The 272468-nt window shown below is 47.0% G+C and overlaps 5 protein-coding genes across 6 annotated transcripts; 4 read left to right on the top strand and 1 right to left on the bottom strand.

The window, feature by feature from the left end:
* Nucleotides 1–1666: 1666 nt before the first annotated feature.
* NKG7 (natural killer cell granule protein 7) lies at nt 1667–11288 on the top strand. Its single transcript, XM_079986490.1, has 5 exons — nt 1667–1890; nt 6534–6777; nt 7868–8014; nt 9702–9836; nt 10956–11288. The coding sequence occupies exons 2-5, from the start codon at nt 6603–6605 to the stop codon at nt 11012–11014; spliced, it is 516 nt and encodes a 171-aa protein (XP_079842616.1). The 5' UTR covers nt 1667–1890; nt 6534–6602; the 3' UTR covers nt 11015–11288.
* Nucleotides 11289–12963: 1675 nt separating this feature from the next.
* LOC307221656 (lens fiber membrane intrinsic protein-like) lies at nt 12964–20928 on the top strand. 2 transcript variants are annotated; one of them, XM_079986387.1, is made up of 4 exons: nt 12964–13345; nt 17149–17304; nt 19846–19965; nt 20446–20928. In XM_079986387.1, exons 1-4 carry the CDS (start codon nt 13072–13074, stop codon nt 20616–20618), a joined length of 723 nt encoding a protein of 240 aa, XP_079842513.1. In that variant the 5' UTR covers nt 12964–13071; the 3' UTR covers nt 20619–20928. The 2 variants fall into 2 exon arrangements, with proteins under 2 accessions (XP_079842513.1, XP_079842514.1); XM_079986388.1 differs by lacking the exon at nt 17149–17304 and having other exon boundaries at nt 12966–13345.
* Nucleotides 20929–22743: 1815 nt separating this feature from the next.
* Nucleotides 22744–42319, top strand: ETFB (electron transfer flavoprotein subunit beta). The gene is made up of 7 exons (XM_079986357.1): nt 22744–22896; nt 27467–27625; nt 34262–34420; nt 36028–36090; nt 37601–37759; nt 38059–38246; nt 42098–42319. Exons 1-6 carry the CDS (start codon nt 22834–22836, stop codon nt 38227–38229), a joined length of 774 nt encoding a protein of 257 aa, XP_079842483.1. The 5' UTR covers nt 22744–22833; the 3' UTR covers nt 38230–38246; nt 42098–42319.
* A 3872-nt stretch (nt 42320–46191) lies between these two features.
* Nucleotides 46192–83771, top strand: VSIG10L (V-set and immunoglobulin domain containing 10 like). Its single transcript, XM_079986013.1, has 11 exons — nt 46192–46684; nt 58313–58642; nt 63776–64039; nt 65829–66116; nt 67829–68086; nt 69835–70110; nt 71713–72000; nt 75483–75605; nt 77356–77417; nt 79025–79156; nt 82146–83771. Exons 1-11 carry the CDS (start codon nt 46621–46623, stop codon nt 82227–82229), a joined length of 2169 nt encoding a protein of 722 aa, XP_079842139.1. The 5' UTR covers nt 46192–46620; the 3' UTR covers nt 82230–83771.
* Nucleotides 83772–113120: 29349 nt separating this feature from the next.
* Nucleotides 113121–244476, bottom strand: IGLON5 (IgLON family member 5; the record flags this gene model as incomplete). The annotated part of the gene is given in 10 exon segments (XM_079986171.1): nt 113121–114547; nt 116106–116260; nt 120922–121042; nt 124927–125058; nt 128386–128505; nt 131019–131251; nt 141829–141907; nt 244082–244321; nt 244324–244366; nt 244369–244476. Coding segments are annotated over 10 exon segments (1332 nt in total). The 3' UTR covers nt 113121–114446.
* Nucleotides 244477–272468: the final 27992 nt, after the last annotated feature.

Genomic DNA, 272468 nt, shown 5'->3' with positions numbered 1-272468 from the left:
TAAGCTGTGTGGAGGGACGTGGGTGGCACTGTGGGTTAAACCACAGAGCCTAGGGCTTGCCAATCAGAAGGTCAGTGGTTTGAATCCCTGCGATGGGGTGAGCTCCCGTTGCTCAGTCCCTGCTCCTGCCAACCTAGCAGTTCGAAAGCATGTCAAAGTGCAAGTAGATAAATAGGTACCGCTCTGGCGCGAAGGTAAATGGCATTTCCGTGCGCTGCTCTGGTTCTCCAGAAGCGGTTTAGTCATGCTGGCCACATGACCCGGAAGCTGTATGCCGGCTCCCTTGGCCAATAAAGTGAGATGAGTGCCGCAACCCCAGAGTCGTCCGCGGCTGGACCTAACGGTCAGGGGTCCCTTTAAGCTGTGTGGAGACTAATTGCCTTTCTTTTCTTTCTTTTCTTTTTAAATATTTTTTATTTTCAGTGCAACATTACAACAAAAATTACAAACATTGAATCCAAAATAAAACAGTACAAACAAGAAAAAAAATGCAAGAGAAAAAAGAACAACCCCCCCCAAAAAACCCCAAAACCACACATTTACAATTAAAACCATATCATCATTCTAATCTAGTCGTTACATACATATACACATATTGACTTCCTTCCTTTGTTCTAAGACCTGAAAATTTTTACTCTTTCTGAGTTGTTGTGTCTAATGTAGATTACCTCTATCTTTATACTTTTTACACATGTTTCTCTTTCTTTAACCCTGCAAAGCATCGTTCATTACATATGCTTACATATGCTTACTCCATATTGCCTTTCATTTCATATATTTGCCTCTAATCCAGGTGAACTCTGACCCCCGACTCCCAGAGATCCCATGGGAGAGATCCCAGACACTAGCATGCACGCACAGCCTTGTGTTCACTGAACAATCCCCTTTGGATTTGGGATTTTGGTTTGGGAAGCTGTTGGGGGAGGGATGGGAGAGCTGTGACAGTTTCCACTATGTTTACATCTGACTGTTTGTTGTTCCGTTGTTTAGTCGTGCCCGACACTTCGTGACCCCATGGACCAGAGCACGCCAGGCACTCCTGTCTTCCACTGCCTCCTGCAGTTTGGTCAAACTCATGCTGGTAGCTTCGAGAACACTGTCCAACCATCTCGTCCTCTGTCGTCCCCTTGTCCTTGTGCCCTCCATCTTTCCCAACATCGGGGTCTTTTCCAGGGAGTCTTTTCTTCTCATGAGGTGGCCAAAGTACTGGAGCCTCAGCTTTACGATCTGTCCTTCCAGTGAGTACTCAGGGCTGATTTCCTTCAGAATGGGTAGGTTTGATCTTCTTGCAGTCCATGGGACTCTCAAGAGTCTCCTCCAGCACCATAATTCAAAAGCATCAATTCTTCGACGATCAGCCTTCTTTATGGCTGATTGTTTATCTGACTGTTATGTTGAATTAAAAGAAGAAAAAAATTGCCAGGCTGGTCAGCTCCTCTTTGTGGAATCAGGGGAGAGGTGGGGTGCGCTGTGCTGCCCGGGGCCTCAGGAAGAGATCAATCTTAGGCCCACCCTGAGAACATAGCAGCATCTCCCCACATAAACCACAGACACTTTAGTCTCCCCCCACAAGAACCACTTCCCCAGGATGGGGGGCACAGAGGACGATAGGTGCTAAAAAGAAAGAAAGAGCTGCAGTAGAATTTGGGGGTGACGTGGCAAAAGGAGGAGGGGGTCAAATACACAGGGAGGAGAAAAACAGGGGGAAAGCAGAGCTGAGACAGACTATAGAAGAAGACCAATAAGGCTCCTTCTTTTGCAACCACAGCTCTGTCCTGATCCCATGCTGACAAGGACCAGCCTTTCCTCTTACGAAACCTCAAGCCAGCAGCTCCTGACACAAGTTTTCCTGCTCTGACCAACACTTGTTCTTTCCGCCAAGAGAGCCAGGTAAGGATGGCAACAGTTCTGCTCCTCTCTAACCCTCCCTTTTTAGAAAAAAAATAAGGCAGGCTCTTCCCCAACCTGGTGCCCCTTCAAATGCTTTGAAGAGACAGTTTCCACCAGTGTCCCCGGTCAGTATGGTCTGGAGTAAGGTTTAGGGAAGTTCCAAGGGCAACTTCCAGCAAAATATAAAAACAAAGACGCCAAACATTAAAACTTGACGATACAGGGCTGCCTTTAGATATCTTCTAAAAGCTATGTAGTTCTTTATCTCTTTGATATCTGATGGGAGCGCGTTTCACAGGGAGGGCACCACTGCCGAGAAGGCCCTCTGCCTGGTTCCCTGTAACTTCAATTTTTGCAGTGAGGGAATCGCCAGAAGGCCCTCAGACCTGGACCTCAGTGTCTGGGCTGAATGATGGGGGTGGAGACGCTCCTTCAGGTATACAGTGGTAACTCGGGTTAAGAACTTAATTTATTCTGGAGGTCCATTCTTAAACTGAAACTGTTCTTAACCTGAGGTACTACTTTAGCTAATGGGGCCTCCCGTTGCCGCCGTGCCACCGGAGCACAATTTCTGTTCTCATCCTGAAGCAAAGTTCTTAACCCGAGGTACTATTTCTGGGTTAGCGGAGTCTGTAACCTGAAGCGTCTGTAACCTGAAGCATCTGTAACTCGAGGTACCACTGTACTGGGCTGAGGCCATGTAAGACTTTAAAGATCAGCACCAACGCTTTGAACTGTGCTCGGAAATATACTGGGAGCCAATGTAGGTCTTTCAGGGCCATTGTTAAATGGTCTTGGTGGCCATTCCCAGTCACCAGTCTCGATGCCACATTCTGTATTAGTTGTAGTTTCTGAGTCACCTTCAAAGGGAGCCTCTCATAGAGCGCATAGCAGTAGTCCAAGATAACCAGATAACCAGAGCATGCCCTACTCTGGCAAGACAGTCCACAGGTAGGTGGGGTCTCAGCTGGCGTACCAGATGAAGCTGGGAGACAGCTGCCCTGGATACAGAATTGACCTGCACAAGCGATCCTCTTGGGTGTCATCCTTATATGCTTTCTGCATCGTGATTATTGACAAATATTTCTGCCCAGTTCACAAAGCCCCATCCCTCCTTCAGCCTGCTTGGGGTGCAAAAGTCCCTATTGCTGCAGGAGAGACGAAGAGGACATCCCTAACAGTTGTGCTGAGATAGAGATTCTGCTAGGAATAGCTTCCTTTGCTCCTGCAGTGGCAAGACTTTGGCATTTGCAAAATTCGTTCTTCTTACACTGTGGATAAAAATGCCATAGGATTGCCCATTGCTGTGTTTTGCAATGGTGTGTGTGCCAACTTGAACTTTTTCTATGGGTTATTTCTGTAGATGATGGCATGAGTAAAAGCTGGCATAAGGCTGCATTCACACCATACATTCAAGACACATTTAAGGCACATAGAGCTGTTGTTTCAGTTATTGGATTTCATTGGATTTTCTGTAGCCTGCTGCTGCCCAGGAAACACTTCAGAGAGAAAGGGCAGGCTGTATACAGTTAATAAATAAATATAAATGGGCTGAATTAAAGGGGAAGAACTGCAGCTCAGTCACAGAAGCCAACTCCTAGGGGCCATGGGGGCTTTGGCCCCCACAATAAAATATTTGAAGAGGCCGGGGCCCCACAAAGCTGATAGGCATTCCCATTCAAATGCTGTGTGTGCACTGCATCATGGGACTGATTATGCAGGCCAGGGCTTACCTGGGCCCCCACAGTATTTTATTCAAGTTGGCACCCCTGAGCTCAGTGGAACAGAAGCAAGTCCCAGGTTTGGTCCCCAGCATCTCCAGACAGGGGTGGGAATGTGGCCTGTCTAAAACCCTGGACACCTCATTTCCAACAGTGTACTGTAGACAATACTGAGCCAGATTCATCTCAGGGTTGGCCTAGGAAGGACAGACTGGAACTCTGGAGAGCCACTGTAGACCAGAGGTCTTCAGATGTAACCCATGGACCACTGATGGTCCATTGAAAGGTTGCAGAACATCTGAGATGATCTGCTCTTGGCCTTGAACTTGATTGAGGCTGCATGCACAACATACACTTAAAGCCACAGTTAATGCACATGACTTCCTGCAAAGAATCATGGGAACTCTTGTTAAGGTTGGTGGGAAATGTAGTTCAGGAGAGGAAAACTACTAGATTGATATGTATACCATCCCATTGAAAAATAACGCTTCTGAATGCTAGGTAAAGGTAAAGGGACCCCTGACCATTAGGTCCAGTCGTGACCAACTCTGGGGTTGTGGTGCTCATCTCGCTTTATTGGCCGAGGGAGCCGGCATACAGCTTCCCAATCATGTGGCCAGCATGACTAAGCTGCTTCTGGTGAACCAGAGCAGCGCACGGAAACACCGTTTACCTTCGCGCCGGAGCGGTACCTATTTATCTACTTGCACTGGCGTGCTTTCAAACTGCTAGGTGGGCAGGAGCAGGGACCGAGCAACGGGAGCTCACCCCACGTGGGGATTCAAACCGCCAACCTTCTGATCGGCAAGCCCTAGGCTCTGTGGTTTAACCCACAGCGCCACCCGCGTTCTGAATGCAAGCACACAGTTATTTCTTTGAAAACTGAAGAGGTAACACTTCAAGAGGAAATGTTCAAGGCCAGCTCTTTGCCTGCCATGCTGGGTTTCTGTTTGCAGGGACTTTTGACTGCAATGGATATATTAAATATGTAAACCCCCCCACACACACACACTCACACACTTCTGAGGTCTGAAGCAGTGCAGTCTATTCTACTACCTTGGCCTGCTGCATGCAGAGACCAGGACTCAGAAGCAAAGTTTCTTTGATGTCATCAACACTCAAAACGTGAAGGCTCCAGGAAGTGGCTTAAGGTTAAATATGAATCTGACTCTATGAGCTGTCATCATAACCACTGAATTCAACCCCCCTCATCATGTCCCTCCAGAAAGAAACAGTTTTATTTACTTAGCACATTTCAACCTTGCCTCTTCAGCCAGTGGCTTTCAAAATTTGTTCTGGGGGACCCCAGGGAGGACCACCCCCAAGGTGGAGGGGTCCTGCAGCAAAACACTATTTGGAGAGCCCCACAGCCAGCCGCATGTAACAGCAGCAGGTTTCTCCAAGGCAGCCTGGGAAATTTTATTGGTGGCCCAAGCTGCGAACTCTGGCTATTGCCCAAGAATGATACACACTGACACCATACCTGTAGGAATGTCACCCTCCAGTGTATACTCACAGAAGAAGAACAGAAGAAGAGTTTGGATTTGATATCCCGCTTTATCACTACCTGAAGGAATCTCAAAGCAGCTAACATTCTCCTTTCCCTTCTTCCCCCACAACAAACACTCTGTGAGGTGAGTGGGGCTGAGAGACTTCAGAGAAGTATGACTAGCCCAAGGTCACCCAGCAGCTGCATGTGGAGGAGCGGAGACGCGAACCCGGTTCCCCAGATTATGAGACTACTGCTCTTAACCACTACACCACACTGGCTCCAAGGGCCTAAGGACTTGGATCTCAGGAAATCTATTGTACTCCCCCTCCCCTGAATCATGTTGCTATCTATTGCTATTGCTATTTATTTAAATCAGAACCACAGGTTTGAAATTAAAATTCAATAAGAAAAATCACAAATACCAGACTATGGCTTTATGAAGGCGAGTTAGTTCAATCTAATTATTATTATTTTCAAAAAATAAAAATAAAAATTGGTTTTCCAAAATTTTCAGACAAACAAACATACATCTTAATTGTACTTAATCCAATCTTAGTAACATTTTTAAGTGACTTCCTCAAATCCCCCTGGCTGAATTTCATTGTTAACAGTTTTCCAAAACCAATTTTCTCATAAAATTAACTTACCGGTAATCACTTAACATCTTTCTTTCTTTTCATTTTAACTTTAAACATGTTATTCTCTAACAATACATATCTAAATCCTAAGCCTATCTGATATTTGCTAATTTTTCCAACTAAGTTATCTTAACATATTTAACTAAATAGTCTTTGAATTTCATCCATAGTTCAATCTAATTAAACTGAGGCTCTAGTAAAAACCTGATTTCACAAAATCACATTAATGCAATCAACAGTAAATATGAGCTAAAATCATTATAACTAATTGCATACACGTGAAGATGTTTTGCCAATAATCAAACTTACTACAAGGGATTACTAACTATTAAGCACTAGGTATTTTTTAGTTTTATTAATTACGCATGGGTAGTTTAATGTTTAATGTGTGAAATTCATGCTATTATAAGTCTTTCAAGTTACACGGCATCATCCTCAGTGTAGACCCATTGAAATAAATGAACATGCCAAAGTTTGGTCCATTAATTTCAATGGGTCTACACTGAGGAAAACTTAAGTTGGCTACAACCCCACTTTTTTTTTCCATCCAAGGCAGTAAATACTAAAATAAATGTTAGGAAAATACAGTTTACTCCACCTGGTTAGTGGCCCCTACACTGCGCCACCCGTGTCTGTGAACTGATCTCTCCCCACCCTGTGCTCCAAATTACACCACCATGGTTGCTTCTTTGTTTGGTGGCAGGCTGTTTGCCTTTGGCACCTTGTTACCCAATGTTGTTTCCATGCTTTCTGCTTCTGCGTTAAATCCCATTCTCTTGATTGTGCCCACAGGGTCCTTCCAGGCAAGAAACCAGCCTACGGGGGTTAATTTTGCCAAAGCTCTTCCGTACAATCGTAAGGATGCTGCTCTGCAGAATCTTAAGCATACCGGTGGCTTCCATAAGCATCATTGCTTTGTTCATCGCCCTGACCACCGATTACTGGCTGGTGGCTTACGGACCGACTGGCATTGCCCACAGTGGCCTCTGGCAGGAGTGCATGGATGGGAACTGCTGGACCCCAACCAAGGCTAATGGTAAGGAGAATGGTGGCAACTGCCAAGGGACACCCCCCCCAATACACAAAGGTTATGGGTTGAGGGGGGGTCATCAACAAGGTGCTCAGGGGCACCAGTGTGCCTGGTGGCACCTGCTGTGACGTTCTCAAAAAGTCTCGGTAAAAAATCCTCTCAGAAAATCCACCATGCATGTGGTACATGCAGGACCAGTTATCAGAACACAGGGCATTCTCAGGAAATCACTCCTTAGGTTAGTGTTTGCACAATGAGTTGACAATTTCCATTGATTTCTATGGGAAACTTTCTAATGCATTCCTGACCACAGAATTTTGACCCTGTAATGATGGAAACACCCAGGAAAACCCTCTGAAACCTTGCAAAAGGCAAACAAGGAAGGGGGGGGAGCTCTCTTATTTGTCCAGTCTCCCTCCCACCTACCATGGTTTCTGACGAATGGCTACTACAGACACTACAGACCAGAAAAACACAAAAATGAGGTTTGTTTAAGGCTGTTTATTTGTTTACAGTACTGCATACAGGTCTGGCAGTTTGGATATCTGAATCTGTGGTTTGTATAGAGAGGTCTGGGTACTAACTCTTCCTGTTTGGATAAGTGAATTTTTGTATAATGAACGTTTAGGTAGCGGGAGCTGTGTGTACTTTTTGATATAATAATAATGATAACAACAACAACAACAACAACAACAAAAACAACAACAACAAAAACAAAAACAACAACAACAACAACAGATGGGGGAACTATATTCACTTCAAGCCAAGGTTAAATTTTGTAACCTTAGGCAAATATCTTCTTTCTCACACTTGGTCCTCTTTCACTTTGAAATTGAAGCCTTTTCAGTTTAAACAGGTAAATTACACTTTAATAACTAAACCTTCAAGCTAAGGTCAAACATCATGGGTAATATCCAACCTTGGTTATGCCCATTAAGATCAATTGTGGCAAGTAATATGTCTATTGCCTTCCATGAGTCTACTCAATGGGCATAACTAACCTCTTCTCTCTCTTTTTAGGCTTCTGGAAGGTTCTGGGTACAAGGAATGAAGGCATGCTCAACTAACTCTTTCCCCTCAATGCTTTGATTTACAGAATACATCCTTGCCACACGTGCGTTCCTGATCTTGGGCTCCCTGGCAGCTTTGGCCTCGGTCATTTCTCTCACTGCCTCCTTCATGCCTTGTGACTGTGGCTTCCTTGGCGGAGTCTTCGTCACGTCCATTGTTGCCTTCACAGGTGGTAGGTGTGCCAAGGATTATGAGGAAGAACCTGCTCACGGTCGCAGGTGCTAAATAGCCTCATGGCTATGCCCCACATGCTGTCAGCTTCCACTAGCCACAATGGCAAAGGTCTACCTCCTCTATTGGAGACAGTATGCCCCTCAAGACCAGTTGATGGGAATTACAAGTGAGGAGTCGGCGGCTGTGTTCTGGGCCTGCTTTTGGGCTTCCCATAAGCCCCTGGTTTTCCCCTGGGAGAAATGGACGCTGAACTAGATGGGCTTTTCAGCTGATGCCGTGGGACTTTTCTTACATTATTATCCCGCGAAGAGATCAGGCATGGCTCTAGACTTGAGAAAGAGGATCTTGTAAGGGGGAAAGGACCGCTGGAGCAAAGAAAGGGGTGGGGTGTTTTCATCCTCTAAGGCCAAGCTTAAAACATTTCAAAGCCCTTTAAGGGCGCTTCCACACCAGCAGGAAGGAAAACAAGGGCCCTCAGCAGGGGCAGACTTTGGGTTTTCAAATTTCAGCAGCTCCCTGTGGAAGGCCAAAATTCAGTGCACCCTGTCACCTGCCTCTCACCTTCCATTCTGCTCAGTTTGCTACATCACAGTTTGCAACGCCCCATGGGGGCCCCTAAGCTAGGCACCCAGTGTGGCAAAATCGGTTGCGCTGCTCTAAATCTGCCTCTGCCTTCGCCCCTATGGTAGGGTTGCCATACCTCCCGGATTCCAATGATGTACCTAGCGTCTAGGGCAGCCTTTCTCAACCTGTGGGTTCCCAGATGTTGTTGAACTACAACTCCCATCACCCCTAGCTAGCAAGACCAGAGCTCAGGGATGATGGGAGTTGTAGTCCAACAACATCTGAGGACCCACAGGTTGAGAACCACTGGTCTAGGGGGAACTTCGGGAAATCGTCCAAATGTCCAGATTTTTGAAATCTCCACTTAAAAAGCTCAACCAACTTTTTGTGTCTGGATTTTTACTTCTCGAAATATGGCAACCCTACCCTTTGAGACAGAGCCTATGCATCAGCTTCATAGTTGGGAAAGGATGAGATAAGCCTCACATTGCAATCCTGATTTAAACCAACCACCCCTACGCCTGTAATGAAAGCAAAGGGGAAACCCATCAGATGTAGTAGGACCCATGCACCCTTAGTGCAATAACCTACAGTTTGCACTTGGATGTGTGAACTGAGTGCCGTGACCTTTTTAGGTGACGACGATGATACAAGAACACGGGGACACCAAAAATTGTGTTGTGATTGAGGAGGTACAAAAATTCTCTCTGTGGTGTTAGATCCAGTAGAGGCTGCACCATTAGAGCCAATGGGGCACACTGCCCCGCCAACCTGTCTGCCCCCAGGCAGCCCTCACCTGCCTGCCTTCTGACTTATGACCAGTCTATGGGGAGGCCCTGGCTGCTGGCTTCCTCCTCCATAGCTTCAGTGTTTCTTTTGTAGAATTCAGCAGGGAGGAGGAAGGGGCCAAAACCAGAATTAGTTGATTTTCCGTCACTGCCTCTGGCGGTGCCACCTGCTGTTCGTCTCCCTGCATTCTGCCCTATTGGCATCAATGGACACCAGCCAGTAGGGTTAGATCTGCAACATACATACCAGCCAGCCCTTGATAATTGAGTGGTGAGATTGCCTGTGTGAATCAGTGCTATGCTGGTTGCCCTGACTCCTCTGCTCTTTTGTAGCACTCTTCACTCTGGTTGGTGTAGTCGTATTCACCACTGAATCCTGGGGGAAGAACAGGGACCCTCAAATCCAGCTCACCTATGAATGGTCCTTCTATCTTGCCTGGGTAGCATTTCCCATGCTGTTCCTGACTGGTGAGTAGGGAGGGTGGGGAAGGGAGTTAGAGTCAGTTTGCATTTAAAGGCAAACCTACCCCATTTCCGCTTTCTGAAACAATACGCAAGGTGAAACAGAAGCAGCCTTTCACATTTGCACTCCTCTGAATTTTGCAATGCATTTCTCCGGCAATGCAATGCGTACAAAAATGTGTACTGACTAAGGTGAAATGCACATAAAGATGCATGTACAGTCGTACCTTGGGTTACAGATGCTTCAGGTTGCACATTTTCAGGTTGTGCACCACGCTGAACCCGGAAGTACTGGAACAGGTTACTTCTGGGTTTTGGCGCTCGCACATGCGCAGAAGTGCCGAACTGCAACCTGCGTGTGCGCACACGCGGCGCTGAGGGTTGCAAACATGCCTCCTGCATGGATCACGTTCGCAACCCAAGCATCCACTGTATTAGTGAAATCAGCATGCAAGAATGCATTGTGTTAAAGGAAATTGCTTTGCAACGATGTGTGCGTGAGTGAAAACTGCATACAAGCATGTCTATTTTAAGGAGAAATTTGCACTAAAATGCCAGTGAATTTTCATGACGGCTTAAAAAACAACCCCACAAACTGATTCAGAACTGGAGAGAACTGAATTTAAGATTGCGAAAAGGAGCAACCAAAATGGGCAGACTCACCTACATCCCTAGCATTGTGTAGGCAGTGTGAATGTTCGTTCCAATGCCTTTCTGCAGCCACGTAGAGCTCTGTAAAGTAGGTAGCTCTATAGCAGCACCTCACATGTGTGCCATGCACTATCAATGGACCTCCAGCAAGCTACCTGAGGTTCTGGGTTCTGCATTGCATAACCACCAGCATATAGGCAGTCTCTGGATAAGTAAGGAAACATTCGCTTCACACAAAAGGAAGGCCTTTGCACATGCTCATTAGCACTTTGTCTATAGGTCTCTTTAAAAACAAATGCTTTCCCTTGGGCAGAAATGAACTCTGCACATGATCAGAGGCACCCAGCCTCCTGTGAGAGTCAGAAGGTTGATAAACAGAAGGTGTCAATGCCATGTGAGGCTGGCTCTGGCTTCCTGAGGCTGTTCCACTTTGAATTTATTTCTTCCCTCTCTTGCTCTCTCCTCTCATTGCAGGCATCTTCAGCCTTGTTGCTCACTTGTGCCCTTCAAGGCCTGGCTATGAGAATGTGTGAGGACCTGGTTCCTAAGAAGCAAAGGCAACCTTGTGAGGCAGTCGACACACAACACACAAAGGAAGCCTGTCCCCAACCTTTCCCATGTCAGTGAAATCCCCTTCCAAACTGTCCCAATAGTGCTTTCATCCCCAATCGATTCACAGCACCCCCTATAGGGCACCTGAGCTGCCTTGTCTTCAGGGAGCTTTTTTCTGCTTTGCCTTGTCTACAGGTTGGGCATCTGCCATGGAATCACTGGTTGCAAACAAACGATGTTTCGCAGGGGGTGGGTGTTGGCAAACCGATGTGGAAATGTGGAGAACTAAATGTAAGGCTGGAAAAATAAAAACAATACACCGACAGATTCTCTCATCCTTGCCTTTGCCTCCTCCTTAATCTCTAACCATGGCAAAATGTAGAAAATTCAGGGCGGGGGGGGGGGGGGGACAACATGACCAGGACTTCTTCACACAGTGTAGATATGGAACTTGCTCCTGCAAAAACCTGTGATGGCCACCAACCTGGGTAGCTTTAACATAGGGTGAGACAGGTTCAGGAAGGGTCTCCAGCTATTACCCCCAATGACTATGATGTATCTCCACTGGTGGAGCCAGTATTCTTCCAGATATAAGTTATTGGGAACACTAGTGGGAAGAGTGCTGCTTTGGGGGCTTCCCATAGGTATCTGGTGGGCCACTGTCAGAAAAGGATGCTAGACTAGGTGGGCCACTGGCCTGGTCCAGCTGGGCTCTTTTGGGGTTTTTTATGCTCGTGCATTGGGAAAGGATTGAAAGGAGTTCCCTGGGAAGAGGGATTTTAGTTCCCTGGGAACAGTAGCTCCGGGAGGGGAATAGGGATCTCCTGACACCTCTCAGCACCTTAAGCAAACTACAGCTCTCAGAATTCTTTGGGGGAACTGTTTAAAATGGTACCATGCCACTTTAAATGCATGGTCTGAATGAGGCCTTAACTTTGTTGTTGTTTATTTGTTTATTTGTTTAGTCGTTTAGTCATGTCCGACTCTTTGTGACCCCGTGGAGCAGAGCACGCCAGGCACTCCTGTCTTTCACTGCCTCCCGCAGTTTGGTCAAACTGTAGCTTCAAGAACACTGTCCAACCATCTCGTCCTCTGTCGTCCCCTTCTTCTTGATGTTTCCCAACATCAGGGTCTTTTCCAGGGAGTCTTCTCTTCTCATGAGGTGGCCAAAGTATTGGAGCCTTGGCTTCACGATCTGTCCTTCCAGTGAGCACTCAGGGCTGATTTCCTTCAGAATGGAGAGGTTTGATCTTCTTGCAGTCCATGGGACTCTCAAGAGTCTCCTCCAGACCATAATTCAAAAGCATCAATTATTCGGCAATCAGCCTTCGTTATGGTCCAGCTCTCACTTCCATACATTGCTACTGGGAAAACCAAAGCTTTAACTAAAGCTTTCTTTCTAGGGCTCAAGCAGAAAGAAATTTTGTGCAGACTCATAAATCCTGAGGGGGGAAGGGTTGTTTTCAGGTTTCAAAACTGCCTTTCTGAATTTTAAGCTTTTTAAAATTTCATTTTTCCACCATCAGGTTTTCCGTTCTATTTACGGATTGGCCCATTTACCCAGAAACAACTCTGATTCGGTTCATGGGAACTTAAGAATGCTTATGCTGCCTCTGATTGTTAGACATTCCATCCTGAAAAGTACCAGGGTGAAAAAAACTCGATACAGCAGTCTCAATCTTGGATCAATGAATGCGCTGGGTTATGCTTTGGACTGCATGCAAAGCCTTGTCCAAAATCACTCAAGTCTTGGCCGTATCCAAACTGACTATAGGGGAAATCTGGCTGGGTGGTTGGTGGCTTGCTCACGTCCTGAGTTGGCAGAAGGAAATACTGATGGGACCTCCTTCTCTTCATGTGGAAGAACCATCCAGGAATCTGGAGAGGTTCCAGAATGCTGGAGTTACTATGGGAGCAATGGTCTTCCAACCTTCATCAGTAGAACCTTTTGGCTGGAGCTCAGACACCCAAAAGGTTGGGGAATTTGGGGTGCTGAATGCAGTTCTTTTCCAAGGGAAATGAGCCCCGAGGCTAGAAGATGGGTGCTCGCCTTATTTGCCTCCGTCAACCCCAAGATGAGGGTCCTGCTGCCACTTCCAAATGGCCCTTGCTTACGTGGTTCAAGAAGCTAACAAATATTGAGAGGCTAAGGATAGGTGGCATTGCTATCTCTTGCCTGGAGACCATTCTGCTTGTGGTAGTGATCTCAACAGTATCCTGGGTCAAGCGGTTTGTTCGGGGAATCTTCGTGTTCCAGGGATTGTGGCAGGAATGCTCTTTGGGGAACTGTGTCTATCTGGCCGACACACCAAGTAAGGGCGACATAATGCTCAGAATTTTGAACTAGAGATCACTGTAGAAGGTCTCAATATTTCCTGCCAGTGATAGAAGCATTTAAACAGGCAACTTGATAGTTCCTCTCATTCTTTGTAAACAAAGGAAATACTTAATTCTTATTGCCTCTCCTTGAGGGAGCAGGGTTTGCTTCTGCAGGTTTTCAAAGTACTTGAATGGGGATAGAAACCAGCTGTGGAAGCACCTATTGGCTAGTGCCTGAGTTATTATCAACCCACCTTGCCCCACGGATTTCTGGAACAGTTTTGCAACTATTTTAAAAGGAAGGACAAGGCAATTTAGCCCTCCTTTGTGTATAAAAAACAGTGTGTGGCAGATGCTGTTCAGCTTGCTGGTGGGTATGTACATTTGCAATTCAAGTGCAAAGAGGGCTCACATCACGGAGTGGAAACCCCACAAGATTGCTCTAAAGAGTCTCCGTTCATCCTAAAAGCAGCATTGGGCTTTGGACATTTCCGGTACACAAGAGTTTCATGTTCTTACCCAATATTGTATGAGCCTTTTGCTCCATCTGCTGGCTAGCTCATAACACTTCAGGAAAGAAACTTCAGAAAAGAGACTTTTGCCAGTGGCCCCGTCTAATTGGTTTTTAAAGTTTCTACCTATGCAGAATCCCTTCCACATGGACCTTTCTGCTGAGGAATCCCTGGGCATAAATTACAGAACCTGTGTGCCTTGTTGGATTTCCACGCACGCAGAGGCTGCACACAGGGCAACACTGTAAACTGAGAGTGTGCACCCTCAACCATGCTGCCATGCATTGCTGGCCAGGCCAGCTCCAAATCTGAGTAGACACTTATCAAAGCACCTTTTTGTAAACTCTCTCCCACAATTGTGGGGCACTTCCTGGCAACAAGGAAGGAAAGCAGAAGGGCAATCATTGCAGAGAGCCACCATTTTGATTTCCCACAATGCTCCCTGTGTAGTGTTGCTCCATGCCAGGGGGCAGCAAACTTTTTCAGCAGGGGGCTGGTCCACGGTCCCTCAGACCTTGTGTGGGGCCAGACTATATTTGGGGGGGAGGGGGATGAACGAATTCCTATGCCCCACAAATAACCCAGAGATGCATTTAAAGAAAAGGGCACATTCTACTCATGAAAAAACATGCTGATTCCTGGACCGTCCGCAGGCTGCATTTAGAAGGAAATTGGGCCAGATCCGGCCCCCGGGCCTTAGTTTGCTTACCCATGCTCCATGCTCCCTAACCTCCAGTAAATTTGCCACAGTGCCCTGGTAGGGTATTCCATTGGGGATTTAAAATAGGGGTTCCCTAACCCACAAGTCTGGCACTGATCAGAGAATCCAGGGCAGGTATACTTAAAAAAAATTCCCCCAGCATCAGCATATGTTAATGTCACCCTGAAATGGCATGGCTTTTCTGCAAGGGAAAGATTCCCCTACCCCAAAGAGCAAGAGATGCATTTATGTCCATATGCATGCATCGTTAAACAATAAACATATATGTTTCAAAAAGTTGCAAAGGTGCTCTGAGGTTTGAGGATCATGTGTCAGTTCCAGTAACTGTACAGGCACTAGCCAATCAGTTCCTGCAACACCCTTACACAGACATCTGTGAATTCAGCTTTAGTCCCCTTTCTGGGAAAGGGAAATCATGGTCCCCAGGAATACCTTGAATTTGAAGCCCAATTTAAAAAACAAACAAACAAACAAGCCTAGTTTGATCAGAGCTGGGTACCACCTTTCGCGGTGGGTTTTGCCATGCAAAACAAACAGCAGGCAGAATCAAGTACAGAGGCAACTTGCTTAGCGTTGTGCCAAAAGGAATAGAGGAGGAGTCCAGCTGGATTAGACCAAATGTCCATCTATCTAGTCCAGGATCCCATTGCCCACACTGGACCATCCATGACCTCACGGGTGCTGGGAATAGGCAGGAAAGGAACAGGATATTGGGAAGGTGAGTGGAATCTAGTCGTAAGCGCATAAGAAGAGCCTGCTGGATCAAACCAGCAGCCCATCTGGTCCATCAGACTGTTCTTATGGCAGCCAGCCAGATGCTTATTTATGAGAAGTCCAAAAGCAGGGCCTAAGCTCAGCTGCACTCTCCTCTCCTGTGGTTTCCAGAAACTGGTATTCAGAAACATCTGCCTCTGAGAGGTAGAACATAGCCATCAGAGTTCGTAGTCAATGAGAGCCTTATCCTCTGTGAATTTTAAAAAAACAATGCAAGTCGGTTGCCACCTCTGCCATCCAGCACCAGTGAAGGTTGGTCCATTGTGAGGAATGGGGCAGTGCCCCACCGACCTCAGCTTGCTCTCAACCTATCCCCAACCCCTGGAGGGGGGTTATTGGATTGTTTTTATTTTGATTACCGTAGGTTCCGGCATATAAAACAACTTTTTAACCCCAGAAAAGAGGTTAAAAAGTCAGGGGTCGTCTTATACACCGGGTATGGGCAGCGTGGAACGGAGCCCGCTGCCCGCTGCGGCGGCTCCAAAGCAGCAGCAGAGGGCAGCAGGCTCAGATCCGCACTGGGCGGCTTTCTCTCAACGCAGAGCTGCCCAGCGTATTAGGCGACTGGGCTTATAAGACAAACCCCCAAATTGCAGCTGCCAATTTGAGGGGGGTCATCTAATACGCCCAGTCGCCTAATATGCCGGAATCTACGGTATGTATTTTGTGGTTTTATATTTTGATTTTATTCTGTTAAATGCCCTGAGACCTCAGGGTATAGGGCAGTATATAAATTCAATAAATAACTACAGCTCCCATCATCCCTGACCACAGGTCATGCTGGCTCGGAAGGATGGGAGTTGGAATCCAACAACATCTAGGGACCCAAGGTTGGCAAGGCTGGTTTGGAGGGTCACAGGTTCTGCATCCTTGGCATTCACAGCAGCAGAAGTTCAAGCGATCATCTCCTCACCCTTAGCAAGGCAGGGCTGGGGAACTGTGTGGATTCCAGGAGGGCACAGGTCAAAACCTGGTCTCCTGAACCAACCGTGAAGAAAACACAAGACTGGAGTCACACAATATCTAAGCCAGTCTTGGTCATTCCTCTTCATGGCCACAGATAAATATATCATTGGACTTCTGTTATTTAAACATACTGATGCAGCAGTTGAATGTTGATTTGTACAACTGTGCACCACTTAAGACAATTTTTGAAACGTTAGGTGGCTTAAGAAATACTTTTAGAATAAATTATAATGGTGTCACTCTGCCCAGGCACCTTTCTTTCAGTGACTGCATCGGCTGTTAAAAACGGCCAACCGATTTAGTTTCAGTTCCAGAAGTTCCAGTAAGGTCTGCGGTCGGACTGTCCTGCCTCAGGATCAATCAGGAGGTGTTTCAGAACTGTGGTAGCCCATCAGGTGGCCACACCTCCTTAAGAGAATTGCTCCTCCTGCTAGGATGGCCCTTGGGCTGTGAGCCTCCCTCTTGCCAGTGTGGTGTAGTGGTTAAGAGCAGTAGTCTCGTAATCTGGGGAACCGGGTTCGCATCTCCGCTCCTCCACATGCAGCTGCTGGGTGACCTTGGGCCAGTCACACTTCTCTGAAGTCTCTCAGCCTCACTCACCTCGCAGAGTGTTTGCTGTTAGGGAGGAAGGGAAAGAAGATTGTTAGCCGCTTTGAGACTCCCTCGGGTAGTGATAAAGTGGGATATTAAATCCAAACTCTTCTTCTTGTGGAGCAATTCAGAGATGGGACTGCGGTGGTAGTGGAGGAGCTGAGGTCTGAGATTAGGGACCGGGGCAATGAACAGAGGGCCACTAGGATAAAGTTTCTTTCTTCTCTCCTAGACTATATTTACATATCTAGATTTTTTATGCTGCTCTCTGCTGCGACTTCCTATGGGTCTGTGGTCACTGGGACACTTTGCCTCACACCCATCCAACCGCCAAAGTGGTGGACGACAACGTGGCCCACGCTAACCATCGGCCTCTGTTTTGTCTCGGGTAAGAGGAGCTATCTTCTGACTCTTATTTACCCCGCCACCTCCCCTTTTCGTTCCCCAAAAAGACTTCGTGTGGTTAGCACCCGACTGTCCAGGACATGTGCAGGGAAGAGCAACCAAAATGACCAAAGGGGATGGAGGAAAGGTTGCAGCATTTAGGACTTTTTAGTTTAGAGCCGTGTTTCCTGAAGTTGGGTCTCCAACTGTTTTTGGACTACAACCCCCACCATCCCTAGCTAGCAAGACCAGTGGTCAGGAATTATGGGAACTGTAGTACCAAAAAAATCAGAAAATCAGGTGGAGACCCAAGTTTGGGAAACACTGGTTTAGAGGAAAAGGAAGGGTAACTTGATAAAAGTGTGTACAATTATGCGTGGCATGGAGAAAGCAGAAAGAGGAAAGTTCTCCTCCCTCTCATATAACAGAAGTAGGGAACAACCAACAAAGTTAAAAGATTTGGGATAGATAAAAGAAAGCACATCTCCATGCAGTGCATTGTTATACTGTAGTACTCGTTCCCACAGAAGGCAGTGATAGCCACTAATTTGGATACCTAAAATGTATAAAAACTTATTCATGTATGCCACTAGTGGCAAGAATGTTACTTGCCCCAAAATGGACAGAAGCAGAAGTCCCAGTAAAGCAGTGGTGGCCAAACTTGGCCCTCCAGCTGTTTTGGGACTACAATTCCCATCATCCCTGACCACTGGTCCTGTTAGCTAGGGATGATGGGAGTTGTAGTCCAAAAACAGCTGGAGGGCCAAGTTTGGCCACCACTGCAGTAAAGGAAGAATGGATACAAAAATTTATGGAATAAGCAGAAGTGGTGAAACTGACTGGAAGAATAAAAAATCAAGGTAACATTTTTTATATACCGGTATATAAAAGAATGGAAATGTTTTATTGAATATTTACAGATAAATTATAAACAGATAAAAACACTGGCAGGATTATTGTAACAACCTGCAGTTATATAAGAGTATATACTTAAAGAAGATGAATAAATGAGTAAATTAAGTTAATTTGGATATGCGGAAGATATTAAAAACAAATTTAAGGAACCACAGAAAGAGGGGGGTGGGAGCCGAGTTTTGAAATGTCAAAATGAATGTAAAATTAGTGAAATGTATAAAACTAGTGGAATGTATAAAATTTGAAAAGTATAGATAAATAAAATGCAAAAAATAATAAAATTTGGTGGCTTTAAAAGAGGACTGGGCAATTTCATAGAGGAAAAGGTTATCAATAGCTTTCAGCCATGATGTTCTGCCTCCATGATTGGAGGGAGTAATGCTTCTGAATAGGAGTTACTGGAAACCACAGGAGAAATGGCTCCTCACAGGCATCTGGTTGGCTACTCTGAGAACAAGAGGGTATATGAAGCATTGGCCTCAATCAGCAGGCGCTTTTTATGTTCTTATGACCAGTCACAAGAATGGGTTGCTGAGACCAAATAAACAGACTGGTGAGATGGTTTCTGGAAATTCAGCAGTGTTACATGACAACACCCCCCCCCCCCAATCTCTAAGCAGTGTGAGGTTCCAGGGATGCCAGATGCTCTGTAACCCCAGGGTCTGAGTTTCTAGTGGGACAATAAGGCACAGCAGAGACTGTGGTGTCTTTATGGTATATGGTTTATTTACACATGTATATAACCTGAAGCCGACAATGGAGGAGACCACAGCATTCCTGCCGCAAGAGGTTGCTCCTCTTATTGGCACAGCAGCATCCTTGCCCTGGCAGTTTGCCTTTTCCCAAAAATTGTCACATCTCACCTGTTCTAATCTTGCTAACCTAAACCCTGGTCTTTTGTAACACACAGAGAGAGAAGCCCCACTCATCTGAATTATCATACAGAGTTTTTTGATGCTTTGTTGTGCTAATGAGATTTTACACATGTTGATTAGGTAGCGTTAAAGGGGTGGCTTATACACTAATTAGCAAGTTTGCCTAGTTTAATTAACACTTCGCACATGCTACTTCCAGGGGGTTTGAAGCTGTTTTCATACATGACCTAATACATGCATGGATCTATCTTAAGACAGAACCATACAGTCTGACATCCTGTTTTAACATACCAGTTAACCAGTTAACATACCCAGGCATTATGACCCCCCACAACAGACCTAAAACAATATAATTACTCCACTGTGGTCCTTTCAAACGATTTGTGTTGGATTGCTAAATAAGAAGTATATCAGCTTTTATTTTGAGAAGAAATGCCAAGGCAGTTCACAAACTAGTTATAGATATGTAATCACACACTGTAGTTTGTAAGGGTCCTGAGAATTGTTCGGTAACCCCTATTCCCTCCCAGAGCTACAATTCCCAGTGTTCCCTACGAAGAAGCATTTGTTAAACTACTCTGCAAATTGTAGCTCTGGAAGGGGAATAGGGGGTCTCCTAACAACTCCCAGCATCCTTAACTACAGTTCCCAGAATTCTTTAGGGGAAGCTACGGCTGTTTAAAAGACTGAGTGCTGAAGAAATCAAGTGCTTGACCTTCCCATTCTTTGCTATCTTGTTGGCTCTCACCTTCCAGGCTTCAATGGAGCGATGGGCCTCTTCAATTACATGAGGGCAGCCACAGAGATGACCAACACTTTCCTTTCGTGGTCCCTGGCACCAGGGTGGTTCTCTGTCATTCTGGCAACCATGGCAGGTACGAGCTATTCAAAGCCCTGGGGGGTTATGGAAAGATGACAGGACTTAGGTGGGGAAGACTTCCTGAATGCAAGCAGAGAAGGGCTTAGTGCACACTAGGCAATTAATTGCAACCCCAGCTGTAAAATCTGGCTCCCTGAAACACTGGATTTAGCATCCTGGGATGCAGCAAGAAATAAGTGGTGGCTGGTCCGATGGGGCAAATGGGGCACTGCCCCACAAGCTTCAACCTGCCTTTACCCAGCCTCACCCCGCCTGCTTTCTTACTTACACCCAAGGGCCGCATTGCCTCTTGGCAAACTTTCCAGGGGCCGCCTGACAAAAGTGGGTGGGGCCAAAGCAACAGAGAAGGCAAAGCCACCAACACTATACATTACAAGTGTACAGTCAAGTGGCCAAAGCCATGAAGTTAGGTGGACAGGCAGGCAGGAGGGCTACTTGCACCCAGCAACTGAAATGGGCTCCTTTTGGCTTACAGGTGTTTGTCACTTGGTGGCGAAGAAATGGGAGAAGGATGAAGATACCACAGAGCTTTTCACAGGCATGACTATAAAGACGCTGAAAGAGGACTTGTTGGAAAACCCTGCCTCTCAGGGTGCCCTCAAAGGGAGGCCGAGGGGGGCCACGTCAAAATCTGTGACGATTCTGTGAACTCAACCCTGCGAGATATACAAGTGGCATCAAGTTTGGGCGGGTAGGGTGCCCTGGTTGCGTGAGGGCAACCATGCACCCGATGGCATCTGAGCTGTGGGAATTAGGGTGAGAAGACACTTTTTGCAGGAGATTCCCAGCAAGCATCAAACATCATCATGACACATTCAGTTGCCTCTAAGCTACAAATGATGGATGTCGGCATCAAGGGGCACTGCAGTGATACTTCACATCATGCTTCTGAACTTTTTTGTAAACGCTATTTCTTTGCTTTATATCCTTCCTCAATAAACTCCTTTAATATGCTTCATCCTACGACTATTCTTCTAGAATCACCTCTTGACAGGTGCTATAGCAGGAGTGGGGAAGCGCTGGCTTTCCAGATGTTGCAGGACTGAAACAACCACCATCCCTGACTGTGGGCCAACACTGGCTGGTGTGAGCGGAAGTTATGAATCCAACACCTGGAGGGCCCTAAGTTTCCCATCCCTGTAATAGTCTAACGCAGTGGCCAATCAAGCAAAATTGGAGGTTTTTAAGCAGATAGCCACCTGCAGGTTGCCCCTTCCAACTCTATACAGTTCTCTTAAGTAGAGAACCCAGGCAGACATGCAGGGTACAAATACAGTGGTACCTCGGGTTACATACGCTTCAGGTTACAGACTCCGCTAACCCAGAAATAGTACCTTGGATTAAGAACTTTGCTTCAGGGTGAGAACAGAAATCGTGTGGCAGCGGCACAGCAGCAGCAGCAGGAGGCCCCATTAGATAAAGTGGTCTTCAGGTTAAGAACAGTTTCAGGTTAAGAACGGATCTCCGGAACAAATTAAGTTCTTAACCCGAGGTATCACTATAATACAATTATTCTTTCATAATGGGAAACAGCCATAGCAAATGTTTTGTATGCAGAAGGCGCCAGGTTCAGACCCCTGGCCTTTCCAGGTAGGTATGGAAATATCCTCTGCCTGAGACCCTGGTTGATAATACTCTGTCTGATGGGCCAATGGTTTGACTCAGTCCAAGTCAGATTCCTATGTTCCTGCAATATACCTGTTGTGGTGTCTTGCGGAAATCTTCTGAAGAGCTCTTCGCTCTCTTCTTACCTTAGTACTTTAAATGAAGTGTGTTAAGTATGGAGAGCAAGGGCCAACTGCAATTTGCAGACTCAAGTATCATAGCAACCTATGGAGAGTGTTGAAATGCAAACCAAGGCCATGGATGCAGGATCAGGCTAAAGGCCCATCTAGCCTTGAGCAGTGGAGGCCTGGGAAAAAAGAAAATATTTTTTTTTGGGGGGGGGCGACCACTAGAAAAACAGGGGTGAGTTCCTCCCCCGTTTTCCAGGTTTTGTAGGGGGTCGGACAGGAAGCCCTGGCTGGCAGCAACCATGCCAGTTTCGCAATTGCAAGGTGTTGAGTTTTTTTCCCCCTGTTATTGTTCCGTTGTTCCCCTTTAGAGGAGACACGTGCCTCCCCATTTCAGACGTTACATTGCCGACTCGAAGGTAGGATGACACGGAGTTCGGTCGGGTGAAGTTAAATCCAAACCGACACCACAGACGGCGCGCTGTTCCCGCGAGCAGGCCAGCCCTACACGCAACAATTCGCACAGTACAGCCGGGTCCGTAACTGGGTGAACAACAAAAGACACGCGTCACGACCTTTCACCCAGTTTCCTCCAGCGCGCGCGTGCAGCCTCCCTCCCTCCTCAAGCCTCTCCCTCTTCAACAGTAACTTAGACGCTGCTCTGATTGGCCTCCTTTCGTTTCGGAGGCGGAGTGTGATGGGGTGCGCGTCACGTAAATACCGCTGGTTGATTGGCCTGGACAGATGGCATAATCTCCGGAACCCTCGCGCTCCACCCCCCCATTCCAATGCTGTGATTGGTGAAAACGGCACATCAGTCATCCAATTTGAAAAAGCAGTCGCTTTGCCTTCGTTCCCTCCCCTCTCGCCCTCCCATTATGCCCTCCTACCGAGTTCCTCGATTGGCTTGCGGAAACCCGAAAGAAACTTCCGATTGGGCACCACGGACAACTATACACCTGACCCTCTTGAGGAGCTTTGAAGACACGCTCACGTGATTCCCTCCTCCCCTTCCACATGCGCACGGATTGGACCGCCTGGTCATCTTCCCGGTTGGCTGGGAGAACCCGGTGGGCGTGGTGAGGAGGAAGCTAGGCGGCTGCTGATAGGGCGACTGAGAGCGGGGCAAGATGGCGGCGGCCGGGCTGAGGGCGATGGTGGGAGTGAAGAGGGTCATTGATTACGCCGTGAAGGTGCGCGCGGCGAGGCTGGGGAGGGCGGTGCGCGGGGAGGGAGCCCCTCGGACGCCTGAGCCCCAAGAGAGGGAGCGCTTCTCCTCCGGAGGTCCCCCTAGCCCAGACCTGCATGTTAACACGACGCTGAGCGTGACGCTCACACGTTCACGTTGTCACGTGTGTCTGAACTTCCGTGTTCACGGGCAGTCTACCTCAGAATATCAGATGTTGGAGGGGGCGGCCTTTTTTTTCTTCTCAAAACGGTTTCCCGGAGGCATTTGCCTGGTGCTGCCGGCTTCTTTTTTCGCTGTCCTGGCTTATTGTTATTAACTTTTTCAGTAATTTGTTTCTGAAGCAGTTTCAGCCGAGAAAAGCTTACAGCGATCCGTATGACTAGAAGGCCCTCCTCCTCATGTTTAGCATCTGAAATGCATGGCACAGGAGGGGGGGAAAGGGGGACCGAGAGGGAGAAAGGAAAGGAAACCCAGGCAGTGGGTTTTACTCATTATTTTATTGCGTTTATATTCTGCCTTTCCTCCAAAGAATTCAAGGTGGCGCGTATCGTTCTCCCCTTCCCCACCTCCACATTTTATTTTCACAACGGCCCTGTGAGGTAGGTCAAGCTGAGAGACAGTGCCTGGCCCAAGATCACCTCTTGCTGACAAATGCCTTGGTGGAGGAGAAAGCTGCCAGTGGCAGTCAGCCGTGTTAGCAAAACGAAATCTCCTTTTTCAGAGACGGTATAGATAAGTTTTTCACCATAGAGTACTGTAAAAGAAAAGAAAAGAAACTTTTTTGCAATAGAGTATTGTATTAAAAGGAGGAGATTTGAGGGAGGGAGGAGAGGTGACATCATGGAGATGTTTGTTGAAGGAAGCCTTTCTTGCCATCATGTTGCATTAAACCCTGCCTGGTTTGATTCTGTACTTGTATCCCTCAATCCCTTCGTTAATATTTGTTTCTGATTCAAGAATCTCAGCTGGACCTTGGACCTGAGAGCAGTGTTCGAAATTCCCATTTTTCTAGACACATTTTGCACAAGGGAATTTTATTAAGCGCAAACAGTTTTTGAGCCTTGGGTGCAGTACTGAGCCTAAGATTTGAGATTAAAACTTCAGAGTGGAAGGAAAGGAGGACCTTTTTCTGCCTCCCCACTTCCAGCTACTCTCTGAAGACTGAAAAAGAGACCCTCTTAAGAATATTAGGAGAGGTGGGCAGGGGAAGGACTAGACGGTGTGAAAAATGAACATAATATTTTCGCTGCAGTTCATTCATTTTCAGCTTTGTATTCTTGTTTTTTTAAAAAGTGTGCCTAGACATTCCGTTGTTGTGCCCATAACCTGGGTTTAAGGTGCCATTTTGCGCCTAGCTTTCCTGTCTCAGTTTCTAACACTGCCTGAGAGATCAGGGCTAAATTTCCATACTCAGCGGATGTGTCTTTGGGCAACTTCTGTCTTTCATTCTCAGGTAAATGGGAATAACAGTGACCTGTTTGTTGTCAGGTTTCATGCTTATATTCTGTGTTTCTTCCACGGAGCTCAATAGCTTGTATTCTCCTGGGATTACTGGCTTGAGGCTAGCCAGTAAGCTTCATATCTTAGTCAGGATTTGAACCTGGGTTACCCATCTACTTCTCCATCCAATCAAGACTTTGAGGGCTTCTTCAGGCCTTCTGATTTTCTTATATGAAGGCATTTCCATGTAGGGAAGCTGTGTGAGGTTAACATTTGTGTGAGGCACTCGTATGTGGCTCTCCTACTGAATGCATGCATACTGGGAAACTGCCCTCCAGCATGGATAAGTTGTGAATGCATATGTAATAATAATAAATAATAATAATTTTATTATTTATTCGCCACCTGGGTTTCCCCAGGTGATATTTGCACATGAGAATCTACATGCAGCAGTCTCGTGTCTTCTGTTCAGTGATAGTTTTGGTATCAGAAGGTCTTAACATCTGAAGAACCCGTGGCGCTGATCAGCCTAATGCAGGTTTCCTCAAACCTTGGCCTTCCAGATGTTTTAAGATGACAGTTCCCATCATCCCTGACCACTGGTCCTGCTAGCTAGGGATCATGGGAGTTGTAGGCCAAAAACATCTGGAAGGCCGAAGTTGAGGAAGCCTGGCTAATGTGTGGAGAAAGCCTGCAGAACAATGTCAGAAGGTTCTGACTGCTGGAAGGTTCAAATGGGTGCCTTGCAGCTGTGTGTGAACACAATCCCTAAGCAGCCAGTGTGGTTGCTGATTGCGCAAAGACGTGTGTGCAAACAGCCACCTTCTTTTTCTGATTTTAAGTCTATGTTTACTGGATCTCTGTGCAGGAGCAGGCTGTTTGATCTTGGGCCTTCCTTACGCAAACAGAAGCTTCTTCCAAAACACTTAAACCCATAAACATTGAGGAGGCATACAATGAGTATTCCTGTTATTCCTAGGTTTTAATGCTCCATTTCTTTCTCTCAAAAGAGTTGAGGGAACTTATTTGAGAGTGCCTTGGACTTCAGCTGTGTGTTTCCTGTAATTCCTTGTGTGCTTTTGTATTGTACTGTGGATACAATTCTCCTTGGGTGTAAGTCCCTTTGAATTCAGTAGAACCTATTTCTGGGTAAACATGGTTAAGGTTGCGGTATTTGTGTATGAATGTGTTATTAGAATTTCTTCTCTCAACCAAAGATATTTCTTCATTCAACTGGTTCACATGTTATGCTAAGCCAAACCATGGTTTAACGCAAATGCACAAGCGTGAGAGTTCCCAGAGAGGAGATTGTGGCTGCTTTGAGCAAGCCCTGGTTTGGCTAAACATGCCATCTGAATGCAGGCTTGTGGCTTATCTGGAGGAGAAAATAATGAGCTCCGGTTTGAATAACGTGCTAAAACACGTTAGCTTGCAACAGAATCAGAGAGGAAGAGCAAAGTGGCTGCACATTCATGCATTTGCACGAAGCCATAGTTTATCTTAAACAATACATGCAGACCAGCTCATTGCCTTCACAAACTTTAGGGATGAGAGGATGAGGAAAGAGTAGAACCAAACCAATCAACTTGAGCACCCCAAGGTTAACCAGCCCAAGGCATAGAGGAGGGGTGAGTGGCTCCTAAGTGAATAGTTTTGTTCTTTCTCTTTTTGGTCTTCTACCCCCTGCCCCCATCTTCTTTCACCTGGACTGAGATTAGCATTTTGTGAAACTGACAGTCTGTGGATGTGCTTCAACTTCTGCAATCTTGGCAGCCCTTTTTGGAGCAAACCCCAATTGCTGAAATCGCAGCTGAGCGTATCCATGTACCGATGGGTCATGTCAGAGCTTTCTCTGTGTAATTTCATTCCCATGCATGACCAGAGATAATCAAGTGGAGAAAAATCATAATTGAAAATGACCACATGAATCGGAGAACAGAGAATGGCTGGAGGAAATGGGATGAGGTTGATTGCAGCCACCGCCACCCCCCAGCCATTTGTGTCATCTTTGTTTTCATTTGTTTTGTCAAAATCTTTTAATTGTTCCTCGCTTCGGGAATCCAAGATGATTGAAAGGCAGGCTAAAAATAAACAAGCAAACAGCCCCCACAGAAGGCTGTGCATAAGGAATAAATTGCAGCCTTATGTTTGTTGCAAAATTAGTGGATGGCAAAGTTATAGATATAGTCTTGGCTGAGAGGTTTGATTTCAGGTGTTGCTTGTTGGCTTCCCACTAGCAGGAGAAGGGCTCGGCTAGGTCAGACCAGTGGCCCATCTAGTTCAGCATCATGTTCTTACAGTGGCCAAACAGATGCCCATGGGAAGCACAAGAGCAGGACCTGTGCGCAACAGCTGGCATTCAGAGGTACACTGCCCACCATAGTGGAGGTAAAGGAGAGCCTTATAAAGGGAGCGGGTGGTGCTGTGGTCCAAACTGCTGAGCCTCTTGGGGTTGCCAATCGGAAGGTTGGCGGTTCGATTCCATGCAATGGGGTGAGCTCCCGTTGCTCTGTCCCAGCTCCTGCCAACCTAGCAGTTCAAAAGTATACCAGTGCAAGCAGATAAACAAGTACGCTACGGCAGGAAGGTAAACAGCATTTCGGTGTGCTCTGGCACTCATCACAGTGTTCTCTTGCGCCAAAAGCGGTTTAGTCATGACCCACATGACCTGGAAAGCTGGACAAACGCTGACTCCCTTGGCCTGAAAGTGAGATGAGTGCTGCAACCCCATAACAGCCTTTGACTGGACTTAACCAGTCTTTTACCTTAGCCTTAGCCTTCTTGCATTTGTCTAATCCTCTGTGAAAGCCATTATGGATCTAGTTGGCCACTGTGAGAACAGGATGTTGAACTAGCTAGATGGGTGTTTGGCCTAATCTAGATGGGCTCATCTTGGGTTCTTATCTCAATTAAAAGAGAGCAAGCTCTTACGGCAAGCATGCATTAATGCAACTCTAAACTATTTGAAAACTTTGCTAATGTTTGCTACCCTACCTGGGGCTGATGATGCCCTGTCTGATGCATTCAGCTTCTGGATCCTCACAGAGGAGGAGTGGGAAAGGTCCCCAAGAGCTTCTTCCCCTAGTTCCAGATCTTCCTTAGCTGCCTCCATGACAACTTTGCTCCTCTTGCAGGTACGGGTGAAACCAGACAAAACAGGCGTAGTGACAGATGGAGTCAAGCACTCCATGAACCCCTTCTGCGAGATCGCTGTGGAGGAAGCCGTGCGCCTCAAAGAAAAGAAGCTCGTCTCGGAGGTGGTAGCTGTGAGCTGTGGTCCACAGCAGTGCCAGGTGAGGAGGCATTCCCTGAAAGGAGGAGGCAAGGCAAATAGAGGGCAAGGGAAGGAAATCATTGTGTAACCAGAACCCACAGCTGAGTATCCAGTACTGGCTGTGGGCTTTGACAGCAGTGGATGGTGTCCATTGAAACTGTTGAGCAGAAGGCAGGGAAACCAACAGTAGGTGGAGCCAGGGCCAATGGCAAGCAGAGCCACCTGACTGGTTGGGGCAGGTGGGAGCTGAATGAGGACAGATAAGAGATTGGTGGGACCCTGCCCTAATTGCCATCCTCCACTGGCCTCTGTATAGGACCTCACCCCATCAATGGTATCTCAAACCTGAGTTCCATTCCCAGATGGTTGAGTCGGTCACTTCTGCTTTATCCCAAACTGCTGCTATTCTCTCCCACCCCAGACTTTCTCCTCTTTTTTGCTTTTACCCCCTTTTCTCCTCAGCCTTTAATTCATGTCAAAATTTTGTTTATGTGACATTTGGTATCTGGTGTAGAATTCAATTCCTGGAAATACTTTAAGAAAGTCTAATGTCTAGCTGTTAGATATTTGTCAAGCTGTGCATTGGTTGCTTACGCACTGTAAGCAATTAAACTTTCGCAATATAATAGAATATACATTACTTTCAAAAATGGCAGGTTAGCTCAAAAGTGAAAAGAAGAACTTGGGTGGTGGTGGAAGGAGATTCAAACTATTGCCTCCGTAGTCTGCTAAATTCCTGCAGATGATGTTTTATCTAGGTTTAGCTGCTGTAACAACAAAGTGGGCAACTCTTGAAATTGCTTTCCTTTACTGTGTCATTTAACAAATCCATTAACTTGTTCGGGAATGACCAGCCTGTTGTTTTTTCAAGGAAAGAAAAAAGACCCAGTAATTTTGTCCCTTGGAGCGTTTTAGAGGAGGTAGAGGAAATAGAACAGGCTCCTAGATAATTCCTCAGTCACCTTGGCAAAGTCTTGCTTTGTAAGATGCATTAACAACTGTACTTCCTTAACTGAAGACCTTATAATTTGCACTTGAGGGGGTGGTGATCATATTAGAAGAACTCAGGTCCAATAAGTAACTAGACCTGTAATTCAGTTGAGCTACATATAGAGGCATACATGGGCTGAAAATGTCAGCATATCAAGGAGACTTAAATTCCTGGTTACATATGTCTCTTCCCTTGCTGCTGCCAATTCTGGCTACATCTCCATGTTCAGGAGTACAAATGATCTAGTTCCTGCCTAGAGGTGCACCTAATGTCAGTCTGTTGCAGGGGGCAGCCAGTGCCTTCATACCCTGCATGTGAACACCTGCCTGGCTGTAGCTCCAAACAGAATGCTGGACTCGATGGGCTGTTGGTCTGAGCCAACAGGGCAGCACTTAAGAGTGGTCTTAAGAGTGGTCTCTGACAAACAAGTGGCAGTTACACAATCATATCTCGGCTTAAGAAGCTGAGATACGTGTGAGCTTCAGGGACCTGCCTGCAGCCACTTTGTTCTCCCCTTCTTGCGAGTTCCTTGTCTGGACATAACAGCAAGCTATGATTAGCCGTGGCTTCTTGGCTTGTTCTTGGCTCATTCGCAGAACAGGAAGAGCAAAGCAGAAGCAAAGGGGTTGCATGTGGGTACATGAAGCTTGTGCGCTTCTCGGCTTATTAAGCCGTGGTTTGATTATGTAAATTCAGCCCTGGGGAGAGAGGGGGTGGGGTGGGTTCTTAAGTCCAGTCATTTCTTGAAGCGCCTCTACTTCACCTTTAAAATACATCTTTTCTAGATGTGTCCTTTTGGGGTGGGGGATGGACGTAACCAGAAGGCATCCTAAGTACTGAGGTTGAGTAGAAACAGTGAGAACTTTAAAGCCTTGCAGATTTATGATGGTATACTCTCTCTCCTCCACTGTACTTGTCTGACCACATGATGCATCTGATTAAAATAGACTGTAGTCCAGGAAGGCCTATGCTGTAATGAATTTGTTTGCCCTTTGTATCGCACGGGGCTCTTTAAGACTAAAGCAAGAGTGGAAGAGCTTTTACAGACCAGGGGCCACATTCCCTGGTGGCCACCCTTCAGGGGTGGTTAGGCAGAGGAGGTGACTCGTACGTTTGTACATTAGTCTACAGATTACCATGACCGCTCCTACTGGGTTGAGTAAAACTGGAGATGTAAAATAAGAAAAGCCTGGCGTAGAGGATGCTTTGCAGGGAGCCCTGTTGAAGTCCTCCAACACCCTGGCTTTGGACCCCTGGCTAAAATGAGGTTGCTGGTTTCTCATGAGCCTGGTTCTGAATGCAAGCGGGCAGGTTGTCGTCATTGCAGGAGGGCAATGTAGCAAGAGAAGGGCTAGCTCAGCTGTGGTTTAGAGTTTTCATCCTCTGCAGTTCCTTCAGTAGGAAGCTTGCTCGGTGAGTTTTACCCATGGTACTTTTCTTTTCTTTTGCTTTTTAATTTATTATTTTAAAAGTATAAAGATTCAACATACATATGCAAATACAGAAAGAAAGGGGTGGGACAAGAAAAAACCCCTAAAAGAACTAACACTACAAATACCCATGGTACTTTTCTGCTGTAATTTGGGATCGGTAAGGAATCTTTCCTGGCACCAATATTGGCAAGTGATTTTTAAAAACCTCCCTTGCTCTTATATGTGGGGTGGCTTAAGATGCAGTAGGCATCCTGTACATTCTAAAGCAACAAAGGTCACCAGCAGACCAGGGAACTAGTGGTATCAGCGTACCTGTTGGGGCACAGCTCCTCTCCTACCTTTCCTAGGTCTGCTTGACTTGTGCGGCCTGAGCGAGGACAGAAGTGAAGAAGGCCCATAGTTCAATGGTAGAGCATCTGCTTTGCATGTAGAAGGTCTCAGATTCAATCCCCAGCATCTCATGTCTGAATCCCTGAAGGAGAAAATACTACACAGACCAATGATCTGATTCAGTATTGGGCAGATTCATATGTTCCTAATAGCAGGCCAGGGAGTTTGTGCCATTAGCTCTTGAAAGGACCATTAACCAGCCTGAGTAAACTATATTTTTGCAACGTATATTTAGTATTTCATTCCTTGGAAGAAAGGCAATATTTAAATGACTCAGAGTAGGCGCGCTGGAATTGATGAACCAAAGTTCATCACTGCTGCTAATTTCAGTGGGTCTGCTTTAGTAAAAGTTAGTTGAATACAACCCTTTTCTTCTAAGAACACCCCCCGAAATCCCTGCTGACAGCCTATGATCAAATTAAGGGTCATTAGCTGAGTCATAGAGCCCATGATTTGCAGGCAGAAGGTATTGGATGCAATCTCTGGCATCTCTGAGTAGGACTGGAAAAGACTATTGTTTGAGGGTTGTATCCCAACTAAGTTGTGCTCAGAGCAGACCTATGAAGTTGATAGACCTGTTAGTCATGTTCATTAAATTCACTGAATGTACTGTGAGTGTGGCGAACATTGGATGCAGCACTGACTCCTTGCCTGTCAGTGTAGATCAGGGGTTCCCAATCTTTTTGGGTCCCCGGGAGGCACATTATCTATGAAATTGCTGCAGGCAGCGCAATGCACCCATTTCACAGAAGAAAAGTGGACAGTGCTCGGACACACACCCCTTAAAAAAGGAGGTAAAACACCTGCATGCACCCTAAATCACAGACAGAAAAACGACAGGCAACTCTCTCTGCCCAACCAAAGAGAGAGAGAGAGAGCCAACTTTCTCCTCTCAATTTAAAAAATAAAAATAAAAATTGAGGGGTGCAAGGGCCCTTGGTGAGTGCAAAGATGGCCCCAGTGTGACTCAACATGGGGTAGTTTAGTATGTTCTTATGCTAGTGGTCTGCTTTTGAGGAATCTGATTGTTGTGGGAGCAGCTTTCTCTGATAAATACCCTCTGTTTGTACAGCTTTGGTCTGTGTTGCATGGACAGGTGGAACAGAGTGGACTCCTCAGGGAAGGTCCTGTGTGACGCTGGGGGACAGCTTTCTTGCTCCTTGTCTGGTGACTAGAACTGCTTGTCCCAAATTCTTTTCTCCATCCTCCATTTGAAATTGGTGCTCAGGCACACCTAATTGCTTGTCCCAAATTCCTTTCTCCAATTTTCTGTTGGGAAATTGGTGCTCAGGCTCCTTTCTGTCTATCTGCCAACTTGCTGAGTGGCTTGTGATCAAAATAATTAATTCTAAATCGAGAGCTTTTTACAGCTAAGGGGGCTGAGTGCAAAGAGATGAGGGATGGGGGCTGGACTAACTGGTGTTAGTTAGGCTGGTGGCCACCAGGTGGTACCAGCGGCACACAAGAGAGAGCTCTGTAGATATGCTGAGAGCAGCATGTTGAAGATGCTGGAGCCAAAGCCCTTTCTTCTCCAAGTACTGGGTACCAACCTTTGACAGACTTAACACACCTGAAGCAATGCAGAAGCCTGCTTTTCGCAGCCTATTGAGGTGTGCGGAGTGTAGTTGTCTGGGCTAGAGCATTGCCTGTATGAACATTAAGGGTGGTTTTCTCGTCCAGTGAGCAGCAGAGAGAGAATTAGGAGTTTGACAAATGAAAATGAGGTTCCCGTAACTTTACTAGTTGTGTAGACGAGGGGGTTTCAGCAGGGCACACTGTTAAAGGTGCAGGACCACCATCATCTAAGCACCTCACTGGCTTGTTAAGAAAAGGGGCTCTATTTAGAGAGCATCATAAGAGTTAAAAGGGACCACATGGTTGATCTTGTCCAACCCCCTGCAATCCAGGAATCTTTTTGCCCAACCTGGGGCGTGAACCCACAACCCTGATTAAGAGTCTCATGCTCTACTGCCTGAGCTATCAAGGCCTGTGAGTCTAGGGCAGACAGAGACAGACTTCAAGCTTTCCAAATTTACCTTTCTTTCCTTTTCCTTTTCTTTTTTTAACCACCATTTGGAGCTGGGGGCCAAACAGTGACTTGCGAGTAAGACTAGATCCAAATGATGACTTAAGCAGCAGCAGAAGCAATTGACTCCTGCATCCAGGATAACTTGCATATATGCAAGTAAAAGAATTGCACCTGAGTTAATTTGTATCTAAGCAGGAATTCTGACAATTCTATACTGGGGTGGGGGTTGTGATGGGGGCAGCTTTTTTGTTGCTATAATTGGGAACCTTTTCCAGCTGACAGAAAATCATCCAGCAACCTACAAACCAATCCCAATGTACCTTCCTTTCGCCTCCATCTAAGGGGAGCCCAAATGCAGGGTGGAAACCGCCAACAGAATTTTCAGCAGACACAGTCATAACACAATAGATGAGAATCTGCATCACCTGCTGGAATTCCCTCTGTCTGTTAGAGAGAGAGAGAGAGAGAGAGAGAGAGAAGGAGGAGGAGGCGGCAGCAGGACTCCCTTAAAGGTGCTGACATTGCAGCCCTGTGCAAATTTACTCACACATAAATCCCACTAACTTCAAGAGGGGTTGGCTACCAGGTAAGCGCATAGGATCGCCACCTGCACAGCCTTGAGCATGGCCCTCCCACAGCCAAAACCCAGCGTTCTGTTCTGCCCTCGGACAGCTCCCAAGAAAGGCCATGGCGGGGGGGGGGGCACTAGAAGGCAGACGCTCCCCACTTTGCTCTTGAGATCCCACACGGCGTGTGTCAGTGCGCAGCTGCAGCCGGTGAAAGTAACCGGTTTGGACATGCCTCTCTTGCCTCCCCCTGCCTCTCCCCAGACCTGGCTCTGCTCTCTTTTCTCTCAGCTGCGGCTTCCTGACAGCCCCACCGTCGCCAGCTATTTTCTGCACTGCTGCCCCCGCTTCCCAGTGACCTTCACTTGCTGCGCTGCTCTCACAATCCCCCCATTTTTTTTTTTAAAAAAAAGCAGCCCTCCCCTTCCCCCTGCAGCAGCAGCAGCAGCAGCAGCCAAGCTGATGTTCCTCAGTCTCTGAGATTGGGAACAAATGCAGGGCTTTTCTTTCTCCCTGCCCTCCTGCTTCTGATTTCTGCCTGCGGTTGTGTAAAGGGCTGGCTGGCGCAGTGATGGGTTTACTATTGCAAACTCAGCAGCTGCATCTGTTGGGGGGGGGGAGTAGTGCCTTGGCTCTGTTCCCAGTGGGACAGGCATCCCCCTTCCCTATAGAGGCTATTATCATTGTCATTAACAAAGCTGGAAGAGAGAACTCGGATTTCTTCATGCCAGGACGGTGTATCTTGAAAGCACAGCATCCAATTTTCTTTATATTACCGGTCCCGCTCAGGGCAGCATAAATCTTCCAAGACCTCCACCTAAGACTGGTTTCTTTCTCAAGATGACTGCGTTGATTCTCGACCCGTGGTCTTCTTAAGCACCGCAATCTTTCCTTTGTGATAAGTGGTGCTGGGCGACTTATGGGGCTTCCCAGTGTTGTTGGGCTCCCAAAGTCCTATGAGCCCTAGACAGCATGACCAATTATTGGGGGTGATGGGAGTTGTAGTCCCACGGTGCCTGGCAGGCCCCTGGGATAAGGGGTGTTTAATTGTTAAACAAGCAAATAGGCCTGAGAGGAGAGTTGGCATCACAAATGTATTGTTTTTCCTCGGAACGCTCTTCTTCTAGGCCTTCCCGAGGGACCTTTCCAGGACAAGAATTAATACCTTAAAATTCTGAGGAAAGCAGATGTGTGTGTCAAGTTCAAGGCTTCCTTCTTTATTGTTCCTTTTGCCTCCTCCCTCCAGGAGACGATCCGCACGGCCCTTGCAATGGGGGCCGATCGAGGGCTGCATGTGGAGGTCCCTGCCAAGGAGTACGAGAGCCTCGGCCCCTTCCAGGTTTCGAAGATCCTGGCTGCGCTTGCCAAAAAAGAAGGAGTCAACCTTCTGCTGCTGGGGAAGCAGGTAATAGAGATGCAAGTGTGTGTGTGTGTGTGTGTGTTTGTGTGTGTGAAAGAAGGGATGAGCTCTTGCACAGGTAAATGGTGCAGCATGGAAATGAATGTGCACCCACTATGTTGCTCTCCTTACGAACCTCCGGGGATCAAGTTTCTAGTCATCAAGCTTCCGGAGAAGAGCCAGTGCACCCAGCAAGCTTGCTCCTGTTAAAGCCTGATCTCATCCCTTGCCTTCTCATGCCAGGAGTCAGTCCAAAAGACAGCTTTCTGCATGGGCGCGCCACCATGGCCGAGGCACCATTTCCATAAGAACATGGGAATCTGCCTTATACTGAGTCAGGTTACTGCTTCCCCCAGAGAAATCTTGCCTGCCTTGCTTGCCAGTGGCTTTCTCTCTCAGCCCTACCTGGATATGCCAAGGATTTGAACCCGGGACCTCCAGCGTGCAAGGCAGATGGTCTGCTGCTGAGGTACGGCCCTTCTTCAGAACGGGGACGTTAATATGGCCTCTTATTACATAGTGGACATAAGAGAAAAAGGAACTGGCAGGCAATGGGGCAGAGTTAAGAGAGGCTGAACCTAACAGACCCGAGGGGTGAAAGGAGCAAACGTCTGGGTTGCCAGTTGCAGGTTTCCAACAGTATATCTGGACTGAAGCTGATCCAGGGAGATTTATGAAGTGATCTCTGAGATGATTGGAAAGCAGATCTGAGACTTGGGACTTGGGAAAAGGAAGCGGTGAACAGCAGGGAGATGCTGCTTCCGTAGCATCACCTTTTAAAGCACAGATGGGGAATCTCTGCCTCCCTAGGCCAGAGTCAAATCAGGCAAAGCAGCAGTTGTGGATCTTACCTTTGTACAGCTGGCTGCATTCCAGACATGCAAGAGCCTGAACTTCCTACATATATACATATACACACATATATATATATATATATATATATATACACAAAACAACAACAACAACAACACACGCTTCCATCTAGGCAAGCCAGAGACAATGCTTCAAGAAGGCATTTCAGCCAGGCAAAAGCACATGACTTGAGGCTGCTGGGCATCGCAAGTGGGAGATGTGGCCTGGGAAGAGGGAGTCTCGCTGGAGAGTCCCAAGGGCCAGGTCCCGAGGCCTGGATAACCACATTTGGCCTGAAGTTCCCATCCCCTGTGCTGAGAACTCTGCTTCTGCACCCGAAGGATGCAAGGTCTCATTTTGCAGAGGCTGTTACTTGTCAGAAGGATGGTCATTCTCATTTCACGTGGCTGGTAATTTATCTGGCTCGAGGGGAACATTTTGTCACTCAGGTGCTCAGGTGACCACAGGTACCCTCATTCCTGTTGGGAGACCTGCCCTGACTTGAGCCTCCCAAAGAGAGTGCAACCAGTACATCCCATGTTACAACTTTTCACCACTTACGATGGCTGGAGACCCTGGCATTTTTGGGCGAGATGCAATTGCTGCAGAGTCCTGGGAGAGGTGCCCACAGGGATGCTTTTGGGCTGCTCTGTCCCCTGAAGGGGAAAGGTTCTTTGCCCTGAAAAACAGCTGCGCTTCCTTGTCCTTTGTGTGACACCTCCTCTCTCCAATCCTTTTTCACCCCTTGCTTGTTTTTCCAGGCCATTGACGATGACTGCAACCAGACAGGGCAGATGACCGCAGCGTTTCTTGACTGGCCTCAGGTACTATTCGGTGGGGAGGGGGCGTGTTATGTGGAATAGATGGAAGTGAGCAGCAGGGCTGGCAGGCAGAGAGCAGGTGGCCTATTAAGGAAGACGCATTTGTTTTCCATACTCGAGGAGGCACAGCTTGAAGAAGGGAGCCCATCCAATAGGCTACAGTGATGGTACGCAGGACTGGGGTTTGCTGGCAGTGGTTGGGGCAGAGCCAAGAGTGGGTGGGCACCCCTTCTTTCCTTCCTGTTTGCCATTTTTCTTTCCCCTGTTTTTCCTTTTCCTTTCCTTTCTGGCCTGAGGGCAGCTGTGTGACCATCCTGCTTTGAGAACCAGTGTGACATAGCAGTGAGAGTGTCTTGACTAGGATGTGGGAGACCAGGGTTCAAATCCTTACTGAGTCAGAAATTCCAAGGGGTGACCTTGGGCCAGCCCTGCCTCTCAACCTAACCTACCTCACAGGGTTGTTGTGTTGAGGAGGAAGAGAACCATGTATGCCACCTTGAGCTCCATGGAGGAAAAGGTGTGATACAAGTGCAATAATAAATACAAATAAAATAAAAGGAAGGAGTCGTTCGGCATACAGGCAGCCCCCTCCCCCCTCTACGCAGGGATTACGTTCCGAGGTACCGCACTCCTTGGTGAAATCACGTATAATTGAAAAAGCCTGCAAACACCCTGTTCTGCTCCCCATGAGGCCCCGTTCCACTCTTTTTTTCAGTGACATATTTATGTCGTTTCTGGGTCACTTCCAGGTTCGGCGCGATGTGCATATACACGGTCGCGCACATATTGACTGTGTGTAAACGGGCTGCCGATATATAGGTTTATAAATACCAGGCCAGTCACCAGTCACCTATTTTTGTTTGTTTTGATTCAACACCCCACTCTAAGCTAGTGGCCTAATTAACGTGCCAGTGAAACGCTGGACTAGCTAGAAGGGGAATGACTGACTGAACTCTTCTGAACACAAAGTTACCAAGTTGCCCCCAGAGAGCCACGCACATCCCAGGCTCCTTCATGATGCGGTTCCAAGAATATATTCAGCATGCAGTCTTCAAACGATTTAATGGCTCTCTGCCTAGGCCCTCGGGTTGTGCATCCCTGCCTCTTCTGCCGTGGATGCCAGTGGCTCATAATAGAGATGAACGCCGTGCCCTGGGCTTGAGCTTGTGACGGCATCAACCAGTCATGGCAGCCTCGGCTTATTCTGAGGTATGCCTGAGGGCTTGTCTGGGCTCAGTCGCCTAAGGAGGCAGGTTGTTGCGATTCTCCATTGTGGTTTAATGTGCCACCCTGGGCATGTGGGTGATTGGCAGGGTAAGAAGTCTGAACCCCCTAAATGATTTCAATATTCGCTTAACTTCTGTCATTTTTTAAAAAGCTGGTGAGTGCTTCAAGCATGTTCAGTTGGTATAGCAACTGGCAAAACTCTTATGAGGATGTGTACTTGTAGAATTTCATGTAATGTGTTACTTGCCCTGCCTTTAATCCAGCAGCCCTTCTCTCCCCATTGCAGGGAACATTTGCTTCACAAGTGACTCTGGACGGGGACTGGCTGAAGGTTGAGCGGGAAGTTGACGGGGGTCTGGAGACGGTGCGTCTCAAGTTGCCAGCCGTGGTGACCGCTGACCTGCGGCTGAACGAGCCGCGCTATGCCACCCTGCCTAACATCATGGTATGGGCCTGACAACTTTTCATGGGTATTCCGTGCTTGGCACAGCAAACCCTTAAGCAGATCCTTGTTCTGGAGATAAATGACACACACACCCTCCCCATTTTGTATCCATTTGGGTCCGGAGGACATGAGGACGAGAAGCAAAGGGCCCCAGTGACATAATAGTAATTGAGCCCTTGACTTCCCCAATTGATTTTCACATTCAGCATTTCAGCAGCAGCTGATGACAAAATGGGCAGGGGAGCAAACAAGGGTAAGTTGTTTAAGTGCGCCTTGTTTTTATTTCCACCCCAACCCAGAAAGCCAAAAAGAAGAAGATTGAGGTAGTGAAGCCGTCCGACCTTGGTGTAGAACTTACCCCACGGGTGAAGATCGTCAGTGTGGAGGACCCTCCCCAACGTAAGGCAGGAGTCAAGGTGGAGACGGTAGAAGATCTGGTTGCTAAGCTCAAAGAGAGTGGGCGGATCTGAATCTTCAAGTGGTTCTGGTAAGGAGAATACGCATGTTAACTACAGTTGTTGTTAATGGGATTCAGCTCCCAGCAGCTCCTGCCCAGCATATCCAATAGTAAAGGATGGAACTAAAACTAAACCTGAAATCTGTTGCAGAAAAGAGTAGCCTTTTCAAAAGGAGTGGCTCAGATGTCAGAAGATCAGGAAGAATCCATCTGGTGATGTTGAAAAAGATTGTCTCCTGTCTTCATCCCCAAAGACGAGCAAGAAAGCTATTTTCTAGCATATCCCTTCATCCCAGGTGCATTTTCTCCTGGATAGGGACCTGTAAAGCTAATTACATGGAAGCATGGGCTCATTTTGGAGTGTCTTAAGGCCTTCTATCTAAACCGAGTGAGGCTTGCTTTTTTCAGTAAGAAGTGTTCAGTTAGTGCAGAAGATAATCTTTTTGACTTTGAGAATTCCAAGCAAGAAGAGGCAGTTTGTTCAGCAGCGAGACCCACACACTTGTTGGTCCCTCCTTGGATTCTTTTTATCACTGAGCCTCATCTCACTTAAAAGTGAAAATAGAGAATGTAAGAACTGCCTTGCTGGAGACTGACATCTGTCAAGTCTAGCATTGTTTCCTGCAGCATCAAGGCAGTTTGCCCCTTGGAAGTGCTTGAGCAGAGAGTGAAGGCAGTAGCCACCACCTGTTTTCCGTTCCCTGCATCTAGTGTTCAGAGTTAAACTACCTCTGAACATGACGGTTCCACCTCACCCCTTGTTATTCATGCCTGTTGATTCCCCCCATTTCTTCTTAAAAGCCATCTGTGCAAGCGGCCATCATGCCTTGTGGTACCATAGGGTTGTACCCTGGGTAAGTCAATGAGCAAGTTATACTTGTTGCACTGGCGAAGGAGTTCACGGCAGCGGAACACTTTTTGCAAGTGGTAGCGTGAGCAGGTTGCTGGTGACTCGGTTGTGCAATAGATTGCTCAGTCTGTTACACACTGGATTTCTGCTAGCACATTTGTTGCACTGTATCCCGCTGTTGCACAGTGCTGCAATCCACCCATCCGCTGGCCCAAGAGCCGTTGCACTAGCAGACGGAGAATGTTGTGCACAGCCCATTGAAATCGATGGACTTAGGTTAGGTATGCCCATTAATTTCAGTGGGTCTGCTTTGAGTACAACTAACATTGATTGCAACCTGTGGTTTTAAGTGATCTCCTGGCGGGGAAACATTTATAGTCTCTCTCGAACTTACCTCCCACAATTGGCAGTACCCAACTGCTGGTATTTGTATGAGAGGGAACAAAATGCCCACTCTCTCTGTCTCTCTCTAGCCATTCATAATTGCATAGGTGCATGTGTCATTTACCCCCTTTAGGTGTGTGCGTTTTCCTCACAGGAAAATGCTCCAAGCCATTGTGTAGCCCAGCACTATTCATGTGCCCTTGGAAGTCCCTCACTGTATGTAGTGGAACTTAACTCCCACACTCCATAGGGTCTTCCCGCTGGGTAACAAGAACTGTGCAGACTATTCCAAGTGTGATTGCACCATAGAAGAAGTAGACTCCACCGTGGGAGCAGGGCCGGGGCGGGAGAGTGCTAGAGTCCTGTCTGGTCAAGTTGTGTGGGATCAATTCCAATCTGTTACCTCCGAGGATGTGGACAGGCTGCTTGGACGAGTGAAGCCAACCACCTGTCTCCTGGATCCTTGCCCATCCTGGCTTATAAAAGCTAGCCGGGAAGGACTGGGCGATGGGCTTCGTGGGGTGGTGAATGCTTCCCTCCGTGAGGGAGCCTTCCCAGACCCGCTGAAAGAGGCGGTTATTAAACCGCTTCTTAAAAAACCATCTCTAGATGCGGCCACGATGGCCAATTATCGCCCAGTCTCAAACCTTCCATTCTTGGGCAAGGTGATTGAGCGAGTGGTTGCTGAACAACTCCAGGCACGCCTGGAAGAAGCGGACCATTTGGATCCCTTCCAGTCGGGATTCAGGCCTCATCATGGGACTGAAACTGCCTTGGTCGCACTGGTTGATGATCTCCGGCGGGCTAGGGACAAAGGTGAGAGCTGTTTCCTAGTTCTGCTGGATCTCTCAGCGGCGTTTGATACCATCGACCATGACATCCTTCTGGACCGTCTTGAGGGGCTGGGAGCTGGGGGCACTGTCATACAGTGGTTCCGCTCCTTCCTCCTGGGCCGTGTTCAGAAAGTGGTGGTGGGGGATGAGTGTTCAGACCCCTGGGCTCTCACTTGTGGGGTGCCTCAGGGTTCTGTCCTCTCCCCCATGCTTTTAACATCTACATGCAGCCGCTGGGAGGGATCATCAGGAGGTTTGGGCTGGGTGTTCATCAGTATGCAGATGATACCCAGCTCTACCTCTCTTTTAAATCAGAACCAGTGAAGGCGGTAAAGGTCCTGTGTGAGTGTCTGGAAGCGGTTGGAGGATGGATGGCGGCTAACAGATTGAGGTTGAATCCTGACAAGACAGAAGTACTGTTTTTGGGGGACAGGAGGCGGGCAGGTGTGGAGGATTCCCTGGTCCTGAATGGGGTAACTGTGCCCCTGAAGGACCAGGTGCGCAGCCTGGGAGTCATTTTGGACTCACAGCTGTCCATGGAGGCACAGGTCAAATCTGTATCCAGGGCAGCTGTTTACCAGCTCCATCTGGTACGTAGGCTGAGACCCTATCTGCCTGCAGACTGTCTCGCCAGAGTGGTACATGCTCTGGTTATCTCCCGCTTGGACTACTGCAATGCGCTCTACGTGGGGCTACCTTTGAAGGTGACCCGGAAACTACAACTAATCCAGAATGCGGCAGCTAGACTGGTGACTGGGAGCGGCCGCCGAGACCATATAACACCGGTCTTGAAAGACCTAGATTGGCTCCCAGTACGTTTCCGAGCACAATTCAAAGTGTTGGTGCTGACCTTTAAAGCCCTAAATGGCCTCGGTCCAGTATATCTGAAGGAGCGTCTCCTCCCCCATCGATCTGCCCGGACACTGAGGTCCAGCTCCGAGGGCCTTCTGGCGGTTCCCTCACTGCGAGAGGCCAAGTTGCAGGGAACCAGGCAGAGGGCCTTCTCGGTGGTGGCGCCCGCCCTGTGGAATGCCCTCCCATCGGATGTCAAGGCGATGGACAACTACCTGACATTCAGAAAACATCTGAAGGCAGCCCTGTTCAGGGAAGTTTTTAATATGTGATATTTTAGTGTATTTTTCATCTCTGTTGGAAGCCGCCCAGAGTGGCTGGGGAAACCCAGCCAGATGGGCGGGGTACAAATAAATTATTATTATTATTATTATTATTATTATTATTATAGATTGTTATGTGCCTTTATAGTTGCTGTTCTTCACCAGAGAGATAGGTATGTATATAAAATGGGTGTTTATATTTGTATGTGTGTGTATGTGTGTGTATACACACACACACACACACACACGAAGCTAAATCTATGGGTTCTTCCCAGCTGCACAAATCAATTCTGCAAGAACACATGAAAGCAGAAATTCATTTGATTTGATCTGTGGTCAAATATACCTTAACGAGTGTTCTGGAGGGTGCAGTATTAGTGCATGCAAATAGTATGCTTGAAAAGAAAAAAAATTAGAAGATCATGACATGAGGTGGTTAGAATTAGCACAGTGCAGCTGAACCAAGAGAGCCGCATAGCTTTTGTTGAACCCCAATTGGAACAGAGTTCATATTTTTTAATGGTCTGACTCCCTGAAATGCAGCCCTGCGTACTTTTTAACAGAGCGCCTGTAATCACTCGATGCTTTGACAGAGATTAAAAATAAAGCCGCAAGTGCTTGGGAATCATTTGAAATGCAACTCTGGCTTCTGCTTTTAGGGTAAGAAGGCTTAATCGACCCGTCCTTTCTCCCTTTCAGCTTTGCCTGGAGCCGCTGCTGCTGCTGCTGTCGAGGTGGGTGTGGCCCTCGGGGAAGGGGGCACATCTTCCCACCTCACTGGGTCCCTCCGACTTCCTAACCATGCTGCCTTCCAGCTCAGCTGGCCACTGATGAAAGCTGAATGAGACTTTGATTCTATTTTCTGTATTAATGATTGGTCAGATTGCAATAAATGTCCTGTGATTTTCGGAGGTGCTCTGAGCAAGCGTCACGTCACTGCCGTGGTTATTTTTTTGGAGTGGGGTGGCGGGCTTGCGTTCCCAATTGCTTACTTTGCTGTAAGTGGTCTGCCCTGGGCACGAAGTGGTATAGTTGTGCTTCCAGTGGCATGTGCTTGGCCAAAGTGGTGTCTGAATAGTTCTCCTGAGCATCAAAGCTGGAGGCTAACTTGGCCCGGTTAAATTGTCATAGGATTCACGGGCATTTATATGGCTGGGCCCCAGCATCTGGTTACTTTTGGCCCTTAGCTGGGGGAGCTCACAGAGAATCCCTCTCCACTTGCATTCATAGAATCGTCAAGTTAGAAGGGACCACGCAGGCCATCTAGTCCAACTCCTTGCGATGCAGGAATCTTTCGCCCAACGTGGAGATCAAACCCACGGCTCTGGGATTAAGAGTCTCCTGCTCTGCCAACCGAGCTGTCCTAGTCTATCCATGAGGATACCTCTGGAATCAGAGGACGCTCTGTTAACTGCCTCCGTTGTTTGCCTCCAGCAATTCTGGCATCTGAAGAAGGAAGTTACAGCCTCTGCAAAGTTTTATGTTCTTCTAAAACGAGTCTCGAAGGTGCTACTCGACTCGGCTGTTAAATAATGATAACCTGAGACTGACATAGCTGTCCTAGTGCATTTGGTGTCTGGAAGCTGCTTCCACTTCTGCTGCTCTGACGAAGGCCTGGTTCACGCTACCAGCCAAAGGGGTGCAAAAACACTTCCGTGAGCCTACTTTTTCAGATTGGAGGGAGGGAAGCGCATGGTTTTCCCATGGGGCAGGGCATGAATTCCCTGCACAAATGAAACAAGCATGTTGGAAAAGTCTAGGCTAGAACTGTTCCCACTGATAGCCTTATCCTTCATGAATTTGTCTAATTATTTTGTTAAGCCATCTAAGTTGGTAGCCATTATTGCCTCCCGTGGGAGTGAGCGCCGTAGTTTAACTACATAATTATTTTATTTCATAAAATTGATATGCAGCTTGATTCTAGGAAAAACCTCAAAACTATGTTCTGCGTAGCTATGTGGGTTGGCTTCCTCTCGAGTGGTCTTTTTTTCCTTGTTCTGCAAGCACCGCCAGGTCCCAGAATCCTGCCAGTCATTCCCCTTCTCACAGAGGATTTTTGGCAAGTCTTAAGAGGTAGCAAAACTCCGTCTTTCATGCTTGTTAATCTGCCTTGCACTGGAAGGAACACACTAGGGTGTGTCTTAGGAGAATTGCTCCTTGATGGTGAATGACGGTCCTTTATTCTAATGAGCCAGTAGCCAGTCCTCCCTATACTTGCCTCCCTTTCCAGCGATGAGTAGCGGGTTGGGGACAGAGTCTAAAGTAGGCAACCAGGCAACTGCCAGTAGTTGCCAGGGGCTGAGACGGGTTGGGAGCAGCAGCGGCAGAGGCTGCACCAAGACCATTGCTACTAGTTGTAGGGGATCAAAGAGCCTCAATTTTTATAGTATTTAAGATAAGCTGCTGTGGGATTCGTCCTGGATCAAAAGAGGAGTTCAATTACAAAAAGAGATTTTGGTTCACCCGATAACCCCACGAAGCAGGTCACTGCCAGGACTACATAAACTCTTCTATTTATCATTATTATTTAATCCCATATAAATAATGCAAATTTGTAAGAGTTGATAATTTGGCATGCTTCCATTTTTTTCATAGTTTGAATTTGCTAGGCATGGGGTAGAGGGGGGGGGGGCAGGCAGGGAGGCCTGTGTCATACTCCTGGAAAGTTCACCCAGTTGCCCCTTCTATGGTTTCAGCAGGCATTGCCTATGGGTTTTCCGGGACATATTCACAGTCATATGGACTAGAAACTCTTCTTTCCCTAAAATGTTAGAGCAGATTCTATTGTTTGTTTTCATGTCGCCTTCTAAGCCACTGCCTCAAGGCGATTTACACATAAGAGGATCGAAAACAGTGAAAGACACAAAAAAAATAAATATATTTAAGATGAGACTAAAAATCTTAACAAGTAGACACTTGTTGTAAAGTTCCATTTATACAGCTGGCAAAGCCCGTCCAAACAAAAATATTTAACTTTTTCCGGCAAGTGCGGATAGGGAGTGCCTGTCATCAGCTGGAATGCTATTCCACAGAATGGGCAGCCGTCCAAAAGTCACTGCTCCAAGATTTTTGGGCCACAGTACCACATTTTCAATTTTTCTGTGCTCCCACAGAATCGTAGTATACTGTGTCTCCACTTTTTCTTTTCCATCAGCCATGCTCCTTTTCTTCTCCCTCTCCCTCTCTCCGCCCCCCACCCAACCCAGCACCGTTTTTCTCTTCCCAGCGCCTGATGAACAGTTATTTTAGGATGTCTATCTTGAAGAACCAGTTTCTGCTTTTTAGGAACGAGAGCACCAAACAGAAGAACAGCCGTGTGTGTGTTTGTGTGTGCGTTTGTGTGCTTTTGGGGGTAAGGTAAAAGGTAAAGGTACCCCTGCCCGTACGGGCCAGTCTTGACAGACTCTGGGGTTGTGCGCCCATCTCACTTAAGAGGCCAGGGGCCAGCGCTGTCCGGAGACACTTCCGGGTCACGTGGCCAGCGTGACATAGCTGCTCTGGCGAGCCAGAGCCGCACACGGAAACGCCGTTTACCTTCCCGCTGGTAAGCGGTCCCTATTTATCTACTTGCACCTGGAGGTGCTTTCGAACTGCTAGGTTGGCAGGCGCTGGGACCGAGCAGCGGGAGCGCACCCCGCCGCAGGGATTCGAACCGCCGACCTTTCGATCGGCAAGTCCTAGGCGCTGAGGCTTTAACCCACAGCGCCACCTGCGTCCCAGCCGCTTTTGGGGGTAGGAGCAGGTTATGTCCCTCCCTAATTTTAGTAACACTGTCTTAGCAGCTGCTCTGAGAAATTTTGCAAAAAAAAATTTGGGCATGGACAGTTTGATACAAGAACTTTTCCTTTCAGACTTGCCAGTGAACATCAATTCCTACATGAACTCCAGACCCAAACAGCTTCTCTGCTTTGGAAGATGACTTGACCCTGGTGCCTCCAAGAATCAAACAGCATCCCTGGCCTTCTGTGTTGGGTTCTGCCACAGTCAAAGCAGTTTTGTGTTGTTCCCTTCACTGCAGCCCAATCTCCAAACTCCTCCCACCCCATTCCTTGTCCGAAGAGAGAAAACTTGCCTCAGGCCTGTTTTGCAGAACTAGGCCACGGAGTTGTGTGTAACCTTGTTTAATATACATGCTGGTCGCTAATAGCTGGGTGGAGTCTGATGTGAATAACTGGTTCTGCAGGTGATGCATGGCGTCAGCGGTGGGGGTCCAAGCTTGTGTTTTGGAGGGAGGGCTCTTGGCTTGAAGCTACTACAGGTGTGCTTTAAAGCTGAAATCCTGGTCAAAGGAAAAGATCAAATGGCAAAGGGAAAACTCAGTGGAGACGTGATGGCCATCTTCAAATACCTGGAGGGCTTTTTGCACAGAAGATGAAGCAGGAATTTGAGGGATGTAGATTTTGGTTAACATTTTAACAGTAAGAGCTGTTTGACAGCAGAAGTGTCTGCCTTGCTCTTTCCTTTGCCGGAGGTCTTTAAGCAGACGCTGGAAGGTCACCTGCAAGAGCTGTTGTAGTTGCACCTTACATTTCAGGCCCTGCATTCAGCCTGGCTGCTGTGTCTCTGAACGAGTCCCTGCTCTGCCCAGTCTCTGTTTCCCTCAAGCTATTGCCCGGCACGGATAATTCTCTTGCACTCCTGGGTCGGATGTGATGAGAGATTGTTCTATCGCTGTGCCTACACATCCGAAAACAAGTGGTAACCTTTGCAGAAATGCTAAGAGCGGGCTCCTCTTGTATTCTTCTCCTGGGGTTCGGGGTTTTTTGCATTGTGCAATGTTCCTTCAATTTTAATTTGGCAAAGGTATCGCATGATTCGGAGAGCAAGGAGTTTGCTCCTTGGCAGAGACATTCCCCGCATAACTTCCCCCAGCCTGTGCCTGCTCCAAACCACTCCAAACCTCGGTTGCGAAACCCCTGGCAACTCGGCTGTGCGATTCTTTGGCACGCAGCGCTCCTCCCCACCTGCGACAGCTCAACAGGTTTCCCTGAATATCTGAGGTGCTTTTGTCATCCCTCCCCTGAGGCCAGGGGAGGATCAGGTCTCTTCCTGGGCCTTGCCGCCTCCTTCCGCTCTACCTGGTGACACCTGCCTTCCGGCCAATGCCATAAGGCCCTCCCCTCGCCTCTGCCTCTCGGGGGGGGGGGGAGAGAGAGAGAGTCTTTTGTAGGTCCGAGTGTCCCACCTTGCGCCTCCGCCTTGCTCTGGTGAGCCAGCCTGGCATGGCTCCCTGGCATGGCACCTGTCTCTCTCCTTCCTGGACCGGCTGGCTTCTCTTGCTGCTGGGTGAGTCAATTTGCTCCGGGGTTTATTTCCTCCTTCCAAGTTTGATCTTATCGATACCTGGGAGAATTTGAGCTGTATTAGGGAAGGGGTGGGGGAGCGTGTCTGTGTAGAGAAGCTGGCTGAATATCAAAAGGTGTAGTTCCTCCTTCTTCACAGTCCACATCATAAAAGAGAATGCTGACACGTTCTACTCACAGCGAGCCTCTGCCGTTGTTGTTTTTTTGAATGTTTGCAGGAAAAAGAAGAATTCTCCCAAGCCCGACTCCTGCTCTCTTGTGGCAGCACTGCAGGAGGAGAATTGGCTTGAAAGGCATCTGTGCTGTGTGTCCATTAAACTTGCCCTGTGCACCTTTTGCTGGGTCCGCTAAGCCACATGTGGCCTTTCAGATTGTAGCCGAGGGCAAGCAGGGGCACACAGTTTCTCCCTTCAGCAAGCCACCCCACCGTGCCGCCTGCAGGCTGTGGTATCTTTCCTGCCCCCCAAGGCCACATTTGCACCATACAGTGGTACCTCAGGTTAAGAACTTAATTCGTTCTGGAGGTCCGTTCTTAACCTGACACTGTTCTTAACTTGAGGTACCACTTTAGCTAATGGGGCCTCCTGCTGCCGCCCAGCGATTTCTGTTCTCTTCCTGAAGCAAAGTTCTTAACCCGAGGTACTATTTCTGGGTTAGCAGAGTCTGTAACCTGAAGCGCCTGTAACCTGAGGTACCACTGTACATTTTAAACATCATAATACCACTTTAAACATTAGTGGATTCCCCCCCCCCCCAAAGAAACATGGGACCTGCAGTTTGATTAGGGTGCTGGGAGTTGTCAAGAAACCCTCTGTCCCCCTCCTGGAGCTACAATTCCCAGAGTTGCCTCCGAAAAACGGAATTAATTGTTAAACCATTCTGGGAACTGTAGCTCTGGGAAGGGAATAGGCATCTCTCAGCACCCTGAACAAAACTACAACTCCCTGATTGTTTTCAAAGTGTTCAAAGTGGCATTACAGTGCTTTAAATGTGTGCTGTGAATGCAGCCTTAGTCTCTGTGTTGCCTTTGTGGTATTAGTCAGGGAAGGAGTTTGGGGCAATGCTAGAATTAACTGACTCTCCCTGTCCTTGGCTTTGACTCTGCCTAGCCCCCACCCCCACCCCCACCCCCACCCTGCTTTCTGCCCTACCAGCTGCAATGGACATCAGCCCAAACTTGGACCTGATATTAGCATCTCATCCCAATCTTCTTTTGCAGTCTCTGTTAAACAGCGAAAACCAGAGCCTTAGCATGTCCTGGTGGGCTGCATTGAACTTGATGGGTCATGCAGGCCTGCGGTAATGAAAAAAAAGACCTTGTCTGCCCCCTCCCTCCCCCCCCCTCCGTTGTAGTCCCTCCTATTACAGGCTATGCTTCTAGGCCTGTATTAACAGTTGCAATCAGAAAGGGAGATGGCTGCCCCGAAGCTCTCTTGCCAGCAGCCTTGAACACGCAGCCTAATAATAACCTGCCTTGAGGAAGAAACCGAGTTTAGGGAAAATGAAAAACCTTGCTGACTTTTCAGGATTCATAATTGTATCTCTAATGTTTTCCCCTAATTAAGAAATGCCGGAGTTTAAAAGATTTCTGCTTGCAACTGTTTGTGCGACGGCCATCCGAACCCTTTAGCTGCCGTCTCAAATGGGGAGGCCCGCTTCGTACATTGCCAGGAAAGAGGAAACGTGTTGCCAAAAGATAGAGAGAGAGAACGAGGACTAAATAGGACACCGATTTGCATATGTGAATATATTTGGAGATATGCCAATCAGCGAATAATTACTAGGATTTGAATAGAAATAGATCTCGCCATGGTGGGGGAGATTCTGTGATCAGATGACCTGTGCACTTGCTGGGTCCAGGTGCTCAGTATTATTATTATTATTATTATTATTATTATTATTATTATTATTATTATCATTATTATTATTACCCCAGCCATTCTGGGTGGCTTCCCATAAAAAAAACAACACCATAATAAAAGGTCAAACATTAACACGTAGGTGGGCAACTTGTTTCTTCGGGTTCTTTTGCTTTTATAAACTGTTCTTGTAATGGGCGCTCCCTCAAAAAACAGGACTGTCCTTCAAATAGCGGGCTGCCCCCTGCGGTCACTGGTTTCAAATGCTATGCGAAACTGGGCGGACAAATAATTGTGCATATCACGTTTGCCTCCCATTCTTCCTCTTTGAGGGTTGCGCCAATTTTATCCTGCCAGCAACCAACTGATGGAGTTGGTGGCAGAGAGCAGGAGCGAATTGCCTCATGCCCCAGCCGGTGACCTCAGAACCCAGGTCTCCCTCATCCACCTCCAAGCTATTGCATCACACTAGGCCCTGGCTAAGACCCTGTTTGCACCAAAAAAATCTTGGGAACTGCAGTCTGGGAAGGTTGCTGAGGGCTGTTAGAAGAGCCCTATTCTAAGAGTGGTGTAGCAATCCCTCTTCCCAGGGAATTCTGGGAGTTTCAGCTCAGTGAGGTCTCATAACAAGTCTTAGCATCCTTAACGAACTACAGTTCCCAAGATGCTTTTCGGTGGTATAATATGAGCTTTTTTTTTTGCAAGGCTGCTCATTGGAGTTACAGCACCTCTTCTTTCTTTCTTTCTTTCTTTCTTTCTTTCTTTCTTTCTTTCTTTCTTTCTTTCTTTCTTTCTTTCTGCTGGCACTCACAACACTCATCAATATATGAGTATCGGCACCTCAGGGTTTGGTTTTGTTTAACCCAAAAAAACCCAACTAGTTATATTACTGCTTCACATGTAAGCTGCAGATGTGACCAACAAATGCCATGGGGAGTGTTTATCCATGTTTTTCCATTGGGCTCCAAACAATGCCAACACACACCCTTATCTTTTTTTCTTCCTACCCTCTCACATCTCTACAGTTATAGTGTACTTTTTGTGGGGGGTGGGGGGTGGAGAGAAGCTTTAGACTTGTTGGCAGAACTCAGATCTTGTAGACCAGGTTTGGGGTGTCTGCTCTTGTTGAGAAAAGGTCACTGTGTTGGAAATTGGGCTGAAAAGGTCTCAGGCCTCTCCAGAAACCGCTTTGCGCTGCTTATGACTCCCTTGCTGAGAAAGACACACACCCGATCTTGGAAAGGAAAAACAAAGTTAACCTCTTTCGTCTCCGTTTAGTGGGATTTTATAGAATGCATTAAAAGAAAAGAAAAGTTACATTTGTCCCTTCCACAAGTCTCTCAATAAATTTGGGATAAGTTAACCTCTAATCATTTTTTTAAAAAAACAACAACCCAAAACAAACAAAATTCTTGATGTAATGTAGAACCTCTATATTTTTGGCACTCCTTGTGTCTCTGATGGTTTCAGTTATATTTCTGTGTATCTTTTGAGTCATGTGTGAAACACCTCTTCTATCTTACTGCAAATATCTGGATAACCAGCCTTCTCGTTTTTTCTTTGTGACTGTAACATCCAGTGCTTTTTCCTGGGGGGGGGGGGGACGACGACGATGCATACCCCTAAACATTTTGTGAATCTAAATTTGGCCTCATTGAGCGGCAGTATTTCAATATGAGTAGGAAAATGAGAGTAACCCTAAACATTTTTTTTTTTTAGAAAAAAAGCACTGGTAACATCCTATGCTAACCTTGGTTCAGTTCAGTTCCATTTCTTTGCATTTGCCTCATGAAGTTCTGTTTGGTAATTTGGGCCATATGGATAACATTCAGTGGAAATACAGTCATACTCGGGTTATAGGTTGCGTTTTTTTGGGTTGCGGACTTCCGAAACCTGGAAGTACCGGAACGGGTTACTTCCGGGTTTCAGCCATCACTCATGCGCAGAAGCGCTAAATCATGCTTTGCGCATGCACAAAGCACCCAATCGCAACCCGCGCATGTGCAGACCCAGGTTGCAAATGCTGCGGGTTGCTAATGTGCATCCTGCACAGATCACATTTGCAACCCAAGTGTCCACTGTACTTTCAAAACGACAACAGCATACCTCCCTTGATGTTTCTGCAGAGTGATCTGAGGGAATGCTAGGGCAGAAGGCCTCTCAGAGTAGATAACCTCCCTCCCTTGAGATGCTGCTGGAACACAACTCTTCTCATTCCCTCAGGATTGGCCATACAGTGGTACCTCGGGTTACATGCGCTTCAGGTTACAGACTCTGCTAACCCAGAAATAGTACCTCGGGTTAAGAACTTTGCTTCAGGATGAGAATAGAAATAGTGCTCCGGCAGCGCGGCAGCAGCAGGAGGCCCCCATTAGCTAAAGTGGTGCTTCAGGTTAAGAACAGTTTCAGGTTAAGAACAGACCTCCGGAATGAATTAAGTATTTAACCCGAGGTACCACTGTACTCCGTGGGGCTGTTAGGGGTCCGAAAGCATTAGAGGACCACAGAGTGTTGCAGAATGCAGGTTCCTTAGCCCTGCGGTAGGCCATGACTCATACTTTCCTGGGCAACATTTGCAGGAGCATGTCAAGGTTGCTTCCATTCCCCCCCCCCCATGTGAGCGTTATTAATCTGTAATCATGCTGAAAGTGCGATGCTGGGTGTGCTGAGCCTGCCCTGTCCCCACTTAACCTTGCTGCTTTCGGTGGCGAGGTTGGAGAGGGCTTGTAAGCACGCTCACTAGATCACAGTTACGAGCCCCCTTCAGACCTTCCCGTTCTGTGCTGTGAAGCCGGGTTCGCGGCCCTGAGCCTCCGGCACAATTGCCGATGAATAATGCCCCATTGCAACCCAAAGAACGTCTTTGTGATCCACCTTTTGTTGTCCTTGGGGATAAGACAGCAAAGCTGTCTTTTGAGAAAAGCGGCAAACGATGCAATCCCCCTTCTTTGGGAGTAAGTCGCATTGTGGACCCATCGATATATTACATCCGAATAATGTGGAGGATCAAGCTGCAAGAGGGGTGAGCTTGGGAATGTGTCTTGCTCACTCAGGATCTACCTCAGCCGTGAAGTGACCTCGAACCAGCAGCTGGTTTCAGTCTTTGCCTCTCAGTGACCTTGTCTGTTGTGTGGGGCATAATTGTACTGACCAGCCCTACGGGAGCCAAGATTACTGAGCTAATGCAAGCGAAGGGCCTTGAAAAGTCTATTCCTGTTCAGTGTTCCGGATAGCCTGCCATGCCTTTTTAATAATACAGTGGTACCTCAGGTTAAGTACTTAATTCGTTCCGGACGTCTGTTCTTAACCTGAAACTGTTCTTAACCTGAGGTACCACTTTAACTAATGGGGCATCCCACTGCCACCGTGCCACCGGAGCATGATTTCTGTTCTCATCCTGAAGCAAAGTTCTTAACCCGAGGTACTATTTCTGGGTTAGTGGAGTCTGTAACCTGAAGCGTATGTAACCCGAGGTACCACTGTACTCCATGTCTCCCCTACCCAGCAAAGAACACCGCCCCCCCCCACCCAAAACCTTGGATACTCAGCATTCCATGGCTACTGACTCATACCCACCAACATTTCTCTGATGAAAATAGGCACGTCCTAAGGAAAACCAGGACATTCTGGGATCAATTCAGAAATCAGGACGGCTTCTGTGAATCCGGGACTGTCCCTGGAAAATAGGGACACTTGGAGGAGCTGCTCCGTTCTCACTGGACTGCTTTGTGGCTTTCGTGGCACTGTTAATTTGAACCTCCTTAGGTGCCCTGCCCCATAGATTCCCCTCCCAGACGTTTGCAAACCTTGGGCTTCCCCCAAGCATACTCATGCCTCCCTCTCATTTGGTGCCAGTCCTGTTTTGGCAACATGGCTGTCACAATGACTACAACGGTTAAACAAACTTGCTTCTGGGCTCAATTCAGAGTGATTGTTTTGACCTATAAAGCCTTGTGTGGTTCAGGACCGCAAGACCTCAAAGACTGTCTTTCCTCATATGAACCAACCCGGACCCTGCAATCATCATCTTAAGTCCCTTCTTTGTGTACCCCCTCCATGGGAGCTTTGGAGGGCGGCAACATAAGGAAGGCCTTTTCAGTGGTAGCCCCACACTTGCTGAATACTCTCCCCAGGAGGCATACTTGGTACCAACTTTCTTTTCCTCTGCCTAGGCTCTGGCCCTATTATCTTTATATTTGTGTTTTTCAGTTTTTGTTGTCAGTTGGCTTTAATGTAAGTTGCTTTGTAAGTCACTGAGAAAAGCAACTAAGAAATATAATCTTTGTCACACGGACCCTTTTTTGTGATGGCACCATAGCCTCTTTTTGCTGTCCATGGAAGCCATTTTGTGCTGGCAGTCACATCCCTTTTTATCAAAGCACACACACACACCATAGCTTTCAATGTTTTCCTTTTTTAAAGGGAAATTCCCTTATTCCGAATAGGATTCCTCGCAAGAAAAGGGAAAAGTTGACAGCTATCACACACACACACACACACACACACACACACACAAACACACAGTAATACACACTCAGCACTGGTATTAATAAGTTTGCATTGGACTTCTCTATTCATACGTACACCAGCCTTCTCTGATTCAGTGCCCTCCAGATGTTTCTGACAGCTGTGCTTTCTGGGCTGATAGGAATCCTAGAATCCTAGAGTTTGGAGGGGAACCTAAGGGTCATCTAGTCCAACTCCCTGCTATGCAGGAATCTCAGCTAGAGCATCCATGACAGATGACCATCCAACCTCTGCTTAAAAACCTTCTGAGTCTGCCACCTTCCGAGGGACACCTTCCCTCTGTCAACTTACTGCCAGAAAGTTCTTCCTGATGTTTAGCCAGAATCTCCTTTCTTGTAAACTGGAGCTGGAGAAAACAAGCTTGCTCCGTCCTCCTTGTGACAGCCCTTTAGATATTTGAAGACTGTTATATCTCCCCTGCCAAAGCCTAGCCTTTAAAAACAGCGGTAACAGAGGTCGCCAGTGTGGCGTTCTCTAGATATTATGGCCTGCGACTCCCATCCTCTGTGACTCTTGGCCATGTTGGCTGGGAATGATGAGAACTGTCATTCAAAACCCCTGGAGGGCTACCCTTGGGTTATGGAATACAAGCACAGGGTCAAATACCCATTAAGTGGTAGCGGTGGAGCTGCCAGTCCTTTCCACCTCGAGGAACCAGCCCTCAGTGTTGGAAATGAGACAGCCGGGGGCCTTCAGGGACTGCCTGACAGGCAGAAATCTCATCGGTGCATCTTCATCCCAGGCCAAGCTTCCCCTATTGGTTTCTGCCTGGCATGCCGCTGTGAAAAGGCCCGGGGTCCTTCTGTGTTGTTAAGCGGAAAAGAAAGGGGGGAAAGATGGCTACCTTCACATCAGCCCCCCGCTGCCTCCTTAGAGGACGGCCCAGCACATAGGAACCTCGATGCCCACCCTACCCACCCCCTCCTGTTAGATTTATGGCCTTCTCCCATCCATGCCCCGCTCTCTTTCCCCACAGGGAGCCGGCCCATCCATTACAGCTTGTGGTGGCTGCTGGGCTCCCACTGAGCCAATTTTCATCCATCTTCCCCTGTCGTCGTCCCCCGCTGCCTCCCGGCTCTCCTCACTCAGCTCCCGCTAATGCAGCCCCTGGCATGTGGCCGATGCTGTTGTTCGGCTTTTAATTTACAAGGGCTCAGACCTGCAGGCCCCGCCGGCTTGGGGTTTGTTATATGGATGGTTTCAAAGAGCCGGAGATGGAGGGGAAGGGGCCGGATTAGACTGGGCAAATAAATCCAAGCGCGTTGCCTCTCTCTCTCTCATCTCGGTAGTGTTGACAGACAATAAAAGGGCTTGTGGAAGGAAATGAAAAGAGGAAGGGCTTGAATATCGAGAGGCGGCCTTGTTTGCTGCCTCATATCCCACATTATCAGCCTAAGGTGGGGAGGGCAGGGAAAGTCAAGATGCCAACATCATCCCAGCTTCAACCGAATTAACCTGTAAGTTACCAATGGGATGATCCCTGCTGTTGTACTTCCAACACAAACACACATACACCAGATGTTTTGGACTACAACTCCCACCGTTCTCAGCCAGTGCAGCCAGCGGTCGAGGATGATGGGAGTTGTAGTCCAAAACCGGATGATGACAACATGCGCGCTGTGCCTCTGTGGCTCTTGTAAAGGTAAAGGTAAAGGGACCCCTGACCGTTAGGTCCAGTCGCGGATGACTCTGGGGTTGCGGTGTTCATCTCGCTTTACAGGCCGAGGGAGCCGGCGTACAGCTTCTGGGTTATGTGGCCAGCATGACTAAGCGGCTTCTGGCGAACCAGAGCAGCGCACGGAAACGCCGTTTACCTTCCCACCGGAGTGGTACCTATTTATCTACTTGCACTTTGATGTGCTTTCGAACTGCTAGGTTGGCAGGAGCAGGGACCGAGCAACAGGAGCTCATCCCATTGCGGGGATTCAAACTGCCAATCTTCTGATCGGCAAGTCTTAGGCTCTGTGGTTTAAACCACAGTGCCACCCTTGTCCCGTGGCTCTTGTAGTGCTTCTCTAAGTATCATCCAAGAAACGCTCCCTCTGGTTGTTTCTTGAATGCAAAAAGGGCCAAGCTAGTATTTGTGAGCTGACGCTGGGGATCAGAACTGTGAAATGTCCTCCAATTTTAGCTCCTGCTCTGGATCCGACCCCCTGTGCTTCCCTCGGCGTGGCCTCCGGAGCAGATTGGGGGAAATGACAGGATTGGCGCAGGTTTCATGGCATGCAGGTCACCGATTATAAGCTAAATGCATCAGGCAGGGCTCTTTGTCTGGATGCAGATAAATGCCTGTCAGGGCAGCTGTGCAGAAAGATGGAGGCCGAGGCCAATGCTTGTGAGCTGCTGGCAAATTCACTGGCCTCCCATTCTGCTGTCCGGCGGGGAGAAGCTGTGTGGCAGGAGTAGTCGTGCCTGCCTGGTTCAGATTGTGTCAACAGCTCTGCTCCCAGATCTATTCAGGGTCAGTGGTGAGAAGGGCTCCCAGGAAATTGCTGCTATCCAGCCAGAATCTGCACACAGGAGGAATTATATGTTCTAAAAGATTTCCCTTTAAGTCTTGATCTTGCTTTTTTCCCTTCTCCCTCCTGTTCCCTTTTCCTCATGTGCTGTGTCACCTTTTTTTTTTTTTTTTTAGTTGTAAGCCTGAGGGCAAGGTCTTTCTTACTACTATTATTTTTTATATTTGTAAGCTGCTCTGGAGCCTTTTTGGCTAAAGGGTGTGGTATCAATGCCTTTAACAAATGAATAAATGTGTCCCTATTACAGTCTGAGTGAATGACATGCAGGATATCTCACAGTCTCCACCCGTTCCAGGAAGGGGCCCATTACAACAGGCCTTCCCTATAAAGTTACATTATTTAACCACATTTTGAATTTATTTAAATGTATACAAATTTAAAGTAGCTGCCGGCAAGCTTTGGGACTGAGCTTTAGTATTGTTGTTCATGGCTATGTAGCATTAATTAGTGCTAATTAGAAACAGAGTCTTAATGTAGGCAATAGTTTTTACGGAGAAAGTGAGTTGAAGGTTCTGTGAGAGAAGCATAATTTTCTATACAGTGCACATGTCAGTTCCTTTCAACCTGTTGTTGTCTCCATGCAAACAGGTTTGGCAGGTTTTTGAAATGCAAATCCTACAGAACCTGTGAAAAATAAAGGCTGACACCGGGGTAAAAAGGTAAAGGTACCCCTGCCCGTACGGGCCAGTCTTGACAGACTCTGGGGTTGTGCGCCCATCTCACTTAAGAGGCCAGGGGCCAGCGCTGTCCGGAGACACTTCCGGGTCACGTGGCCAGCGTGACATCGCTGCTCTGGCGAGCCAGAGCCGCACACGGAAACGCCGTTTACCTTCCCGCTGGTAAGCGGTCCCTATTTATCTACTTGCACCCGGAGGTGCTTTTGAACTGCTAGGAATGGACAAATTCAGTGCTATTTTTCTAGAAAAAGAGGTGCTGGAACTCACCATGGATGCCTCCCTTTTTCTCTTATACAGTCATACCTCAGGTTACAGACACTTCAGTTTGTGTTTTTATGGGTTACGGACCGCCGAAACCTGGAAGTACTGGAACGGGCTACTTCTGGGTTTCAGCAGTTGCGCATGCGCAGAAGCGTCAAATTGCAGCCCGCATGTGCGCAGACACACCGCCGTGGGTTGTGAACGCTGTGGGTTGTGAACGTGCATCCCGGACAGATCACGTTCACAACCCGAGCGTCCACTGTAATGGCAATGGCATCCACTTGAGAGGTGCTGGAATTCATTTCCAGTGAGTTCCTGCTGATAAATTCCTGCCCTGGACAAAATCCATCAGTTTCAGTTTCTCTCCGTTTCTCATTTTTGCAAACTTATCCACACTTACCGCTTGAACTCTTCTTTCCAGGCACAGGTCTGCAATTTAAACCTCTGTGTTTTGGGTTCGCCTTTTTTTTTTTTTTTTTTTTTTTGCACCAGAGCTTTCCCTGCAAAAACCTGCTCTTCACAGCTGAAGTGCAAAAAGTGGCAATTTGGGTTATAATAATAATTATTTGTACCCCGCCCATCTGGCTGGGTTTCCCCAGCCACTCTGGGCGGCTTCCAACAAAGATTAAAAATATATTAAAATGTCACCCATTAAAAACTTCCCTGAACAGGGCTGCCTTCAGATGTCTTCTAAATGTCAGGTAGTTGTTTATCTCTTTGACATCTGATGGGAGGGCATTGCACAGGGTGGGCGCCACTACCGAGAAGGCCCTCTGCCTGCTTCCCTGTAGCTTTGCTTCTTGCAGTGAGGGAACTGCCAGAAGGCCCTGGAGCTGGACCTCAGTGTCCGGGCAGAATCATGGGGGTGGAGACGCTCCTTCAGGTATACTGGGCCAAGGCTGTTTAAGTTCTCTGTGGATTGCCATTTCAGTGGGATTTAGTGGGGAAAGTTCCAGAGCAAAAAAGAGAGAAAAGAGTGCTTGGACATGAGCTTGAAAACACAAGCTTTTTCTGGAAAGCACAGAGAAAATGTATGTGTATATAAGCTCTTAAATGCAGTTCTCCTAATTTCTGCAGCAGTTTGTGATTTTTAAAAAAGTCTATGCGACATCAGTATTTTGACACAAATTTCTCCTAACAAACACATATTTTGCATGCACTTGTGACCAACATGCACCTTTCTGCAAACTATTTCCCATAATAAACAATACATTTTTGGATGTGCTTTCCACCTATATATCCATTTTCATGCACACTTCCCTCCCCCCCCCCATGCATTTTTGTTCACATTGCTTGGTTCACGAAATCTGGGCAAGTGCAAATTTTCGAAACATAGTTGTGTTTTGGTTCTTGCATTGCTTTGAGAAGTGCAAATTAGGTGGTCTCTTATTAAAATGCCAGCTACATTGAGTTTTCTCCTTGGTCCTCACAGCAGGATCAGTCCTCACAAAGGCAACAATGGGCTTTGACATTTGCAGAAGAAACAAATCAGATAGCTCTGCCGTACTTTCACATCTCTCGAAAAGGCCATTGTCTTTTTCCAGCAATGGGATAAAAGAGAAGAAAAAGACTTTTATCTCCCATGTCTGAGGCTGATAGGAGTTAAAATGCAAAACATCTAGAGGAGGCCAGCCTGGGAAAGGCTGATGTAGAAGAACTTTTCTGTGTGTGGATACGAGTTCCTGTTTCAAGTGATTATTGCCACTGAACCACACGAGCGTTAGCAAAGAAATATAATAATTTCATTCTCCCCTCTCTTCATTTTCAGTTCCCTTATTTCCTGCTCTGCCTTCATCTCCTCTGGCTGTGCAAGTGGGGGACTCTGTTTCTCTCCCGGTCCCATTTGCCTTACCCGCCTCTCACTCTCAAACCACCATTATCTGGAGGAAAAATGCAACCAACATAGCAATGGGAACCTTGAGACCCAACTTCACTGTTGTGGTAGCAGACAGATTCCATCCTCGGTTCAGCGTGGTCCCTGGGAGTGGGAACCTCAGTATCACGGCCGTGATGACCTCAGATTCTGGCATCTACACGGTGGAGATCTCCCCACTAGGGAATGCAGTACAGAAAGGCAACATCGCTGTCACGGTATACGGTGAGTACTGGTGTTTTGCCACTGTGGATGGGCGAGTCCGTAGCTTAAGTGCCTTTCCTGTCTCTGGCTTTAGCCTCTCACAAAGTCTGGCCACACCTTCACCATATATTTAAAGCACTACTGTACCACTTTGATGGGACGCGGGTTGCGCTGTGGGTTAAACCACAGAGCCTAGGACTTGCTGATCAGAAGGTCGGCAGTTTGAATCCCCGCGACGGGATGAGCTCCCGTTGCTCAGTCCCTGCTCCTGCCAACCTAGCAGTTCGAAGGCACGTCAAAGTGCAAGTAGGTACCGCTCTGGCGGGAAGGTGAATGGCGTTTCCGTGAGCTGCTCTGGTTCGCCAGAAGCGGCTTAGTCATGCTGGCGACATGACCCGGAAGCTGTATGCCGGTTCCCTCGGCCAAAAAGCGAGATGAGCGCCACAACCCCAGAGTCGGCCACGACTGGACCTAATGGTCAGGGATCCTTTTACCTTTACCTTACCACTTTGACAGCCAAAGAACCCTGGGAAAAGCAGCTTGTAAAAAGTGCTGGGATTCGTTAGGAGGCAGGCTTAAAATTATTATCAGTGCATTTTCCCTCTTAAAAAATGTTTAGGGGTACTCTCATTTTCCTACTCATATTGAAAAACTGCCCCTCAATGAGGCCAAACTTAGATTCACAAAATGTTTAGGGGTATGCGTACACTGTCAGTATATGGAAACATCACCGCTGCAGACAGCCAGTTTGTTGACATCACATGATGCGCCTATCTGTGGGAAAGAAGAATTTCCCAGGACTTTCACAGGCTGGATAAGTCTTTGTGAAGAGTGTAACTTGAAACCTTCTGTGTGCGCATGTTCAGGAAGTTTGTTAGACTTGCTGGAAGAACTGAACTGAAAGGACGTGTTTTTCTCTAGTGCTGTAATGTCAGAAATAAACATCATGTAAATAGATTTCTGACTTATTTTCTTTCCCCTGCGGAAGCAGGAGGGAGGGGTTGTGCATTTTACCCACGCTTGGGAAAATGTCGCCTATCAAAATCTCCCTGGTCTGTCTGGATGTCAGCCAGAGGAGGTTACCGGTATGCAAGCTCCAAGGACAGTGAGAGGGGCCAGCCTCTGTGGAGGGGGCTTGCAAACCAACATACACCTGTGTCCCTCCAGAAAAAAAACACTGATTATTATTATTAATTTCATTTCTGTACCACTCAAAGTGGTTTATAGCACATTAGGCACCAGGGTTTTAACTTTTTTTTTTACAAACTCATGTTCCTGTAGCTTAGTTAGATGAACATTTGGCTGAAAACAAAGGAATGAACAGTCATTTCCAAATCTTTTTTTGGGGGGGAGGTGGAACGTCACCCCTAAATCCATAAATCAGTTTTTGTATATGTAACTGTATAATATGTAATATGCATAGCATGTACAGTATTATAATACAGGAAAAAATAGAGCTTGCAAATTTTCTAATACTTGTACAATGTTTTGTACATTGTACAATGCACAACACTTTTTATTGCTTAGAATAAATCAAAGCTGCAGTTTGCCTTTGTTTCTGCTGCAAGCACTATGAAGTTCCCGCGTGTTCTACACACTGATTATTTCTTGGTATCTGGAGTACGGATGGCTCCTGCTTCCAGTGATTCTCCAATACTGTTTTAAGAAGTTCCAGACAGCTGTAAAAGTTCTAAACAGTTCCATAAAGTTGTTTTTTTTAAGTGCTAATACTTATATTATAGTTTAGATTAGAATTAGGGTCTGAGCTGTGACTCAGGCTCAGTGCATGTCCTACATCCCTAGTCATTGATGAAACATCAAAGAGAAGAGATCAGATAACAAAGGGCAGAGAGAGAGCAGGCCAGGGAAGGGACCAGATTATATAAATTGCTCCCGTTTACCTGGCTGGGCACAGTGGGCGTGGCTCTCACGGGGAGAATTTTCTGTAGAACCTATGAAATCCAACTTCCTCTCTCTGTGTGCGTTTCTAGCAATCAGAAGTAGTTGGTTTTGACTGCCTTGTTTTAGATATCCCACAAAAAAATTCCTTCAACACTGGCAAGGGGATTGCACCTTCTGTTGCACCTGAAGCGCCCGGCCAGATCAGGGAACTCAAGACAAGCTGTGTGGCAAGAAAGAGAAATGGTTTGTGAGGTAAAAGAGTATTGGAAAATGATCCATAATAAATTGAAAAAAATGTTTAAAAGTATTCCCCCCTCCCCCCAAAAAAACCCCCCAGTCCTTTCTGTTGGGGATAATTCAGACTGAAATTCTCAGGTGTCAAAAAAGGTTATTTATGTATGCAACAACTGTGGCCCGTGTTTTGTTAGCCCCAAAATGGAAAACGAGCGAGGTCTCAACTAAAGAAGAATGGCAACTTAAGTTGACAGAATATGCACAACTCGCAGACTTAACATATAGAATAAGAGAACAAGAAGAACATATGATTAGAGAAGATTGGCAAACATTTATTTGAATATATGGGAAATAACTGTGTACAGCTGAAAACACTGGCAGCAATAAGATAAATTCAACAGTGTAAACAAGTTTTGATGGATGCAATAGTGGAATACTGAATGGTATAGTTTTTGTAAAATATGCGGGGATTTATGATATGTAAAATGAACCATGGAAAGAGAAGAAGGGAAGTCACTGATATCGTAAGGATGTAAAATGAGTATTTTAAATTGCAAAACAGGAAATTTAATAAAAATTAGATATATAAAAAAGAAAGAGAAATGGCTTGTGGCTGTTTTGGCCACCCACACCATTGCCTGCCTGAGGCAGCTGCCTCCCTTTGCCTAATGGCATGGCTGCCCTGGTTCCTGACTGCTCTGGCCCGCAGATTGTCCTCTCTTCAGGTTTATTTAACCCTGACCATGGAAATTCTTACATCTGCAGCGTCGCAAGCGACAAGGCAACACCTCACTGAAAGCAGGTTGCCCTGCTTCCTCTTGCAATGTCAGCACACCGGGGACACCCAATGAGCTGGTGTGCTAGGGCTGTGCACATAGCAGCAGAGTTTTCCTCAGCGGCCCTCCAGCATTTCATCGTATGAAAACAGGGGCAAGCTTGCAGAAGTTCGCTTCCCATACCAGGGATCAGTGTCCCAGATGCTCTTGTGTGTTTCCAAAGACTCTGCTCTTCCGGCAGCACACTTGTTTTCATGTTTTCTGCACCAGAGACAGGCAGGCTTTCCCATGCTCATCTTGGATTAACTCAGAAATTAGCCAAGCACAAACAAAAGCAAAATAACAGACAAACTCTGACTTAACCGCCCCCCTCCCAAGTGAGGCCAGGGCTACTTCTTCATTCTTCTCCTGTTCCATGTAATGAAGCAATTTCACTCTATTATATTAAATTGAGGCAGAGTGAAGAGGCCCCAGTGGCAAAAACTTGCCCAAAGATAGAAGGTCCTTGGCTGCCAAAGCTGCCAGTCCAGCCTTGGGCTGCAGGGACAAAAGCCAAGAACGAGGAAGCCCTGCAAGTCCACGTAAAAGAGGCTTCCCCAGTGGTGCTGGTGCCCTTTGGGACTTGTGGAGTGGAAAGCCAGGAGCCCAGCAGTAGGTGGCGCCAGAGCCCAAGATAGGAAGAGAGAACTAAACCCCAGTTTGGTTCCCCATCCCTCCTGCTGCTGAGTTCTACAAGGGGCATAACTGAGACTAAGGAGGAGGAAGTTTGATAGTCAGGGCCACCGCTTGGACTGGTTGGAAGTAGGAAGGCAGGCAGGTGGGAGCCTGTCCAGGGCAGACTGGGAGTGATGAAGCAGTCCTCTGTTTAGAAGGAGTCCCGTATTGATGAGCTGCCCAAGTCTGATCTAAATGCAAAGATGGCCTTGGAGTGGCCCAACAATACTTAGCTCCTAGACTGCAGAGAGTGCAGGCACACATGTCACTGGGTCACAGATGTCGACATTGTGGCGGAGGTGCATTGTCTTTCTATGTAAATCAACATTTCAAAATGTGTAGCTGTGCATATAAAGTAGCATGTGCAAATCACCTTCATGTTGAGTGGTGTATGTGTGTCCTCATTTGCCCTCTTAGGCTGCCTAGATGGGGCAGCATCACCTTCTTTCACTGCACAGGGGACAATTAAGTACGTTGCAAGGGAGTGGGAGCAAGCCAGTGTCCCAGAGATGTCTTGCGTGGGATGCTTTTCCATGTCTTCCTCCTTTATTGCCCCCACAGCCCGAGGGTGGAGTAGCTGGGTTTGGCAGCTGAGGATCATGGTATGTTGACAGATCTGTCAGTGTGTGTGATGGGAGTGGCAAAGTCAGTGGGTGGGCTTAGCAAGTGGGAGGGGGTGAGGTGGCGTGGGAGGTTGGCGCAGTGCAAACACATTGGCAGGAGGGCTGGATTGGCTTCGCCGCTGCTTTTGCACCCTACCAACCTCCCTGCCACCTCCCCATCTCCCTCTCAGTAACCAACAGTGACCTACTTGCTGGGAAGCCAGTACCTTGCAAGCTGCTTCTAGCTGGTGACCTCCAGCTACCAATCTGTCACAGCCCTAGAGACTTCTGTCCCCTGCAGGGAGTCTGGTTAGATGATTCCTGGCTGACAACGGCTTTGCTCAGCTCAGAGAGCTCTCTCTCCTTGCCACACAAAACCTTTCACAGTCAGGGAAGCCAGAGATTCTTCTGAGGCTCAGATTTTCATTGGAAGTCGAGAAGAATATAGGGACTTCCTCTGAGGAAGTGTAAAACTCACCTCTCCTTTTGAGCCTTAGTTGAACAAGCCTCCAGAGTTGCTTTTTCAAAACCTAGCTTGGGGGAACTCTGCTACCACCTCTATTCTGCACTTGCACTGATATGAAACAAAATGCAAATTTAGAAGTATATGCATAGGTGCAAACTTAGGAATCTGTTACTATAACAAGAGACTAATGCACAAAGACAGAAGCTGGGAAGAAACACTTTTGAATTCACAGCTCCATCTGGGAAGGGAGTGGGAATTAGTGGCTAGCCAGTGTGGCACTCTGCGGCTGTTGTTGGACTACAACTCCCATCATCCCTGAGCATTGGCCCTGCTGGGGGGAGCTGGAGTCTGACAATATCTGGGGGTGGGGGCGGGGTGTTCCATGCTGGTTATTTCTGGGCCAGACCTACAGTGTGGGAGCAGCTCCCATTTCCCATTCCTGTATTTACTTGTTTTCCAGAGGAGGTGGGCAATGTCTCTGTGACCCCACCCTTTGCGGAGGTGACAGAAGGAGACAACTCGGTGGCCCTGAACTGCACCCCAGTCCGAGGCTCTGTCTCCTGGACCAAGGATGGGAAAAACCTAGAAGAAAACCCCCGATTCTTGCGCTTGGCTGGTTCCTTGCAAATCAGAAACCCTCTACGTACTGATGCGGGCGTCTATTGCTGTACTATCACCAACCCTTTTGGCAACGGGACTGGCATTGCCAACCTTACTGTCTATTGTGAGTACACACTAGAGATTACCGTTTTTATATACTGACATATTGTATCCTTGTGGTTGGACGTAAACTGTGGACAGCCAGCTACATATACCTGCTAAGCCACTCATCTTTCTGGGTGGTCTTGGGCCAGTCGCTGGCTCTCAGCCTAGTCCAGCTCCCTGAGGCCAGGTATTCTTCCTTGAGTTTCTCAGACAAAGGGTGGGATAAAAATGTAGCAAATGATAACTTTATTTTTGTGTTTATTGAATTTGTATACCGCCTTTCACCCAAAGATCACAGGGTGGTTTATAGCATCAAAACACACACACACAAAACACATAACTAAATAACTTTTAGACTTCTAGGGAGCCCTGCTCCTAAAGATCACAGAGGCAGGCTGACAATGTACTTGAGGACTTGCCTGGTATCTGTGCTTATTCATTCCTTGGGTATTTATAACCTGATTTTCAGGCTAAAAACCAGTCACTTTATTTTTAAAGAAATGTATACAGTAGTACCTTGATTTGCATACGTCTTGGTTTGCATACATTTTGGATTACAAACACGTCAAACCCAGAAGTGCGTGCCCCAGTTTGCAACCTTTTTCTTTGGATTACAAACAAACTTTTTTTGGAGGCCCCATTGGCGAAAGCGCGCCTTGGGTTACATCCTGTTTGCGTTTACAAACGGACCTCCGGAACTGATTATGGTTGTAAACCAAGGTACCACTGTACTGCCCTTCATCCAAGAATCATAGAGTGGTTTACAATATAAAAACACAGAAATACATAATGCAATAGCAAACAAAACAATGACCCTCAAACACAGAGTTTAAAAAGCCTTACATTGTTTAATTAGCCAAAGGCCTGGGGGAAGAGGAATGTTGTCGCCTGTCGCCTATTATTGATGATGTCATCATAACGAAAGGAATAATGAAGCATAGCTCATTCAGTAGAGCATGAGTCTCTAAATATTACAGACACCCCAAGTGTCTCTTTTTCCCAAGGATATCCCTGATTTAAAGAAGCTGTCCCAGTTTCTCATTTGATCCCAGAATGTCCTGCTTTTCTTTAGGACGTCCCTATTTTCATTGGATAAAGGTTGGAGGGTATGGAGTTATCCAACCCCCAAGCCGTCTGCAGGCAATCCTGTACAGGGAAGTGTTTTTTTAATGTTTAGCATTTGGTTGGCTCCTGTGAAAACAGGATACTGGGCTAGATGTCCTTAAGGAAGATTTACCAGAGTTCAGTTGGCTGCTCGAAGGGAGATGTGGCTTAAGGACCAGTCACACGTCCATCTTGCTTCCAGACAGCTGCTTTCCTCTTCTTCTTCCTCCTCCTCCTGGCTGCTGGCGAAGACCACATAGTCAGAATCATTCACAGGAGTTAATGCACTGATTCTGCACACTTACTTCCTCTCCCTCACCCCTCCCTGCATGTGCTTGCGGCCAGCGACCTCGGCCAGCCTTTCACCGCGCTTCTCGGGGAGAAAGGGCAAACATCCCCGCCACAAGCGGAAGGGACACTACTTAAGACGGCTGCGCTGCCTTTTACCCAGGTAGCTGGGCAAATACAGCCGACCGTAATGCACCTTTCTGCTGCGAAATGACCACTGCATCAATCTGAATGGCCACATTCGTCAGCGAGGTCGCAACCTGGATAACCAAAGCTGGGGAGAGGAGGCAGGTTCCCTGGCAGTTAAGCCTGACGGATAGATTGCCTGTTGTGTCTTAAAAAAATAAAACAACCCTAGGAAATAGACATTTCATTGGTACCATATTACATGGCTGTGTGGCTTTCATTCCTCTCAGATGGCCCAGAGACCCCGACGATTACCGTTTCCTCGTCGGAGCGGGACTCTGACGCGGGGAGTTTTGTGCTGGTGAACAGTACCGTGAACCTAACGTGCCTGGCGCCGTCCGAGCCCCCGGCCAAGATGTACTGGAACGTGGCAGACGCTCAGGACCTCTTCGTGCCTTCCTTGCCCGTCCTGCAGCTCCCCAAGGTGCAGCTGAATCAGGCCGGCTCCTATTCCTGCTTGGCCATCAATCAGCGCACACAGCGCCGGGTTCGAAACACTCACCATCTCACTGTTGCCCGTGAGTTGAATTTGACGTCCATCTTTCTGTCGCACTAACAGGCATTCATCTCAGCAGGGAGGGAGTCAGGCACAGGAGCATGTATATCTGCACCAGAAAGGTTTGCATGTGGGGAGCTGCAGCAAAATGTTGCAGTGTGGAAGCCCCCCCTCCCCTTCAGGAGCCCATCAAGTTCCAACCCCCAGTTTTCCAGGGCGGAGTGGGGGGTGGATAGTGGCTGTGCTCTTGTAAACCAAGAAATGACCTATCCAGACAATTCTCTCTATTCTTTTCATATCTGTGTGACTCTTTCTCCACTCGTCTCTTCCAGGATTCACTAATAATATAATACTCATTACAATTTTATTATTTGTACTGCCTTCAGATGTCTGAAGGTCTGCCCTCAGGTGTCTTCTAAAATTCAGATAGTTGTTTATTTCCTTGACATCTGATGGGAGGGTGTTCCACAGGGCAGGCGCCACTACCAAGAAGGCCCTCTGCCTGGTTCCCTGTGGCTTCACTTCTCGCAGTGAAGGATCCACCAGAAGGCCCTCGGAGCTGGACCTCAGTGTCCTGGCTGAGCAATAGGGGTGAAGACATTCCTTCTCCCACCCTTAATGGTTATTCAACATTCTGTGGTCACAGAGCAGGCTCAGCCCCATTGAGTTGTGTTGGGTGCACACCCCATTTAGAATTCATTTTTTAAATGTTGTTCTGCAAACCTTGGGTTTCTCCCAAGCCTGTTGATACTTCGCTCTTGTGTGTGGGTGCCATTACCTAAGCAGCATCACTCAGAGCTTTACCATCAGGAGTAAATGATACTAGTTTGCCTCTCAAGGTCTTCCCCAAAGAGCCCTAGGAATTATAATTTGGTGAGATGCTAGGTTTCCATTGTAGAGTTCCCCAGCCTTGTCAAAGAGCCCAGATTTTACCAGAAGTGGAATGACTGTTAAACCAGTGGAAGTCTGGTGTAGAGAGATGCCTTTTCCTCTATGGCAGAAGTAGCTACCGTGGCAACTTCCATCATCCATAACCATCGCCCGTATTGGGGCTGATGGGAAATGAAGTCTAAAACATCTGGAGGGCTTCTACTTTGCTCTACGTCTGCATGAAATCTTCCTTCTCTTTTGATCCGGCTTCTGTTGAACTAAATTCACTGCCTTTGCCTTTTAGGCAGGCATCTTTCATGCTTAGGTTTTTGTTTTTGTTTTAACCTCAGCTATTATTAACACAAGCTTACCCTGCTATGTGACCCAGTTTGATGTTTTCTCCTCCCTTTAATGTTTTTTTATCTCAGATTTTTATTATTATTATTATGAAGTTATGTTGATTTTGTTAGCATTCTGCTTTGAGAAGGTTTCTCCTGTTTCTTGATTTAGGGGCTTGGCCTTTCCTAGAAACCCCCACCCCCATGGCAGCCATTTTATGAAATGCCTCATACCCCATGGCAGCCATTTTATGACTGGCGCCCAACACACTTCCTCAAAATTCCAAATGTGCCCACTGGCCCAACAAGGTTGGCAAGCCCTGGCTAAAATTACCTAACCAGGCCACCTTTTCCCACTCACCTTGCCCTATCTCCCACTTAGCAAGAGCTGGTTCTGATAGCCGCATGCGTGAAACTAAGTTGTCTGAAGATCTTTTTCCTTGTTATGAAATATTCTGTCTCTCTGAATCCAGCCAATCTGATTTGTGTGTATGGTTGAGTTATCTCTTTCTTTCTCTCTGCTTAGAACAACCCTTTGGATCCCCCCGTTGCTCTGTGGCCTCAGCAGACAATGGTACCGCTTTGCGTTTCATTTGTTCCTGGCCTGGTGGCTCCCCTACCCCGCAATTGACCTTCTGGGGGCTCCCAGGACACGAGGAGGAGGTCAGCACCTCCAACTTACAGCGATTGCTGATCTCTCCCTTCCCAGCTGAGCTCAGTGGCAGCAAAATCATATGTCTCGGACGCCATATGACCGGGCAGGGCAATTGCAGCTTGATTCCAGGTGAGACTAACAACCACTAAACTGGTTACCAGAATCCTCCACAAGGAGGAACCAGAAGGCAAGATATTGGTTCTGGTTCTGGTGTAGTATTGTGGTGTAGCAGTCAGAGTGTTGGACTAGGACCTGGCAGACCAGGGTTCAAATTTCCATTGGGCCATGGAGCACACAGGGTGCCCTTGAGACAATTGTGGTCTCTCAGCATGACCTACCTCAAAGGGTTTCTGTGAGTATAAAATGGGGATGAAAGGATCATGTATGTTGCTTCGAGCTCCTTGGAGGAAAAGGTGAGCTGTGAATGTTAACAATTAATAAATGAGCTGTTACCAGCAAATGATGGGGTGCTTGGTGCATGGTTTAGGGGGTTAGTAGGCCCCCAGTAAGAGGGCTTAGCTCGTTAGAACCAGTGAGATTCAGTGGGCAGAGTTTTGCAGTTGGTTAGAAAGTGAGATGCTCACTTGCTGATCTTTGTCCCAGTCCCTTTCTCTCATCCTAACCTACCTCACAGGGTTGTTGTGAGGATAAAATGGAGTAACCCCAATATTTGTTGTCTTGAAATCCTTGAAGGAAGAAGATACAAATGTTATGAATAATACTAAAAAGGGGCACTGAAACTGAAAAGAACAAACTCACTATATTAGGCAAAATGGACATTACAAATCCAACTTGTTATAGGTTTGGGGGGTCAGTCTGGATGATATCCACGGGTTCCTTCCAGACCCATGATTCTGTATTAAGGTGGCTTAGAATCTAGTAGACGAAGCTGCTGAAACAGCCAGAGCAATTTCTTTGGTAAGATCATGGCCTTAGTCAAGTACTTCCATTGACATGGCCGAAGAAGTTGCCCTGTTACCATGGAGACAAATGGATAAGCATTTTCCCACCTCACTGGGCTGGATGCCACATCATCCTAGGATGTAGAACAATAGGCCAATGGTGTGAGAGAGTTTTTGGCTGATGCTGAAAACTTCAGACACAGTGGCTTGGGGCTCTCCTTGGAAACCCAGCTGAGAAGCGAGATCTGTTAGGGCACCTCCATCCTACACTCCGGTTGCATATATGTGTAAATAAAGCTAGATATCCTAAAGACATCACAGTCTGGGAATACTCTAAAGACACCACAGTCTGATGATGATGTGACTTACATATGGAGCTGCATTATGCTGGTACATCAAGTTGGCTGTTGTCTATGCTGACTAGTAGCAGCGTGGCACTGTGGGTTAAACCACAGAGCCTAGGACTTGCCGATCAGGAGGTTGGTGGTTCAAATCCTCGCGACGGGGTGAGCTCCCATTGCTCGGTCCCAGCTCCTGCCGACCTAGCAGTTCAAAAGCATGTCAAAGTGCAAGTAGATAAATAGGTACCGCTCCGGCGGGAAGGTAAACGGCGTTTCCGTGCGCTGCTTTGGTTCTCCAGAAGCAGCTTAGTCATGCTGGCCACATGACCCGGAAGCTGTATGCCGGCTCCCTCGGCCAATAAAGTGAGATGAGCACCGCAACCCCAGAGTCGGCCACAACTGGACCTAATGGTCAGGGGTCCCTTTACCCTTACCTTAGCAGCTCTCCAGGGGTCTCTCTTCAGAAAGGGATTATCTCCCAGCCCTGCCTGGAAATGCCAAGGATTGGACCTGGATTCTTCTGCATGCAGAGCAGATGTCCTACCACTGAGCTTTGCCTCGTCTTCAATTTCCAGAAAGTTTTGTTTACCAGCATAACAGGCTTCCCTCCCCTCCCCCTAATCTCCCACCACAGAAGCTCCCTCAGGAGTTTTTCTCTCATTCCGGACATACAGCGGCACCGAAGAGTCCGTTACCATGGAACTGCATTGCCAAGGCACCTTCAACCCTGTGGAGATTGACTGGTTTCGGAATAAGGGGTCTCTCATTCCTGTCGGAGGCCGTTACCACCTGAACCCCGATCGAACGCAGCTCACCATCTGGAACTTCACTTCCCCAGATGACCTGGGCGATTACAGTGCCACCTGCTATAATCCGCTGGGATCGCAACATTCAAACCTCACCATCCTTGGTGAGAGCTCCTTCTACCACCACTGAAGTCCTATTTTCTATATCTATTTCTTTTCATGGGTTCCTAACACCAGCCTTTTGCTCTCTGCTGTAAATAGCAGCCAGGCAGCTACATTAGGTGAGGAAAGAGCAAGTGTAGTAGCCACCATTTTGGTTCCTGGCAGTGAGGTGTGAGAAGCTGGAATGTGTGCATGGGGACACCATTTTGAATGAGGGCGTGGATGCTCACTTTTCAAGACAAAGCAAGATTTGGGAGAGAAACAACCAATATGTCTTTTTAAACCATCCACGTCCAGTCTGAAGGAGGGGCTGTATTGGGTGGCAGGGCAGTTATTGGCTTGAGGAATAATTTGGGTAGAGCCAGTGTGGTGTAGTGGTTAGAGTGTGGGACTAGGATCTCGGAGACCAGGGTTCAAATCCCCACCCAGCCATGAAACTCACTGACTGACCTTGGGCCAGTCACATTCTCTCAGTCTCACCCACCTCACAGGTCTGTTGTGAGTGATAAAATGGGGAGGAAGAGAACCATGTACACCTCCTTGACCTCTCAGATTTTGGGGGAAAGGGGGGGCCTAAGTGTGAAGTAATAAATAAAGTGCCCTCTGGTGGGCCTCCTCCTAAAGTGGTGAACCCTCGTCTTGCCAGAATTAATTAATCCCAACCACATTATTTTCCTGATCTAAATCATCCCTGCCTGGAAGTTGAGGATGGGCTGGGGGCGGAAACTTCAGGCATTATACAAATATCTGTATTTTTTAAAATCCAATAGCAGCTGTGAGGAGAGGGGAGTGATGTAGTTTCCTGGAGTAAGAGCCATTAAACTCAGTGGAACTTATTTTGATGAGATGTACCAGGAAATGAACCCGTGTGTGTGTGTGTGTGTGTGTGTGTTGAACATTCACATTGCTACTTCTCCAGTTATTATCAGACACTAGCTACTTAATAAACTTTAAAATAAAATTTTAAAACTGGGAAATCTGATCATCGGTAAGACTATAGCAAGAATGCAGAACCTTTGTCCCTCCAGATACTTCTGGGCTGCAGCTCCCATCATCCTCAGCTGTTCGTCACGCTGGGTAGGTGATGCTGGCAGATGAGAGTTGGAGTCCAACAATATCTGGAGGGCCATGTCCTCAAAACATAGGAAGCTGCCTTATGCTGAGTAAGACCATTGGCCCCTCTAGCTCAATACAGTGGTACATCGGGTTACAGATGCTTCAGGTTACAGACTCCACTAACCCAGAAATAGTACCTCGGGTTAAGAACTTTGCTTCAGAATGAGAACAGAAATCACGTGGTGGCAGCGCAGTGGCAGCAGCGGGAGGCCCCATTAGCTAAAGTGGTACCTCAGGTTAAGAAGAGTTTCAGGTTAAGAATGGACCTCCAGAACAAATTTAAGTTCTTAACCCGAGGTACCACTGTCCAGGTTTTCAGGCAGAGGCCTCTCCCAGCTCTCCGAGACCTTCTGCCTGCAAAGCAGATTCCCAACCACTGAGTTACAGACATTCTGCATCAAATCTTCCGTATCACATCTGTTTTGGTCCTGAGCAGCAGGACTGTACCTGTTGGAATGCACCCTCCATGAGTTATCCTCTCTTGGCAGGTCCTTCAATCGCTGATTGGACTCTCTCTCACGGACCTCATCCTGGTTCTGCTTACCTGGCCTGGACCGTTCCAAATGGATCTGCAGTGACTAGCTTCTGGATCCAGATGCAAGGTCCTCAGCAGCACCGTTCTGCTGAGGAATGGAAGACGGTGCAAGTCTTAGGAGCCAACAACCGATCCACCACTGTTATAGGATTGGAGCCCCAAACGCCATACTCCTTCCAGGTTGTGCCTCGTTTGGGATCCCAAGCTGGGAACACCTCTGTTGTTTACATCCTTCAACCAGGTGTGTGTTCCTGATTTTAGGAGACACATGGAATAGGGTGGTTTGAGGATGGGGATAGCATTGTAGATAAGTCTAGAAAAATGACTGGCCCACAACAAAATTTGCTAGCCTGTATTATTCACACACACACACACACACACACACACACGCACACAAAAGCCGCTCATATTGAAGTAAAAGAACTTGCACTAAATTTAGGCTGCATCTGCACTATGCATCTAAAGCAGCTTTATACTACAGTCGTACCCTGGAAGTCGAACGGAATCTGTTCCATAAGTCCGTTCGACTTCCAAAACATTCGGAAACCAAAGTGTGGCTTCTGATTGGCTGCAGGAAGCTCCTGCAGCCAACCGGAAGCCCCGTTGGATGTTCAGCTTCCAAAAATATTTCGCAAACCAGAACAGTCACTTCAAGGTTTGTGGCGTTCAGGAGCCAAAACGTTCAAGAACTAAACTGTTTGAAAACCAAGGTACAACTGCACTTTAAACAGACATAGTTTCCCAAGGAATCCTGGGAGCTGTAGTTTGCCAAGGGTGCAGTTTCTAGATTTCTATTTCCTTCACAGAGCTACAATTCTCAGAGTTCCCTGGGGAAAGGGATTGATAGTTAAACCACTCTGGGAATAGTAAAGGGAACAGGGGTCTCCTAGTCTCAGCACCCTCAACAAACTACAGTTCCCAGGATTCTTTGGGGAGACCATGGCTGTTTGAAGTGGCACGATCCTGCTTTAAATGTACCGTGCAGACGGGGCATCTAAGTTTAGTCAGACTTCTCAGGCTGCTGATGTTTATGTGCAGCTCAGTTGTATTTCTTCACAGGGACTTAAAGAGGGTGACAGTAAGATTTATTTCCAAATCTGCACGATGTCCATTCCTCCCAATGGGCCTTCCATGGCATTCATTTCTACAAATAGCTGCATTTTTATGGAACATTTGTATAGCACTAACCCCCATGTGGCCCCCAACCTGTGGAGGAAGAGAATTGGGGCTAAAAGGGCAAGGGAAAATGTCGCTGCGTGGTGGCAACATCGCAAGCGAGCATGAAATGTCAGACTGTGCACTCTTTCTGGAGAGTGAAGGCAGGAACCTTAACTTATGATATCCATTAGGGCTGTGCATCTTGTCTGGAGAAATCACAGATCAGGAACCCAATCGAGCCAATTCAGGTCTAGTTTAACACCTTAGTTTTTAATTAAGGGCAGTGCAAGGCTCCCACTTTGTCTCAGGACTGAGATCGGTTTGGGTCAGATCAGAGCCCGATCAGGGGTGCAGAATCAGAGTTGCCTTGCGCAGCCCTAACAGTCATGCTTTTTGATGCATACGTGCATTTTGTGAGAGTTTTCATTCTCCGTTTAAAGTAAATGCGCTTTTTAATCATGACCCAAAAGAGTGGGACATTCTCTTCTGATTTGCACAGGTTCCTTGGCTTGGTCGCCTGAAGGCAATTCTTCACTCACCACAGGCGACCAGGCCAATGGCCATTATGAGGCTGGTTTGAAGGGGGAAAGGAAAAGAGTCGGGTTTATGGGACTGAATTGACACAAAAGGCGGCGAGAGTGCTTTAAATGGCTTTAAATAGTTTAGCGCCAGTACTAAGCGTTCACACCTACTGCTTTTAAAAAAGCACTTTGCTTCCCATTTAAAATGCTTTGCCATAATTGTTAAAAATGAAAATCTTTAACGAAAAGTAAAATAAAGCAGAGGTTCACCAAATGTTCTCCTGCTTTAATCATGGGGTTATAAAAGCACTGCTTTCAGAGTCGGGAATATTTCCCCCCCAATGCTCCTAAATTATATGGTCACTACTGACCTTTCCCCCAATCCTGTTTGCTACTATTGTTTCCCCAATGCGCTTCTGATTTTGGACTTTTTCTGTAATACTTGGTCTCCTTCCTGCGAATAGTCACATGGGTGATCCCAGCCAGCTGGGGATTTTGTAGTAAACAGATAAATTTTATTATTTGTTGACATCAGTGAGGGCAAATTAAGCCAATTGAGAGGGAGGTGGATGCTCCCTGGGAACAGAGGCATGAGCAAAACCAGGCAATTGTGATAATTAAGGATATGACATCATAACAACATAGCCAGTCAGATCTGGCTCTGTGGCCATGTCACTAAGGTCAAACAAAGCCAGTTCCAAGTGAGGGCAATGATACCCCCCCCAAAAAAAAATCCATTCAAATTATTTCACAGCAAACTCTGAAAAGTTGTGTGTTGGAGGGATGCTTTTCTATGCAAAGGTTTCATGAAAAATGTCACACTATTATAAACCTAGATCACATTTACAGTACCCCTTGTCCTTTTCAGAACCTAACCCTTTTCAGATCTGGGGCCCTTCTTTAGTCCAAAGATGCATATTGCAATCCTCCCAGATCTCTATTTTTAACAATATATCTAGTCTGTGTTCGGAGTTGAGCCTGATTGCAGAAATCTCTTGAGTTCTGTGCATTTTGTGTTATTTCACATGGTTTAGTTGTTGTTTGATTGTTTAACAAGCCAGGGCAAATGAAAGAAGGTGTTGTAGAGACACTTCCAGTCTTTCTTCTTCTGCCATGAGATCTAGAAACTTGTTTCTTCTTTCTCCTTTTCAAAAGAAATCTACTCTTTCCTGAATGTTAAATTCCACTCTGCGTAGCAGTACAAAAACTTGTTATGTGAATGCACTGATCCTTCATAGCAAGCCATTTGCGGGTCCAGTGGCCCCACCATGCTTTTGCCTCTGATAGAAGGGTTTCGCTTCCTTGGACAACAGAACATCTCCTGGGTCGTGTGGCCTTTGTGGCTCTTGGTGCAACAGTTTCCTGTTCATGCCACTTAATATGTGCCTATCCTCCCTTTAATGTCCTGCGGAGTGTTCTGATGGTCCACAACAGGGAAGGGCAACCTGTAACCCTCAAGTGGTGTAATGGTTGGAGTGTTGGACTAGGACCTGGGAGACCAGGGTTTGAATCTCCACTCAGCCATGAAACTCACTGGGTGACCTTGGGCTAAGTCACCGCCTCTCAGTCTAACCTACCTCACAGGGTTGTTGCAAGGATGAAATGGGGAGGAAGAGAACCATGTACATTGCCTTGAGCTCCTTGGGAGAAAAGGTGGTGTTTATGTACGTAATAAACACACAACACAAAATATACAGATGCAGCTGAACTCCAGCTCTCATCGTCACTGACAATTATCCATGCTGACTGCAGATGATGAGTGCTGGAGTTCAGGTTTTTCACCACGAGCTTACAGTTTCAAGGAAACCATCTGATGAGGATCAGATTCCTGGCTTTCAAAACTTTTCTGGCTCTAGAATCCTTGATGGATAGGATCTAAAATAAGAAGCGAGGGTCAAAATTTCCGAGTCTTGGAAATTCTTCAGTCTTGCGAGACAAATATGTGAAGCTCAAGAGCTCATCTGTGGACTGTGGCTGAGGTAGGACAAATCTGAGGTCCCCTGTGTTTCTAATCCTGATTTCCTCTCCTTCCTCTGTGTTACAGATTCGAGTCTGAGCGCAGGCGCCATTGCTGGAATAGTGATTGGCTCCATCTTTGGTGCACTCCTGATCCTTGCTCTCCTGTTCTTGTTGATCTGCTTGATCTGGCCAATCTGCCTTCGGAAAGGTAGGCTGAACCACGAACAAGCGAAACACAAACTAACTGAATTGCTGATCTTTACCAATTGGGCAGGAAGCATCACATGGCATATGGGTGTGATCAGCTGACCTCCCTTCAGCCAGTTAAATACCAAGCATGGAAAGTCAGGCTCAAGAAATAGAATAACTATGTTAGTTTTAAACCACAGTTGCCCGACCGGGTGCACTCCAGCTGTTGTGAACTGCAATTCTTATAGGCTTGGGAATGATGGGAGTTCTCAAAATCCAGAATGTTTGGAGGATGTCAGATGGGATTTTATTCTGTGGCCTGCCCTGAGACCTCTGGGTATGGGGCGGTATATAAATTCAATTAATAATAATAATAATAATAATAATAATAATAATAATGGCTGCTTTGAAGTTGATTGTGTAAATATAGGATAGAGAAATAGACACACACCCTTTCTATGCTCCACCCACCAGTTTCATTTCCCTAGTCCTGCCAAAGAACTCTGGAAATCAGATACTGTCTTAAGGACTAGAAACTTGGATAGAAATGGAGACTCTCAGGGTACTGAAACCTGTGTTCACTGGGCCAGCTTCTGCATTTGACTTTGCCCAGGGCCGTCTGAAGCATATCCGATGCTGTGGTACAAAGCTCTCTCCGGCGCCCTCCCCCCTGTTTCCCAGAGTTGTCCACCTTTTTTTAGGGAGGATGGCGCTGCCAGCAGGGCTGGAGGAGGTGGGCAGCGGTTGGAGTGTGGCTCCTCTGGCAGGGAAGAGGCGGAGGCTGGACGCGGCACCTCCCAGCTCAGCTGGCTGCTTCGTGCAGTGGTGGCCATGGCAGACGGAGGCTCTGGGCACGGTGCTGCTTTGTTGCAGCATGGCAGAGGCGGGCAAGGGCGGTGAGCTGATGCCAGGAGGCGCTGCATCCAGCCTCCACCTCTTCCCTGGCACCCTCCAGAACTTGGCGCCCTGGTGCCCCGCACCACTAGCCTCTGTGGGTAAGATGCCCCTGACTTTGCCCATCAGATATATATTTGGCATAAAGGCTTTTCTTTGGCCAAATGCGGGCATCAGTATCTGATACTACCTGACTGATATTTAACTCATCAATCCCTCTATTTCCGATGTTCAGGCATGACTGTTTTTTGCTCATACAGCTAAAGCAGAACATCCTACACACACTAGAGGGAGACTTGGAGGAGCCACATCTTTGTTGGGTGGCGGTGGTGGGGAACCCAAACCAGCCTGGTGAAGACTGAGCATGTTCAGTGGCCACAGAATGCCACATGTCTCTTGGGGGTGAGAAAGGGAACAGAACAGGGGGAGCAAAGTGGTGCCTCCAGATAGTGCTGAACTCCAGCTGTCATCAGCTGCAGCCAGCATGACCAATGGTCAAGAATTATGAGAGTTGTAGTTTGGCAATATCTGGAAGGTGCCACATTAACTGCCCCTGCATGGGAGTGTCCTGGAGGAGGGGGTAGCTGTCTGCCTTTAATAGCAATCAGGAAGACTCCACGCTGCAACATTTTGTTGCAGATCCCACTTGTACTGATACTAATAAGTAGGAGGGGGGAAATAATCCTCTAGCCCTTGTGCTGAGCTGGTCACAGTCGAAGAGGATAGGCCAATCGGGAGCTGGCTGTGATCACAACTAGCCAGAAGGGTTCAGTTCTGGTTCAGCATTCCAGGGGATATTTCTTTGGGAACTGAGAGACAGCCAATCTCACCATCAGTGCAAAGCTGTAGTGACATCAGCCTTTCACTCCTTGCAGCAAAGGAGAAGAAAATCCCCCCAACGCCACCTGAGAACCGACAACACTACCTGTCACGTCAGGTAAGATCAAATGAGATGCAAGTATAATAGGGATGTGTGTGTGTGTGAGAGAGAGAGAGAGAGAGAGAGAGAGAGAGAGAGGCCATTGTGTGCTGTGTTGAACAGTTGCGAAACTCACCTCTAACCAAGCGGTATCATTAATGTGCACAGGTGTTTTATAGCTAAGAACAATTAATTGTCTTTAGATGCTGATGTGTATTACTTCAGGATGTTATAAGGTATCCCTGATGCTGTTGGGGGGGGGCCTTCCTCTTGTTCATTCTGCTGCTTTTAGGTTCTGCTTTGATGGCATTACTGTCTAAAGCACCACTTCCTCTCACTTGTAGCTGCTCAACTTTTGAGATCCACCTCGGGTGAGGGGAGCTTCTTTTAGGGGAAGGCACTTGGTGAGGCAAGGCAGAGAAAGGGTCTTCTTAGTGGTGGCACCTCTTATTTGAAACAGCCTCCCCAAACAGATACGACGACATTGAGGTGGCAGCTTAAAACCTACCGTCTGAGCACAGGTTTTGAACGATTGGTAATTTTCTGTTTTATGGATACACTGTGTTCCCACTCCGGATTTTTGGAGTGGTGGATCGGTGCTGTTTAAAATAGGGTTACCAGATGTCCCCTTTTCCCGGGGACAGTCCCCGAATTTGCAAATAAGTCCCCAGACAAATTCCATCCCCAGAATGTCCCTGGATTTCAGCAGCAGCAGCAGTCTCAGCAGCCTGGAGCACTTGGCTCTAGCTGGCTTCAGGAGCTGCTCGGAAGTCCCCATATGATGGTGGTGCAGGGGCGCTAAGAGGCAGCTTCTGGGCTGCCTCCACCTTCCCTGACTCCAGCAACTAAGCTGTGAAGGGAGGCTTCATGTTGCCTATTGGATCAGCCTCTCAACTGGGGGGGGGGGAGGGATCTCTCAGTTAGGCAACGGGAAGTCTCCCTTCTCAGCTGAGGGATCCCTCCCCCCTCCTGCTTGCACGCAAGTAGGAATGGGATTGGGGCTGTTCCGATGGGAAGGGAGGCATCACGCTGCTCGAGCTTTTCTGCCGCTCTCGGCCTTCCTTCTCTGCCCGCTTCACCAGCACCACAACTCTGGGGCTGCCCAGGCTCATGGAGAAAGGAGATAGAAGCCTCGGAGGAAGGGGAAATGTGGCGGTTGAGATCAAGGCGGTGGCGGCCCCTCTGCCATTGCCACCTCTGCAGCATCAACGTCCTGAACGTGTAGTATTTGTTTGTTTGTTTGTTTGTTTGTTTGTTTGTTTGTTTGTTTGTTTAAAGTGTCCCTGGATTCATTGAAAAAAATCTGGTAACCTTAGTTTAAAATGATTTTTGCTACCGGTTTCTTTTTGTCTGTTATTAGTGTTTTTGATTCTTTAATGTTATGGCAATTTACATATGTCACACTGTACCTGGGTAGGCAAGTGACTAATAAAAATCGCAGACAAATAAACTAACCTGATACCCTCCAGACAATGCCATGCTATAACTCCCACCAGTCCCAGCTAGCATAGCCAGTCGTCAGGGATGGTAAGTCAGCAACATCCATGTTGGCTAATCCTGAAACAAATCATCAGTAGTTTCTCTCTCTGTGCGTGTCCCTATTCAATATCTCTCCATCTTTCCAGTTCCCAAATGGCAACAAGCGGGAGTCGAACGCCCCCTCTTGGGGCAACCCTCGCTGGTCATCAGGAGACTCTGACATCTATGCTATTACCTACGAGGAACACCTACGCAAATATGGTGGCCCTGGAACTTTGGTAAGTGCTGTGGGAAACACACTGTTAAGCTGTGGCAAATGGGGCCAACCATAACAAGGCCATCCCTGTTCTACTGCTTCTGCGGCGCCACCGGGTGTTCTACTGGGGCATCAGACCAGCATTAACCATTAGCTAGTGCTTTCGCCTACAGAGCTCCTTCCAGTCTCAACCCCTTATTTATTACCTATTCTCTGCACAAAGATGCCCTCTCGTGTCCTTCTGCTGGCATGGATTTTTGATTGACTGGCATAAGTGGCTACTACCCAAAGTCCTGCTGCTTCAGGGCAAAAGCTGAGTGCGCATGTTTAGCCCAGCCTGGGCTCCTGGGGAGCTTTAAAGGGTCAAAGAACCATGGTTTGCAAACTCCACATAGGCTGGGCTGAGTCACAAGTTGTGAAACTCCAGGTCAAATACAGATTGCATTGTGGCCTGTTCTTTGCGGTCTCAGCCAGGGAGCAGAAACAGGATGTTTATGGAAGCAATAGCGGCATACGATCAATACGCAGCAAGGGTGGCTGTGCTCACCTGGGTGCGGGCGACAACTTGCCTAGGTGTGGTGGTGATGCAAAGTAACATTTTGGCAAGCAGGATAAGGCCGGACAACATGTGATTTGAATCATGTGGTCTTTGCCCTCCAGCACAGTTTTTCTTCCAGAAATGTCTGCATGTGTGTTGTGATCTGTGCCAGGGCTTAGCCCTTTGTTCTGTGTTGCAGTCCCAAACCACATCATGGGGTCTCAAGCTTGCCATTTGAAAGGTGTGGGAAAGTTCCCGTTTACTCTGATTGGAGTGTCCCCCCTCCTTTTGTGGCAATTGGAGGAATGAGGATCCTGATCTGGATCAGGATTCCAGCAAGGAGGAAAGAGTCCTAAACTGTATCGATTATTCGCCCTGCCAACTTTATTTATTTATTCATGCATTTATTAAAATGCTTATAAGCTGCCCTTTGTCCAAAAATGGATTTCAGGACTGCATGTGAAGAGATTTTAAAATTACAAAACATATTATTAAAACAAAAACCAGCAGTGCAATAAAATTAAGAGGAATACAGCTATTCAACCAGCTTTAGGAAATGCTACAAATCTGAAATTGCTTGGTCAAATAAAAAGGGTTTTAACCTGACACTGAAAGGACCACAGCAGTGGGGGGGTAGAGAGGGAGCAGGGGTGCCCCCAACCTTTTTGGGCCCATGGGGAGATTTGAAAATTGGGGAAACTGTTGTGGGCATCATGTATGCACCACAACTCTTCCCTCCCAGGAATTGCCCCCAATTCCCCACTCTCTGCAACACAGTTAGGCTTGGAATAATGGCTAAAGGAGGTTTTTCTCCAGCCTAATTTCAGAAAGGGGAGATGGAGCCCTATAGCTGCCAAGAAATGGCTCTGTGGGGCCATATGTACCTGGTTGGCAGCCCTTGGAATTACAGGGTTGGCATCAGGCATATTGTTCCTCCCCGAACAAGGCATTCCACAGGCAGGGTGCCATCATCACAGAGAAGGGCCTCTCTTAGTAGGCATCCATAATATACATCTTTGTCTAAGAAGGTTCATGGGCAAAGGACCTCTTCTGGCATAGGAACTTGGGAAGCTGCCTTGGAAAATAACTCCAGGGGATCCTAATGCTTTTCAACCCACTCCCCCAATTATTCTCTGGCTTGCATAAAAATCTGAGCCAGGGAAGAACTCCCAGCTCCCTTCGTCATAGGAACACAGGAAGCTGCCTTGTACTGAATCTCACCAATGATCTCTCTAGCTCAGTGCTATCTAGACTGACTGGCAGTGGCTCTCCAGAATTGAGGCAGAGGACTTTCTAACCTTACTTGGAGATGCTGGGGATTGATCTCAGGTCCTTCTGCATGCAAAGCAGGTGCTTTGCCACTGAGCTATGGCCCTTCTTCTAAGAGTGTATCAGCATAGGCATGTTAGTATGGGAAAAAGCATTCCTTCAGGTTCATGGGAAACATGCACACCCCAAGCCATTTAGGGACTGGCATTTTCAGTTGGGCTCAGTAGCAAAAAGAGAGCCAGTGTCATTCCTTTAAAGGTAAAGGGTAAAGGGACCCCTGACCATTAGGTCCCTGTCGTGGCCGACTCTGGGGTTGTGGCGCTCATCTCGCTTTTTGGCCGAGGGAGCCGGCGTACAGCTTCCAGGTCATGTGGCCAGCATGACTAAGCCACTTCTGGTGAACCAGAGCAGCACACGGAAATGCTGTTTACCTTCCCACTGGAGCGGTACCTATTTATCTACTTGCACTTTGACGTGCTTTCGAACTGCTAGGTTGGCAGGAGCAGGGACCGAGCAACGGGAGCTCACCCCGTCGTGGGGATTCGAACCACGACCTTCTGATCAGCAAGTCCTAGGCTCTGTGGTTTAACCCACAGCGCCACCCGCGTCCCGCGTCATTCCTTTAGAACTGAAATAAACATGGTTCCATCATGGTCAAACATCAGGTATTGTGGTAGCTGGCTTCTGTGCTAGTTTCCAAGCCATTTTCAAGGGCAGCCCCACATATAATGCACTGCAGAGTTCCAACCCTGCATGTCGTGGAACACCCTGGCTATGGATTTTCTAAAGCTCCCTGCGAAATGTTGCCAGCCTTGCAAAAACTCTTTGAGCTTTCCTTCAAAATGGCCCAGTGGCTCGGAAGGAAGGTGGACCCACCCCACCCAAATTTGCTGTGAACAGTGCTTTAGGTGAGGGGTGCCCAAACTTTTTTCAAAGAGGGCCAGATTTGATGAAGTGAACATGCGTGAAGGCTGACCAAAGTTTTTTTAGGATTTTACCCCAGGACATATACTGCCACAAGGGCAAGATTAAATTGACCAGTGGGCAGGATTAGGCCCCCGAAATGGACTTTGGGCATGCCTGCTTTAGGCCAAACAGTTTTCTGACCTCTTCTATTTTATTTTAATTTTATAAATAAAAACTATTATTATTATTATTATTATTATTATTATTATTATTATTATTCTCTCCCATTTCTCTCCAGCCCATCAGCACTACGGACAGCAGCTCCCCCTTCCAACCTATACAACCTCGCACCAGGAATGTGCGCAGCGCTACTCAAGTCTGACATTCTGAAGGTCCATCTTGGGCTGAAGAGGAAGCTTCAGACCAAGCACGGTCTTCAGTATGGAACCTAGGCCACCGAAAATGAAGCCACGCTGTCTTCTTGTGGGGCTTGACCGTGGGGTGTATGGAATCCAAGGTTTTCGAATTGGAGCTTTGGTTTCCTGGCATAATGACGAGAGGTGAACATTGCTGTGCAGGATCTAGGGGTCTCAGGCAGCAACCTAGCCAACCCAGTTAAGGGGAGCCCAGAACCCAGAAGTGTAGATGAATTCTGATGAAATATTTCTGGGATTCTGAGTCTTTCAATGTGGCTGCAGAAGGGATCTCTTGGAATGGAGCTGGTTACAGAACAGCTTGAGGTGCTGGGAAGAATTCAAAGGCTATCCAGAGGGTTAGGTGCTGGAGGGATGATACATTACCAAGAGCTCTAAGCTCATCCTTGCAGCAGAGGATAGTGTGAAGGACAGCGATATGGGAAACTGCCTTATATTTGACATCGGTCCAGTATTTTCTGCACGGACTGACAGCAGCTGTCCAGGATTTCAGGCACGGTTCTCTCCCAGCCCTACCTGGAGATTGAACTTGGGACTTTCTGCATGCAAAGAAGATGCTCTATCACTGAGCCACAGCCCTTCCCGGAGCACTGATGCTGTACAAGAAGTGTGAGAATTGGATGGAGGGAGGGCTGTTTCTTTGGAGAGGAAAGGTCTTGGTTGCCAGAGTAAAAATGTGCCTTTTACAAAACCACACCAGCGCATATACTTTTTTTATCTTCACGCTGCAATGTAGCCTTTGCCAAAGTTCTTCTTTGTGTTATCAAATGGAGCCACACCTGATACTGATTTTTGGAATCTTCCCCGGAGCTTCTGTTCTGAACGTATTCGAAACCGGTGGAGTTTCATACTTGAGTTTAGAAGTCCTGATTTGAAAAAAGAAAAAAGTGATACTTTTAAACTTAGGAAGAAGGTGCAGCTGTCTGATTTGATCGGGACTGCTGAGAAACTGAAAGAAGTGCTTCCCGATCTTGACTGGTGGGAGATAATGGGATGCCCTGGTCTTCTCTAGGGGTGGTATGGAGAGGGATTTCCGATTCTGAACTATTTTAGAAAAGTGAGCCTCGGAAGCTGCTCCCACAAGATGGCCACCAACCTGGACGATTTTAAAAGAATGATGAATGACAACTATCCCCATTCTGTATGTGGCATTAATAAGCTGGCCAGAAAAGCAGATGTCCCTAAATGAATAACTATAAAAATAGCTACTGTCAGCAATGGCTACATTCTCCCTCCACCATCGGAAGCAGGATGTGCCTTTGAAAACCAGTTTCTGGGCATTATGGGGATGGGAGAGACTGTTCCTGTGCTTAGGTCCTGCTTACAGACTTCCCAAAAGGCATCTGTGGTTGGCCACTGCGAGAAGAGTATCCCAGACTAGATGAGACTTTGGCCTGATCCAGAAGGGCTCTTCTTATGGTGTTTTATTTCAGCAGGTTTCCTAGCAGGGCCTTTTGTCCTACTTTACAGAATACAGTATTTTCCAAGAAGCATCTGTTGTGTGTTTCCTTTTTTCCGCATCTCATAAATAACTACAGTAGTGCAATCAACTGAAGTCCCTCTTCCTTCCTTCCTTTTTTTTCTGAAGGAACTGGTATTTCTCTGCATGCATTCTTAGTACGTTTAATTGGTTATAACGATCACCGTTCTGTATGCAGAATCGGTAAGTTGGCCAGAAATACGGATCTCCCTAAAGGAATAATTATATATGGTCTGGAACACCTTCCTTAAATAGCTGCAAGCGACGGTGGCGACGTTCTTCACTGTTGGAAGCAGGATATGCCTTTGAAAAACAGCTGCTGGGAATCACAAGTGGGGAGAGTTGCATTTACACTCAGGTGCTGCTTGGGGACTTTGCATAGGTGTTGGGTTGGCCACCTTGAGATGAGGGTGCTGGGCTGGGTGGGCCTTTGGCCTGGTTCAAGAAGGCTTTTCTGAAGATCTGAAGGTGGGATGTGCTGGACGTGCTGGTCTCTGTTGTGAGTGTACTGTACTCCCAGCATGGAAACGGGGAGCGGGGGTGGCATTTTATTCTTTCCCATCTCCATCCTCCTGTCTAATGGACCTCTCCCATTCTTTTGTGTTCCACTTATGCCAATGACAACTCAGCATGCTCACTCATTGATATCTGTGTGAGCAATTCAGCTATGTGACTTTTAGAAGACATCTGAAGGTAGCCCTGTTCGAGCTCCGAGGGCCTTCTGGCAGTTCCCTCACTGCGAGGTTAAGTGACATTACAGTGAAGCAGGCAGAGGGCCTTCTTAGTAGTGGCTCCCTCCCTCCTAAATGGGGTGTGCACCTGACACAACTCAATAAGGCTGACCATGCTCTGTGACCACAGAATGTTGAATAAACATTAAGGGTGGGAGAAGGAGTGTCTTCACCCCATTGATCAGTCAGGACACTGAGGTCCAGCTCTGAGGGCCTTCTGGCAGTTCCCTCACTGCGAGAAGTGAGGTTACAGGGAACCAGACCTCCCAACAGATGTTAAGGAAATAAGCAACTATTGACTTTTAGAAGTCATCTGTATGGGGAAGCTTTTAATGGTTGATGTTTTACTGCGTTTTTAATATTTTGTTGGGAGCCACCCATAGTGTCTGGGGCAACCCAGTCAAATGGGTGGCATGTTAATAATAATAATAATAATAATAATAATGACAGAGGAGAAGGGTGTGCAGGGATTTTTTCATATGCTTCACTTTCATTTTTCACAATGAGCTTGGAGGTTCTCCCCCTTCCTGGCCTGCAATTGTTAACAATGCTAATTTCTTCCTAAACGGAATAATTCATATGAATTATTCTGTTTAGGAAGAAAATTGGCATTGTTAAAAAAACCAAAAAACTGCAGACACAATAAGAGAACATAAAATACAAACCCACAACCCTCCAGCTCATTGTGTAATACCAAAGTGGCAGATCAAATAAGCTTGCTGATGAGGTTTCATATTGTTGCTCTCCATAAACAAGCAAGAATTCCCCTTATGGCCAGAACAAAGGGGGCTGCACTAGTAAGAAAATTAAAACTGCGTTATATATTAACACAGTTTTAATTTTCTTAGTAATGCAACCCCCTTTGTGCCGGCATTAGAGAGAGTTCTTATTTGTTTCTGAACAGCAAAATGGAATGATTTTAATGAGTTTTTCCTCTACAGAAGGGTTACTAAGGTGGGGTGACGGAGACACAATCTGGATAGGGAAAGTAGACAGCCCCCCAAACAGGTATTAAAGGGACAGATATAGCATTTCCACTTATGGGCTAATTAAGTTTGTTTTTGAGCATGGTACTCTGAAGGCCAGATGGTGGCAATTTTTTTGCTGTGAAGTTTTGTCGACTTGGTGCAGCTGGCTTCTTGCCTGCAATAGAGCACATGAAACAAGTTTACAGGTGAGGAAGGAGGAAACAAGAGATCTATCAGCAGGTCCACTGGATATTTTTCGCTTCTGCACAGTGAGAACTGGCAATGAGAATTGAAGGGGAGTGCGTGCTGAGCTCCATCCATCACCCATAAGATGAAGGGCCATGGGGTTGTCATGGCCCCATCCCTCTTAGGATGCAAGGGGGAAGCCAGTCTGGCCCCAGCCAACAGGCCCGAGAAGTCAAGATGCTTGAGGAACTCAACCTCTGCAAATCTCACCATGGACTGATGTGACCCACAGATCATACTGTTGCAGGGCTGGAAGGAACCCCAATCATCATTATTACTATTATTATTATTATTAATCATCATCTAGTCCAATCCCCCTGTAATGCAAGAATCACAGCTAATGCTCCAGGATTTGGTTTTCTGAGGTCTTGCTTTTGTATCTGCTTTTGTGGGATCTGATTTCTTTCCTCAGGGCCTGTAAGACAGAGTTGTTCCGCCTGGCCTTTGGCTTGGAATCAACTTGATCCCCTCCCCCTCTATCCTTTTTTCTTTCCCCTTCTGTGATGAAACACCTATTTGGGGACTTCCTTGGCTTTTTTCTGGCCCATGTAGGACCAGTCTGGATAGTTGGCCTTGGTGAAGATTTGACGTTTTCATCCCCCAAAAGTTTTTGATTTGAGTTTCTACTGAAATGAGGCTGCATTTTAATGTTGTATTTTAATCTTGTTTTTAAGTTGTATTTTAATCAATTGTTTTATACCTGGTGTTAGCCACCCTGAGCCCGGTCTTGGCTGGGGAGGGTGGGATATAAATAAAATTTATTATTATTATTAACGCAAGGTAACAAAGCTCAAGCGTGCTGCTCCAGATGCCAATAATGTGATAACCTGGAGAAGCATCACAGAACAACTAATAAGGTGAAATGATGTGCTGGTGGTCCAGTATAAATCAACCATGGCTGCACTTGTGTTGCATCAATGACACCTGCCAAACAAACACACACACACACACGAGAGCCAGTGTGGTGTAGTGGTTAAGAGCGGCAGTCTCGTAATCTGGGGAACCAGGTTCGAGTCTCCGCTCCTCCACATGCAGCTGCTGGGTGACCTTGGGCCAGTCACACTTCTCTGAAGTCTCTCAGCCCCACTCACCTCACAGAGTGTTTGTTGTGGGGGAGGAAGGGAAAGGAGAATGTTAGCCGCTTTGAGACTCCTTAAAGGGAGTGAAAGGTGGGATATCAAATCCAAACTCTTCTTCTTCTTCTTCTTCAGTCTGCAGGGGCCCCTTTGTTCCTTAGCTCTCTTTTGCAAGGATTCTCTTTCTTCTGCAGTGACAAGTAGCAGAGGGTGTGTTGAACCCACCGGCATAATAGCACATGACTGGGCAACACCATACGTCCGCTGTTTGCCCCCCCCCCCCCAATATTCACCTATAGAGTTTGACTTCCTTCCCTTGCCTCTCCTCAGCCTCCCAGGGATGAGCTTTTGGTATTTAGCCCTGCTAATCTGTCTTGATGGCTGACTCCCTCCTGGCTCGTCAATCATTTTTGTTGCTTTTAAATGGGAGCCATGATGAAAGCTAAATGAATAGCAGCGCCGTGATGGGCAATTGCTCTGATTGGAGGCTGCCCAAGGGAGGGTGGCAAGGGGAAGAAGAAGAAGGAGGAGGAGGAGGAGGAGGAGGAGGAGGAGGAGGAGGAGGAGGAGGAGGAGGAGGAGGAGAGAGAAAATCAGTCAGCTTTGCGATGAGTTGAGGAAGGAGCTGCAAGGAGACTGATAGGCACCTTTGTGTTTCTGGGGGGGACAGACCTGCAAGGCGGACGTTTTCACAACCGGAGCCAAGTCACAGTAATTTACTTCCAGCAAACAAAAAATAGGAACTCTCTGCTAACATGAGATCTGGGTACATGTGCCCTATGCTAGTGCCTATTCTGTGCAGATGGAGAACTTCTTACCTTGCAGGGATGGTCAGTCTACAACCAGGCTAGGAGACCCTGTGGATCTCCAGGTGTTGCTGGACTACAACTCCCATCATCCTTGACATTTTGCCATCTGGGCTGGGGCAGATGGTGGTGGTGTCCAACATCTGATGGAAGGTCCTCATGTTCCCCATCCTTGTACATACACACCTATGAATTACCGGCATGACAGAACAGGCCTTGAGGAAGCTATCACCCTCCTTGGATTCCAGCTGCCATCAACCCCAGCCCACATTCCCACACATCCAGGTATCAGGACCACAGAGTATTTGTGGCTCAAGCCTTCCTTCCCTCTCTGCAGCCCTGATCCAAATGTCTCCCTGCTAGTGATGGGCAGATCTGTCACCTTGTTTCCTTTCAGTTCCTCATTTTTTCACTCATTAGTTCATTTATCCACATTTTCAATCACTTTCTGAATATATGGGGTTGTTTTTAAACGTTCCATGAAACACCTTAGTGTGAATTTCTCCGAATATCCACATTTTCCCCAGAGTGATTTTCCTTATCCTGACACATTTTGTGTGCTGTTTTTACTAACAGATGTCTTTTAATACACATTTCAGTCCAGGGCATGCATTTTTGGACACGTGGCTTATCCGGAGAACTGCCTTCCAAAATTTGGAGAAGTGCAATATTTTGAAAGATGGCTTCTGTTTTGGTTTCTGAATTCTTTTGGCTGGCACAAATTAAGCAGGCTTGCCTGTAAATTTTTTATTTATTATTATTTATTAAGTTTATATACCACCCTTCATCCGAAGACCCTAGGTTGGTTCACAACAGAAAAAAAATGTAAATGTGAACCAAATTAAATTTGTCCCCCACCCCTCTTTGCTGCATTCTACCAGCTGCTATTAGCTGCAAAGAGGAACATATAAAGGCACCATATAGTCCTAAAATGTTTTCATATATGAGGTTAACAAACTAGAGGGGGAGACTTGGCACTGGGGAAACTCTGATGCTCCAGATATTGCTAAACTCCAACTCCCACCATCCCTGACCATTGTCCATGCTTTCTGGGACTGATGGGAGTTGTAGTTCAGTCTGGAGGCTCAAAGGCTATTATCTATCTATCTATCTATCATCTATCTATCATCTATCTATCTATCTATATATCATCTATCTATATCTATCTATCTATCTATCATCTATCATCTATCTATCTATCATCTATCTATCATCTATCTATCTATCTATCTATCATCTATCTGTCATCTATCTATCTATCTATCTATCTATCTATCTATCTATCTATCTATCATCTATCTATCTATCTATCATCTATCATCTATCTATCTATCTATCTATCTATCTATCTATCTATCTATCATCTATCTATCTATCTATCTATCTATCATCTATCTCTATCTATCTATCTATCTATCTATCTATCATCTATCTATCTATCTATCTATCATCTATCATCTATCTATCTATCATCTACTGAATTCATATTCCACCCTTTCCCCGCCAAGGAGCTCATGGTTCTCCCCCTCCACATTAAATCCCCACAACCACCTTCCGAGTTGAGAAAAAGTGGCTGGCCCAAAGGCCACGCAGTGAGCTCCACGGCTGAGTGAGGATTTGAACCCTGGTCTTCTAGATCCTAGTCCAACATTCTGACCATTATGCCACACTGGCTCTCTAAGGTTCCCACACTTAGTATAGGGGGAAGAGTTAATTTGTTTGTCCGTGTCCGCCCCCGATGCTTTTCAATTCCCAGAATGGCATTTGAAATGCAATCACACATCTCTGATGGGGGTGGGGAACCCCAAATTTGGCCCACCTGGCCTCATTTGACCCATAGGGATATTTCGTCCAAACCACTCCCACTCGCCCTACACAGCTGGATCCTGCAACTGGGAAGCAGAAGTGAAGTCTCTGCACATCAGCTGATGTACCTGGAGTTCAATCCTGCTTGGTCCCAGAGCGCGAGCTGGTTCTGCTACAGAGAAGGCTGTGCCCACAGGAAGAGAGCAAATCCTCTGGGTCTCTGCAAAGTCTGATAATTGGGTTGTAAGATCATAAATAAATCTCTCTCTCAGCTGTCTATATCGCGGGCAGTGACATAAATAATGCAACAAGTCTTCTACTTCATTTTGTCCAGAAATGCAAAAGATGTTCACTTTGTGAAGCTTTCCCATAATTTCTGTGTAAGAATGCTGAAGGCATCGTTTGGAAACCTAATGTGGGGAAAAAAATTTCTTAAATAACTTTGCAGGTGAGGATCAATCTTGTAACGATCGCACCGCCACGAGAAATCAGTTTTTGGGAATTATTTTGCCCAATGCAAATTGTCAGTTAATGCAAATATATTATCTTTGACCAATTCTTCTTTCTTTCTTTGGTGGTGGTGGTGTTGGGGGTGAGTAGTGGGAGCTAGGCTGATACTCATCTACTAATCTAAGAAGATCTGATGATAAATTATATACCAACATTAATTTCTTGCACTGCATAGCTCAAGTTGACACCTTGGGGAAGGGCCTGTCCTGACACACACCCAACCCACACAGACAGAGGTCTTTACTTGGAAGTTAGAAAGAGACCGTAATTCAGGCAAGTAATGATCCAGACTTAGCAACAGACACGGGAGTCGCAATGCAGGAGTTCAGGACTGGATGGAAGCAATGGAGACGTCCCAAGATATTTCCTCACCCCCTCACCGAGTCTGAAGGTGAAGCTTGGTGCTTGCGAGACTCTCTCACCTTGTGGGGATATTGGCATTGTGTGATCCCTCGGGGCAGGTGGGTCTTCTCCCATCTGTAAAGGTCCTAGGTGACAAGACTGCACCCTGCTGCTCCAGCTTTTGTTCAGTTGGTGCTGGACCCTGTTAAGCCTCTCCTGCCCCAGTGGCTGAAGGCTGAAGGAGGCTGGTACAGATATACTGTGCTAGATGTCTAACTCAGTTTAAGACAGCTTGATTCCTCACACCATCTCTTCTACCCTTTGCTGCCCTATGTCCATGTGTTTGTGGCCACCTTTAGATATCCTCTAGCCCTTGTCACAGCACGTGCAACTTCTAAATTCCTGCTGGATCCATCCCTCCTGCCCCAGGAAATCAGCACAACACTGGCACCCTAAATAACTGGGTACTTAGGGCAACAAAAGCCCAACCCTGACTCCTCCCATTCCAGATGCAACGGATAGCATTCCCGAAGCCCTGAATGAATCCCATCCACAGAGCCAGCCTGGAAGCCTCACAGCCAGTTGTGTCCCTGGTCCAGAGGCAGCTGCTGTGCTTGTTGCACAACTTCAGGCAGGAGGGAGCTGTCCAGGGTCCTGACAGCCAAAGCAAGAAGGCCAAGAGCCAGCCAGACTTGACAGGATGGGATCTGACATCCCTTCTCGGGATGTGGCGCCCGCCCTGTGGAACGCCCTCCCATCAGATGTCAAAGCGATAAATAACTACCTGACATTCAGAAGACATCTTAAGGCAGCCCTGTTCAGGGAAGTTTTTAATCTGTGATATTTTACTGTATTTTTGGTTTCTATGGAAGCCGCCCAGAGTGGCTGGGGAAACCCAGCCAGATGGGCGGGATACAAATAATAAATTATTATTATTATTATTATGATGATGATGATGACAGCATCTTCCTGCCGTTGCCTCCCTTGCCTCCTTGTCCACACCCTGCCATCCCATTCACACCCTCCCTTTCTGCCTGACTGCTGTGCCCTCCCCAGAGCATCAGCCCCGGGCATGCAAAGGAAAGCACCAGCTGTTGAGCAAAACTGACAGGGGACAAGCTGAGCTGATGGAGAGAAGACAGAAATCATCTTGTGGTTCTTTTGATGTTGCTTCAGGCCAGCCTTTCCTCTCTTTTCCTCCCCCTCCCTATAGCGGTTCTTCCTCCCTCTCCAACTTTTTATGTACCATGCTGAAGTTACAATAACAGCCTTGAAAGCTTCTCTCTCTCTCTCTCTCTCTCTCTCTCTCTCTCTCTCTCTCTCTCTCTATATATATATATATATATATATATATGGGACAGGATAGCTGTCATTCCAATGCAACATGCAAACATCACACTGCAGACTAATATATCCAGAGTAACTACCACCCTCTCTTTCACTTGATGAGTACAGTGAAATGTTATTTCATAACATCTATCTACCTAAGGCACGCGGATGGCGCTGTGGGTTAAACAACAGAGCCTAGGGCTTGCCGATCAGAAGGTCGGCAGTTCAAATCCCCGTGACGGGGTGAGCTCCCATTGCTCGGTCCCTGCTCCTGCCAACCTAGCAGTTCGAAAGCACGTCAAAGTGCAAGTAGATAAATAGGTACTGCTCTGGCGGGAAGATAAATGGCGTTTCCATGTGCTGCTCTGGTTCGCCAGAAGCGTCTTAGTCATGCTGGCCACATGACCCGGAAGCTGTACACCAGCTCCCTTGGCCAATAAAGCGAGATGAGCGCCACAACCCCAGAGTCGGCCACGACTGGACCTAATGGTCAGGGGTCCCTTTGCCTCTATCTATCATCTATCTATCTATCATCTATCTATCTATCTATCTATCTATCTATCTATCTATCTATCTATATCTATCATCTATCCACCCATCACCTAAAACTTTCTAAGCACTATACATAATCTTAAAAGATAAGACAATCCTTGACTGCTGGCTCACAATCTAATAGACACAGCACAAAAGGAAAAAGGAATGAGGAGGGGAAAGGAAAGGAAAGGAAAGGAAAGGAAAGGAAAGGAAAGGAAAGGAAAGGAAAGGAAAGGAAAGGAAAGGAAAGGAAAGGAAAGGAAAGGAAAGGAAGTGATGGATCAGCTGCTCCTTCTCCAACTGATCAGACGCCAAGTTTGTCTCCCCCTTGATGTTCTCTCAGTAGCTGTTGGCAGAGGCCAGAAAGTGCTTTCCTTTGGATTTGTATTCCTCAGGTTATCCATCTATCCACCTATTTAATCTCTCTGTGTGACACACCCACCTCTAAGGTGCTTTAAAGGCTCCCACATTTACTACTTGCTGCCTCCATGCATTCATACCTGCCAGAAAGGAGGCCATCCTTTGTCCACCTGCCCAAAGACAGTTCTGGATAAGGGGTTACTAGGCCCCACCAGACAATCAGGTCTTGTATTTGCTATATACCTTTCTGCCTGTGTGAAATAAGTTTCTCACACCACTTCCTCCTAGATTCCCTGGAAGGTTCAAGAACGACCCACTTGCCAAATGGATCTGAATTATTGGTTACTCCCAGGGTGGCCCTCTCATCAGCGTTAGGCATAATGGTACGCTTTTTTTTAAAAAAGGCCCCTTCTCCTGTGTGTAATTTCCTTCTTTGGTGTAAAATGCAATGATCCTTTCTGCACATGATAAGTGATACCATTCCATCATCGTGCAATTATGCAGGTCTTGGCAGAAGCTTAAAATGAAATCTATCCATCCATCCCTGGCTTGAAGAGATTCATAGCAGTTTGAGGAGAGAAATAATGGTCCAATCTAAGTTACCTTAGGAGCTGTGTCATCTTGTGTAGTTCTTCTCTCCTGCCTGCTTTATTGGTGTTGTTGTACCCCAACTCCCACCATGCCCATTAACTGAACATCCCTGCTAGCAGGACCCGACTGCAAGAACACTCTCCCATCCTGTGGCTTCCAGCAACTGGTATTTTGGAGAATTTTTGCCTCTGACTGTGGAGTCAAAGCATAGCCATCATGGCTAGCAGCCACTGAAAGCCTTCTCCTTCATGAATTTGTCTGAACCTCTTTTAAAGCCATCCAAGTTGGTTGAGCAAATCACTTCCTCTTGTGGCAGTGAGTTCCATAGTTTAACTATATGCTGTCTGAACAGAAGCACTTTCTTTTACCTGCCATGACTCTTCCAACAGTCAGCTTCCTTGGATGTAACTGGCCGTGCTGGCTTTGTCCCGATGGGAATTGGCATCTACATGGCCACAGGTTTCCCCCATTCCTGAACTTAGACCAGGCACGGAGCCAAGTTAGGAATGGCTGGGAATCAGGAATGTTAGAAGGATGTTGGAATGAAGTAATGTGGTTTTAGCAGAAATGATATAAAGGATTAAGTAAAAATGGATTGTTAATTGGTGAAAGAACAGAATGTAAAATTATAGTATATTAAGATAAATCATTAGGATAAAAATAAAGATGGAAAGGATTTGCTGAAATATCTAATTGAATTAGAATACAAAAAAGGGAGGTGTGAGGAGGCCAAGGAAATAAGCAAAGGAAAGAAAGTTATGTAAAGGATTGATTTGTTTTTTTTTAATTATCTGCATCTTTTTTCGTGTTTTTTTTCTTTTTTTCTTTGTTCTTGTATTGTTCTTTATTTTTTATTTTTGTAACCCTTAAAATCCCAATAAAAATCTATTGGAAAAAAAAAAAAGGAATGGCTGGGAATCTTTAATGGCAGTGTGTGTGTGTGTGTGTGTGTGTGTGTGTTTGGATATTTTGAAGACTTCCCATGCACCACTGTGTCAGGGCTGGAGTGAGACGCGGGTCAGTATGTGAGACACAAGGTCCCAACATCAGCGAAGTTAACTCCTCATGAAAATTCATTATCATTTTGGTGCAGATGTCTCCTAATGTAAACATTTTTGCAAAGCAATTTTCCTTAACGTAACAGGTTTCCGTATGTCAGTTTCACTAATATACACATTGATGGGCACCTCTTCATCTCTGTATGGCACAAAGGCAGGCTTCCCGGGCCTGGCTGGAAGAAAAAAGAGGCAAGGCAACCAGGGATTTCTTGGACCAGCTAAGGAAGGGGTGGGGGGGGGAAATGCTGGAGCTTGCAAGAGAGATGCCATGCAAAAATGTTAGTTACATTTCCTCTTTGTATGAGACGGGAAGCATATATGGTGCCATCGAACCAGCTCCAAAACTCACCAGCATCACCCGCTTTACTCAGCCCCTCTTCCCAACGTAGCTCATGTTTTTTTGGACATACGAATACACAACTCTCTTTCATGGTTTTATTTGATTTTATTGGAAAAAGAAAGATTTTTTTTTTTTTAGTACTTTAATTTGTCATTTTTTTTTCTCTTTTCCTCATGGATTTGGCAAAAAATAATAAATAAATTAAAAAAATAACCCAAGGAATCAGGAATTTGGCCGCAAAGCCCACCCCTCTCGGAAGTGGATTCGAGCCCCTTTTGCCGGAGGCGGGTTCGAATCCCACCTCCACGGGATTGGCACGACGCCCCTGCGATGGGTGTGGTCCTCGACGGGCCGCATGAGATGGAAGACAAGGTGGTTTGTTTTGCTTGCAATAAAGTTTTTTTTTTTTTTTTACAATATTTTCGTCATTTTTTTTATAACGTTGAGGTACAGCATCCACCGACATGCCCCCTCCCCTTCCCAGCTGCCCTCCTGCCCCACCCCCTAACCTCTGCGACAGTTAACGGAGCATGGGACCATTGATGGAATGGGTAGCTCCAGCTGGCTGGCTCTGAGGTCGGCCGTCCTGCACACCTGCTCCTTCCGTGCTCCGCATTCGGTTGTTGGCTCCCCCCTTCCTCCTCCCCTTTCCACATCTCTGACTTGCAACACACTTTGCAGGTTCAGGCCGGGATCTTCTCCACCACATCCTGCCTTTGCAGCTGCAGCCATCCACCAGGTGCCTTCAAGGAGGCCCTGGGGGTGATAAGAAGCCTGCTACCAGTTGCCTCACTGATCTGGGGTCTATTGCTACTGATCATGGTGGTTTCCCTTTAAATGACACTGGCTCCTCCTCCCTGAACCTTCCAAATCCTTCTCCAAAGTCAGTGGTGGCCAGTCCATTAGAGTGAATGGGGAGGGGGCCCTGCCCTCAGCATCTTCAGTCTGTCCCCAGCCAGTCTGCATCTGCTTGCCTTCATATGCAGATATTGTCCCTTGTGTAACTCAGCAAAATTAGGCTAAATTAGAATGAGTTGTTTCTGCCTCTCATTGGTTCTGGCGCCACCTACTGTTAACCTCCTTGCCCTACCGGCCCTAAGAGGCACTGCTCTAAATCCAGAAGGCGCCATTGCATTGAGTCTTGTGGCTGTGAGTTCCACATGATAATGCAAGCACCTCTCCCTGCCACTGCTCCCTGCTCAGATCTTTGCCCTCCCCTTTTGATCCTGCAGCCCCATTCCTGCTTGCACCCATTTGGCCCCGCTGCTGACCTTCTTTCTCCACTGTGGTCCTTGTTCCACCCTCCCTTCGCTCTGCTCTGCTTCCTTCATTCTTTCTGGTGTCTCTAGCACGGCTGGACGGTCCTGGGTCTTGCAAGCTGCCAGCAGGCAAAAGGGAACTTTTGATGATCAGCTGGAATGGCCAAGTTGCTGGGAAAGAAACCACAGCCCAACGTGGTTGAGGCAAGACAGCCTTCCTCAGCCTTCCCGGACGGCATTCCCTTCTGGAGAACTCCCTGGGGGAGGCCTCATGCCAGTGGTGGGCGGGGCCAGGGGACAAAGTGGGTGGAGCCATGAATGCAAATTTCACCTAGGGACAGCAGATTCGTTTCTAACCACACTCACACCTCCCTCTGTCAGGGCAATCTGGAGTTCAAGGAGCCATTTCAGGCAGGCAGGAGAGAGGGCATGTCCAAGAAGAAGAAGAGTTTGAATTTGATAGCCCACTTTATCACTACTTTAAGGAGTCTCAAAGCGGCTAACAATCTCCTTTCCCTTCCTCCCCCACAACAAACACTCTGTGAGGTGAGTGGGGCTGAGAGACTTCAGAGATGTGTGACTGGCCCAAGGTCACCCAGCAGCTGCATGTGGAGGAGCGGAGACGCGAACCCGGTTCCCCAGATTATGAGTCCACCGCTCTTAACCACTACACCACACTGGCTCTCAAGTTGGAGGTGCGGCATAGGGAGAGTTTTGAAGGTCTGGAGGGCCACAATCCCTGCTTTGGGGCCTGGTGTTCTATTCTGTGGTGCCTTCTACCACCCATGGCCTTGGTGTATTAGAAAGGTTGTGTTTCTCTTTCCTACCTCCATCTGTCCCTTTACTCAGTCCTTCATTTTTCTACTTCCCAGAGATCTTTGCTTTCCTTATCCTGCCTTATGAGGGGCCCCTCTCTCCCATTAAGGACCCACAATCTTGGGGGTGGGAAGCAGGGCTCTTGTGCTTTTGACATCACGCTGATGTGCGCACATCAGCAGGCGATGTGCTTTGAATAGCGTCGCTTGCAGGTTTGGTTGATGCACAAGAGCAGCCCAGGAAGGTTCCTCCACTCCTTTTCCTTGCTTCTGTTCAGCAGTAAGTCCAGCTTGCTCTCCAATTCCAATTGTCTGCCGGGTTACTTGAGTGGACTGGTATGGGCCACCATGTGGCCCGATCAACTCACCATTGCCTAGACACACTCCCATGTGTTGCTGCTCCAACCTTTCTCTCTGGTAGCACTCCTGTCTATTTAACAGTTTGTATTATAGGCAGAGAAACTGTGCTGATTTTTCTTGTCTCCAAGCAGTGGAAAGCTGCACCTGTTAGACTTCTGCCTGAACACACAGCCATTAAATGCACAGGAATGAAATCAGCAAACTGACTCTGGGTAGGAGGAGATGTCTAGGGCGACTGCTCTGTCCTACTGTTTTAAACATTGACTCTTTTGCTGAGAGCAACTAAAAGGGCCCCCAAACCAGATCTCTTCTCTGACAGCAATCCGGAAAACTACTCCCCCAAAAACTCACCTCTGCATTGCTGAATCGTGCACGAACCTCAGCATGGAACGACCCACTCCATCAGAAATCACTCACGCTTATCCCTTGACGGGGAGAAAAAAAAACATTCCCCCCCTCAAGTTTTACAATACAGACATGGTGCATATTAATTAGTGGCTAGCACAAGTAATCACACGTGCAGACAAGGTGTAAAGTCTGTGTAAAGCCTGGAGGTCCCTCCCGGTGATAGATTTTCAGTTGGCAAAATTGGTTTGCTCCTGACTGACATACCCTTGGTCTGAGGATTGCACTCCTGTTCACATATGCTTGGCATGGAGTTTGCAGCACTGTTCATATGTTATTATTCCAATATCACCAGCATATTCTCTCACATGCCATGCCCAGTGTTTTTTTTACTCCCTGCCAACCACGGCTTTTCACATGCTTTCCAGAGAGTTTACACTCTGACTGTTTCCACATGCTTGATGAATTGTTTACACCCAGTTTGCAAAGAGATTGAGCTCTCCACCACACACATACTTTACAACTATTTTACATCTGGCTTACATGTGCTCCACAAATCATTTACAACCTTTTTTTTTTTGCATTTTTTTTTTTTTGCACATACTTTACACGGTGTGAGTTTTTGGAAAATACCTGCACTCTGCTTAAGCATGCTTTTTGCAGAGTACCCAAATTGTTTCCCCCCCACCCACATGATTTACATGGAGTTCACACCTTGCTCTGCCTGTGCTTTACAATGAGTTTTGCATATGCTTTATAATGAGTTTGCACTTTGTCGGCATGCACTTTACACAGCGTTTACAAGTGCTTTACACAAAGATATGCCTTGCTTACATATAGTTTATACATGGTTTGCAACAATTTTCAAAGTTCCTTTGTTTACATGGGCGTTACAAGTTTACATGGTATTTGCACACTCCACACCTTTGCAAAGTGTTCTTGCCCTTTGCAGATAGACTGGGAATTTCCCGCTGTTTTGACTTATTAACACCAGTCAACTAAATTATTATTATTGATTTAAGATACCAGCCAAGGTATGCTGTCCCGGTACAACAAGGCATAAATATGGAGAATCATAATAAGCTTAGTCCCAATTACACCATGAGCAAGTACTGGCTCGTGTGTGTGTGTGTGTATGTTTTAATTAGCACTGACATGTATTACATGTGGATTTTCATGTGACTTACACATGGTGTACACATGGGTTGACACATGGTTAACACATATGCTTAGGAGTAGTTTGCACCTACTATTCACATGCTTAGCACGTGACATAGATATGATATTTTTCCTGGGAAGAGACTGCAATTGGCACATTGTTCAGGAAGTTACATGTCAAACACAGTTAACACATGCTTTACTCATGGTTTAACACCTGCTTTACTCACTGGTTTCTCATGCTTGACACTAATTGCATATGATGCACTCGTGAACGGAGCATGGCTTCCTCGTGACTGGTGCGCGGCGTACTCATGCTTTACACACAACTTACTAATGGCTTACAAATTGTCCTTTTGCTTATCTGGATGTGGCATATGCATGAACAGAGACATGCATGTTCATCACTTGATCCTGAACTGCTCAACGTATGGTTGGTCTGAACATGAACTTATTCCAGGTGCTCACTTTTCACACATGGCTATATGCTTCTGCCGGTTAATTGCACAAGGTTGCAGACGATGCATTTTTTTTTTTTTTTAAAGTCATCTCCAGTATGGCTGAACAAGAAGTGCGTGTGCAAAGCAAGATCATAAACTCATGTAAACATTGTCAACTTTACATCTACTTGCTAAGATAATAATAGTAAAATAGTTCCGAAAACCAGGGGTGTGATTCCAGGGACGCTGGAAGATTTAACGGTCGGTGAGGTCACAGAGCTTGTCTGTTCCATCCATGACCTCTGTCCTCTGCCAGTGACCTCCAGTATTACAGGGAACAGGGTGGGGATGGGATATATCATTACTTTTGAGCACAAAAGATTACCACGTGTCGTTACTTTTACTAGCAGTAGCTGATCCACTCTTCTAGACCAATAAATACTTGGGACTCCATGTCATTGGCACCAGGAGCTGGGTTTGCATGGTTCAAATTCGGTTATTTACTTATTGCACTGATTTCTCTCTCACACACAAACACACAGTGTGGGGGGGGGGATTTGTTTACATTATGTATGTATTCGACTGCTCAGCCAGCCTTCTCCCGAGGGCTCGGAGTGGGCAGCAAAAGATTAAAAACCAATATAAAATCCTGTTAAAAATTCAAATTCAGATCCAATTAAACAGCTGCGAACATTGCATATATCTAAAATGCCTGATCCTCTGCTGCGTCAACACGCCCGCCCCCCCTCCGACTCCCCTGAAGTCCAGCCCCATGCTGAAAGATGAGGAGGCTCTGGAAAGTCTCTAGGGGCTTGTTCTTCCCACCTCCCTGGGCCTCCCCTCATTTTCTCATTTGCAGCTCTATGTGTGAACTGACGCCACTGAAAAGCAATGCGCTTTGAGCGGTGCCAGCGTCCCTCTGTGTGATGATGAGGCACTTGCCGATATGCACATCCTCCTCGCTTGACGCCGTGGCCATCTACTGACAAGCATTTGTGCCTGTCCAGGGGCACGGTGTCCCCACCTGCAAGGGAAAGGAGTTCCAGAGCTGTGGGGCAGCCCCTGAGATTGTTGCTGACAGCATAGCTTGGACGGTGAGCTCAGCCAGGCCACATTCGCACCACACAGTCTAAGCACTATACCACTGTAAACGGTCACGGCTTCCCCCAAAGGATTCTGGGCTTGTTCAGGGCGCTCAGAGTTGTTCGCAGATGCCACCCCCCTCCCCGCTACAATTCTCAGAGTAGTTTCATGATCAGTCCCAGGGAACTCTGGGAATTGTAGCTCTGAGAGGGAGCAGGGATGGGCTCCCAACCACCCTCAGTACCTTAACAAACTACAGCTCCCAGAATTCTTTGGGGGAAGCCACAACTGTTTAAAGTGGTATCGTAGCGTTAGGCCTGTAGGTGTTCTTTCTCGTGAAGCTACCCAGCCTTGCCACCAGTCAGTGGAGGCAGATCCATGAGGGCAAATGGGGTGCTGTCCAACCAACCTCCCTATGCCATTAGCCAACCCACACCAGCCTGCCTTCTTGTCTACAACCGGTAAGGGGGCAGTTCTGCTTTGGCATCAGTTCTGTCCCTGCCAACATCTGGTCTCCCTGCTTGGTGCCCCACAAGTCCCACTCAGCACCAGGCACCACTGGGGGCCACCGTTGCTGTGAGATGGCAACACAGTCCTTCGCTGCTGCCCTTGTTTCTTTCCTACCCCACAGCTGAGTCCCCCTGAGTGGCAGAGCCACCTTCCGGATGGAAAGGTGCTGACCAATCTTCTCTCACATCCCTCAAGCATGACAGCAAACTGTGGAAAGTTATTTTCCTGCCAGGGGAAGGCGAACCCGAAGTGGAGGTTAGTGGGAGAGAAGTAGAGAGACACAGAGGGGTGGATGGAGGGTGGGACAGATAGAGATAGATGATAGATAGATAGATAGATAGATAGATAGATAGATAGATAGATAGATAGATAGATGATAGATAGATGATAGATAGATGATAGATAGATAGATGATAGATAGATAGATAGATAGATATAGATAGATAGATAGATAGATAGATAGATGATAGATAGATGATAGATAGATAGATGATAGATAGATAGATAGATAGATAGATAGATAGATAGATGATAGATAGATAGATAGATATAGATAGATAGATGATAGATAGATAGATAGATAGATAGATATAGATAGATAGATGATAGATAGATATAGATAGACAGATGATAGATAGAGAAAGAAAGAAAGAAAGAAAGAAAGAAAGAAAGAAAGGAAGGAAGGAAGGAAGGAAGGAAGGAAGGAAGGAAGGAAGGGAATCGACTGTCAGCACTGGCACCGTTTCGTAGGCCTAAACTTTGCTCGTAAGTAGGCCAGCTTGTTCTTTTCTAGGTTGGCAGGGGAGGAGGAAGCAGGGATAATTAATCCGATATTTTTAGTGCCACTGTTGCTCATCCCCCAGTCCTCTCCATTTTAGTCTGATGTCACTCTGTCGAACGTCAGTCTGGTGTGCTGGATAGTACACCAGACCTGCATAGCAGGTGACAGCCTGCTTGGCTGCGAAAGCTTTTTGGGCAAACACTTCCTCAGCCTGCCCTACCTCACAGGGTTCTTGTGAGGATCGGGATACATGCATGGTCCTTGTAGGAAGGGCAGGGGGGGAATTCAGTGGACCCTGACCTTCCTCCCCACCAGCACTCCTAGCCCGGGTTCCTTCAAGTCTCTGTGCCTCTCAGCACCACTGTAGCAGCTCTGTTCTCTGCCTGCGAAGCCTCGTTTTATGGCCAATAGCAAATTGTGTTACATAGCCAGTTAAGAGGTCCTGTGATTGGTGAGCATGCCCCAGATAGCAGTTCTAAGCATCCAGGAAGAGGATCCACGAGCTGCAAAGATACCTGCACTTCTGTGCAGAAGGCGACGTACATGCCTTCCCACTGAATTGCTGCTACCTCCTAGGCCTTCTCTACTTTTCTCCACATAATAAGCCAAAGGTATGATCCTGTGAGCCTCTGCACACATTCCCCTTCCTTGCTTGTTGGAGTTGCACAGAGCTGGGCAGCATTTGGGCAGCCAGTCCTGTTCCTTAGAACTGCAGACAATTGCTTTGGTGGCCTCCTTGGATTTTGGGGAGATCACTCACTTCACTAGCTATGAGGGAATCTGTCGACTTCCATTCCTTTAAATCCAGAACTCTGCATTTCCACACCAGTTTGCGTTTTTAAAATTTCTTTTTAAAGCCCTCGTGATTTTAGTGCAAATTTCTACAGATGGACATATTCTGGTGTGCAGTTTTGGTTTCCCATACAGTTTTGCAAAGCAAATTTCTCTAATGTAATACAGTTTTGCGTGTTTGTTTGTTTTTAAACAATGCACACGCTTTTTGCGCACACTTTACCATAGCATATGCATTTCAGTACATGTTGCAAAATTCAGAGAAATGCGAATGCTGAAGGATGGCTGCGTTTCAGGTCACGAATTATGTAGGTTAACCTTTAAATGCAAACTGAATTGGATTTCTCCCCAATCTCTACCATGACACAACTATGCTTCCCTCTCTTCCTATCTGGTGTCTAAAGGATAGTGACTTCGTGGTTCTGATAAACCACTGTTTTGTCAGGTCGCTTGGGGGCCTGTGGGAGTAGCAGTTGCCTTCTGCTATCCAGCTGTACCTCTTGCTCCTCTGTCATGGCTGAACAGCAACACATTCAAGTTTAGGCCCAAGGATTGGGACCAGATTGCTAGTTCAGAGCCAAAGATTTCACCCAAGCCAGAAGCTGCTCTAGAATTTTCACTAGCAGAATAGGCAACCCAGGGAGCGGTATAGGCTCTGAGTCTGCCTTCCATGGTTTTTCTAGGAGCATGCAATGAAGCAAATTATAGAATCACAGGGACCACCAAGGGTCATCTAGTCCAACCCCCTGCAACGCAGGAACTGCAACAAAAGCATCCAAGACAGATGACCATCCAACCGCTGCATAAAGACCTCCAATGAAAGGGAGTTCACAACCTCCTGAGGGAGTCCAGAAACATTGCATTTATACCAGCAAATTCGTTTGATTGAAATTTTGATATTGCACCAGCATGGGAATTACAAGGTGAATTTATTATTATTATTATTTTGGGTTCTGCTAAAGGAACACCCATACATTATTGTGAAAATGAGGAGAATAATTGGATGAAAACCTGGTGCAAATCCATATATAGATTTTCCAGAAGGTAGCTGTTCTAGTCCATTGCAGGAAAAACAACAGAGCCCTGTGGCACTTTAAATACTAACAGATGTATTTATTATGGCATAAGCTTTCGCAGATTGAAGGCCACTTCATCAGATGTATTTGTAAATGTATTTCTAAGGAACAAGGCAAGGCTATGGGAACTTCCTGCTCTTCCTGGGGGAGCAACTGATTTAAGGTATTCCCCATACAATGGGAAACACTCACTGTAAATGAACAGGACTTTAAGCCACTTTGTGTTGGGATTTTGGCTGTAAAATTCAAGGTTGTAAAACAGTTGCTTTTTGTTTTAAAGGCTACCCTGCATAGGAGGGTCAAAAATTCACTGGAAGCTATTCATAGAACGTTTAAAGATTCAAGTGGGGTAGCTGTTTTGCTCAGGAAGTTTTGCACAAGAAGCTCATCCCAGGAATCTGTCAGTGAAGGGGAAATAGAAACACTATCTTGATTGGTAGGTACATAGGACCACAGCCAAGTCAGACCCCTATTCCCTCTAGTTCACTGTTGTCTACACCAAGTCACACTGCTTCTTCAGGGTTTCAGGGTATCTGGAGACGCCTGGGATTGAAGTAGGCTTTCAGCATCCAACGTAGATGTTCTACCACTGAGCTATGGCCCTCTGTAGGTTGGGAGGGGTAGTGAAAAATACTGCATGTAAGTCGAGCTGGGGAATGGGGTAGCTGAAGTTTGTGGAGTCAGAAACTTGCATAAATGGAGTTGACGAGCTGCGAGAGAGGAAGGGTTGAACTACTTTAAGAGAACTGGAACTCTGGAAAGTGTTGGAGAACATGGTTGGGCACTGCGGCAGGAAGGAGGCTAGAGAGGAACACAGAAGACCCAAAAATGGTTGGGAATCACAGGTGGGGAGAATCTTGCTTTCAGGTTGCTCATAAGCATCTGGTTGGGTCACAGTGAGAACTGGATGCAAGGATACATGGGCCATTGTCTTGATCCAGCAGGAATGTTATGATGTTCACAAAACTGAGAGATGCAAATCATTACGTTTTGGCTTGATTAGGGAAACAGTCTGTAATATATTTAGCTGGATGTATCCATCTCTGTTCTCTCTCCGTCTCCGATCCCCCCAGCTTAGGAGGAACTACTCAAACTGTAAAACTGGCTTTCCTTCTCAGTTCAATTCATTGCCTTACTAAAAATTTAAGTAAAAGCATAGGGACACAGGTGGTCCTGTGATCTAAACCACGGAGCCTCTTGGGCTTGCCGATCAGAAGGTTGGCGGTTCGAATCCCCGTGACAGGGTGAGCTCCCGTTGCTCAGGCCCAGCTCCTGCCAACCTAGCAGTTCGAAAGTGCAAGTAGATAAATAGGTACCATTCCGGCGGGAAGGTAAACAGTGTTTCTGTGTGCTGCTCTGGTTTCGGTGTTCCGTTGCGCCAGAAGCAGCCTAGTCATGCTGGCCACATGACCCGCAAAAAATGTCTGTGGACAAACATTGGCTCCCTCGGCCTGTAAAGCGAGATGAGCGCCGCAACCCCAGAGTCATCTGCGACTGGACTTAACTGTCAGGGGTCCTTTACCTTTACCTTTAAAAGCAATGTTAGGGTTTTTTTGGGGGGCTGGGTATGAGGCCTTGTTATTCACTCCCATGCCTAAGTGCCATACCACTCTATCCAACATAGGGTACAGGTTGGGCTGCCCAAAGTCCAGAAGGTTAAATGGTTGCTTAGTGGGGGAAACCAGTAAAAAAAAAATAAAGATATCCACTTGGTGGCAGCAGTGAAGTTAACAAGCGTAACTTGGTTTTGCTGGTTTGCTTATAAGCTTTCCCTCTTCACAGTGCTGGCGACAGCAACAGGCGGCTAAGATTTTCTGCAGTGCCTCTGATGTAGCGCAGCTCGGTGGCATTGGGGGACATTAAAAATGGCAGCTAGTAGCCCCCGGCTGCCCAGCATGGCAGCCTGGGGCAGGGGTTGGTACTGGTGGACCCTGCAAGAAAACTGGGGACCCGGCATCTGCCTGAGGGTGCCGGGTGCAAATGCTGCACCTGCATTTTTTATTTGCTAGGCAAGATGCAATCAATGATGCCTGGCCACTTGCTGTTGGTGGAAAAGTGGTTTAAGAGCTTGTCTCCCAAGAGCAGGGCTGCCATTCCAACAGAAGCTGTGTGCCTTTGACAGCTCTGCGACTCTCCTCCCTCTGTCCTATCTGTGCTGTCAAAACGCTTGATTGCAAACTCCTGGGGGGCAGAGAGCTGTCCTTTTGCTTACGTTGCAAAATGCCACGTAGATGGATGGCACTGTGTAAAATAGGAGTGGCACAGTTGTTTCTGAAGAAAGAAACTGGCTTCAGTGGGTCCTTTTATATATTAATTTTTTTAAAAAATGTGTGCATTGGAAAATGCGAGCGCACCATCACCTCTAAAGTGAGATTGCAAAAACACAAGCAATTTATCTAGAAGTGCTAAGCAGTCCTTTGATCCAAGTATTCTGATTTCACAGGTTCACAGACTGGGGAGCAAATTTCTTGCCCTGACTTCCTAAGCCTAATGATGTCTCTGAGGCTTACCCAGCTCATCATTTCAAAGGTTCAGGTTGGCTACAAAGGTCACACGTCTCACCTTACCTGGGCTAAAGAGCTAAAGCAAACATGATTGGATTCTTTTGTTTTCTGCAGGTAGCAATCTGCCTGTTGCTGGTTCCTCCTGGCCTCCCTTTCTTCATGCTCACGAGGAAGTGATACAAATCTATAACAGGCATGGAGAACCTGCAGCCCTTTTGCTGGACTTCAGTTCCCATCGGCACTCTCTGGCATGCCCACTGAACAGAGGCGATGGGAGCTGTAGTCCAGCAACATTCGGACAGCCAGCGGTTCCCCTAAACTACAGACCCAATGGCAGACCATGATCTTTGTCTGCAGAAAGTTCAGCCACCAATATCTCCAGGCGGCAGGCCTGGGAACAGTCTCTGAGACCACAGAGATCTGCTGCCAGTCAATACTAAACTGGTTCAATTGGGTCTTTGGCCCGCCAGGTGTTGCTGAACTACAACTCCCATCATCCCTGGCCAGTGGCCATGCTTTCTGGGGCTGATGGGAGTTGAAGTTCAGCAGCATCGGGGAGGGAGCAAAGGTTCTCTGCAAATGGCTTAAGGCGTTTTATGTATTCCTCACTATAGTTTGGTTCACTGAGCACAATGTGGTGCGAGAGAGGGGATTTCAGCCTGGCTCTATGCCACAGCCTTGCCCATGAGTCTTCTTTCTCCTGTCCAGGTGTGAAGTCCCACTGCTTTTGGCAACCCAGCTGCAGGTTAGTCACCTCTTATCATACTTTTCAGGCCATGAGTGCAATCGCACCTTGTAGCCAAATTGGCACCCACCCACCAGAGGGAGATACTCAGCAGACATGGGATGCTGATTGGCTTTGGGGAGGAAATAGACCCCTACGGCTGGAAGGAAGTGAAAGTGGAGCTCCCTGCTGCAACATTTTCCTTGCAGTTCCCATTTGTAAATCTGAATGTGCACTCTGTTTTAAAAAAGGAGTTCTCTTGTGCTTTCTGTCTTGCAATACCAACATTCACTCACATGAACACCACTGAATCTCCAAGTCTCTCATGGTATATTGTGTAAATAATAATAATAATAATAATAATAATAATAATAATAATAATAGGCCCTATGAGGGATTTCCCTGTACATTTTTGGCTTACCTATGCTGTGTTGTGTTTCTTTCTTTTAAGTACGGTCAAGTTTTCACAAAGGGAAATCTGTGCTTGTTTCTCCCTTTTGCAGTTTGTGTTTGTGTGTGAGGGGGTGGGCACATTTATGAGATCAAGCAAACATGGGAAATTATAGCAATGCCTAATCTTGTGATGAGATTTTGCTGTAAACAAACAAAACCGATGGTGCAAAGTTAAACTTGCCCCAAGTGAGCGCCTAGGCATGTGCTCAGCAATGAGAATATTCCAGAAGAAGATTATGGATGCAGGGAGTCACCAAGGGGCTACTTCCTGCGTTATATATTCCTTACCACCAGATGCATTAAACAAAACCAAAACACATTTTGGCCTCCTGTGAGAGATGCAAACAAACAGTTCAGCAATTACTATCCATGGCCACGATTCACAAACCAAGACTAATGTTTTGCACTTAACACTGCTGACTTCAGAGTAGCTGAGCTTGCATAAATCCTTCCATTTGTAGTTTATGGGGCTCCGATAACAGCTGCCAGGTTGCCTGATATATAAATCAACTGCCTGCCGTCTGCATGGGCAGCAAGGATGGGAAACCTGTCATCCTACAGATGTTTCTGGACTACAACTCCCATCATCCCTGGTCACCGTCCTTGCTGGCTGGGACTGATGAGAGCTGGAGTCCAGCAACATCTGAAAGGCCACAGGTTCATCACACCTAATGTAAAGGAAGGAAAGACATAGAGTTATAGGCTAGGCATGTCATTTGCTCAGGCCAGAGCAGTCAGTGCCTCTTGGAGAAATGAATAGGGTTGCCATATTTTTAATGGCAGGGCTCCTGTGCGTTTAATGAGATTTGGCATGGAAGGCCATCCTGCCTTGCATGTTGCTCCCAGTTAAAGATTTCTTGTAGCAGGGCTGGGGAAGACCCCGATCACCTCCGTGTTGCCAGTGTTTTGTAGGAGGAATTCCGTTGCATGCCACACATTTAAGATTGCACAATTAAAGTGGATTAAAACACTCTGGCACAGAAAATTCACTTTTAATTTTTTTAAAAAAATTGTTCTTTTGTAATTAGTCAAGTGATCAGGCAATGCAGTAAATTTTTTGTGGGATAAATGATTGATGAGTGGGAAGATGTAGTCTCCATATAAGCAAATCTGGAAGAATACTCAATAATATAGGCCATCTGGAGAAGAGTTTGAGTACAGTTTGCAACTGGCATAGGTGGACGGATGTCCTGGCCGAATAAAGGCGCTTCCAGGCAGGCAGGCAGGCATCCAACAAGTGAAGCTGCGCCTGTCCTGTTTCTCCCTGTGTCATGCAACTGTTACCGTGACTGAAAATAAAACATGACAACTCCCAGAAATGAGAGCAAAATGCTTGCCCAAATCCATTCAGGACTGGGATGTGCATTGATTCGGCAGCGGGTTTATTTCCTAGGGAACAACAGTCCAACCACCTACAGCACCTTTCGTCAACCTGGTGCTCCCTTGATGTTTTGGCCAACACCCCTCAACTCCAGCCAGCTCAAAGAAGGCTGCCTGTCCTACAGTAACAGCCCAATCCCTGCATTATCTTTAGAAGAACATGAGAAGAACCTGCTGAATCAGGCCATTGGCCCATCTAGTCCACAACGTGCTCTTCTCACAGTGGCCAACCTGTGGGAAACGGGTAAGCAGGACCAGAGCACAAGAGCACTTTCTCCCCTTTATAGCAGCAGAACAGAGGATTGCCTCGCTTCGCCTGACCCTGTACTGCCAACCCACTTCATTCATCCCTGGCCTCTCTCCAGCCTTGTCTTGTCCATCTCATGCAGACTGTGGGCCCTCGGGGTCAAAGAATGCACCATTCCTGTGTATCCCTCCTGCACCACACTGTTAAATAGCCATAACTGCTGATGCAGATGGATGAATGAATTAATGAATTAATGGGTGAAGGTGCTGAGAAGATGGAACTGAAGAGGGAATGTTGCAGCAGAGGATGGAGAGGATGATGATAACGATGATGGGTGGTTCTGCTACAAGACAACCTGAATGCAGGGAATGCGGAAGGACCTGAGGCAGATTGGATTTCCATGAAGTACAGGGCAGGAGAGGAAATGTAGGGCTCAGTTGGGAAGTAAGGATGGGTAAATCTGTCCATTTCGGTTTTGGTTTCTTTCCTTTCTTTTTTCAGTCCAGAATGTTCAGTTTTCCTTATTTCCACAACAGTTTGCATATATAGTCCTCATGAAAATTAACCAGCATTTCAGTGCGTGTTCCTCTTAAACATTTCTGTATGCAAACTTGCCTGATTTACACACGTTTTGCAAAGCAGTTTCCACAGATATAATGCATTTTTAACATAATTTTCACAAACATGCATATTTTTAACGCGCACATTACATCAATATGCACAGTTTGGGGTGTGTGGTTTTTTTGCAGCTGTCTTGGCTGGAGAACTGCATTGCAAAATCTGGAGACGTGCCCTTTTCGAAGGATGGTTGTTGTTTTTTGTTCATGTATAGTTCCAAAAGGTGAGGGTGGGTACATTCACCTTTAAATGAGAACTGAATCACATTTCTCCCCCACCCCTACTGAGAAAGTTTCCTGTATAGATTGAAATGAATGGGAGCTGCAGAACTGTTCAACAGGAGAGGCATCTCTTGGCCAAATTCCGACTTCTTCCAGGGGAAAACAGCCAGCTGCAGAGCATATCAGAAGCCTAGCTGCCCCCTTCATTACCCTACTGCTCTTGACCTTCGTCTGCAGCAGTGCTTAATTTATCAAAAATGGAAGCGTTCAAATCTGCCTGGATGCCCTCTCCTTAACCCTGGGCACAAGGGAGAACAGACGTGATGACTCAGTCCTGAAGACAGAATACAGACAGAAGACAACAAAGGTGAGTGAAATCTGGACTGTGTACAGACAGTTGTTTCTCTGGCCGTATGGGAGAACTTTCCCTCTTATCTCTATGTAAGTACACACAGATAATGGAAGCAGAAGGGGATTTACTGCCCGGGGTAGAAGGTCTGCTCATTCCATTCCCTTGCTTTTTAATTAAGGGCCCTTCCCATGTAGTACATGTTTACTCGGAAGAAAGCTTCATGGAGCCCAGTGGGACTTACTCCCCAGTAAGCATGCTTAAAATAGCAGCCTTAATCTCATAGCAGGTAATAAGAGTGCTGAAACTGACTAGACCAAATAAGTATTTCCTGGTCCAGTCAATTTCATTCCTAAGGGAATGTTTCCTGCTTGCATGGAGATGCACCTGTTCTCTCATGTACAGAAGTGCATCAACCATAATTTAACAGGGGCACTACACTGCCCGGGACTGTCTCACCAAAACACACATACAACTCATACAATCCTGGGTGCCCTGGCTGGAACTCCTTTTGGCTTTCCTCTGCTACTGTTTGAAGCACTGTGGAACTTTCAAGGAACATTTTGGCTGGAGACCACAGCAGGCCACAAAGATCAAACAAAACCCCATGCATTGAAGGTGAGAAAGCTCCACGAGATCACCTCCGGCTCTCTGAGAAGTTATCATTTCTACTCAGCCATTCTGCAAGCCCAGCAAGGGCAAATAAGGCTTCAAGAGAGACTTCTGCTTCAACCAGGGTTTTTAATGCGAATGGAAACCCTGTGCTGGCTTGGCCAGCATCCTAGCCTACATTACAGATGCCTCTCTCTCACTCCCCACTTCTGCACGTTCAGCAATCAGATGTTAACACAAGCAAGCACAAGCGAGTCTCTACAGTGATCCAAGCACCATATGAAATACCAGAGTGCCACGCTTCCTCCTTTCAGCTGGAGACACAATTTGAGCATCACCAGTCCCCCCCAATATCTGCTACTGTAGGGCTGGGGAACCCATAGTTGTTAAGACTGCAACTCCCATCATCCCTGATCATCAACCATGCTGGCTGAGGCTGATGGGAGCGGGATTCCAAGAACACTTGGAGGGCCACAGGTTTCCCATCCCTGTCCTGACATGGGCTCTCCCACCTCTGCTGAGCATCAGGAGCACCTCCAGCTACAGCAATAACCTTGAGAGTGTAGGAGGGACAAGGAAATCCTATTCAGGAGGAGATGCCTCTGACACGATACCAATCTAACAAGGTGAGAACTAGAGCGCCTTCCTTCTGGAGATGAAGAAAAGATCCCACCACTCTGCCTTTGTTGGGTGGTGGTGATGCATCACGTGTGTGCACGCTCTGGATTCTCAATTATAACCAGGGCTCTGTGTACTGTCTGCCAAATGAAAAATTCTGCAGCAAAATAATGTAAATTCTACACCAAGAAAAGCCCAGTTCTGCAATCTGCATAAACTATGCAGATGAACTCAATATATTTTGTTGAGTTTTGTTTAATTCATCCTACTATTTTTAAACCCCCCCCCCCATTTTTACATAATCATTCTTCTGCTACTCAAGGAGAGGGACAAGGAGCTAAGACCACTTGGGATCTTGTTCAGCCACCTCTTTGGCTTCAGAGATTCAGCAGGCATAGCACAAAAAAGTTTTGCAATCATACAGCCATAACTATAACAGCTAGGAACTTGCTCTCCCCCTCGCCCAAAAGAAAGAAAGCTGGGATTCCCAGAAAACTGAAATCAACCCCTACCACATTCTGAGTTTTCTGTACTCCTGCAGAATCTTGGCATGTACACAGCTGCATAGGACTGTAGATACTCCATGTTTAAAAAGAAACTAACATTATTCTGCTAACCTACATTCTGTGTCAAGAAATGCTGAGGTCTAGCAACTTGTGTAGGACAGTGGAAACTGAACACATTTGCATGCATTCGCACGATATATCTTACAAACAAGCAGTTTCATTTAAGTGGATTGAGAGGCAACATGACCATTGCTGACTGTAAATGCATTATTATTATTATTAACCTAGTCAAAGCACATCTTATAAGTTTTGAGGGTTGGATTACATAGACGTTATAGGAGATCTGCGGCTGCAGTCATAAACAGCAACCTTTCATCTCCTCTTCCTCCTTCCGTAGTGGCATTAGCAGCTACAAACAAAACAGGGAGACACACTGATAACTGGAAAGATGCCAGAAGCAAGGCCAATAAGGGGCAGATGTCATCTGACCAGTGATCCCCAGCATTTCTGTTGACTTCCTCCTGACACATTTGGAAACACAACCCCTTTATGGGCATGTGGCATGCTAGAAGGAGATGTAATTTTGTGTCGACTAAATGCCAGCTGCAATGGGTTGGGCTTTCCTTATAAACTTGCCACTTAGCCTCACATGTGGCATTTCTTCAGTTCTCAGCATCTCCCACAACATTTAGTTTGATGCCCAAAGCATGCAAAAACCTGCACACCTCACAAGCAGAAACTTCTCTTTCAAGCTACCTCCAATTGTACTGGGGATGGGGGATATATCTGCAGGGAAGGATCACCCACATAGCCTTGAAATAAGTCTACAAAAACTACTAGCCTGCAGGAGGGATTTGCTAACCGGCTCAGGGGCCAGTTTCTTGTGTTTCTGTGTTGGCCACTGAAGTGGAGAATCTCCTCCATGGCCAGCATGAAAACAAGAGGTATTATTAGCCTCATAGCAGCGGTTCCATCAAGACAGGACTTCAGGGCAAGTGTTTAAGGCCCCACTTGGCAGAATGAGCGGGAGGGAGTCCCAGTCACAGCAGGGCCAGCAGATTGCAATGTGAAGCAAGTGAAGCGATAGACACTGCTACCTAAAGAGAGGACCTCAAAGTCCAAAGTACAGTCATACCTTGGAAGTTGAACAGAATCGGTTCTGGAAGTCCATTCAACTTCCAAAACGTTCAAAAACCAAAGCGCGGCTTCTGATGGGCTGCAGGAAGCTTCTGCAGCCGATCAGAAGCTGCGGAAGCCCCGTCGGACATTGAGCTTTCCAAAATAGTTTGCAAAGCAGAATGTTTGGAAGCCAAAATGTTCGGGAACTAAGCTGTTCATCTTCCAAGGTTCGACTGTACCTATCTGCATCACTGCCTTTACTGAGACTTTTAATAAACAGGCTGCGGAAAGATGAATAATCTCCACTCTACCAGGCTGCTTGCATTTCTGGATCTATGATTAGCTATGCCTCATCACATCCACAAAGATACCCGCTGGTATTTTCCACACATTCTTGAGCTTATCTTTACAAAAGGACTAGAAACTTTTATTTTTTATTTTTTATGACATATCTGAATGCTGAATTCTATCCCAAACGTTGGACTTTTTGTGTGTGTGTGTGTGTGTGTGTGTGGTGCATGTGCAGAAGTGCTGAATACACAAAACCCTGATTATAATTCCGTCTGAAAGGGAGCCTTTGAAGTCAGGGCTGGGGGGTCCCGAGATACAATCAGCAATAATGACTCGAGAACTAGGAAGAGCAAAGAAGAAAAGAGGAAGGGAAATAGAATAAAGACATAAATAAGGAAGAATTCAAGTGCCACGGTGCTTTTGTTCAACAAAGATACAGAGGAGAGATATTGGTGTGGGTTTGTGCATATGTGTATGTGTGTGTGTAAAGGTAGAGGGGGGGATGGGAGTCCTTAGCTCAAGGAAATTGCCGAGAAAAGATTTTGTGAAAAGTACAGAAAAAGAACACCATTGATTTTAGAGAGCTGGCAGATGTTCCAAGCAATGATTTTTCCAGCGGAAATATACACCCCACCCCCAATGAATGAAAAACAAAAACCCAACCCAATCACTGTCAAAAGCAGGATAATTCCTGGGCCAAACAAAGAATTAAACCAGCCATTCCCTCTTCCTGGATTCTCTCTTTAGGCCACATAACGTTACCTGGCAATCAACATTGTCAGGAGAAGGTCATTCTTACCCCTGCTTTTTAAAGGGTGGAAATTCCATGCCTCAAAAAACTTAGCAGACTTGGCTCTATGACCTTTAACAGTTCTTCCAAAGACTCTGGCATGCCGTCATGTCTAAGGGCTGCAGGTTCGGTTCTCAGTGCTGGTCCTCAGACAGCGTTGGCGGAGTGCATTTATATGATGTCAGCCTCTCTCGCAATGCCCCAAAGGAGACCTCCTTCCTGCCTAGGCTGAGCTCAGCAGCCTTCCAAATATTGCTGATAGTTTTCCTGGCCCCAGGCCGCAAAGAATAATAACAAATGGCCTGCAAATCTGTCTGAATGAATCTGGAAGGGGGCAGAAGGAGTTCCACCGCCTATGGAGGTTCTCAGCCCAGCTTGTAAATCATAATAATTAAAAGGGAAGCTCCTAAATGTTGGCAGCTGCTGAAATCCTTGCTCCCAAACAACAGCGAAAGAAGGAACCAAAAGGGAAAAAAGGAGGTTAAAATAACAGAAAGAACAAAACCCTTTGTGAAATCAGTATTCCGGGGTCTGTGCATTCGAAGGACGAAAGGTCCCGTCAGCCCACGAAAGAAAATGTTGCTGTTCCATTTAAGTCGCAGAGGTGAGGGGTGGGGTGAGCAATGTCTGCAGTCAACCCTATAGAGCCCTGTGTCTTTTCGGTTGTGTTAAATAACAAGTTCAACTGGGAGTGTCTGAGATGGAGTGTGAAGATAAATGGCTGTAGAAACAAATGCATATATTTTTTTTCCGTTTCGTTTTGTTTTCTTCTATCCCTCACAGTGATGGGGTTCTTGATAAATTTCATTTCTCTCTCTCTCTTCATCTTTTCCAGAAAGTAGAGATGCCTCCCCCTCTCTCTCTTTCTCTCCCTCTCTTGGATTCATTCCCTTTCACCTGTTTCCTTCCGTGTTTCTGCTTCAATTCCCCAGCCGCCCTAAACCTTAAACAGCAGAGTCACAAAGGCGGATGACAGCAGGCCCAGGAAGAGGGGAGATTCCATGCTGGAGGCTGCCATGTTGTCCAGAGAACCTGGTCCTAAGAGGAGGAGAAGAAGGGTTTGTTTTAACCGGAGTGTTAGAAATAAAATTGAACCTCTCTACTAGGATTAGGCAAATGTGTCAATTTTGAGTTCCCTCAGTGTCTCAGTTTTTCCAGTCTTTGAAGTTCCGTTCTCCACAATTGTACATCACTTTCCAAATACAGTGGTGCCCCGCAAGACGAACACTTCGCAAGACGGAAAACCCGCTAGACGAAAGGGTTTTCCGTTTTGGAGGCGCTTCGCAAAACGAATTTCCCTATGGGCTTGCTTCACAAGACGAAAATGTCTTGCAAGTTCCTGCGGGTTTCCCCCCTTTCCCCCCCTTTTCCTAAGCCGCTAAGCCGCTTATCAGCTGATCCGCTAAAAGCCGCTAAACCGCTAATAGCGCTAATCCGCTAAACTGTCAATGGGCTTGCTTCGCAAGACGAAAAAACCGCTATACGAAGATCCTCACGGAATGGATTAATTTCGTCTTGCGAGGCACCACTGTATATATATTTTTGGCTACCTTTGAAGGTAACTCAGAAACTACAACTAATCCAGAATGCGGCAGCTAGACTGATGACCAGGAGCAGCCACCGGGATCATATAACTCTGGTCCTAAAGGATCTACATTGGCTCCCAGTACTTTTCTGAGCACAATTCAAGTGTTGGTGCTGTCCTTTAAAGCCCTAAACAGCTTTGGCCCTGTATACCTGAAGGAGCGTCTCCACTCCCACTGTTTGGTACAGCTCTGAGGGCCTTCTGGTAGTTCCCTCACTGCAAAGCTAAGTGACGTTACAGTGAAGCAGGTAGAGGGCCTTCTCAGTAGTGGCTTCCTCCCTGTGAAACGCCCTCCCATCACATGTCAAGGAAATAGACAACTATTTGACTTTTAGAAGTCATCTGAAGGGGAAGCTGTTAATGTTTGATGTTTTATTGTGCTTTTATATTTGTTGGAAGTCACCCAAGGTGGTTGGGGCAACCCAGTCAGATGAGCGGGTACAAATAATAAAATATTATTATTATTATTATTATTATTATTATTATTATTATTATTATTAAAAATTCACCACCATTATAGTGTGCATTTCTCCCTCACACCTTTCTCCTAATAAACACATTTTTTTTGCAATTTTGTCTGATTACCGTAACATGTTTACAAAGCAATTTCCCCTAATATTATGCCTTTTGTTTATACTATTGTCATTAACCAATGCATGTTTTTTAAATGCACACATTACTGGTGCTTGCAGTTTTGTACACCTTACTTGCTTGGAGAGCTGCGTTGCAAAATTCAGAGATGGGTGTACTTTGTAAGCGGGCTGAACATTGTTCTGGGAAGTTCTAGTTTTCACCTTCCAATGCAAAGTGGATCAAATTTCTCTCGCACCCACACTACTTCTCATACGTCCAGCCAGTCCAGTGGCTCTAGGAGCCAAACTGAGGGTGCAAGTGGTGGCAGGCAAACCTGCCATTGGGAGGAGAAGGGCCCTTCATAGTGGGCCCAGTCAAGACACAACCTCCATCAGGGATGGGGGAGGTGGTAGCAGGAAGAGGAGAAGAGAGACTCACTGATAAGCCGTAAGCTGACATTGAAGGAGCCTAAGTTGTTGGAAGCCAGGCAGGTGTAGTTCCCATAATGACGAGCGGTGACGTTGCTGAAGAGCAGCATGGAACGAGTGCGCTCGTTCTGGATCTGCAGTCCATCCACGCCGCCAATTACTCTGCTAGGAAAAGGGAGTGGGAGGAGAGCATGGGCGGGTAACATTGTTAAAGCATTGTGCTCTGAGAATATGGGGAATTATAGAAAATACCAGCTTGCAACTGATCTCATGCCCTGTCCCTGATTTGCCCACGATCAGCATTTTATTTCCTGGCTTCTTTGCATGAGAGTTAGCCCTTTGTTAAAGAGATATAAGTTTCCAGTGATGGCCCTTGTTTATTAGTTTGCACCTCCCACCACTGCAACCCTTCGAAGCTGCTCACGTGCCCTGGCACGTCTGTGCGTGGTCAAAATCCCAGTGCACAAAAAGGGGGTCTTTACCCTCTTGCGCATTTGCGTTGCTAGATCCTTTTCCCTGCACCATGGCGCAAACACTTTGGATCGCCGCTGGTAACTTGCGAGGAGAAGAGGAGCAGGGACAGAGGAAGTGGGCAGGGGAGATGCAAAAGGGGACACTTTTCTGGCAAACTGCACATAGGTATCAGTCTGAACCAAGTCAAGAAATCGCAAAGGGGCAGCTTGCTCATGCATCCTTGGAGGTGCTCTGGAAACAATGCTTGGTGTTTTGGAAGCCTTCGAATCCCGGGAGGCATTTGGACAAGGAGTGCTTCAAAGGCACCCCCAGAAATCAAAAGCTACAGGAGGCTGAATTGGCCAATGCAGTCCAAGGGCTCCCTTTGCAGTTTCCACACCTATCTATACCACCTTCCCACAGTCCCAGTGGCTGTTTCTCTCTGCTCTGGCCTGTCAGACAGGCGATCCATCATCTGTTGGACCACAACCCCCACAGCGGCAGTAGATCTGGATTCACCTGCCTCCTTTTCTCTGATACAGTGGTGTGTGTGTGTGTGTGTGTGTGTGTGTGTGTGAATGCACATGCACACATGCGTATTGTTGCTTGCCACTCCTGAGAGGGAAGCTTCTTCTTTATTAAATGTGGCAGCAAGGATGGTATATCTCACGCCAGCCCTCCTACCAGGCAAAGTATTCCACATACAGACTCTCCTATTATCCAGGCTATTTTCTCTCCTCTCACCCCCGAGTTTTAAATCTATGAAGCCATCTAGCCTGGCTTGGTTTGAACAGCTGCAAAACCCGTGACTCACCAAACTGAATGCAGCCCAGCAACCATGTTATTATCTTCCCCCCCTCCCCTTGCTTGACCGCCATCCCTGTTTTTGCACTCCTGAGCAGCCAGAAAGAGCAGGAGTTTTATTTGGTCTGCAGTGTGCTGGTTATTGGCTCAACTGGTTACAAGAAGGGATGGGAAAAGGAGACAATTTCTGCCCTTCCTTGGTTTCTCTCAATCAGTGCCGCTTCCGTTCCCCTACAGTTCAGCTTCCACGAAGATCTATGTGATTCATCTCACTACGCCCCAAATCTACGCCATCTAGTCCAATCTCCTGCTTGTTGTGTGAGTTCCAGAGCAATAATAAAAACATGAGAAGAGTCCGGCACATCAGGCCAATGACCCATCTAGTGAAGTGTCCGGTCTTTGCAGTGGCCAACTAGATGCCTATGGGAAACCCACAAGCAAGACCCGAGCTCAAGAACCCTCACACATCCTGTGGCTTCTAGAAACATTATCACCTCTGACCAACCTGGTGGTAGCCATTGATAGCCTTATCGAAAATGAGCATTCTTTACAAATGGCTGTCCCACCACTACTCACAGAGAAACCACCACCCCTATAGGAAATGGGGTTCTATTATTAAGCTGAGTCATGAGGTTTCTCTTAATGTTCAACCAAACAAATACCCTGCCCTTTGGGGGCAACAGAGGACAATCCTTTGCCTTCACCAGTGTGGCAGCCTTTCAGGTTAAACTCCACCTTCCCCTCTGATGCTACCACTCTGATCAAATTTAGAGCCCTCTATCACTGCTTTGTAAGTAAAAACAAAAATATTGGGAGAATCTGGACATGGAATATGCTATTTGGCCCTTACTCCCAGCTCATATTAAACCCCAGTTGCTTGTTCATCAACCAGAACGTCATAATTTTATGGCTTCTAACAATTTTCTTGTATAAACTCCACATTGCTTCTACTGACAGCTATCAAATCACTGGGTATATATATATATATATATATATATATATATATATATATATATTCTTGTGTTCGTGGGTGGCTTCCTCCTACCCTCCGCCCTGACTTTTTGCGTCTGATGTTCAGTGCGCCCACAGCTCTGTCATTGTTTCCTAATAAAGTAAGATAAAAAGTCATGGTTTCTTTTCGCTGAGCAGTTCTAACCACAAACAGCCCCCCTGAGACGCAAGAGGTTTGAACCATGAACTGTTATCACCAAGCTAGCGTGGGAACACTGGAGGGAAACAACTGGGAGGCTGTTCGGGAGATAATTGCAAATCATCTTGTCAGGTGTCAATCCCTGCAGAACCAGAACTCGGCTCCCGAAAGAGAGGCCTCAGCTGTTCAGCTAAGCGCAGAAATTCCCCCTCCCCCCTCCGCCTCTTCCTTCAGGAGCCTTTTTCTCCCCACAGCACTTACACCTTCCTACCAAGTTGACAAATGAATGCAAACATGGAAAAGAGCAAAATCCAGGGGCAAATTTAAAGCTGTGCAAGTGGTGCTCATGCACTGGGTGCTGAGCTGGTGGGGGGGATGGGATGCTATCTCAAAGACTGGTAAGGGAGGCTCTGGGCTTTGGGAAGGAGGCATGAGAACTCTGACAGTGTCCTAGTGCCCTCCTCCTCCTTCCCAGAACCTAGTTAGCACTTTCCCATATTTAGGAGGAGGTGAGAGGGCTCTAGGACCAGCCAGAGCCCCCGCACCTCCTTCCCAAAGCTCAGATGAGGGTGGAACAGAGGCAGAACAGGGTGGAATGGGGTTGTGCGCACTCTGCCTACACAGGTTCCCCAGGAACGGAACCCCTGTGCAAAATGAGCACATGCCCCCAACCTTTGTTCCCATCGCTTGACTGCAGAACTGCATTGCAAAATTCGGGAAAGCGTGAATTTCGATATTTTGGGTTCCCCTTTAAACGTGAACTAAATCAAACGTGAACTAAATCAAATCTCTCCCTCATACCAATGGTCAAGGGTGATGAGAGTTTTTGCAGAACAGCACCACCACGTGGGCTGTACAGCATTGGCCACGCCTGCTACAGACCTATACAAATTGCCATTTCCCACCTATACCAGGTGAACACAACCCGCTCATCACATGCCAGGGTCTGCGAGGGGACTTGACAACAGCTCTCCTCTCCCCCCCCCCCAATCCCAGGCAGGCAACCACACCACACGGTTTATCAAGCCCCCCGGGGGACGGGGGACTGTATGTGACTGATGGGCCGTGTTCTGCTTGGAGAGTTACAAATTAATCTGCGTTAAGCGACCATGAGTACGCGCCGTGGGTTTGTTTAATAAGATTGCCATTTGGAAGGTTAAAGCATGCGGTGCTGTCTAACTAATGAGACGCACAGCAAAGTTACATGGTGGGAGGGGGGAAGAGAAGCTGCCTTCTACTAGGTCAGGTGATCCGCCTGCCTATCTCAGAGCTCTGATTGGCCACGTCTCCCCAGGATCTCAGGCAGAGAAGGGTCATCACCATCACCTGCCACCTTGATCATTTTTGCTGAGATTAAATTTGGGACCTTCTGCAATCATTGCCTGTGCTGCCACACTGACTTTTGAGTGCCAGTCCTGTAATGCCTTTTCCTTTTTATTTATTTGCTTAAACAGGAGAGTTTGGAGGAGGGCAAAGAAAAAGACGACTACAGAGCAGACTTTCTCATACTTGGGTCCTTACTGCTGGTCCTGGTAGCTAGGGGTGATGGGAGTTGTAGTCCAACGACATCTGGGGACCCGAGTTTGAGAAAGGCTGCTGGAGAGTAACGACTGTCTTGCCAGATGGAAACAAGATCAAGAAGCTCAGCAGCCAGCCCTGATTGGAGAATTGGGATGCACCTCTGATGCAAGCCTATCCCGGTCTTATCTTGCAAGATACTGGTTCCCAGAGAGAATCCAGGGAACTGCAAGGTACCGAAGGTTACTGAGAATTCCCTCCCCACCTCCCCACTCACAATGGCTTGGGCTGTGCCTGCAGCACAACCAATACTGAGTTTACAGAATGGACTGTACCACTTCAGATGGCAGGAGGGGGGCGTCATGTTTTAATGCTGCCAAAAAGTGGGGGGAAACATCCCTGCAAGTAGAAAACTAGCATATAAAGGGAGCAGGCCAAAGTTAGAACCTTTCTCCCCACTGTACCTAGGTCTTTTTTACTCCAAGTATTTTAAAGGGCCTTTTGTCATTGTACATGGAGGAGCATTCAAACGCACATCCCCTACACCTGCAGTAGTTCGGTCCACATTATTACCACATTCCACCACGTGGGTACACCACACCAATTTTGCCCTGGGGAGAAGAAATGGCTTGTGTCAACAGGACCTTAAGGAACGCAGAAAGCTGCTTATGCCAGGTCAGGCTATTTGGACCCCTAGCAGGAGCTCTGCCTGGTCTGAGGCAGTGGTTTCCCCCCTTCCCTGCTAGCTGATCCTTTCAACTTGGAGATGTTAGTGACTGAGCCTAGGATCTCCCTGTTACAAAGCCGCTAAGCTGCGATTCCCCCTCCCAAACGTATTGGAGGAATATCAATGTTATGGATCTCTGGCCATGGCCAAGAAATGGGCAGAAGAATGACTTACTGTTTGTCGTCTTTGAACCACTGGAATTCTGCAGGTGGCACAGCCATGGCCTCACAGCGCAGAAGTGCATTCTTTCCCATCGGGATACGTGAGTCCTTTACATCTGTGATGGTTGGAGGGTCTGGGAAGAGACAACAGTTGATGTGAAAGGCATGTATTAGTCATGATATGCAGTGTCTTAGCTGTTCCTCAACAGATGGTCGCCAGTTGCCAACCTCTGGTAGAGATGCTTCCCCAAAGAATTCTGGGAACTGTAGTTTGCAGGTGGCGCTGTGGGTTAAAGCCTCAGCGCCTAGGGCTTGCCGATCGAAAGGTCGGCAGTTCGAATCCCTGCGGCGGGGTGCGCTCCCGCTGCTCGGTCCCAGCGCCTGCCAACCTAGCAGTGCGAAAGCACCTCCGGGTGCAAGTAGATAAATAGGGACCGCTTACCAGCGGGAAGGTAAATGGCGTTTCCGTGTGCGGCTCTGGCTCGCCAGAGCAGCGATGTCACGCTGGCCACGTGACCCGGAAGTGTCTCCGGACAGCGCTGGCCCCTGGCCTCTTAAGTGAGATGGGCGCACAACCCCAGAGTCTGTCAAGACTGGCCCGTACGGGCAGGGGTACCTTTACCTTTACCTTTTAGTTTGTTAAGGGGGAAGGTTCTTAAGAAGGCCCTGTTCCCCTCCCAGAGCTGCAATGCCCAGAGTTCCCTGTGAACAGAGATCGATTGTTGAAGCACTCTTGGAATTGTGGCTCTGTGAGGAGAACAGAGGCCTCCTAACAACCCTCAGCACTCTTAACAAAGTACAATTCCCAGAATCCTCTGGGGGAAGCCATGCCGTTGAAAGTGGGGTCATATCGCTGTAAATGTATGGTATGGACTTGGGGGAAACACAACAGTGGAGCGTAAAGCTGTACAAGTTCCAAAAGTTCTTCTCTGACTTGCATAAAAATCTGAGTCAGAGAAGAATTCCCTGCTCCCCTATCATAACATTATAGGAAGTTGCCTTATACTGAGTCAGATCATTTGTCCACATGGCTTAGCACTGCCAACACTGACAGAAGGTCTCCAGGCTTTCTTACCCAGAGATGCCAGGGATTGAATCTGGAACCTTCCGTAGGCAAAGCTGATGCTCTACCACAGAACGACAGACCTTCCCCTGGCATCTGGATCTGATTTCTTTCCGCAGGGCCTGTAAGACAGAGTTGTTCTGCCTGGCCTTTGGCTTGGAATTAATTTGATTCCCTTTCTTTTTTCCTTTCTCCTTCTGTGTTGGAACTCTTATTTGGGGACTTCCCTGGCTTTTTTTCTGGCCCATGTAGGACCAGCCTTGGTGAAGACTTGATGTTTTTATCCCCCAAAAAGTTTTTGATTGAGTTTCTACTGAAATGAGGTTGCATTTTAATGTTTTAATATTGTATTTTAATTTTGTTTTTTAAAGCTGTATTTCAATCAATTGTTTTTATATTTGGTGTTAGCTGCCCTGAGCCTGGTCTTGGCTGGGGAGGGTGGGGTATAAATAATTTATTATTATTATTATTATTATTATTATTATTATTATTATTATCCTCCAAAAGAAGATGTATTTGGAAGAACCACATCTCCCATAAACCCCTACACCATGGCACAATGTTTGCCTGTGCAAGGGAGTGATAGGAGGGAGGGAGGGGGAAAAAACCCTCTCCTCTTCATGCCCTTTTGCTGCTCCTCTCACTATCACAGATTTAAGGGAAGGGAAGGGGACAATGCCAACTGCATAATATGTGCCTTTTCACCTAGTATCATAAAGGCCTCTGCTGAGAGAGAGAGAGAGAAGAAGTGGTGATCCTAAGCCTATGGCTCCAGTGCCCCAGAACTTGCCCCAACTTTCTTTAGCCTTTCAAGCCATCGATCCAAGAGCCTGGTCAATATTTATAAAGCCTTTGAGAATCTGGGCTCTGCACATCTTAAAGGCCATCTTTCCCCCCACTGTTTAAAAACGGGCCTCCCTGCCAGCAGCCTGAAGTGCTATAGCCCAGCCTAACAACTCACAACTCCTTATTACTTCATTCCGCCATGTGTGTAAACCAGCTCTGAACACCCATGTTGCCAAATAGGTTGTGAGAATTGGCCAGTGATGTCTCAGAAAGAAGAGGATGATACTTAAACTCCTCCATCCCCTTCCCAGTTCAGGGCTAACAGAAACTTGGAGGTGATTTATATTAGGGACAAGATAGGGTGGGAAAGAGTTAAGCATCCCTCTCCCAGGGCCACTTCTAATTTGGAACCCCAGCAGTTGAATTATATCTACAGTGGTGCCTCGCAAGACAAACGCCTCGCAAAACGAAAAACTCGCAAGACGAAAGAGTTTTCCGTTTTTGAGTCGTTCCGCAAGACGAATTTCCCTATGGGCTTGCTTCGCAAGAAGAAAGCCCATAGGGGAATCTCCGGGGACCGCTTTTAAAATGCTGGCCATCGGGAGCAAAGACTTTCGCCCCCCGCCTGCCTTCAGAAGACCTCCGCTGTCCCGGGGGCTTTTTAAATGCTGGGGGTCGGCAGCGAAGCCCTCCTGTCCCCGGTGCTTGTGGGGCGGGAGGTGGGGAGAAGGGCTTTTCTTCCCACCGCCAGCCTTCAGAACAGCCTTCTGAAGGCTGGCGGGGGGAAGAAAAGCCCTTGTCCCCCCCCCCCGCCTTCAGAAGAGGTCGGGGGACAGACTGTCCCCGGACCTGGTCTGAAGGCGGTTTCCATAGGAACGCATTGATTGATTTTCAATGCATTCCTATGGGAAACTGTGCTTCGCAAGACGAAAAACTCGCAAGAAGAAAAAACTTGCGGAACGAATTAATTTCGTCTTGCGAGGCACCACTGTATATGGATCAGGGGGCTCATCTGTACACATCATTTAAAGCGTTATAAAGACGTTATTAAAATGTGCGCTGCAAGCAGTGATCCATTGCCATTGGGAAATTGCATTGAGAGCAATAGGACATTATTAAAAATAGCCTTTAATAGCGTTTTTACAGATCAGTGTAGATCCAGCCAGGATCTCTTACAAGAGATCCAGTCAATAATCTCATAGGTAATGTGTAGTTTAGCCAGGGGAGGAGTAGAAAAGACCATTATTAAGGGAGCAAAGGTCAGTCCCATGGTACACAAGATGTTAATACCCTGTGATTGAAAGCTGGGGAGAAGATGGGGAAGTGGGAGGCAGTGAAAACACTTGCAGCTCCACGCTCACCTTTGGAGTCATTCCTGCATTCCTATTCCCAGTTAAGGGCTGGGTCTCAGCTAGGGTTGGAGGAGAAATTCAGTTCTGTTTGCATTTCACTGAGAAGTCACCTAAGACCCACTTCTCAAACCAAAACACAGCAAGCCTTTGAAATTCACACTTGTCCGAATTTTGTGATGCAGTTCTCCAACTAAACAAGATGCACAAGAGTAAAGGGGGAACCCTCCCCATCAAACTCCCCATATGCTCCATTGCAAAATTACTCCAACCAAGTGTATGCACAGCATGTATGCACAAGACTAAAGCGTGCATATAAATGCATATAATTGTGGAAATAATATGCAAAAAACATATTATGTTGGGGGAAATCACTTTGTAAAAAATGTATATGAAGGGAAAAAATGTACATGAAAAGTTATGCATTAGAAATCTGTATTAAACATTCTGACGAATGTTCGTGAGGGTTTTAAAGAAACAAAACCACAAATTACTGCAAAAATGTAGATGATTACATTTAAACAGCAATAAAACCTGATAACATCTTTGTAAAACTAAGCAGAGTCTGGTACGGTTTCAAATTGGATGTGGGACTGCGTGTTGAGATGTCTAAATTGCGGGGGGTTGGATTAGATGTCCCTCAGGGTCCCTTGCAACTCAATGTTATGATAAGAGTGGGGGGAGGGGACTTAGAAAACTGAAATAGACAGATCCGTCCATCCCTAACTTTATAGCTGAAGCTCCAGGCCCCAGACATTGCAACCTTTGATCTGGCTGAAGGGGACAGAACAAATATGAGGCAAATATGAGGACCACTTACAGTTGACAGTGATGAGGACCCGCTTGCTATCAGGTGTTGAGACTCCGTTCACTGTGATGCACTCGTACTCCCCAGCCTGCTGCCTGTTGATTTCCGTGATTTCCAGGTACTCCCCCTCACTGGTGAACCCATCTGTTGGGGAGGGAGGAGGGGGGTGGCGGGGAGGGGGTCAGGGCCAGCAGTAGGGAGACAGACACAAACACAGACTTACACACAAGAAAACACATATGACAGCAACACTGTTATCCACACCTCGGATACGCAGGGGCTGCCTCGCACCGGGGCTGTGACAACAGCACAGGGGGTTGTGGGTTAGAAGGGGGGGGACAAGCTTGCACAACCTGCGACCTACCAAGCCAAACACATCCCAGCAACTAGGGACGGCCTCTCTCCCGGGGGCTTGATAAATGGATGAGCTCCAACCACCCCTGTTCTCGTAGCAAGGCTGGCACCAGGAAGGAGGGGACCTTCAGAGTTCCCACCAGCGTGCACCCGTCTGACACCAGCACCCCACAACCCAACCCCAACTGGGACTACAGCAGGCTCCAGTGGCGAGCAGCAAGACCATTCTGACATTCAAAGTGTTGGTGCTGACCTTTAAAGCCCTAAACGGCCTTGGTCCTGTATAACTGAAGGAGCGTCTCCACCCCCATCGTTCAGCCCGGACACCAAGGTCCAGCTCCGAGGGCCTTCTGGCAGTTCCCTCATTGCGAGAAGTGAGGTTACAGGGAACCAGACAGAGGGCCTTCTCGGTAGTGGTGCCCGCCCGGTGGAACGCCCTCCCTTCAGATGTGAAGGAAATAAGCCATTATCTTATCTTTAAAAGACATCTGAAGACAGCCCTGTTTAGGGAAGTTTTTAATATTTAATGCTGTATTGTTTTTAACACTCAATTGGGAACTGCCCAGAGTGGCTGGGGAAACTCAGCCAGATGGGCAGGGTACAAATAAATTATCATCATCATCATCATCAGGCCACAATATAGGTGAGGCAGTGGTAAAGGACCCCTGGATGGTTAAGTCCAGTCAAAGGCAACTATGGGGTCTGTGGCACTGATTTTGCTTTCAGGTTGAGGCAGCTGGCGTTTGCCCACAGACAGCTTTCCAGGTCATGTGTCCAGCATGATTAAACTGCTTCTGGCACAACAGAACACTGTGACAGAAGCCAGAGTGCACGGAAACGCCGATTACCTTCCCACTGCAGCGGTACCTATTTATCTACTTGCACTTTGACGTGCTTTCAAACTGCTGGGTTGGAAGGAGCTGGGACAGAGCAATGGGAGCTCACCCCATTGCAAGGATTTGAACCGCTGACCTTCTGAGGCTCAGTGGTTTAGACCACAGCACCACCTGCATAAGGCCGCAGTGTAGGACCTCACCAGGGCTTTATGAGGACATCAATATGACAGCTTCTGAACTGCCTAACGTGGCCAGCCCCAGAGAGACAAGCAAGCAGGAGGGCAGGTAGGCAGCTACCAGCAATGTCAGGTTCTATCCAAGGATGCTGAGTCGTGCCGCCATTTGTGTTTCCAAGGTCTGCCGCCTATTTTCTGGGAACTGTGTCCCTGGGGAAATCAGTGTTCCCATTTGCCCCTGATTTTTTTTTTCATCTTCCTGCCTTTGTAGAGATGTTTGGGAATGCCTTTGAAATATGTTTTATTTATTTATTTATTATTTACATTTATTAGGCAGCTGTTCAACTAGTCCTCTAGGCAATGCACAACATGAATTAAAACGTCAAAGCAGATTAAATAACACATGCTTACACACACACACACATACACATTTCTATAAGGGTACAAATAAAATACCCGAAACCCTACCAAATTAGAGACTAAAATAGGAATCAATATCAGCTTTAGGGTATTGAAAGGCTTTTTAAAAAAGTTTAAAAGCCTGGGAGGACACTCGGCACGAACTAGGGTTTAGAGCGGTTTGTCACCCCTGTGCAGCTCACGATACTGCTCATTCATCAAAACCAGGTGAGGATTTATTCCATCTTCCTGTGAGTCTGTATCTTAGGTTTCCCAGCAAGATTCAATTGCTGCTTGATTCTCCTCACTCCTCGAACACATTTTAGGCAACTCGTCAAAACTCAAAATCAAATCCCAGTATCGTAAGTGTGAAAATCCCACACACCCCACAAGCTATGTGTGCTAAAGCATGGGGAGCATCTTTGCCTACGAGGTGGAGCTGTGCTTGCTGATAAACAAATCAAAGCTCTGCACCAAGAAAAAGAGGAAAAGCTGCATTCTGCAGCTGGAATAATTAAGCACTGCCTTGTAGAAGTCATGGGGAGGAGCGAGGGGGCTATGTTTAGCAGGGGATTAGATTCTCACTCTCTGAAGAAGAAGAAGAAGAAGAAGAAGAAGAAGAAGAAGAAGAAGAAGAAGAAGAAGAAGAAGAAGAAGAAGAGTAGTAGTAGTAGTAGTTTGGATTTGATATCCCGTCTTTCACTCCCTTTAAGGAGTCTCAAAGCGGCTAACATTCTCCTTTCCCTTCCTCCCCCACAACAAACACTCTGTGAGGTGAGTGGGGCTGAGAGACTTCAGAGAAGTGTGACTAGCCCAAGGTCACCCAGCAGCTGCATGTGGAGGAGCGGAGACGCGAACCCGGTTCCCCAGATTAAGAGACTACGGCTCTTAACCACTACACCACACTGGCTCTCTGCCACTGCAATATCTTTTCTGCCACAATTCTGGGATTTCACTCACCATTGAAGATACTCTTTCAAGCCCATTCTGCAATTTTAAGGAGTGGAAACTTTGTTTGTTTGTTTACTTATTTTTAAAAAATAAAGAAAGAGGAGGTGCTAATTTCTGTACCCAGTACCAAATTTCACCTGCTTAACAGATATACATGGGTACAAGTTTCATTTATTTGGGGCAAAACCTGCTTTGAGATGTAGGCAATCGTCGGCTCTGATTTTATTTATTTATTTTATTCATTAGATCTGCATACCGCCCTTCATCTGCGGATCTCAAGGCATAAAAATACAAAACGGAAACACAAAAGACATAATAAAAACAATAACCGGAACAAAGAAAACCCATACCCCCTCTCACATTTAAAGAACACATTTAAAGGGGCATACAATGCTAATCAGCCAAAAGCCTGGTTGAGGAGGAGCATTTTCACCGGGAACCTAGAACAGTGAAGGTGCTAGGCAGGCGTCCCTGGGAGAGCATTTCACAAATGGGGAGCCACTGTAGAAAAGGCCCTTTCTCATGTTGCCATGCTCTGAAGCTTCCATGGAGGAGGCACAGAAAGAAGGGCCTCAGGTGGCGATTTCAGGGTCTGGGTGGGTTCATATGGTTCTAATCTGTAAACAGGTTTCCTTCTTCCTGCCTTCATTCATTTGCAGAGGAAACCAGTTGCTCAGAGGGGTGAGTAAGTTTCTTCCAGAATAGGGGACAAAGGGGATACCCTCAGCCTCCCTCCCCTCTCCAGCCTCCCTTACCTTTCAACTGCCGCCAAGTTACCGTCGGCTCTGGCTTCCCCACTGCTAGGCAGAGCAGATTCACGTTGCTTCCCTCGTTCACGGTCACTGCTGACGAAATGTTCACGATCCGAGCAGGGACTGCAGAGTTTGGAGGGGAGAGGCAGTGAATATCAAGGCACATCTGGTCTCCCAACACTAGGGGGGGGGCACTGTCTTCCTTGACACAACCCTAAGGACAGTGTCTCCGAGGTTTTGAACAGCCAGTTGCCCTGCAGCAATTAACAAATGATTGTGTTTGACTGCAAAGCTACGCTCTGGTCGCTTGACTACTTAAGAGCATAAGAAGAAGCCAAAGCCCACAAAGACAACATTCAGTTCTCACAGTGGCCAAATAGAGGCCTATGAGAAGCCTATGAGCATGACTTGAACACAACACTGCTCTCCCCAGTCATGATTCCCAGCAAGTGGGATTCAAAGGCATTTTGCCTACAACAAGCAGAACATAGCTAGCATGGCTACTAATCATTTACAGGCTTGTCTTCAAATTCTCTTCTTACATATTACATTCAGTGGTAATGCTAGGTATCAGCATCACTGGGTACCAGCTGAGCCTCAACTTCCAGTAGGGGGCAAGGGAGCACCTTGGTAATATGGCAAAGGCCAAAAGTTGATGCCAGGTGAGCAAGGTGCTGGACGTTGGGAAGGAGGCGTGTGGCTGTGGCAGGGTCTCAGAAACCTCCTGCCTCCTTCCCAAAGCTGGGGAAGCATTAACTAGGCTTTGGGAAGGAGGAAGGAGGAGTCTAGGACCCTGTTCAGAGCCTCACACCTCCTTCCCAAAGCCCAGCACATCCCTCCTTTGGGAAGGAGGTGGGAAGACACCCTCTTGCCCCCTGGGCCCTGTGTGTAGGAACCAGTCGTGCTGCCCTGAATCTGCTTCTGCTGTTTCTAAGAATCCTTGCCACTGCTCCTCCCCGTCCTTCTTTGCTGGGACTGTTTGTTCACTTGCCCTCTCCAACCCGCATGAGTTTTGGCAAGTGCAATGAGGAGCTGTGGATACCCTTGGCTCGTCTTGCCCTCTTTCTCCTGCAGACTGGGTCTGGAGGCAGAGGGCAAGCAAATGGGCAGCAGGAACACTGTTGAAAGACTCATTCGCTGAAGGCAACTTGCATAGAGGCACCCATAAAACCTAGAGCTGACACTGATTATGTTCAGTGTTTTGTCATGCCCTGGAGTGAGCAAGAGTAACTATCTAGGATGGGCCCACACAGACAGAGAGACAGTGGAGGCTAGTCCATTGGGATGGTGGGACACTGCCCAGCCAACCCCAGTCTGCTCTTAGCCAGCCTGCACCTGCTTGCCTTACTACCTCCACTCAGTCCCAGGGGTGGCCCTGGCTGTCAGCGTCCTCCTGCTGCTCCTTAGTCTCAGTGTGGCCCTTGTGGAACTCAGGAGGGAGGAGGATGGGGACATAACTGGAATTAGCAGGCTCTGGCGCCATCTACTGTTGGGCTCCCTGCCTTCCACTCTACCAGTCCCATTGGACACCGGCCAGCATGCAGAGAAATGAAGGTTTGATTTTTGAGCCTTCATATTTGACTTGATGATGCCCCCAGCTGTCTCCCTTTAATTTATTCCACGGAAGTGTGGGGTTGCCATTAACACCAATGTGAAGCCCAGCACTTGCGACTGAGTGAGGGTTACATATTCTTTTCCCACCCAACATCACTAACATTTAGTGGCCAGGGTACAGCAGATGGGGATTCCACAGGAGAAAATGCAATGTCACTCCGGGCAAGGGGTCAGCAAAGGAGCATTGCAACCTCCTCCCCTTCTCCAGGGGTCCTTGCAATACATACTAGTCTTCCTGTCATGATGTCAGCCACTTTGCTTGCCCATTTTATTTTATTTTTTTGGTTATAAATAGCTGTCCCACCCCAGAAACAGCTGCATTTTGAGTGCCTCCTCATCAAATCCTCAGGCTAGTGCTTTCGGGGTTAATTCCCAATAGCTGCTTTCTCTGCCCCAGCGGAAGAGCCCCCGAAAAAGAAATTGCTTTTTTCCTGACTGGGCCTAATGATCCCCATTGTCTGCCCTGATAGGTTGGGGTGACGTAGGCGACGGCGAATGATGGAGGAGCTGAGAACAGCTGTTTCCTGACGCCCAGGCGCCTCGTTCCGGACCGGGGTCCAATCAGCTCCTATTGTACTAGCTTCCCAGCTCCAGCAACCGTGGGAAAGGGGGGGGGGCTGGGTGTAATTATGGGGTAGGCTAGTATTGCAGTTGTGGCTTTTGCCAATGCTGCAGAAATCCCGCAGACGGCTGGGAACCAGCGGAGGAGAGGAGTCTCTGTTTGGTTTTGACAGCTGGAGAGAGATTCCAAGTTGTCTCGAGCCAAAGTGCAGCTCTCCTCTGAGATGGAGGGCAGAGTTCTGGGGACCTAGAGCTACACAGTCAGATGCAAAAGATGGCAGGACTTTTGCACCTTTGCTAGTTGGGCAATTTGGAGAAATACTGCTGGAGAAACACCTGGTGCCGTCAGGAAAGGATTTTGAATTCTGAATTTTTTTAACCCACCCTGGGGCTGCTGCTGGTAGAGGGTGGGTATGAAATTATAACAGTAACAATAGTAATAGTAATAATAATAGCAATACCGTGCACAATGAGGTACACCTGCGAGGTGTGGGGCTTGTCCTGTGTCTGGAAGGAGCAGGTGTAGAGCCCTTCGTCGTACACGTCCACATGGGTGATCATGATGCTGAACTCCGAGGGGCTGTTGGTCAGCAGCTGCACCCGTGAGTCGATGGACCACTTGTCATTGCCGGCATACAGGATGTTGGAGCGGTTCAACCACGCCACGCGCGTCACCTGCTGGTCTATGTAGCAGCTGCAGAGAAAGGAGAGGAATTAAGCAGCAAAGGTGAGCGGCAGAACGATGGAATGAAAACGGGGCAACAGCAGAAGTAGGGGCAGGGCAGGGCTGGCTCCTATATCGGATTCTGAGGGATGCTGCGATGGACGTAAGAACATCTGGACCAGGTCAAAGATGCATCTCGTCAGCATCCTGTTCTCACAGCGGCCAACTGGAAGTCTATGGGAACCCCACTGCTATCCTTACGCCTCCCCCCATGAACTTCTGATATCCACTGATATTCTAACCCCCCCATGAACTTCTCCAATCCCCTTTTAAAACTATTTAAATTGGTGGCCACCCCTAGTTTTCGTCGGAGCGAATTCCGAAGTCTAACTATGTGCCGTGTGAAGAAATACTTTATTCCGTCTGTTCCGAATCTTCAAATATTCTGGATGGTTAGGGTCAGGGAGGTCAGTAAGGTAAAGGTAGGAATGAGAGAGTTTCACAATTCAGTTTCCTCTCAGTGTTTTATTTATTTTTTTAAGTCTCCGATTCTCTACATTCACACATCAGTTTCCTATTTATTTAAAAAACAAACAAAAAAGTTCTCATGAAAATTCATCAACGTTTTAGTGTGAATTTCACCCAGTGTTGCACATTTGTAGGCAATTTGCACGTTTTTGCAAAGCTGTTGCTGTTATATTTATTATCATGCACCCCTTCAACAAAATGGTCCCAGAGTGGGTTACAGCAATGTAAAATACACTATTAAAAACAGCTTATCACCAGTCATGCCTTTCTGCGTGATTCTTCCCACTAATGTATGCATTTTCAGCCATGCTCTACCCTCATACACATGTATTTTCAGACATGTATTACAGTGGTACCTCAGGTTAAGTACTCAATTCGTTCCGGAGGTCCATTCTTAACCTGAAACTGTTCTTAACCTGAAGCACCACTTTAGCTAATGGGGCCTCCTGCTGCCGCCGCAAGACTTCTGTTCTCATCCAGAAGCAAAATTCTTAACCCGAGGTACTATTTCTGGGTTAGCGGAGTCTGTAACCTGAAGTGTACATAACCTGAAGCGTATGTAGCCCGAGGTACCACTTTACTTGGCTAGGGAACTTGGCTTGAAAATTCGGAGAAGCGCAAGTTTCAAAGGTTGGGCTGTGCTTTGGTTCGTGTGCCATTTCAGAAAGGACAAACTTAATCAAATCCCACTTCCTTTCAATCCCAGCCATCGCACAATATATCTGCCTCAAAGAGGGACAGATATACAGCACAAGCGGGGCCTACTTACACCGGCATTTATGCACCCAGGCCCTGTCAAGGGAGCACCCATAACCTCAAGGCCTAGGTTGCCTCCATGACCCCAGTCCAGGCAACAGCCCCCATCTTGGGGCCTTGAGAGAACAGGGACCTCAGCACCTGAACAATATCATGCTCTGTGTATCGCTCGGTTTGTAATCCGAGGGAAAGCTGGGCCCTTTTCTGCCTCTGTAGCACACAGCCGAGCAGAATTTATTACGCAGCATTGTAACATGTGAGGGAGAAGTGTGGTGGGGAGGGAGGAGAAAACGAAAGTACTCCTGAGTTTTCCTCACAGATTGCTGAGGCCTTTGGCGTTCTCTCGTTCTCTCCCTCTCTCTTTCCCTCTCTCCCAAGCCCTTTGAAGTCCAAAAGCCCATGTTATTACAGCTCTCTCTCTCACACTCTCTCATTTTATCAAGCCCTAAAAACTTGAACACCTTCCAAACTGTGGATTTACAGAAAAAATGAGTGTTGGGGAGAGGGAGGAGAGGGGGGGGGACATTAAAATATCCCAGACTTTGTGAACTCAGCTGCTGAATTTAAATCCTGCACGGGCACGTTCAAAAGCAACCCTTGCCTTGCAAATGGGCTTGGGGTGTTCTTGGTGCAGCCACCCTCTCCGAGGCCCTGGCATCTGCCCACCCACCTCCTTGGCATTTCGCTACTATTCCTGCCACTTCATTTCTCCTCTCTCTCTCTCTCTCTCTCTCTCTCTCTCTCTCTCTCTCTTTCCCTTCCCCTCTCTCTCCTCACCCCCCCTTGCCCTGTGGCTCCCGGCCTCGAGATTTAATTATTGGAGTGCTTTTTCTCTCGCCTTCAAGGCGAGTGGGCGCTAAGTAATCCCGTTTCTTGGTCCCTGACAGCTGTCAGGCACAGATTGGACAAGTCTTCCAAAGATAACTGGGGAAAAGCTGGTGTGGGGAGGGGGAGGGCTTTGTGTTCCCCCCTTGAATTTGCAGCTGACCCTGATATTTTATATAGATGCTATTCCTCCACACACCCTGCCCTGCCCCTCACATTCTGCCACGGACCCAGAGCCGAGATATCTGCTAGTGGCATCTTGCTGCACAATGCCTGGCGAAAGTGTCCGGGAGAAGGTCAGATTCCTGGGACAGAAAGGGCCAAATCTACAATATACCTGGTTATTTTTCCTGATTTTTTTTAAAGGAAAGCTTTAAGGAAAGCAAAATATTGGTTGGTTGCTTGGTTGGTGGGGGGTGGGTAGGGCCTGCTTAACCCTTTCCTCCTGCCAGCCATCGGGAGGTAGGACCACGTAAAAAATATACAGAATGGCAGAAAGCTATTGTAACAGAAATTGGGATCACCCAATAAGTCTGATGGGCTTTAGCTCTGGGACTGGCAAAAAGGAAGTGGTTCCTTCTTTTCAGAAGGTGGGATTAATGGGTGGAACTCACTGCTGCAATATGTCAGGCTTTGGGGGATCCGATCCCTCTCACGGTAGCAGCCAAGAAACAGAAAAACAATAAAAGTTCTTACCATTTAATTTATTAATATTCAGAGGGAGATATGAAGGAATGCAGTCTTCCCTAAATAATGGTGTTGCTCCGAGTAAAGTCCCCCCCACCTCTCCTATTCTACATCACCCCTGTGTCTGCTAATCTGACCCTTCTGCCTCTGAGATCTTTGTTCTACTACCCTCAATGCATGTCGGGTCCTGGGGGTGGGTGGGGGTAGGTGGGTCAGGAATGCTTTCCAAAGACACCGAGTCTGTCAGTTGTCTCTCCCCGGTGCTTCTTCTTCCTGCTGTTCCTCTTCCAATATCCCCCAACTTCTCCACTCTGCAGCCTCTGAACTATGCCCTTCTGCAAACCACTGTTCTGAATCTATACTGGCGCCCCCACCATTCCTCCTCAGTCCAGTCCCTGACACAATAAGAGTTGTGATGGCAGCTAGGGGAGAGAGGATTAAAACCACAAAAAGAGCCTTGCTGGATCAGACCAAAACTCCATCTGAACCAACACCCTAATCCCACAGTGGCAAACCAGCACTCTAATAGCAGGACATGAGTTCAAATGCTCTCTCCAGCACACAGTACTCAGTGTTGCCTTCTGCTTCTAATGCAGCAGGGAATATATTGCATAGGCTCCATGCCTAGTTGCCACTGAAGGCAGTTATCCTCTGTGAGCTTGTCTGGTTGCCCTTTTAAAACCACCATCTTTTTAAAAGGTGGTGGTAGACGACAGGCATACCAGCAGCCACGAGCCAGGATCTTAAAACCTCCATGCAGAGTTGCAGTATATCTCAGCATCCAAGGAAAGGAGGCAGCATAGAAAGGCATCATTTCCATGGCTGTTGTGGGAAAGAGAGGGCACTGGACTAGTTGGATCTCTGCTCCAGCTCTGCCAAAATTCCTCCATGGAGACAGGGTACTGGGTGGGGGTGACCTGCCCCTGGGAGCTAACAAAAGACGTAGGCTCTCTACTGCAGCTCGCTTAGTATTCCTGCCAAGCAAGTCAGCCAGCGAGCGAAGGAGGGAGGGCTCCTTTCCACCTCCTCCCCCTTCTATTCTGCAGAGAGAGAGAGCAGGAGGGAGAGGTCTTGGGAAGTAGGTCAAAGCCTCTGCTGATTCAGGCTGGTGGGAACCCGGCCCACTGCAGGCTGTTTGGAGTGGGGGGCTGGCGGGTGGGGGGAGGAGGAAGGGGGGAATGGCAGAGAGACGATCTCCGCATGCTGACTCACAACTTCCAGCTGGGCGTGTGTGGAGGGGGCTGGATGCAGAGAGGGTACATGGGGAGGGGGGCTCTCCCTGCTCTCCCGCCCCATGTTGTAGACCCACATTCCCTCAAAGAGCATCCTGGTTGCTTTGATGTCTATTGAGTGAACAAAGCAATTTATATTTTAAAGAGAGCAGGAGAAGAACAAAAGACAAACACGGCTGGATCAGGCCACGGGGCCCATCTAGGCTAGCATCCTGTTCTCACAGATGCCCGTGGGAAATCAGCAAGCAGGATTTGAGCATGGGAGGACTCTGCCCTCCCGTTGCTTCCAGCAACCAGTATTCAGAATAATAATAATAATTTATTATTATTATTATTATTATTATTATTATTATTATTATTATTTATACCCCGCCCATCTGGCTGGGTTTCCCCAGCCACTCTGGGCGGCTTCCAACAAATTAAAATACAGTAATGCATCAAACATTAAAAGCTTCCCTAAACAGAGCTGCCTTCAGATGTCTTCTAAAAGTCTGGTAGTTGTTGTTCTCTTTGACATCTGGTGGGAGGGTGTTCCACAGGGTGGGTGCCACTACCGAGAAGGCCCTCTGCCTGGTTCCCTGTAACTTGGCTTCTTGCAGTGAGGGAACCGCCAGAAGGCCCTCGGCGCTGGACCTCAGTGTCCAGCAGAAGGTTTGCTGCCTCCAGCTGTGGAGCCAGAGATTAGCCATCGTGCTGTCCCTACCCTCCAGCATTCCTCAGATGAAAATGGGGATGCTGTCCTGGGCTTTGAGGCACACCTTCTTCTTCTCATGCTCCATATGGCTCTGTCATGTGCCCATCTCCACCTCTAGCACAGCCACTTTCTCCTGCAGTTTCACCACCTTAGTGCCAGGTGGTCACAGTAGTTTGCCATCCTTCCACAGCCCACCGCTGTCCCTCCTCCTCCTCCTCAGAGACCGGAGCAGGGACACAGATGCAGCGGCTTTGTGGACAAGCCCCACCCTCTTTGCTCCCCAACCCACTGCTTTCTTTATGGGAAACTGACCGACTGAGAAGCAGGGAAATGGTGAAAGACTTTCTTAGGGGCATTCAAGTGACCCATATCTCATTTTCATTTTTAAAAAAGCACAGGAAGTGGCACCATTTTGAGTTGGGGAAATGGAGCGGGAGGCCTAGATCTAAGAAATGTGTTAGTGGGACGCATGGATCTGAACTTCCAGCAACACATTGAAATACTGAACTCAAGGGAAGGTCCCTTGGGAATTCGGGACTTGGCGTGACCAAGTGAGAAGCCGTGATGGCTTAAGGGTTTTTGTGACAGTTCCGGCATTTTGGGGGCAGTTGGAGAATATGTTTGTCTAGTCCTCGTTTAAAGCCATCTGGATTGGTGACCATCACACACACACACACACACACACACACACACACACACAGAGAGAAATTTATCGCCAACCACTTGCTTCGCATTTGTGATAGGGGAGAAATTTGATTTTCTTTGCATTGGAACGAGAAACTACCAAGCTCTCACTTTTTGAACTAGCACGCAAGCCATTCATTCATACTCCTCCAGTGTGGTTCTCCATCTAATGTGCCAAAAAGAGAGAGCATGTATTGGTGAACATATGCAGAAAAATGTATGCTAGTACACACACACGCCTGTTATATAGGGGAAAGTTTCTGGCAAAACATGATTATTCATCAAAACTTCATACAAACATGTGTATATTAGTAGAAATTTGCACTAAAACATTGACAATTTTTCACAAGGCTTCCTTTGTTAAACCAACAACTCACAAATGGCTGCAGAAATGTGAGAAACTGATCCCAACATGGGGAAAACAAGAAACCAAAATTAACAGGCACATCCATCCCTATTTCACACCAGGCATAATTTCATACACTTCTATCATGTTCCCCTTTTCTCCCTGTCAAGGTCAATTGCCTTAAGGTATATTAGCGCTCAGCTCTGATTGAGCTCAATTTTGGGGAAATAAGCATAAAGGAGGGGAGGGTTCTGCTCTCCTAGTGTGCATCTCTCTTGTGATTTTAAAATGGAACCCTTGCTCCCCGTCTAAATGTTTTTAAAGGCATGGAACTGCTCCTGCCATGTCCAGTCTGGGCGTTTCCAGGTTGGGGGGGGGGGCTTCAGCAGAATGGCTTTTGATGGGACATCCTGGTGCTGGGTCTGGCGGGAGCTGGAGTCCCAACAATGCTTAGAGGACCACATTAGCCACTTTGGGATTGTAAGTTGTGAATATCATGCCTGCAGGAAGAAATGGCAATGAGAAGTGTAAGTCTATCCATACCAGTGAGATCCTATTGTGCATGTGGGTATGGCATTATGAAATAATAATAATAATAATATTAATAACAACAACAACAATAGTAATAATAGTAATAATAATATATTATTTATACTCGTCCCATATGGCTGGGTTTCCAACAGAATATTAAAAATACGATAAAACAACAAAGATTAAAAACTTCCCTAAACAGGGCTGCCTTCAGATGTCTTCTAAAAGTTAGGTAGTTGTTTATTTCCTTGACATCTGATGAGAGGGCGTTCCACAGGGAGGGCACCACTGCCGAAAAGGCCCTCTGTCTGGATCCCTGTAACCTCACTTCTCGCAATGAGGGAACCACCAGAAGGTCCTCGGAGCTGGATCTCAGTGTCTGGGCAGAACGATAGGGGTGGAGATGCTCCTTCAGGTATACTGAACTGAGGCCGTTTAGAGCTTTAAAGGTCAGCGCCAACACTTTGACTTGTGCTCGGAAACGTACTGGGAGCCAATGTAGGTCTTTCAAGAATGGTGTTATGTGGTCTCGGTGGTCACTCCCAGTCACCAGTCTAGCTGCTGCATTCTGGATTAGTTGTAGTTTCTGGGTCACCTTCAAAGGTAGCCCCATGTAGAGCGCATTGCAGTAGTCCAAGCAGGAGATAACTAGAGCATGCACCACTCTGGCGAGACAGTCTGCGGGCAGGTAGGGTCTCAGCCTGCGTACCAGATGGAGCTGGTACACAGCTGCCCTCGACACAGAATTGACCTGCGCCTCCATGGACAGCTGTGAGTCCAAAATGACTGCCAGGCTGTGCACTTGGTCCTTCAGGGGCACAGTTACCCCATTCAGGACCAGGTAGTCCCTCACACCTGCCTGCCCCCTGTCACCCCCCCCCAGTGGCGTAGCGTGGGTTGTCAGCACCTGGGGCAAGGCAAGTAATTTGCGCCCCCTAACCCGTGGATTTGCGCACCCTAACCCTAACCCCCAGATGTTGCGCCTGGTGCGGCCGGCCCCCCTGCACCCCCCACGCTACGCCACTGGTCCCCCCAAAACAGTACTTCTGTCTTGTCAAGATTCAACCTCAATCTGTTAGCTGCCATCCATCCTCCAACCGCCTCCAGACACTCACACAGGACCTTCACCACCTTCACTGGTTCCGATTTGAAAGAGAGGTAGAGCTGGGTGTCATCCGCATACTGACGAACACCCAGCCCAAACCCAAATGTCCTGCCCAAAACATGAGGTGCTAAAGTACTTGGGAAGGGCTGTAGCTCAGTAGTAGAGCATGTGTGCTGCAATCAGAAGGTTTCAGGTTAAATCCCTGGCAGCTCCAGGTAGGGCTTGGAAAGAACCCTGCCTGATACCTTGCAGAGCTGCTGCTGGTCAGTGCTGGACAATGCTGTGCTAGATGGGGCCAGTGGTCTGACGCAAGATAAGGCAGCTCCCTATGTTTCGAGGGCTAATTGGTCAGATCATAATACAAAAACCATCCGGCGAGCGCAAGAAATGACGGCCACATCTGGAACTGGCACCGAGTCTGCTCCACTGAGACCCATTAGTGCATGGAACACCAAAGAAGAGAAAGAGCAATGAGCAAGAAACAAGAAACAAGCAGAGGTCCTTTGTGCTGGGAACAAGAGGTCATCATAGGGCCAGACGGATCCCTATAATGCAGCCACATGAAACCTTGGCTTGGTGGCTGCTTCCCCCATGAAAAGAGGATAATCTCTGGCAGCCAGCAGTCACTGAGAGCTGCAGTTGTTCTCTTGTTGAAAGTCAGGTGGGCATGTGTTCCAAACAATCTGTGAGATGCGCTAATGGCTGTCCCTGAGCATGTGCAGAGTATCTTCCCTCCTCTACTACAGCTCTTGTGCTCTAGGACAGCATGAGTTCTAGTCAATATGGCTGCAGCCCACAGCATCTCACTTACGCAACTAACCATCACTCCTCCCCTAAGCATGTGCAGAGTGGAGAATGCCGTTTTAAAACCCAGGCTTGCTGTCAGTCCTTGTTCAGAGAGGGAGAAAGGGGATCTCAATGGGGTGCGTGCTAGGCTTTAGTTAAAGCAAGGGCAGTTAAAACAATACGGTAACCCTGGCACATGTTTTGTATAACTGGACTTAATTTTGGAACGCAGAATTTCACATAATTCTGCACTACTGATATGGTTGAAAGATGCAAGGTGTGCTCTTCCTCACATTTTTGGGTGCCGTGCTGCCCCGCGAGAGCGCGCCCCCCCAAAAAACAGAATGTTCTGATTTAAACAGGACAGTTGAGGGGTATGAACCTGATTTGGGGGTAATGGAATTCCCTCAGAATACAGGGAAGGCTCTCCTATGTGGGCCTACTGGGAAGGGTTATCGCTCAGTGACAGAGCATCTGTTCTGTGTGCAGGTCCCAAGTTCAGTCCCCAGTGTTAGGGATGGCAGAACTCTGGAGGGCTGCTGCCAGCCAGTTACAGGCAACACTGCTTTTGGCGGTCTCTCGCACTGACCCAGTACAAGGCAGCTTCCCTATGTCCTCTTGCTTCGAAACAATGCAGAAGTATTCGCACCAAGGCCTGGTGAATTTATGCCGCATTTGACAGAGTTATTAGCCATCCCGAAAGTCACCGCCGGCTGCTATTAACGCGTTATGAGAAGGTAATTGTGCGTTGTGCCGTGAGGTGGGGGGAGGGGGAGAGGGCATATTTTATTTAAATACTGTCAAGATGTTGCGATGAAACTTTAATAGGCAGGGAGAGCTAAATGATTGAACTGCGGGACGAAACCTGCTCTGGGTTCAGACATCAACGGAAGGGGGAATGGGAGAGCAGGGTCAGGGAAAGGTCCCGCTCTCTGCTGGAGCAAAGGCTGTAGATGAAAGATGGCTGCGTCACCAGAGAGTGTGCTTCTGTTTTGCTTTGCTTGAAAGGAGCCACTCTTCCCTTACATGGGAGGTCTGTGATGGTTGGTGGTCCCTGGGCCCAGCAGGCCCAGCGCTAGACCTGTGTACGGTGGCCTGCAAGGTGCTTACATTTGCTAATCCCCATTCATCCTTTTACCTCAGGGCAATTTAATAAAGAAAGCCAACATGTGGGCAGCAGGCAGCTGCCCCCACAAATCTTGCTGGGCTCCAAATCCCCTAGGTTGGGAGGAAAGGCCACAGCTCAGTTGGGAGACCACCTGCAGAGGGTCCCAGCTTCAATCCCTGGCATCTCCAGGTATTGCTGAGAATGTCCCCCACCTGGAAACCTGGAGAGCCAGTCAGCATAGAATCAGTGGAGACCAAACCATGAGGGAAACTGGGGCACTGCCCCACTGACTTCAGTCTTCCCCCAGCTAGCCCTTACTTGTCTGCCTTCTTACAGTCTGTGGAATGGCTCTGCCTGTCTTCTTCTTCCTTCTTAAACTCTGTGTTGCCTCCTCCAGCAGGGAGGACAATGGGGACAAAAGTGGAATTAGTTGGCTCTGCTTGCCATTCACTTTGGCGCCACCTGCTGTTGGCCTCCTTGCCTTCTGCTCTACCAGCAGCAGTGGGCACTGCAATGTAGGGAACGTGAAGCTAGATGGGCCAATGGGTCTGACTCCCTATGTTCCTATCAGCCCAAGCTAGTGCGACCAGTGTTCAAAAAGGATGGGAGCTGCAGCACAACAACATCTGGAAAGCCACAGGCTCCCTATTCCCAAAGACAGAGGTGTGGGGTTGAGTGGGGGCTGACATGGAAGGTCTAGTAAGTTTAGAACAGGAGGAAGATATGAGTCCATACAGGTTGAGAAACTACAGCAGCCTTCCTCAACCTGAAGAGGTTTTGGACTATAAATCCAATGAGCATCAGCTAGCAGGACTCTACTGGCTAGGTTGGATGGGAGTTGAAGTCCAAAAACCTCTGAAGACCACTAGGTTGTGGAAGGCTTTGGTGTGGTCCATGGTAATAAATTGATGGGGAGGGCTCATCACTCTCTCAGCCACCCATATATATATATATATATATATATATATATATATATATATACACACACACACACACACACACACACACACACACACACACACAGTGGTACCTCGAGTTACATATGCTTCAGGTTACATACGCTTCAGGTTACAGACTCCGCTAACCAAGAAATAGTGCTTCAGGTTAAGAACTTTGCTTCAGGATGAGAACAGAAATCATGCTCCGGCAGCGTGGCGGCAGCAGGAGGCCCCATTAGCTAAAGTGGTGCTTCAGGTTAAGAACAGTTTCGGGTTAAGTACGGACCTCCGGAACGAATTAAGTACTTAACCTGAGGTACCACTGTATACACACACACACACACAAACACACAAATACACACACCTCAGTCAGAGGGAGAAACTCACCTTAATGTTGCATTGTCCCCTTGACAAACTGTGTAATTGTCAGCTGGCTGGTTAAAATCAGCACCCCGAACCAGCAGTCCTGCACAGTGAAAGACAGAGAGAGAAGTTGCTGTTAGAGTGCGGCCGAGGGATTGCCATGCAGAGTGATCCAGGGATGGCAAAACAAGCAACACCTCTTTTAGGAGTAGAGCTTTTAAAGTTGTTATAAGGCCGAAACCTCTTGTCGATGTAGAAACAGGCAAGCTTTTTGAGCTTTCCCATTCTTAATATCATCCTGTAAGAATTCTGCCTGAAGAAGAGTTCTGTATAACCTAGAAGTGAAGCAGCCCTGCACCAACAGAGGATGATGTTCACAAATGATTTATGATTAGATATCACTCGGCTGTCAATATATTGAGCTGCTCTGAACTAGGAATGGTTGACTACATCAGTTTCCAATTCTCTCGGTTTCTTGTTTTTCCCCCAAATCTTAAATTTGGCTCTCCACATTTCCACATCAGTTTGTGGTTTATTTTTTTTAAGTTCCCATGAAAATTCACCAGCATTTTAGCACACATTTCTACTAATACACACATTTTTGTGAAGTGATTTCCCACAACAGAATGTGTTCTTGTATTTATTTTCACCACACTAAACATACTTTACCCTAGTCCATGCATTTATGTACACACAGCTTGTCTGGGTAGCTGGACTGCAAAATTCAGGGTGCTGTGCAAATTTTGAAAGATGGCTTTGTTTCAGCTTCAGAAAGTGACAATGAGGCAAGTTCACCTTTAAATGTAAAAGCAACTGAATGTCCCCCCCATTCACCCTTTGAGCTAGCCACTCTATTTTGGGGTACAATAGTAGAAAGCAACACTGCGCCTTGTTTACTTTCTTGTGATATTCACATGGCAATCTCACAGTCCCACCGTGGAGTCAGCACTCACGAGGAACAGAGCATGCAACCCTACTGATTACCATTGCCTACAAGTAGACATAGGCAAACTCCAGCCCTCCAGACAGTGGCGTAGCGTGGGGGGTGCAGGGGGGGCCAGCCGCACCAGGCGCAACATTTGGGGGGCCGCGCTCGCGCTCGCAGCTCTCTGCCCCTATCTGGCTCACTCACTCTCTCTCACTGCAGTGCTGGCTGTGCGAATCCGATCCGAGCTGCCGGGTCGCCGCCCACTGTGGAGGGGGAGGGTGCCAGGCTTGCGTTGCAGTGCGGAGCGGGGAGAGAGTGAGGGAGGGACTATCTGGGGGAGGGACAGTGCAGCGGCCACCCAGCACAGCGCTGAGCACGGGAGAGAACCACACCCGACCAGCCTAGGCAGCAGCAAGAAGAAGCTGGCAGCGGCGGCAGGTTAGGGGTTAGGGGCGCAAATTACTTGGCTTGCCCCGGGTTAGGGGGCGCAAATTACTTGCCTTGCCCCGGATGCTGACAACCCACACTACGCCGCTGCCTCCAGATGTTTGGGACTACAACTTCCATCATCCCTGACCATCGGGCCTGTTAGCTAGGGATGATGGGAATTGTAGTCCCAAACATCTGGAGGGCCAGAGTTTGCCTATGCCTGGCCTACAGTTTAGCACCCACAGGCAGGTCAAGGTCAAGAGACCTTTTTTAGTTAAAGGGACCTTTCTTGGCTGTCTTTTCCCCCCTTCAGCACTGCAATGGTTGTATTGCACACACATCATGCAAGCCCCTCACCTGCAGTTTGAAGTGGCACAGGCTAGGAATAGCATTGCCACATGATCTTTTTGTGTAAACTAACTGTAAATCTCCTTTCCCATTCATTTACATCTCCTTGGGGTATTAATGACTCATTAGCATTGCTGTAGTTCTCTTTGAGGTATCATTGACTGAAAAGCACTTAAGTGTGTTGAAGTGCATGGTGTGATTTCTTCTTTACCTGACAGCAGATGCAAGCATTGCATCACTTATCCACACTGTCAATGACGCTTCTGCTTAAAGCGACAACAACCTTGACGATGCCTTCCCCTGCTCCGGCCCCAAACAAACAAATATGAAGACAAGTGTCAGAAGAAAAAGTCCATTTGGTCCTGACTCATAAGATCCCCTTTCTCCAAACATTGTTCTTCTCTAAAACAAAAGGAACAGAGCGCAGCAGTGCTTTGTCCACCTGCAATTCCCAGCAACTTGTCTTTGAATGCATACTCTGCCTTTGAACATTGAGGTTCCATTTAGATAGAGTGACCGATGGATTTCCTAGCCACCTTCACCTGGATCTGACTTGTGAGATTCCACCTGTATGAGGCAACCACTGACTGAGTATATGGCAACCACCAAGGACATTGGAGTGCCAGCTCCTATCAGGGCTGTTAAGAGAACATTTGTGAAACAATCTGACTCACGGTACAAGCCTCTCTTCTCTTCTGAATTGGGGTGGAAGGTGCATGTGCATACATAGCCTAGATTGCCTGAGGGCTCATCAACAGGGATGCCTCATCAAATGTGCCTCCGTTTTCTTTCCCTGTCAAAAATCCACTGACTCTCTTTCTCCCTCTCCCAGTGATCTAAGGTCAGGAGGCTTAGAGGCTGGGCTGACAATAGCTGGAGAAAGGGTCCAAGAGACAAGTCTGTAGATCCTGAATGTCATGATGTGCAACCTGGTCATTAACAGGTTCTGATGCTGCAGAGTTAGGAATGTCATGAGTCAGATGCCTGGCTTGACTCTTATTTGAGGGGGCTGGAGGTGTTGTTGTTGAAGCACAACGGTCCCTCGGGATGCCCAGACCCAGATTGTTTGTCATCACGAGCTTGCGATTTGAAAGCGAGCACAGGATTTCAAAACATGCAAAGGTTGGGCAGCAGTAGTAGAGATAAACTGCACCATTTGTCATTTCCAACGTTTGGCTCGCCCACGGCAATTCATCACTTGATATGATGACTGCTGCCATCAGGAGGCAGTGCTGTCATCAGGGCAAGAATTTGGGGCAGAAGTCAACAGAAGGAGCAGGAGAAAACACACAAACGCACACTAAAGAAACAGAACAAGGCTTAGCTTCTCACATGCCGAAGTAACTGTCTAAAGTAGCCCAGGAACTGTGGCCCAGAGTCTAAAATTATCTCCCTGCACTGCTGCTCAAAGGGATGAATAATTAAGGTGAAAACCCACAGAGAGACTAAAAAGAGAGGGAGTGAGCTTCCAAGCTGCCGCTATTTTGGGGTGGGGTTCAACCACATACCAGCAAATTCAGGTTGCACAGTTATAGGCTAGCTGGGAGCTCTTGCACAGCATAACTGCTTCTCCAGAAGATCAGACATTTTTTGCAACAGGGAAGGGAAAATTCACTGGGAATGAGACTGGGAATGTTGCACCCCTGCAAACAAATCAGGCCGAATGCCCATTGAATAGCTAACGTCATTTAATCTCCCTGGATAAAATGACCAGGATGCATGTTGAATAAGGAGGTCATCTAGAAGCATCCAGATAGAGGGGGAGGTGTACGTCAAGGCTCAGAAAGCCACATCCTCTGATTTGGAAGGCCTTGAAAGAAGGCGGGGCTAGCAAACTGGGGGGAACCCAGAAAGGAGCACTCCGTGCTGCAACATTTGGTTGCGGCTCCCACTTGCCTGCTCTGCTACAAAGCTATGGACCCTTCCCTTTTGGAAGGCTTCTCTTTTCTTGACTTCCCAAGACAAAGACAATTTTATACCCCTCCGGTGCTGTAGCTAGAGTGGGAAGCCCTCTGCTGGCTCCAGGTTGCAGCTGCTCCCCTTCCATGGGAAACTGGAAATCAACCAGCCCTGTGACATTTTGCACATCCTAAGCTCCGGGCACTGAAAACAAGGCCTGAAGCTCAGCCCTGGCCTTAGAGCACTGAGGTATTGCTCCTGTCTGAGATACCCAGTCACTACGCCCACCCTGCCCATATTCCATCATAACTGGAGTCCAGGTTGTGATCGACAGGCATCAGCATCGGGGGGAGATCTGAGGGTCAAAGCTTAGTCAGCAGCTATGCAGCAGGGGACCCGACCAGCATCATTTTTATTATGGATTTATTTATTTATGTCCTCCAAGTGATTTCCTTCCACTGCCTAGCACAGCGCAGGTCACTCAGTGGTGTCACCAGCATTTGGGGGCATCTGCTGCAAAGATTGGAGCCAGGGAAAGAGGTGGAGGGGTTTGGACAGAGTCAGCCCCCTATCCTCTGCCCTATGCATGAGATCGCGCCCTTTTTGTCTTATTCATGGTTAATGGTGCCTCTTCACTAGAGCTACTAAAAAGTGTGTGTGTGTGTGTGTGTGTGTGAGAGAGAGAGAGAGAGAGAGAGAGAGAGAGAGAGATTTTCAAGCAAATTCTCCTCACCCTATACTGGCCTGCAAAAAATCCGAATCTCTCTCTGCTCCTAATTTGCCATCAGTCACGGGCTACCTGTTACATACTTCCATAGCTATCTTTTTGTCCACAGGCTTCAAATATCAAGGACTAGCAGCTGCTCAGCAAATACCAGCAAAAACACTCGCTGTTGTGATGGACCGGTGTAGTAAAGAGAGAATCTGCATATACCAAGGACTCAGGCTGGGTTTGCATGCTCCCAACATGCAGTGCATTTTTGAGAGCTCGGCACACAGAGGTGTTGCATATACCCCAACATGGTGGGAACCCTGTAAGTGTAGGTCAGACAATTCAGATTTGGGGTGGAGGGTAGGGTTTGCCTTTCGGTGCGATAGCACCCCCAAGTTCTGTGCTTTATTTTTCCTCAAAGAGTCAGGAAAGCCGGGGGGGGGGGGGGAATCCATTTAGGCACAGTGTCATTCCCCGCAAAAGTCCCCATGCTACCAAATTTGTTAGTCACAACCCAAACACATAACATATTTGGTAAAGTCCTAAAAATCCATTCCAGCAATTGTGAATTAAAGGGGTTGCATCCACTGTTAGTTGTACTCAGATTCACACCCATTGAGCTTAAATCGTTTGTTTGTTTCCCAAAATTTACATGCCGCTTGACTGGAAAAGCAACCACCACCCTCGGAGAAGTTCACAAAAAGAATAAAGCAATGGAATTATCAGTAGAAACAATATAAAAGCAACTATTTACGATGATCAAAAACAGGGGAAAGCAGCCATAGGCTAAAAAAACAAAGAAGACACCTTCTACAAAAACAAAGAAGACACATTCTACAAATTGGGATACAGGTCTGAAATGAGTAGAACTCCCTATGGAATGAGTGGTGAAACACACACACACACACACACACACACACAGAGAGAGAGAGAGAGAGAGAGAGAGATAAAGATATCTATACAGATATCCATATAGATATATTTCCAGTTTCTAAATCCAGATTAGGAGGGTGTAATCTAATTTTGCTTGTGTGTTTGTGTGCCTGTGGAACTCAGACCAGGTAAGGCAGCCTGCCTGACCTTGCCGATTCTTAAATCTGTCCACAGATCAGCAATGCATTGTGTGTATGTCTGTGTGTGTGTGTGTGTGTGTGTGTGTGTGTATGTGTGTGTGTGTGTGAGAGAGAGAGAGAGAGAGAGAGAGAGAGCAGGAGCCTGCATGGCCCCTCCGGTGAAGTGCTTGATTAAGATTCTGTCTGGCTGACGAATGGAGCCGGACACAAGTCGGAGAGGCAGACGGTTGCTTTGCATGCAGAACCAGGGAGAAGGTGACGAGGGAAGAAAGAGACATGGACAGAGATCAATCACAGCCCGCGCAAGCCCCGCTAGCTCTCCTCAGCAATGCCTCGCAAGCCTCCGGCTGTCCTTTCTCTCTTTTCCTCCCCGCCACCACCAAGCCCCTCTCCATTCCTACACAGCTTGTGCCCCACCAATCCTATCAATGTCCCTCAGAGGGCGGAGGCTGTGTGCTCCAGGTTTCCCTTTGGCCCAGCTCCCCATCCCTCTCCATCCCAGATAGCCTTCCCCTAGGACAGATTGCAGTGGGCAGGTATCTAATTGGCGGCTCTCACTTGGATGTGACATCGTGTTTACTTCATGTTCTCGCTCTGGCTACGAGTGGCGACTGTCAATATCCAGCAACTGGCACTGTGGCACACAGACAGCTTGAGGGTCACAGCAGATGCTGCTAAGCCAGCAGTCTCTCCTGGACCAGGACGTCTGCTTAATGCATGCGCTTAGCACACCATTGTCAGGGCCTGGAAGCACCTAGGACACATCATGCCTCACCAGAAATCTGTGCACACACACATACTCACTGACCCTGTTACTTGGTGCCAACAGGCTGTCTGGAGGAAGGGCTAGCCCCTGAGCATGAGCAGAGTTCTTTTCTTTTAACATCAAAGACAAATGGAGGGGCAGTCAACGTGGGACCCTGCAGATGTTGTGGAGGGCAACTCTCATCCTCCCCATGCTGCCTGGGGATCATGGGGTGTTGGCATCCAAGAACACCTATGGGGGTCACCACATTGCCTTAAAGGTAAAGGTAAAGGGACCCCTGACCATTAGGTCCAGTCGTTACCGACTCTGGGGTTGCGGCGTTCATCTCACTTTATTGGCCGAGGGAGCCGGTGTACAGCTTCCGGGTCATGTGGCCAGCATGACTAAGCCGCTTCTGGTGAACCAGAGCAGTGCATGGAAACGCTGTTTACCTTCCTGCCAGAGCGGTACCTATTTATCTACTTGCACTTTGACGTGCTTTCAAACTGCTAGGTTGGCAGGAGCAGGGACCAAGCAACGGGAGCTCACCCCATTGCGGGGATTTGAACCACCGACCTTCTGATCGGCAAGCCCTGGGCTCAGTGGTTTAGATCACAGCACCACCTGTGTCCCTAAATTACTGTATAGCATATATTCAACACAAAAAACAGCAACAATTTGTTGTTGACAAAGGACAGCTGGACATATAAAGAGCCCCATTACCTTCAGTAGCTAAATCCGGCCGTGTCTCCATGCCATTCATGTTTTTATAAAACTTGGTAGCTCAGGAAGAAAAGGTGGCATTGCGAACTCCCCCAGGCAATGGTTTGCTAACATTTCAGGAAGCGTTGTAACTCAGAGGCGGAGCAGTGGCTGTTGGCTACAACAGGATGCATCCTTCAAGCCTGATTCAGCAGTGGGGAGAGGTGGGGGCACATCTCCTTCAGGCACCCATTAGTGACCCCTCCTGTAGACAACATTGAGCCGTGTGGACCAAGGGTCAGCTGTAACTCAGTATAAGGTAGCATCCTATGTTTTGTGGTGTTGCCTTCCCCTCAATAAAGATTGGAGTGCCCCAGTTTAAAGACAAAAAACAGCCTTGCTAGATCACATCAGAGGTTCATGGTTCTAATACTCCTGATTCCCATTTTTAATAAAAACGCACCCCCAGATGCCACCAAGTGTAGGGAGGCACTGTATAAAGTAATAATAACAATCAATTACTCTGAGTGGAGCTCTACGGGAGTGTCTGGTGCGGAGGTTAAAATAGATGATGTGCAATAAAACAACAACAACAACTGTTGTCCTTATACTCTCCTTCCTTGGAGGTTTTTTAAAGCAGAGATTGGATGGCTATCTGTCATGGATGCTTTCGCTGAGATAATTATATGCCTCTGGATTTTATTTACTATTTATTATTATTCCATCCCTCCTTCCCTTCAAGGGGCTCAATGGGGCATCTCTGACTCCTCATTCTATCTTCACAACAACCCTGTAAAGTTGGTTAACCTGAGAAACCATGACTGGCCCAAGGCCACTCAGTGGGCTTCATGGCTGAGTGGGGATTCAAAACTTTCTCTCCCAGGTCCTTGTACAAGAACTATTAACCGCTACACTGCACTGCCTCTCTGCTATCTGATTTCCATTGGTGGAAAAAACATGCAAGCTTTCCTCTTAAACAGAACACACACTCTCTCTCCATCAGACAATACTGAAAAGACTCTCGTTCCCTGGTATATAGAGGGTGACGTTACATATTAAAGCAGAGCAGAAGGTTAATATGGATGAAAAAAAATCCTCGGGGAATGATATTCTGTTCCTTGCCCTTACCCAAGAAGCAGGCATCACAGTTAATTTTGCTTCCCTTCATCTTCGTGTTGCAAATGCCCCATTTTCAGGTGCCAAGTTCCGGTATCTTTCATAGTAATGGGATATAGACAGCTGTTGCCGTGTTGGTCCCAGAGATTAAGGAGCGACAAAATGAGTTAAGCAGTGTTTTTATTGCAATGTGAGGTGGTGCCTAAGGACTCCCCTGTCTGCACTGACTGACTTTCAAGCATGATTCAAGGAGCTGGTTTGGATGAGGGATGGTGCCAGACTGGTCCCTAAAGGGCCGGAATTGAGAAGTGGCAGGGCAGGGCAAGGCGGCAGTGTTATTGGGGCCATTTCCGAGCCACAGGGGGTCAAATGCTTGCATTCCGAAACAGGGCATGGGGTTAATTTAGCTGCCATGGACTGAAAGAAAGAGGGAATAAGCAAAACACAGAAACCACGCCCAGCATGGAGACAAGTATGTGACCACGTTGCCATGCCAAATACATTGTACAAGGTCTAACTTGACTACGGCTTCCCTGCTCATGGTCTGTTTATTGTTATTTGCAAACGGAACTTGCAACAAGTCTTGCAGTGCAGGTTGCTCCTATTCAAGAGTCCAGCTGGCCAGCAATGGTCCATTGCATTCTGTCTACTGCTTTTTTTAATTAAAAATATATTATTACTATTATTGTTGTTGTTGTTAATTGAATTTATATACCTCCTTATACCTGAGGGTCTCAGGGCAGTTCACAGAATAAAATCAAGATATAAAACCACAAAATACATAATAAAAATAAAAACAACAACTCAATAGCTCCCCCCAAACCATATTTTAAAAGGGCATAGGATGTAATTCAGATCAACCAAAGGCCTGGTTAAAAATGAACTTTTTGCCTAGTGCCTGGTGTATAATGAAGGCGCCAGGCGAACTTCCCTGGGGAGAGCATTCCACAGATGGGGAGCCACGGCAGAGAAGACCCGTTCTCATGTTGCCACCCTCCGGACCTCTCAATGAGGAGGCACACGAAGGAGGGTCTCGGAAGATGATTCAGGGTCCAGATAGGTTCATATGGAAAGAGGTGGTCCTTGAGGTATTGTGGTCCTGAGCCGTCTAAGGCTTTATAGGTCAAAACCAGCACTTTGAATTGGGCCCGGAAACTAATTGGTAGCTAATCTCCTTCCACCCACAGTCAACATTCTGATCAGACTGGTTTGGGGATTTTCCATAGTAGCGTTGAACTCTTTGGACAGTGGAAAAGCAGAAGGGTTGGAGCTCTGGGGCAGAGATGGCATGGTGAGTTTGTTGAGGAGGTGGCAGATTCAGCCTCCACGGAGTGCATCTCAGCCTTGGAAGCTGCATTGACTGCCCCTTTAGATCCAGCCACCTGAGACGGCCATCTCACCTTGCCTCATGGGAGGCCCTGGTTGCCTTTTTATCCTCCATTTGAAGCAAACCATGAAGAATTGTACCCAATGCCCATTGAAATGGGTGGGCATGACTAACCTAGGTCCATTAGTTGTTACAGGTTACTCTGACTCAGTTTGCCACAAGTCAGAATTGGCATTTGTTTGAAACTGAGAGTGTGCACCTCTGCCTTGGTAAGCACTACATCTAAAAGGGAGGACATAACATGTCAAAATCTGCATTTGCTCAGTATGGAGGTTGACAAGGGTGAGATAAGGAGTGTGCCCTGCCAAGGACTGGCAGAAAAGAGCTTGGCACTGTGAGGGACGAGTCCCTGTCTCCCCAGGTCTGACCTTCCTGACTCCATCAGGTAGAAATGATTATATTGACAGGCAGCCATGTGTGCCAATGGGACATGGAAGAAATTAACCAAGGAGGGGGGAATGCAAGGTTGGGGCTCTCCATACGGATGAGCAGAGGCTGGTTACTGAGCTGGAAAAACAATGCTTGGGAATGTGGTGATGTCTAACCCAGGGATGCATTGACAAGATACATCCGGATACTAAAAGTAGATTTTGGAAGTTCTGACACAGGTCACATCTAGAGATGTTGAAGAATACCTTCAGGAATGCAGCCAGGAGTGGAAATCCCTGCAACATCAGGAAATCATGCAAGTGAATACAAGTGCCATTTGCTACCACTATTTTCTTTTAGTCTGCAAATATTGTGTAATTAATTACTTTTTTCAGTATTTCAAAGCATATTTTTTCCCCTCAGAGAATTCTGGGTGATGTAGTCTGCATGCTCTCTCTCTCTCTCTCGCACACACAAACAAACACACGGACACACACACAGAGAATTCTCAGCAACTCATAGCAAACCATAGTGCCCAGAATTTCTTGAGGCAGGTATGTGCTCTGAATGTATTTCAGTGGTTTAATGCAGTGGTTTCCAATTAGCGAAGTACTGCAGACCCCCTGTTTTTCAAAAGCCAAGCCACGGGCTCCTTAATTTTGGAAAATTTTGATGTATCTATGGTAGTTTTTGTTATGCAAATGGTGCCACGGACTCCCTGGGTGGGTTACATGGAGCCCCTGTGGTCTGTAGGCCACCAGCTGGGAACCACTGGTATCGTGTATACATCTCCTCAGTCTAGAATGTGCGTGAGCATCGTGAGTGGAAGAAGTTCATATACTGAACCAGGCAACTGCAGACTGCAGCACCATCACTAGTACCCACTAGTCACCACAAGAGTCTCATCTGCAGCCTACAGCCTTAAAGAGAAGCCAGGGAGTTCTTTTGGAGCAGAAGGGGAAGAAACTCTATCCAGAACACAGTTATCTGACAGAGCACATCTGCACTGGTCAAGACAGTGACATGCACTTGGCTCTTCATCCTAGGTTATTGGCAGTGGGGGTGTTAGCTACGGAAAAACTCTCCTTGTGTTACGTTTATGCATAATGGGTTAAGGGTGCATTTTCCCACATAGAGGGCCAACTTCCATGCTGTACCCCCATTTTTCCTTGGAAGATTTTATTTTATTTATAAGCTTCATAGATTACCCACCATCACATGGATCCTGGAATGGCTTACAAATATAAAACAATCATTGAATACCTTATAACACAATGTATTCATTATAGAAGGAAATGCATTTTTTTGTTCCATTTTTTGATTTCTTACTGTTCTTTTTAAAGAAAAGAAACCTTTCAGCAGCAGAATCACCTACCTCAACTCTGTATTTGACATACTTAAAAAAACACAAAAAAACTAAACTAAAAACCCACCTAAAATGTCCTGGAGGTATATATTATATATTTAAAGTGGAATGACAAGGTATGTTCCCAAGGAATAAACTCACAGAAACCCTGCTGTAGGCCTGTGTAGAGAGAGCCCTGCTGAATACTGAATTCAGGCTCTACACAGGTGCTGGACATGAAAGAGGTTTATTAAGCCAGACAAAGACCTCCTCAGTCCACCTCCCTTGCCAATAACACACCAGGGCCACAGTGAATTCAGCACACTAAATATTGACCCCGTTCAGCACAGCATAGCCCCACTCCTGACTCGCCCTCAAAAAACAAACCAATAAGGGTTGGGAAGTGGCTCTTGATTTAAAGGAGACACTAGTGACCCTTCTGGGGATGCTCACCACCAAAAATAGGCGATGACCCAAGCTGAGCGGAGGCACTAATCTCAGGGTTCTTGACAAGGAGGGTTTCAGGACCATGGATAGCGATCCTATCGGTGAGACGAAGGTGTGTCATGGAGCAACTGGCAGGTGCTTCTAGCATGGGTGGTGCGATTGGCAGAGCAGAAGGGGGGCGCTCAAAAGTAGACAGAAGTAGTGCCAATGGGAGGCGTGGGTCAAGAGCCAATGACAAGCAGAGCCAACTAATTAGTGTTTCCTCCCCATCCTCCTGTAAGGAAGATCACTGAGACTAAGGAGGAGGAAGCATATAGGCTGCGTCATGCTCCTGGGCTGGTTGTAAGTGAAAAGACAGACAGATGGGAGCTGGTTGAGCTCAGGCTGAGGTTGGTGGAGCCGTGCTCCACTCCCCCTAATAAATCGGCCTCCACTGCTAGGTATTCCTTGTTCTGGTCTGGAGCCATTGCACTGTCGCATTCCCTGTTCCTTTCATTCCATGCATCTCTTAGAATGTGGAGATGCATGGACTGGTCCAAGCCCACTCATCTATAGGACCATAGAAGCATAGAATTGTAAAGTTGGAAGGGACCCCAAGTGTCATCTAGTCCAACCCCTTGCAATGCAGGAATCTCAGCTAAAGCATCCATGACAGGTGGCCACATGGGGCTCCAACCCATGACACTACTGGGGAATGGCATTGAGATAAAATTATTGCCTGTACATTTTTCTGCAGAACAAGCTCCTGTTACAGGCACTGGACTAGGAGATGAGCAACCCTTTCCCTATCCCATAATATATCCCCTTACTTTTTAGCCTAGCCTATCTTTCTTTCTGCCAACCTAGCAGTTCGAAAGCACGTCAAAGTGCAAGTAGATAAATAGGTACCGCTCCGGCGGGAAGGTAAACGGCGGTTTCCGTGCATTGCTCTGGTTCGCCAGAAGCGGCTTAGTCACGCTGGCCACATGACCCGGAAGCTGTACGCTGGTTCCCTCAGTCAATAAAGCGAGATGAGCACTGCAACCCCAGAGTCGTCCGCGATTGGACCTAATGGTCAGGGGTCCCTTTACCTTTACCTTTACCTTTACCCTTCTTTCACTGCACTCAGAGCCATGTGCAGAGTCTTCCAGCATCACAACAAGCCTGTTACGTAGGCTAGGTTGACAATGCGTGATTGGCCCAAGGTTAGCCACTGAATCTCATGTCTCACAGTGCATGCTAATAAATGTTTACTCAGAAGTAAATGCCACTGATTAGTTCAATGGGGCTAACTCCCCAGTAAGTGTGCAAAGGGTAGCAGCTACAGCGGAGATTTAATCCCTGGCCTTTCTGGTCCTAGCTTGGCTTCGAACCCCTAGACCACAACAAATGTCTTTATTCCCACGTTACAACCTGGAAAAAGTCATCAAAAGCCCTGCAACTGTTGTTTTCTCCTCTCTGCAGTAAAAGAATTGAGTGTGTTCAGTTCAGAATGCAGAACTACAATCCAAATGAAGAGGCCAGTCTAGGACATCTATGAAAGTATATGGCAGGCTCCTTGCATGTGGTGCCCTCCAGACATCACTGGACTTCAATTCCCATCATTCCTGACCACAAGCCATGCTGGCAGGGGCTGATGGGAGATGAGGTCTAAAGCAGCTGGAGAGCACCAGATTGGGGGAGGCTGCTCTAGGAAAACTCCTTTAGTCCTGCCCATTGCTCAGAATACCTGAGAATGCCCCCTGATTTTTGTCCTTGGTTGGATGACTGAATCCCAAAATTCAGACGAGTGCAAATTTTGGAAGATACTTCAGTTCATATATTATAAGTGTGAATCGGACAGGTTCCCATTAAAATCATGAGCCAAGCTTCTCCCCTATTCCAACCTCCAGCTGCTGCTCCACAGCTCAGGCATGAACCCTAAGTTGCAGGTAAGGAAGCTGTGACTCTGGAGATGTTGATGGACTACAACTCCCATCACCCCTGACCATTGACTGTATGGGGCTGGTGCTGATGGAAGCTGGAGGCATTCACATTGGCTACCCCTGATTTAGGGTTTCAAAAGCAGTAACCAAAATCTTCCGTTAAACCAAGGAAGAGACCGATAGCCAAATGCAGCTGGAACAACTGAGATCTCACGTCATGTTCCAGAGGACTTGGTCAAAACTTCAACAGTCACATTTTGAACCAGCTGCAGATACAGAAATAGACTTAGGGAGGGCATGGGGCAGTTTGAGGAGCCCCCATTTTCTCCACCCCAAGCTGTTAAGCCTCTCCCCCCCCCCCATTCGCCGCCACCCCCTTAACGCTGCTCCTCTCCGGCATTCACTTCACTGGCTCCGGCTAATTAGAATGATTAATGGTGCCTGGGAATTATGTAAATTGGAGTGAGGTGAATTTGAGAGGCAGCGGGAAGAGGGTGATGTGGTAGTGCTGAAAAGTCAGGCCTGGGAGGCTTCGCTTTAAGTCGCAGGGAGGGAAAGGAGAGTGTGGGCTAAGGTTGTTGTTTTTTCTTTCCTCAGTTGCCTTCTGGGAAAACCCTCGATTTCCTCCACAGCTCACAGGGGGACAATGGCGGAAAATGTCAGTAATGGTGGGCATACTTCAGAGAGAGAGAGAGAGAGAGAGAGAGAGAGAGAGAGAACGCTTGCCAGCTACATTAGTGGATGCTTCCTGACATGTGAAGTTTGAGGGAAGGTTGGCCAGGCCTCAGGCTGAGGAAACTGCGGCCCTCCAGATGTTGTTTGACTCCAGTGCTCATCAGCCCCAGCTAGATTGGCTAATGATCAGAGCTGAAGGCCACATGCTCATCACCCCTGATTTAAGGCGTGCTTTCACAGAACATTCCTGCCAACCTAGCAGTTCGAAAGCACGTTAAAATGCAAGTAGATAAATAGGTACCGCTCCAGTGGGAAGGTAAACGGCGTTTCCATGCGCTGCTCTGGTTCACATGACCAGGAAGCTGTACGCCGGCTCCCTCGGCCAATAAAGCGAGATGAGTGTCGCAACCCCAGTGTCGGCCATGACTGGACCTAATGGTCAGGGGTCCCTTTACCTTTACCTTCACAGAACATGGAGGAACATGGGAAAAATGGGAAGCTTCCTATACCAAGTCAGACTATTGGTCCTTCTAGCTTAGTATTGTCTACACGGACTGGCAGCAGCTTTCTGGAGTTTCAGGCAGGAGACACCCCCAGCCCTACCCAGGGGATTGGGGCATGGAAAGCAGACACTTTGCTGTGGCGCTTCCACATGATTCCTTCCTAGCAGGGCTGCCAGGTAGATCTGGAGAACTGACCATTTGCCCTCAGACATTTCCCAGAATGCTCTACGACAGACACAGCAGATGCACAGGAAGAACTCAGCCGGCAAGTCAGTGATGAAAAGGTTACCTGAAGCGAGGGGAAAAACATGGCCTAGTAGTTGCATCAGCAACCTCTTGAGAACAGAAAAGCCTTGATGGGTCGAATGAACTCAATAGAGGGAGCGGAAGGACAAGGAGTATGAGCTCTTGTCCCTTGGCCCTTCTCCTTCTAGCATGTTTTCATTGTTCGCCCATTACAACTTCAACTTTTTTCTCTGCAACAATGAGGACTAGAAACTTATTTTTTCAAGTATGGGATTAAACCTAGACCATAGGACACATGGAAGACAATGCAGGAGACACATGTGGCGGATATGAGAAAAACAGTCACTGCATTCCCTGCCCCCCTGGCAGACAGTTGTTCTGTCCAGAGTTTGCCAGCTGCAAAAGAGGCAAAAATTTAGCTGCTGCATCTCCCTCCATCACTGCATCTCCTTACTGGGAAAAGCTGCTTCTGCTGGATTTCCCTCTGCTCAACAACTTTTATTTGCAGGGAAATAGGCAATCGTGCCTTCTTTACTCTTTACAATATATTTAATACTCTTTCTATGCAGAGCTTCTCTGTGTGAAGAGCAACTGCTCTGAATAATGTGGCCAGAAGTGGTTCTGCAAGATTTGCCTCTCTGCACTCTGTACATGGGCAGGCATGCAGCTGTGAAAAGGGCAGCAGCTTAAATTTATACACAGAAAAAAGCCTTTCTATGCAGCCTACAAGCCAGACTGCACTGACGGAAACCACAGCAGGGATAACGCAAGAAATTTTGGTGGCTGGGGCAGAAAGCCCAAGTTGACTATCCCTCCTAAGACCACCAACCTATGATTTTAAAAACACCCATTCAGTGGGTGGAGACACACAGGGGAGGGTTTGGCCACTATGGGGTGGAACTAGTTTAACTTTTTAACATGGGGCACAGCCTGGCAGATCAGGGCAACTGACTGAAATGTCATTAAACCACAGGATTTAAATTTCTTTTTTAATTTAAATCTGTTTTAATTTAATTTAATTTAATTTAAATTTGTTTTTAATTTATTAAAATATTTCCACCCCACCTTTCTGGTGCAAAAGCACCAGCTTAGGGGGTTATTCAACAACAAAATACCCAAGGCAGAGCCGAGAAAGCAAAAGTCCCAAAACGGACAGGTAAGATGCCTGGTGGCTGGTCACTTTCCTTCCCCTCCCATTACTCTTCCACAGCTCCTGCCTGTTTCAATGAAGCTTTTGCAAGAAAACACGGGGAGGGGAAAGAGATTCACTTGATGCATCAGATCATTCTCTATCCTGTTTGCTGCCATGTGTGACATGCAGATCTGCAACCCATCATCAGCTCCAGCTCTGCTCATCTCCCCAGTGCAATATTAGCTACATTATCATTGTTTCATCATCATCATCATCATCATCATCATCATCATCATCATCATCACCATGCTACCTTGCCTGCTGCAACCTTCTTCCCTCTTGCTTCCCTCCCCTCTCCTCCATTCAGAAATCTACCGCCAAATTTCATTCATCTCAGCTAGACCACATTTTAGGTTTCAGCACTGCCTATCCATCTCCCTGCTGCATCCAGCACAAATGTCCCATCCTAATTTTCAGGGCCGGCCCAAGACACTGTGACAGTTGCAGCATTACGTCCCCTTCCTGGGGAAATCCAAATGGATGTTCCATTCTGCCATCATTTCTCTGGTGTTAGGAACTGGAAAGACAGTCATTATGTCAGAACAAAATGAATCTTTGGGCTGACATGAAGACAGAATATAAAACTGGTCCCCTCCGCTGTAGCAAAATTCAAGCCTCACACTTTTAGCACCTCCCCTGCCCTCCCATAGAAGCCCAGACTCCTGCTATTTTTAAAAAAATAATATTTATTAAAATGTTAAAGGTTACTGAAATAAAAAGTAAAAATACCACATTAAACAAAAACAAAACAACACATCACATCACATCACAATATGAAAAAACAGAAAAATAAAATCCATTAAACAGCAACAAAAACGCAAAGAAAAATACAGCAAATCTTCTCATTACTTATCTTTCATTAGCTTATTTCCTTGACCTCCTCACACCTCCCTTTTTTGTATTCTAGATCAATTATCAATTTCAGCAAATCCTTTCCCTCTTTTAAAATTTTAGTCCTGTAAATTATCTTAGTATAATGTAACTTTACTTTTCCTCCTTTCACCAATTTGCAGTCAGTTATTCCCAAATCCTTTATATCATTCCTGCTAAAATCATATAATATTATTCCAACATCCTTCTAACAGTTATTAATTTTACAATGTTTCTCCAGACTCCTGCTAATGTCAGCACCTAAAAAACCTAGCCTGCATTTTCTGAACTTAAATTCAGGTCTCCACATTTCTGCAGCAATCTGTGATTATTATTTTTAGATCCTCATGAAAATTTACCGGCATTTTAATGTGAATTTCTCCTGCTGAGCACTTTCATTATATGTGGCTTTGACTAACATTTACATTTCACCAAGCAGTTTCTCCTAATGCCATGCATTTGTGTATGTCATTTTCACCGATACATGCACATTTATGCAGCCTTTTGTTTAATTTTGTACACATTTCTTCGTTGGAACATTGCACTGCAAATTTCAGAAAAGTGCAAATTTCAAAGGAAAACTAAGTTTTTGTTTTCAAATTGGTTCAGAAAGTGTGAATAAAGTAGCATCTCATTCAATTTCAATTTCTGCCCTATCCCTAAGAGGCAACCACCCCATTCTGCCTAGTCAGCCCTGCTTACATCTAAAGCTCTCGCTCTCTTGGGCTAACTTTTGCCCATAACTACATGTAATGCATTTCCCTGTATTTCAACCCTTGTTTATCCTTCCCCTTCCATTGCTTTGCAGCACCATCCCACTGCCTGCATCCAAACTGTAGACTCCTAGGAGCACGAACCTATCTTGTTGCACTGTAAATGTGCCTTGCACACTGATGAAGCTATATAATAATAATAAAGAGGGCTGTGTGTGCCCCCCCCACCCAATCCAGGTCTACATCTGATCCCGATCTGACCTGAATCAAATAGATTATGGGAAGCAATCCTAATGTTTAATTACATCCTACTAAACATACAGTCAGGAGTGGGAAGGAAAATAAGCAGGTACTGCATGAGCTGGTGAATGGAGGATTCAATCCTGTTCAGTTTGGCTGTGTGCGTGCGTGCCCCTGCTGGGTACAGGTTCATGCAGTCAAAGTGAAGTGTGGGGCTGTTTGAAATCCCTTCTGCAAACAACTATTCCTGAAACCTTGCCTGCCTGCCTCTCCATCTTCCCTCTCGCTATCTGGCCATGTTGCCTTTGGGCGGCCCCGGATGAATCCTAGTGGGGCTACCCACCTCAGGGCAACCCAGGGCTGTCTCAGAGCCCAGATCCACCCAAACTGTCCCAATTTTGTTCCGGATTCAGCCCGATGTGGTGCACAGCCCTAAAACAAAACACCCAGTGATATTGCACACACAGTTACTCATCCACACGACATTTTTTTTTTTATAATAATTTTTATTAATTTTCCAATTTTAAAACAAAGCAACAACAACAACATAAAAGCATCAACCAATACAAACAAACACACAAATATAGATTCTTAACCTCCTTTTCATAAGCCTCCTTTCTCGGACTTCCCCATACCTCACCCTTTTTGCATCCTTATTTTACAGTTTTTCAGCAACCCTTTTAGCCAATTAAATTCATCCACGCGACATTTAAAGCGACAGAGTGGGACCGATTCCAATATTTTTGAAATATTGATACACAGGGCCTCTCTCTCTCTCTCTCTCTCTCTCTCTCTCTCTCACACACACACACACACACACACCAATTGCTTAAGCCTGTCTAATCCCCCCTTTAAGACCATCCCTCCTCCTTAAAACCTCCATAATCCTACAAAGAAACTTAAAGGAACTGAAATCTCCTGGCACGGCCTCAGGAGCTTCTTCTTCCCTCTCATCTCTTTTTTACACAAAATCCCCACTCAGAGCCTTCCCCGATCCACCCATCGCCAGGGAAACTGAGACAGGAGGCCGGGCCTAGGCCTCAAATGAAGAGCGCAATTTCAAATGCAAGAATCCGATCCGGAGGCTCAGTCAGTTCCTCTCCCCGCAACCACCGCAGTGGAGAACTTTGAGGCTGCTGCTGTGTTCCTACCGCATGCTTCTTTCCAAGGCTCTACCATGAGACGAGTCTGCCCCAAGGCAGCTCCCACTCCTGGGTTTGGAGGGCTGGCAGGTAAGGTGTGTGGAGTGGTCCCCACTGCCTCCTTACTGTCACCGCTGACAATTTGCCTCCTCATCTCCTTCTGGGTCTAAACTGCCCCAAGGAAGAGCACATGACCAGCGGGAAATAAAGCTTGGTTGCCTCACTCCTCATCACTGCCTACATAAATCTTTTTTTTTTATTGTGCATTCAGGATGATTTGTCATCATGATGTTATTGGGGTGGTTACACATGATCCTGCTATAAGTATGATTTTCCTCCCTCCCCCACCTCCGAAAAAAGGTTTCAGGGCAGAAACTTATAAAACAGTTTCATAATTGGGCTAGTGGAGTTTGTGCATGTTCACCAATCTCAGGTTTTGGGAATTTTCCTGCATGTCTGAATAGCCTTGGGTTCCACACCATTGGAAGTCCAATATGAGAGTCAGTAAAGGGACGCAGGTGGCACTGTGGGTTAAAGCCTCAGCGCCTAGGGCTTGCCGATCGAAAGGTCGGCGGTTCGAATCCCTGCGGCGGGGTGCGCTCCCGCTGCTCAGTCCCAGCGCCTGCCAACCTAGCAGTTCGAAAGCACCTCCGGGTGCAAGTAGATAAATAGGGACCGCTTACCAGCGGGAAGGTAAACGGCGTTTCCGTGTGCGGCTCTGGCTTGCCAGAGCAGCGATGTCACGCTGGCCACGTGACCCGGAAGTGTCTCCGGACAGCGCTGGCCCCTGGCCTCTTAAGTGAGATGGGCGCACAACCCCAGAGTCTGTCAAGACTGGCCCGTACGGGCAGGGGTACCTTTACCTTTACCTTTACCTAAAGCCAGAGATTTGCCCTATTTTCAGGAGGAAGGGTTGGAGAGCTGGCTTCACACTGTGTAAATTGCAAGGGAGCAGGCTGGGGGCATACTAGTTTGGAATCCCAGGATTTAACCATTAATTGTAGATCCCTACTTCCCCTTTCCCCTTTGTTTCTGGGGCTGTAGGTGACCAAGAAAAGGTGATGGTAGAAGCAGCTACCAGAGAGTGAGGCTCACTGGCAACACTGCAGGGCTGTTGTGTAGCAGTTAAACAAGGAAGGGTGTGTGAGAGAGGCTCCCCTTCACCCCAGACACAACAACCTCTAACCCCCCCCCCCAAAAAAAAAAACACAAATTGGAATGAATGCTCAATAAACAGCTGGCATAGACTAATCTCCCTGCAAACAAATCAGGATGAGTCCTTTATCAACAGGTCATCTGGAAGCAACTGAACCTCTGCATAAGCTTTGCGCAGGAAAAACAAGAAGTCTGGCTATTGCATTTGAATAAACATCCACAAATTTATTAGTTGAACACATGATAGATAAAGTAAGGATATGTACAATTTTATAATATTCAGAGAACAATATGTGCAAAGAAATCAGGGAGGGGAGCTGAGGGAAGTCCTTGGTGGGGGGAAGAGGGAAGGGTGGGGGGAAAGGGGGGAAATAATGTGATATTGATATTTTGTTATGCTGAAATTGTTTAATAAAAATACTTTAAAAAAGAAGAAGTCTGGCTATTGCAGAGAAAATAACTTACCAACTACTGCATATGTTTCTAAGGGTAAGGAAGACCCAGAACATTGGTATACCATTTGGTGGGATTTTATTTATTATGTGTCTAACTCAGTTATGCAAAACTCTTTTCCCCCACCAAGTCATGAAATATGGCTTTCATGATGTGCTTTTCCACTTTTATTTTTCTAAATTATCTTGCTCCGAGTCTCTTTTATATATATATATATATATATATATATATATATATATATTACAACCTCTGTGTTGCTCCTGTGTTTTGTAACTTTGATGGTGTCCTTTCCTGTGTGTACTTTTGACTTTACACTAATAAAAAAACCCTATGAAACAAACAACCCCTGGTGCACCAGGAAGGAAAATTTTGACAAGTGCTGCTTCTCCCCAGAAGGCACAATATAGGGGAGAGAAGCTGCCCTCTCCAGCTCTCCCCTCTGTGCCAGTCTTCTGTGTTGATTAGCATTTAACAGTCTTATCACGGCCGTCTCTTATCCTTCATGCGCTGCACCAGCATAAGGAATGCTCACTCTGTTTCAGATCATGGGCGCCATTTCAGATGTGGGGCCGGTGATCAAGTCTGTCACGCCTCAAGTGACAGCAGGGGAGGGCTAGCATAGAAGGGGCGGAGGAGGAAAGTTGCCACTGTCTGAGCAGTGTGTTTGAGGGGGGTGGGGGTGGGGAGAAATGCGGCAAGGAGATGGCTGGGTTCAAAAGACCTTTAAAAGTGGGCTATACTTTTATGGGGTCCCTTTCATGGGGTTGGAAGAGGCAAGATTCTCATCTACATTTCATGGCTCACTCTTGGCAGAGTGAGAGCCAGTGTGGTGTAGTGCTTAAGAGCGGGAGACTTGTAATCTGGTGAACCGGGTTCGATTCCCCGCTCCTCCACATGCAGCTGCCGGGTGACCTTGGGCTAGTCACACTTCTCCTAAGTCTCTCAGCCTCACTCACCTCACAGAGTGTTTTTTGTAGGGGAGGAAGGGAAAGGAGGTTGTGAGCTGCTTTGAGACTCCTTCGGGTAGTGATAAAGCGGGATATCAAATCCAAACTCTTCTTCCTCTTCATGCAATGTGCGCGTCCAATTGATGCATGACTGCCGACACCAATTTGCGGCCCTGGAAGGAGGCAGAACGGTGGTGGAATGGGGTGGAGCAGGCTGACGGGCAACCACTAACATCATTCTGATGTGGCCATGGTCTAACTACCGTAGAGGTTTCGTGCAAGCAAGTAAGGAGCAATGCTCGATAAGCAGGTCATTGGGAGGAGCCCTAGGTCTCCGAACTACAGTCGTGTCATGGGCAGAGATGAGCAACTCTCACTTTTCTTCCTCTCTTGTAAAGGAACTGGTGTCTTTGTCATGATAACTTAGAAAATTTAATTGGTCAAGACGCAGGTGGCGCTGTGGGCTAAACCACAGAGCCTAGGACTTGCTGATCAGAAGGTTGGCGGTTTGAATCCCTGCGATGGGGTGAGCTCCCATTGCTCTGTCCCAGCTTCTGCCAACTTAGCAATTTGAAAGCACATCAAAGTGCAAGTAGATAAATAGGTACCGCTCCAGCGGGAAGGTAAATGGCGTTTCTGTGCGCTGTTCTGGTTTGCCAGAAGTGGCTTAGTCATGCTGGCCACATGACCCAGAAGCTGTACCTCGGCCAATAAAGCAAGATGAGCACCGCAACCCCAGAGTTGGTCACGACTGGACCTAATGGTCAGGGGTCCCTTTACTTTTACCTTTATCTATCACCATTCTGAATGTTGAATCAGAAAGCAGGCCAGGAAGAAGGAAAAATCACATTTGGTCTGAAATACTCGCCTAAATAGCAAGCTGCTAAATAGCTACTAGCCATCAAGGCTATAAAAGACAACTCTGAAGTGCTTTTTTTCTTAAAAAAATGTTTAGGGGTACTCTCATTTTCCTACTCATATTGAAATACTGCCCCTCAATGAGGCCAAACTTAGATTCACAAAATGTTTAGGGGTATGCGTACCCCCAGGAAAAAAGCACTGCACCTCTGTATACTAATTGCTGGGAGTTTCAAGTGAGGAGTGTGAGATCAAGATGCTGGATGAGGTGGGCTTCTGGGTCTCATCTAGCATGCCTCTCGTTATGTTAACCCTGTTTCATATTTTACTGATTCTCTGTTTTTGTTCCCCCCAGCTTCTCAGGGGACTGTGGGGGGAGCATGCATGGGACTTACAGGATTGCCAACTTTACCTTCCGCTCCCATGCCTTTATCATCACCTTGGCGTTCAGCCAATTGCAGGTGATTGCGCTTATCCCCGGACTGTGAAAAGCTTCACCTGCCAATTTGCAGCTCCAGCTCCTATAAAAGGCACAGGAGCAGGCCAGGTGTTTGTTCTCCCTGATGAGTTGGCAACTACACCTCCCAGCTTGCTTAGCTTCAAAAGAGAGAATCACATCAGACACCTTGAGACCGTTATCTGGGCATGTAAGCTTTTGTTCCTCTTCCCTTCCTTTTCGACTCGTCTTCCCCACACCTTCCGTCCCCGCAGCCTGCAGAATTCACCTCCTCCTCTCTCGATCTGCCCCCGCAGTCAATCTCTGCCAATAAATGGCTGGCATTCCCCAATTACTCAATTAACTCTTGACCCCTCTGATGTGCCATCAATCACTCTTCACCTGGGCAGAGTGTGTCACTGCCCTCCTTCTCTAGGCGCCAGCTCAGATCCAGCTCAGCAACTGAGTCGAGGCCGAAACCAGACAGGTGCTTAGCTGCCTCCTGAAGACTTCTTGATTTAGTTTAGGAAAACTTCCCCCAAAGTGCAAACCCAGCCTTTTCCAAAAAGCTTTGACGAAATGCTTTCATTATTTTTAGCATTTGTATGGATGTTCTTTCTTTTTTAAAAAGAGTATTAAATAGATCTTTATTTTTCTTACAGCTTGTTCTTCTGTGCTTATTCCATTTTTACCCTTTAGTACCATGAAGCAGTCTATAAATTTGTTTAATAAATAAATCTTTTTTTAAAGGGGGAGGGGGAAAATCTGGTAGGAAGCCCCAAGTCTCCATCTGGAGAGTGTTAGAAATCAAAGGAGGCTGGGAGAAGAGACAAATAGGCAGGAAGCTCTAATGAGCTACTCACAGATGACATCTGTTCAGAGGTGTCCGGGGCAGTGAATTCATTTGGTGTCTCATCCAATGTTTGGAAGACCTTGCCATCCTAGAGGGGCAATGTCCAGGAATAAGATAATACGCATGTTTCCGTCTTAGAGTTTTCTTCTCTTAATCTGCCCTGTTCCATGCACTTTTTGGCACTGCCCCTGCCTCCAATCAGATCAGCTTAATGTGCTTCAGACCTTCAGAAAGCAGGTTAAGTGAATGTGCAGAAGCTGGGGGGTCAGGGGGTCAGACTCGCTTCTCGGTCCCTGACCCAGTGGCAGAGGAAGGGGGGTGCAGTGGGGGCGGGCCGCTCCAGGTGTCACGGCTGAAGAGGGTGACAAAATGCCGGGCAGCACTCACCGCGGGGCCTGCAGCGCACCCAAGCCACACATCTCTCCTGGGAGAGGCTTCGGTGCGCGCAGGCTCAGCTCTGCCCAAACAGTCCGCCCGCTGCCTTCCCCCCAGCTGTAGGGCAGCTGAGTGGCAGGTGGCAGGCAGACCCCAGAGGCCTTGCCCCTATGGGTGGTGTGCCCCACCCCTGGGCGCCCTGTACCAGGCACCCGAGTGGCTTCCTCCACCGCTGCCCCGACCTCTGTGCTTTGTGTGAACACAGCACATCACATCCAACTTGTCTGCACGTAGGCTATGCGCCCTACTTTGCAGAGGACGGTCCTCTATTTTGAATGACTTTTAGGTGAGAATCCTCTGTTTGAAAGCGGTCTAATCTAAGCCCAGTTTAAAGAAAAAAGGAAGCTGAAGAAGGGAGATCAGGAGGGGCCTTGAAGTTGCCCATCAGCGCTGAGCGTCTGTGCAGCAGACAGAACACGTCCCCTGCTCACAGTCTCCCCACTATGGTGGCATGGATTGTATTTTTATTTCAGCCATCATTTTAAAATTCGCATCTATATGTGGAAATCAGCACGTGCAAATTTCATCTGACTCTGTGCCCTCGTTTGTGGTGATGCATCTCTTCTAATGCAGGCTGTTTTTGCACAATTGGGGACCCATGGGGACCCATGAAAATAGGGGCTGCAGGCATGCATATAAAACCCCTCTTCTCACCCCAAGGAACACAGTCCAAAGACTCTGCCAGCCCCCATTGTATGCAACTCCTTCTTCCAGGGGGAGTTGCAAGCTACTTCAAGGATTTAGGGCACAGGCCCATGACACAAATATGCATAAATGTACAAAGTGCCTCTGGGCAAATTAAGCTGGTGGGTGGCTGAGGTCTCATAGGCATTGTAATCTGCAGCACACCCAGCTGCTTTGTAAGCAAGGTAAAAAAAGAAGATTTGTTTTTTTAAAGTGAGAACAGAAAGGGCAGGAGTGGGAATTGGTGACTCAGCCTAAATTTCCTTGGTTCTCATTTTTCCAGCTTCCAGTTCTGTTCTCCATATTTTCATATTTTGTTCTGTTGAGGAACATTCATCAACATTTAAGGGACAATCTCTCCCCACAGAAACAATTTTACCTAATAAGCACACTTTTTTTGCAACACACTTTCCCCAAATATAATGCATTCTTTCTATGCTGTTTTTACACATAATATGCATTTATGTGCACACTTATGTGTATCCTAGTGCATGCATTTTTGTACACGTTTCTTGTCTGGAGAACGGCATTGCAAAATGTGTAGAAGTGAACATGTTCTCAGGCTTTTGCAGGCCATTAGTACCAGCTGGTTTCATTTATTAACAACAGATTGTAGCCAACAGGTAAAGGTAAAGGTACCCCTGCCCGTACGGGCCAGTCTTGACAGACTCTGGGGTTGTGCGCCCATCTCACTTAAGAGGCCAGGGGCCAGCGCTGTCCGGAGACACTTCCGGGTCACGTGGCCAGCGTGACAACGCTGCTCTGGCCAGAGCCAGAGCCAGAGCCAGAGCCAGAGCCGCACACGGAAACGCCGTTTACCTTCCCACTGGTAAGCGGTCCCTATTTATCTACTTGCACCCGGAGGTGCTTTCGAACTGCTAGGTTGGCAGGCGCTGGGACCGAGCAGCAGGAGCGCACCCCGCCGCAGGGATTTGAACCGCCAACCTTTCGATCGGCAAGCCCTAGGCGCTGAGGCTTTAACCCACAGCGCCACCTGAGACAAACTCAAAACAGATCCATTGGAATGCATGAACCTCAGTTAGTTGTTCATATTACCTTCAATGGGTTTACTCTGAGTAGCATTGGATTCAGCCTTTTATGTCTGGCTGCTGTTTGGTTTCGCACTGTAATTTCACAGTATTTCTTTTTAACTATACGTCACCTTTTTGAAATTTTACAGTTGCTGTAGATGTATGCAGATGAAACAAAATGAAAATGCACATCTTATATAACAATGGCAATAAATGTGTAGATGTGCTTTTATGTGCAGGGTTCCCCACCCCAAAAATATGTGTGTCTGGGTGGGGAAGCAATCTGCATTAGGATCCTAGAAGGGTGAATGGATGAAGTATTGCTGATGCAAACAAGGGTGCTAACTTTTTTAAAAAACAACATCTTTATTGAAAGTTCAAAAAGTACATAATTGTATGTGCACTAAACATGGTGAGATGTAAATAAAAGAGAAAAAGAGAAAAAGAGAAACAGAACCCGTGTAGAAGGGGAAAAACCCAAAATTGTATACTTTACAAGGCTGTTATTGTACTTCACCAGATCTTAACCTATTACAGTAGTACCTCAGGTTACAGACGCTTCAGGTTACAGGAGCTTCAGGTCACAGTTTCTGCTAACGCAGAAATAGTACCTCAGGTTAAGAGCTTTGCTTCAGGATGAGAACAGAAATCATGCAGCGACGGCGTAAGGCCCCATTAGCTAAAGTGGTACCTCAGGTTAAGAACAGTTTCAGGTTAAGAATGGACCTCCAGCATGAGGTCCTCATGCTGAGGTCCTTAATTCATGCCTCCGGCATGAATTAAGTTTGTAACCAGAGGTACCACTGTACAGTATTTGTAAGAATGGATTCCAAATATCATTGAATTTCTCCATGGCAAGTCTGTGTTTATATGCAAGTTGTTCATATGTTGTGAGTTTATATAAGTCTTCAATCCAATCGTAGAAAGGAGCCGCATTTAGAATATACTGGACCCCATTATGTTTGTTTTCAAAAGGGCTGTCTAAGGTATCTACCTGTTGGAGATTCAATAGGGATAACACTTCCCTAAAACGTATGTTTTTTCATTGTCCTATATTGAAAGATTTTTGGCAGAAGGTAACCGAAACTATCAACAGAAGTGTACGGAACAACCTTACCTTTGCAGAGCAAAATATCCCCTTGAATTATATACCCAGCACATGGAACCTTTCAAAAGCACAATACGAGTGGACTCCTGATGAATTGGGGAGAAAACCGGGGTGCTAACTTGAATAAAGTATTGGGGAGCGGGACAGGTAAGCTCTGCCCCGCATAATTGACCACAAGGCATGGCACACACACACACACACTATTTGAATGGCAATGCTTATCAGCTGGGGGGGGGGAGGCTGATCCTCTCAAGTATTTTATTGGGGAGGGGGCAAAGGGACCTTAGTCCCTATAGATACAAGCTGAAGTCAGAGACAGTGATGCTTCTGAATACCAGTTGTTGGAAACCACAGGAGGGAGAGAGATCTCTTATGCTCAGTTCCCGCTCAAGGTTTTCCCTATGCGAACAGGATGCTGGACTACATGGGCCATTGGCCTGATCCAGTTCTTATGGGGGGCATTAACCCTTTGGCCACTGTGATGGGCCCAATGTGAACAGGCCTGCCATTTACAGAAGCGAAAAACTTTCACCGAAGTGAACAAGAGCTCTCCCTCCGATCCAAATTGCTCAAGCAGCACAAATTACTTGATTTGGATCAGCACCGGTGCTTTTTTTCTGGAGGATACTCAAGGGTACGCAGTACCAGCACCCTTTTTCCCCTAGAAGGAAAGCACGGATCAGGACCATGATGAGTGGGGTTGCGACCTGTGAGGGTTGCGACCTGGATCTCTCACACAGTAGTGGCAGTTTGTGCAAAAACACCAAAAATGAGCAAGCAAACGAACCTGAACTTCATGGTGTAGTTACACAGCTAAGGTAACATGCAGCTCTCATGTCCAAGCACATGGGGATGCAGGTGTTCATACTACAGATAAGATGCATCACCCATCTTGACTGCTATAGACTGGGGAGGGGGTCTGGAGCCAAAAGAGTGACAACTCCAGTAACTATTATTAATAACATTTCCAGAAGACATCTCCAACAGGCAAAAGAATAAAGGACGGCGGTTTGCCAGGGGGCAGGAAACAAGAGCATCCCCCTGATAAATTTGGCACATTTGAAATGTATGCCTTAACAGTATCTCAAGGGCTCCTTCTAGTTCAGCGCCAGACCTCATCTTTTCTGGGTCTCTCTTCTCCTTTCCTGTCTAATTTTTATCCACCTGTCTCTCTCTACCTCCGCCGACCTAATCCAGTCTGTCTCTCCTTGGGCCCGGGGCTCACGGTTAGCTGTCTCTGTCTGCTGTGACCACATCCCTTCATCATCGCAGAGGCAAGAAAAGTGAGCCAGGGAACGCCAAAGCGGGGAGATGTCTGGATTTTAATAAGAAAGTGGCTCTCCGCGAGCTTATTGATTGTGAAAAGGCCACTAGGGTGGGAGTGGCGAGCGAGCGAGATGGGTCTGCCAGCCGTGTTCAGCCTCATGCTGTCACTGAGGCAGCAGTTAAACTAAGGAGAGAGAGAGACAGACAGACAGACAGAACCACTCCCTAGATCTAGACCTGCTTCCGATGGAGGCTGCTCCATTAGAGTGAATGGGGCACTGCTCCACAGTTTGCCCTCGGCCAGCCCCCACTTGCCTGCCTTCTTACTTATAAATAGCCCAGGGCTGGCCCTGCCTGTCAGCTTCCTTCTCCTCCGTCTCTGTTTTGCCTCTATAGAACTGAACAGGGATGAGGATGGCGATGAAACAAGCATGAATTGGCTCTTCCTGCCACTGGCTCTAGCGCCACCTACTGTTGGTCTCCCTGCTTTGCTCCCTACCAGATCAAGCAGGCACCAGGCACTGCTGTGTGCTTCACCACTCCATCCAGATTTTTGGAGTGTTCTATTCTTGAAAGCCAGGGTTTGGAAGAGGAGGTGAAAAACAAAGTAGAAGTTAACCAAGCCCCAGAAACACACACATCAACAAAGGGCCACCTGCCTGCCAAGCATCACAATGATGTCAGGCGACGATCATTGGGACGTCAAAGAGCCCTGTGTGGTGCTTTGAAGTGGCACCGAGGAGCAAGCTGAAAGCCCCTGCCCACCACTGATGGGCAGTGACTTCAGACCTGGTTTCTTCAGGAATCGGCTGCATGACCAAATTCATGTTGGTGATGCAGCCAACCCAGCAGGTTCGATATCCCCCATGGTAGAGTTCCCCATGGATTTTGACCTGCCCCACATTTGACGTCACAAACGATGTCCAGTGTGCAGCAAATGGTCACCGTTTGGGGGAAAATGGCTTCCTGAGCAAAGCTGGGATCCATGCTGAGCAAAATTTGGCTCATGGGCCTGAGTTCACCCACCCCTGTATCAAAGCATGTGAGACAGGTTGCCTATAAGATACATTGGAGGGACTGTCTTCTGTCTTTGATTTTAATTAATTTTTATAATGAAATGTTTTTAGAATCGTTGGATTATTTTGATTGTTGTTAGCCGCCCTGAGCCCAGCTTCGGCTGGGGAGGGCGGGATATAAATAAAATTTATTATTATTATTATTATTATTATTATTATTATTATTATTCTAATGACCAAACAGAAAAGAACTGCCCGTTAAGGTATCTATTGCAATGCATCCAACATATCCAGCCTATCATGTTTACCATCACCTGCATAAAAAGCACCTAAGTTTCTGAAAGGCCATAAGAGTCCGTGTTAGAAACTGAGATATGAAAGCAAGGAGCTGAATGGCACCTTAAACCTACGTTATGGGTGCAACAACGGAATGTCTAGGTGCACTTTTTTAATAACAAGAATACAAAGCTGAAAAAGAATGAACCGCAGCTAAAATACTAAGTCCATTTTTCACACGGTCTAGTCCTTTCCCTGCCCACCCCCCTCTAATATTCTTAAGAGGGTCTCTTCGCCAGGCTTCAGAGAGTAGCTTGGAAGTGGGGAGGCAGAAAAAGGTCTTCCTTTCCTTCCACTCTGCAGTTTTTATCTGAAATCTTAGGCTCAGTACTGCGCCCAGAGGTCAGAAACTGCTCGAGCTAATGAAATTCCCTGTCGCAAGATGTGCCTAGAAGAAGGGGAGTTTTGAACACTGATAAAGAGTGCCCTGGGAAGGGTGTGTGAGACTGATCTGTAAGAACCTTCACTACCAAGCGCAGATGGGCCCAGGGAGACTAACGTCTGGGGTGCATGCAGTCCCACAACTCCTTCCCTATGTCCCCATTTTGGTACTAAGCATAACTTTTCAGAAGAGGCCTCACAACAGCCCTTTGAGGTAGGCCTGTGTGTAGATTTGGTATAGTTTATTTGCTACTGGATCAGGAGGTTCCTCTTCTGTTCTTGTTTAGGAGATAATACAAAATCTTGCCCAGATGGCGTGTCCCCTAAGCCTTCCGCAAATGCGCTGTCAGGAGTCAAGCTTTAAAACCACAGATTCCTAACAAGACAGAAAATTGCACTGTCACCTTCACGGACAAGCGTTCAGCTTTAATCATCCAGCGGCACTACCTGGAAAGAAATATTTGCTTGCTTTTATCTGGCCACAAAGCTTCACAAAGAGAAAAGAATACTGCAGGTAAATCCAATCCTTCATGCTATGGGCATAGCAGCCAGCGATATCTTTAAAAATCCCTTATTTTTGCCAAGTGGATAGTAAGTGAGGCTGTTTGGCCATGTCTGGTACCCATTGCACCTGATGATAATGATGATGATGATGATGATGATAGTACCCCACCTATCTGATTGGGTTGCCCCAGCCACTCTGGGCAGGTTCCAACATATATGAAAACATAATAAAGCACTAAACATTTTTTTAAAAAACCCCTTCCCTATACAGGACTGCCTTCAGATGTCTTCAAAAGGAATTGTACAGTGGTCCTTTTGGGTGACTGGGGCACTGCCCCACCAACCTCAATCTGCCCTCAACCCGCCCTCACCCAAATGCCTTCTTACCTGCATCCACTCCAGGAGGGGGCCCTTGTGGTCAGTTTTCTCTTATTTAATCGTTTATTGAATTTATATACCACCCTATACCCGGGAGTCTCAGGGAGGTTCACAGAAAAGATTGCAATATATAAAATCAAAATAAGAACAATAACCCAATCTCTCCCACACACACACACCAAGCCACATTCTAAAAGGGTGTTGGATTTCAATAAGATCAACCAAAGGACTGGTTAAAAAGGAACGCTTTTGCCTGGTGCCTAAAGGTGTATAATGAAGGCACCAGGCAAACTTCCCTGGGGAGAGCATTCCACAGTCAGGGAGCCACTGCAGAGAAGGCCCGTTCTCATGTTGCCACCCTCCGGACCTCTTGAGGAGGAGGCACACGAAGGAGGGCATCAGAAGATGATCTCAGGGTCCGAGTAGGTTTGTATGGAAAGAGGCGGTCTTCCTTAATCTCAGTGCTGCATTTTAAGAATTCAGCTGGGAGGAAGATTTGGACAGAGCTAGGGTGACTTGCCTCCACCTGTCACTGGCTGTGGCATCATCTGCTATTGGGGTCGCTGCCTTCTGCACAAGGAAGCTCTCAAGAGTGTCATCAACCATTTTGCCCAAGCCTGCATGAGTTTGGCCTTATGATCAGTCTGATAAAGGCCAGTATTCTGGGTCAGGATGTTGCCAGAACTTTGTGCCTCAGCATTGGCCACCACATGCTTGAGGAGGTAGAGATGATGTTATCTACCTGAAACCTCTCCATCAATGCTGAACTGGACAAGTGTATTGGCAAGGCATCCATGGCAATCACTTTTTTCTATGGGAGAATGTGATGCTAATGACCAATAGCAAGATGAAGGTCTACCAGGCTTGTGCGTTGAACACACTGCTTTATGGTAGTGACTTACACCAGTTCCACATTTCTAAGAGCTCAGCAGCGGCGTAGCATGGGTTGTCAGCACCCGGGGCAAGGCAGTAATTTGCGCCCCTAACCCCTAACCTGCCGCCACTGCCAGCTTCTTCTTGCTGCTGCCTGGGCTGGTCGGGTGTAGTTCTCTCCCGCGCTCAGCGCTGCGCTGGGCGGCCGCTGCACTGTCCCTCCCCCAGATAGTCCCTCCCTCGCTCTCTCTCCGCTCCGCACCGCAACGCACGCCTGCCACCCTCCCCCTCCACAGTGGGTGGCGACCCGGCAGCTCGGATCGGATTCGCACAGCCAGCACTGCAGTGAGAGAGAGTGAGTGAGCCAGGTAGGGGCAGAGAGCTGTGAGTGTGAGTGCCCCCCCCCCCAAATGTTGCGCCTGGTGCGGCTGGCCCCCTCTGCACCCCCCACGCTTTGCCACTGGAGCTCAGTGCTTTAGTGTGGCAGCATCTACATTTTGGAACTGCCTGCCTATTGATATCAGGCAGGTGCCTTCACTGTATTGTGTTCAGCGCCAGCTCAAAACATTTTTGGTTAGACACCCCTACCCCAATATATAGAAAGCTGATAAGAGTTTTCATCTGCTGTTAGCATATTCTTATTTTAACTTTCTGAAAGTCTTCCATTATATAGTCTTTTCTATTTATTTATGCGACCACGGCTGCACGGATGTTACTGGCCCAGAGATGGAAGGAAGATAAAATTTCCTACCAGAGAAGAATGGCAGATGAAGCTAATGGACTATGACAAAATGGCTAAAATGACTGGGAGAGTCAGAAATCAGGAGGACCACAATTTTAATAAGGAATGGGAAAAATTTATACCCTATCTTAAAGACCCTTGTAAACAGTTAAAATCGTTAGTAGAATTGGAATATCACTTGTAGTGTAAGGTTGATTCTGGATATAATGGAAGAGGTAAAGGGTTTGGATTATCATAAAAGATGCGGGAGGAATTGATTAATAATAGGACCCACAAAGGGGAGGGTGGAAATCCAGGGGATTCCTCCAGGAGATTCCTTGGAATCTCATTTTTATTATTTATGTTTGATATATTTCTGTAAAATTTTAAGTTGAAAAACCAAATAAATATTTTTTTAAAAAAAGAAAAAAGAAAGTCTTCCATTCTCAATTCTTCTGATTGAGAATCTTATTGTTTTATCTGTTTTGAAAACATTTTAATCTGTGTGCCCCCCCCACCATCAAGCAGTGTATATGTTTTATGGGGGGCGACTCATTAGTGGGGAAGACTGTAATCAGATGGCCAATGTGCAGGTATGGACGCAACCTTTAAAGTCACACCCATTCCAGTTTTGTCTGCCTTGTTCTGTTACCATGCGGCTTTTTTAAAAAGGGGGAAATCCTTTAAAATCTGCAAGGGAAACACAAAGTGACTTTTTTAATATATAAAAAAGAAACAAAAAGGAAGATAAAAGCAGTGGTGTTCTGAGGTCTGCAGTGCAGGCTGGTTTTTCCCCCTTTTACATTAAAAAAGAAGATATTCTAGCTACCTGGAGTGGCTATCATTAGGGGCCCCCAGCTGCTGTGTGCTTAGTTCTGAAATACAGCAAGTCCCCTATGGCAACTCACCAAGGGTTTTTTCCCCCATTCCCCTGTGTGTTGTTTTCATACAGGTTGCCCCTGAGAGCAATGACATCACCATCAAGTCGTGCGGCTCCCAGGAGGACTTGCCGTATTTCAGTGCAACCAGCCTGGCAGCAAGGAGCCCCATACGCTGGCTCCTCCAAGCAGCTGGCTGATCTTTTTTTTTGGGGGGGGGAGACATATAAGGACAAGAGGGGAGCTGAACCATCAAGAGGGAAGCCCTACCCCACCTGGGGCAGGAGGAGTTGCTGCCAGGGAGACATTGCTGCAGAGAAGTGGCTGTGCCAGACCATCAAGGGGCAAAGATTTCTGCCTGCTCTGTCCCGTCTCCCTGCCTGCCGACATTATAAGGAGGACCTGTTCCCTAAGGATTTGCTTCTGCTCTACTTGACATTTTTGCAGGCACTACCCTTTACACAGAAGCATGAATAAATTTCACTTTCAGCCCCTCCCCCCCATTCTTAAGGTTTCGACGTTGATTGTGAATTGCATTTCTGGCACCTTGAATTTTGTATTTGTGCTCTGCCCTTTGTGAACCACCTTGAGGGTCTTTTGGGCAGGAAGGAAGTGCAGAAGTAAACTCTGAACAATACCAAGCGAGGAACCAGCCACTTTAGTCCCAGTGGTGGTATAGCGGTTAGAGTGTTGGACTAGGACCTGGGAGACCAGGGTTCAAACCCCCTCTTGGCCATTAAGCTTAGGGTTACCGTGGGTCAGCTACGGCCTCTCAGCCTAACCTACCTCACAGGGTTGTTGTGGGGATTAAATGAGGAGGGGGGGAACCCTGTACACCACCTTGAATTCCTTGGAGGAAAGGGTGTGGCATAAATGCAATAAACAAATATATTCACATATTTGTTTATTTGCACCTCGGGTTACGGATGCTTCAGGTTACAGACTGTTATGTACTGAAGTTCTCACCCTGGGCCAGCAGGGGGATACTGTAGATAGTTTTCACTCAGGTCTGCATATGCAAATAAGGAATTGAAAGTGAGGTTCAGTGATTGAATAGTTACAGAAAGTTGTTACTGTTGCTTTGTAGTTGCTTTGTAGTTGCTTTGTAGTAGCTCTATATAAGCAGGTTGGCTGAACCCTTCAGTTCAGTTCTGGCCTGGCCTGTGAATAAACAAGAGCTGTCTGAAGAATCGCTGTGTCGTCTGATATGTTCACCCACAACTTAACACAGACGCTTCAGGTTACAGACTCCGCTAACCAAGATATAGTACCTCGGGTTAAGAACTTTGCTTCAGAATGAGAACAGAAATTGCGCAGCAGTGGGAAGCCCCATTAGCTAAAGTGCTACCTCAGGTTAAGAACAGTTTCAGGTTACGAACGGACTTCCAGAACTAATTCAGTTCTTAACCCAAGGTACAACTGTACATAATTTGCAAAACGATCCACAGCATTGGAGATTCCAAAGATGGCTCATGATCCAACCCTGTTTATGAATGAATCAGGTGAGTCTGCTTTGAGGTCCAAGTTCAGCAGATTCCTCCTGAACCTCTATGCGTGCCTGACCTGGGTGCGGATCAAAACAACTGGAGGCCTTGGGCTTGGAGAGCTTGGGAGGCCCAACCTTAATAGCATCGGATCATGAGAAACAAAACCTCTTTCTCTTATTTTTCTACTCAATGAAAGTAGAACTTTGCTCAAATTTTAGCACTGATGGAAATATTGTTTATAAAGTTATAACCAGGGCTTTATCTCAGACAAAATTCACCGGAACTCTGTTCCGGCACCTCTCAGGTGGGTGCCGTTGCCATTATACGAGAACAAGGGAGGCGTTCATGGTGAGTTCTGGCATCTCTTTTTCTAGAAAAATAGCACTGTTTCACTGTTTTATAACCTTTAATAAGTTTACAAAAGTATGGAATTAATGAAGGCATTCACACAGAACATGCATAGGTAAATCACAGCTATGTTATAACATTGCACTACAGTGGTACCTCTGGTTAAGTACTTAACTCGTTCCGGAGGTCCGTTCTTAACCTGAAACTGTTCTTAACCTGAAGCACCACTTTAGCTAATGGGGCCCTCTGCTGCTGCCACGCCGCCGGAGCACGATTTCTGTTCTTATCCTGAAGCAAAGTTCTTAACCTGAAGCACTATTTCTGGGTTAGCTGAGTATGTAACCTGAAGCGTATGTAATCCGAGGTACCACTGTATATACAAAGTCAGAACTGTTTCTTTCAAACTCCTCTGGATGCAAACTTATCAGTTATGTCATTAAAATCAGTAAGTTGCAGTTTATCATTTTCTATGCAGAGAATGCTTGGATCGGACAACCAATCTTGGGACATTCTTTACCACAGAGATCATTCTTTAGCCTATAAAATGATATTTTGCCAGTACAGCTTGTAACCATGGAACACGGGAACAATCCGAAACGTGATTTATCTTTGAACGTTTACCAGCACCACTTTCGTGTCGTTTGCTCATTATTATTTTCACAAAAAAGCCAAAATTAAATATTATTGCCATTCACAATGATATAAAAGAATCCCCACTTGTTCTCAGAACACACACTGTAATGACAGACAATGATCTGAAGAGTTGAATTGCTTCACAGCTAACTTTATCATTTGATTCTGAGTAGCTTTAAAGTCTCCACAAACTTCACTCAACAGTAAGTACGCACTTGTGTTACTGGTTTACAGTCATCGACTCATACGTCACATGTTTAATGTTACTAAGCAACTGGGACTAGATAGTAAAATCTGCCTGTGGTTTTTTTTTTATTATTGCAATTGGGTGAGCCCCCCCCCCCCCCTCCAGATTATGGGACCCTGGGCTACAGCCCACTCAGCCAGTAAGTAAATCCAGCACTGGCCAGACTCAGTCTTCTGGCCAGAGTCTGTTAATGGGGCATTCCAGTGCCTTTGCTATGTTTTTTCAATGATTCTTTATCTTTAAAGCCTATTTGCAAGAGGCAGCCCTTCAAATAGAGGACTGCCCTTTGTTAAGTTGGGCACACGGCTAGCCTAGTGACTTTACTCTTCCATTGCTTTACAAGGTGGAAATGGAGTTGAAAAGGATGGAAGAACGTGGGATAAGGAAGGCAGTCACCAAATCTACCATGTGGTGTGCAACAGTTAGAATTGTAGAATTGTAAAGGACCAGCAGGATCATCTAGTCCAACCCCTCCCAAAAAATGCAGGAGTCTTTCACCCAATGTGGGACTCAAACCCACAACCATAAGATTAAGAGTCCCATGCTCTACTGCCTGAGCTTTCATGATTCTGTTGTCCATATCATCAAGAATAATGTGAAAATACAGATCTGTGCAGTTCTGTAAAAGTCTAATGAAGTCTAATGAAGGCACCAGGGGGGCTTCTCTTGAAAGTGACAGAAGTCAAAAGTATTTTCCACATTAGATGTCTCTCAAGTGGTCTCTAGCAAATAACTGGCCTACTAGAGTTCAAAATTGACTACAGGAATCAAGCCCTTTGGGAACTTCTGTTTTCAATGTGTGCCATTTGGGATCACAAGCGCTGCTGGGATTTTTCAAAGGAAGATGACAGAACTCCTCAGAGACATGAAAAAAGATATTTTCTTCGTGAACGATGTCCTAATCCACGGCATATCAATGGAAGACTACAACACAATGCTGGGCATTGTCTTGAATCGGATCTTTGAAACAGGACTCAAGTTAAACAGAGATTTATTTTTTGTTTTTTGGAGGGGATGGTCAAAGTGAAATATGGTTCTTGGGTCTAATAATTACGCAACATGGGGGGAAGCCATGACCAGAGGAGGTTAATGCCCCCAGAGAGCTGAAAATGCAAACTAACATTACAGAACTGAGATGCTTTCTAGGAATGCTAAATTATCTCAGCCTGTGTTCCCAAGACATCTCAACAGAAGCACAACTACTAATACTGAAACCGCCATATCATGGTTTGGGGGACCAAATCATAACACTGTCTTTAAACAGATTAAAGGATATGATCCCCAGTAACCCACAAAAACCACCACTGAAGCAAATAGTGATGGACTAAGTAACAACTGCATTGATGCCAGTTTTTTTTCTGCTCCTACCAAAGGAGAAGAAAAACACACTAAGCAGAATAATAGAAGCATAGCCACCTGACTCCCCCCCTCGCCTCCCCCCTTTCTTTTCTTTTCTCCTCCCCCTTTTATTCTTCTTCCTAATTGTTTAAACCAATTCACAAACCAAGAACTTATACATTGACCACTAATAATGAAACATGTTCTAGATATTTCCCCACATTTATTATGCTATTCTTGTGATATGCAAATGACATGAGAAAACTTGGTATACAGTGGTACCTCTGGTTACGTACTTAATTCATTCCGGAGGTCCATTCTTAACCTCAAACTGTTCTTAACCTGAAGCACCACTTTAGCTAATGGGGCCTCCCGCTGCTGCTGCTGCACCGCCGCCACGCGATTTCTGTTCTCATCCTGAAGCAAAGTTCTTAACCTGAAGCACTATTTCTGGGTTAGTGGATTCTGTAACCTGAAGCGTACGCAACCTGAAGCGTACGTAACCTGAGGTACCACTGTACTTGTATGTATAACATTATTCTTGTTTATAAAACCTAATAATAATAATAAACCCAATAATAATAAAAAAGAAACCCTGTACATCCCAAACCAGCAGGTAATATTCCGTCATACTTTATTCTTGTTTTAACTATGAACTTTTTTTTAAAAAAAAAAAAGCTTAACAAGAAAAAGACAGCAGATCAATGCAAAATAGATGATTTTGCCAATCCAATAGAACAAAACAAGAATAAGAATAAAGTAGAAAGTAAAAAAAAAACACATAAAAAATGTAACCAGCATTATCAGTGCCCAGAAGCAGTTGGTGGGGCAGCGAAAGTGGGGTGGCCCTGCACAGCCAGCTTCCAGATGGCAAGCATTACTCCGCTTACTGAGAGGGAGAGAAAAGATGCATGGGGAGCACAGCGTGGCCCAGGTGTAGCAGCAAAGACAATCTGATGCTCCTGCTACCCAACTCTCTGAAGAGCACCAGGTATAGGAAGGTTGCCATAAACATTTTGTGGCCTAGATGGAAAGAAAAGATTTGGAAAGAGTAACACTGCAGTGTCAACATCTTTTAACAAATGATTAAATTCAACCCAGTAGGCAAGTATTTTCCGGGGGTTGGGATGGGCTGTTCACAGCAGACGCTTTTATCACAAATCCCCACAATGCAAGCACACACTTAAATGTTAGAGGAGGGTGTTAAAGTTTATGTTCACGTTGTGCGTACTTCTCTAGCAACATCTGAAAGTGGGCTTCATCAGATTCCAGCAGTTACTCACAGACTTCCAGATACGTATATCAGATCGGAATGCCTAACTAGCTCAATAATGCTTCAGAGATAACTTTGCTTACCGTGGGCAACTGAATGATTCAGAAGGCCTGAGAGCAAAAGGAAACCATATTGTTATATGGAAAGAAATCCTAAATCTTATCCACAAAGGACACGAATGCCTTGCCCCAGCGAAGCAGACACTGTAGTGGCCTGGTGTTGAAAGTGATGTAAAGAATAGATCCCGTAGCTACTGCGAAAAAAATAGATCAGTGCAACAGAAGGAACCTTTAATCATCAGTCCCTTACCCAACAGACCATGGAAAAGACTAGCAGCTGACCTGTGAGAATTAGAAGGTCAACACTATTTGGCTGCTGTGGACTATATTCAAGATATATTGAGATACTGCCCTTGCCCGACATTAACTGCTGCAGTTGTTGTTGCACAACTGGAGAATGCACCTTTGTTTGTTTGGCATTCCAGATGAACTTGTGACCGGCAACGCAACCCAATTCATGCCTGCAGCATTCATCACTGAGGACATCTTATAACTTTTGTCACATTACCACTAGCCCTCACTACCCTCAAGCAAATGGTGAGACAGCGAAAGCAGGACAGGCTGTAAATCTCGAGACAGAATAATGATATACTGCTATGTTAAGCTACAGGTCAGCATCACTGACAGCTACTGGAAGTATCCCAGCAGAACAGCTAAAGGAAAGGCAAATCAGAAGAAGACCCCTTTCCACTTCTAGAGAAGAATCTCATTCCAACACGGCGCGACCTGGAACAAGTTGCCTCTTCAGATTACCAGGGTAACAGAAGTTATGAACGTTTCTATAATTGGTACAATTTAGCACAAGAACTATTGCGTTTAGAACTGGGAGAGAGAGTTTATATCATATTTGATGGAGAAAAGACATGGCAGACTCTAGTTACTGTATAAGGAATAAATGAAACACCGATATCCTATCCTATCCTATATCATATCATATTGAACAAACTTGGTAGATGTGGTTAGGGCTGATGGGAGACCAACAACATCAGGAAAGCCACAGGTTCCCTGCCTGTCTTCTATGGCCACAGCCACTTTGTAAGAATGAACGAAGTCCTTTTCAGGTGTTCAATGTCCTTGCATGTAAGCAAACATGAAAGGAGAAGCCAGGCCACAGTGCCCAGCCCCACGCTCTATGGTGTGTCACTGCTGCAGTTTAGTGCCACCCATGCATCTGAGGGCAAAGGTCTGATGTGATGAGACTCCTCTACTCATGAAGGCTTCTCACTCAGTTGAAATCTCTGGCTATGATTTATTAATATTAAGGAATCAAGTGTATTCTGCATGCATCTCAAGGCTATTTACAAATATATCATTAAAAAAACAGCTAAAAACGATGTGTTTAAAACAGTACAAGCAACTAAAAATAACTTTAAAACAATGCAAAATGAACACCTAAGGCAGAGATATTTTTTCATCCAGCTGCCAAACCTTGCCCAAACAAACACATGTCTTAAATTGTTTCCAGAAAGTGATGCGCTCAGATCATTGCTTGCTCCCATCAAATCATTTGGAAGACTCTGAGATTTCCAAATCACTGACAAATGCACTACCAAACATTCCAACAGTGTTGATTTAAAGCTGCATTCCATTGATATATTGTAAATATTAAATAAATAAGTGCATGGATAGTGTGATTATAAAGCTTAGTCACTAGGTGGCTCTGGACTTAGCTGAACCTGGGTGGAGTTAGGTTTTTCCCTTTATCTGTTCTGTTCTTGTACAAGAGAATAAAGTTCTTACCTAGCTTCCACAATGATAATGTCCTCTAAGCTTTCCATGACAGCCAGCATTATTCCCCCTTCATTACGTCCTCAGAATAAATCTAGGCAACGTCGTGAATAGGTGGCATATAAATATGACGGATAAGGGAAACGCTGGGAGAATCCACTTCATGTCACGGAGGCTACAGCCATCGGGAAGACTTTCGGTGTTCCTGTTTATGCCCAGCAGCCTCATGGGATATGTAGTTCCCATAAAGTCCAGATTCCCTTGACACTTGCAGCCTTAATAGTATTATTTCGGGCTCCTGGCCATCTTCTCGGCGAGGGAAGTGACTAGGAGGGATAGCTCCATACCATAACCGTGGGTTGCTGGTGCCCATTGGAACTGGTGGGGAAGAAGGCAAGGAGCCCAGCAGTAGGTCGGGCCAAGCCAATGGCAGAAGGGGGAGATTTAGTCTCCATCGTCTTCTCTGTTGAATTCCATGAAGCCAACACTGAGACTAAGGAAGCACACCCTCCAGTGTGTTGCGGTGGAAAACCGGGATGCCCGTCTTCAGAGGCGTACTCCAGCGTGAGTCACGTGACTTGCGAGAGAGCACGGTGCCCCAAAATGGGATATCCTGATTTAACTGGGACGGGTGAGGAGTATGAGGATGAAAAAGCTGACAGACAGGGCCACCTTGTGGTCTGGTTGTAGGTAAGAAGGCAGGTAGTGTTGGAAAAATGCCCTGGGGTGGCCTGCAGCCCCCAAACTCTGAGCTAATACAACGGAAGAGATAAGACTGTCTTCCGTTCCCACATTCTTCCTAGACAGGTATGTGATTTACACCAATCTCATCTGCAGGATCGGAGGCGTGAAATACCAACAGGTAGATGGGGGGGGGGGCAGCAGCACCTTAACTTTACTTAAAGATGTAATAGAGTATTGAGGCTATTGAGCCCTGTCGCCTAATGATGACATCATGGAGGCCCATGCTTGATCCAGACCCATTTCAAAGGAAACATTGACTGGAGGAGAGTCAACATACCCATTCTGAAAGATGTCCCTTATTTTAACTTTGGCAGGCACTGGCAGCACCTCCGATTTCTGCTTCTGTTCCTTTTCACACAAAGAAATGAAGCCGGTGCAACTTTTTCTGTCACAGAGAGAGATAGTGAAGGGAGAAAGCTTCACTTGCTTCTGATGTCATGAGTCAGACTGCTGTGAAAAGCACAAAGGCAGGCCAGTCATAAAAAGCAGAAGAGGTAAAGACAAGGTGACTTTTTTTGTATTAGATTAAGAGTAAGGAGCATTTTCTGGTCTGAGGGCCACATTTCTTCCTGGGAAACCTTCCAAGGGCCACATGCTGGTGGTGAGCAGAGCCAGAGGCAAATCTGGGCAGAGCAACAAATATAAAATTTGCATTTGTACAGCAGGCCTGTATCTATTTACGCTTGCACACACCCTTCTCCACCCTCCATCCAGACAAGCCGGGGCCTTATGAGCAGCTCAAAGACATATCCCACCCAGGTAAAAACACTTGGGAGTGTGAAGCAGAGCCAGTCTGGGGATGAGGCCTATGGGGGTGCAGAGGGCCAGCTAGAAAGGTGTGAAGGTCTGCATTCAGCCCCTGAGCCTGAAGTCCCCCAACTCTGCATTAGATAGAAATGGAATCATGGAATCATAGAGTTGGAAGGGAGCTCGAGGGTGATCTAGTCCAACCCCCCTGTGATGCAGGGATCTCAACTAAAGCATCCATGGCAGATGGCCATCCAACCTCTGCTTAGAAACCTCCAGTGAACAAGAGTCTACCACCTTCTGAAGGAGTCCGTTCCACTGTCAAACAGTTCCTACTGTCAGAAAGTTCTTCCTGGTGTTTAGTAATAATCTACTTTCTTGTAACTTGAAGCCACTGGTTTGAGTCCTACCCTGGTTGAAGATGGCTATCTTCAAATCATATCTCCTCTCTGTCTCCTCTTAGCTAGGCTAAGTGTTCTCTTCCAGGCTAAACACACCCCACTGCTTCAAGTGTTCCTCATAAGGCTTGATCATCTTGGTTGCCCTCCTCTGCACACATTCCAGCTTGTCAATATCCTTCTTAGATTGTGGCACTCAGAACTGGACCTCAGTGTCTGGGCAGAATGATGGGGGTGGAGACGCTCCTTCAGGTATACAGGTATATTCAAGCCAGGATGAGGGCCTGGCAAGATCTGGATGAATCACTGCAGAACCTGATGGCTCAGGGAAGGGCACAAAGTGTCATGGCTGTTGCCTTGCAGAGTATGATAGAGCCTTGTAGAATCTGATGGGTCAGGGCAATGTCTAGTGGTTAAAGCTTGACTGAATCTGCTCGAATGCCTGACCTACAGCATGAGAGGAGGCTGCTGGATCAGGCCAATGGCCCACCAAGTCCAGTATCCTGTTTTCAGAGTGGGCACCCAGGGCACCCGAACACGAGACATCTCTCCCTTCCTGCAATTTCTAGGAACTGGGATTCAGAAGAACGACTGCCTCTGATCATGGAGGCAGAACAACCACTGACATCGATATCCTCCACGAATTTGTCTAATCCTCTTTTCAAGCCATTCGAGTTGGTGACCATCGCTGCCTCCTACCTGCATAGTTTACAGCCTTTACAGCCTGTCTGAATCTGAAACGAATGCCTGCTTCCCTCGATCTCCTCTTTCTAAAAGAAGCCCGGGTGGGACCTCTGCCCACGAAACTATACAACACCACCGCTGACCCACCGCTCTCTGCTAGCAAAGCAGCCTGTGAAGAACTGATGGACAGCGGGGGGGGGGGAGGTGGGGAGTGGGAAGGAGGGGGGAACCTAACCTCCTGCCACTGTAATTACTCAAGGATTTTCCATCTCCTGATCCCAGCCACCAAGTGATTAGAAACTGGGAGGGAAAGTGCTTTTACAGCCTGCGGCATCCCCTAGAGAAGAAGGTCACCCCGAACTGCCGCACATCTGCCGGATGGAAAATCCAAACTCGCTCCAGGCACAGATTACAATGGAGACCAGGTTGGCGGTGTAGGAAGCCTGGGGCTTTGGGATTAAAAAAGGGGGGGGAAGAGGGCATCTTGCCTCCAGCAGGTGCTCTGCCAGCTCTGATCCAGCCCTACAGCATTAGAAGCCCCCTTCCCACCAGACACCCTCTCTTATTCCAACCACTAGGGTGCACTTCCCTCCCAGTGCCAGGGGTAAAGGCGGTTGTCAGCAGTCTAAGTCCGGTTCTCATCCCAGAGTTTCTTTCCTTAATACTCCAGGGTTATTTTGAAGCATGGGGGGGGGGGGCGTGGGGGCAGGAATGCAAACATTACCAAGGGATGAATTGTCCCTCTTTTCAAAGGTTTTGTATGAGGTGATGGAGAGGCAAGGGCAAGAAGAGGAAGCTGGGAGTAGCTGATAGATGATAGATAGATAGATGATAGATAGATAGATAGATAGATAGATAGATAGATAGATAGATATAGATAGATGATAGATAGATAGATATAGAGAGATGATAGATAGATAGATAGATAGATAGATAGATAGATAGATAGATAGATAGATAGATAGATGATAGATAGATACATATTGGAAGCTGTAGCATTTGGCCACCTTGTAATAACCACCCGTCCTATTGTTTCCCTGTTCCTTTGTTTGACGTACAGGGAATCAGGAATCTAAATGTGACCCCCCCTCCTTTCCCCCCCTCCCCCAAGCCGGCATTTTCCGAGGGAGCTGATCTGATAAACGTGGAGACTGAGTCTGCGGCAGAACCGCCTTGGCGCTATTTCCCGGTTCACTTCACCTGCCCACCTCCTGATGCTGTGTTGGGGGGCCATTGCAGTGGAAGACAGCTGCAGTTAATCCCTGTGCACTGCGAGGGGCAGCAGAAGGAAGGATCTGCTTGATTCTCGCTGAGACACAATGCAGTAGGAACCTGAATAGTAATCACCACCCGGCTCTCCCCCTGGACACACACACACACCCTTCCAGTCCAGTAATAAGGGAAGGGGTTTTAAGATGTAGCCAGAAAGCTGACGTTCTGCTCAGGAGATATGCTATACCCCATCCATCACACTCGTTCATCTCTATCTTCCCTAGTAACTACCCTCTGCAGTAAGGCATAAAGGTAAAGGTAAAGGTACCCGTGCCCATACGGGCCAGTCTTGACAGACTCTGGGGTTGTGCGCCCATCTCACTTAAGAGGCCAGGGGCCAGCGCTGTCCGGAGACACTTCCGGGTCACGTGGCCAGCGTGACATTGCTGCTCTGGCGAGCCAGAGCCACACACGGAAACGCCGTTTACCTTCCCGCTGGTAAGCGGTCCCTATTTATCTACTTGCACCTGGAGGTGCTTTCGAACTGCTAGGTTGGCAGGCGCTGGGACCGAGCAGCGGGAGCGCACCCCGCCGCAGGGATTCGAACCGCCGACCTTTCGATCCTCAAGTCCTAGGCGCTGAGGCTTTAACCCACAGCGCCACCTGCGTCCCTGCAGTAAGGCATAGGAGTCCCCAAAAGTGACTAGGAAGCAAAACAGACACCAGACTAAAGAAGTCGGGATGGGCGAGGTGGGGATGGATGCAATTCCTTTCACATTTAAAGGCGAACTCCCCTAATGTGCACTTTCCGAAACAATATGCAAACTGAAACACACCCATCCTTCAAAACTGACACTCGTCCGAATTTTGCAACGCAGTTCTCCAGCCGAGTAACGCATACAGAAAGATAAAAATATGCAAAGGGCATATATTATTGAAAATAACATACAAAACCGTATGATCTTGTTAAGTCACTTTGAAACCTTTTTATTTTTGTGTAAAGTGACTAACCATTATTATTATTATTATTATTATTATTATTATTATTATTATTATTGGAAATTGCATACAAAAATGTGTAATTGGGAGAAATTTGCACTAAAATGGCAATCATTTTCAGGATGAAAATTTTATAAACAATAATAATAATTTGATGTGTGAATACGGAGAACTGAACACTGGGAAATGAGAAACGGAGAGAAACCAAAATTGACCCATCCCTATAAGGAACACTTTAGATATATAGATATAGCTATAGCTATAGCTATAGCTATAGCTATAGCTATAGCTATAGCTATAGCTATAGATATAGATATAGATATAGATATAGATATAGATATAGATATAGATATAGATGATATAGATATAGATACACACACACAATTGGAAAAATAAATGTTGGAGGGGGTCAGAGGGAGATACAAATATATGTGGTCAGCCACATGTTCTGCAAGATTAGTGAACAGTCCAGGTTCAGTCCCAGCCATCTCTAGGCTGGGTAGCAAAGACACCCCCACTCTGCCTAAGAGCTGTCTGCCAGAGAGGACTAAACTAAATTAGATGGAACAAGAGTCTGATTCACTACATGGTGGTTTTGTATTTAACTTGCAAGAGACACCTAGGTTCCTTTGTCTGAGACAGGGAAGGAGCACAGTTTTCGCACCAGCTGGGAATTTAAAGGCCCTTTCTGGTGCTGTCGCTGTACATTGCATCTTATAGAACTACATGAAGAACGGGTCCCTGCTCCCAAGGAGCTTACATTCCAAAACAGAAAGCAGAGGACAGACAGAGGGACAGGGAACACAAGGGCAGACCTGATGGATCAAACAACAGCATCACACAGTAGCCAGACAGATCCACCCAGAAAGTTACCACCAGATCCTGAAGGTTCCCATCCCCATGTACACACACACAGCATTCAGAGGCACCAGAGGTACTCTGCAACAAAATATTGCAGTGCGCAGTACTGCTGTTTAGGATTCTAGCTGTTCCGTTTCTGACCTGCACCCCAACATCAGAACAACAGTAAGGTATTCCCCACCCCCACTTCAAACAGCTCAGTCGGTGAAAGCATGAGACTCTCAATCTCAGGGTCATGGGTTTGAGTCCATGTTGGGCAAAAAGATCCCTAAATTGCAGGGGGTTGGACTAGATGACCCTCATGACCCTGCCAACTCTAAAATTCTATGATTCTATTCTATGCTTCTCTGGTGGCCTCTGAGCATGCTCAGTCTTTATTGTCCTCCCCTTTTAAGACTTCTTATAATAATTATAATAATAATAAATTATTTCTACCCTGCCCATCTGGCTGGGTTTCCCCAGCCACTCTGGGTGGCTTTCAACAGAAAATCAGAAACAGAACAAAACTTCAAACATTAAAAACTTCCCTAAACAGGGCTGCCTTCAGATATCTTCTAAAAGTTGAATATTTTTTTTGGGGGGGGGGGTATTATTCAAATCTCTATGTTCTCCTACTACTGGCTGTTATATTCCTCTTGTTGGTGGATTAGGGAGAGCGGAGAAATCCAAAATACCTCGCATTTAAAGGCAAACCTGCCTAATTAGCACCTTCCAGAATATTAAGCATACCGAAACACAGTCGTCTTTTTGGAATTCTCACTTCTCCGAATTCTGCAATGCAGTTCTGCAGGCAACTAATTTGTAGCAAAACACAGAAATCCGGGTGAACTGTGCACTTTGCAGTGTGTATATTAGCGAAAATAACATACAAAGGTGTGTTATATTAGGGGAATCATTTTGCAAAAAATGTAAGACTAAGTTGCACCCAGGGGTGCGTATATTAGGAAAACTTCACTGATGAATTTTCATGAGGACTTCGTTTAATAATAATAATAATAATTGGAAATGGATGTGGAAATGTGGAGAACTGAAGATAAAACAGGAAAAAGGAATCTAAACAGAAAGAAACCGAAATGGACAGATGCACCAGCATGGATGGTGCCGTTTTGGATACAAAAGCAACAGCCCGCACCTCTGAACATTAGAGATAGAGGGAGCTCCTCTAACATGGACACAGGTTGAGAGGAGAATTCATGCAAGCACACTCATCCCTCAGGGCTGCCAGATTATAACCCAGTGATTCTCTCTGCACATTTAACTCCTGCCGGGCGATGATTCAGGGGACGGAGCTGCTGAGGCTTCTCCTACTTGTTTTTCACTCTCCTGCTTTTTGCCCACCCCCACCCCATTCCTGATCCCTCCTTCTGCGGCAAGCAGGTGCAGTGTAGAAGAGATAGGGAGAAGGGGCAGGCAAAAAAATTGGGAGGAAATGAGCAGGGGTAGGCATTCATTGGTCGATTGAGAGGGAAGGGAAATTCTGCATGTTTCAACTTGGCAATTCTGTCTTCAACGCCTGCGATGATTCCTCAAACGATGATTTGCTGTGATGAATCATCGCAAGACAATTTGCATGGGTGAAAGAGCCCTCGCAGGCGACGTACCACACAGCCAGCCAGAGCTTTCCATACCAATGGATATATGGGGAGGGGCCGGGCACACAGCGTGCTGGGATCTACGGGCAGATCTTCTGAGGGAATTGCAGTAGATCCACATGTATTCCGATTCTCAATCGCTTAATAGGAATCTCCCCCCACTTCCCACTAAGTTAGACTGCTGAGATGAAGAAAGCATGGAGTACAAACAAGGAGTTTGAGAAGCTGTTGGCCCTCTGAGGGCTGTTGGATTCCAAACCCACAGCAGCCCCAACAAGCATGGTCAAAGGCCAAGGATTAGGGGAACAGAAGCAGATGTGTAGGGAAAAAGTGGTTGGTGTGTTCTATGGTAAGAGGCATGGGGAAGGACTGTAGGTCGCTGGATTTGCTGCCTTAGCTGTGTTCAGCTGTTTACTTCCAGCTGTGGTTGATAGGATAGCACCAAGATATTTGCCTCCCCAAGCAGTCTCTAAGGTGAACAAAGACAGGACTTCTGCACCTTTAATAGTTGGCATGTACCTTTTGCACAACTATTAAAGGTGCAGGAGCCCCTGTGTTCTCTTTCACCAGGTCACCCTGCTGATCAGTCACACTCCTTGAGGATATTGTAGGAGATCCACTTTTATCCACAGCAGAGTGGAAACCGCTCTTCTGTAGTGTAACCCCATGGCCAGCTTCAGACCCTGGATGTAGATGTCCCAAAACATTTGTTGTTAACCCTAAAACGTCCACAGGACTCTGGGTTGGTTCAGTTGCAATGCCAAACCATGTTTTGCGCTAGCAATAGTTTAGAAGTCAAATGATGATTTGTGTTCCAAAACTACATAAGAAGAGCCCTGTTAGAGCATAATGAAGGTCCGTTTAGTCCACCACAGTGGTATGGTGGACATACCACTCTGGGGTGATTTTTTGGGTGTGCCTTGGCAAGGTATACAGATATATCCTGTCTCAGAACATCGCATTCAGAGGTATAGTGCTTCAACCATGGTCTTAGGCCACTGCTGTAAGTACCTAGCAATAGCACTGCAAACTAATAAAGGCAAGCCATGGTTTTGCAGTTTTCCTTCCCCCAACCCAGATCTTTTCTGAAAATACTTGGCTGATAACTTGAACAGAGGCATCTGAGGATGCAGTGATGCTGCAAACCATGGTATGCTGGTTCAGAGGTAAGAAGCTTCAAAACATGGTTTTGGAAGAAGAGTTTGGATTTGATAGCCTGCTTTATCACTACCCTAAGGAGTCTCAAAGCAGCTCACAACCTCCTTTCCCTTCCTCCCCCACAACAAACACTCCGTGAGGTGAGTGAGGCTGAGAGACTTCAGAGAAGTGTGACTGGCCCAAGGTCACCCAGCAGCTGCATGTGGAGGAGTGGGGAAGCGAACCCAGTTCACCAGATTACGAGTCTACCGCTCTTAACCACTACACCACACTGGCTCTCCGGTTCCATTAATGCTTATGATCCTTCTGATCTCTCTCCCTTATCATCTTCCCAAAAGCCAGTTTTTGGGGACGTGCCCTAGAGAACAGCAAACGAGAGAGTTTCCAGGCTGCCTCTGCAGTTATTACCGGAACATGATTTGACATCTGTTCAGAAACCATGGTTTATCAGATGGAGTCAGTTTGCACATCACAACAAACCTTGGTTTGGCATTAGATCTGAACCACCAATTTAGTTGCCTTCACTACAACAGGATACCCTTCTGGGGATTAGTTCCATTAATGCTTACGATCCTTCTGATCTCACTCCCTTATCAACTTCCCAAAAGCCAGTTTTGGGGGATGTGCCCTAGAGAACAGAGAACAGACTTTGAACGTGAGAGTTTCCAGGCTGGGTCTGCAGTTATTACTGGAGCACCTGCATCAGCCATTGCTCCCTTTTATTGTAGTGGGTGCAGAGATGCAGCCAGCTCTGGGACAGCTGGGGGAACATCTGCCTAGGAGGGACACTGCAACGCGTTTACTCGCCCAGCTGAGATGCAGAAAAAAGAGGAGGGAGCAGCCAGGTGGAAAATGCAGAAGCAGCAGAAGGGAGAGATGGAAGCATGGAGGGGGTGAGGGGATGGATTAGAGCTGGGGATAAGGAAGCAGCCAGGGCTGCAGTGTCGGCAAGGGAGGGGGAAGGAGGGAGGGAAGGAGATTCCCCAATGTATACACACAGAGAGAGCTGTACTCAGCCTCTCTCTTTCACACACATAATCAAGCCCCCTCCATCACAGTCCTCAGCATAAAGCCATCCCCAAATTACACTTTAAAATGCAGAAGCCAACACACTCTCACATCCTTTGATCTGATGTCAGGACATGTTTTTCACCCCCAGCATATCCTGTGGAAAGGACTCGGTGATTCTGCAATCCGAATAAATTAAATAAATCCTCCCTCTCCTGGTTTTCCACAAATGTGTATATATGAATCCACAGAAGTGTGTGTATGAAAGATAAGCACAAAGGCATTGTTAGCACAATATATTAAACCATAGTTTGATGTCCATTTTAAACCATAGTTTAAAGTGAAAGCTGTGGTTTCAAGGTGAGAGCCCAGCACACTCAAGCACGCTGCTGAAATTCAGGTGCCTTGCTTTAGCTCAGTGTTACAGCCAAACTTAGGCTGTTGGCTTTTTCTCTCCAAGCAAATCACAACTTATAGCCATGCCCTTGGCTTACAGCTCATGGTTTGTTTCAGAGAAATGAATCACGGGCCTGGGCTCATTCATAACATTAAGCCAACCCATGGCTTGCTTCCCTGCAGTGCAACAGTAGCAGCGGAGGAGGAGTGAAATGCCTAAATGTTTACTAGCATTCACCTTTAAAGCACAGCTAAATTTCGCTATGATCATATTGACTCCATACATTTGAAGCACATTTAAAGCACATGGCTTCCCCCAAAGGATCCTGGGAGCTATTTTGTGACTTGGTTGGACGAACTGTTCTGCAAAATTTAGAGAAGCGCAAAGGGCTGTGTTTTCGTTTGTAAATTGTTTTGGAAAACACAAATTTTGGCGGGTTCACCTTTAAATGCAAATGGAATTCATTTTCTCCCCCAGCCATATCTCCACTACACCTGAGGGCAACAGGCTAGCTTAGGGGCCATAGAGAGGCTGCATGGCAACACACAGCTCTGTCTTTCTGCCCAAGAGGGACTCAAGAGAAATGACTAGGAGGTTTGCTGCTGTGCTAGATGCTCTCTAGTCTCTAACATCCTCATTTTGCCTAATGGTAGGGCTGGCCCCTCTCCACAGCTCACTCTCTTCACACCAGTTCTCTCCCCATCAAAAATGTGACCACTATGCAGTTCTCCGTTTGCTACCCGGCACTTAACGGCAACGTTCCTTTCAAGCCGCACAAGCCTCGGAGAGAAATTCTCCTGAGAAATGTCTCCGTCGAAAGGCCCTGACTAATGCAGTCCAGCAGTTTTTCAAGCTTTCTACTTCCGGGAAGTTTGCGTCTGCCACAGAAACTCTGTGCATTGTTAAGGGGGCTAGTCCAAAGCTCAGTGGTGGAAAACATAGATCCTAGAATCGCAGATCTGAAAGGGACCACAAGGGTCATCTAGCTGCAACACCTTGCAATGCAGGAACTTCAGATAAATATTTCCAGGTTCAATTCCTGGTGTCTGTTGGTCGTGTTGGGAAAGACTCCCGCATAAAATCCTGGCAACACATTGCCTGTGCTGAGTTAGATGGAGCAGTGCTATAATTTGGCTTATTCTCTCACGTTATGTTGTAGGTCAGGAGCGGATCCTGTCAGCACAATGCTGAACACCTGAAAGGGGCTATATTGAAAGTTGCTAGGAGGCCCCCAAACAGAGCTTCAGTTCCCAGGGTTTTGGGGTGTGTGGAGCCATGACTGTTTGAAATGGTTTGCTACTGCGTTAAATGCATAATGCAGATGGGGCCTGATTTGTGCTAGTAGTAGATGCACTGAAATGGATGGACTTACTTAAGCCCATTGATGTAAGTAGCTCTATTCTGAGTGTGACTAATATTGGATACCACCCACTGTCTTACAAGACATCTCCTGTGCAGAGGTGCCAACTTGCACCAAAGATTTAGGGGGGATCGGGTTGCACCTGTGATGTGTGACGTTTCAGGAGATGCCAGGGGATGTGGATGGGTGTAATGGCCAGCGGCTCCTCTTCTCTTACACTTGGCAGTCTTCCATGGCTTGGCTCTGGGCTCGGCCTCCTCTACCCCCTGAGGACAGGGAACATTGGGAGACTACCCCTCTATTTTGAGAGGGTGGGAAATGCTCACCCTCCTGGAGTTGGCCCCCTGCTCCTGTGTCACAGGTCCTAAATGGCCTCAGCCCAGTATACCTGAAGGAGCATCTCCACTTCCATCGATCAGCCCAGACACTGAGGTCCAGCTCCGAAGGCTTCTGGCGGTTCCCTCCCTGCGAGAAGTGAGGTTCCAGGGAACCAGGCAGAGGGCCTTCTCAGTAGTTGCGCCCGCCCTGTGGAACGCCCTCCTATCAGATGTCAAGGCAATAAACAACTATTAGACTTTTAAAAGACATCTGAAGGCAGCCCTGTTTAGGGAAGTTTTTAATGTTTGAAGTTTTATTCTGTTTTGAGTCCTCTGTTGGGAACCGCCCAGAAGTGGCTGGGGAAACCCAGCCAGATGAGCCAGGTATAAAGAATAAAATTATTATTATTAATATATCTTCTCAGGTAGCAGTTGCTGCTCACCATTTCTGAAGGCACTTAAGATTCTATATTAAAACATTTCCGTGTGTTTTTGCTCCTGCTCTTCAAACACCCAAGAAGAGCCCTGTTGGATCAGAGGAGTCTGCTATCCTGTTTCCCACCACGGTCAAGACAAAGAAGCCTACCAGCTGCACACAGGCTCGGTCCCAGGTTTGAGGGGGTCCTCAGCAAAAAGCCTTATGGTGGGGCCCCTCGTACACTGGCTTTTAGGGGGCTTACCAAGTAACAAGAAGGAACCAGGTGCTAATGAGTAATGAATGACTGGTGTTGGAGCCACCGTTTATATTTCCCACAATGCTCCACACCAAGGCCACTGCCGAAGACTAAAATGGCGGCTTCCAAACTCCTGTGAGTGCTGAGGGGGAAAGAGTTCATAGGTAAAGGGAGGATGTGTGGTGAGTCCTGGCCATGTTCGATGGCCTCAGCGGTTCCCCAAGAATGCTGTGCATTTATGCTGGACCTCCACACAACCACAATACTTGAACAAACTTTCCCTCTCAGAAGCAAAGAGCTACATACATTCATACACATATGCACACAGGCACACAGGCTGAGAAGCGGAACGCCCTGTACGTCAGACCAGAATTCAAGAGAGTCTTCACGCTCAGCATCTCAGAGATGGGATTACACCACGTCTCAGGGAAGATCTTTCTCTGCCTGTTTGGAAAAGGAGGTCAGGGCCTAGGCAGCAACAGGACAAACAGAACGGTGGCTCAAAGAGAGAAGACGGGCAGGCTGCACTGCTACACACTTAAAGCACAGAGAGAACCAAAGCAAAGCAAAGCAAAGTCATTCATGGCCACAGATAGACACAATTTGGGGTGTGGAATGGCTTCTTGGGGTTCCTTGTTTTGCCAGTTTCCAGGGGTAACTGCTTTACTCAGCTTATTACATTTTGCATTTATTTATCTTCTTTCCTACGTTTATATAGCTCTCTTATAAACAAAGTTCTTTGGGTAGCTCAAAAAGCAAGCGCGCGCACACACACACACACACACACACACACACACACTCACTCAAAGACCGTATAAAACAGCAAAAAAAAAAAAAAGTGAAACACAGACAAACCACAATTTAAAACTCAAATCAATGCAACAGAATAAAATTATATAGAAGTGCAGCCTACCCATGTGGTCTGTCTGGCACTTTCACTATACATTTTTCATTGTGTGCTAAAGATGCACCTCTTATCCTGGCCTTTGACATGAGAGAGGTACATTTTACGGCCCCAACCCTGTTATTGTGATTACAATTTGTTTTCAGCTGTTTTCAGCTGTTGTATTTCAAATTGCAGCGACCCACCCTGAGACCTTGGGGTGAAGGGCAGGGAATAAAACAAAACAACAACACAGTCCCAGAGTCAGCACACTTCCGTGCCCCAAAGGAGGCCACCTCTGACACACACACACCCGGGCCCTCCTTTGCATTTTTACCGGCAGGAGCTGCCATTTTAATTTCCCTCAAGTCCCCTGAGCGATGTGGAATTGTGGGGAAGTAAAATGGGGGGTCCCAAGCTCTCAGTGCAGCTACACACACACACACACACACACACACACACACAAGCACATGCATATTTCATGCAAATCTGTTTCACTGTCTTTTTTGGGGGGGGGGGGTGAGTGGCCACACTACACTGTGGAGGACTTTGGTGGGGGTCTTTTTTAACCCTTTCTCCCTGCAGTGTTTTTCTGATTGAAATCTCCCCATCAAAGCTGCTATTTCCAAGAGCTGCAGGCAGGTGTTTGGAGGCAAGAAGCAGCCTCAGGTTGTGGGAAGGAATTGTAGAGCAGACAGAACATCAATACAGATAGCCTGATATGTTGAAAGGTTTCTTTCTTTTTATTTAATGCATTACTTTTTTGGTGAACCACTGGGCAGAATCCTGCTTGCACACTTTCCCTTATGTTGGCACAAGTGAAAGAAAAGCCTAGAGACACCTTGCAACTCTGTGCAAACTTACTTAAGAAAAAGCCTCATGCAACTTAATGGGACTTTCTTCCAAGACAATATGCATAGGATTGTGCTGTTAATTTCTTTTGCCTATTAAGGAAACCTGATTTTTATTATGCCCTCAATGAATATACCTTCCTTCTCTCTCTCTCTCTCTCCCTCCCTCCCTCTCCCGCCCCCCATTAGCCATGAAGCAAGGGAATGGATATAAGTCAGGAAAAGCGAAGTGTAGAAAAAGTCAAAACAAAAAAAATTCCTTCCAGTAGCACCTTAAAGACCAACTAAGTTAGTTCTTGGTATGAGCTTTCGTGTGCATGCACACTTCTTCATGCACACGAAAGCTCATACCAAGAACTAACTTAGTTGGTCTTTAAGGTGCTACTGGAAGGAATTTTTTTTGTTTTGACTATGGCAGACCAACACGGCTACCTATCTGTATGTAGAAAAAGTGTTATCCCACAATGGTGTGGCAGTTCCAGTTAAAATCGCCCCTCCTTCTAACTCCGAGATCAAGCTCTGAGAGCCTTCTGGCAGTTCCTCCCTGTGAAAAGTGAGGTTGCAGGGAACCAGAGAGGGCCTTCTTGGTAGTGGCACACACCCTGTGGAATGCCCTTCCATCAGATGTCAAGATAAGTAACTATACTACCTTTAGAAACCATCTGAAGGCAGCCCTGAATAGGGAACTTTTAAATGTTTGATTGCGGGAGGCAGTGGAGGACAGAAGTGCCTGGCGTGCTCTGATCCATGGGGTCACGAAGAGTCGGACACGACTAAATGACTAAACAACAACAACAAATGTTTGATGTTTTATTATGATCTTCTGTATGTGCTGGAAGCTGCCCAGAGTGGCTGGGTCAACTCAGTCAGATGGACGGGGTACTAATAAAAAAATTGTTGTTGTTATTCTGGAGGCTGCTTCTAAAGCAAAGACCATAATGCTTGGGGATCCAGTCACAGACTTCCCACGACACATGTCTTCTTTGGCCCTACATCTAATTAGTAATAATTCACAATACTTGAAAAGCACAACAGGAATATGCATCTGAACATGCTTTGGCCAATCAATGCCTGTTGCCAAAATCTGTACATACTGAGTACATTTATGCAGGATTATCACTAGGTTGGTCTTGGGTTCTACTCAACACAGGACTATCCTCTATTTTAAAAGGATGTCAGAGGGTAGTCCTCTGTTTAAAGCTGTCCTTTATTGGAGAGTTGTCTAATTCAAACCTGTTTTAAAGATAAGGAACCATAAAAAGGGAGATCAGGACCCTGGACAGCAGATTGAGTAGACACATGAATCACCTGGTACAGAGGTCAGCAAACTTTTTCAGCAGGGGGCCGGTCCACTGTCCCTCAGACCTTGTGGGGGCCCGGACTATATTTTTTTTGGGGGGGAATGAATAAATTCCTATGCCCCACAAATAACCTAGAGATGCATTTTAAATAAAAGGACACATTCTACTAATGTAAAAACATACTGATTCCAGGATCGTTCGTGAGCCAGATTGAGAAGGCGATTGGGCCGGATCCTGCGCCCGGGCCTTAGTTTGCCTGGTGTCTTCCTCACTATGGTGAGGTGTATTAGAGCTAGGGATGCCGAAGAGTTTTGACCAAAACAGAAACAGGAGCAGAAATTGCCAGTGTCCACTTACATGTCCGGTGCCCTGAACAGAAATCAATCCGGCAAACACTATCAGTATTTTCTAGTGTTGTTGCTTTCAGTCCACAGCTGACACACAACTGATTAGGTTTCACCCCTACCCAACATTTGCACTTCATCTCCTTTGCACTGAAACAAATGGGGTGGAATAATGCAAAGGCAACGTAGCTTACATAACTCGTAATGTAATTATGCAAATTCCATAAGTTGTGTAATTTTGCCACAGTGAACACCAAGCTGGATAACATTTCTGTTGGAAGACTAACTGCAGCAGAATGGAACCAGTGCTGCAGGCAGCAAATACTGAGTAGAATGGAAAGTGATACCATCTTAAGTCCCTAATTATTCTTCCATTTAAATTATACTAATTCCATTTAAATTATACTAATTATTTTGAAATTCGCACCTATATGTCTTAAGCTACCATATGCATAAAATAGCAAGGAGAGACAAGAAGGCCTTCTTAAACGAGCAATGCAAAGAAACAGAGGAAAACAACAGAATGGGAAGAACCAGAGATCTGTTCAAGAAAATTGGAGATATGAAAGGGACATTTCGTACAAAGATTACCATGATAAAGGACAAAAGTGGTAAGGACCTAACAGAAGCAGAAGACATCAAGAAGAGGTGGCAAGAATACACAGAGGAATTATACCAGAAAGATATGGATGGCTCGTACACCCCAGGTAGTGTGGTTGCTGACCTTGAGCCAGACATCCTGGAGAGTGAAGTCAAAAGGGCCTTAGAAAGCACTGCTAATAACAAGGCCAGTGGAAGTGATGATATTCAAGCAGATCATGGCCATTGGGCCCATCACCTCCTGGCAAATAGAAGGGGAAGAAATGGAGGCAGTGAGAGATTTTACTTTCTTGGGCTCCATGATCACTGCAGATGATGACAGCAGTCACGAAATTAAAAGACGCCTGCTTCTTGGGAGAAAAGCAATGACAAACCTAGACAGCATCCTAAAAAGCAGAGACATCACCTTGCCAACAAAGGTCCGTATAGTTAAAGCTATGGTTTTTCCAGTAGTGATGTATGGAAGTGAGAGCTGGACCATAAAGAAGGCTGATTGCCGAAGAATTGATGCTTTTGAATTATGGTGCTGGAGGAGACTCTTGAGAGTCCCATGGACTGCAAGAAGATCAAACCTACCCATTCTTAAGGAAATCAGTCCTGAGTGCTCACTGGAAGGACAGATCGTGAAGCTGAGGCTCCAGTACTTTGGCCACCTCACGAGAAGAGAAGACTCCCTGGAAAAGACCCTGATGTTGGGAAAGATGGAGGGCACAAGGAGAAGGGGACGACAGAGGATGAGATGGTTGGTCAGTGTTCTCGAAGCTAGCAGCATGAGTTTGACCAAACTGCGGGAGGCAGTGGAAGACAGGAGTGCCTGGCGTGCTCTGGTCCATGGGGTCACGAAGAGTCGGACACGTCTAAACGACTAAACAACAACAACACCATATGCATATTTCATGGAAATCTGGGCCCTTTTTGTGATGTAAATCCAATTTGGAGGCAATGCATAACTGACCACCCTACCTGTCCCTGTCTGAAATCTCTGGATTGGGCTCTGTCCCTCCCCCCTCCCTCCCTCCCCATTCTTGCGATGAGGATCAGAGTATTTCCAGACATACCTCCAAGACTGAAGGGTAAAATGTCCCTAAGAGGACCCAGAATCATTTCTCCTTGCCATCTTTTTCGCAGAAAATGTAAAACCTGCCTTTTGGGGGAGAGAAGATCGAAGCTTTTGGCTGTTAAGCCTTTTTAATTTGAGGCTTTATAAGGCTTTATATGAGCACTGCCGAAATTTTCTGGTTCTTGCATTGCTGCTTTTAAAACTAAGGAGAGTTTGTTTGTTGCTATTGTCTTTTTATGGCCAGAGAATGTTGCTGCAAGCCACCTTCCGCTTCGGAGAGGGAGGCTTTCCGAGCCTTTTAAATAAAGAAATAAAGCCCCCCAAATAGCACACCAGCCTCCGAAGCACTTTCGCACATGTCGTCTTGGCAGTCCTTACAACAACACTGTAAAGTAGGCAGTATCCCCAGATTGCAGGTGGATGGCAGCTATTCCAAAAACCAAAAGCAATACACAAAGCGAAACACAACAGTCCTTTGAAATTTGCCCTTTTCCAAATTATGCACTGCTGTCCTCCAGCCCCATACCAATAAAATGCACCTATCAGCCTGTGTAGCTCACTTGGTTAGAGCATGGTGCTGATAATGCCAAGGTTGCAGGTTCCATCCCCGTATGGGACAACTGCATATTCCTGCATTGCAAGGGGTTGGACTTCAGGATCCCTTCCAATTCTGCGAGTCTGTGATTGTGAATAACATACAAAAATGCATTGCATTAGGGAAAACTGCTTGGAGACTGGCTATTCTCACTGCTACCTATTCTCCTGCCATCTCCGTGGGTGCAAGGAGTCCCAAGAGTGAGGAAAAGGATTGGCAGCCTCCGTTTCCATCCAGATATCAGTGAAAATAGCATGCCCCCAAAATGCATTCTATTAGAGAACATTGCTTTGCAAACAGGCACAAAGCAAAATTGCATACAAGCGTGTGCATACTGGGGGAGATGTGCACTAAACGCTGATCCGGGAATGTGGAGAGCCATACTTTGGAAATGTAAGGAACGGAGAGAAACTGAAATTCACTCAACCCTAACCTAAAGGTGGGGTCTGAGCCAAGAAACTGCTTGTTTCCCAGCTTGCGGGACTCTACCAGCTCTGAAGCCCAGGCTCAAAGGCGTGGTTGTGCTGCAACTCCCTGCTGCCACCCAAAGCACTAGTCTCTATTCTAACTCTTGCGAAACACAACAACAACAACAACAACAACAACAACAATTTATACCGTGCCCCTCTGGCTGAGTTTCCCCAGCCACTCTGTGCGGCTTACAGTATGTATAACAACTTGTAAAACATCAGACATCAGGAGGAGAACCATGTACGTGAACACAAGTTCCTTGGACGATATAAAATGTGGGGTATAAATGTAAAAACTGAACAAGTATAAACACCTTTCTGGCTTTTAAATCAGCAAGGGATTTTCTATTGCAAATCCTTGGGGTAGACTGGGGTGGAGGAGGAATCCTTTTTAAAGGGACTTATACATGGAATTCAACAGTTCTGACCCAGCTGAGCTTCACCCACATCTCTCAAATCAAGCCCCAACTTCTATGTATGAGCTGCATCTGCATGAATGGCTACAATAATTATATACATTTTTAGATACAGTTATGTTTTATACAGTTAAGTTGAGGTTCCTGAAACCAAAGCAGGTACTGTGATTGTCCAGCAGTTTGACTTCACCCCTGGAGGCACCTTCCATAGTCTCTCGAGACAGAAGGATGCCATTGGTTGACCCTACCAGTTATATGATTCTATGTGTATTGTTGTAGGCATATAGAACCATAGAGCTGTAGAGTTGGGAGGGGCTCTGAGGGTCATCTGGTCCAACCCCCTACAATGCAGCGATATCATCATGCAGTCCCCCATCCAATTTGAAACCATACCAGACCCTACTTAGCTTTGCAAATGTGCTATACCAGTGTGCTATACCACTGTGGCGTAGTGGTTAAGAGTGGTAGGCTCGTAATCTGGTGAACCAGGTTCGCGTCTCTGCTCCTCCACTTGTAGCTGCTGGGTGACCTTGGGCTAGTCGCACTTCTTTGAAGTCTCTCAGCCGCACTCACCTCACAGAGTGTTTGTTGTGAGGGAGGAAGGGAAAGGAGAATGTTAGCTGCTTTGAGACTCCTTCAGGTAGTGATAAAGCGGGATATCAAATGCAAACTCTTCTTCTTCTGTACAGTACTGTGCTGGCTACTTTAGGAAACATAGACGGCAAATGTGTAATAATAATAATAATAATAATAATAATAATAATAATAATAGGTGTGTGATATCATACATATGACAGTGCATAAAATATCGCATACTTTATTGCATGTAGCAATATGTATAAGAATGCATAGGATATGCAAGAACCGTTCATATTTTTAGACAAACCAGGGAGAAATGAGCTTGCTTCTTGTCAAGATTAAGATAAGAAACAAGACTGGAAATATGTAGGGGGAGAGAGAAAAGCACGTTGATAAGCCTGAAATAAAGATTTTCAGAAAATCCAATCCAATAAGTGGAGGAGCGAGGCTCAGGAAGTAGTTTTTGACGGGAGAATCGAGACATTACAAGCATGTCCCTATTTTTGCCTCTGAAATCAGAGCCAGTTCCAGGATTGTGTGTGTGGACATGCTCAGCATAATACCCTCCTCTTATGCCAGTCCCCGACCCACCAGCAGCTAGCTCACCTGGTGGCGGTCTTCCTTCTATCAGTGCTGAGCAGCTGCCATTTGGATTTCCCACAATGGACCCAAATGAAGCATTGTGGGAAGCTGCCTGGGGTCGAATCACTGCTGGTGGTGTTGGGGAGATACATAAGGAGGCCCAAGGTAGGTTTGAATAACAAGATAGGAGTGGGATGGTGGTACCCCAAGACGGGTGGGAAGAGAGGAAGGGAGAGGAATCATTTAGCATGGATCCAGAAGAGTCACAGGCTGACGGACAGGCACAGGAGGTTGCCACGTGATAGATGGAGAGAGGCGAGACAGTTGGAGCTGAGGGACTCTGCAAATGCCGTCCAGTGTAAATAATGCCTCACAACAACAAATCAATGCTCCCAGGAGAACCTGCGTCGGCTTTGTGGGCAGAGCAGGCAGGAACACAAGACACACACACACACCCCACACCCCGCGAAATAACCAGCCAAGACCTTTGAGTCGCCGCGCTGCAGTACCAAGACACGGAACAATAACCAACCGGCCCTGTCCTGACCCGGGGCAAAGGAGGCCGCAATAACAAATCAAAGATCCTGAAAGGCCCTGCAGTGCCCAGATGGTTTCGGCACTCCAAGAGTCTGTGCAGTTACAAATTGGGCTGCGTTCTGCATGTCACAGGCAAGGCGCTCCTTTGACCTCGTTCCGTGGCTGCATCGCAAGGCTTTCCAGACTGGTGCAAGTGTCAAGCGTTTTCCATCTGTCCTGCCTCAGGGAGGAGGAGAGCAGGGAGGAACAGTAGTTCTCTGTCTAGGGAGCCAGCCAACAGGTGGGGAGCTGCAGCCGAGCAAAGACTGCCAAGGGAGAGCATCCTGTTCTCCTGCAAAACTGCAGCAGAGGGCAACTTTATGGAACAGTTGAGAGCCAGTGTGGTGTAGTGGTTAAGAGCGGTGGACTCATAATCTGGTGAACCGGGTTCGCTTCCCCGTTCCTCCACATGCAGCAGCTGGGTGACCTTGGGCTAGTCACACTTCTCTGAAGTCTCTCAGCCCCACTCACCTCACAGAGTGTTTGTTGTGGGGGAGGAAGGGAAAGGAGATTGTTAGCTGCTTTGAGACTCCTTAAGGGGAGTGAAAGGCAGGATATCAAGTCCAAACTACTACTACTACTACTACTACTCTTCTTCTTCTTCTTCTTCTTCTTCTTCTTCTTCTTCTTCTTCTTCTTCTTCTTCTTCTTCTGATTTTTACCTGCCTACAACAGGAATAGGGAGCCTATGGCCCTCCAAAGATTGTTTGGAGTACTGTACAGCTCCCATCATTTTTGACCACTGGCCGGAGGCTAGCTGGGTCTGAACAGAAGCTGGATTCTGACAATATTTGGAGGACCACAGGCTCCCATCTCTGATCTACAGCCATAACAGGCTTCTCATTAAGCCCTCGTTTGGCACCTAATTTCATGTCTTCTCTTATCATGCAAGTTTGTCTGCCCAACAAACTAGTTCCCAGGATTATTTCTGAAGGGGGCGTATGCATACCCTCCAACATTTCTCCCATGAAAATACGGATGTCCTATTCAACAACAAGAATAATTTTATTATTTATACCCTGCCCATGTGACTGGGTTGCCTCAGCCACTCTGGGTGGCTTTCAACATATATTAAAACATGATGTACCATTAAACATTTTTTAAAAAATAAAACATTCCAATATAGGGCTGCCTTCAGATGTCTTCCAAAGGTTTTATCCTTGGCTCAGGGGGTCACATAACTGCTTACCCTCCAGTATTTCTCTGATGAAAATAGGTACGTTCTAAGGAAAAGTGATGGGACGCAGGTGGCGCTGTGGGTTAAAAGCCTCAGCGCCTAGGGCTTGCCGATCGAAAGGTCGGCGGTTCAAATCCCTGCGACGGGGTGCGCTCCCGCTGCTCGGTCCCAGCGCCTGCCAACCTAGCAGTTCGAAAGCACCTCCGGGTGCAAGTAGATAAATAGGGACCGCTTACCAGCGGGAAGGTAAACGGCGTTTCCGTGTGCGGCTCTGGCTCTGGCTCTGGCCAGAGCAGCGATGTCACGCTGGCCACGTGACCCGGAAGTGTCTCCGGACAGCGCTGGCCCCTGGCCTCTTAAGTAAGATGGGTGCACAACCCCAGAGTCTGTCAAGACTGGCCTGTACGGGCAGGGGTACCTTTACCTTTACCTTTTTTTAAGGAAAAGTGGGACATTCTGGGATCAAATCAGAAACTGGGCAGCTTCTGTAAATCTTGGGCTGTCCTTGGACAATAGGGACACTTGGAGGGTCTGCAGATACTTTAAACATATGCAGCCTCATATTGCAATCCTATGTGACCATATCTTAGAATAATATCTATCTATCTATCTATCTATCTATCTATCTATCTATCTATCTACCTACCGTATCTATCATCATCTATCTATATATATCTATCTATCATCTATCTATTCAGTGCTATTTTTCTAGAAAAAGAGGCACAACAACTCACCATGAATACCTCCCTTGTTCTCTTAGAATGGCAGTGGTACCCACTTGAGAGGTGCCTGAACTGAGTTCTGTCTCAAAAAAGTCCTCTATCTATTGATTGATTGATCACTCGATGTTACTACATTTATATTACACTATTCCTCCAAGGAGCTCCAGGTAGAACGCATGGTTTATCTTAATGACAACCCTATGTGATGGGTCAGGCTGAGGGCCGGTGTTTGGCCCAAGGTCACCCTGTGAGCTTCAGGGCCAGGTGGGGATCCGAACCCTGTTCTCACCAGTCTTCATCCAACACTTCTGAGTAAACATAGGCTTGCGCTACCAGCCCCTTCTTCCCACACAGCTCATACATACAGGCACAGGGGTACCTCAACCCTCTCTTCCCTCCCCTTAGTATGCACCTTGGCTTCTCGTTTCCCATTTCCCTCGGTGTTTGTTTGTTTTAATTCAATTTAAAGTGTCGGCAGTGACCTTTAAAGCCAGCCAAAACTGCCTGGGCCCAGAGTACTTGAAGGACTATTTCCACCAACGTGAGGCTGCTCGAAGGTTTAGGTCATCCTCATCAGAGGCGCTGCTCTGTGCTCTTCCCACTCTTTGAAGTGGAGCAGGCAGCTATGCGCTAGAAGAGGGCTTTTCACCGCTTACCCCCAAGCTCTGGAGCCTTCCCCCATGGAGGTTTTTGTGGCTTTCTTCCTTTGGGCTTTAACCAGCAGAAGGTCAAGAGAGCCTCTTCTTTCAGAGGGCCTCTGGTGCCATGGCAATTCAACAGAGTATTTTGCTGCCGCTGTTGTTATTAACCTATTTATTTATATTCCCAGAGCGTTCAGTGGAGCATACTTCCAGGTAAGAGTACATAAGGCCCTGTCTGCACGATACATTTAAAGCAGTATTGTACCACTTTGAACAGTCATATATACCTTTTCCCCAAAGAATCCTGGGAACTGTAGTTTGTTAAGGGTGCTGGGAGTTATTAGGAGAGTCCCTGTTCCCCTCAAAGAACAACAATTCCCAGAGTTCCCCGGGAAGAGGGACTAACCTTTGCAAATTGTAGTTTTGTGAGTAGAATAGGGGCCTCCTGGTAACTCTCAGCGCCCCTAACAAACTATAGCTCCCATAATGCTTTGGGGGAAGACATGACTGTTTAAAGTAGCATAGTACAGGTGGGGCCTAACTGCATCTAAGGCTGGAATCCTAAACATAATTATCTGGCAGCAAGCCCCACCGGATATGCTGGGATTAGCTTCTGAATAACTCGGCACAGGAATGCAGCCCTGGCACTGTTGGTTTTTTTATGTCAGTGTTTGCCTTGGGTGTATTTTTCAAAACACGCATTTTAAATGTATCATGGCTTTGCTTTTGCATCATGGCTGCTTTGATTCCCCCCACCCCAATGACATTGCTTGGTTAATTTATATAGAAAAGCAGGATGGTGATCCTTTTCAATATATATATAAAGAAAGCACAATATTATACACACACACACACACACACACACACAGCTTACAAAAACAACCCATGCCCAATTCAAAACAAAGAACATGCACAGATTAGAAATGAAGATGGCAGCAGGGAACTGTTAAAACCCCCCACACCAATTTAAATCAAATAGATCCACTAAGATTAGATAAAAGCAGCAGATAAAGGCAGCGAGGACACAGATCGCTCCGTTTAAAGCCATGGAGATTTAAAAGAAAAAGAAAAAAGGACTTGACCTGATTCCAGGAGGATGCCACTGCTGATGCCTGATGAACTGGCAAGGGGACAGAGTTTTACAGATATGGCTACCTAAACCACTTTTTTCTCAAAAGCCATTCCCCCCCCCCCCCCGATAAATTATCACATACTTCAGAAAAGGGAAGACTGCGCTGCAAAACTTTGCCTGAATAACGCTACAATTTTTTTTATGACCATCATTATTCCCCACCACCACATGTGCATTCAGTGCCCCATAATGATGCCAGAGTTGGGGCACTATGGACGATAAAAAATGGTGGCCATCATTGGGAATGGTGAGCTCCTCTGGACAGGCAGTGTATTAAGCTGTCACCCTGATTTCCTTGCCCAAGGCTTCTATGATGGTTAACTTATGGCCTCATTCACACCATGCATTTAATAATAATGATGATAATAATCTTATTATTTGTAGGCCGCCCATCTGACTAGGTTTCCCCAGCCACTCTGGGCACCTCCCAACAGAATATTAAAAACACGGTAAAACATCATACATTAAAAACGTCCCTTAACAGGGCTGCCTTTCAGTGTCTTCTAAAAGTCAGATAGTTGTTTATTTCCTTGACATCAGACAGGAGGGCGTTCCACAAGGTGGAACTACTTGGAACAGTCATGGCTTCTCCCAAAGAATTCTGGGAGCTGTAGTTTGTTATTCTCCACACATCCCCACTGCCACATTCCATTGTTGGGTCAGGGTCAGGCACTAAGGTGGGCAGAGCAATAATTTTGATGGTTACAGGCTATGTTTCAGTCGTGCAAAAGTCAGAAGAAGAGTTTGGATTTGATATCCCGCTTTATCGTTACCCGAAGGAGTCTCAAAGCGGCCAACAATCTCCTTTCCCTTCCTCCCCCACAACAAACACTGAGTGGGGCTGAGAGACTTCAGAGAAGTGTGACTAGCCCAAGGTCACCCAGCAGCTGCATGTGGAGGAGCGGGGAAGCGAACCCAGTTCACCAGATTACAAGTCTACCACTACACCACACTGGCTCCCGCCGCGCCAAGCAAGCAGGAGGGCAAGCAACCTTCCAAGTGTCCCGATTTTCCAGGGACAGCTCCGGAATTACGAAAGCAACCCCAGCTTCTGATTTGATCGCAGAATGTCCCCATTTCCCCTGCTGGTGCTGCGGCCACCGAGCTCAGGAAGGAGGCTGAGATGGTGATTGTCCTGAACAGTGGCAATCTCTCCATGGCCGCTGCTGCCAGTTTTCTCATTGGGCAGCTCATAGCAGCTGCTGGAGAGCAGGCTAAGAGGAAGAAGGCTGCCATCACCAAGGCCCAGCCCCACGTGATGAGTGGGCTCTGAGGAGCAGGAGGAGACAGGGTGGGGGAAAAGGGGGAGCAGCGTAGAGCGCAAGGAGTCCTGATTATTTTTTTTAACACAACAAAATCTTCGTGCATCTGTGTCTAATCCTACCGCTTTCTGAAACTTATGTCCAGTGGTACCTCGGGTTAAGAACTTAATTCGTTCTGGAGGTCTATTCTTAACCTGAAACTATTCTTAACCTGAGATACCACTTTAGCTAATGGGGCCTCCCACCACCTGAAGCGTCTGTAACCTGAGGTACCACTGTATTGGCTTGTGCTTTTCTTTTAGTAAATCTAAAAAGGTAAAGGTAAAGGACCCCTGACAGTTAAGCCTAGTCTCAAACGACTCTGGGGTTGTGGCACTCATCTGGCTTTGCTGGCCGAGGAAGCCGGCGTTTGTTCGCAGACAGTTTTTCTGGGTCATGTGGCCAGCATGACTAAGCGGCTTCTGGCGGAACCATTGAAGTGCACGGAAACACCGTTTACCTTCCCGCCGGAGCAGTACCTATTTATCTACTTGCACTTTGATGTGCTTTCTAACTGCTAGGTGGGCAGGAGCTGGGACCGAACAACGGGAGCTCACCCCATTGCGGGGATTCAAACCACTGACCTTCCAATCGGCAAGCCCTAGGCTCAGTGGTTTACACCACAGCGCCACCCGAATAATAAAATAAAACCAGGACCAAGGGGTTTTCTCAGGACGATGGAGGGCGTGTGTGTTGTGTCCCATAGGTACAGTCGGGGTGGTACTCACCCTTCTTCTGATAGGAAATGTTCTCTTTGTGTGAGACACATTAAAATGGGGGGTTGAGGAGGATCAGTTGGGGGGGGGGAGTGAATGTTGGAGGACATGCTATGCAGGGGTGGCATTATCAAGGAGGTTATCCTGACACAACCCAATACTGCCCAGAACAGGCAGCTTATTGCTCCACCTGAGATACACAGAGGCTTCTACAATGCTGGATTGCACAGTTGCAGAGATGAGTTGCTGTCTAAATGCAAGACAGACCAAAAGGAGGAAAAAGAAAACCCATCTTAACACGAGCCCCAGGGATGTCGGAGCTGGCTTAGTAGGTTAGTGCAGAGTCAGGATTCCTTAACAGACTGCAGGAGAATCAATACGAGGAGGAGGGAGGGAGGCAGAGAGGCTGGGGGCCTCTGAGATGAAGGGTCTGCGCTTTCCAGAGATAGCAATGCAAGTTGGCTGGTTTTTAAGCGAGCTGGACTAGGGAAGAGGTCCAAAAGCTGAGGTGGAAATGTACACATATGCGCACGTGCGCACGCACACACACTATGAAAATCACTGATCTCGGAGTCTTACCTTAGAGGGGAAGGAAATTTGGTTTGGCAGACCCCCTTTCCCCAAGCAAATGTGAAGGCTGTGGGAACCTCTACAGGGCCAGCCTGCGATGGAGATTCCTGGGAATGCAGAACACAGTCTTACACCTGCTTACTTAGGAGTAGGGATGGGGAGAAATTCGATTCAGTTCACCTTTAGAGGTGAACCCACCTAAACAATACGAGAATTTGAAATACAGCCATCCTTTCAGAATTTGCACTTCTCTGCATTTTGAATTGCTGAAGCAGTTCTCCAGCCAAACGGGTCAAAAAATGCATCTATTGTGGGGAATCGTGCATAAAAATGCAGATAGTGGTGTAAATGACATACACAGACTGCTTTGCAAATGTGAACATTGGGAGAAATCTGTGCAGAAATGCTAGTGAATTTTCAGGATGACTTTTTTTTAAAAAAAGAAAAAGATCAGGGTCATGGGTTCAAGTGTTACATTGGGCATTGAACGGGGTTGGACTAGATGATTAGAGAACAGAACTTAGGACTGCAAAAAAGAGAACCTGAGAGATGATGATGATGATTATTTATACCCCACCCATCTGGCTGTCTTTCCCCAGCCACTCTGGGCGGCTTCCAACAAAATATTAAAAATACAATAAAACATCAGACATTAAAAACCTCCCTAAACAGGGCTGCCTTCAGATTTCTTCTAAAAATTCAGATAGCTGTTTATTTCCTTGACATTTGATGGGAGGGCATTCCACAGGGCGGGTGCCACTACTGAGAAGGCCCTCTGCTGGGAGGATGAAACATGGCAGAATAACTATGAAGACATCTGAAGGCAGTCATGTTCAAGGAAGCTTTTAATGGCTGGTATTTTATTGTGTTTTTAATATTTTGTAGGGAGCCGCCCAGAGTGACTGGCGCAACCCAGTCAGATGGGTGGCTAAGAACAACAACATACACCGCCTTCAGCTAATAAAAATAGTAATAATATTTCCAAAGCCATAAGCAAATAATACAAGGATGGGTTAGTGTAAGGCTGACCTGTGGGCTGTTGTTCTTTTAGAAACTTGAGTACTTTTTAAGAAACTTAAAAAAAAAAATGGTTCTGCAACTCATGGTAACATATAGAACTGATAACACAAGCACCCATATGAATCAGAAAAAGTGAAGTATGCAGTGAGGAGGAAGGAAGGAAGGAAGGAAAGGAAGGAAGGAAGGAAGGAAGGAAGGAAGGAATGAAAGGAAGGAAGGAAAAAAGAAAAAAAGGAAGGAAGGAAGGAAGGAAGGAAGGAAGGAAGGAAGGAAGGAAAGCCCAGATGCTTCCCCCCCCCCAACTATTTTGCTTTCAAGGTCTGTACATCAAGGCATTTCAAGGGCTGACACAGGTTTTTCACACTTGAGGGCAACCATTTCAGAACGGGGAATCTTGTAGAACAAGTGGAACCTGCTCACCCAGCTGTACTTTGGCATCTGCTCCATTCATAAGAAAAATATGCAAAGTATGTTAATGATATGCAAATTAATGGTGACACTCCATCTCGGGAAATGATCCCAACGTGGGGCTCTGTAGTGAACAATTCGCCCAGTCCTGGATAAGATAGGCAGATAATCTGGAGGTGGGTGAATAGATACATCATATGAGGAGGGATACCAACAAGAGGGCAAGGGAGACAGGGATGATGTGTGAGTATATGGTTAGCATACAGAAGACAGAAGGGAAATGATTGGTATTACATTTGTGATGGACGAGAGGAAGACACGAGGTGTACTAGCTTAGATGGCTTGAATAGGTGATTCAGCAAATTCATGGGGGAGGGTAGCAGGTCTATTGTAGGTTATTTGCCTGACAGCTAAATTGAACTTCCATCTTTAGTTGCAGTATACCATCAGATGTAGGGACGCAGGTGGCACTGTGGGTTAAACCACAGAGCCTAGGACTTGCCGATCAGAAGGTCAGTGGTTCAAATCCCTGCGACGGGGTGAGCTCCTGTTGCTCGGTCCCTGCTCCTGCCAACCTAGCAGTTCGAAAGCACATCAAAGTACAAGTAGATAAATAGGTACCGCTCTGGCGGGAAGGTAAACGGTGTTTCCGTGTGCTGCTCTGGTTCGCCAGAAGTGGCTTAGTCATGCTGGCCACATGACCCGGAAGCTGTACGCCAGCCCCCTCGGCCAGTAAAGCGAGATGAACACCGCAACCCCAGAGTCGGCCACGACTGGACCTAATGATCAGGGGTCCCTTTACCTTTACCTTACCATCAGATGTCAAATGCTAGCAATAAATAATGAGTGACAGCCAACGGTGTCATGCCTTGCTTAGGGGACTTTGTAAAGGCCTCTGGTTGGCCACTGTAGGCGATCAAAAAATGCTCACTCTAACTGAGGTACTGGTACTTGTTCAACCAATCATACTTTGAGTAGTTGAATATACCCCGCAGGGTTGCTGTGGTAAGATAACATGTTTCTCCAATGCCCATGCGGAAAGTTGCCTTTATGAGACCGGATGGATGAATAATATAGCATGGGTGTGTGTGTGTTTTGATTCTATCCTGCTGTGCTTTAGTACCTCAGTGGGGAAGCCATTAGGAAAGCGTAACCGAAACACTTAAATGTTTTAAAAATTATTTTTAAAGCCAGCCTCCAAAGGATTACTTGCTCAGACCTGAAGGCCTTGCATTGCTTTCAGAAGAGATTGGAGAACTGGATCCATTTCAACCCTCTAGGTATGGTCTGAATATCAGAGCGGATACATAATATGAAAGCATGGAGTCGATAATTATATGATATCTTATCAGATGAGGAGAGGTGGATGCAGAGACAGAACAGTGGCCAGGCTCGGAGGTGGATAGAGAACCCTGATCTGCAACTAATTTTAAACATGGCCAACATCTTTTGCCCTATTCTTTGATTCCTTTTGAGTCAGAGCTGTCATTCGGCAGAGTTATCAACTGAAGAAGTCCTTTCGTTACACAAGCCCACTGCTTGGGTCCTATAAGCCTTATATAGGCTGGGTTAGACCCAGATGTGGTCTGACTCAGTATACAAGGCAGCCTCTTCTTCTTTTGAAAGGGAGAACTCATATTTTGCATAGATAATGGCATAGAACTGGGGGGTTTTGTTTTGTTTTTTAAAGGGATCTCATAGCAGGGATGGCAAAGATACATCTGGGATTCTGGGAAGCTGCTGCCAATCAAAGAGGAGAACGAGAGCTATGCGATCCAACACACACATGCACACCCAGCAGAAAACCTCGTGTGTCCTACCTGCCAATAGGGATGTCAGAGAATTCCGACAAAGAGAGAAATGGGAGCAGAAATTGCTGATGTTCTCTTACTTGTCCCATGCCTTGAATGGAAACCGATCCAGCAAAGATGAGTGGCATTTCTTGAGGCTGTGGCTTTTGATCTGCAACTCATAAGCAATTGAGTCCCCTTCCCCCTGTTTGCATTACGTTTCCTTTGTGCTGAAATGAATGGGGTGGAATAGAGCAACAGCAATGTAACTCGCATAATTTTGCGACATTGGGTAACGAGATGGATAGCATAGATTTGGGCGGAAGATGAACAGAAACAGAATGGAAACGGCCTGTGTGTGATCAATGCAGGGCAGAACAGGAAATGATGCAAGTTTTCGAAACACACTGATCTCCTTTTCGGATGGAGGTGCTCAAATGGAAAATGAAAGGCTGACATCACAGCATGCCAGAACATCTTACAGACTGGGTGGTGAAAGGATTTATTTAGCACAAAGGAGGAGGAAAATGTAAGCCAGGACTGTCATATCTGAGTTGTGCTTTTCCTGGCCCTTTTCTCCATGCCCTGTGGTACTTCTACCTGTTCAATCAGAAGGGCTGGAAGGTTGCTATCCTGCCTCCCCCCCTCCAACCAGCTCTTATTTGGATAGCTATAATGAACTGTTATAAATAAACAGAGGAACAATTACCACCAACAGATGAATAAACAACGTTCATCAACAATATCTGATATCATACAAAACGTTGGTCTCATTACCATACATTCATTAAAAACGTAACAAAATAATTGCGGATCACACGGCACCATTGGGGCACTGAGAGAGAGAGGGAGAGAGAGAGAGAGAAGAAATTCAGAAATGGTAAATTAGATTGCAAACTGTCTGGCCTTTGATTTTATCTGTACCTTCTGTCTTCCCAGACAAAACCCTGAGGGCCAGAAACTTAGTTGGGGGGGGGGTGGGAGAGAAAAAACAACTACAACAAAACTGGTATTCTCAGAATTTTATTCTGCTTTTTCTCATGGGCTCATGATTTGTTTGTTTCTCCTGTATCTCAACCTTCTCATGAAGAGCCCAGGGTGGCTAATAGCTATCAATAGCACTTAAAACAACATTAAGAGCCCAATTCAAAATGATGTGTATAGACAATATAACAGTCAGTGAAAAATTACGCAGGTAAACTCATTTCCTCTGCATTCTGAAGGCCTGCAGAAATATGTATGTTTCAATCTGGCATCTAGAACTTTAAAATGATATTGTTCCATAACTGGGGTGCCACCACCCAGAAGACCCTGTGGCATGTGATAGTAAGGTATTGGGGAAGGCATTCCTTTAAACCATGTACTAGGACTGCAATATGTCCGGGATTTCCCAGACATATCCAGGATTAGGTAAAGGGACCCCTGACCATTAGGTCCAGTCGTGACTGACTCTGGGGTTGAGGCACTCATCTCGCTTTATTGGCCGAGGGAGCCGGCGTACAGCTTCCGTGTCATGTGGCCAGCATGACTAAGCCACTTCTGGCAAACCAGAGCAGCCCATGGAAATGCCGTTTACCTTCCCACCGGAGCGGTCCCTATTTATCTACTTGCACTTTGACGTGCTTTCGAACTGCTAGGTTGGCAGGAGCAGGGACCGAGCAACAGGAGCTCACCCCGTCGTGGGGATTCAAACCTTCTGACTGGCAAGTCCTAGGCTCTGTGGTTTAATCCACAGCGCCATCCAGGATTAGTCAATTGGAAATAGCATCCTTAACTTTCCTTAAGAATAGTTCAAAAACTCAAAAACTTAGGCAAAAAAAGAAAGAAGCTGAACAACTTTGCCTAGTATACACTGGAACCTCGGCTCCCAAACGCTTTGGGAGCCGATCATTCCGGCTCCCGAACGAACGAAAATCAGAAGTAATTGTTCCGTTTTTTGAACGTTGTTTGGAAGCTGAACACCCGGCGCAGCTTCCGTGGCTTCTGATTGGCTGCATTTTGGTATACATTACTCAGCCGAAGAACTGCAATGCAAAATTCAGAGAAGCGCGATTAGAAGCCAAGGCCACCATAAACCACAAGCCCTGCCTTCCAGGCCTGCCAAACTCAACGGGGCTCCACCCCCAGGCCCCACCTAGGTACCAGAATGTCTGATTTCAGGAGCAGGCAGCCTTGTTTAGCTAACAGGCCACGCTCAGCTTGGTGGGTCTTAAGCCTGTTACAGGACAGCTTGCCATCCTGGTTTCTGAGCTTAACCTCACCATTGGGGATACAAGGGGATGAAAAGCTGAGGCACAGCCTTGATGGAAGCTGTCTTTTCTGTTTCAGATGCAGACAAGAGCTCAGGCCAAGGCTTTGATTTGTTCTGATGTGCTATTTTTGCAGCACCTTCCTTAGAATAAAAACCAGCAAATGATCGTTAGTTGTGATGGCATGGAATGAGGATGCAATGGAATGGTTGCATTTTAGACTTGGACATTGCATCAAACATGGCAAGCATCCTGGAAAGAAAGAATGGATACCTGGGGACAACAGATTAGCTATTTGTATTTGATTTGGTTTTAATTTTTTAAAAATAGCTTTTAATTGCTTGCACAGACCATGTTGCTTGAAGCAGACAGGTCTGATCTCTTCAGCTTGATATAAAAATCCATATATTTACTCCTTTATGATTTTTTTATCCCCCACATTTCCTTGGAAGAGTCCTCAATGCATCTCTTCCCACTTCTACTTCCCACAACAGTCCTGTGAGGTAGAACACAGTCCACAATTGCTCATTAAGCTTTGTAGTTGGGTAAGTAGTTAAACCCAGATCTCCATGGTCTAAATCCAATTGCTCTAAGTGCTGATGTCATACCATTGTGGGTGGGCCATATCTTGAACTGCAAGGCCTCTCTGACGTGTGATTTGGACCCAGGGTTCCTGCATAACAACTCCACCTTTTTCACTCAGACCTTGGAGCAGAGACACTGAGCTTCTTGGTGCCAATGCTCTGAGCATCATTGATTCCCCCAAACATCTCCCCCACTCTGTCAATGTCAGGTGGCAGGAGGAATGTCCAAAGCTGTGACATGTTCTGATGCTTCTGGGGAACAAACGAGGCCTGAAATCTTTAGCTCTAATTAAATGAAGAGCATTTTATGCCTCCTCTTGTATGAATCACAGAGTGAATCAGAAGGAGAGAGTTCTGCATGCAGAGGAAGACGAAACCACACACACACACAGCAAAGTGCTGCAGGTAACTGCACTTTCAGGCCTTTTCCTTCCAATTTCAGACAGGGGCTAAGTTCAGCTCAACTTCCAAACCATGTTCTGCATCATCATCAAGGAGCTGCAGAGTTGAGCACGGTTTCCGCACTCCCCTTCCTGTTTCCTGCATAGCCTTAGCCTTCCTTCCTGCTCCAGAGAAGCGGACACGGAGCATTGGCTCCAAACTACAAGAAAGAAGATTCCACCTAAACATTAGGAAGAACTTCCTGACAGTAAGAGCTGTTCAAAAGTGGAATTTGCTGCCAAGGAGTGTGGTGGAGTCTCCTTCTTTGGAGGTCTTTAAGCAGAGGCTTGACAACCATATGTCAGGAGTGCTCTGATGGTGTTTCCTGCTTGGCAGGGGGTTGGACTCGATGGCCCTTCTATGATTCGATGATTCTATGATTCACTGTTTGCCATTCAAAGTGTCCAACTATGCTTAGTGTAACTATGGTTAGTGGAAATCAGAAACCATGGTTTGGACTGGGTTTCCAGTCCTGCTCCAGATGGAAATCACAAACCTTCATTTGGGACATCGTGGCTTAACACCGTAACAGGAAACCACTTGAGTTTACGGTGGTGAGTTCATAGTTTGGAGCACCATCAGAAGCAAACCACAATTGACATGCATTTTGACCTGTGTTTTCTACTCTGTAAATATAAAGAGCAGTAATCATTTAACTGCCAGGCTGGCAAGAGGAATTTCTGGACTTGGTACAAAATTCTTACTCCCCATCCTCACTTTTCCTAGAAAGTCTGTGAATTCTGCAAGTGACACCTCTACATTAAGTGCACATGTGCATGGGACAGCATCCCTGCTCCAAACTGCAGACAGTTCTCAAATCCCCATTCTCAAATCTTTCCTTGTTTGCAAGCCTGCCTCAGCTGCCATCAAACTCCCTGGCTGGGTAGCCTAGGATGAGTCAGTCTCCACCTAATCTTAGAAGGGTAAAATTATGTATCAATCCTATTTCTATCCAGCGTCTAATCCAGATAGCTTTCCACTTGAAATGAGCTGTTGTTGTGGGAGGGCAGACAAGCATGTGATTTCCCTACCCACCTTATGAAGCCATACATAAGCACATAAAAAAAAAATCCTTCCAGCAGCACCTTAGAGACCAACTAAGTTTGTTATTAGGGACACGGGTGGCGCTGTGGGTTAAACCACAGAGCCTAGGACTTGCCGATCAGAAGGTTGGTGGTTCGAATCCCCGTGACAGGGTGAGCTCCCGTTGCTCGGTCCCTGCTCCTGCCAACCTAGCAGTTCGAAAGCACGTCAAAGTTCAAGTAGATAAATAGGTACCACTTAGACAGGAAGGTAAACGGCATTTCCGTGTGCTGCTCTGGTTCGCCAGAAGTGGCTTACTCATGCTGGCCACATGACCCAGAAGCTGTACGCCGGCTCCCTCAACCAATAAAGTGAAATGAGTGCTGCAACCCCAGAATCGGTCACGACTGGACCTAATGGTCAGGGGTCCCTTTACCTTTACCTTTACCTTTAAGTTTGCTATTGGTATCAGCTTTCGTGTGCATGCACACTTCTTCAGATACACTGAAATCAGACCCTTATCTATAGTGAGAGGGTGGGGAAGGGTATTACTTAGAAGGGTGGTGGGAATGGGTGATTGGATGATAGGTGTGGTAAACCTGTTGACGACTGTTAACGACTGCAATTGGTCTTAAATGAAAAAGCAAGGGGTGAGATGGCTAAAAATAACTTTATCATGTATAATGAGATAAGAATCCAATATCTCTATTCAGAGCAGGTCTCTCCATGGTTTTAAATTTGGTAATAAGTTGCAATTCTGAGTAATACCCCTCCTCACTCTCTCACAGTATATAAGGGTCTGGTGACTTCTGTTTCAGTGTATCTGGAGAAGTGTGCATGCAACTGGTATTCAGAAGCAGAGCATCACCTGGGAAGGCAACAGTAGATAGTCTTATCCTAAAGCCATTCAAGTTGGTGACCATCAGTGCGTCCTGTGGTAAAAGGTAAAGGTAAAGGTACCCCTGCCCGTACGGGCCAGTCTTGACAGACTCTGGGGTTGTGCGCCCATCTCACTTAAGAGGCCAGGGGCCAGCGCTGTCCGGAGACACTTCCGGGTCACGTGGCCAGCGTGACATCGCTGCTCTGGCGAGCCAGAGCCGCACACGGAAACGCCGTTTACCTTCCCGCTGGTAAGCGGTCCCTATTTATCTACTTGCACCCGGAGGTGCTTTCGAACTGCTAGGTTGGCAGGCGCTGGGACCGAGCAGCGGGAGCGCACCCCACCGCAGGGATTCGAACCGCCGACCTTTCGATCGGCAAGCCCTAGGCGCTGAGGCTTTAACCCACAGCGCCACCTGCGTCCCTGTGGTAGAGAGTTCCAAAGTTTAACTACGCACTGCATGAAGAAATACTTTCGTTCATTGGTCCTGAATCTTCCAACACTATCGGATGCCCATGAGTTCTAGCGTTAGGAAAGCCGGACAAATCCTTTTCTCTATTCAACGTCTCCATGCCACGCATAATTTTACAAACTTTCATCACGTCACCTTTTACCTTTTCTCTACAGTCCCAGGTGGGCTATACCACCCAAGAGCTTTGGAGGATGGGTAGGAGACAAGCAATCAGGCTGTCCCCGGTGTGCTAGCTGTTGTGCAGAACAACAACAACAGCGAAGTGTGACTTGGTTGTTTCTCTGTGGGATTTGCAAACGACAAGACGGGCTGAGACAGAGATGGTGGGAAAGGTCAACGACTGCCAAATGAGGCGAGGGAGTTGTAAGAGACCCAAGAGTCTGACAGCAGCAGAGATGCAGGCTAAGATGATGTGGAAGTGGTCCAAGAAACTCTTGGGTCAATGAAGGTGAAGCTGGAGAGTGAGCAAAGCAGGGATGGGGAAGCTGTGACCTCACATGTGCTGATGGACTTCAACTACCATATACTGCTGCTCTGTAATTTATGCTACCAGATACTTTTGGACTACAGCACCCATCATCCTGGACCATTATCCATGCTAACAAGAGTCCAACAACAGCTGGAGGGCCACAGGTTCCCCATCCCCGGCATAAAGGGGGTGAACATGCTGAAAAGATGCTCTAGCTGTCACCAGGACTTACTAATTTTATTTGTTGCATTTATTGTTGTTGACATCTGTCTGTCTCAAGAGACAATGGAGTGCGCCTCCACGGGTGACGTCAAACCACTGGGCTGCCCAGACGACAAGACCCCCACACTTGACCTCGCCGATGTGGTCCAAAGGAAAGCAGAGCAATATGTTTGGCACCAGCTTGGCAGCTGGAGTTGCCAGAAAGAGGTGTACAAGGCAACATGCAACCATCTTAGGGAGTCCACTTCAGATTTCACTAGCGTTTATTCCTTAATCTTTTCTTCTCTGGAAGATATCCCACAAAGCAGTGGGGGGCTAGGTTCAGAGTTTTCCTCCTCCTTGATGGGCTACATTCCCAGGCTGACGAGCCCAGTCTGCCCCTCAATTCCCTCTTCAGCACTTGCAGAAAATACCTTCTTGACTGTTGGACCCACTATTGGTCTTGTCCAGTCAATCCACAGGTGCCTGTCTTCACATATAGGTAGAGTCCCTAACTCACTGATGGTTTGAGACCCATCGGCTACCCTCACCTGGTTTAGCCGGCCAGTCAAAGCCATTTCCTGGGGTGTGGCCACTGTCACATGCTAAGTTTCTAGGAGCCATAGATGAGAGCTGAGTGCAGGGTGGGGACCAAAGCCAGACAAACTATCCCAGAAGGAGCACGACATGTCCCCCGTTGGAGGTACTACCCGTCCCCTAACACCCCATACATCCTATTTACACCCTACCATTTTCTCCAAGGAGCTCAAGGTAGCGTACAGGGTTCTCCCCCTCCTCATTTAATCCCCACAACAACCCTGTGAGGTAGGTTACGCTGAAAGGTAGTGACTGGCCCAAGGTCAGCCACTGAGCTTCATGGCCAAGTGGGGATTTGAATCCTGGTCTCCCAGGTCCTAGTCTATTTAATAATAATAATTTATTATTTATACCCCACCCATCTGGCTGGGTTTCCCCAGACATTCTGGGCAGCTCCCAACAGAATATTAAAAACACGATCAAACATCAAACATTAAAAACTTCCCTAAGCAGGGCTGCTTTCAGATGTCTTCTAAAAGTCAGGTAGATGTTTATTTCTTTGACATCTGATTGGAGGGCGTTCCAAAGGGCGGGTGCCACTACTGAGAAGGCCCTCTGCCTGGTTCCCTGTAACTTCCGCTTCTTGCAGAGAGGGAACTGCCAGAAGGCCCTTGGCGCTGGATCTCAGTGTCCAGGCTGAACAATGGGGGTGGAGACGGTCTTTCAGGTATACTGGGCCAAGGCTGTTTAGGGCTTTAAAGGTCGGCACCAACACTTTGAATTGTGCTCGGAAACATACTGGTAGCCAATGTAGGTCTTTCAGGACAGGCATTATATGATCTCGGCGGCCACTCCCAGTCACCAGTGTAGCTGCCGCATTCTGGATTAGTTGCAGTTTCCGGGTCACCTTCAAAGGTAGCCCCACGTAGAGCGCATTGCAGTAGTCCAAGCAAGAGATAACTTGAGCATGCACCACTCTAACCACTACACCACACTGGTTCTCTTGTGCCTCCATGCTGCTCTGAACCTAAGAGATGTCAGGCAGGAAATTCCAGTCTGTGGGCTCCACTGACCTGCTCTGGCCAAAGGGGAGGAACTGTAGAGTGATCAACCACACCACAAAGGAATCCTCTTAACAACAGGTCACAGTATGGCCTTGGTAATGGTGACCAGGTAAGCCTCGCTCTCTGGTGCAAGCAACTGGAAGACAAAGGCTTGCCCTAAGAGGCAGGGGATAAAGAAACAAACAGGAGGCAGGTGTGACAGCCCATAGGAAGTAGCCTGGGGAACCAGAGCATGAAGGAAGAGGAGCCCCCCCAGTTCACATGTATATATGAAGTAGCCAGCACTTGATCAATGATTCCAGTCCCACAGAGGGTGCCATCTGCACACTGAACAGAGAGGGATGAGAGGGATTCAGGGCGGTTTGATTGTAATGCGAAGCTGCCCAATTCGTACTTCCTGCAACATTACGTAGAACGAAACACAAGTGTCCTTTGGAAATGGCAGGTTTTGGAATTTCACGAGGCAGTTCTCCGTACAAAGACTGCATGCAGAAATGCATATGTTGCAGGAGAAACTGCATTTGTGTGTGTGAAAATAACTTGCAAAAAGGTACTCTGTTGTGAAAGAATTGGTGATTTAAAAAAATGTGCGTGGTAGACAAATCAGCCTGCAAACTGGAGATACACACACTAAAAAGAAAGGAAGACGTTTGTACCCTAACAGGGAAATGCAGTGCCATCAACTCACAACTGGAAAAACGAGAAGCTGAAATGGACAAATTTGTCCATCCTTAGAGAGGGAGAAGGCACAGAACACACCTGCAGGTCCCCAAACATCTCTGCATCTAAGCTACAGACCCTCCTCCCAAGCCACTCACTTGGTATGATGGCTTAGCGTTAGGGCAAATCTGGGGAACCCTTGGCCCTCCAGATGTTGCTGAACTACAGCACCCATCAGCCCCAGCAAGCATGGCCGATGCCTGGGGATGATGGGAGTTGTAGTTCAGCAAAGATATGGTAGGCCAAAAGTTCCCTGCACCTGCCTGTGTGTCCTGCTTTGAAGAGGGCAGCCCTCTGTTTGAAGGAGCCAAGCCCATCAGAAACCAAGGGGAGTTTTGCTTTCTCCACCTCTTCTAAGTTAAAGAAAATTACATCATGTGCAAAGACACCCCCCCAAAAAAAACCCACCACCACCACCCCCAGAGCCACCACCGCTGCCAATTTCTCTGCTGCTTTTGTTTATTTGTATTGCTTATTGCAGAGAGGGAATGCGCCCAGCTGCTGATGTTTATCCTGATTATGTCTCCATTCCTCCAACGCATAAAATATTCCTCCGCCACAAGATTCCGGTGTGATATAAATAGGCAGATTTTTCTCTCTCGCTCGCTTTTTCTTTTTCTGCAAACAAACATACCTAAATGCAAACTCTCGCAAGAGCCCTGACACTCGCACAAAGTTTGACGGCCCGGTTTTGGCAGGCGCTTCTTGTTATCTAGGGCTGATTGGCTGCTTCTTTTATCAGCGTGGCACTCGGAGCAGGAGGTGAGTCTCTCCAAGGAGACATAAAAAGGCTGACAGAGGAGGCAGCAGCCCTTCCAGGAAAACTCCTAACATGGATGCAACCCTGCCGCTTCCGTTTCCAGCCTACAGGCAAGGCGATGCCTGTTTGAAAATTCTGCAGACTGGCAGGGAAAGACGAGGATGAGGGGTTGGGTTAGCCTCACTAGCATAGCAGGGATCTTTTAGAAGTGCATTTCTAGCATTGGCACGGATGTGAGGGAGACTGGGATTAGCATTGGGAGGAAAATTATCTTGGATTTAGGTATGTTTGCAAACCTCCGATCCTTCAAGGGGAGATCTGGGTGTGCCATCAGTTCACAGGAAGAAAGGCATGCTCCCTGCACCAGAACCTTCTGTGATGCACACATGTTTGGACCCTCCAAGCATCCCTATTTTCCAGGGACAGTCCCAGATTTACAGAAGCCATTCCAGTTTCTGATTTGATCCCGGAATGTCATGGCTTCCCCCAAAGAATTATGGGAACTGTTGCTTGTTAAGGGTGGTGAGAGCTGTTAGGAGGCCCCTAATTCCTTCACAGAACTCCAGTTCCCGAGTGGGCTAACAATCAATTCCTTTTCCTAGAGAACTCTGGGAAATTGTAATTCTATGACGGGAACAGAGGTCTCTACAAACTACAGTTCCCAAGTATCCCTATTTTCCAGGGACAGTCCCGGATTTACAGAGGCCATTCCAGTTTCTGATCTGATCTCAGGATGTCCCGCTTTTCCTTAGGATGTTCCTATTTTCATCAGAGAAATGTTGGAGGGTATGGAGTTATGCGACCCCCGAGCCAAGGAGATAAGTAACTATACAATCTTTAGAAGACATCTGAAGGCAGTCCTGTATGCGAAGGGTTTTTTAAAAACTATTTACTGTTTCATTATGTTTTTATATATGTTGGAAGCCACCCAGAGTGGCTGGGGCAACCCAGTCAGCTGGATGGGTTATAAATAATAATAATAATAATAATAATAATAATAATAACAACAATAGTATTATTATTATTATTATTATTATTATTATGGACGTCCTTATTTTCATTGGAGAAATGTTGGAGGGTATGCAGGTTCCAAATCAACCTCTGCTGATTTTCATTTGAAAGTTGACTAATCTCTCTGTGTATCACACAGAGTTAATATTCACAAGAAATAGTCGATACAGATGTGGTCTTGTATGTTTTTAGGGTTCAGGAAGAGTTGATGGGAGGACCTTTGGAATTTAAAATTGTATATTGTCCACCATATGGCCAGTCTACACTCAGATGGGGTACACTGTTTCTGGGACCGCACTGTTTCTGACTAAAGGTAGTTTGCATGCTTGAATGTTCTCCTTACATCAATATCTCCCATTACTGTGAAAATGGCTGCAGCATGAGAGTGTTCAATCATGCAGTTTTCAACATTCAGCCAATATATAGTGCAAGCCCAGAAACCCATTAAAACGTGATTTTTCTGAATGTATAGACAGACTTTCAGTTTGAGTGATGCGTCAAAGTAGCCCAGTTTCTGTGCCTGGGAAAGCAGAATTCCGCAACCTGTGTGAATTTTTCAAATGAAACTGGTTCGCTTTGTATTGCATAATTTAGCCTGTTTGCTGTAAGAAAAGCAAAGAGCATTGCCAAGTGCTTAAATCTCGACCCCGCTGCGAATCTCAGCTTTTACTTTTTAAACAGTCTCACTTTGAACACTTGAGGCTTAAAGTCTCCTGGAAGGAACCCTGATTCTGGCTGCCGGGATTTTGTCAGGCATTGCCTACACACTTTCAAGCACACCTGTGCAGCCGGGTGTGTGGGTGTGTGGGTGTCTGCAGCTACCATATCCCAGGGGCACGAGGACTTCCACTTGAGTAAGAGCACCTTGCCTGCTCTCCTCCCACTGTGCTTGCCTCGTGCCCTCCCCAAATCTGCTCTGAAGGGATCTCCAGAAAAGGCTGGGACTCTTCGCTGTCTGAAACCCTGGAGAGAGCCCTTGTCACCCAATGATACTGAGTTAGAGGGACCAATAGTCTGACTCGTTATAAAGCAGCTTTCTATGTTCTCCTTGGCCAGCTGGACCAACTGGTCCACCCCTGCAGAGAGATATACAAGAGGGAAAGGGATAGGGCCATCCATCAAACTGGAGAGGGGCACCAATGAAACAGGCCACAAGGGGCCACAGGCCCCTGCAAACCCAGAGCCAACCCTGGTTGGAGGGGCCCCGGAGGGCGCAGCCTATCACCCTCTTCTTTGCACATTTAGCAAACACCTGGAGTCATGAGCAGCGCTTCTGCCTTCCAGGGAAGCTGAGCCGTTATGACTGATCTTCTCTTTTCAGACAGGCAGACAGGCTTCCAAGGAAATCCCTGGACTGCAGCTTGGAAGGCGCCGGACAAAGGCTTTGGAGGCTTAGCACGGCTCCTTTTGTCCTGCGCTGTTCTTGGCCAGGTAAACCCTCAACCGCCCCGTCAGCTTGTTTCCCCATCTGGCTCTCCGCTTCATTTACAGTCTGCAAGACACCCTTCAAGGATCCTTCCTGGACGACCTTTCCTCTGATCTCCTCGCGGCTGTCGCTGGCAACCTAACCTGTCACTTCCTCCCCGTCCCTTTGCAGAAATGATGATGACATCGGTTCCCTTCCCCGAGCTGCCAGATTGCGAGAGCGGTGGTTCTCTTGTCCTTCAGAAAAGGGTGTCCAGCCGCTGCTTCTCGGATTTGTCTGGGTTGTGGGTGTTTCCACTGCCCCCGGGGGAGGGTGGAGGGGATGAGGTTTAGCAGCAGCGTCTAAGCCTCGGCTCCCCTGGTATAAGACAACAGGTACAAATCATAGCCTGCCACTGCAACCTTCCCTTTTGACAAAGCAGACGCCGCATCGCTCTGCTGAATGCTAGCCCTGCTCAGTCTTTATAACACATCCGATCAAGGCAGATGCCTCTCACGCCCATTACCAGAGCTGCCCTGCCTTAAATCTGGGTCCTTGACAGCTCTCTGGAGCTTCCATCAAGCACCACAGAGGGTGAGAGCATTGCTAGGTGTAGGCATAGCATGGGCGGCCAGGGGGAAGGTATCCCTGAGTGCATGATTGGGGGGCGTGAAACCAGGCACCCGCCCTGCCTGCTGCCAGGGGTCTCTGGACCCCACAGCCCAGCCTTGCTTTGCCATCATGACCCCAGCACCCTCACCTGGCCAACTTTGAAGGGATACACCCGCCAAGGGGCATGTTGGCTGGCCGGGCTCCCCACTGCATGAGCGGGCAGGCAGGTGGTGCAGCACAGCCCTGAGAACCCAGCAACAGTGACGGCTGGGCTGGCACAGCAGGTATTCTTCACCTTCTTTGCCCTGCCCCTAGTCCTGCCTGGTGCAAGCGTATGTGCAAGCATGCCCCGGACACCAGCAAAGGACGCAGCGCCACTGATCAGGTGACCTGCCTGGCTGTTTGGGGCTTAGAGGCTTCTTAGGGTGGGAAAAAGGAAACTGGTGGTCCTCTAGATTCTCACTGTTGGGCTCCAACTCCCATCAGCCCTAGTCACTATGGCCAGTGGGCAAAGATGATGAGAATCAGGGTCTTCTTCTAAAGCCACCCAAGTTGGTGGCCATTACTATTTCCTATGGAAGGCAGTTCGATAGTTTAACTATGTGCTGCGTGATATCAGGCCCAGAACGGCTGGGCTTCACAAGACTCAGGGGCAGCCGCTGTGCAGTAATGACTATGGCTAGACCTGCATGTATTCTGTAGCCCAGGGGCAGTGGCTGACCTTGGGGCCTCAAATTTCAGAAGCACCCTTTGTGAAGCTAGTGTTCGGTGCCCCCTTATCTCTCACACCACATTCTAAATAATAGTTTTGGTGTCCCTTGTGGCGCCCCTAAGCTCAATGCAACTGAACCAGTTGCACTCCACTAAATCTGGACAATAATTCCCATCACCCCTGACAATTGGCCAAGCTGGCTGGGGCTGATGGAGTCCAACAACACCTGGAGGTTGGAGATAGTCTATGTTGACTATCCTTGAGGCAACCATGGAATTCAAGGGTTAGGCTTTAGGATCCTTCATCTCTCAGCTCTTTTTTTAAAAAAGCATTCGGGTTTCCAGATGTCAAGAAAATGCAGACCCCGCAACATTTTGGGAGGCTAATTCAGAGAACCCCCTGACCCCGTGACCCAGTCACTTACCCGCTTGCCCGCTCCCTGCCACTGCCCCCTTCCTTGCCCACCCACTCACCACTGCAACCCTTTCACTCACCCCATCCCCCTCTCCTACCTTTGTCTACTGTCTTCCAAGTCCTGCTCTGCAGCCTTGGGAAATGCCTGGCGCGGTCTAGCAGGAGGTTGGCCCAGCCTGCACAGGGTCTGGAGATACCATGCAGATCAGACCAGCTTTCTTTTCCTCCTCCTGCACTGTAGATGTACTTCCAGAAGTGCAATGGCGAAAGGAAGGAGAGGAGTGGTGATGCATGGGGTCAACGTACGTTTTCCTTCCATTACAGTGGTACCTTGGGTTAAGAACTTAATTCGTTCTGGAGGTCTGTTCTGAACCTGAAACTGTTCTTAACCTGAAGCACCACTTTAGCTAATGGGGCCTCCTGCTGCTGCTGTGCCACCAGAGCATGATTTCTGTTCTCATCCTGAAGCAAAGTTCTTAACCTGAGGTAAGATTTCTGGGTTAGCGGAGTCTGTAACCTGAAGCGTCTGTAACCTGAGATACCACTGTATTTGTTCCTGCGCTCTGGGCTGAGCCAACTGACTTGCACCGCAGCACAGAACCAAAAAACGCCCATGTTTTGGTCCCATGCTCTGTCACGGCCAGAGCTCAGGAGCCAACATGGGATGTCCAGGATTGGGCTTAGAAGCGAGGGTGGCTTCTGTCAATCCAGGACATCCCAGTAAAATTGGAACACTTGTGTGAGCTATATCTCATGAAATCTTGGAAACCTTAGGCAGGGAAGTGCTAGATTTCCTGTTGAGGGGTCAAGGTTTCAAGGCCTTCCCGTGACCAGTGCAAGCAGAATAAAGTATGCATAATGAACAAAGCGCATGCAAAAAATGTTTAAGTTGAATGATTCTCATGAATCTAACTTATTTTGTGCATGACACTGTTTAGTGAGGAGCACACGCAGGCTAAAAGCTGTGTTCTTTACAGGTTTGCACCTTCAGGAGGCTCTCTGCTTCGATCTGACCCAAGAAGTATGGTTCTAGATCTCATGGTCATTGAGAAAAATCTCGGTGGACTTCCCCACCTTCCCTCCCACTTTCATGCATGCACAGAAAGCCTTGTCACTCAGCTTGTTTGCATGGGTTATTTCAGATCACAGAAACTGGGCTACCCAGTTTCTGAATCTGGGTTTTGATTTTTGACATGGAGCACACGTGGGGAGGGGAGGCCTTTCGGCATGACCTTTATTGTCTCCTTGCAATTCATATGCAGATCCAGCTTGTTCCTTGTCACACGGAGACCCCCTGAGGAGTCTATCTGGGAAAGTGAATGAGCTTCTGCTACAGGGCGGGCTGGAGGAGGGCCAAATGTTTCCTGTAGAGGTTTCTGCACCCTTGTCTGACTTGTCATGTTCCTTGAAGGTTTCCTGCTACACAGTACAGCTGCGAACCATTTCAAGGATACAATAGCACCTTGCTACACTTCCCTGACAGGTTTAAGAGCAGTTTATACATTCGGCAGGATCCGGGCGGCATAGCTTCTCCCGGACGGTGCCACATCACGCTCCGTCTAGGTGGGTTGTTGTCAGGTTTTCATTTGTTTGCTTGGCATTATTTGCATGTCCCCCTGCCCCCATGAGGAATGAAGCATCTGCCTGATGCAGGGGGTGGGAAACAGACTGTTTAGGAGAAAAATTATGTGCAGGTCATTTTTCCTGACCTGCTAATTTTCTGCACGCAGTACTTTCCCCCTCTCTCTTTCATTCAGGAACACCAAAACACACACGCAGCAACGCTTCACTGGCTGAAGCAGCCCAACCCAGAAAACCTTTACCGCTTGAGTCTGCAGAACTGATAACCCAAGAGACTCAGTCCACCAGTTTAGCATTTGTACTGGCAAAGGGGGCTGGTAAAGAAATGACTTTGTCCTGGAAATGCTGCTTTCACACTTTCCATGACATTGGCAGGGGTGGCTTGGGTGAGGGGTAGCCAACTGGCAGCCCGCAGGCAGCATCCGGCCCATGGTTTTCTTTGGCTCCTGTGACCCTGCAGAAAGCCTTCTGGATAGAGGGCAGGAGGATGCAGGGGCAGAAATGCCTCTGCTTCCTCTTCCAGCTGGCTCCAACGAGGGCAGAAGGACTGCACCTCAGTGGTAGAGCATCTGCTTTGCATGCAGAAGGTCCATGGAGGTCCCTGGCGTTTCCAGGCAGGGCTGGGAGGAAGTCCTGTCTACAATCCCAGAGAGCCGCTGCCGTCAGTTTGCACGATACTGAGCAAGGATGGACTAATCTCACATAGTATTAAGCAGCTTCCTCTGTCTTAGTGCTGTGCTGAAAAGGTCTCCCTTGGATGCTCTTGACCCTAACTATTCTCCATCGTTTAATGAGAAAAGAAATGCATTTGGAAATTATCAACTGGGAGAAAAAATTTCAATGAAATGCTCATGGGTGCAATTTTTCTGTTGTGCTCACTGTTTACCTTATGCCTGAGATGGCTGGGTGGCATCTTTGAGTGTCCTTTCTGTCACTCTACAAATCATCTCTCCAGGGGCCTGCGCTCTGCAGCCTTCCTGGGTGCCCACCCTTCAGTTCTAAGGGTGCATGGCTATCTCCTCCAATGGACCTGAAGCCCAGGCAGTCAGGGAGGCTGCAGAATGGTGGATATATGTTGTCTAGAAAGAAAAAAAACACGCACATCATCTTTGGCGTCCTCGCCGTGCTGAGGTTAAGCTCCACACCCACTGAAATTGAACAAAATTTCCCGAGAATGAGGCAGAAAAGTGGAAGCTTCTTTTGCAGAGGAAGAAAGTGTTTGAGCAACCGCAGAACAGATTTCAGGACAGCACTGCGTCTTCCAAACACATCTTCCAAACACTACATCTTCCTATACCCAAAGTGGAAGGGAAGACAGTACAGTACAGTCAGAAGATGTGGTGATGGCCACCAGCTTAGATGGCTTTGAAAGAGGAGGTGCTAAAATGGGTATTTGTCATTATTGCTATGTGGAACCTCCAGGTCCCAGGCGGTTGGGTGCCACCAAATGCCAGTTGCTGAAGAGCAACTTTGAGCAAGGCCTTCATGAGCTGCTCTTACATTCACGGAGGAGAAGTCTATCAATGGCTACTAGCCATGATGACTATGCTTGACCTCCATTGTCTGAATCTTGCCACTGGCTTCTGGCTGGCCATTGCTAAAAGAGAGTGCTGGATTAGATGGGCCATTGGCCTGATCGAGGAGGCTCATCTTATGTGAGTTTCCTGGAGACATTTGTTTGGCTACTGTGGGAAGCAGGATGCTTGATTAGGTAGACCCATGTTTCCCAAGCTTGGGTCTGCAGCTGCTTTTGGACTACAATTCCCACCATCCCTGACCACTTGTCCTACTAGCTAGGGATGACGGGAGTTGTAGTCCAAAGAAAGCTGAAGACCCAAGTTTGGGAAACACTTTGGTCTGACCCATAGGGACATAGGAAGTTGCTTTATACAGACTACTGCCCCATCTAAGTCAATATTGCCTCCAGTTATTGGTAGCTGCTCTCTGTGAATTTTGGCAGGGGTCTCTTCCAGCCCTACCTGGAGATGCTGGGGGTTGAGCTTTGGACCTTCTGAGTGCAAAGCAGATGCCCTACCACTTGCTGGATGGTAGGGGCTCCACCATCCAGGAAGATGCTTCTGCTCATGGAAAAGGCAGCTCAAAGTAGTCCTACCCTCACTAGAGCTAGCCGGTGCCAACAGCAGTAGATCCATAGTTCTTTTCCACCTGGACTGTCTCCTCTCCCACCATGGGGCCATTGGACACCAATTGCCCTGCAGGGAACAACATGTTTATGTTCTGTTTTCATTTTAAGTCTGTGGTTCTTGGTGTATCCATTTGACGTCCATAAATGCTGCAAGCTGCATTAGAGGCCTGAAGTTGAAAAGCAGGATGTGAAACTGCTAAATAAATAGCCGCAAATAATCAACCACAAACCTACCCCTAAGAAGCTGAGTGGCACAGATGGGGAACATGTGGACTACAGCTCCCATCTTCCCTTGGCCCTTGGCCATGCTGTCTGGGGCTAATGGGATTTTGAGTCCAACAACATCTCAGATTTAAACTGTTGGCAGCATGGGCACAGTTGGCAGTGTGGGCAGCCACTATAGGTGCCCATGGAAGCACAGGTGTAGAAGACCAATGTGGCAATCACTGCCTGGTGATCTACAGCCGTTCAAATTTGACATATGCCATAGTTGCTGACTACAGTAACCCCTATGCCGACAGCAAACTGATAGTACCAGCCAGGATTGGGAAAATATTCTAAACTCATGCAAGAACAGCAGGAAAAGGGAGGGTGTTTGTGGTTGCTGACTTTCAGCTATCTGTTCCAGAGGTCACCAAGGATGCCCAAACAGGAACTTCATTGGATTTGGTAGCACAGGGAATTCATTGAAAATTCTGCCTTCAGCACGTTCACCCTGCTGGTCCCAATTCCAAACTCTGCTGTTTCAGCAGAAAGTGTTATTGGAATCTGTTTGGTCACTTGAGGTGGTATACAATGCTAGTGCTACTCAAAGCAGTCCTACTAAAGTCAATGGACATGACTAACTCAGATCCATTAATTTTAATGAGTCTACTCAGAGTAGAAAGTAATTTGAGATGACCCATCAGTGGAAACCAAGGACTGGCCTTTGATTTGATTCAGCAAGGCGCCTCTTAACGTTGGAACAAATGCGTATTAATCATGGTTCAATTAAAAGACACACACAAAGAAATTCGTTGTTCGGCATCATCAACATGTCCCTGAACACGGAGCAGTGGAATTTTACTGGGAGCTAAGGTGAAAGTTTCTTGGAAATCCAGAACACAGCTTTTGTAACGGCCTCACAACCAAATCATTTCTGCCATAACTATAACAACACCAGCAAGAATGCTGTGGCCGGGATCCAGAGATGTACTTCAGGCATGCCCGAGGGCTTGGGTACATCCAGTGGGATTTTTTTCTCTCCTTTGAAAAGCAGTCCCCACTCCCCGTCAGTACCATTTCACAAATTGATTTGGGATTCCCTTGCCATGTGGCAAATCTCCAAATCTCTCTTGGGTGTGCCAAACTAGTTGTGCGAGTTCTTTGGAATCTTTGGGGCTGCTCTCCATTAGTGCTGATAATCGAGAATCAACATCAGCATTGCAAATGATGTCCAGGCCGGTGCCCACCCACTTGCATTATTAATAAAGGACGCTCCCAACAATAATAGCAAAGGCAGCCTCTGATTTCAATCAATGCCTTCAGTGATAACTGAGAGCTGTTTTACCAAAGCTGTGTACACAGTATACATTTAAAGCACACACACACATTGAAAAAGAATAATGGGAACAATAGTTTAAGGGTGCTGGAATGGTGGACCTGTGAGAGCTGAACTACAGTTCCCGTGATTCTTTTTTTTTGGGGGGGGGGGTGCTTTAAATGTGCTTTAAACAATATACAAAACCTGAGTCTTAACTGTTAAAGCCCCCTCTCTCTGTGTTAAGGAAATCTTAAATCAATTAACTGTGAGTTTTAGTTGATTGATCAACTGATTAAATCTGCATACATTTGCATATGAATACAACACTGGGGGAGGGGCACCCTTTCTTTGTTTTTAGATTATGCATGCATGCATCATCATCTCAGAGAAGACACTCCCTCCTGGGTCAGAAGATAGGAGGTAGACCTCACTAAGAATGAACAATCCAACCATGGATTTAAGAATTGCCCTGCTTGATCATCCTAAATGACTCTTGAGGTCCAGAATCCTCTTTCCACAGTGGCCAATTATGGTAGATGCCATCTGGGAGACCCCCATCAGGGTATGAAGTCTCCTAGGACACAGTAATCAGTTGCATGCTGCCGCTAATTCTGCGCCCAGTCTCCATGATTAGTAGTTATTGATAGCCTTATCTACAATGAAGCTGCCTGATTCCCGTTTAAATAATAATAATATAATAATAATTTATTATTTGTACCCTGCCCATCTGGCTGGGTTTCCCCAGCCACTCTGGGCGGCTTCCATAAAAACCAAAAATTTTTAATACTTAGGTATTAAAAATACCTAAGTGAGTGGAATTGAGTACTTACATTTACTTTTCCAAAAAATAAAATAAAATAAACTGCCCCCCCTTTAATTTGGGGTTCCTTTTTAATTGATCAGAAGGTTTTAAAAAATCCAACTGATTAATCAATGCTGTGCATATATACTTAGAAATAACTCCTACTGCAGTGGTGGGGGACACAAGTCCCTCCAAAAGTTACTAGACTCCAAATCTCATCAGCCACAGTCAACATAGCCAATGGGCAGGGATGAGGCCCAGAAACATCTAGAGGCCCACAGGTTCCCCAGTCCTGCCCTACTGTGAGGGTAGCCAATGGGTCTCAAACCCTCAGTGAGTTAGGGATTTCTCCTGCATGCGAAGACAGGCTCTGGTGGACTGAGCGGATGAGACTAATAGTGGGTCCACTGGTCAAGAAGGCAGTTACTGCATGTGCTATAGAGCAGCGGTTCTCAACCTGTGGATCCTCAGATGTTGTTGGACTACAACTCGCATCACCCCTGGCTAGCAAGGCCAGAGTTCAGGGATGATGGGAGTTGTAGTCCAACAACATCTGGGGACCCGCAGGTTGAGAACAGCTGCTATAGAGGGAAGTTAGGAACAGATGGGGCTTTTCAACCTGGGAAGGTAGCCCATCTAGGAGAAGGGAAACTGGTGTTAAGCCTCTGCTGCCTTGCAGCTATAGTCATTTGTGAGAAAGCCTTTGGGAAGAAATCCAGAGGAAAAATCTGCACCCGCTGCCTTGTGGGACATCTTCAGGAGAAGAGAAGACTAAGGAGTAAACCCTACACAAATCTGGAGTGGACTCCCTAAGACGGTTGGATGTCCCCTTTTACTCCTCCTTCTGGCAACTCCTGCAGCCAAGCTGGTGCCAAACATATTGCTCTGCTTTCCTTTGGACCCCATCGGTGAGGTCAAGAGGGTCTTGTCATCTGGGCAAGACAGGACCAGCACACACACTGCCCAGGCTTGTACCCCGGTGAGGTCACTTCAGTGCTGCCAACGCAGCAAAACAAGGCAGGAGGCAGCAGTTATGAGTTACCAGCCTCTGCAGCCATGGCAGGCACTGTGATTCTCCAGCAGCTTGACTTCACCCCCGGAGGCACACTCCGTTGCCTCTCGAGTCAGACGGATGCCAACGGCAAGCTAGTAAGGAGAAATTCCTCCCTGGTTAAGGACAAATTCCTGCAATGCTTCCACAGTTGGAGGCAGTAATGTTTCTGAATACCAGTTGCTAGAAAACATGGGGGGCGGGCGGACAATGCTCTTGTGCTTAAGGGTTGCCCTCAGTCATGTGTCTGGCCAATGTGCAAACAGGATGCTGAACTAGATAAGCCATTAGTCTGATCCAGCACGACATCTTTTTATGTTCTTAGGTTCTCAATTGCCCTCAATTGCTCAATTACCGGGTTCGCGTCTCCGCTCCTCCACATGCAGCTGCTGGGTGACCTTGGGCCAGTCACACTTCTTTGAAGTCTCTCAGCCCCACTCACCTCACAGAGTGTTTGTTGTGGGGGAGGAAGGGAAAGGAGAATGTGAGCCGCTTTGAGACTCCTTAAAGGGAGTGAAAGGCGGGATATCAAGTCCAAACTCTTCTTCTTCTTCTTCTTCTTCAACCCAAATACTGAAGCCCTGCAGGATGGATGGATAGCCACACATAGATTTTTGTGCATGCAACTATCATGTGCAGGGGGAAACACACAAAACTGGTTTGGTTTTTTCTGAGACTCCTTGCTCTCATTTCTAAGACCGCAAGTTGTCTTTAAAAAAAACACAAAAAACCCCAACAACTTCCAAGTTGTGCTTGAAAAAGTGTGGGCAATACCTGCCAGAGAGGTGGCTGAAAATGGTTTCTCAGTGGCCATTGAAGAGAAGTAGAATTCCTGAATAGCAAACTGTCCTTCCCTGTAATGAGTCAAACCAGAATAAATGACGGAACATTTTAAGTAAAGACCACAAAATTAATTATGCAATAGAAGAGATATCAGGCAACATTGCTCAATTTGCATAATTTAGACAAGCCCCAGAATTCAGTTTCTCTTTGTGCAAAGTTTATATACCTGGGTGCAGGCCTATATTTTACGAATTATACAGGGCAGGTTTAATTTTTTAAAAATTATTTTGGAGCGCTCACAACCCTTATTAGGGCTCTGTAGTTCTGGGGAGAGAGAAGTTCTCTTTACTTTCTCCTCCAATCTCCTTTCCCCCAAGGAACTGAGAAATGAGACCCTTAGCTGACTTTTTACATCAGTTAGCGGTCTAGGATCCCTCTCTCAGAATTAAGTCCTACTACTTGGCGGATTTTGAGGCAAACGTCACACAAAGGATGACCAATTTTGGCATTCGTGCAGCCAGAATTAGACTGAAATTTGCAGAAGTAAATCCGATTAATTGCAAGGAGGAACATTTGTTCCACTCGATGATCCAAATTGCGCCGACGGACGTATAAACCTGTCTGCTGCTTTTTATCCCAGCCATGAGTTTGTCTCCCTGCCTACCTGTTTCTTTTTTTAACTGTTTCTTTGCAGCAGGATATTGCGGTGGCCCAAAGCCGGCTATCGTAATACAGAAATAAACAAAAAAAGTACCTTACACAAGTCTACAGATTTAAACAAGGAAAACTTTCAAGATTCTGTTCCAAGAAATACAGAATGTATTAGGAAAAGGCAAAGATGTAGATCATTGAGGCTTCTGCTCAGAGTCCTCACACACTGAAATCACCAGTGGCTGGTGATTCTCTGGCAGGAAGTACCTATAGGTAAAGGTAAAGGGACCCCTGACCATTAGGTCCAGTCGTGGCCGACTCTGGGGTTGCAGCGCTCATCTCGCTTTATTGGCTGAGGGAGTCGGTGTACAGCTTCTGAGTCATGTGGCCAGCAGGACTAAGCTGCTTCTGGCGAACCAGAGCAGCACCCAGAAACGCGTTTACCTTCCCACCGGAGTGGTACCTATTTATCTACTTGCACTTTGACGTGCTTTCGAACTGCTAGGTTGGCAGGAGCAGGGACTGAGCAACAGGAGCTCACGCCATTGTGGGGATTCGAACCACCGACTTTCTGATCAGCAAGCCCTAGGCTCTGTGGTTTAACCCACAGCTCCACCTGCGTCCCAGGAAGTACCTATAGCCACAGCAAATAACTGGTAGGAGGGCTGACACCCACACTAGACATTTAAAGCACTTTTATACCACTTTGAACAGTCACCACTTTCCCCCAAAGACTCCTGGGACCATAGATGCCAACTCCCTGGGACCCTAGGTGCCCGATCACCCACAAAAATTCCCCATGAAGTGGCTGGGCACCCACAAATTTTGGTACCAGGGCCATTCATGCTGCATGGCACCGATGACCCCGGGCACCCATGGTCACAGGGCCAAGCTGGCACTCCTGCCTGGGGCCTGCAGTTTCTTAAGGGTGCTGAGGAATCACTGCTCTGTGAGGGCTCCCCTAACAACCCTTAGCACCCTTAATACACACTACAATTCCCAGGATTCTTTGTGGGAAGCCATGACTCTCTAAAGTGGCATGATGCTGCTTTAAAGGTACAGTGTAGATGCAAACTTAGCCAACATTATATAAGCCAGGAGTGGAAAACTCTTTTCCACCCAAGAGCTACATTTCTTATTGGGCAGCTTTCTGAAGGCTGGCTAATAGGTGACAGTCCATGCATGCATGCAAACGTCAGAGGTTTCTCTCTCCATTCATGCAATAGGTGTTATTACAGTTTGATACCTTTCAGCCAAGCAAAGTATTATTATTATTATTATTATTATTATTATTATTATTATTATTATTATTATTATTCTGCCCTTCATCAAAGGATCACAGGCTGGTTCACAAGTACAGTGGTATCTCGGGTTACAAACACTTCTGGTTACAGACTCCGCTAACTCGGAAGTAGTACCTCGGGTTGAGAAGTTTACCTCAGGATGAGAACAGAAATTGTGCGGCGGCGGCGCGGCGGCAGAAAGAGGCCCCATTAGCTAAAGTGATACCTCAGGTTAAGAAGGGTTTCAGGTTAAGAACGGACCTCCAGAACAAATTAAGTTTGTAACCAGAGGTACCGCTGTACTGGAAGAAGAGGCAGGGCTAGCCTGGAGAATGTCCCAAGTGCCCGGAAAAGAAGCCTGAAAGAATTTGGTCCCTGAACCTGAGATCACCACCCTTGATGTACTAAGACCGCAACTGTTCGCTGATGATCAGCTCCTGGCACAAGCTTCGGACATCACCAGAGCCTGCGGCTAGCCAATCAGCAGACAACACCTTTGCTTGGTGCTGACTAAGGCTGACACATGCAGCAGAATGAGACGGTGGAATCCCAAGGTAAGGATCAGCGAGTGGACTGCACCACTTCAATCCAAAGGTTGAGGCTCCATTTTTGAATGCTCTGCAAGGGAGAGAGAAGGAACAAACTCTCCGTAACTCAAGATCTTGACCCACTCCCCCTTGAGCTAGTTTGCAGGGCACGCGCACACACACACACACACAAGTCAGGCACATCCAATGAAGCTGAATGTTAGAATATGCAGGATGGACAAAGGAATGCATTTCTTCAAGTAGAGCAGAGAGAAACTATGGAACTCACTGCTGCAATAGCCACCAACCTAGCATCACAGAATCATAGAATCATCCCCGCTGCAATGAAGGGATCTCAACTAAAGCATGGCAGATGGCTTAAAAACCTCCAAGGAAGGAGAGTCCACAACCTACCAAGAGGGACCATTCCCTGAATGGCTTTTAGACAGCAAGATCAGGCTATCAATGCCTACTAGCCATGTTGGCTATATTCTTCCTTCACTGTCGGAGGCAACGACCAATTGCTGGCCAGCTCCTGCTTGTGGGCTCCCCATTGGCCACCGTGAGATTGAGGTGCTGGACTAGATGGGCCTTTGGTCTGGGACCCAGTAGGGTTCTTTCTGATGGATGCCATGATATCACATGCACTCAGGTAAATCAGGTCAACCTCACTGCTAGGCACAGGTTTTCCAGGTGCAGCTTCCACCAAAGCTAACTCGGAGAAATCACAACTGACTATTCTGCCACTGACAAAGTTGAGAGTGCCAACCATATCAAACCTATAGCAAAGCCAATGTTGTTGCATCACCGCCATGTACTCAACACTCAGGATCAAAGCAATCTTCAGCGTCTGACCACTCGGTACGTACAGTATGGTTTAGTGCCACTGCTGTGGAAACTGCAAGCAGCTGGCAGCCCGTGCCATCAAAACCGACAGGTACAAATTGGACATTAACAGATTTAGACTGGAAATCAGAAGGCAGTTAATATTAAGAGGTGTAAAATTATGGGGCAGTCTCCCCAGAATGGCGATTTGAGCGAAAAGACCATTGTGAACATAGGGAAGCTGGATAAATTTAGAGGGGATCAACTGGTGATTACTTTTCTCAAGCTTCATGGGAGTCGGAAAGGTTTTGTTTTGGCCCAGCTTCTCCTTTGCATGCAGAAGGCTGGCTCCGCCATTAGGCAGTATGAGGCACCCGCCTCAGGCGGTTTGATCTTGAATGTCATGAAAGGGCAGCAAATTGTTAGTTACTGGATTTCTCTTGCCAGAGCACTGGAGAGATGCTTATTTTCTGCCTCAGGTGCCAAAATAACCCGGTTGGCCTTGGATAGCATGCACCTTGACTTGGGGCAGGGGTGCATTTGCAAAGAGGCAGCGCATGGTCTTGGGCCAGGCGGCTGAGATGCAGCAAACAAAATGCCACTCTGGATAGATCTGTAGATGTGGGGAAGTGCTGTGGCTCCATAGCAGAGCACATGCTTTGCTTGCAGAAGCCCCCAGGTTCAGTCCTCAGCATCTCTGTGAGGCACTGGAAGAGACCCATGGAGAAACCATGGAGAGCTGCTGCCAGTTGGTGCTGACAGCACTGAGCTATATGGATCAATGGTCTGACTCAGTGCTTTTTTTCCAGGAAAAATGGGTGCCTCAACTCACCACAAAGTTGTTACAATAAGTCACCATGTGACTCTGAGCACCCTGAACAGATGCCAGTTTGCCAGCAACTGTGTTCACCACCCATGGAGGTGCTTAAAACTATGGCAATCTAGCTGGTTTTAGGGGTTGCCCCTGGTTCTGGTGCAAGTCAGATAAATGTGCTTCCATCTCCCTCGTTCTCTTAGATTCAGACAGATGCCTAGGGCAGTTCAGAAGGGCCCTCAAGCAAACGCACACATGTGCAATGGTAGAGGCCTGTTTGGAAAGCTTAAAGCCTGTGTTCCTCTGCTTTTGCCTTTCCTTGGTCACCTAGGGTAGATCTACCAGGTATGTTTAGCCTGAGTAAGAGAAGACTGAGGAGCAGCACAGTAGCATCCTTCCAACAAGGCTGGTTTGCTATTGCACTCCCAAGGCAGGCAAGAAAAGACCAAACTGGCTTAAGTTGTAGGAGGGCAGATAGCTGAACATTAGCAAAAACTTATTGACGGTACAATCTGTTTGATAAAGGAACCAATTACCTAGGGCAGTGGATGAGCTCTCCCTCACTGGAAGTCTTCAGGCAAAGGCTGGGCAGCCATCTGTTTAGGGTAGTCTAGCTCTGGATTCATAAGAACACAAGAAGAACCTGCTGGATCAGGCCCATGGCCCATCTAGTCCAGCATCCTGTTCCCACAGTGGCCAACCAGATGCTTGTGGGAAACCTGCGATCAAGACCTGAGCACAAGAACGTTCTCCCCTCCTGTGGTATTCAGAAGCATTATTTCTTCCATGAATTTGTCCAATCCTCTTTTAAAGCCACCCAGTTCCCTTTACTGAGCAACTCTATGATTCTGGGATCTATTAGCATGTTCATCGACTGCACACACACCATACATTTAAAGCATGTGACTTGCCCAAGAATCCCAGGAACCATAGTTCGTTCCAGGTGCTGGGAATTGTAGCTGTGTGAGAAGGTACAGTTCCCAGAACTCTTTGCAGGAAGCCATGTGAATGTATGGTGTGTGATAGTGTATGTCTCCATGCCAGAATTGTGTTGTGGTTAGAGCGTAAGACTAGGGCCTGGGAGACCAGAGTTCAAATCCCCACTCCACCAAGATGCTCACTTGCTGACCTTGGGTGAGTCATAGTCTTTCAGCCTAACTTACCCCACAGAGTTCCAAAAGGCATTTGACTGGCTGGTGTGGGAAACAGGATGCTAGGCTAGATGGAGCTTTGGTCTTGCCCAGGGGTGTGCACAGATATGCTTTTTCTTACTTCCTGAACTTTTGGAGAAGATGCAAACCTGACCTTTTCGACAAATTCACGGAGCATTGGGCTACTGACAGACTATTAGCCACAGCAGCTGAATGGAACCTTCAGGTCTAGTGATAGCCTACCTCTGAGTACCAGGTAGCTTTCATGTCTTGCTCATTAGCTTTTAGACAAGTCAGACTAATGGTCCATCTAGGCCAGTATTGTGCACACTCACTGGCATCAGCTTTCCTGGGTTTCCCCAGCACAGCTTGAAGATGCTCCAGGGATTGAGCCAGGGAACTTCTATACTCAAAGCAGAGGCACTGAGTTACAGCTCCTCCAACCCCACAAAAAAAGAAGAAGAATTAGATTTGTTCACTGGCGTTCCTGTTGCTCCTATCAATCCTTTGCAATGGCAAAGGATATTGAGAAGCTGGAATGTGTGCAGAGGAGGGCAATCAAGATGATCAAGGGTCTGGAAACAAAGCTTCATGAGGAACGGTTGAGGGAGTTGGGTATGCTTGGCTCAGAAAAGGAGACTGTCAAGAGATAAGATAGGCATCTTAAGGGCTGTCACATGGAGGAGGGAACATGCTTGTTTTCTCCTGCTCTGGAGGCTGGGGCCCAAACCAACGGCTTCAGGTTGCAAGAAAGGAAATTCTGACTAAACATCAGGAAGAACTTTCTGACATTAAGAGCTTTTCGACAGTGGATGTGGTGGACTCTCCTTCTATGAAGGTTTTTAAGCAGAGCTTGGATGGCCATCTGTCATGGATGCTTCAGCGGAAATTCCTGCATTGCAGGGGGTTGGTCTAGATGACCCTCGGGGTCCCTTCCAACTCTACAGATCTATGAGTTTATAAAATCACAGCATAAAGCCAGTAGGCACAAGGTCAGTAACAGCCAGTGCAAATAGCACAAACTCAGACAACCTCATCCTGACACTCCCAGCCATACTAATGCCTGCAACAGAAAAATCTCTGCAGCCTTCCACGCCACTGCCAATACTTCTGAACAAAGTAATCCCAATCATATCAGCTGGGAGTAGATGTCAATCATGCATGCAAATAAGCAGGAATTTCAAGGAGTTGTACTTTCTGTGTCCTGAGCCTGACGTTACACGCCGCAGATTAATGTTCGAAGTGGGAGAAGCAGACATGCTCCCTGCGCGGGGACAACTGAACCATTTCCCACCATTGGCAGCAGGGCGGGATGGGGGTGTTGGCGGTGGGGGGGGGGCGGTTCGCAAGCCACTGCACCTTAAAGCCAATCAGGCTGATTTACACTTTCACTTCCCAGTCTGATACACAGATTGGGGTGGATTTACTCTTTGGCTTTCGCACTTCTGCATTTTGTGAGACAGTTCTCATCTAAAATAAAACCCCTCACATGCACAGAAGTGTGTGCATTACATGCATATTTTAGTTCCAAATATGCTTATTTTAGAATGAAACCTATACAGAAAAGCGCAGACATACATCTTTTTAGAATGGAAAGTGTGCGAAATATGTATTTTACATTTGAAGGTGTAAAAAATGCCTTTTCATGCAGGTTTTTTTTATTTTAAAAGAAAACATTATTGCAGAATGATGTTGAAACTGGGCAGAAAAGATTTAGATTCTGGCATGGATCAGGAATTCACACTTTTGGGGCCACACTTTTGTTTGCATGAGATGCTCGCAGTTCAGTCCGATATTTTCAGTTATAGGAACTCATAGGAACACAGGTCCCATTCCACAACTATCTATTTGTCCATCTAGCCCAATATTGTCCACTCTGACCACCAGCAGCCCTCTAGGATCTTGGGTAGAAGTGGGCTTTCACAATGCCAGTTACCTGCTCCTCTTAAGTTGAAATGTCGAAGAATTTTACCCCATTCAAAGCATCTGTTCTATGATTAAGCTATGGTCTCTCTCCCTAAATTGTAAAGCATGGGTAGGCAAACTAAGGCCCGGGGGCCAGATCAGGCCCAATCTCCTTCTAAATCTGGGCCGTAGACAGTCTGGGAATCAGCGTGTTTTTACATGAGTAGAATGTGTCCTTTTATTTAAAATGCATCTCTGGGTCATTTGTGGGGCCTGCCTGGTGTTTTTACATGAGTAGAATGTGTGCTTTTATTTAAAATGCATCTCTGGGTTATTTGTGGGGCATAGGAATTCATTCATATTTTCCCCAAAAAATATAGTTTGGCCCCCCACAAGGTCTGAGGGACAGTGGACCGGCCCCCTGCTGAAAAAGTTTGCTGACCCCTGTTGTAAAGGGTTTTAGGTACAGTAGATGGGTTTGGGGAGGAGGGTAACAGCTCCTGGAACCTCAAGTGCCCTCTGCAGTCACAGCAAGTAGTCCTGTTGGGCTGGGTGGGCCAGCTGAACTGCCCTCCATTATCCTGCCCCCAACAAACAGATCCCAATCCCACCAGCCATGCTGGCGCAAACCCCAGATACCCACTTGTATTTACATCAAAACCTCTGAGCTTCATCAGGCTCTGCCAATGAAACTGCTCATTCTGGTGATGCCACCACTGTGTGGCACCAACCACCAGTGGCTGGCTGGCAATGAATGTCACCCCAGCAGCCGGTGAGAACGTTGGTCTCAAAATAGGCCAGAGTCAGAGCACCTGCTGTCCACAGACCCGACCCATGGCTTGAGCATGGGCACTACTGTGAAAGAAGGAAAGAAGGAAAGAAGGAAGGAAGGAAGGAAGGAAGGAAAGAAAGAAAGAAAGAAAGAAAGAAAGAAAGAAAGAAAGAAAGAAAGAAAGAAAGAAAGAAAAAGACAGAGAGTGTGTTGCACTGATGGAAAAGGCCTTTCCATAAAAGGCTGATCCAACTATTCAGAGCCCATAGAAAGGTAGCCAGGTTAGTTTGCTGTAGCAAAAATAACAGAAGAGGCCTTCAGCAGCAGAATATAAACAAACTCATTATTGGATACATAGGCAGTGGTCCACAGAAGGTCATGCAGCTACAGATTTGATGGTCTCTAAGGTGGTATGTGATTGCTCTGGGTTGTTCATGCTGACCAGAGGTCTTCCAATTCCATCAACTGAACAATACCCACACCAGAACCTCATTGCCAACAAGGGGATGCAGATGTCACAATCACCCAAATGACCCTTGTGATTTGATTTGATTTGATTTGATTTTACTACCATTAATACTAGTGTTTCCTGTCACACCAACCTCTGCAAACTGGGAGAGGGTGGGTGAGGAAGTTCTTCTCCTTCCCTCCCCACCTTCATCTTGCTTTCTCATAAGGTATGAAGGCTCAGGACTACTCAGTTAAATTGTTTGGCAGTACATTCAGGAGAGATGAGAGAGAAGTAACATATAATTAATTTATGGCATTCACAACCACAGGATATGATGATGATGTCCGCTAGCTTTAGATGGATTAGGCAAATTCATGAAAGATAGATCTGTTGATGGCGGAGACCCAGGACAGCCTCCCAGGATAGAATGTGGACCTCCTCTTTCAGGAATTGTGCGTCTCTGCATGCCAGGTGCAGGGGGAATCTGAGAGATGGCTGTCCTTTCATGACTGGAAACAGAACATTGGAGTAGGCAGACCTTTGGGCAGACCCACCAGGGTTCTCACAATCCTATTTTAAATGATACAGCCATCCACAATGTTCCTGCAGTGCCACAGCTCCAAGCAACCACACTTACAATTCCTCACCTAACCACCCCACGGTCAATGCCAGCAACCGCACCAAAATGCCAATGTTGGCATCTGCGCTGAGATCAGGACCATTGGTCAAGCCGTGGCAATGATGCCTGTCCACCCCACCACCACCACCCAATGACAAGATTAGGTCTACACACAAGGCCAGGATCGGTGGCATCAAATTCTCATCAGGTGATGGAGCGATGGGCTTTGGAAGGGCAGCAAAGAGAGACAGCAGGCCAAGGATGAGAGCCAAGCATCAAAACCCAAGCAGACAGATCCTCTGCATGTTTACTTGGAAAGGAGTCCCCTTGAGTTCAATGGGAGCCATTCCCAAGTAAGTGCTGTACATAGTGTTGCAGTCTCACTGTCCCAAAGTGAGCACCATGGCATGGTGTCTCTGTGTGCATCTCTTACCTTCTACAGCGTCCATCCCAACATCTATCCTCTGGGTTCATCTATGCCTCTATAAATATTCTGGTCATCATCAGCACCACCATCACCTATCATCACCTCTCTTCCTTTCCCCAATCCCATCTCCCTCCCTCCCTCCCTCTCTCACACACGCATTACACAAGTCCCCTTTTTGCTCTTTGTTTATTCCCCCACAAATGTATCCATCTGGTGATTAGCATCCATACAAGCCGTTCATTCATAGACCAGGGTGTCTCCATCCTTCTCCATCTCTCTCCTGTATGGTCATCTCTCCAACATATTAGGAACACACAAATCCCCTCCTGTTTCTCTCCAGATCTGCGCCCTGCGCCCAGGAACCCCTCTCTTCCCTCCACCCGCCAGAACCCTTTGCAGATCTTTAGGCGGCTTGCTCCCTCTCTGCCCACAACTACCCCGTGGCAGACAAGTCGTGCAAAGAGGCAAGCGGCGCACTTAATTAACGACCGGCATCTCCGACGTTAGCAATCCGTGGCAGGAAATGTACAGTAAGCATTCAGATACGCAGACCGAACGGTCCGGCGGAGAGAGTGAGCCGGATGTTGGAAAGGAGGTGCCAAAATTGTGCATTCACAAAGCACGCATGCAGTTGTTGTGACACCTCATTGGGAGTGGGGGGGGGGGAGGCGAGAGAGATCTGGGTTTCCGTGGCATGCATTTGCGACCAAGAACGACGTATCCCTAAGGGGCCGCGCGGATATTTGCAACGCGGTTGGGGGGTGGGGAACCCCACGCTTATACTTGGTACAACTCCAAGGTACCTCGGCGAAATGTAGCCCCCCCTCCCCAAAAAAGACCCCAATCGTGCGCACAGCCACGCACATCTGTGGCGCTCGGTTGGTCTGCAGACCCAGGGACAGAGCACGGCGCAACTGTGTTACAGAGATGCTCCCAGCGCATCGGTGCAACTGCGCTACCGCCGTGGCACGCCACACAGCCGTGTCTCCCCGTGGCGCGCACACAGGTACGCATTGGGTATTCCGTCCGCGCACTCCTGCTCTCCCAGCCCAGCCCCCCGCAAACCACCACCACGCACACCCCGCCACCGCCACCCCGCGCAGCCGGAATGCAGCACCTTGATAGAGGAACAGCATCCCCATCCTGTAGAGGAGCGTGACCAGGAGTGCGCAGTGCATGTCTCTGGATGGTCCTGGGTGCCGGCTGGGGGGCGATGCTGCAGCAGCTGCCGGAGGAGGAGGAGGAGGCGGCGGCAGAGGAGGAGGAGAGCGAGACACAGGCAGCGATGGAGGGAGATACAGGCTGGCTCTCGCATTCAACCCACCGCCAGCCTTGCTGCATCTCATGAGAGGGGGGGTGTATTGTGGAGGGAAGAGAGGAGGGAGGAGGAGGGGAGAGAGAGAGGGAGCTACTGAAGGGGGTGAGAATTCTGACAGACAGCTGGGCAGAGATGAGGGACGCGCCCGGCAGGGCCAATCCGGAGTCCGGGTGGCTGGGAAAGGGGCCGGGCATGCAAATGAGGAAGGAGGGGGGCCGCCAATGGGAGGGAGGGAGATGAGGCTGGTGGGACGGGCCGAGGAAGGGGGGGGGCTGATTTATGAGGGGCTCTTTGTTACTGCAGCAATGCTGGGGATGAGGAGAGTGGGGAGGAAAGAGAGCAAGGCCCCCCCCCACGCACACAGAGCCAGGGAAACCCAGAGAGATCCCGGCTAGGCTGTTAAGCCCCCTCTTCCCTCCCTCACCCAGCCCCCTTCCTCCGGCTTCCCCCATAGAGGAGCATCTTCTGTGGGTACCTCCTGGGGATGGAACGGAGGAAGGGAGTTTACTCTTGCAGCCCATTCCTCAGCTCTCTCTCTCTCTCGACTGTCTCTCGTCCAACCCCCTCCAAAGTCTTTCCACCACTTCCTCCGCCCCATGGCTCGCCTCAAAGCTGCCCTCAGCACTTCTTATTCCTTTTCAAGCGCGACGACCTCTTGGCCCTGCAGGCTTCCCCTTCCTGAGTCCCTGCAGTCCTGGATCACCTTCAGCTAAGTTAGCCAACCCCATAGGTCCAAGATGTTTTTTTGCACCTTACCTAGACTCTGTGCTAGAAAGGCAGTGAGATGTAGTGGTTAGAGCACTGGACGGGGTTACCTGGGCAATATTGGCCCCTGTCTCTCTTTCTTTCCTTCCGTCCCTCCTCTGATGCCCTCTCACACCTCTGCCTCCTTAAGGCTTGCACAGCTGTTAGTTGCAGCAGCCCTGGCTACAGTGGTACCTCGGGTTAAGAACTTAATTCGTTCTGGAGGTCCGTTCTTAACCTGAAACTGTTCTTAACCTGAGGCACCACTTTAGCCAATGGGGCCTCCTGCTGCCGCTGTGTGATTTCTGTTCTCATCCTGAAGCAAAGTTCTTAACCCGAGGTACTATTTCTGGGTTAGCGGGGTGTGTAACCTGAAGCGTCTGTAACCTGAAGCATCTGTAATCCGAGGTACCACTGTACAAGCTCCCCAGGTGAATAGTGCCTCTGGGGGCAGGCAGCCCAGCAGGGACATATTAAGCATATACGGCACCATGGTGCAAAGATCCCTTTCCCAGTTTTCGACCTTTTCCCAAGCCTCTGTAGGGATTGCTCTCCTCCCATGGAGGCTTGGGAGGGAAGCTGCATGCCCACCCGCCATATAGTTGGCGGGACACAGCTAGCAGGTGTGCAGGGAAAGGGGAGGCCGCCAGCAAAGCTGCACAGCTCCCCCACTCGCTGGGGTGCCCCTGAGAGGCAGGCGCCCTGGTGCAACGTGCCACTAAGCCCTATGGGAAAGACGGCTCTGTTTCCCAGGCCCCTGTGGGGCAGTGTGAGGAGACACCCCTTTTGGGGCTGGAGAGGCAGCTCAAAGACCAGGGGCAGCAGCAGTGGCTACCCAGAGGACTCCCAAGGAGAGGGGAGAAGAGAGGAGGCTCCACAAGCGAGGGTGTTCAAAAAATGGTGAGAGGGTTCTGGCTCTGCAGGCAAGGGGTGACATAACTGGGCTCCTGAGTCCCACAGGGGTGCCACAGAAAGAATGTGGTTGGTTAAGGGAGTCATGGACTCAAAAAGGTTGAAAATCTGGCTTACAGTAACGGCTGCTTACCTTTGGCCCCCTAGGTGTCTTTGGATGACAGCTGCCTTCAGCCCTGCCCATACGAACATAGGACTCAGATACATTAGTCAAGAAAGAGTGTTTTGAATGCATTATAAACATGCAACACCAGATGGCACCAGAGAGCAAAAAAAATTCTAAGCGATTTCCCATAGTGTTTCCCCCCCTTTTGTTTAATTTAATGTTTTAATTTCTGACTTTTTTATAGCATGGTTTTTTCCCCTGTGTGTAGATCCACCCGTAAATTTTTTTGCATGACATGAAGAAAGTGGATCAAAATAAGTTTTCCTTCCCATCTCATAATTCTAGAACTCGCAGGCATCCAATGAAGCTGAATGTTGGAAGTTTCAGGGAAGACAAAAGAAGACACCTCTTCGTTCAGCATATTGTTAAACTACGGAACTCGATTTTGCAGGAGGCAGGGATGGCTTTAAAAGAGGACTGGACAAATTCATGGATGATAAGGCTTTCAGTGGCCATGAGCCAGGATTACCAGCCACAATGCTTCTGAACACCAGTAGCTGGAAACTGCAGAAGAAGAGAGAGATCTTGCGCTCAGGTCTTGTTTGAAGGCTCCCCACAGGCTTCTGGCTGGCCGGTGTGAGAACAGGGTGCTGGACTAGACCTTGGCCTGATCCAGCAGCCTCTTATTGTGTTCTTATTGGCCATGCTGCCTGGGGCTCTTGGGAACTATAGTCCAGGAATGTCTGGAGAGCCACAAGTTTCCTATCCCGCAGTCTTAGAGGAAGATTGTGGCAGAAATGTGAAGAGGAAACGAACACAGGGTGCATACACATCACTACATCACCCCTTTAGAGCACAGTGCAGTTATTTCCAGTGCATTCCACAACTCTTCCCTACCCACAGCGGTTCACATCAGCACGGCTTTATTACAGTCAAATTTGTTTCTGTTTGTGCACTCACTAGTGGGTGTTGGCAAGACGAGGTTGCTTTTGCCCTGTGCAAAGATCTTCACACTTTGGTTAGAGGTGAATTGGGAGCAGCTTAAGGACTCCAGTCGGTGTGAAGCCGGTTTGAGAAACAAGTGAGGCGTCAAGCAGTAATGTAGTGCAAGACGCATATGCATTTTGGATAACATCCTGTGAATGAGGATTAAAAATCCAGCACTGGAAAACACAGTAAACAGAAGTGTGATCAGAGCCGCAGTTTTTTTTTTTGGGGGGGGGGGGCTTTAAGGCAGCAAAATGTAGAAAAGGGGAGTCTCCACAAGTGTAACTTGTCAGAGGGAGAACATGCCAAAGACCAGGAAGCAGCGTTGTCAGTTGCCAAGGCTGGGCTAGAAACAGTCAGACTCCCAGTTGCTTATGTATTGCCCAGTGAAAAAGCCTGCGGGTGGGGATTTTAACCAGGAAAATTGTGCAGCAGGGAAAGGGTTAACCTCACTGACTTTAGGTCAGGTTGTTCCCCACTCCCCTTCTGCAATGTAATAATTCCTGTTGCTGCTTCCCTTATAGTTTTAAGTGCTATTATAATACTCTGTAAACATGTTTTCTAGAATGTATGTACACCGCACCCCCTTCTGCGGTGTAATAATTTGTCATTGTTTTCATTGTCTTTTAAGATGCCATTTTAATGATATGTCAACATGTTTGTAAACAGTGATGTGTAGCCATAGAATGAATGTATCCCACCCTAGAACTTTTTCTCTTCTTCCCTCCCCTTACTCCCCCTGACTTCTATCTCAGGTCTTTTAGACAAGGGCTGGGGAACTTTTGGGGGGGGGAGAGGCGGGGGCACAGATCCTTATCTCTCCTCACCCCTGCTAGTCACCCACCTTTAAATCACAACATGTCACGATGACACCAGGTGACTGATAGTTGGCAGTCCCGCGCACCTGTCAAAATTGACCCATGGAGGTCAGTGGGGTCTCCCACAGAGATCATCCTACCAAAGCAGCGCCCAGCAGGATTGAACCCTCTACTCAACCAGCTGTTGAGTTGGGTGTGCAATCCTGGGGGCTTCAGGGAACACACTGGCAAAGCAGACCCCAGCAGGATTGAACCCTGCCCATCAGCTGGCATCATGCAGTGGCATCAGCTGACGGGCAGGCGGATGTGGTTTGGAGGGAAACAGCTCTGCAGGTCAACTTGGACCCCCTGGCAGGCCAGGATTTGTTCATGGACAATGGGCTCCCCACCCGTGTTTTAGATGATAAGCATTCAGGGATTGATGCTTCTCTCTCTTTCTCTCTCTCTAGCCAAAAGATAGCCATATTCAAATATCTCAAGGGCTGTCCCATGGAAGAGGGATCAAGTTTGCTTTCTCCTGCTCTGGAGGATAGGACTCAAACCAATGGCTTCAAGTTACAAGAAAGGAGATTCCGACTACACATCAGGAAAAACTTTCTGACACTAAGAGCTGTTTGACAGTGGAATGGAGCCGGAGTGCCAACTTGGCCTAGTGACTGTGGGTACCATGCAGCGTGCCTGGCACTGAAATTTGTGGGTGCCCCGTCCCTTCATGGGGAATTTTGTAGGTGCTCAGACACCCAGAGCCCCAGGGAATTGGCACCTATGCTTAGGAGGTTGTGGACTCTCCTTCCGTGGAGGTTTTGAAGCAGAGTTTGGGACCATCTGCCATGGATGCTTTAGTTGAAATTCCTGCATTGCAGGGGGTTGGACTAGATACACTAGGGGTCCCTTCCAGCTCTACAATTATATGATTATATTCTCTCTCTCTCTCTCTCTCTCTCACACACACACACACACACACACAGAGAGAGAGAGAGAGAGAGAGAGCTCCTTTAGGCTGTTTTTGGGGAAAGTTGAGATACAAATTTAATAAATCACCACCCTCTTCTCCAATATGGGTATACAGCGGTACCTCAGGTAATTCGTTCTGGAGGTCCGTTCTTAACCTGAAACTGTTCTTAACCTGAGGTACCACTTTAGCTAAAGGGGCCTCCTGCTGCCGCCGCACGATTTCTGTTCTCATCCTGAAGCAAAGTTCTTAACCCGAGGTACTATTTCTGGGTTAGTGGAGTCTGTAACCTGAAGCGTATGTAAGCTGAAGCGTATGTAACCCGAGGTACCACTGTAGTACAGTATCACTGAAGGGCATGCAGCATCATTCAAATACATAAATACAAAAGCATGGTCCTCTTCCAAATGGAAACCCCAACTGTGGGAGATCCTTAGCCGCAACATTTATCTCACAGTAAGGAGTCCAAGTTGCAATCCCAGAAACAAGGAATGTCACTCAGACTCCTGGGGAAATCTTTCCTCTGCTCCACTGCAAGGCATCTCCGTAGCTCCACTGCTGCCTCCCAAAGTAGGGATGTGGACATTGTGGCCCTCCAGGTGTCATCGGGCTACAGGTGTCATCACACCCAGCCAGCATGGCCAATACTCAGGGATGATGGGAGTTGTAGTCTAGCAGCACCCAGAGGGCTACAGGTTAGCGATCTCTGCTGCTGAGCCATCACCTAGGCTGTCAGAAAGGCAGTGGAAACAGGCCAGCAGAGGAGGGAACACAAGCCCAGAGGCACAAACAAAGATTATTTGAGATTGCTACCTTAAAATCTCTCTATTTGAGATTGCTACCTTGGTGGGACGCAGGTGGCGCTGTGGGTTAAAGCCTCAGCGCCTAGGGCTTGCCGATCGAAAGGTCGGCGGTTCGAATCCCTGCGGCGGGGTGCGCTCCCGCTGCTCGGTCCCAGCGCCTGCCAACCTAGCAGTTCGAAAGCACCTCCGGGTGCAAGTAGATAAATAGGGACCGCTTACCGGCGGGAAGGTAAACGGCGTTTCCGTGTGCGGCTCTGGCTCGCCAGAGCAGCGATGTCACGCTGGCCACGTGACCCGGAAGTGTCTCCGGACAGCGCTGGCCCCTGGCCTCTTAAGTGAGATGGGCGCACAACCCCAGAGTCTGTCAAGACTGGCCCGTATGGGCAGGGGTACCTTTACCTTTACCTTAAAATCGAGGGGTGTGGGGACCCTCCACCCCCCTATCTTTAGATTTCTGCTGCCCAGAAATTTACCAGGTGAAGCTTTCGCTCCTCTGTTCCTTTCCAGACTGGTAAAAGCTTTGCCCTACTGAACTTGTCTGCTGCGAAAGCCACAAGTTCAGGCTCACAGTCAAAACTGGGGCAGAGTCAAGTCTATTCCCCCATATGCAACCCTCCCTGCTCCTCCTTAAGGAGGAGAGGCAGCCTTGACCTCCCAGTTCAAGGCTGCAGGCCACTGGGGACGGGGTCAGCAGTGCCTGTAATGAGGGCGCCCCCTAGTGGGCCGGAGACTCTCAGTACAATATCACCGTTCCAGAAATGCTGAAGTTGGTGAGCTAGTGATGGATGCTAATTACCAGGGGTTTAATTGCTCCTCTTTACACCATTAGCTACGAACCACTCAGCTTCTGGGATAGGGAGAGGATCATTAATATGAGCGATTCCCAGGGAGCTGGGTTGGAAAGAATGTGGCGGGGAGAGCTCCCCTCTCTCTCTCTCTCTCTCTCTCTCTCTCTCTCTCTCTCTCTCATATCTTTCCGCTTCACTCAGTCCATCTATCTACAGTGTTCACGATGCCCATTTTGTGCTTCCTGCTCTTTCAGCAGCACTGCCAACTCCCCCCCACACACACTAGGGAAGTGTTGTGCAGTGGTTAGAATGTCAGACTCAGACATGGGAGACCAGGGTTCAAATCCCCATTCAGACACATGAATGGGTGTGACATTGGGCCACTCAGTGCCTCTCAGCATAACCTACTCACAGGGTTGTTGTTTGGATTAAATGAGGAGGGGGAAACCATTTGTTTGCCACCTTGAGCTCCTTGGAGATCAAGGTGGGGGTTATGTACTGAGTTGAATAGGATCCAAACTGCAGCAGTCTGATTGGTCCTAAAACAATAGGATTCAGAATGCAGCAGTCTGATTGGTCCTAGAACAATAGGATCCAGAATGCAGCAGTCTGATTGGTCCTAGAACAATAGGATCCAGAAGGCAGCAGTCTGATTGGGCCGCAGGAGCCACCCAATCCAACTCCAGGTGGAAGTGAATCCGCAACCTGATTGGCCTACAGGAGAACCCTGGAAATAGCCAATCATGTGGGGCCCATTGTGTAAATAATGTATATAAAGCAGACAGTTCGGGGAAACTTACATTCCTCACTACTGTGAGCTGAATAAAGAGCATGAAATCCACACTCGGCTCCGAGTATATTTCAGTGGAATTGAAATTTAACAAAGAAATATAAATCAATCTTAGCAGCTATGGGAGAGGAGGAATGTGTCACTTGCTAAAGTCCTGGGGATGGGGTCAGACAGGGGAGGCCTCAGTTTGAATCCCCCCCCCCCTCAGCCATCAGACCCACTGGATGGCTTTGTGCTAGTAATAGCCTTTCTCCCCAACCCACCTCACAAGGTTGTTGTGAAGTGGGAAGAGAATCAGCACATGCTACTTAAGTTTTTTGGAAGAAAGAGGCAGGGGTGTAAAATGAATAGGTGGATTTCTGCCTGTGATACAGTAGTGGCCCAGGGGCCCTGGCAGAAAATCAGTTGGCAACCAGGCTTCACCAGAACTCAGAAGTTAATCTGAGCCCAGGATAGGGAACATTTCACCTATGAGATCCTCCCATCTCAGAATCCTCCACATTTCTCGTCGACGTATTAGATCTGTCCACGACATTATTCTTAAAAGGCATGCAATGCAAACCTAGGCATGCTTCCCCAGTCATAACTCTCATCAAGTTTAATTATTTAGAGCGCTTGTACCCGGCTCTTCTGCCAAAAAGGCTCCCGGAGCGGCTTACATACAGTCAATATAAAGACCATCTTTGTCCAAAGACTTGCAATCTTAAAATAAATCCAGCACACAAGGGGAAAAGGAAGAGGAAAATAAAAACTCAGGCACCAATTTAGAGAAAGCCACATGAAAATGCTGGTGAATTTTCAGAGAGACTTTTAAAAAATTGATTCAGAAATATGAAAATTTAAGAAGGGGAATGTGAAGCAGTGAAGGCAAAACTTCACCAGTGCATATGGAACACATTCAATGCACACCTAAGACATGACATTTCCCTCAAAACATTCATGGGAATTGTAGTGTCTCCCGTCTCCCCTGTCACAGAGCTACATTTCCCATCACCTTTAACAAACTACAGCAGCTTCTTGCAAAGTTGCCAATCCTAGGAGCATCGCTTGACGGCTGCAGAATCGAGTGAGGACGCAGTATCAAGGGACGACTCGGTGCGTGTGTAAAAGACATCACAGATCAAGCATCACAGCTAGAATTTTCGTCCTACTCGGTGTCACCTCAAAGGCATTGCTTTTCACTCAAGCCGGCTCACACATTCAGCTATCAACTGTCAAGAGCTGGCTGGATGTACTTACTTATGTTCAGCTACCCGCTTCCCTTTCTACCAAAAGCTCTCCTGTCCCAAGGCCCTATTTGAGCTCCTCTTTTAGCCAACTCTGAGCTTTCTCCTCCTCCTTCCCTCACCTTCCCTTCAAGTGTTCCTTTAAAAAGAACATAAGAATAACCTGCTGGATCAAGCCAATGGCTCCTTTTGTCTAGTATCCTGTTCTCCAAGGTGCTTGTGGGAAACCAGGGAGCAGAACGTAAGCCCCCAGAGTATGGTTACCAGATTTTTTTCAATGAAGCTGGGGACACTTTTTTGTTGTTGTTTTTTTAAAGCTGAGTAGCAACAGGGAGTCAGTAGTGGGGATGGTGAGGCAAAAGACTCTGGGCCCAAGGACACATGCATATTGTATAAAGGTGCAAAGCCCTTCTTTTGCACCCTGTGAAACATAAATGCGCAGAGTTTTTTTAAAAACTGGGAAACGGAGCACCACCCACCTGTGACTCCCGAGCCTTCCCCGATCTCCTGCCCCCTTCCCCCTTTGTTTTGATAGATTAGGCAAGGTTCAGGAGTCACAGGCGGGCAGCCATTGCCCAGGAGGGGCCAGCCTGGTAGTGCAGTTGGCTCTGGCTGGCTTCAGGAGCTGCTCCCTGCTCGCTGCCTTGGTGCAGGAAAAATGGCGGGCGCCACGGCAGCAGGCAGCGAGCAGTTCCTGAAGCCAGCCAAAGCCAACTGTGCTACGAGGCTGGCTCTGGGCTGCTGAAGCTGCCGCTGACATGTTTCCCGGGGACAGATTTGCAAATCTGGGGACATTCCGGGGACGGAATTTGTCCGGGGATGGATTTGTAAATCTGGGGACATCTGGTAACTCTACCCCAGAGCCCTCTCCGCTCCCGTGGTTTCCAGCAATTGGTACTGGAAGCTTTGCTGCCACCAACTATGGAAGTAGAGTCAAGCTGTCGTCGCCACTGATTGCCCTCTTCTCCATGAATTCGTCTAATCATCTGTTAAAGCCATCCAAACTGGTGGCCATCTCTGCCTCCTGGGGAAGCGAGTTCCATAATTTGATTTTGTGCTGCACGAAGGAGCACTTTCATTTAGCTGTCCTGCGGATGTTACTGGCCCAGAGATGGAAAGAAGATAAAGTCCCTAGCAGAGAAGAATGGCAGATGAAGTTAATGGACTATGCTGAAATGGCTAAAATGACCAGAAGAGTCAGAAATCAGGAAGACCAAAATTTTAATAAGGAATGGGAAGAATTTAAACCTTATCTTAAAGACCATTGTGAACAGTTAAAATCGTTAGCAGGACTGGAATATCACTTGTAGTTTAAGGTTGAATTCTGGACATAATGGAAGAGGCAAAGGATTTGGAGTGTCATAAAAGATGCGGGAGGAAATGATTCATAATAGGACCCACAAAGGGAAGGATGGAAGTCCGGGAGATTCCAAGGAATCTTGTTTTTTATTATTTATGTTTTCCAATGTTCAGCTTCATGGGATGTCCACAAGTTTTAGCACTGAGACAGTTCCCATTGCATCATTTGTCAGTGTCACATGATTGCCCCCACCCCAAAACAGATAATGTAGCTCACTTAGTTCAAGAATGGTGCTGATGATGCCAAGGTTGCAGGTTTGATCGCCGTATGGGACAGCTGCATATTCCTGCCCTGCAGGGGGTTGGACCAGAACCAGAAGTGTTTCCCCGTTATTAATTATTCTCATTATTGATAAGTATTATTATTATTGGCCTTGTTTTTTAGTCTTGTACAACAACCTGCCTGGGGTAAGATATAGAGGTGATAATGCTTCCCCCACTCCTGGCTTGGAGAGGTGGTGAAAAAAATCTCTCATGCTCAGTAGTACAGCATGAGATTCTTAATCTCGGGTTCGTGTGTTTGAGCCCCAAGTGCAAATGATTCCTTCTTTGCAGAGGGTTGGACTAGATGACCCCCGTGGTCCTTTCCAACTGTACAATGCTATGATTCTATATGTTTCTTTGGGTGCTGTTAAAGGCATAGGAGCAATGCTAGTATAAAAACGTGGCAACCCTAGGGACAGATCAGCCATTGTTAAACTAATTAAATGGGGGAACAGTGCGGTGTAGTGGTTAGGCTAGAGAGCCTAGTGCTGGAGTAGGACCTGGGAGACTCAGTCCAATTCCACACTCAACTGTGAAGCTGCAATTGCTGTCTATCTTCCTAGTCTACCTCAAAAGGTTGCTGTATGGATAAACACTTTTTTTTTGGGGGGGGAGCCATGTATGCTGCCCTAAGCTTTGAAAGTTGGGATAAAAATGGGAAGAGTTAAATAATCAATAAGTCCTGAGCATGACTACTCAGGAACACTGTTTTGCCATTCTGCCCAGCCCTGATAGCAGGAGAGGGTGATGACATATTTGACTATTTAGGGCATGACACATAAACTATGGAACCTCCTTCCCCAGGAGGCAGTTTTGGCCACCAATGTGGGTGGTTTCAAAAGATTTACCCTTATTGCAAATATAACTGGCTTTATCATTTCCCCTTGTGAATGTAACATACCATGCCAGACTTGCTTTCCTTTCCTTTAGGGCTTAGACACACTTAACATTTGCCCCACTCTTTCCAGGCAGAGGACTGCACTTAAAAGCTCCATGTCTGAGTGTGCATTATTTTAGGGGGCTTTGGGTGCCTGAGCACCCACAGAAAATGTTGTGGCACCCACACCACAGGGCCCCCGACACAACTTCCAAGGTCTCTCGAAACCTTGGACAGCATCTCTGAGGCCTCGCATGGCTACTGGAATAGGGTTACCAGATGTTCCCAGTTCCTGGGGACAGTCCCCGGATTTGCAAATCTGTCCGTGGACAAATTCCGTCCCCGGAATGTCCCCAGATTTGCAAATCTGTCCCCAGGAAACATGGCAGCAGCAGCCTTAGCAGCCCAGAGCCAGTCTGGTAGTGCAGTTGGCTCTGGCTGGCTTCAAGAGCTGCTCGCTGCCCGCTGCTGCCACCACCGCTGAAGGGGAACCAGGGACGTCCGGCGGTACAGATCTCCTGCCTCCATCCCCCTTTGTTTTGACTGATCGGGGGAGGTTCGGGAGTTGCGGGCGGGTGGCCGTTGCCCAGTTTTTTAAAAACTCTGCTCATTTATGTTTCACAGGGTGTGAAAGAAGGTCTTTGCAACTTTATACAATATGCATGTGTGCTTGGGCCCAGGGTCTTTTGCCTCACATTCCCCACTATTGACTCCCTGTTGCTAATCATCTTCAAAGAAGGAGGAGGAGGAGGAAGAGAAGGAGAAGAAATGTCCCCAGATTCATTGAAAAAAATCTGGTAACCATACACTGGAAGTCAGGTTTAGAGGCGTGGGGGGAGACGCGTGATGTCATGACATTACACCACATGTGATGTCACATGAACTGGGCACCCATAACTGGGACCTGAGTTGGCTCCCCTGCCCCTGTCCTTTCCCTGCAAAAATCCACTCTTTAGCACTCAGTAGGAGCAAACGACAATTTGGGTAAGTGTGGATAAGCCCTTAGATTTTATGTGTTTGTCTCATTATAAAATTCAAGAAGAATACAGTAGTACTTCGGGTTAATATGCTTCAGGTTATGTACGCTTCAGGTTACAGACTCTGCTAACCCAGGAATAATACCTCGGGTTAAGAACTTTGCTTCAGGGTGAGAACAGAAATCGTGCAGCAGTGGCGCGGCAGCAGCAGGAGACCCCATTAGCTAAAGTGGTGCTTCAAGTTAAGAACAGTTTCAGGTTAAGAACGGACCTCCGGAACAAATTAAGTACTTAACCTGAGGTACCACTGTACTGGAGAGAGAGAGAGAGAGAGAGAGAGAGAGAGAGAGAGAGAGGTCTGGATAAATTCATGGAGGCTACCAAAGACTACCACCTACAATACCTGTGTCCTACCTCCACGGCTGGAGTGAGGCTTCTGAATGTCAGTTGCAGGAAAACACTGGAGGGGGTGGAGCTCTTGTCCTCTGGTCCTGCTTGAGGGTTCCCAACAGGCCGTGCTTTTCCCCTAAGAAAAACAGATGCCAGAACTCAACATGAAATTGTTACAGTAAGTTGCTGGGCGTCTCAGGGCAGTCCTGAACAGATGCCAGTTTGACAGCAGCTGCATTCGCCGCCCGTGGAGGTGCTAAAAACCATGGCAAGCTGTCTCCCTAGCTGGTTTGGTGCAGGTCAAATAAATGCACCCTGCCTCCTTTGTTCTCTTAGATTCAGGAGGGTGGCATCTCGGAAGCCCCGTACGCAAACAAGTGGGCTTTCAACAGTAGAAGCCTGGCTGGAAAGCTTAAAGCCTGCCACCGCTGCTTGGGAGATGAAGAAAAGGAAATATGAATTGGCCCTGCCCTGATCAATTGTGGCTAGGAGCTTGGTGGACTCATGGATCTTTAAGAAAGTATAGACTCACACACAATGACCAGCTCCCGTTTCGACTTAAAATGTTTGTTTGGGGCTTCTCGGAGTACATAAAGGCAAGAAGCGGCTCAGGACCACAATACCTCAAGACCACCTCTTTCCATATGAACCTACCTGAGACCATCTTCTGAGCCCCTCCTTCATGTGCCTCCTCCTTGAGAGGTCCAGAGGGTGGCAACACGAGAATGGGCCTTCTCTGCAGTGGCTCCCCATCTGTGGAATGCTCTCCCCAGGGAAGTTCGCCTTCATTATACACCTTTAGGCACCAGGCAAAAACGTTCCTTTTTAACCAGGCTTTTGGTTGATCTATTTGACATCCTATACCCTTTTAAAATGTGGCTCTTTTCTGAGGGGGATGTGTGTTATTGGGTTGTTTTTATTCTGATTATACAGTGGTACCTCGGGTTACATATGCTTCAGGTTACATACGCTTTAGTTTACAGACTCTGCTAACCCAGAAATAGTACCTCAGGTTAAGAACTTTGCTTCAGGATGAGAACAGAAATCGTGCTCCAGTGGCGTGGTGGCAGCAGGAGGCCCCATTAGCTAAAGTGGTGCTTCAGGTTAAGAACAGTTTCAGGTTAAGAAAGGACCTCCAGAACGAATTAAGTACCTGAGGTACCACTGTATATGTTGTGATCTTTTCTGTGAACTGCCCTGAGACCTCTGGGTATAGGGTGGTGTATAAACTCAATAAATAAAATAACAATAACAATAATAACAACAATAACAACAATAATAATAATAAAGAAGCAGGCAGGAGGGGGTGCCGGCCCACAATGTGGCCCACCTGAGAGATGCCAGAACTGTGCTCCACATTCCTTTTTAACCAGGCCTTTGGTTGATCTATTTGACATCCTATACCCTTTTAAAATGTGGCTCTTTTCTGAGGGGGGGGGTGTTATTGAGTTGTTTTTATTCTGATTATATATGTTGTGATCTTTTCTGTGAACTAGCCTGAGACCTCCGGGTATAGGGTGGTGTATAAACTCAAAAAAATAATAAAAGAAAAGAAAAGAAAAGAAAAGAAAAGAAAAGAAAAGAAAAGAAAAGAAAAGAAAAGAAAAGAAAAGAAAAGAAAAGAAAATATTTTTTAAAAAGAAGCAGGCCGGAGGGGGTGCCGGCCCACAATGTTACCCACCTGAGAGATGCCAGAACTGCGCTCCAGCATGCTCCAGCTGAAAAAAAAGCACTGCCCACAGGCATCTGGTTGGCCAGTGTGTTAAAAGGATGCTGGGCTAAATGGGAGATTGGCCTCATCCAGCAGGCTCTTTGTACATTGTTGTGTGTGCTCCATCTTTATTGCTGTGGGGTCTTTAAAGAGACAGGCACTCACTCCGAGTGACCACTACTGCCCTATCCCACCTCTGCTAAATCCCAGGCTCACTTCTGGAGCTGCTAGGCATCTAGGAATCCTGCCCCCATTTGGCATCCTTTCCGCCTGCTGGAAAAAGGCCCCAGAGATGAAGCTTCCAATCCCCCATACGCTAATCACCAAACAGCTGCAGCCGACGCAGCGGGTCAAGGAGTCAAATTCCGCAGTTAGATTTAATAAAGGGGTTGGGGAATTTTATGACTGCTAATAACATCTGTTGCTATAGCAATGAGGCTAATGATAGGGACGTGGTAATCGAATTTCACGCTTCGAGGCTAGATGGGGGCCATTGGGCTGATCTATTGGGGCAAAGGCAGGAGGACCAGGTTAGGTGGGCCCATTGGTCTGGCATGAAGCATCCGAGTGGGTCTGAAAGAGATGGCAGGACCGCCGAGACAGCGAGGAGAGAAAGCATCTTCTGAGATACGCCGCTGGCTCGCTGTTCTCACCTTCATGGCAGAAAGGAAAGGTTTAGTGGCAGCGGGCTCTCTATCCGGGCTATAATTATTGGTTTATTGCTCTTTTCCTTACTCTATTTTGGTGGCAAATCCCAAGCTAAGCAGCCCTTGCAAGAACCCAGCTGCCGGCAAACTAGCAGTCCAGGTTTAGAAAAGGCTTCTCATCATTAATGATTTCCACAGCATAAATTGCAGACGGAGAGGGGGAGTCCTGATTGGCCAGGATGGGAGTAAGCCTAGAAATCTCACTATTTGCCCTTGCCTGGTCAACAAGCCCATTACCCGCTCCTCCCAAAGCTCCTGGCTTCAGATCTAAATCCATCAACTGATTGCTGGGATGCTGGGCCTCAGAAACACCCATCTCTGGTGCCAACCATTCAGCCCGGCCTTGATGCAGGAAGAACTGAGGGCCTCCCCTACCCTCTGTACACATGCTGTTAACTGCTGGGCAATAAGGCAAAGACGATGTGTATTCTTCACTTTAAAAAGAAAAAATAAATCTGCACCTTGACAATCCGAATCTTGCATTGCGGAAAGCTAAATTCTACAACTTAGATATGATTATTTGCTCTCCAAAGTTGTATAGTGTCTCTCCTGTTTCACATAACAGTTATGCCTGCTAACAAGCTGTGAAGAAGATATAGCAGCCAGAATAGCCAGAATGGTTCTGCTCAGCCTCCACGGCTGGAAGCAGTAATGCTTCAGAATCACCAGTTGCTGGAAACCACAGGAGGGGCTCTTGGGCTCGGGTCCCACTTGAGGGTTACCCACATGCGTCTGGGTGGCCAGTGTGAGAACAGGATACAGGAGGGGGGACCCACTGGCCTGGCCCTGCAGGTTCGAAGAAGAAGAAGAAGAAAGAGGAAGAAGAGTTTGGATTTGATATCCCGCTTTACCACTACCCTAAGGAGTCTCAAATAGGGACGCGGGTGGCGCTGTGGGTTAAAGCCTCAGCGCCTAGGACTTGCCGATCAAAAGGTCGGCGGTTCGAATCCCTGCGGTGGGGTGCGCTCCCGCTGCTCGGTCCCAGCGCCTGCCAACCTAGCAGTTCGAAAGCACCTCCGGGTGCAAGTAGATAAATAGGGACCGCTTACCAGCGGGAAGGTAAACGGCGTTTCCGTGTGTGGCTCTGGTTTGCCAGAGCAGCAATGTCACGCTGGCCACATGACCCGGAAGTGTCTCCGGACAGCGCTGGCCCCTGGCCTCTTAAGTGAGATGGGCGCACAACCCCAGAGTCTGTCAAGACTGGCCCGTATGGGCAGAGGTACCTTTACCTTTAAGGAGTCTCAAATAGGGACGCGGGTGGCGCTATGGGTTAAACCACAGAGGACTTACCAATCAGAAGGTCGGCGGTTCGAATCCCCACGACGGGGTGAGCTCCCGTTGCTCGGTCCCTGCTCCTGCCAACCTAGCAGTTCGGAAGCACGTCAAAGTGCAAGTAGATAAATAGGTACCACTCCGGCGGGAAGGTAAACAGCATTTCCGTGCACTGCTCTGGTTTGCCAGAAGCGGCTTAGTCATGCTGGCCACACGACCCGGAAGCTGTACGCTGTCTCCCTCGGCCAATAAAGCGAGATGAGCACCGCAACCCCAGAGTCGGTCACGACTGGACCTAATGGTCAGGGGTCCCTTTAACTTTAAGGAGTCTCAAAGCAGCTAACATTCTCCTTTCCCTTCCTCCCCCACAACAAACACTCTGTGAGGTGAGTGAGGCTGAGAGACCTCAGAGAAGTGTGACTAGCCCAAGGTCACCCAGCAGCTGCATGTGGAGGAGCGGAGACGTGAACCCGGTTCACCAGATTATGAGTCTACCACTCTTAACCACTACACCACACTGGCTCTTATGTTCTTAAGGGCACTTGCCACCTCCCTAAGATTTCAGCAGACACCACCAGCACATCATGAAGTTTGGCGAATCCTCACCATGATCAACTCCCACCTGGAAACCTATGTCCCCACTGTGGAAGGACGTGTGGATCCAGAGTTAGCCTCCACAGTCACTTATGGGTGCATTTTGATCATATGTGGAACATTTTATCATATGTGGTGGGAATGCAAATGCATTTTAAAAAAAATGGGAAATGATATACAGTGAATTGAAAAAAATGTTTAAACTGAATTTTGTCAAACACCCTGAAGCCTTTTTGTTAGGTATCTCAAATCAAGAGCTACCAAAAGAAAAATGGACATTATTTATGTCTGCTACGACAGCGACAAGAATCTTGATTGCACAATATTGGAAGGCGGAAGAAATACCATCAAAGGAACAATGGCAAAAAAAGCTGGTGAACTATGCAGAATTGGCTAAGCTAACAGACAAACTACGAGAGGACAAAAAGGGCTTCAAAAGAGTCTGGGAACCATTTACAGTTTATTTGCAGAAGCAACAGAACGGACTGGATTCACTGGCAGGATTTGAATAAACTTTCACAACTTCATTTGACTAACAGATATTTTAGAGAAATAATGAGGGATTTTATTTTTGTGTAGAAAAAGCAGGATACGATAAATAAAACTAAATAACTCAGCAGAGGGGGAGTTGAGGGAAGTCCAGAGGAGGGGAGGGAGAACAATTGTAAATAACACGATAAATGAGATTTGTATCATTAATTGTTATAAAATTTAATAAATATTTTTTTTAAAAAAAAACAAAACTTATGGGTGCACTGTTAAGACCATGTTCATGGAAGATAGTCTTACTCAGCTACGAATAATCGCCAAAGAGAAGAGAGGAGGAGGAGGAGGAGGAGGAGGAGGAGGAGGAGGTTATCCTGTGCCAATGAGGACTAGAAGGTTGCCTCTTCGGAAGAGAGAGAAGGAGAAATCTGGGATTCGCAGGCAGTGGAGTTCTGTGCCTAGTGCTACATTCTGTTTTTCCTGCAGCTCCGCAAGAACACTGCCCTTGACAATTGGTTTGGCAGATACGTGCATGAACAGATCCAAGCGGCCAGCACCATGAATGAATGCTGTCTACTAATGATGATCTCTGGCACACGGCCAGGGAGGTTGTAGTGAAGGAGACTAGCCCTACAGTGAGGAATCTTCTGCTCAAAGCAGGGCAACTGGCACAACCATGTTCCAGATCTCTGTGTGCACACCACGCGTGCAGATGGCAGAATCCGCTGGATGGATGGGTTTATTTTTAACGCAGGGTTCTTTGGAATCATGCAAGATTGGACTGCATTTTTCTCTCACTCCCCTGTCCTCTCTGCCCCCACTGAGTTCCTTTGCTTGGCACCAAACCTTTCCCCTATTCCTCGCTATAATAAATGCCTTTTGGCTAAATTGTATCATTTACCCGCTGGAGCAATCTGGGATTCGAATATCTCCACTCCTTCCCCCAGCCCCTGCCCACCCCTGACCGCCTGCCCGCACATCCTAATTTCAATTTAACTGTTGACTTCTTAGGAAATAACTCAGCCGCTGTCTTGCCAAATTCGTCGCCTCTGCTGTTTATATATTATTTGTTTATATTAATGTTTTTGAGGCTGCCTCGCCACCCAAGGGCCTTCAAAGTGGCTGACGAGCTGAAAACACAATGGAACACGAGATCAAGAGATATTAACGCAGAAATAGACAGCGGCGAGACTTGATCCACAGCAAAGCCACCTCCAGCTCTGGTGGCCTGGCCCTTCCTGGTCCCTTGGCAGGAGTGACGTCCTCCAAGAACGACCTTGAAGCTGGGCTCAGTGTGCCCTGAAGGTCTTGCACCCTCCACGCTGCCGGGAAGATGAGCCTGAAGGGGCCTCTTCCACTCCACTTTCTGCAGGCAGAAAGGAGGAGAATGTTATTGTTAAGACTTGGCATCACTTTACAGTGCTTTTGAGGGTCAAAGCAACTCACTCTTTCCTTAGGAATACAGGACACTGCCTTATACTCAGTCACAGAATCATAGAACTGTAGAACAGGAATCACAACTAAGGAATCCCAGACAGATAGACAGACAGACAGACCAACCATTGTTTCCTGTAACCCATTAATGACTACACTGACTGGCAGCAGCTCTCCAGGGATTCAGGCAAGGGTCTCTCCTAGTCCTGCCTGGAAATGCCAGAATTCGAACCTGGGACCTTCTGTGTGTGAAGCAGGTGCTCTGCCACTGAGTCACAGCCCTTCTTGCAACCTGGCTTGCAACAACTCTGTGAGGTAGGTCTGTATTGTACTCTTGTTGCAGGTGGGAGGCTGAGGAGGGGGTGTTTGACAATAACTTTTTCCAGCCTGCTTTCTCTGCCTGCGTAACCTTTTTGGGCACACGTGCCAGTGGAATGTAGGGCAGAGATGAAAGTGGGTGTGGCTAGAGGCAAAAGTAGGTGGAGCAACGGATGTGACGCTTAACCTTTGGACAGCTCTGTGGCTGACACTGAGCCTGCCACAGGGTCTTTTCAGTGGTGGCTCCCCATTTGCAGAATGCACGACTGTCTTCATCATTAACATTCAGGAGGGGTTTTTTTTGTTAAAAAGGCCCTGTTTACTCAGAAATTTGATGGCTGAAGAATACTGCTCCTTGCAACCCCAAATTCACTGGATGAAATAATGTTTTTAATGGTCACTGCCTTTTGAATGCTTTTGTCTCTGTTTTTATAATATTTTGGATGTTTTTTAATGCTTTTTTTTTAAAAAAAAAAAAGATTCCTCTCACAGAGCTCGAATTCCCAGAGTTCTCCCATGAAGAGGGATTGCCTGTCAAACCACCCTGAGACTTGTAGATCTGACAGGCAAATAGGGGTCTCCTTAACAAACTACAGTTCCCAGAATTCTTTGGGTGAAGTCATGTGCTTTCAATGTATGGCATTCAGGCAACCACAATGACCAAACGCTTCGTATGGGAAGCTTGCAAGCAATACCTAAGTGCAATCAAAATTCTCTCCCCACTTGCGATTCTCGAAATATCTACAGATATTCTCCAGGGTCTCAAAGAGGGGTCTTTCACATGTCACCTGATTCTTCTAACTGGCAATGCCAAGGATTGAACCTGGAGCTTTCTAAGTGCAGAATGTGTGGTCCCTTGGGGAGATAAAGTGATGGGAAAAAGCATCTCCTGCTAAATTGATTTCTGCCAGGTTCCTGTTAGAGGCATGGGAGCGTGAAAACGAAAGCGGCGGCTGGCAACCTCATTGGTATGGCTTGCTAGCCATTTGCTGTAGACGTCCAACAGGCAACAGTGGCTGTCAAATTATGCAGACTGCGCAAGGGTTGTGGCTAAGGACCCCTGCTCCTGCCAGCGCCTGCCTGCCTGCATGCCCAATGGTCAGGGTTGATGGGCATTGTAGTCCAGTAACATCAGGACACCACCTGGTTGGGGGTAGGCTATATATAGTATGGCAGACAAACCAGGGTTGCATCTGGCACTGGCTGCCCCTGCCATGCAGCAGTGCCCTCTGGGTAGGGGACTCTGTTGCTCCCGTGCCATTTATTTGCTAAACAAATGGTAAATACTAGTGGCGGTTGCGGCAGACATTTAATTAGGGATTCATTAAGTCCATTGTATTGGAGGAGAAAATCCATAGCAACACTCCAGGAGGAGACAGCAGGAGTTCTGGTTGATTCCTCCTCCCACATATAAACACAAAAGCATCACATCCTCTATCCCATCTCTGGTTGGACCATGTGATCTACTTACCCCACCTGCTGCCAGGACACCCCCAAACTAATGGCATTTAATGCTCTCAAACAAACAAACAAACAAACAAACAGGAATGCTTGCTGCTGTCAGTATGGCTTCCTCATTGTGCCGCTCACATGGGTGATTTCTTGAAGCGAATGGGGCGGCTGCCCAACTCAGTGCACTATCATAAGCAACTGATGGGGTTGGGATGGGGGAATGTAGGGTTGCCATATTTTGAAAATAAAAACCAGGACACCTCAAAAATTGTTGAACTTTTTTTTAGGAAGGCCCCAATATTGTTGAGCTTTTCAAAAGAAAAACCCCCAAGTTGATCTTTTCTAAGACAAACCCCAAAGTTGTTGAGCGGAAAAAACCACAGCATTTTTACGATTGACTTGCCTAAGATCCAGAACAAACTGCTGCCTTTTGGAAATTCCCACACCCACACACCCGGACATCAATTCTGCCTTTGAAATGTATGGCTGCCCTAGGATGTATGGCAGCCCTAGGAAAGGACTTATCAGAGAGCTGTGTAATCATGATTTTTTGCCTCACTCCTCTGTGCTTCTTAGATTCTTTACTTAAACAAGTAAAAAGAAAAAGAGAGAGATAAGCTGGTCTGACTATTTAAAAGGGCAACAGGCTAATGAGCATGTCCAGAGTGCCTTTGCACTGTTATCTACTGTATCTGTTTGTCTATCTATTGGAATATTTCTATACCATCTCATCATGAAATATCAAGGTGGGGTATGACGCTAAAACATAAGACATCATTTTGAAAACAAATAAATACACATAATCACCAAGGCGACTGGCTAATGAAAATCAAGCCATTTACAAAGGCCCATCAGCACAGAAACATCTTCAAGAGTCATCTGAAAATGACAACGGAGGGTGCCTGTTGAATCTCTGCTGGATGATCATGAGACCACCTTCTAGTTGAGGTTGGTTGTGTCTCTGTAACACTTGGAGCAACTAACGATAATCCTCAGAGTGATGGAGCTTGGATATAAGGACTCAAGCAGTTATTAAGGTCTCCCAGTGCCCAAGATGATCAGGGCTTCACATATCAACACAAGGAAATTGAACCTGCCCCCATCAGCAGTCTAGGCACTGCGTTGTGCACCAGCTGCAGCTTCTGGGCCAGGCCCAAGGGCATAGAGCACGTTGCAGTCATTCAGGCTCAAGGTCACCAATGCATGGACTACAGTGGCCAAGTGATCTCTATCCCAATATGGCCATAGCTGGCATAGTAGTAGCCAAGTGGGAGGACAGTGAAGGTGCTCTATAGAAGCACCACAGCTAAGAAAGAAAGAAAGAAAGAAAGAAAGAAAGAAAGAAAGAAAGAAAGAAAGAAAATGCATTTCTCTCTTCCTATCTGGCAAGGAAGATGAAATCATAACCATGAGGAAATGTTAGTTCAGACAGCCCTTGGGGTTATATACCCCATGTGCCCTGTAAAATAGTACAGGTAAAGGTAAAGTTAAGGACCCCTGGATGGTTAAGTCCAGTCAAACGTGACTATGGGGTTGGGGTGCTCATCTCACTTTCAGGCCAAGGGAGCTGGTGTTTGTCCACAGACAGCTTTCTGGGCCATGTAGCCAGCATGACTAAACTGCTTCTGGTGCAATGGGACACCGTGACGGAAACCACAGTGCACGGAAATGCTGTTTACCTTCCCACCCCAGCAGTACCTATTTATCTACTTGCACTGGTGTGATTCCGAACTGCTAGGTTGGCAGGAGCTGGGACAGAGCAACGGGAGCTCACTCCGTCGTGGGGATTTGAACTGCTGACCTTCTGGTCAGCAAGCCCAAGAGGCTCAGTTTAGGCCACAGCGCCACCCACAATAGTACAACACTATGAAGAAGCTGTGTTTTGCCTTAAGACTGCTGATAGTAATTTTAAACACCCGTAAGAATTTTCTGACAGTACGAGCTGGTCGGCATTGGAACAGAACCCCTGGGAAGGTGGAGGGTTTTTCTTCCATGGAGGTTTCTAAGCAGAGGTTGGAGGGCCATCTGTTATGGATGCTTTACTTGCGATCCCTGCATTGCAGAAGATTGGACTAGAGTTGGTGCCTTCCAACTCTTCTATGATTCTATGAGGAAGGGTAGTGTGGAACATATGCTTTGCCAACAAGTGCAATGGTCACAGGTCAGCCCACAAACCTTGAGGGTAAGATGCATTAGACCAGGGGTCAGCAAACTTTTTCAGCAGGGGGCCGGTCCACTGTCCCTAAGACCTTGTGGGAGACCAGACTATATTTTGGGAAGGGGAAAATGAATTCCTATGCCCCACAAATAACCCAGAGATGCATTTTAAATAAAAGCACACATGTAAAAACACGCTGATTCCCACACCATCCGCAGGCCAGATTAAGAAGGCGATTGGGCTGCACCCGGTGCCCGGGCCTTAGTTTGCCTAACCATGCATTAGACCGTAAGAAAAGCCCAGTTGGATCAGGAATGGTGGTGGAAGCTGTGGTTCCACAGTGCCTCGATGGCCAAAGTTTCAACATCCTGGAGACAGGTCTTTGGTCTGATGTGCCCAAGCTATTCTTACGTTCTTGTGCTATTCTAAACACATTGCTTTAGAATGATTAGAAGGGTGCCTTGGAGGAAAAACTAAGAGAAGAGACAAGCTTAAAAGCATCATCAAAGATATCTATCACTGGGTTTCATGTGTGGATTTAAAATGCCTGCCCCTCCCTCCTTGCCCCCTGAGGTAGGTTTTCTAAACCTCATTTCCAACAAGATTCAATAGGGGCAAAAAAAGCTTTCAACAAGATTTGTAATCAGGGTTATAGTTTCAAAAGAAGAGGGAGCGCTCCCCCCTCTCCCTTATTTTGTATTATTATTAATAATAATATTTTGAAGGGGAGTTTCTGATGATTGTTTCTTTGAATTCTGGAGTATAGAAACAGAATCTGCAAAAAAAGGGGGGGAGAATATAATGAGCCTCGCCGAGTCCTCCTCATTATGCAGTACAAGAGCTCAACCACTTCATTAAACTCGTGCCACACATAGTAATGAAGGTCTTAAGTGGCGTCATGGATGGTGAGCCCAAGATGGTTAACAGGTACAAAGAAGCCATCTCGTACTCAGTCGGCCCAGATGGGAAGAGGAGAGATACTGACGGTAAAAAGGGGGGGGGGAGTGAAAAAGAAAAGCTCTGTGTGTGTTGGAATGAAGGTGAAACTTGGAAGCTGGAGGTAAGATAGACAGCTCCTCCTATTCCCATCAGACCCACCCCTTAATTCCACACACCCCATGACATTTTAAGTTGTTTTATCTCATGGCAGTAGACTTTGAAGTCCAAAATAAAGTGAGCACAATTATAAACACACAACCCACCTTTGAAAGAACACAAAAACTTACAGAGGTGGGTTTGGGTTTGGGCGCAGAGATGTAAGCTTGAGAAGGATATTGGGGGTCGGATGATGCTCGTGGGACGCCGGGAGGAGCCAGCCTGCTCAGTTGAAGGAGGAAGAGGCTTTCTAGCTTGGTTTTGGCCTGACAATTATTCTAATTTTTTTATTTTGAAACCATGCATATGATTTTCACCGAGAAAGCACAACAAACCAGATTCTTTGATTTTGCCATTTCTATCTGATCTTGAGCCTAGGGTAACTGCTGGTTCCCCAAAGTGGAAATGTAGTTTTCAGGTAAGGATGCCCACATCTGTCATTTTTAGGGTGTGCCTTTCATTTTCCCATTTTTCCAGTCTCAAATTCAGTTCAGCACATTTCTGCATGAGTTTGCATTTTTTGTGAAAAAAGAAAAAAGTCCTCATAAAAATTCATCAGCATGCTAGTGAACATTCCTCCTAATACACATTTTTGTGCAAACTGATTTCTCCTAATTGAATGTTGTTTTGGTATGGTTACTTTCACCAATACATGTATTATTGTTATTTTTTAAATGCATTTAAAAAAAAAAATTAAATGCATTCTGTCCCATAATATATGCATCTTTGTTAACATTATATGGGTGAGAAAGTATATTTTGCAAAATTCAGAGAGGCGCAAATTTCAAAGGATAGATGCATTTTGCTTTGCGAATGGTTTCAGGGAATGCAGATTCGGTAGGTTTCCATCAAAGGGTGAACTAAGCTGAGTTTCTCCTCCATTTGCATCTCTGGAGGCCTCGGTCCAGAGCTTCTGCCCTGATCAATTCCACAGTTTAATGGTGCTGGCAGGTAGGAAAAAGAGAGGAGAGAGCAAAATCTTCCAGTGCGCAGATTAAGGATTGGAATTTAATGGTTTAACTAGATTAAACAGATGAAGAGATTAACAGGGTTAGATTAGAAGGATCATTTTAAACACATTAATGTATAAGATTAAGTGCTATCAATTAGCTTGATCCGTCTAAAGGCTAGCAGAGAGGAAGGTGGGTGGATGGGATCAAAGGGGATGAAGAATTAGGATAAACGGTAATAGCTGCACAGGTTAAGTCAATGTTTATTTTTTCTCCAGCCCACTCCTGCGGCCCACCGCGTGCCTTTAACTTCTTCCTCTTTAACTGCACCAAGACTGAGGGCTTATCCACGCTCTGGGGCAGAAAAAAGTGCTCCGATATGGAGTTTTAAAGCATAGGCCTATGTCTGGAAACCGAGGTCCAAAAGGTAAGTGTAGATAAGCCCTGAGACCAAGGCAGAAATCATAGGGCCACAGGAAGCTGCCTTGCCCTGAGTTAGATCCCTTGGTCCATCTACCTCAGTGTTGTCTGCACTGATTGGCAGCAACTGTCACTGAAATTCTACTCAATATTGATCCAGAGTAGATTCCAATGTATAGTTAGCAGAGGAAAAACTTAAACACACTGCAGGATTCCCAAAAAATAGACCAGAGGCATTACATCTAGCAGAGCTTTACTGCTACTGAAGGCAAATGAGCATAACGGTCACAAATCCAATATATTCAGGATTGGCACTGTCCATAAGGAATCCAGTTGCAGCAGACTTACCTTAAACTTTACAAACTTATAATAAGACTAAAACCTTAACACTTATATACGGAATACCACACCTGAAAGAAAGAGAGACAGAAAGAGAAAATGTGAAACCCAGGCTCCTTCTGGCCCTACTATTAAAGTCAGCACGACCTTGACAGAAAGAGGTAACAGAACCAGTTTCAGCCAGCTGTACTCAGCTTCTCTGAAGGGATAACCCAAACATCATGAACCTTCTGTTTGTTTCTTTCACAAAGAGAAGCTTCCAGAACCCTCCTGAACGAAGTAGAATAGGAAATATCTCTACACATCAGATCAATACTTTCTGTACTAGGAAATGCAACTGACAGCAACTCTCCAGGATTCCAGTCAGGAGCCGTTCCCTGTCCTATTTGGCACTGCTGGGAACTGAATCTGGGACCTTCTTCATGAAAGGTAGCTGCAATATCACTGAGCTACAGCTCTTCCCTTCTCCCTTAAGAGGTTCAGCTCTTTCACTGCAGGTGTGACCTTCAGAAATACAGTCTGGGTATTTTTCTGATGCAAAACTGGGACGCGTGTGTTCCAGGATGCACTCCCAGGCAACTCATGAGATCTGTGCCTCACTCTCCACCCCCCAAAAAAGTGCTTTTGGGGGCAAGAGCTTGCACAGTGCCCCAAGTGCAGTGTGAGAGTGCATGAGAGCATGGCGTCCAAGATGGCTGCTGAGATCACATGAGAAAAAATGGGATGTCTCATTTTTTTTCCAGGGCATTTGGAAGGTATAGGTACGTATGCTCAGAGGTGATCTTTCCTTTGTGACTTTGCTGCTTCTTTCTAGGATCGATTCTTAGCATACGACGCAACCATTAAAAGCCAAGGAGAACAGGATGGACTTTTCCTAGTATATAAAAGATACAGTGGTACCTTGGTTCTCAAACTTAATCCGTTCCAGAGCTCCGTTCCAAAACCAAAGCGTTCCAAAACCAAGGCACGCTTTCCCATAGAAAGTAATGCAAAATAGATTAATCCGTTCCAGACTTTTAAAAACAACCCCTAAAATAGCAATTTAATGAGACCATTGATCCATAAAATGAAAGCAATAAACAATGCACTGCAGTCACACAATCAATCAATCAATAGCTGAACAGAGTTCCACACACACACACACACACACACACACACAAAGCCACAAAAATAAAAACGCAAAATAAATAGCAAAAACAGAGAGACCTCAGCGTAACACTTAAAATGGAAGTGTGGCACTCAAATAGGAAGCGTAAAACTCAAAACGGAGCACGTTTGGCTTCCAAAAAAAGTTCACAAACCAGAACACTTACTTCCAGGTTTGCAGTGTTTGGGTTCCAAGTTCTTTGAGTACCAGTGTACCACTGTAATGGCAAAGGTGTCAGGAGCACATATCTAAGAAGAGGATGCTATTTTGGGGGGTCCTTCCCAACTGCCACCTGGCAGTGTCAGTTCTATCAGGCTGTAGAGCAGAGGGAAAGCAGGGAAAGCAGGGAAAGCAGAGCTCACCTCTGCTGTGAGACCAGCTGCCTTTGGCTTTCCCTGGTTTAATGTATGCCAGGGGGCACTGTGTTTCAGGTTAATGCTTTTTGGGCCTCTTGAGTTCCTGCAGTTGGCACATTGCAGAGCACCAGAGTGCACATTCATTTCCCGTTTTTGTTTTGTAGTAGTAAAGGACGGTTGCGCTTAGAAGGCTGCTTCCTCCTGATACGCATTTTTGGGACCCCAAAACAACACCCGAATCTCTTTTTTTTTTTTTAATAATATTTATTAAAAAAATTTAAAACAATAAAAAGCATACATAATAACATAGTATTTTCCAATATCCACATTTCATTCTCATCCTAGGACTTCCTCACACCTCTTGTTCCTGCATTCTAAACTCATAAATTTTGCTGGCAAATTATTAAGATGATTCCATTCATATAATATAATTTCCCAAAATTAAATCTCAAATTTTGGAATTTAAAATCACTCTTTTAGAGATTTAATTATAAAATACTATTTAACCAAAATTTATCTTTTCTTCCAATTACACTTAAATTTGTATTCTTTATAACTAATTTGTTGAAGCCATATTATTGCTAATCTTACATCTTTCTTAACATTCATACAATTTACAATATTTTTGTAGATAATCCTTAAATTTCTTCCAGTCCTCCTCCACCAGTTCTTCTCCCAGGTCTCGAATTCTGCCAGTCATCTCCGCCAGTTCCATATAGTCCATCAGTTGCATCTGCCATTCTTCCAGTGTGGGCAAATCTTGGGTTTTCCAGCATTTAGCGATAAGTATCCTTGCTGCTGTCGTAGCATACATAAAAAAAGTTCGATCCTTCTTTTGCACACTCTGGCCGACAATGCCCAAGAGAAAGGCCTCTGTTTTCTTAGGGAAGGTATACTTAAATACCTTTTTCAACTCATTATATATCATTTCCCAGAAAACCTTCACCCTAGGGCAAGTCCACCAGAGGTGAAAGAAAGTTCCTTCAGCTTCTTTACACTTCCAACATTTATTGTCAGATAAATGGTATGTCTTTGCAAGCTTGACTGGAGTCATGTACCACCTATATATCATTTTCATAATATTTTCTTTCAAGGCATTACATGCCGTAAATCTCAAGCCTGTGGTCCATAACTTTTCCCAGTCAGCAAACATAATGTTATACCCTATGTGCTGTGCCCATTTTATCATCACTGATTTGACCGTTTCATCCTGTGTATTCCATTTTAAAAGCAGGTTATACATTCTTGAAAGTATCTTAGAGCTGGGTTCTAACAGTTCTGTTTCTAACTTTGATTTTTCCACCTGGAATCCTATCTTTTTGTCCAACTTAAAAACTTCTTTAATCTGAGCATAATGTAACCAATCTCTCACTTTATCCTTTATTTTCTCCATACTCTGCAACCTCCAATTGTCTCCATCTTTTTCTATTATTTCCCAATATTTCGGCCATTTGGCCTCCATATTGAGTCTTTTCGGGGCCTTAGCCTCCATTGGTGATAACCACCTTGGGGTCTTGTTTTCCAATAAATCTTTATATTTCGACCAGACATTAAACACTGCTTTTCTGACAACATGATTCTTGAAAGCCTTATGTATTTTAACCTTGTCATACCACAAATATGCATGTCAACCAAAAGCATTGTTAAATCCTTCCAAATCCAAAACATCAGTGTTTTCAAGAAGTAGCCAATCCTTCAACCAGCAGAAAGCTGCTGATTCATAGTACAACTTTAAGTCTGGCAGGGCAAAGCCC

This window comes from Podarcis cretensis (assembly GCF_951804945.1).
Source record: "Podarcis cretensis genome assembly, chromosome: 8".
In the NCBI taxonomy this organism is placed as follows: domain Eukaryota; kingdom Metazoa; phylum Chordata; class Lepidosauria; order Squamata; family Lacertidae; genus Podarcis; species Podarcis cretensis.
Note: the sequence above shows the minus strand (reverse complement) of the source record. Positions and strands in the feature narration are given on the sequence as shown.

Excerpts from the sequence above, each read along its gene's own strand:
- NKG7 (XM_079986490.1), top strand. The coding sequence starts at position 6,603 with ATGCTGCTCTGCAGAATCTTAAGCATACCGGTGGCTTCCATAAGCATC. Across the intron at positions 8,015-9,701 it reads CATTGTTGCCTTCACAGGTG|CACTCTTCACTCTGGTTGGT; the intron begins GTAGGTGTGCCA and ends GCTCTTTTGTAG. Across the intron at positions 9,837-10,955 it reads TCCCATGCTGTTCCTGACTG|GCATCTTCAGCCTTGTTGCT; the intron begins GTGAGTAGGGAG and ends CTCTCATTGCAG.
- LOC307221656 (XM_079986387.1), top strand. The coding sequence starts at position 13,072 with ATGGGTGCTCGCCTTATTTGCCTCCGTCAACCCCAAGATGAGGGTCCT. Across the intron at positions 13,346-17,148 it reads CTATCTGGCCGACACACCAA|ACTATATTTACATATCTAGA; the intron begins GTAAGGGCGACA and ends CTTCTCTCCTAG. Across the intron at positions 17,305-19,845 it reads CGGCCTCTGTTTTGTCTCGG|GCTTCAATGGAGCGATGGGC; the intron begins GTAAGAGGAGCT and ends CTCACCTTCCAG.
- ETFB (XM_079986357.1), top strand. The coding sequence starts at position 22,834 with ATGGCGGCGGCCGGGCTGAGGGCGATGGTGGGAGTGAAGAGGGTCATT. Across the intron at positions 34,421-36,027 it reads TTCTGCTGCTGGGGAAGCAG|GCCATTGACGATGACTGCAA; the intron begins GTAATAGAGATG and ends TTGTTTTTCCAG. Across the intron at positions 36,091-37,600 it reads CGTTTCTTGACTGGCCTCAG|GGAACATTTGCTTCACAAGT; the intron begins GTACTATTCGGT and ends TCCCCATTGCAG.
- VSIG10L (XM_079986013.1), top strand. The coding sequence starts at position 46,621 with ATGGCTCCCTGGCATGGCACCTGTCTCTCTCCTTCCTGGACCGGCTGG. Across the intron at positions 70,111-71,712 it reads TTCAAACCTCACCATCCTTG|GTCCTTCAATCGCTGATTGG; the intron begins GTGAGAGCTCCT and ends CTCTCTTGGCAG. Across the intron at positions 79,157-82,145 it reads ATGGTGGCCCTGGAACTTTG|CCCATCAGCACTACGGACAG; the intron begins GTAAGTGCTGTG and ends ATTTCTCTCCAG.